At 39.5% G+C, this 251,981-nt stretch overlaps 15 protein-coding genes and 1 pseudogene across 26 annotated transcripts; 9 read left to right on the top strand and 7 right to left on the bottom strand.

Moving 5' to 3' along the window:
* The first annotated feature begins 1,952 nt into the window (after nucleotides 1-1,952).
* Nucleotides 1,953-4,197, top strand: LOC137129483 (retinol-binding protein 2-like). 2 transcript variants are annotated; one of them, XM_067508698.1, is made up of 5 exons: nucleotides 1,963-2,114; nucleotides 2,440-2,690; nucleotides 3,169-3,347; nucleotides 3,488-3,589; nucleotides 3,977-4,197. In XM_067508698.1, the coding sequence occupies exons 2-5, from the start codon at nucleotides 2,672-2,674 to the stop codon at nucleotides 4,028-4,030; spliced, it is 354 nt and encodes a 117-aa protein (XP_067364799.1). In that variant the 5' UTR covers nucleotides 1,963-2,114; nucleotides 2,440-2,671; the 3' UTR covers nucleotides 4,031-4,197. The 2 variants fall into 2 exon arrangements, with proteins under 2 accessions (XP_067364797.1, XP_067364799.1); XM_067508696.1 differs by lacking the exon at nucleotides 2,440-2,690 and having other exon boundaries at nucleotides 1,953-2,114.
* A 1,745-nt stretch (nucleotides 4,198-5,942) lies between these two features.
* Nucleotides 5,943-11,173, top strand: LOC137129242 (coatomer subunit beta'-like; annotated as a pseudogene).
* A 1,901-nt stretch (nucleotides 11,174-13,074) lies between these two features.
* mrps22 (mitochondrial ribosomal protein S22) lies at nucleotides 13,075-17,200 on the bottom strand. The gene is made up of 8 exons (XM_067508595.1): nucleotides 17,049-17,200; nucleotides 16,754-16,911; nucleotides 16,488-16,652; nucleotides 16,265-16,408; nucleotides 15,705-15,788; nucleotides 15,365-15,510; nucleotides 13,812-13,920; nucleotides 13,075-13,220 (listed from the first exon to the last, which is right to left on the bottom strand). Exons 1-8 carry the CDS (start codon nucleotides 17,173-17,175, stop codon nucleotides 13,128-13,130), a joined length of 1,026 nt encoding a protein of 341 aa, XP_067364696.1. The 5' UTR covers nucleotides 17,176-17,200; the 3' UTR covers nucleotides 13,075-13,127.
* A 53,598-nt stretch (nucleotides 17,201-70,798) lies between these two features.
* On the top strand, nucleotides 70,799-72,796 carry foxl2a (forkhead box L2a). The gene has a single exon (XM_067508541.1). It carries the CDS (start codon nucleotides 71,057-71,059, stop codon nucleotides 71,975-71,977), a length of 921 nt encoding a protein of 306 aa, XP_067364642.1. The 5' UTR covers nucleotides 70,799-71,056; the 3' UTR covers nucleotides 71,978-72,796.
* Nucleotides 72,797-83,195: 10,399 nt separating this feature from the next.
* On the top strand, nucleotides 83,196-128,297 carry pik3cb (phosphatidylinositol-4,5-bisphosphate 3-kinase, catalytic subunit beta). 3 transcript variants are annotated; one of them, XM_067507384.1, is made up of 25 exons: nucleotides 83,196-83,458; nucleotides 92,519-92,598; nucleotides 98,213-98,290; nucleotides 104,480-104,675; nucleotides 106,972-107,200; nucleotides 108,653-108,882; nucleotides 111,239-111,418; nucleotides 112,642-112,809; nucleotides 114,944-115,033; nucleotides 115,270-115,524; nucleotides 115,666-115,762; nucleotides 115,902-116,032; nucleotides 116,378-116,428; nucleotides 117,327-117,515; nucleotides 117,920-118,041; nucleotides 118,296-118,439; nucleotides 118,585-118,684; nucleotides 119,159-119,355; nucleotides 119,491-119,600; nucleotides 119,734-119,812; nucleotides 122,061-122,228; nucleotides 122,354-122,477; nucleotides 122,572-122,717; nucleotides 125,650-125,782; nucleotides 126,263-128,297. In XM_067507384.1, the coding sequence occupies exons 4-25, from the start codon at nucleotides 104,517-104,519 to the stop codon at nucleotides 126,398-126,400; spliced, it is 3,240 nt and encodes a 1,079-aa protein (XP_067363485.1). In that variant the 5' UTR covers nucleotides 83,196-83,458; nucleotides 92,519-92,598; nucleotides 98,213-98,290; nucleotides 104,480-104,516; the 3' UTR covers nucleotides 126,401-128,297. The 3 variants fall into 3 exon arrangements, with proteins under 3 accessions (XP_067363485.1, XP_067363484.1, XP_067363483.1); XM_067507383.1 differs by lacking the exon at nucleotides 98,213-98,290; XM_067507382.1 differs by lacking the exons at nucleotides 83,196-83,458; nucleotides 92,519-92,598; nucleotides 98,213-98,290 and adding an exon at nucleotides 98,396-98,427.
* A 3,797-nt stretch (nucleotides 128,298-132,094) lies between these two features.
* On the top strand, nucleotides 132,095-153,094 carry LOC137128731 (period circadian protein homolog 2-like). 2 transcript variants are annotated; one of them, XM_067507203.1, is made up of 22 exons: nucleotides 132,095-132,253; nucleotides 136,031-136,592; nucleotides 140,447-140,539; nucleotides 140,799-140,953; nucleotides 141,189-141,310; nucleotides 141,642-141,843; nucleotides 142,315-142,366; nucleotides 143,119-143,261; nucleotides 144,706-144,784; nucleotides 144,905-145,011; nucleotides 145,131-145,284; nucleotides 145,385-145,493; nucleotides 145,579-145,852; nucleotides 146,202-146,349; nucleotides 146,440-146,576; nucleotides 146,770-146,976; nucleotides 147,112-147,357; nucleotides 147,744-148,828; nucleotides 148,970-149,201; nucleotides 149,352-149,583; nucleotides 149,701-149,851; nucleotides 150,364-153,094. In XM_067507203.1, the coding sequence occupies exons 2-22, from the start codon at nucleotides 136,147-136,149 to the stop codon at nucleotides 150,517-150,519; spliced, it is 4,530 nt and encodes a 1,509-aa protein (XP_067363304.1). In that variant the 5' UTR covers nucleotides 132,095-132,253; nucleotides 136,031-136,146; the 3' UTR covers nucleotides 150,520-153,094. The 2 variants fall into 2 exon arrangements, with proteins under 2 accessions (XP_067363304.1, XP_067363303.1); XM_067507202.1 differs by having other exon boundaries at nucleotides 146,199-146,349.
* A 141-nt stretch (nucleotides 153,095-153,235) lies between these two features.
* Nucleotides 153,236-158,279, bottom strand: her13 (hairy-related 13). The gene is made up of 4 exons (XM_067507205.1): nucleotides 157,891-158,279; nucleotides 157,535-157,621; nucleotides 157,352-157,433; nucleotides 153,236-156,885 (listed from the first exon to the last, which is right to left on the bottom strand). The coding sequence occupies exons 1-4, from the start codon at nucleotides 157,978-157,980 to the stop codon at nucleotides 156,425-156,427; spliced, it is 720 nt and encodes a 239-aa protein (XP_067363306.1). The 5' UTR covers nucleotides 157,981-158,279; the 3' UTR covers nucleotides 153,236-156,424.
* Nucleotides 158,280-161,446: 3,167 nt separating this feature from the next.
* her8.2 (hairy-related 8.2) lies at nucleotides 161,447-163,867 on the bottom strand. The gene is made up of 4 exons (XM_067506887.1): nucleotides 162,896-163,867; nucleotides 162,676-162,771; nucleotides 162,520-162,598; nucleotides 161,447-162,195 (listed from the first exon to the last, which is right to left on the bottom strand). The coding sequence occupies exons 1-4, from the start codon at nucleotides 162,956-162,958 to the stop codon at nucleotides 161,828-161,830; spliced, it is 606 nt and encodes a 201-aa protein (XP_067362988.1). The 5' UTR covers nucleotides 162,959-163,867; the 3' UTR covers nucleotides 161,447-161,827.
* A 925-nt stretch (nucleotides 163,868-164,792) lies between these two features.
* On the top strand, nucleotides 164,793-177,127 carry cab39 (calcium binding protein 39). Of its 3 annotated transcripts, none has more exons than XM_067506881.1 (9): nucleotides 164,793-164,963; nucleotides 169,923-170,078; nucleotides 170,243-170,407; nucleotides 171,103-171,221; nucleotides 172,701-172,869; nucleotides 173,311-173,370; nucleotides 173,898-173,963; nucleotides 174,454-174,597; nucleotides 175,009-177,127. In XM_067506881.1, the coding sequence occupies exons 2-9, from the start codon at nucleotides 169,965-169,967 to the stop codon at nucleotides 175,195-175,197; spliced, it is 1,026 nt and encodes a 341-aa protein (XP_067362982.1). In that variant the 5' UTR covers nucleotides 164,793-164,963; nucleotides 169,923-169,964; the 3' UTR covers nucleotides 175,198-177,127. The 3 variants fall into 3 exon arrangements, with proteins under 3 accessions (XP_067362982.1, XP_067362985.1, XP_067362983.1); XM_067506884.1 differs by lacking the exon at nucleotides 164,793-164,963 and adding an exon at nucleotides 165,633-165,971; XM_067506882.1 differs by lacking the exon at nucleotides 164,793-164,963 and adding an exon at nucleotides 166,343-166,501.
* An 848-nt stretch (nucleotides 177,128-177,975) lies between these two features.
* itm2ca (integral membrane protein 2Ca) lies at nucleotides 177,976-182,557 on the top strand. Its single transcript, XM_067506886.1, has 6 exons — nucleotides 177,976-178,216; nucleotides 179,744-179,887; nucleotides 180,091-180,279; nucleotides 180,747-180,857; nucleotides 181,115-181,265; nucleotides 181,459-182,557. Exons 1-6 carry the CDS (start codon nucleotides 178,124-178,126, stop codon nucleotides 181,548-181,550), a joined length of 780 nt encoding a protein of 259 aa, XP_067362987.1. The 5' UTR covers nucleotides 177,976-178,123; the 3' UTR covers nucleotides 181,551-182,557.
* Nucleotides 182,558-183,741: 1,184 nt separating this feature from the next.
* Nucleotides 183,742-185,868, bottom strand: LOC137128601 (lysophosphatidic acid receptor 6-like). Its single transcript, XM_067506885.1, has one exon. The coding sequence runs from the start codon at nucleotides 185,310-185,312 to the stop codon at nucleotides 184,416-184,418; it is 897 nt and encodes a 298-aa protein (XP_067362986.1). The 5' UTR covers nucleotides 185,313-185,868; the 3' UTR covers nucleotides 183,742-184,415.
* Nucleotides 185,869-186,421: 553 nt separating this feature from the next.
* On the top strand, nucleotides 186,422-195,173 carry prss16 (serine protease 16). The gene is made up of 13 exons (XM_067506877.1): nucleotides 186,422-186,554; nucleotides 186,956-187,131; nucleotides 187,715-187,814; nucleotides 189,102-189,231; nucleotides 189,779-189,902; nucleotides 190,543-190,620; nucleotides 191,020-191,067; nucleotides 191,156-191,275; nucleotides 191,671-191,835; nucleotides 192,053-192,194; nucleotides 192,289-192,468; nucleotides 192,686-192,840; nucleotides 193,635-195,173. Exons 1-13 carry the CDS (start codon nucleotides 186,494-186,496, stop codon nucleotides 193,704-193,706), a joined length of 1,551 nt encoding a protein of 516 aa, XP_067362978.1. The 5' UTR covers nucleotides 186,422-186,493; the 3' UTR covers nucleotides 193,707-195,173.
* Nucleotides 195,174-197,777: 2,604 nt separating this feature from the next.
* On the top strand, nucleotides 197,778-210,727 carry meis3 (myeloid ecotropic viral integration site 3). 3 transcript variants are annotated; one of them, XM_067506880.1, is made up of 13 exons: nucleotides 197,778-197,796; nucleotides 201,102-201,203; nucleotides 204,905-205,044; nucleotides 205,294-205,468; nucleotides 205,548-205,598; nucleotides 205,694-205,744; nucleotides 205,968-206,117; nucleotides 206,334-206,442; nucleotides 207,306-207,451; nucleotides 208,079-208,155; nucleotides 209,006-209,064; nucleotides 209,170-209,256; nucleotides 209,510-210,727. In XM_067506880.1, the coding sequence occupies exons 2-13, from the start codon at nucleotides 201,192-201,194 to the stop codon at nucleotides 209,707-209,709; spliced, it is 1,257 nt and encodes a 418-aa protein (XP_067362981.1). In that variant the 5' UTR covers nucleotides 197,778-197,796; nucleotides 201,102-201,191; the 3' UTR covers nucleotides 209,710-210,727. The 3 variants fall into 3 exon arrangements, with proteins under 3 accessions (XP_067362981.1, XP_067362980.1, XP_067362979.1); XM_067506879.1 differs by lacking the exon at nucleotides 197,778-197,796 and adding an exon at nucleotides 200,241-200,748; XM_067506878.1 differs by lacking the exon at nucleotides 197,778-197,796 and adding an exon at nucleotides 200,242-200,716.
* Nucleotides 210,728-221,448: 10,721 nt separating this feature from the next.
* On the bottom strand, nucleotides 221,449-232,553 carry rinl (Ras and Rab interactor-like). Of its 4 annotated transcripts, XM_067507339.1 has the most exons (12): nucleotides 231,205-232,553; nucleotides 230,778-230,943; nucleotides 226,763-226,874; nucleotides 226,551-226,595; nucleotides 226,220-226,292; nucleotides 225,918-226,006; nucleotides 225,712-225,794; nucleotides 225,099-225,330; nucleotides 223,939-224,646; nucleotides 223,454-223,771; nucleotides 223,218-223,352; nucleotides 221,449-222,738 (listed from the first exon to the last, which is right to left on the bottom strand). In XM_067507339.1, coding segments are annotated over exons 1-12 (2,430 nt in total). In that variant the 5' UTR covers nucleotides 231,207-232,553; the 3' UTR covers nucleotides 221,449-222,271. The 4 variants fall into 4 exon arrangements, with proteins under 4 accessions (XP_067363440.1, XP_067363442.1, XP_067363441.1 ...); XM_067507341.1 differs by lacking the exons at nucleotides 230,778-230,943; nucleotides 231,205-232,553 and adding an exon at nucleotides 229,474-229,907; XM_067507340.1 differs by lacking the exons at nucleotides 226,551-226,595; nucleotides 231,205-232,553 and having other exon boundaries at nucleotides 221,450-222,738; nucleotides 230,778-230,972.
* A 150-nt stretch (nucleotides 232,554-232,703) lies between these two features.
* sirt2 (sirtuin 2 (silent mating type information regulation 2, homolog) 2 (S. cerevisiae)) lies at nucleotides 232,704-239,743 on the bottom strand. Its single transcript, XM_067507343.1, has 16 exons — nucleotides 239,572-239,743; nucleotides 239,382-239,425; nucleotides 239,132-239,180; nucleotides 237,957-238,067; nucleotides 237,796-237,837; nucleotides 237,587-237,693; nucleotides 237,216-237,272; nucleotides 237,055-237,123; nucleotides 236,849-236,978; nucleotides 236,690-236,749; nucleotides 236,473-236,528; nucleotides 236,278-236,354; nucleotides 236,002-236,053; nucleotides 235,826-235,893; nucleotides 235,087-235,153; nucleotides 232,704-233,860 (listed from the first exon to the last, which is right to left on the bottom strand). The coding sequence occupies exons 1-16, from the start codon at nucleotides 239,585-239,587 to the stop codon at nucleotides 233,720-233,722; spliced, it is 1,146 nt and encodes a 381-aa protein (XP_067363444.1). The 5' UTR covers nucleotides 239,588-239,743; the 3' UTR covers nucleotides 232,704-233,719.
* A 283-nt stretch (nucleotides 239,744-240,026) lies between these two features.
* dmac2 (distal membrane arm assembly component 2) lies at nucleotides 240,027-243,527 on the bottom strand. The gene is made up of 6 exons (XM_067507344.1): nucleotides 243,386-243,527; nucleotides 242,375-242,565; nucleotides 241,997-242,077; nucleotides 241,337-241,476; nucleotides 240,992-241,154; nucleotides 240,027-240,901 (listed from the first exon to the last, which is right to left on the bottom strand). The coding sequence occupies exons 1-6, from the start codon at nucleotides 243,401-243,403 to the stop codon at nucleotides 240,751-240,753; spliced, it is 744 nt and encodes a 247-aa protein (XP_067363445.1). The 5' UTR covers nucleotides 243,404-243,527; the 3' UTR covers nucleotides 240,027-240,750.
* Between the last annotated feature and the right edge of the window lie 8,454 nt (nucleotides 243,528-251,981).

The raw sequence follows: 251,981 nt of genomic DNA, 5'->3' as shown, positions 1-251,981 counted from the left end.
ATCCTCAAAGCAATAGAGATGTGGTTCAGAAATGTCTGTTTTCAGTGCAGCAACATTGGGAACTGAAGAAACTTATCTGTCTGTCACACGCACGCGCGCACACACACACACACACACACACACACACACACACACACACACACACACACACACACACACACACAATAAATTTTCTTCATGTAATGGAACCAGTGGTTGAGGTTCTGTGGCAGGATGCTACAACATTGCTGGTCGCTACAACATTTTTTGATCTAGAAGAGTGAATTTGAAACCACATTCAGTTATCCTGACGAGGGGCCAGGCATGGGTAAACTTTATTGACATAATAATCTTTGTCTCTCTTTACATGTTTTTATTCTTTTGTCATGTAGTGGGAAATTGACTTAATGATTTGGCTGACTGAACATCTTACAGGGGCCAGGACAGACTCAATCATTTAGTACTTTTCTCTGTGACAGTTTCACAAAATTAAAAGTTACTTTTCTAGGCTGAGGGACAGTTTCACAGACACAAAACCACCAGGGTTTAAAGATTCACACCGGAAAGAGTAAAAACTGACCTTGTTTGTAGTCAGAGGTGTCTTGTGAACAGTTATATAGAAGTGTGCAGCACAGCATCTTTGTTGCAGTATCCTGAGTGGCTTAAGGACTGAGGCTTAAGGACTGAGGTGGCAAAATGTTTGGTCATGGATTTGGTCATTGCCTAATTGAAAGATAAGTGTTACATTCTATCAAATCTTAATGTGCTCTGATAAACAATAGAACACACAGTGTGCCTGACCTTTAACCCTCCACATACTACCACATCGCCACATCAAATTGCTGTTACAGATAAGTAGATAAGGCACTGTAGCGTTGCACTTGTGAAATGGTGTCATAACCACAGCTTTTTTGTTTTTTTACTGTACACTCTTTGAGAGTGCTTAAGCTCCCTTTAAAGGGATCCTGAGAACAAACTGTGTTGATCTGTTACGAGACACCCTCTGTTGATGTGTGGGAGAAGGAACAGTAACGAGACGTATCGAATGACAATTCAAGATCAATTTCAGATCTGCAATAGATAACAAACTATGGTCTAGTGGTAACACAGTAACCTTTAAACAAACCAACCAGGAACTCTGCAAACAACGTGCACCTCAGACATTCACATGACCCCACACACTGTAGCATAATTACAAGCTGTGCACATGCACTCGCACTCTGTTGCTGGTAAAGTACCTTCAGATAGTTAAAGCATAGGAATTTGAACTTGACTTTTCTTGACTTTTCTTGACTTCTGCACATTAAGGGCTTTCAGGGCTTCAGTCAGTTCAGGGCTTACATATGAGTCAACACATTTTCTTCTATTGAACTTAAAAACTTTGTTCCCAGAGATCACAACAGACAGAAAACCTTCTAGTACAGACCCTGAAGAGATATGAACTTACAGCAGGAGCAGGCAGCTGAGGTACTGTAGTCAGCACCCAGCTTTGCCTCTGCTTCTCTCCATCTTTTCTTAATTCCAGTACATTAGAATGAGTAATTGTTTATTCCTGGCCTGCTGAGGAAGTGGATAATAAAAAAGAGTTGTATCAGACTCTTTATGTGCAGCCAAGTCAGTGTAAACATACTTAATTAACAGATGCAAAACTGTTATATAAATGCAGCAAATGTTTCTCACATTCAACATGCTTACAATAGTGAAGGAGTGTGTTCACATTGCATTCACATGTATATAAACGGAGACATAACCTAACCTTAACTTACACCTAACCTCACCCTGACCCTAAAGTCATCAATAATCCAATGATTTCAGCAATGACCTCACAGTTTGGGTCCCACAATGTGAGTTATATATTGTTATAGTTATACACACACACACACACAAACTCAGTCACTATCCAAAGCAAATTATCAGGTGGACCCTGTCCTTTGGTCCACGCACACATACACACACCCAAACACACAGTGTATATAAAGGGCTGGGCCCTTGAACTGTCTCTCTCAGTGTGACAAACAAACCTAAAGGAAAACTGCTTCCTACCGTCACACGCCATTCAAAAATGCCTGCAAACTACAATGGACGCTGGGAGATGGTGAGCAATGAGAACTTTGAGGAAGTCATGAAGGCCCTTGGTGAGTTCTACTACGACTACCAGATTAAGCCATAATGACATAGAGGGGGGCGGTGTGACTTGTGTCGATTAGACGCTTACATGTAAAGATGCAGCAAAGTAAAGAGGAAGGCCTGAGCAAAAAATGACATAAAGGACGGAGTGAGAGAGCAGCAACGTGAATAAAGTAGAGGGGAGTGGGGGGAAGTCTGTGGCACTGCTTCATTTCCTCATTGAGCTGCTGTCAGGCCAAGTTAACCTCCACTCTGTTAGCGGTTGCCATCTGTTACCACGCCAAATAAATATTGATTCACTCCTTTCTGCATTTTTATCCCTGTGATCCGCAGAAAAGGAAGACAGATTCTGAGCCTGGATCAGGCAGCAGACCAGCTCGTCACTTATAAAAAGAAAACAGAGAGAGAGGGAGAGAGAGAGAGAGGCGCCAGCACTTGACTGGTCTCTCCTCCTTGTTGTGCGTCATCGCTGGGGCCAAGAAACACTTTCATTATTCACGACTTTATCTGCAATTCAAAAACAACCACACCGCAGTCAGCTCACACAAAATCCGGGAAATCCTAAATGGCGCACCTCATATTCAGTGAGCAAAGAGCGAAATTACATCCTTATGGAAATGGATCAAAAATATCATTTAGATAGGTAAATGTAGGGGACCTCATCTTTAACAGTGAGGGGAAGAAATTGAATTTTCAGTTTAGGGCAAATGGGATATGAATATATAAACAGTCAGGATGGGTGGTGCTCCCATGCTGAGCAGGGTGGAGAAAATATCTAGGCCTATTACAAGTCAGGCCAAGGTCATTTTTAAAGGGTATAAATGAGGCTGTCACATGAACCAGTGTGTGAGGAATCATAATAAGTGGCCTGTGGTGTCATGTTTGTCTGTGGATGTGTGCTTTTGGTGTTTGGGCACCTAATAATCGAATGTGTAAAAAGTCAAACTGCACACCAAACCAGGAAAACACTTTCCATAAAGCTCCTGCGAGTGGGACTGATTCACAATGCGATCAGTCCAGCATTCAGTTCTATTCAGTTTAGGTTTCTTATCATGCTTGCAGACATCGACTTTGCCACCAGAAAGATAGCTACCCACCTGCATCAGACCAAAGTGATTGTCCAGAATGGTGACAAGTTTGAAACAAAGACCCTGAGCACCTTCAGAAACTATGAGGTCAACTTCACCGTGGGAGAGGAGTTTGAGGAGCAAACAAAGGGCCTAGACAACAGAAAGGTCAAGGTGGGAGTGTTTGCTGTATTATTTTACAATTTCTCTCTAAATCATATATGTAAAGTGTGCCTAAGTGTGGCCCAATCATGATAGAAAATCACCACAGATACACTGCTCAACATTTGTATGCTTCTGTGGTGATATAACAGACACTGGTTACCTGGGATGGAGACAAGCTGGTATGTGTTCAGAAGGGGGAGAAGGAAAATCGAGGCTGGAAACACTGGATCGAAGGAGACTTGCTACACCTGGTGAGAAAAAGCAAAATAACTGCATACCACGTGAGACAGAAAGGAAAAAAAGATTTGACAGGCATTGAAAAGTTCCCCTGTGATCACAGCTGCACAGCTGCAGCACAACTGGCAGTTTGTCCCACGTTTGGCAACATTAAATAATGGAGTTAACATCAAAAATCAGCATCAAAGGAAACCAGACGTTGTCTCTTCTCTTTCTTGGTGAAAACTTTAACAGTGCGAGAGTAGATTACACTGATTTTTCTCACATCTTCTGGCTATAATGATAAAAAGATAAGTCATTATCTAAATCACAGGGATCTAAGCTCAGCCAGTTTATGTAACTATAAGTGATATTTGTTGCATCATGTTGGACTCAGTGTAAAGGTCTCTCCTCTCTTTCAGGAAATCACTGTGGTCGATAAAGTCTGCCACCAAGTATTCAAGAAGGCCCAATAACCTGGAAAAATAAAGTTTAGAATTTATCTGCACTAAACTGTTGGCCTTGTTGCATGTTGCTGTCTATTTATAATGTAATTGTAACTAAGTGTAATACATTGATTTCACACCACTTTTTTAAAGCAACTGTGATGAACCTGTAATAAATTAATTAAGTAAAATGTTTATTTAATAGCATTTTTTAAATAAAAAAGTATGCACTAAAGCGATTGATGGGTTCACATATTAAGGTCCAGCATTCAATACCTATTGTTCTCATAGTCAAGTGCAAACATGAAAACATTATCGGTGGAGTTGGTTTTTAAAGTTATTTTTGTTTTGTTTTTGAGATTATTACCTATAATTGACATATTTTTGCATTTGCTTTGACTAAAGCAAACAACCCATTAAATGAATCCTGTATTTGGTGCAGTTTAGAACAAGCTCACAGGTACCACATGCTCTCCTCCTCTGCCGGAGCCACGTGGCTAAAATAAGCTACAAAATGAACCGGATGATCCTTGCACAATTCAAATTTTATTGCAAGTACTCAGTTATTATGATAATGTACAGTGTCGTGTGTGTATATACATAGTTTACATTAGCTATAAATGTGTAATTAGTTGCCATTTTTTAGTGGTATGAACTGAAGTTTATTTCGAAATCCAATACCGGAAGTGGTTTTGTTCATGTTCCAATGTACTTGATTACGAAAAGTTCTCCGACTTCCACGGAAACGGCCTGTTTTTACTGGTCAGAACCGCAGAGACTCACATACTAAATACCGTATCAGAAGTTTTGTCTTTGCTTGTTATTTTATCGGTGGTACTGTGTGCACACAATGACTTATAGCCTTGAAATAATTAGGAGCGTTAATTCTATGAAAACCTTCAAAAGCCATACGTTCAGCAAAGCCAGAATAGAAAATAAAAGTTACTGCTGGAGCAGTATGTAACATTAAAGGGCATATATTTATAATTATATTTTGTTAGGTTAAGACATTAGAAAAGACAGAAAATAATGTAAATGAGCTTATATTTAATATCTGAGAAATAAATATAATCTATATATAATAAATAAATACATCTAATTTGAGAATCGTGGCTCAGTTCACTGAAGTTGCATTTTCATTGCTCCAAGAGTCATTTTTAGAGGGGAAAGACTTTTTAAAGTTTAGTTTTCCACACTATTAAATACAAAATCTTATGGTAAAAATTGAGCTATGTTGGGTCACCATAGCACTGATGGATACTAGGTTAGCGTGACCCAGTGCCACCCAGTATCCATAGGTACTGTCACCAGTTGAACCCAGAACAATGAGCAAATGCACTTTCACATCATTTTCTTGTCTCTTCAGGATGAAATGCACATCTGTGTGTTTAATTACAACACTCTGGAGAGAGTAAACACACGCACACACTCACTCTCACACAAACAAACACACACACACACACACACAGAGTGATTACAGGAGCACAGGAAGGAATTGCTTTAGAGAACAAACAAAAGTGCTGTTATTCATTTTAAATATAGATAAATGAGATAAAAATTAGGGAAAGACAGGGATTATATGACATATGGTTTCAATTTTGAAGAACACTACCACTAATAAAACCACTTTGATGAGATACGGGCTGGTCTTATTGATTTTTCCATACTAATAAAATTTTCAGTTCTCCACACTTATAAAAACCTAAATTTGTAATTAACTGTAACTTGAGTTTGTCCACTCGTTGCTGGACGCACTTACATGCACAATGAAAGCTACTTTGTTGTAGGTTTGGCAAATGGGCTCCAACACTCCCAAGGGAGTGAACTGTAGTGATGGCTACAGTGGAGGGATAAGCCGAGGCTGACGACCACCTGATCAAGATCAGGTATCCACTCTCACATAATACTCTGCAGCATGTTTTTAAAAACATGCATCTTAAATATGAAAAAGTGAGAGATCATCAAGTACTTTTGTGTACTTTTGGACAACATATTCAACAATACACCAAAACTAACATCTAAAAGCTTTATCGTAATAATGGTTTTCTATCCCACCTGCTGGGTTTTCTCCAAGTCTAAATGTTTCATAAGTGAACAGACAACACAATCTTTGTACAATACATATTAACAAAAAGCCTTTTTCTTTACTCTTAACTTTCTAATTAAAAAAATTGCATATTATGTAACTGTTTACAGAAGGACAGCAGAATCATAGAAATGCATTTATATTAGTCTGCTTTTTCATCAGTTTCTATTGCGTCAAGTAAATTTGCTGGTTTTCAAACGTTTCATACTGTGTAAGTCAAGTGTGTCTGAAATAAAGCATACGAGGCACACACCAGTGCGGTAGTATGTGCACATTTGTTTTTGTGAATACTAATTCATAATAATTTACACAAAGCAGTTTAGATATATTACATGTGTTGTGTGTCTTTATCAACTACAACAAAACTTGTGTTCACGTCCAGAACGTGACCTGCGCCAGCTTTCACCCTGAGCTGCTAATCATCCTCACAGGCTATGATAAGTTTGATATTTTTTATAAAGCAGTTTGAAACAACATAAACACAGCCAGTATGCAGCCAAAGTTATGTACATTTTTGTAAGGATTTAACTCCGTATCATTTACTTAGGCACTGTTCAATCGTGGCACTCCAACATTTACCGACTAGAAAACACACACACCATGGAGCGGGTGTGGTGTATGTGCAGCTCCAAGAAAGTGGCTTTGGGCTATGATGAAGGCAGCATCATCACCAAGGTACACTGTGTGGTTATAGCACTTCTTACCAGAGCACTGTCTATATTCCTTACTTTTTCTTATTTTCTAACAATGGGATCCTGATGGCTGCAGCCAAATTGAACGTTAAAGTTACATTTTAAACTGTTAGCAGTACTTCAGGTTGTTAATACCCACAAATCCCCAGAGAAGATAGAGGACATGACCTCTCTATGCTCGGCAGCAGCTAAAGGCAATCACGCAATATACTGTACCCTCAGTTAGATGTTATGATATAATAGACTGCTGTGTGTAAGCTGAAGGAATATTTGTATCATCCTCGTTGTTCCCCTCCCTCTTTGTTGCAGCTGGGGCGGGCCGGTTGTGTCAATGGACTCCAGTGGAAAGGTCATGTGGGCACACCACTCTGAGGTGCAACAGGCTAATCTGAAGGCTAGGGCAGAGGCTGAGGTCAGGGATGGGGAGAGGCTGTCGATGGGCGTCAAAGACATGGGCAACTGTGAGATTTACCCTCAGACTATCCAGCAAAGCCCAAATGGGAGATGAGACACCAGACTTTGGTGATTTGCCTGTGTCACATACATTTGGTTGCTATGGCTAAATTCGTAAATGAGTGATTTATGTCTAAATGAATCTTGGGAGGTACTTTATCTCACCACAGTGTAATTCTAAGTGGTAAGTGCAGGTAACAAAAAGGTGATTCATGACGGGCTATCTACACGGTTGCTGATGTTTTTAGAGACCTGTATCAGTTTTAGTTATGGTAACAAAATATGATTTAGTATTCAGAAGTGTTTAGTATATTTGAAGGTTTGTAGTGGTGTGCGGAGATGGGGCTGTATATCATCTAGACTGCCATGGCCTTGGGGAACAAGAGCTTTGGCTCAGCTCAAGAGATTGTCTGGGCACATGATTCATGTCATCTCCAGTCCTAAAGTAGGTTGTCATTATGAGAAATCCAGTTATTAAATTATTACCATTTTCTATCAGCATAAAAATACAAGTACACTACAACTACTCTTTTCAAATACATTTTAATTTACTGTGTACTGTGTGTTATATTTATAGGCACGCCATAAGGGAAGGCACTAAAAACCACTATGGTCAAAATATTCAAGAGAAGACAGCTTTGACTTTGGTTTAGAAGGTGAATTTCCCATCCTAATATGTTGTTTGTTGTCACAACTTGTGTGTGTGGACACTGTTTTTGTGTACACACCTGTGTCTAATGCTCAGCATCCTGCTGTGTTACAGGTATCTTTGGTGGCTTCCTGCTGGGAGGGAGGTCAAACAGTGGCCTGGCCTTTTACGACCGGGAGACTTCTGATCGGATTCCCACATTGAGATTCAACCCAAGCATTACAGTTATACTTTTATGTGTGTGTGTGTACTTTGGTCTTTGATTTATTTGGTCTTCTTTTAAATCTTTCTTTGTCTAGATCTTCTGGTCTGAGTCTGGGGAGCTGGGTGTGCATCGTTACAGATGAGTCTTTCTTTGTGCTGCGCTTTCTGCTTGAGAGAGTCTCAGCAACTTAGGAGTCCAAGGGATAGATGACAAAGGATGAGATAGAGGTAGGTATCGGTATGTATAGATAGATGAGATAGGTATAGAGAATGACATAGATGCGTTCGAGGTCAGATATGCATATCTATCCCTAAAAGACATTCAAGACATTTTAATTTTGCAGAACACACTGTAAACACACGATCATGTCCATTGATCATGCAAATGTTTTTGCATCTAATTTACTGATACAACTTTGAAATATGAATTTCTGGAAGATGCAGGTAGCCTGTAGATGAACTATGTTGGAAGGAAGCTCTCTCTCTCTCTCTCTCTCTCTTTTGCACTTTCTTTCAAATTATATGATTGTTTCTGTCTTTCTTGTTATGTCCTGCCAGGTGCTAGGAGAGTTCCCAGAGGTGGTGCAGACAGGAGCATGGGTCGAGACCGCTTCATCTACACCAGCTCTGTCAACAGACTCAACTATTATGTTGGGGGAGAAATCATCACCATTGCTCACATGGACAGGTACAATGCACCAATAATTGCAAACACATAAATGATAGGCCGGCAAGCCCATTTTGGCTTATTCATTTATTTATTCAGTCATGTCAGCAGTATGTTGCAGAATTCTCTTTTCAGCCGTGTTACAGCACAAAATTCACTCTATGGCTTGGTGTGTCATGCATTTACACTCCAGTAAATTTGAAACATGACAAAATATGTTTAACAAAGTGCCTTAAAACTGGTCTTTCTCTGGTGCAGGACTTTGTACCTGCTGGGCTATACTCCCCAGGACTACAGGCTTTACATCATCTGAACGTCATCAGCTACTCCCTGCTGCTTTCTGTGTTGGAATATCAGACCGCTGAAACAAAGAAGGACGTCATTATGGCTTACATCATTTCCAGGGAGCAGAGGACACAGGGTAGCCGACTTCTTGGAGAAATAGGTATGTTTGCCCTCTAATCTTTGTGCCGCTTAGTGGTTTTTATTTCAGCTTTAACTGAGTATAAATCAGGATTTGGATCAATGTGTAATTTACAGAACATCAGGCAGCCTCATGCAGAAAATCCCTCTGGGCAGAATTCTTGTATGTTTCTTTTAAACTGTGTTTTCTAGGGAATTTGCCTCTCATGCAGCCTCTGATAGTTGCACTTTGTCACATTCACATATGTAGTTCACACATTTGCATTAAATTTAAAAACTCTTCTTCTTCTATCTTTGACCAGTGTGCTTCTCACAGTATGTGAAATTGAAAGATTTTTATTGTGTACTTGTTTATATTGTATAGGGCTTCAGATAGCTGGCCCTGGCTCTGTCCACTGACCCAGAACACAAGTTTGAACTTGCTCTGCAGCTGGGAGAGATCAAGATAGCCTATCAGCTGGCTCTGGAGGCAGAGGTTAGATCATAATACACACATACACAAAAACAAGTTAACCTAACAAACATAACCATGTTTGGACATTCAATATAGGTTATGATTAAGGACACTGTTAGCACACAGTCGTTTTGGAGGAATATTGTTAATGTGTAATATGCAGGATAATGTATACAGAATCTGTCACTTTACTTGTAAAATATGAGATATAACTTACTAGCATTCTTTGGAAATGTTTTGCGGTCTGCTGTTGTTGAGATCCATGCTTTTCTGTCCAGTGCTAATCCTCTCTCCTGTCTCTTTGGCACCTCAGCATGTGGGGCTTCAGTCAGAGCAGAAATGGAAGCAGCTGGTAGAGCTTGCTACTGCACAGTGCCAGTTTAGCTTGGCCCAAGAGTGTCTGCACCAAGCTCAGGATTACGGGGGATTATTGCTGCTGGCCACAGCCTCGGGCAATGTCGACACGATGCGCAAACTGTCCGAAAGGGGCAGCTAGGGACGGAAAGACCAATGTGGCCTTCCTCACCTACATTTTGCAGGGCATGTAGGTGGAAGGAGAGGACTTGGAGAGGGAAGACAGATGTTCATGTTTCGATCAACGTGCTTACATTTTTTCCACTTTTTTTATTTGATCAATTTTTGTCATGTCCATCATTTGCCTTTGTCCAGACTGGACAAATGTCTGGACCTTCTCATCAAAACAAATCCATTGCCAGAGGCTGCATTCCTGGCAAGGACATATCTGCCCAGCCATGTGTCAAGGTAAAGAAAAAAAATACTCTAGTGTACTGGATGTATCGGTTCATAGATTGAACCTAATGCCTCCAATTTGTAATTCCCAGAGGAAGTTTCACAAGATTATCAAATTAAGTGAAACTTTTGTTTTCTTTTTAAGGTAGGGTAAGGTAAGATCTATATCTGAGAGTTTTCTACGCATCACAGCTGAAATGTACACAGTTCTTTTCCTCCAGGTTGGTCAAGCTGTGGAAGCAAAGTCTGCTCAAGGTCAACCAGAAGGCAGCAGATGCTCTGGCTGACCCTACCCAGTACAGCAGCCTGTTCACTGGCCTCCAGCAAGCCTTGATGGCTGAGCAGTACCTCATGTCAAGCCCGCTGCTCATCGTGCACAGTGGAAGTTAGTATATGAAGGAGAATTGGGACTTTTTCCTCACCTTATGAATTGCTGTCCATACTTTAAGCATAAGAAAGCTTTTTGATAACTTCCTGTCGCTTTACTTCCCAGCCAAATGAAAACTATAATGTCCTGGAGGAATCTGCAGGTCTTGTTTGTAAAGAAGAGGTCAATGAGCCACCGGTGAGGACCAGAATTGTCATCTCTTGATTACTGCATGATGACAATGTTTACAAGATCAATGGCAAAAAACTCCACAAACATTTAAAAATCCTTTCTATTGCAGCCAGTGAAACAGCTGACAAGCCTCTTGTTATACACAGTGCCACAGCTCCCTCTTGTGTCCAACCAAATAGAGAACAAAAATTGCACTAGCATTGTTTCTCTATCCATAAATGCTCTGACATATCTGAATTAAGCCACACAAATAACACGTCTGAATGACCATGAGCCAGCTATGGAAAGATTGCAGGTGAATAAAATTATTTTACACAGCAGTAGCAGAAGCAGCCACGGCTCCAGGACCAGCAGCAGGAGCTCTTACAAACAAAAATGAAAATTATTGACAATTTCAAAAAAAGTAGATTGAGTCCCAAGAGCATCCTGTCACCATAGCAGAAGAGCATGTTGGACCAAAACAAGCTGTCTCTTCTGAGGTATCAGCCCTTGAAACACTGATGGACATCGTCACTAAATCAGAGAAGGCTTTGGCTTCTGCAGAGGACTATCACCACAGTGAAGAGCCAGAGATGGTACAATACGGTCCTATTGAAGATGGCAGATCTTTAGTTGAGAAAGATATTCAGGAAATGTCTCCAGTAACTGAAGCAGTCTCTGCTGCCTGTGGTTCTGAAGCATCTTAAACATACAAGGAACCAAGTGAACAATGGTAACAGAAACCATAGCAGTAAAAAAAGTCCTAGTTGACATTGGTCTGACACTTGATACAAAATTGTCAGAATATGTAGCAACTGGAGAAATGTCTGTTCCTGGAAACAGATGTCTCTCTTCAGATACAATGCGATCATAGATTTTACAGCAGAGGAATGTGTCTCAGAAACTGTACCATCACCACCAACAGTGGAGGAGCTTATCTCTTTCCAAATTACCCTGTACAGCCAGTTTAGTGTCAGAGGCATCTGTCTCTCCCAAGAGCTTTCCACATTTCTACTGCCAGACTCACTTGAAGATAAAATGCCAGTGTTGGAGCAAGTCCCAACACAAATATCAGAACAAGAGATACAGCAGAAGGCTTCCCCAATAAAGCCAGAGGACAACCTGGAGGTTTCCCTGGAGCCTGAAGTTTTATCCCCAGCGGCAGCTCCCACAGACGTGAACATAGCAGAGGAGGAGGAGGCGGCGGCCTGAATGTGCAGAGGAACCTTTAGAGCATCTTGAGGCAAAATTCTAGCATTCATTTCTGTGACAAAAACAACATTAATAATGGCACAGATATTAAATATCTATGTGTGTCTCTTGGCACTGAAGCACTGAACCACCAACAGCCCTTTCCCTTCCCCAGCTGTGCAGTGCCAGTCCAAGCCTGGTAGAAATTGGGGAGGGATGCTTCATGAAGGGCATCCGGTGTAAAAACTGCCAAATCAACATGTGGACAACGATCCACTGTGGCGCCCCTGAACTCACTGGATAAGCTCAAAGGACAAAAAATAAAAATTTAAATATCTATTTGTAGAGAGTGATAGCTTTTTGCCCTTGATACAAAATGATAACGATGCCTCTTCACTTCCACACACAAATAACTTTCCATCTATAGGACCTGGATGATCTGGACGACAGACGAAACAACAAATGGGCATCACTTTACAGTATCCAGAAAAAACACTGGTACCATTTTGTTTCTCACTTATAAATTCCTAAAGCTCTACCTACACACTTAATTATGCTTTATGATTGTGACAATAAAGAATCTCACAGCCTTAAAAGCTCTCTGTTGATCAGAGTGTTAAATATTCAGACCTCAAGATACTAATACCCCAAAATATAAGTACAAAGATTTTTTATTTTGTTATGTACATTATTTGAATTGAGACATCAGGTTTGACTTGGAGCTTCACATGTAACACATATATGAACCTTCCATGAAAAAAACCCCCCACAAAGTTATAACATTGTACAAGTTGTTTCGAAGCCAATTCCTTATGTTGATGGTGGTAAAGTGTTTGGCGTTTCCTCATGGTCATGAAGCACATATTACTCTTCAAACCGTGAAAACATGCTGCCATATATTACACAGTGTGTGTGTGTATGTGTGTGTGTGTGTGTGTGTGTGTGTGTGGGGGGGGGGGGGGGGGGGGGGGGGGGGGCACAGTATGTTTGAAGCTGATTTTCCATCTAAGAGTGTGTTCATCAAGCAGCAGAGCTCTTGGCAGCTGTCTGTTCATTTGCTTGCAGGGCCAGCTCAATGTAGCCTGACCTCTGGGACTCCTTCTGGGCATAGAGCTGCAAGGACAAGGGTCAAAGGTCAGCAAAATCAAGCAGGAGAGAAATGTCACTCTAATTATTTTGAGGCTACGGCTGTGCGCATACAAGCTGTGGGAAAAAATTTAAAATAAAAAAAGTACAATCACAGTATTTATGCCTAATAAAACACAGCCTAGAAAGAACTCCACGGTCTACCATGACTAAATGAGAGACTTTCCGTGACAGTGTCTGTAACAGACAGATACACATTTGTGTCTCCTGCTGCTAACCTTTCACATTAAATGGCTGTCATTTTCAATGTCCTTTCTCAGCGCTTCAAGGCCAAGGAGCTGTTAGGACTAATATGCTCTGATGTGCCCTGGGTTTGGCCCCACAGTTCCCACAATGTAGGAAAACCCAAACTTCTCACAAGAAACTTTAGATGAGATGGGCTTGCCTTGACCTTTCAAGAACTACACTGACCCTTCATTTAACCTAATACCTTCAAGACACAACTTAAATGACCTGGAAAATTTCAGGATCAAATATCAATGATTATGCATACACACACAACCAAGTCAATAAAAGTGTTACGCAAAGTCAGCAGATTCAGATTTAAATTGTTGTCACCTTAAGCAAGTCCGTTCCAGTAGCCTGCTGGCTGGCAGCTTCCTTGGCCGATTCACTCTGGGGGTGCACCATGTGGAACAGAGAAACTAGGCTCACAGCATCCTGGAGCCTGGAAAAAAAAATTAGAAGGTCTACTAGCAGAGAGTGGGTATAGTACCAGTGTGATGTGGCTGAACTGAAACAGTGACTTCACCAATTAGTAACTTTCTTCCGATGGTTCTAGTTTGAGGACTACTAAGCAAATAAGTGAATAAAGTTTATTTAAATAGCACAGCTCTACATCCAAAAATCACAAAATGCTTCACAATACTAAAAAAAATGGGTAAAAAAAGTTTTTTAAACAAGTACATACATACAAAATAACTGGAAAAAGACCAGCAAGGCAAGTTGAAACAGATGGGTCTTGAGCTTCTTTTTTAAAATTCAAGTCCAATGGGAAAGAATTCCAGAGTTTCAGAGCCACAAGTTCAAAAGCAGAGTCTCTTAGTTATGAGTCTGGAGCCAGGATCAGTGATCAGAGGACCTTAGAGACTTGCTTGTGATGTACGGCTGCAGTAGATTTTTAATCAGTGCGTTTACACGCACCGAGCTACTCAGAGAAACCAGCCTTCTCGGTGAATGATGTTTACATGAACTTAGGAAACCTGGTGACTGGAAATCAGCATATACATGCAGCAGAATAGTAACCTGACTTCTCTTCCAACACCGACTAACTCTGGAACCCAGGCACGCAGTTTTTAACTCTATAGTGAGAGAAAAGGCTGCTTTCAGACTTGTGTGTATGCATGTTTGTGTTTATGTCTCAGTAGAGTGACAGTGCAGGGGGCATAAAGGAAAAAAAAAAGGGGAGACACAAAATGCTGATCCATCCACAACCGTGACTGTCAGAATATAAAAACATCCCTTGGGAGCGTGACTTATTTAGGCTTCTATGAAGTTTAAACGCTTTACGCAGACTTTGTTTAAAAAGCGAGGCTGCATCCCCCATTAATCTCTCATTTCATTCATTCTTTCACTCAGCTGCATGTTCCTATCTGCAGCCTTTTGTTACACACTTCACAGTTGGAGGAAGACCATTAGAAACCTGGTTATGCGTATATATGGCAAAGGAATCAGCACTAATCTTTTTACGTAAGTCAATGTGCATCGTGCGCCTGATCATGTAGGAATGTAAAGTAATCAGAAGGATGTTAAACTGGATTCTGAAATTAGACTGCATGTATTTGAATGGTATTTAACCTTACTCTGCATTCCATATATTAAACCATCTCTCTGCTTCTAGATTGAAAACTTCCCCAGATGATGAAATCAGGAGTATGTCAGCCAGAACCAGTAGACTATTAAATAAGAAAGGCAAAAGGAAGTGTAGAACTAAACCTTATGTAGACCCCAAACGTGAACAAATAGTGGCAAGTTAAAAATGGATAAAGTTGCCATGTAAACTCTGACAGTATCACCAACGACAATAAAGTCTTACATTACTGGCTGACCAATTACAAGAGTGTCACATGCCTGTATTAAAATAAATGCGTCAATAACACACTTAAACTTACAAGTGCCTCTTCAGCATGTCCACTATGAGACCGTCCACTCTGCGAACATTGACCAGGTACCAGGCCATGCCTCCAAAGTGTCTGGTGGAGCGCAGCAGCTCATATTTGCTGTGCTTGTCCAAATCTTCATAGGTGGCTGCATGTATCTAAATACGAGGCATATACAAAAGGAAGGCAATATAGACCCCAGTCATTTTGTGAAGTGATACCAAGCACAATGCTGTTCACATCACGTTTAAAAATCTTAAATCCATACACTTTTCTGCTATTTTACACTCCATTTTTAGCAAGTTACCTTAAGAAATATAGAAACTTAATGTTAAGCTTATAGTGATCTCACCCTGATGTATTCTGAAGAGTCTGGTTCAAACTGGACCAGACACAAATCCAATACATCCTCATGTCGGTCCTGAGAAAAAACTACCTGAAAAAAAAACAAAAAATAAGTCCTAACTATTTATCTGGTCTTCAGAAAAAAACAAAAAAACAAAAAACAAAAAAACAAATCAACAACAGAGATTGATGTAAATCGAGAAATGAGAAAGTTTCACATTTGTTGCTCATTTTTGAGCTTCTTCAAAAGCTTCTTTTTAAACAAAATTGTGAAGGAATAATTCATAACCAAGCAGCATTGAGAAAACTGCTAAAGTAGTCTACGATGCTTTAACTCCTAGCATCTGTGACATTTACTTGAACTTGTTAGGCTCTAGTTGGTCATGAATAGTATGTACAGGCAGTGAATAGTATTTTCAGGAGCTGCTGTTTTAACTTGACTCTATATCAGCACAGATATCTAAGTAAAGTGGCTAAAAGACAAAATAGACAGTACACAGGAATAATTTTTAAAAAAAGAAGAAAAAAGCCTCAAATGATTCAACAATCAAATTTTCCATCCGATACCTTGAGGTTCTCCTCCTTGAAGATGAGAGGGGGTGTGATTTTGCGCCCTTTCCTGGGGAAGTAGACCTGAATAAGCCTGTCTCTTTCCTCCCAGGTTGCCTTCCTAAGGATACCGTTGGGTTCCCGCACGACGACAAACCTCTCCTGAAAAAGAAACAGACTTTATAGTACAGGCTGAAATCTATAAACGGTTCCATGTATTGAATACAAAACATGTGTCTACCCTGTGAGGGATGTTGTAGGTGATATCGGTGAAGACATATTTGGCTTTGTCCATGCCATCGAGGATCTTGTCCTCTGACAGGACATCGTTGATGGGCTTCCTCTCCGGCAGTACAGGGGGCATCTCAAGCAGCTTTCTAGCCTCGTCCGTGGCCGTCTCAACCGCCTGAAAAATGCAAGGGATAAGAATAAAAATAGAGATGCTGGTGTCTCACGTGTATGTGAATGTGAATGTGAATGTGAAGGCATATTATGTTTGCACGGCACCTCCTGTAGTTGTTCATCAGTCATGAGTTTATATGAGGGTGGCTTCAGCTCCTGTTTAATAGGTCTGAACACTTTCTGCAGGTCCAGGCCTGTTATCCTGGTGAGAATTTGCTCCACTGCAGGATCTGTGACAGACACCTTTGCAATGTCTGAAAGGGCTGAGGAGGAAAATCACACTAGTTAATGCCATCTACACAGCGAGTGTGCAACGTTAACCTGAAGTGACACTACAAGGTCAGTGTTATTGTGAGAAAATTGATTTCGCTACGATAACATTAATACCATTAAAACATACCGTTGTCTTGTGCTCCACTACAAAACGTCCTGACGCTACATTTGGACAACAACTTCTTGGTCTTTGAAGCATTTTTCACTCGAGAGTAGCTCCGAGACAAGCACCGTGCTACACCGAGCGCGGCCATATTTGTTACTACCTCATCAGGGCGACGTGACCTTTCACCTCACAGCTGAACAGCCAAGTGGTCTTGGGATATGTAGTTCGTTTTTTTTTCCCGTCTTTTTTTTCATTTGTTTGTTTTTCCTCTCTACAGCTAATCATGGGACATTTCTATCAACATATGTGTAGTCGACAAAACAAGCAGAGCAGGAAGGAAAATGTGAGCTTTTCACTGTTGCTTTGTTTTGATTTTTTTCCACTTTTTAATATGCAAGTGTCCTTTTATGTGTTAAATGTCAAACTTCATGCAAACATACATTAAAATTAAAACAATCAAAAAAAGAACAGATTTACAAAATGGTTAAGGATTCATATAAATGTAGGCTAATAAAACCATTTGACTTTCATCAAAGATTAAAAAAAATAATTATTTAAATTATATTTTTGTATTTTATAATTTTTTTGTTTCAGATTCGTATAGTTCTTCTATTTGAGACTCAGTTAAAAGGAAAAAACACTACAGTAACAAATACAAATAATAAAAAAAAAAACAAAATTTAAAATACTACTTTGTCCACCAGGTGGCACTATACTACCGTTTATTCTGAATGCCCAGAACACCTGCCTGATCATCAGTGAATATTACTTTTACTTTCAGTGAGACAGTAGGACACCTGATCCCCATTTAAACACTACAGTATGTTTATATTAAAGTCACAGTGCCTTTTTCTGTCTATCTATGGTATGTGGCCTAGCCTACACACATTCCTAACTTGTCATTACAGTGTGTTCTTCAGTTGACTGATAACTGTATAATCTGTCTGGAAGATGTGAGGTTAAACATTCTACTCACAAAAACACACATGCTGGGTTTTCTTACGTTAGGAAGGAAGGCTTTTACTTTTTTTATTTTTGCCCACAGATTTTTAAATGCACATTTAACATCAAAAACCTGTACTGTGCAATAAAAATAATTAACTATTGATATTAGATTTTTACATAAATAATATTTACTCAATCCAAATATCCAAATTTGGTCAGTATGTTTCAATGTCGAATTGTATTTTAATCTTTCGGCATTATGCATTTTAAGGAAAATTGTTGACCAGTCAGTTTAATTCTTCTTCACTAAATCAACATTATGTGACGTCTTCTAGCACACTTCATCTCAGCACACTCATATGGGTGACGTGCTTCAACCTTAAAACATACACCCTCTGAAAGTGTTGCAAGTAAAACCTATAAATCTGTCACTATAATGCTGCAGCCTAATAATACTTATACTATTACACAGATTTAAAAAATCCTTTGACACTAGATACACTCCAAAACAGGCTGCAAAGCTAGTTAGTAAATTGCGCTCTGAAAAATTCAGTCACTGACACATGAAACTGAAACACATGTTATCAGACTGCTTCACAGTCACATTCAACATTGACTAAAAACCAAGTGATTTCCATCAGCAAAATGTGCAGAATAAGCTGAGTCTGAGTCACCCTAACTGGACGTGCTTTGCTCAGATTTGATGGCTTAAAGTAACCGTGATTCTGTCTTTCCACTACCAAGCTTCAAACCTATAGTAGGTGGAATTGGTTTTAAGAGCAGCTTAAACATTTTCATGTGCACCATTATAATTTAGATTAACACAAAGATCTTTCTTATGTTATGTTATCTTGCTGACATTATTCATTATTCATAGTCTGTCAACCTTGTGCTGAGACTGTTTTGAAAACTGGTATTATAAGGCCACTGTATGATACAGATAGTTTACAGTGGAAAGACTAAAATATGCTCTTCTGGTACAAGTAAATACTTTTAGAAGAACTGAAATTCATCATGTTACAGCCTACACATATATCAAAGTCTTGTGGAGGCCCTTCTGATTCATGATCAGTTACACGGTCACAGGCTGATGTGTCACCCTGACTTTATCCATTTCAGTATGAATCAACCTGAAAACTACTTAAAAAAAGTAAAAGTGATTTGACGTGACCTTGCATGATATACGGTTTTATGTAATCAATAGTTAAAGGATAATTCTGTATTTGATATTTTTGTTATTCTCAACAAATACCATGAAAAGTAATTATGTGTCAATCAACATCACAGTACTTTCCAACTTTCCAATCCTGTCTGTAGCCCTTGACTGCAAGCCTCCTTAAGATGGAAATCTTAAAAAATGAGTCCAGAACTCCTGAATATATACTAAATATTTTCCCATAAGAGCAGTGAACAGTAGTTTGTAGTGAAACTTACTTAAACAAGAGTAAACAGTTTATTTGTTGAAAGTTGTTACTGTTCACAGTAAATCGTATAGTTTACTGTATGTGGGAAGAAACTACATTGTCCATGGTCATTGTCTTGATTCATTTTCTTTCTAGTGAAATTAATTAAAGAAACAGAACATAACCAGATGTTTCGTTTACTACAAATTAATACATGAAGACATAAACTTTAGAGGACAATATTTATATCCTAATGGAAGGATTAGGAGGTCATATGATGAATCTTTGTTTCTGCTTTTCTCCTTTAACACACACAGGTCACAAGCTCCCAACATGCCACAATCCACAAAGCCAAAAAGCAGCCACCACCACACAGCCCTAGAGATCATCAATAAAACCTCATGTGCCATGCACAAACCCTTCCTTTAGTATCTTGTTTCCCCTCTTTCCGACAGTCCCCTCCCCTCCTCCCCCCGCTCCTGCCTGGTCTGGGCCCTCACTCTCCCACTAATCTGCAGCAGGATTTAGATATTAGGCCGACAGTTGGAGGCGTGGTTCGGGTGGTAATGAGGTGAGCAGTGGCAGTGAGTCCGGAGGCTCAGACACCAACAAAATGACGTGTGGATTGAGCTGTAAGAGACCCCTACACAACCAGATGTACACAGCTGTCATACTGCTGACAGAAAGTAATCCTGTGACCCCAGCCCACTGCCAGCAATGAGAGAGAAAGACAGGATTAGTGTCTCTGCTGTAGAGGTTTAAATGACTCCAAGTATTTCCTATCTATCTATCCATCTATCTATCTGTCTATCTATACTTTTATTACAGGAATGGGAGCATGAACATATAAGTGATCCTAAAGTACCACTTAGCTTCAGCTCCCAGGTATGAAATGTGAATTGCTCGCTGTTGAATTGGATTTTCTGTTTGCCTTCTGTTTGCAATGGATCCACATGGATGTGACTACTTTTTTACACACTTGTGGTCTCACAAACTGCCAAATGGAGAATTGTGCTCTTTCACTCTGCTACATTACAGTTTTTCTAGATTGCTTACACACTATTACCCGGCCTCTTACATTTCCCAAAACTATGAACAATACTGTCCTCTTTTAACACAAATTGTTGAACTTTTCTTGAAAAACTGAAAAAAAATTACACACAAATCCCTTCATTCGTCACCGTGTGCACCATGGCATTCATTGCTATAACAAGTCTTCATGGCTGCAACACAATTAACAAATTGTCCAAATTGTTCACATCTGAATCACAACTTTAGAACAGAATGTGAGTCAGTTCACACATTTTGAAACAAAGACCTGAAGGTACAAGGAGAGGAGAGGAGGTGGATAATTCATGCAGGGGTTCTTCTCCATTGACGGGTTATGCGTAATATTGTCTGCGGGTATATAGCAGGTAGAGCGGGTTCTTCTTTAACTGCAAGGTCTGTGGTTTTATCTCTGGCCCAACCAGTCCACACATTGTGTGTGTTCATGTGCAGGACACTAAACCCCAAGAGACTTCTGTTGCGTACAATTATAACCTGTAAGTATCTTCGAATAAAGTCATCTTTGTCAGTTGCACACTTTTACAGTCCTAGTAGTCTTAGTTTTAGTACATTTGAGTTTTACTCCATTTCACTTTAATTTACAACCGTACAGTGAGAAATTAAAAATTCTGAAAATATATACGTCTTTATTTTGTGATCATCAGGAAAAGAGATTGTCCTGGTGGAAAAGCATCAGCATCATTACAGTAACATGCCATTAATTGATCACTCCATTGTGTAATGACTGTTGCATAGTGTTTGTGTATTTGATGGCTTTTGTATCATGTCTCAATGCAAAGACTAATTTCCATGTAACATTACATAGATTTGGTGTGGAGAGTTTGGTTTTGACGTGGAAGTTTGAAGTTGGTAATTTGTCTGAAATGTGTCTTAGCAAAACTGTAATCCGTCAGCTTTTTTTCGGTTGCTCATTGTGACACATTTGCATTTTTCAAAACAACACTACTCAGTGGACAAGTTTATGGACAGTGGACAGTCTCAGTTATGTTGGTGAACAGTAGAACAGTAGTATTACATTAGTAGTAGAACAGAGTTCTCTGTATTTTCTGATATAAACTATGGTTAAGATTTTGATAACAACAATGATTGAAAATGTAAATGGCTCCACTTTTCTTTATAGTATATCACATTTACACTTTTACTGTTTTTCCTGTCATTTAGACACAGAAAGAAATGTTTTACAGCACAGTGTAGCACAAAGGACACCTCTGAGCTTATCTATAGAAATGGTTGATCATTGGATGATCTAATGCTTCACACGTTCCCCTTGATAAGATTTGCCTGAGAATAATTAATAACTTCCGGTCACATTTGCCAAAAAGATTGAACGCAAATGTAGATATATGCTTTATAATATATAGATTATTGTAACGTGTATGTAACAAACTAATATATACATCAGATGGTTTGGAAAGGCAAGATCTATAAAATAGCAGACAGCATGAATGTGTTAAAGTGTTCATAAGTTATTCGAAAAAAGGGAAAGATTGCTTAATGAAGCGTAAGTGATAAGATGATGTCAAGGCTAAAAAAGAGAATTTGATTTGAAGAAGAAGGCAATAATGCAAATGCTGTAATAAATGTAATAATAGATGCAACCACTGTTCACTGTGATTACTTTGAAATGTCAAACATATTTAGTTGTTAATTTTTTAATACTTGACAAAAGTAGAATTAGAGATTAGGAATGGTAGTTGTAAAGAAGTAAAGTTTTTGTTATTAAATCGTTGCCACTTTTACTTAAGTGAAGAATGGGACTAATTCTTCCACTGCTGCTCCAATGACAGTGAAAAGGTTGAGTTTTAGAGTGTGTGTCAGCGTGACTGGGAGCTGTAGGAAGCTGAGAAATGAAACCTGAGCATAGAAGAGGGGCTGAATGGGGGTGGTGGGGTTTAAAGGAAGAGGAGATGCAGGGGGTTTAAAGTGTGGTGGGCCAATAGGTGGGTGGGTGAACGGGTGAGCGGCAGTGCTAGTGGGGCACCCTGGGAATGACTCTCCACATATGTTTATTTAGCTTTCTGCACGGTGGACGGAGAACAGGTTCAGAGCAGGGTGAAACGGAAAGGTGCATGTGAGTGTGTGTGTTATGTGCAGATGAGTGTGTGTGTGTTTGTGTGTGTTTTTTGGAGAAAGAAAATGTTAAGAGAATGTCTAGCCCTAAACAACCAGACCGTCAAAATTGTAGGACTGTAAGAGAGGAGATGATGAAATGAATACCATCATTTTGAAGTTGAAACTGTGGATTTGGCAAATTGTTTCCATTTGTGTTGTATGGGATTTATGAGAAAACGTGTCAGTCTTGTGCAAATAGTTCAGTGGCTCAGGTCAGTGCTGGGAATGTTTAATATTTTTTAACGAAGAATCTTATTTTCATGACATTAGCTTTAGTTACTCATTGTTTGGGTGAGATCACAACTTTAAACTTTTAAAACATGTTATTAAAATGAGGAATAATCTGTGTTTTATAAGTTAATAACATTCCACTGCCTCAGAGACTCAAGAACATTATGGGGTTAACTAATTGACTTATATTTGTCTTTTAAGATGCAGCTGTGAAAGAATTTGAAGATCTGTGTGCATACATATGTGTGTGTGCATATATCTGCGTGCTTGTCTGTGTGTGTGAACTGCGTGTGGGTGTGTGTGTGTCTGGGTGTGCCCACCTGTGTGTAGGCTGTTGTGGCTTGAACGGGCACTCAAGGCCAGTCTTATTCTCCTCCTCCTCCCTGACTTTGAAGAAGAATGAAGATGGGGGAGGATGCAGATAGGAGGCCAGAGGAGACACAGTGATAGGAAAGATGAGGGGGAGACAGGGGAGATGAGCAAGAGAGGGGGGCAGAGGGCACAGTGACATCGCCTCGAATGGCCTCAACGACCTCCTTGTACAACAAATTTCCACTCAGGGACTGAGAAAATCAGAGTAAAGAGAAAGGTTGTGGTCACATGAGACGAGTTGCATGTTTATTTATATAATTTGATAACCGAATGAACACAATTCTTTTTTGAAACAAGTTTAAAATGTTTTTTATAAACTCATTATTTGTCTCTTCTGCTTTCACATTTGTTCTTTATTAATTCATTCAGCTTTCTCCAACATAAATCTGCTGGTGTAATCTATCAAACATGCAAACCAAATATTTAGCTTAATTTAACCTTAGTCAAACCGCACTGGCATTTTGATTTTATTTGAAGTAAAATATAATCACAGGAAACAAGGGAAGAGACAAATGGGCACGACACAGAACTGGTTGTGAAACGGTGAGATCCTTTGGTCTTAACCACTGGGTGACTAATACACTTCACCCAGCTGAATATTCTTAACCAGATTACTTAATTCTTCTCTTACCTAAAAACATAAAGATTATTGCTAGCAAATTGTCCTGCAGGAGGGTTACAGAGCTTTACATGTGTGTGTCAGGAAGGGGCCCGTGTGGTGGGTCAAAGTCAGGGAATGCAGGAGGTTTGAAAGCTGATGGCAACAGAGCTCACCTGCACTTAATGACCTTCACTGACCTCCATCCATCTGTTTATATTCACTGATTTTTGCCTCCCAGAAAAAAAACACACATTGCACATATGATGAATTGATGAATAATATATGATGAATTGCACACACACACGCACGCGCACACATAGACACACACACACACAGAACAACAATAACTAAAACGTTAAACAAAATAGATTATATGATTATGTAATATATATATATGTACCTCTGTTTTTCCATGGGCAGTTGTCTTGAGAGGCTTTTCAGCTACAGGAAAGTTACACAGATTTTATGAAACACACATTTGTATTTCTACTGGTTACTTTAAAATAAAGCACAAATAAGTTATTTACAACTTTAAATGTACCAACATTCCTAAAATGAAGTCCGAGTGTACAAAAGCACTAGCAGACAGGCAATCAGGGATGTTAGCATATGAGAACAAAGGCATTTGTATTCACACAGTTTTGTGCAATATTTATAACAGACACTTTAGCGATGCTCACTTTTTTTCATTTTTAAATAAAGCAGCTTTGATAATCTCCCTGAGCATCTGATCACTTGTGATCATACACTCTGATCTGACTTGTTGGCTCATCCCCAGATCTTTTTTAATTAATTTGATAAACACATTTTTATTCAGACCGACAGAAATAATTTACAAAATAATAAATTTACAAAAATAAAACCCAGGTTGTGATAAACCAAAATATTTGTAAAATAAGCACTGGCAAAAAAAAAAAAGGCTGTACACTCACATATGTTTTACACACATACACCAACTAACATGACTTCAGCCCCTCCAACATTCCCCACAACCCCCCACCAGCTCAAGCTGAAAGGCAAACCAACATTAGCCCACATACACCTCCACTGCATTTGTTTCCAACTAAACCCCCGGCCGGCCGGGTTAACAGTGTTTACACGCAACGCGAGAAGCAGCACACACTCCCGAGCCCCCCCACCCCCTCCTATTTAACTCTCACTTTGTTATTTTTATAATTCAAGATTGGGGTGGGTAAGAGATGGGGTGACATGGGGAGCGTGGCACTGATAAAGTAGGTAATACTCAGCTTTTTAAAAGGTCAAAGGTCACCTCTGCTTGAGGTGGTGGTGGTGGTTAAGCTGTTGTGTATGTATGAGGTAGGGTTGGGGGGTTGGGTATGGGGGGTGCTTTTTACAATTTCATGTTTAGCAATAGAAGAACAAACTGAAGAAAACAATTGCAAAGGAAAAATAGTTTGCCCAGAGACAGTAAGCAGAATCAGCGTCCCATAGGAACAGGAAATCCAGTGGGATCAGGCTTCTGATCTGCTGCAGCACTCAGACAACACACACACACACACACTTGCTACCACTAAATCAGCCTGTTGATTGAGCAGACCTCTAATTTTAGCCCCAGGCCCCAGGCTCCCGACCAGCAGCCCTTTGCATCCTGGGTCCGGTTGGGAATAGAAGGAAGACGAGGTGATTAATAACTGTCATGTCTGTCACGGCAGAGTCGCACACGAGAGGGGAGGGTCTGCATGGCTGGGGAAATGGAGTTACACGCGAGATGCTAACAGTTGTTGTTGTTGTTGTCCAGGGATAACAACGGATGAAGTGTGGGCATGTTTCTGGATTTGTTCGAGCAAAGAGTTACACAGCCGCTTCCTCAAAACATTTAATCAGCATGCAGATAATATGACACACAATTAAGACACTCAGTTAGATGCTCAGATTGAACTGGAGGGTGGAGCAACACTGAGAAAATTTTTTGAAGCTAAAAAAAAGGCAATTTATTGGTCTTCTGTTACATCAATAAAGTGAGAGTTAATGAAGATGGATTGACAGAGGTGAGAGGGATCAGTATAGATGTTTATGAAGTAAATAAAGAAAAAAACAGAGGTGAACACAAAGTTTTGACTGATGGTGAAGCTTCTGCCTGGCTGTACACCGATAACACACGTACTGTTTAAACACACACACACACACACACACACACACACACACACACACACACGCACGCACACACACACACACACACACACACACACACACACACACACACACACACACACACACACAGCTGTTCCATGTCATGTCACACTTTCACCTTGATACAACTCTGCTTTCACCCAACTCTTATGTTTATGGTTTTAGCATATATGCTATTCATTACTTTCAAGCACTTCATGGTTCCAGATTATATCTCTGAGTTAATCTCCCCTCATCAACATGCAGTCCGTGCTCCTCGGCCAAGGAACTCCTGACATTTTAAAGGCAGGTTTGAACACCAGCAACACAATACTTTAGTTATTTACATATCATTTAAAATGTCACTGCTGCTTTAATATTTATTGCCTTATGCTGCCCTTTGTAAATCACTCAGTAATTGTTGATGCCATATAAATAATAATAATAATAATCATAATAATTTATTATGATTATTATGATTATGATTATGATTGTTGTGATTATTATGATTATTATTATTATTATTATTATTATTATTATTATTATTATTATTATTATTATTATTATTATTATTATTATTATTATTATATAAAATATGATTTTACTACTTTCAGTGATCTGATATCCCTCCACAGTGACACCAAGCTGTACCTGTTGTACAGGATGGACCACTAGAGGGCATCAGGTCAGACGGCTCTAAGTGATAAAATATCCGCCTGATCTCTACAAGAACTCCAGGCTGGTTTTAAAACTACATTTTTTAAAGGTGGAATATCTTTTAACATATGGATAATTCAAAAGAATTGGAAGATAAATGCGGAAACAGAGCTCCAATGGAAGAAAACATCTAAAGCCAAGATTTTGTTTTAATGGTAATGGTAATGTTTTCATGAATTTATGCCATGAAATTAGACATTTGGTATAACTCTCATTAGGATAGTTTTGACTGTTAGGAGGAGTGTGTAGATTTTCTACATGATCATAATAAACATTTAAGCTTTATCATGGCTGAGTCTAGATGTTTAAGTGTCATGCCACAAGATATTTCACACTCTGTCACTTTGTGCCCTATATTGTGCTCTTACATCACTCATGCACTCTCTCTCACACACACTCTCTAACACCCAGACACACTACACTCCTATATTATGTTGCTTGTCAGTGCTGTGCAGACGAGTTTAATCTTAATTAACAGCCAACATTACAGATGTTTAGATGTGTCTGTCAGCACCAATCACTTAGAGCTGAGCTGGTTTTCGTAGAAATCAGCAGCAGTTGACCTTGATCCTTGGATGATTTCTTAGTTGGCACCTGTTTGGCCTTTACAGGTAAAACCCTGTTATTATTTGATATGATAGAAACTGGAGGAGAATGATGGATGACATGTTGCAGAATGGCACACCAGGATTGAAAATTTTTGGAGGACACAAAATCACTTAGTAAATAAGACCTCAGTGGACAGTAAGCATGCAGTGAAGCATGCAAGTGAGAGTGTGTGTCCATCTGTGAGTGTGACCTCAGTCTGTCCACCGTACTGTATCTCTGGCGCAGCAGAGCGTGTATCTCCAAGTGAGTGGGAGGCTCCAAGCCTTTGATGTGGCTGACAGTCATCTTCTCTCTCCCTCAGGCCTTAGATCAGTGGCCCAGGCCTCTGTCAGCTGCCCATGCGATGATCAGCTGCCAAACCCACTGGTTAGGTTCTTCTGAGTCACATGACCCAGGTCACGTGACCCAGTGGGGGCAGCCAATAGTGTTGCTGCCCTTGCCTCCTCATGCGGTGGGAAAACATTCCAACAGCTGGTCTCAGTGGTTCCAGAAACATCTGCAACATCCACCACTGTTGAGAATCCCCCCCCCCCCCCCCCCCCCCCCCCCCCCCACACACACACACACACACACACACACACACACACCCCACCCCCTGCTGAAGCACATAACGTTACTGTATGATAACAGAGTTTGGTGGATTTATATGATAGTGAAAAACTTTTTTTTTCTTTAGTTCCACTTGGGTCCGATGATGCATTTCATAAAATTTGCAGGAGAACATAAAGGTGTTTAGAGTGTGTGCATATGTGTGTGTGTGTGTGTGCTGGAGAGCAGTCCGTAGCCTTTGACATATTGTTAATTTGCAGAATGTTTGAAGTATGATGCAACATCAGCTGCTCTCACTTAGCTTTGAGCTGCTATCCTCTGAAAAGTCCCCTCCGGTCTCAAATTACCACCAAGGAAATACTGGTGTGTGCGCGTGTGTTTGTGGGTGTGTGCGTGGGTGTGTGTGTGTGAATTCCCTGTTAATGTGGTTAATGCTGTAACATGCTTTCCTCATGCGATTCATGTTTTAATGTGCTTATTTTAAGTGACAACATTTTTGGGGCATTCCAAGTTCTCAAATCCAAAATGTGGAATAGATATGATCCATATCTGTTTTGGAAATTTGTGCTTGGTTAGTGTGCTAAGGCTCCAGTTAGGGACTGTTATCAATAATATTAAAATGAATTTTGCGCACAGCTTCTTTGTTGTGATGTGAATGTTAGCATAAGTGGAATGAGTAAAATGTTGTTTTCCTAATTTTCCAAAATCTGTTCATGTAGATGTGTGGTAGACATCAATTTCTTCTGGGTTTCATTTGTTTCTTATAACAAAGAGGAAAGCATGTGACTAAACTTCTTTATCCTTTTGTCATGATGTAATATATAGAGTTTTTGTTTTCTCTGATTACAACCAAAGCACCAAATGTCCCATTGTTACAATGAGGTAATGATGAGCCGGAAATTCGGTGCTAGGCAGTCAAAGCAAGGTGGTTGAGCTGACTCTACCCTCAACCCTACCCTCGTTTCCCCATTCACACTGTCTTTCTTACACATATTGCTTCTTTCATTCCTATAATGTTCCTTAGTACATGACCTTATTTATTCATTTATCCCTCACTTGGCCTCCATCCACGCTCATCATCACGCTCAGTTACTGTTGGTACTCTGCCAGCTTTTCAGTTCAGGGTTTGGCCCTTTAGAATAAGTTGGAATTTTACATGAGCAGCAGCATTACTACTGATGCTGTAGCCTGATAAGCACAGAGTACAGCATTAACGGCGCCTCGATATACTGGTCATGGCTGCAGATGGGACGGCAGTTATTACAGAACTGAGCTGCATTTCAACCAGAGTTGTTGTGATTAAAGCAGATCCATATTTGCATGGCAAAATACCATATCTATTGGGGCTGCATAGGTACATTTTTGAAAGGTATTTGCTCATTAGAAAAGTAACATATACGGTGTTACTAATGTTTGCAGAGGTCTGATGTTGGGGCTTAGTGTTCTTGATTAATTGCACCTGCATAAAGGGTATTTTGACTTTCAGAATATGTGATTTTGCCATGCCATGCCATGCAAGCCCAAATTGACTGACAGTGTTTTAAAATATTAAAAATCTTTAAGTATAAAACAAAACAGTCTTTTTAAATATACAGATTGGATGACAAAATGTATTTTAGCTTATAGTAAAAACTGATGGAAAAACGGTTCACAGTTTTTAAAGTCAGACTTAAAACAATAGTCATCTGCCCCCATGAAGATAAACAGGTTTTGTTGCTGTAGCCCCTGAAATTCCTTTTTTATTGTGCTTCTAACAGAAGTGCTGAGAGAAAAAAATGTATTCCTCATTGTTTAGTAGTCCTCAGTATTTTTAAAATTTCAGTGAGACAGCGCTGTAAGGTTGTCGCAGTCTGAAATAGATAAATCAAACTTTCAAACCACAGTGTTTAAAATGATAAAACACTTTTTCTCGTTAGTGTTTGCCTGTATTTGAGGGAAAGGAACAAAAAAGCATTTTGTTCTAACAGGACATCAGCTTCGGATGATTTTTGTTGAAATGGCTGAAGCCTTATACTAAATTCAGATGAACTTTTGAGTACATTAATACATAGTACGTTAGATAGGAATGTTTTCATCTCAGTATAAAAAGGAGGAACGAGTTACATTAAGAAAAACCTGCTTCAGTGTTGAAACTGCTTTTAAAATTGGCAACCTTTAAAAACTAATTTCTATCAAGACCTATTCCATGCCAACAAGCCAAAATGTGCATGGATAATAAAGAAATTCAACTTAAATTATAAATTTTGCATGCATTTTTTCTTAACACTGCAGCTTAAATAGGGATACCAGTTAAACCAAGATAAATCTTAGTTGATTCCATGTTGCATGTTAACAATATCAGTTTGTTAATATACAAAAAACAGCTAGCACATTTCATTTTATAATAAAAAATTTATAATAAAAATGTGATCACAGTTAAAGGTGATTGCTAATGCTCCACCACCCACCCCTCTGCTACATAACGCTGTGCACAGTTTTCATTTGCATTATATGACACTGACTCTGACCTATCACCTACATGAAGTAAACTCAGGGTCTGCTGTTTCTTTGTATGTCTGTGCACTGTGCACAGGCCCTGTAGCTGCTAGCCTGAGGGTCAGGATGGATAAAAGCTCTCCACCATAGGAAAAGGAAGCAGCACATTTTGAGTTTGTTTTACATGAGGCTTAATGGATTCTCGCTTATGCATGCATGTGTGAACGTCCGCTTCCCTTCACCGCTGGACCAGCAGCACAGACACGCGTGACCATCCAGCATGCCTGAGGAGCGGATGGGCACCCACACATGAGCCAACATCACTGGGGTTTAGGAGGTGTGACGCATGGCCAGACAGGTTGCAGAGGCGGGCATGGCGGGCACAATGGAAGGATGTGGTGTATTGTTTTAGACCATTGGGGCAATGGGGTGAGGGGCAAACATCAAAGTTCGACACATATGATGAGGCCGATGACTGATGGTAGTAAGAACTCAACCAGTGCATGTGGAAATAGACAAAACTGGCAACTTGAACTTTTCACTGTGGTCTATATAATGGGATGTTATCAGTGACATAATAGGGCCAGGAAGGGAAGGAGAAAAAGTTATGAACATGACTAATATTGAGTAGGTGCTGCCAAAATATATTTTACAAAGGTACTGTTTTTACCATTTTGGAGCAAAACAGCCACAGCTTATAAGCTGGAGTGGTTTGGATTTTTCTAAACTTGGTGTTAGGACAATTTCAACTGTCTGTAGCAGCCATGTACAATTTGATCGGGTGACATGAATAGGAATGTAAGTTGGAGAGGGTTACATTGTGGAATGTGCCACAGCCAATCAGGCGCCTCAATCTCAGGCTGACAGCCAATCGGGTCATGGAACTTCGGGTCCCTGAGAGACCACTGAACTCTGTACAGAGGACATTTCTAAGGAGACCGTGAACTTTTTCACTCCAGGAGATCTCCACTTCATTTTTTTCAGCCATAAATTGCTTTTTTCTGTCTTAGAGAAGTATGTGGTAATTGTATTTTGCCTCATGCCAAAGAAATGTTTCCTCTCTCTCTGCCGTGGTCTCTGTCTCTCTTTCTCATTCTGTCTCTCTCCCCCCCAATCTCACTCAAGTGATGGGAACAGACCTGGAGCAGGAATTTCTGTGTCTGTGAGTGCTGTTTGGTTAAACAGAGTCATATAACATGACTATGGCGCATTCACATGTGCCTAAGTATTGAGGCAGTGACGGCTATTTACATTAAAGAGCCCAGAACGAGCACCCGTGAGGCTCCCAGCCCTCCATGGTTACATTAAGTGAAATAGAATCAGCCTAACCCTCACCACTCAATACCCTGTCTCTGTCTTCTGCTCTATCACAACACTTTGCCTGCCTCTTTCTCTCTTTCCACGATCAGTCCTCACCGTGCTCTCAAAAGCCTCCGAGGTATCTCATCATTTTAACAGCAAATTCATTTGCTCTTTCTTGCTCTTCCATTCTTAGGTGGATGTCAGTAATGTGATCACCCTCATCACCCAGGTAGCTCAGCAGCACCAGGCTGTGTTTCAGGCTCTGTCATATCTGTCAGCGGTAAATTTTCTGTGGCTCTCTGTAACCCTATTGCAGTTTGCGCCCAGAAGTACCACGTCTGGCAGGATGTTGCAGTACCTCCACCTTTACCTTTTCACCTCTGCTACTCCTCTTTCCTGTCTTTATGCTAAGCTATAAATCATACTAAAATAACATGATATTTTACAAATATAAACAAATAACAAAAAACATTGAAATATTCCTGCAGCCAATAATTGTTCCTCATCCTCATGTACAGTTTAATCTGCTGATTATTTGAGTCCTGTGTGTTTACAACTCCATTTTTTTTCATGATCTAGAAAATTAGACATGTATTGGCTTTGGCTGCTGTAGGCTCAGCCGCAGCCAAAGATCTCCTTCTCACACACACACACACGCAGTTACCATGACTAATACCATACCTCTGGGCAGACACTGACTGGGTTCGAAGGTCGACTCTGTGTCAATAAACAGGGGGCTATGTGATTGGCTCCACAGTGACTCAAAGCATTACTGTAGCCTTCGTTGATTGGTGTAAAGCCAGGATAGAACCTCTGAAGTTGTTTTTTAGTAGGTGATATTTAAATAATAGCGTTTTTGTCTGACATTCAAAATATATATATTTATTCCCCCAAGTGATTGGAGAGAATAATAACAAGACTTACATTCACATAATTATTAAGAGAGGAATATGATGATAAATCTGAAGCAGTTCATCACAATCTTCTAGTGTTTAAGATGCGTACAGACTGATAGAACTCTTAATAAATGTTCCAGTGTTTTTTGGATTTGTCCCCTGATGTGAGTTAAGCCCTGACTTTGACCCTGAGATCAATTCCTTTCCTTTTTAACCTGTCAGTATCTCTTGCTCCAGCCTGCTCCAAAAGACAGGTATAGTGTTTCTCTTTGAGCTTTACACTGTGCTTGACCCCTCCACATAGAAAACATGTTAGATAATGGGCCCAGGCCGGCTGGTGGGGCCAAGTTGCAGTGTTTGATCAGGAACGCCTGCATGTGGCTGTACTGGATGGAAATCTGATTAGTAACCTTGGTGACAAAGCGATGGGATCCACAAGGCTTTGCTTCAATCAGATGTGACAGACTGAGTTTTTGTCCACAGCTCCAGCACAGCAGGATCACCCCAGCTCTAACCCGGCCCATATAGGGCTAGATAAAGTGCCGGAGACTCTAATTGAATGCATCAGCAAAGGGCCTCAGATTATGCACTGATAACCTGCACCATTTACCTGATATTACTGTTCCCAATACCCTACACACTGTATGTGCCATGTAATGCCTCATTTCTGTAAAAGCAGTGGACATACGTATGTAGCTCAAAATATAAAACAATTTCACAGAGTTCTCGAGTTGTTTATATGAGTTATTTTAGGGTGTAGAGGGAGCAGAGCCAAGACGATGCAGTGGCCAGGAAAATCAGCAACCTGAAGGGTAAAAGTAGATTCCAGTAGTCAGGAATTTCTAAGCATAACAAACACGTCAGTCCTATTTAGCAGGCGACGGCAGTTCTCTAACCAGAGCTGTGAGGTGTATATTGTTTCTGATTAAGCGTTTCTATGCTCATGTTGCTGCACTTTGTAACAATTTACTTTAAATTCATTAGAGCTTCAAACATTTAGCTTTGTCATCTCCATAAAAAATAAATCAGCCCCGTGAAGGGAGTGAAGCTGATTAGCAGCCACTCTGAGCTATCTTCTACTTTGTACGCCAGAAGTGAAGTTCCCTAAATTTTGAAAGCATGCAGATAACATTCATTTATGTCAGTCTTACATTTGCCTTGTTTCTTTCTTTTTATGCAGCATCCAATTTGCTATTTTATCCTTATATTGATCAAGCACAGATTTCTGAAACTGGTCCTATACAATTAAATGCTCAAAAGAAATCATCTCCTGCAGTTCTCCATCTATTTTGCCCCTTACGTTCATAGATATTGATACCAAACGGAAACATTTCACACCAAAACACCTCATCCGCTCTCTCTGTGTCTCCCCCGGGGATATTGAACAAAAGGGATGAATGGGTTGACCATTAGACATCTGCTGAAAATGTAACCTTGCCGTCACTCTCATGATGTCAGCAGGCTGTTGTGTTCAGCGGGGGATTGTACTGAAACGCTTGTGATGGAGCCAAGGTAAATCGTTCCAAATGGAGCACGGCGCGGGAAAAGGGACACCGATGCAACAAAAGGAGTTAGATATGGATCATTGGGTCTGTGCACTGGCCCCAGCTTGAGCCAATTATTGGTGTCATCTTGATCCAATTTAATCATTCTGAGGGGGGACTCAGTGAGAGGGAGGGAGTGGGGAGTCGCGGGCGGGTGCAAATGTTGGTCAGATATCCTGAGCTGACTGAGGAGCTGTCAACCGCACCACTGCCACCCACACACACAACTTCATATCTCCCTACTCATCTTATCAAAAGTACTTCTCGCATAATTATTGGAATTGTGACTGATACTTATTTACATTTGGTTTCCATGCAGCGACCTTTAATTTGCATAGCCTTTAGTCTACAATCTCACAAACACTGCCTTCACCTCTAGAGAGCAACTTCACTGGGGAAATGAGAATAAGAATGCCATGTGAAGGAGGATCTCATAGCATTCAAATTGTATGTAAAAGTACAAGTGCCAGGTTTTTCCACTGTGCTTGTATTGACACTGTTTCTTTGCTTCATTGCCTTAAGGCACTGGAGCCTTCTCCTAGCGATAGGGAGTTAGAAGCGAGAAAAGGTAATGTCTTGTTCTGTGATAAGAATAGCAGCAACGTGTAGCCATAAAACACTCACTTGTTGCAGACTCACACTCAGTCTCCTTTCCCATCGTGTCTCTTTTGCATCAATTCTTGATCAGTTTGAAAGTCATGCCACGGTTTATATAAAGAACAACATAACGACCTTGTGTTGTTCTTTCCTCGTGTATGAAAACAACATCGCACACAAGACTGTTTTCTTTTGATCTATTATCTAACAAATGCGATTAACCTAATAACCATTTGGTCAAAAACAAGAGGTTGATGTGTTGGCTACTAAGCAGGTCAACACGCACATGCACATACACACACACACACACACACAGTAACTTAGAGTGTGTAACAACTCTCATTTAATCAGTGTTTTAATCTCCAGAAGTGTTGAAAAAAAATTAAGACTTTAGTAAAACAATACACACAACTTGCTATTTTTTTCCCTCTAAAGCCAAGTCATGCTCCCAATTAATCTAAAATGTTATGATGACATGCTCTCTGCTTTCACTGATAATATTAAAGTTATTCCAGTTAATGTGTCTCGGTACGGGAAGTCAACAAAATCATCAATTCCAACTGAAATGTAAAGCTTTAACCAGAAAATGTAATGAATTAGCTTAAGATGAAATTACACATGTTGTTGACTTGTCCCAGTCCAAACTCCTTCCTGACTTTTTTTAGTTGCACTAATATCACTCTTAACAGTTGTTGTAGTAATTATCTCCATGTCCCATTAATAATGTTGTGGCAATGCTGGAAGAGCCAACATTTTCAACTACAGGATGGAAGCCAATTATTTTGAGGCCACTCCAGTTTCCCAAATTAAAAATGCCTCCTTCCACTGTTGACCTTGGATCAGCTTTCCAATTCTCATTATTATTAGGTTATTAACACAAACCGCTGAAAGTATCTTTTTAAAGTCTAAAACAAATTTGATTAGGCCTCTTTACTCACACCGGTGCAGACATACCTAACGCTGTCTAACTCCTGTCTGCTCCCTATTACCTTCGACACTGAAGTCAGTGAGAGAGAGCGTGGACCTGAAAGTCTATATCCCCCTGCATGCTGGACAAGGCAGGAGGGTGCCGGGTTTGCAGCACATTACCGCTTTATTGAATTAATTACGATAAGGATCATAACTTTAAACGCGGGGTGAGGCGTGGGGCGTTTTTCGGCATGGATTGCTCGGAGCAATTTCTTCCTTGAATGACGGTGGAGGGGTTATTGGATCTGTCAGGCCTGAACTCTGTGGCATTGTAACAAGCTCCATAAGGTAAGCCGAGGTTGGGCACAGTTCGCTGCACTGATCCCTGTATGCCTGCAACCTGGGGAAATTTGTACTACATACTGAACAAATAACAAGAGAAGGGAGAGAGAGACAGAGGCAGCTGGTGAGGCCTTGTTTTGAAGGTGCCTCAGTCCAAAAGGCCTAGAGGGTCATGCAGTGTTATCCTGAGGTCTCGCACCATATACAGTTCCAGTAGATGCAATGAAGTGTATCATTATATTATGATGCTGCTTAGATGTTTTTTCCTGCTTACTAAGCTCTTACTGTTCCCAGAGGGCTGTGTGTGTGTGTTTATGGTTCATATAAAATGTATACAAGATTTGTTTTATTCTTCCGCAGGGTCCGAGAATCCCCACAAACCAGAAAGTGGTCAATTATGGCGAATTTTGACGGGACCACATCAGTCGAGAGGCTATTTTTATCCACTGCAGCTGAATTTAGGTTGAAATAAGGTAAAAGAGGCTTAGGGTCAGTGCTGGCATGCTGTCATGTCAAGTCTAGAGGTTAAAGAGACAATTTAAGTCAACAGAATGCTCAACAATTCAAGGATGTGTGTGTGTATTTAAATGCATCACCCTCCTATCCAGTGCACTTCAAAGAATTCCAGACCCGTTGAGAGTCCCTTCTTATTTTCATTGAGTGGCAACGAACATTTAGTGAGAAACATTTGTTGTTTTTTTTTCGGATATCAAAAGGCTTTAACTTGCGTGGCTGTGAGGAGTAAAGGCTTAGTTGAGGAAGGAAGGAAACACCATGGTGTACTCCATTTTGCATTAGCTGCCATATTGATCAGGCGTCTAACAGTGGCTGATCGGCTGCTGAAGATATGCAGAAATCACTTTGCTTCACTTTGTGTATGTGTGTGTGTGTGTGTGTATACGCAACTTTATATCTGGGCAAGTATAAAGCTGAGAGCTAAATATGTGCAGATGTATCATAATATTTTTACAATTAAAAAAAAAAAGGGAGAATAATCTGCAGCTGAATCAGCGTGCTGCCCCACCACGCGAGGGCCTTTCATATGAGCAACTCAACTATCTGGAGAATGTGTAGGCTCACACAGGGTGAGAGATTTCTCTTCTTCTCTTTGCCTCTTTCACAAGCCTGCATACATATACAGTAAGCTGCTCTAACATCAACTTGATCCTTTTTTTGCTGTGTATCTTTCTTTCCATGTAACACCCACCAATGGCTTGACAGAACAACAATCGTGACACACATTTCAAGTTATAGTTGGGTTTTATGGCACACGTGTAAGAGTTGCGTACGTTACACACACATTTGCATGCACAGAAAACAAGCGTTTTTGATCGCAAACCCTTGCATGCAGCGTCGCTCGTATTTGTGATAAAGGGTGCAAAGTCTGTTATGGGGGTGTTTGGGGCAAACAGTGGGGAGATGAGATGTAATCACAGGCTTGTACAGCTGGCTCTTGTTTAGTTGGTCGACACCATCGAAGGGGGAGGAAAGCTAATTCCCAATCAAAATATATGAGCATCAAATAGCCTCCAATAAAGCTTTAAAAGCAATGGCTGCAAGTTTAAATAATTCAATGATCTTTTATTTACTATTACCAATACTAAGTATTGACATGATTATATTGAGCGTTATTGACTGGTAACAATTAGTTTCCTACAAAGGGGTACGGGGTCTTACATCATCACAAGATTTAGAAGAATTTGCTTTAGCTGTGCATGGGAAAAGAGATTGTGGGTTTAGGAATAATGGTGATTACAGGGAAGGAGCGCAATCTTTTCATCCCCAGGTTTTATTTGTCAGGTTACAACTGCTCTATGTTACATGTGGGTTAAGGTTAATGCTGCATAAAACTTTACATTTTTGAGTAAAAAAGCAAAAAAAACAGCAACAAAAGTAAATTTTACCTGTTTAAATTGTTTTTACAATATGCTAGAATCAGTCAAAATATGAAAGTTAAGCATAATCCTTGTAGTTAGGTGGGTAAAAACAATCTCTGAGTATCTATAAAGCGATTTTAGGTGGTGTACGGTACATTAGAATACATGTAAATAAAATAAAAATAAAATAAAAAACAATATGTTTTTACTGCATTTATAAGGCAAATTATCAACATCAGAAATATGGTGCTGCACTCATTTTCATACGTCACACTGTTTTCTCCCATCCTTCTCTATCTTCAGTGCTCAAAGTAAAACTACACCCAATGTTACACAATGTAAATCCATCATGGGCAACTACGTTTGCATAGGCAATGTTTAAATGAATAATAGCATTAATATGACTGTGAGTGTTCTTTCCAATTCGTCTTTATGGGTATTTTTTATAGTATTACCACAACTGGATGTTTGACAGTACACCACATATTGCATCCATGACAGATTGTATCCATGCCGCAGTAGTTTGTGCAAATGTAGACATTTGCACAAACTACTGCGCCCCGTTTGTGCAAATGTCTATATACTGTACAGACAGTATACTAATAATGTAGTGTACTGTTAATTTTAATAAATATTCTCAGTAACTGAGCCTCTGAGAATAATAAAAGTGTCAGCTCCTGCTTTTCTGTTGTACCACATACTTCATCAGAAATGTCAAATATGCACATACTTTAATTACAACAAACCTGGACAAAGTGTGTTATTGCTTAGTAAAATCTAGATTGAAGGGGGCTCACATAGCAGAATATAGCTTTTTCCTGTTACTTTTGACTATTTCTGCATACATTTCTCTCATAGACATTCACATTAAGAGAAATTACTCTGCATCCCTTCTCCACCCCCTCCTTCTCTCCCTCTTTTTATTCTTTTTGCTGAATAAATATTCACGTGGATCGTGGACTGACAGCGTCTCTGGGCTCCACAGAAAAGCCTCTGTCTTTCACACTCCAGACCTTACTGGCTGAGGTATCTTTCCATCTTTGGCCCAGATGAACCTCTCCATTTTCTGGCCTGCTCTCTATCTTTACATCTCTGTCTCATTGCCTCTCTTTCTTCTCTTGCCTCTCCCTCATCTCTATCCCTCAGATTGTTTTTCCCGTAACACCTCATTTTATCACCTTTTCCTGCATTTCTTTCTCAGGCAAAGCACATTTTTTTACTGCATGATTTAGACATGAAGTAATAACATGTTGTAGGCCTGTGGGAATGTCATATTTTCTTCAGCTGATCTCTTTATCATTTTGTTCACCCACCTTTGTGTGATTTTTTTTGTTTGTTTGTTTGTTTTCCTTCTGTGTGGGTTTGCAGTACTGCAGTAGTATTTTTGTTTTGCTCACTTGTCACCTTATTATTTGTTGTGGCACAGTACAGTAAATGTTTCTGATAGAGATAGGAGTGAGCAGAACAGCACTCACTCAAACTTTATTTGTTTTGTGTTTATTTTGTTATCCTCCCCTCACTCTCTTTCTCTTCATCTCTTGGAGGCGAGCAGAGCCTAGTCTTTATCTGGCAGCCAAGTTTAGACACTAGAAGGAGAGAGAGGCTTCAAACAAACAGTTTAGCTACTCTTAATATAAACACCAGCACTTAACCAGACCAAATATTTACCTTTCGCCTCCGTTGATCCTTCTGTTCAGCCTCTCTTTCACGTTGCGGTGCCACACGCCAGCAGATGGATATCACACACTGCTTGTATCAATATTTCGGTATGAATATAAGGAGGCCCCGGTGTTTTAGATAAGTCCTTAGTGTGTAAATGTATGTGTGTCAACAGGTGGCATTTAAAGTATTTGAATCTACCTCAACAACCCTTAAACAGTTAAGTTTGTTTTCATATTTCGTGTTTTCAAAATAATGCAGCAGGCCTCGTCTCTTTCTCTCTCTCTCTCTCTCTCTCTCACACACACACACACACACACACACACACACACACTCACGTACACACATACACACACACACAAATCTCAGTGGTTTGTTTTTATACTTCTTTCACAAACAGTAAAACCTACCTAGGTCTTTTAGTATCTGTCATGCATATATGCACACACACACACACACACACACACACATACACACACACACCCCTACACAGGCTCTCTCTTCTCCCCATCTTTCCCCACAGTCTGCTGTTTAGAAGAAGGTGGAACAGGGCAGGATATGCTTGGGTTTAAATGCTTAGTGCACAGATTGACACATAAACACACTTTAGCAGATAAGCCAACTTTACATGGGAACCACTTACAGTACTTCTATAGGCCTGCGTGTGTGTGTGTGTGTATGTTTTAGTCTCAATGCTTATTGTGTTTGTGTGTTTGTTTAGGGGCACGGCTTTTGTTTGCTCCTGTCAGCTGTCCCATCACTGGTTTCCTGCTCCATGTGTGTGTGCCTGTGTGATTATAGGTGTCCCCATCCATGAGTGAGATGTGTGTTTTGGGGCTCTAGACTCATGCTCAGTTGTTCAGGTCATTAATGTGAAATTTCAGTAAATCAGGGTCGGCTGATGTGTGCATGTAAAATACATACACGTAAATAAAACCTTCATACAGGGGGGCTTTCTATATGGGTTTAAATCTACAAACAGGTGAATAATAAACACACCAGTTTGTGCCGAATACTGACTGACACTTCAGGTTTTTTCTTTCTTTTTGTTCCGCTATGTGAGGGTTGGCAGCATTTTTAAGAGCACACAGAGCTTTACACTATGAGTATCATATACACTGATCACACATAACATTATGAACACCTCTGCAATTTATTGCAGTCCAATACAGAGGCTCTGCCATGATTTCTTTTTAGGTTGAAACTGTCAGAAAGGGGATAATTCTACTATGTGTTTATTATTAGGGTCATAGTGGGTTGTGGAGTATTACTGTAGTGCATTGTAAGAAGAGGTGATTCTAATATTTTGGAAACCCAATGAATGAGGTGGCCAAAACATTATGACCACTTCTTCTTATAATACCTTTTTAAGATATTTATTATTGCATTGTTGCTAATAAATTATCAAAGTACATACAAAGGCATAGGGCGTTGACACACAAATAATTTTTCCCTCACTTCAGGAAGGAATGTAGTAGTTGGAAGTAAACATATTTTTATTTCACTGTTTTATACCACTGCCTGTTCTTTTAGCCTAGAAAGATAAAGCACGAGGATTTGAGCACTTCCCTGTTACAACTACCACCACAATCCCTCCTCCACATCCCTATCGTATTTGGGAGCCTCTCACGAATACCAGCATGGATAAGCGTGTCCTACCACTGAACCCCATCCCACCTCCCTGGTGAAATACACACTCATATACACAGAAGCACACACACATGCATACTCACCCTTATCTTCAGCATCAAGCTGCAGAGTGGGTGCAGGCCAGCATGCACACAAATATACTCCAACACACACTCTTGCACTTTCATACAACCAGCATCATCATAAAAGCAGTTTTACCTTATTGGGCTGTGATTTAATCACACATAACTTTATGTTCACCCACACACACACCAAACCTTGGACACTCACTTGCTCTGCGGTATGTGATGGTGGGATGATGATGATGATGGTGTGTGTGTGTGTGTCCTGTCTGAGATTTGGTGGAGATTTCTATCTGGACCCTACGCTGTGAGTTAAGCAGACAACAGATGAGAATGAGACAGAAGGACAGAATGGAAGGAGTAATTGCATCTCATTTTGGTGCCAGGTACAACATGACAGATCACATCTCCTAATGGCACCAACATGGCTGCTCGTGCAATACTTTGTAATACTTTGTCCGAAAGGTTTGAAAATGCTAGATTTAAGTGTGCAAACACAGATGTTTGATCAGGGTTAAGCAAAAAGGCTTTAGATGTAGGCACTAAAAAAATTGTTATGGTTGGTAAAAAAATTTTGCATTTTGCCTTAAAAATGACTGTTGTGTTAATGTCACATCATGTGTCACATGACATGCATCACATGAATGGTTGCAAAAAAAAAGCAATAACAGTAGTTTTACACTGGACACAAATTGTAGTCTCTTGTGGTAAAGGTCTGTGTTTTGTGAGCCACCCCAACACCTTAACATCCTCCTGATAAACCTTAGAACATCTAAATACTACATGACTGTCTCACTACAGCACACACACGCACACACACACACACACACACACACACACACACACACACACACACACACACACACACACACACACACACACACACACACACCACAGACAATCACAATTAGCAGTGGTTTTGCCTGGAGGCTGAGAGTCTTGGTAATAAGTGTTTGCTGATGTTTTCCAAATCTTGCTAATAGAAAGAATAAACACTGGCTAACCTTTTAATTGAGTGATGACATGACGATGATGGAGAGATTGCTAAGGACTCAGTGTGCAGCCAAAGAGGAGAGTCCTTGAGTTCCCTTCTTTAATTTCGCCCCTCAATCCCTTGCCTACTTCCTGTTTGTGTTAATTAAGGCCATTGACAATGTCAGAGTGTCTTAGTGGAGTGTAGATTTTTTGTTTTCTCCTCTGTCTGTACAATGTGCCTCCCTGTCACTGCTCGATCTACGTAGTGGAAATGCAGCGTGTAACCTTGGGATCATCTCCTCATCCTCTCTGTTTCTTTTTGTGAGCTCTCCTGTCAGAATCCTGTCAGAGCTCAAATCTGGACAAAAAAATGTGGGTTTATGTCGGATAGTCTGAGTGCTGTTGAGTTAAGGATTATGTCAGTAAAAATGCTAAAAGACTGTCTTAATTACTTATTTTCACATGAACTAAAAAGAAACAAAAAGAGCTAACTTTATATCATCCCCTGGCCTGTCTGGTCTGCTGTTGGGCCTCTATGGACTAGTGCATGAACATGAACCCAGCATGAGATTCGGACTGGTAGGATTTTCCATCTCTGTGTTCTCAGTACTGCTGTAATTTTGGTGTTTGTGGTAGTAATGGCAGTGCCAGAATCAGTCACCACATGCTCTGCACATCTAACTCATGACATTCTGGCTGAGAGGAAAAAGGCAGAAAACTAGGTTATACAGGCCACTTTAAAGGGAGTATGTTATAAACACATCAACAGTTCTTTCACATGAAACACAAGTTGACCATAAGCGATGATGTTACTAATGAGTAAAGTCACTACGTACCTTAGTAGAGGGCACTGGAACCGTCTCTTACACATTTCAACACAGGAAACATTGAAGTTATAGTATATAGTTTACTAGAGGACTGATTTCTCCATATGCCTTTAAAATAAAGAAAGGCAGGGTTTTATTGTTGTTTTTGAGATGCTTTGCAATGGCAGGACAGAGTGACCTTGCAGATTTTAGTGTATACAATCCGAACTCTAATGTGTGTCTGTGTTATACAGCTGAGCAATAATATATAAGGGGAGCAGTAGAGTTCACTTCCAATATTTTGCTGGTTTGAAAACAAGCTCAAATGCATGATCACTTCCAAACTTTTGCTTTTTAAAGATATAATTCCCACAGGAGGCCGCCACAGTACAAAATCCTCCCTCTTTCTTTTTTGTCCTTTTTGTTTCAGAATTTCTGCATCAATTCCTCACAAGTTACAAATGTGTGTTGGACTGTTTTTCACCACAAATTCCTTTTACGCACATTTTTTAAACCAGACTAGATCAACAACAGACAGGTGTAAACTGGCTCTGTCTTTGTCACCCACACACATTCATACACACTCCTAAGTGCAGAGTCTGTATCTGTATAAGCATAAGGGAGGTCCATGGCCCCCAGGGAACCAATAGGAGGTCAGGATTGTGAGGCCAGAGGGGGGGCTCTCAGCCTATTAGAGAGCCGCAGAGGAATTCTCTGTGAAACACAGACCAGCCGGCTGAGAGAGACAACACACAGCTGCACGACTGCAGTGCTGCTGACAGGCTTTACTCCCTGTCTTTTTAAACTTGTTTTGTGAGTCCTCAAACCCATTTCCCTTTGTTGTCAATCTTGTGAACTTCCTCCAGCTGAATCTACTCCTTCAAGTGGTAACTTAAGACAACAGGGGACACAAACTGTATTCTTTTGAGGCAGTATCTGCAAACAAGTGGTTTGTTCTTTTATGGAAAATCAATTGGACTCAACGTAAAATACAACGAGAAGATTTTATGCTTGTTTAGAGCAACAATGAAAGTTAAATAATACATACACACACCACTTTTCTTTAAGTTTCAGCACAGCTGGGAAATTTGGAGGAGGGGGGTGTGTGTTGAGATATGAGTGTATCACACACACCTAGTGTTTGCCTTGGCTTCAGAGGTGCAGACACAGACAAAAAGAGAAGAGGAGGAGAGTGAAGAGCCATGCCCTGCAGTGTTTAGATAATGAGCCGTGTGTGTGCCTGTGTGTGTTAGGATTGAAACAGCATGTGGATTCTCTTCTCACAAGTTAAATGATTTTCATTCTTTCAGCGTGTGAACGGAGACAAGACATTATCGCACATGCCACTCAGTTCTACAACAAGGAGAAATGCCAAAGAGGAGCTGGGAGCAACAGGTTTCTGTAGCCACAATGTTTTGCTTTCACATCATCTCACGAGTGATTCACACGTTTTGCTCTCAAGTCATTTCACCTCATTCATCGACATCCAAAAACTTTTGTTTTATATTTGCTATCATTATTTGGAATCCATAACCAGCAAACTGTGCATATACAATGCTCACAGATACACACTGTGATATACACGAGTGTGGTTCTTGTGCTGTGGCAGGTTGATTGGCAGGCAGTAGAAAGGAGAGGAAGTGAAGCTGACAACACTCTCAGGTGGTGTTAACTCCTGACTGACAGGTCAGGCCGCACCCTCACTGACAGGCAAAGAAAGTCCCTTAACTCTTCCCTGACCAGGCTCTTCGGCTGTATTAAAATATTTCAGACTTTTGTTTCTTTCTTTAAATAGCGTCAATGTTTGGGAAATAAGCTGAAGACATGCACAACAGGCTGTCACCTTGGTTGCACTGTATGTTAACTTTATGTTGATTGATTGTAAGTGAATTTTGTGTTGCATTTCATTGGCTGACACATTGACCTTTCAATCATTACCTCTAGATTTTTTTAAGTTTCACTTTTTTTGTCCCCCGTTCCAACTACCACCCTCCACCCCTTCGCTCTCTTGTTGAGTAGTATCTTACATCTGGTCCCTTCTGTGTTCTCCTGTTTCTTTAGAGTGTTTCTGCTGATCCCTGTCTTTCCCTGAAGTTCTCTCTCTGTCTGTGTGTGCATGCAAAGCCAGGTGTCTGCTCTTTGGGCTGTGTCTGTCAATGGTGTCAGAGTGGGAGGGGGTTGTGAGTATAGAAGCTGCCAGGGCACTGTGACCAGGAGCGTCTGGGAGAAATTCCCAACATTCCCAGGGATCTGCTTGGGATAAAAACTCCACAGCGATGCATGCACCTGGGTGAGAGAGGGAGACTGAGATATACAGGCATGGCCCGATCCCTGACACATGCACACGCACACACACACATACACACACGCACACACACACACACCCTCTCTGCACCAATTAACCTGAAATGTAAAACTACACCATCAAGCACAAAGGTCAAATAGAAAAATTGTTACCCAAGGACCACCCCACCTCCCCGTTCCTGACAAAACAGTCACTGTGTTTTTTCAACAATTTATCTATTTTTTGTCCTTTCGGCTTATCCACTGAATTCAGGGTCGCCATAGCGGATCATTGTCCACATCTTTGATTTGGCTTAGTTTTCACGCCGGAAGCCCTTCTTGACGCAACCCTCCACAATTTCTAACGGCTTGGACTGGCACTGCACAGCTGGGGATCGGAAAGGGCTGTTGGGGGTTCAGTGTCTTCCCCAGAGACACTTCGAAATATAGCCGTGTTTTTTCAACAATAAATGCCCATTTTTAAATCACAAATGGATTTTCTAACAGAAGGAATTTATTAACAAAATTACTAAACCTAACATGAATCCTGAAGACTTAAATTACAATAAAGGGTATCTTCTTGTGTTCTGAAGGACTGCCAGTCAAGCTGAGCGTAATAAAAGTGAGTGTAACAGTGAGTGAAAGTGCTGGTGAAGCTGTTTGTGTGATCAGAGGCCCTTGACAGTCTGTTGTCTGTCATCACTAGTCATCAAGAGCTCTGAGAAAACAACCACAGACACAGACAGTCCCAGTGTGTGGAGGAAAGAGTGTTACAAGAGATGAAAGTCTGGTTAAACATTGTGTTTATATGGTTATTCAATATGTAGTTATAGTATATGGACACAGCCAGTCTGGACTGAAAAACATAACGGCAGGACGAAATAAGTGACAGTGTATAGTGTGCTTCTTCTTGTTCAATTTGTTTTTTTTCATTGCCAGTAATGTACCCTATGTATTTTACTCAAGATTTTCTATTATTTTAAATTATTTAAGATCATTTTTCCTGGACACTTACGATCAACTATCCTTAGACAACATTAAAACACTGCTCAAACATTTATTTCTCTGTAGCACTAATATGTTTAATGATATTTCCTCTTCTGCATCCAAATACTTTACTTTACATACTTTAAGTTAATTTAATTGCATTATATGTTATCAGGGTTTTTTTTAATTTAATTTGTGAGTAAATGAGAATTATTGTCCATTTCACAGTCTATAGTTATAAATAAATAAATAAATAAGTCTCATAAATGGCCTATATGACATAACTCATTGTGAAATAATACTGAATAAAGTATCATGCCATTAATTGCTAAATGATTGTACGCTATCATGTGATGAGTCGCTCTCCACAGCCTGTTTTAGCTCAGTTTAAAGTTTTTCTCTTTGATATAGTGCAAGTGTTTACTTGTACTTCACTCCCCTCCTGTTCTTTTGTTATTCCTCCCTTCCCCTCTCCCTGCCCTTTCCTCTTCCCTCCCTCTCTTCTGCGTGCACAAGTCTTTATGTCTGTGTGCATGCATGCAGGTGTGTTTTTGTGTGTGTGTGTGTGTGTGTGTGTGTGTGTGTGTGTGTGTGTGTGTGTGTGTGTGTGTGTGTGTGTGTGTGTGTGTGTGTGTGTGGCTGCTGGAATGTTGACCCACACGGAAACAGGGTGAAAGACTTCCCAGACATCAAAAGGCAGGTAGCTGACAGTCAGAAGAGGGGCCGATAAGTCCAGTTGCTTGACAATGGACCCCAACGCACACCTGGACTGTATGGAAAGGCAGTGACGTGGAGAGAAGTGCACACACATACGCTTATGCCGCACACCCGCCGCTCAACACATTCTCCTTCATTGCCCTGTCTTGTCATGCTTTAAACACATACACACACACACACACACACACACACACACACATCTTCTTAAACGCCTTCAAGCACTTAGCTCGGTTACCAAGCGTATCTCCGTAACATTCATACGTACCTCTCAGCCTCCCTGCAATCCACCCACAGAGACCCCCACATGATCCTCTTTTTCTGACCTCTGCACCCACAGGTGTTGAGGTCTTTGTCCTTGGACATGTGTGAGCAGCCCAGTGTTGTGACGAGCCCTCAGACCCTCAACCACCCCGTTGTCTTCTCTCTCAGGTGCAGCACGGTCTCAGGTGAACTTGTAAGGGGGCTGGGGACCAGGATGCAGTTAACTTAGTTTGGTGGTCTTTTTTCCCCGTTTTAGATTATTATCCTTTTTTGTGAAGATAATTTAATTTATGGTGGTTTCATAAAAAAAAAAAAAAATGTGTCTAAACACTATAGGGTAAATTAAATATTAACTGTCTATGAAGTTTAGTGTTATCAGACAAACCTGCGATGAACTGACACTCTATTCAATCTGCGAACCTTCAAACAACAGACTTAAATGGTGAACATCTAATAAACATAGGGAAGCATTTATGAAATGAAAATACAGATCAACAACTCCTGCAGACCAGCAGAAGTGTGGACCACGAATGGGGAAATAAATATTGAAGCTTTATATCTTCACTGGCCTTCAGTGTGTAATGAAATAGAAGAGGGCTCTGTCATCCAGGAACATATTTCTTTCGCTAATCAACAAAATTACTTCAAGACTTCTTTGTGATTAAAAGAGGCCATCTCACCCTTACTCAGCCTTCACAGCTTTTCAGACATTTTCTGTTTTGACAGCTGGGACCTACAATTCTGAATATTGGTAACTCATCACTTAATGGCACCATCTCCACTAGTTTCAAAGTCTCTATGCTGAAAAAGCCACAGCTTGATTCAGTGTTTCTTCATTATTATGTACTAGTCTCGAACATTTCATTCTTTTTAAAAGTACAAGGAAGAGTTGTGTCTCAGCAGCTCTCAGTACACCTATCTAACAGTAATCTTTCTGAGCTATTTTATTCTGCCTTTAGGGCCTGTCAATCCACTGCACTTAATAATCTGGTAAATTATCTGCTGCTTCTTACTTGCTCATATCCCACCACCATGCTTCCTCCCCTGTTTGTTCTACTATTTGTTCACCTTTTTATTCAATAGATCATAGCACAATTCTAGATATATTGGAAAATCATGCTTCACATCTCGTTAGACTTTGAATTGAAGCTCTCAAAATCAAATAAGTAGACACACATTTCCTAAACGAATTTAATGTCAGTGTTTTCTGATGTGAAATAAGGAGTACCCCAGGGCTCTGTTCTTGGCCCTCTGCTTTTCTCAACTCACATTTAAAATCTCGCAGTTATCAAATATTTTTCTGCTCTGCTAATTATACTCAGCTGTATGTCAAATGACCCTTAGATTATTGAAGTACAATACAGGCCATGAAGATTGTAATTGCATAAAAATGTTCAATAGGTAATCACTTTACTTTGTTTGTCTGCCATTTAGTAAAAGGCAGATGGTGTATGGTCTGTTTTTAGATCTTTTATGCTGAGACCAGTGAGACTAAACTAAAAGACCAAAAGTTTCAGGCATCAACCTTTACACTAAACAATAATTAGAAAGACATTAAAATGACTAAGTTGACCCATTGCTCATAACCAACCAACAAACAAATTGATTAGTGCAGCTTTAAAGAGGTGATATTGTGGTGATGGATGAATGTTGTTAGTGTGCGTAAACATTGTTTCTATCAGTCATATGCTAAAACTAAGCTAGCTAATTAATTTTACATTACATTGTTAGAAAAGGTAGGCACAATCTTAAGGTTCTGAAATATCCTGATCCCTTTCACATTCAGCCAAAAGACTTTACAGATCACTTTGTACTCTTAATAACACGGGTGTCACTGCAGCGTAACTAAACCAGGCCCATATTTCCAGCTCTTTAAATAAATGCAAAGAATTAAAGATTGTTTATTACATAATAATCTATGTATGTGTATTTATGGATAAATATGTCTGTAAGGAATGTGCGTTGTATGTTTACTCAAAACATATCCATTGTGTTCACTTGCTCGATTCTGCGTGACGTGGTCCTGTATAACTTCCTCCAGGAAGAAAAAGGAAACATATTATTGTATTAACATATGTCAAAACACTCTGTCCTTTATACACATCACACTTCAACTTCAGAGGAGGTGAAGACCAATCGCTAAGGTTATGAGAAAAATTATTTGACATTTACCTGCCTAAAAGCTTTGCTTTTGTTTCAAAGGGTCAAGCTGGGTTATAATGAGGCAAAGAGCTTCTAAGTGGCTCAGCTTTTGTTTAAGCAGAGGGAACCACACTGAGCCCTCACTGACATACTTTATTAAATAAAAATGCTCATCTTGTGCACCATTTAGACTATATATTCCTCTCTTCATTTTGATTCTATAAACTTGATGAACCTGAAAACTTACCTCCTCATTAGAGAGGCAGGTGTTTTGTCTGATAAGTAGCCCAAGGACTCAGTAGGGAGGAAGAAAGGAAGATAACATAGAGAACAGAAATGATTGGATTAACAATGACCTTCTGCAGCCTTGTACCCTAGCACTGGCAATGGCAATGTGGTGGTGTGGGTTGAGGTAGGAGGTGGTAAAGTTTCACTGAGTTGTCAGAAAGACACACGTGGAAGAGAGATATAGCAGGATTTATTGCCAAGCGTTCAATTCAAAATGCTGACTGACACATGACTGTGAAACATATGTGCCCTAAGATACAAAGTCACACTTATGTCCAAAGCAAACTGACCTACTGAGAAAAAATTGCCTTTAGGGACAAATTGAAATTGAAGCCTGTTCACATGGTTGCCGTGTTTATTTTAAGTGACACGGTCCCATTAACACTTGTACCAGAAAATGAAAGAGGGGAAAGGGGCGGAGCTACCAGCCACTCAGTGCCTTTCTTATCTGACTGCACGCGAATGAGGAGGGGTCCAATCAGAGTTGCTCCTAACTCTCACTTCCTGTTTTTCCTAGCGGGATATCCCGTCACCTTGGCAACCCAGTGGCACATGCAGCCTCTCAGTACCCCCCTTTCTTCAAAGGAGTCAGTAGGCCTCAGGAAATTAGTTTAAGGTCTCTAAGAGGGAATCAGTCCATTTCCTAATGGGCACTCATTAGAACAATGGCTAAATGCCAAGTCCACGCTGACTTCAGTGTGACGTGTTTTCCTTCTCCGTGTTGATTTTGTTTGATTTTCCATCTATCACATGTTGTGTCTTTTTTATTTTTATTTTTTTTGTCCACCAGCATGCCTCTTGGTACACTCTGTTTTCCAGTTAAACTCTAATGGAACTGGGTAATACTTTTGTTTAGCTTGTAAACCCTTTACATTATAAATGCTTCTGTCTGTTTCTATCATCTAAAATTGTTATCTGAACATCTATTTATATTGGCCGTATTATTGCCGCAGTTCTATGTCCAATCAAGTCAGTCATCCAAACATAGGTTTACTTTTAGTACCAGTGTTATCTGTATATCTGCTCAAGGCAACTACAGCATGGTGAAGAAAGATTATGGCAAATACGCTATAATTGAGGTAAGGTTACTAAAGAACATGTGGAAATTGTGGTTGTAGTTTATAAAATGCAGCTAATTCAAGGGCTGCAACAGGACACAAGCTGCAGTGTCTCATATGAAAATCATATGTACAGGCACATCCATGACGCAGACCACTAAACCCTAATTATTTAGGGTGGAATTCAAATCAAAAAACACCCAGACAACCGCAGGACTAAAATTATTACCAGTGCTTTCAGGAGTTTGCTGTTCATGTAGCAGTAAGGTATATGACAGGTCTCGCCCTGTGCTTACCAAAGATATGGAAAGGGTTCATTGAGGTTGCACGGTGTACCGAGCAAGGGAGCTGGTGTTGAGGCCAAATGCAAATAAGTTATCTGTCAAATGAATCTGACCAAGTCATATTACCAGGACAGTAGCCTGTCTATTCGGTCATCACATACGTACTGTGGCCATTCCCTCTGTTTGTTGGAATCAGGTACTGTATGAGTGGCTTTTCATTACACATATCTGTGACTTGGTCTGGCAGAACTTTCTGTTAATGTAGCAGGGAAAGTATTTAGGCTGAACTGGGATGTGTTGGCCACAGTGTTTTGACCCAGACCTTATGTGGCCAGGCTCGTTTATGGTGTTTTCTGTGGCACTTTGGGGTTATGTAAGATTTTTAAATGTGTGCGGACTCACTTTGAAAGTCCTTTGTTTATGCTGATTTGGAGATTTCATTAGAGATTCTTCTAATGAAACAGCATGAGATTGCACATGCATATATGCACATGTGTGTTCTCCCTCGGGTTTTGCTAAAGGTCAGGGTTGAACCTAGGGGAGACAGCCAGGCACACGCTCATTTCACCCCCTTCCAAACCCCTGTACAGTTTTCCACCTTTCATTCATAGTAAGGTTAACAAAATCTGTCACCACCTCGCCCTGCATTTATTATTAGTGGGCTCTTTCCTGTGTCAGGTAAAAATAATCGAGCAGTTCCATGGATGCATTTGACCGATGGGGGAATCTTTGGGGGGGGACAGCTTATTTGTTTTTATTGCAGATTCTCCAGGGGGCACTGGATAGAGGGAGGGATCAAGAGGAAGTGACTTAAGGTTTTAGGTTTATGGTCAGGAATGCTGAGATCACATCCTCAGAATTCAAAATTCATACTAATAAAGGGTGAACTTGGTATGTGGCTCCTTTGTTCTTAAGATACAAAACACAAAACTAAATGGCTTCTAAATGTTTCCCTAGCAACTCAAAATGCTCATGATTAGCTTATGTGGGAAGCATAATTATTGCTACACCAATGCAAGTTTGCTTGTGTTGCCCAACTAAAAGCTCTAAAAATTACATTTGAAAACAACAACACTACACAAATTCTCCCTACGTAGTGCGTGATGCATTTGCCAGAAGAACTCAACTAGAAATATGCAAAAGTAGAAAAACACTTTTCTGAAGTGTTGGAATTTTCGATAAAGTAGTTTTCAGTTCAGGATATCAGGTGATAGAGTAGTGTCCACATTCCATCTTCCACTTTTGTTTGTTTTGGTTTAATTTTATTTCCTACTTCTATCATTTCACTATTTTCCTTTCAATCTTTCAGTCTGTTTGACCTCAGTCCAACTATTCAACATGCTCACATACTGTAGTGTCCTAAACCTTTAAACCTTACTCACCGCGTCCCTCTGCCCGTTTTTCACATTCGTAACTGACTGCAAGCCTCCATTACCCAACATGCACACAGACACATATTTAAGAGAGAATGCACACACCACATGGTGAGATATGAAGACTGCCTGAACTGATTATATAATGCACCTGTCAGCAAATGTGGACACCCACAGTATTCACACCCATCCACAGATACCCACTAGACAGGAGCTGTTTATCCCAGCCAGAGTAGAGATGTAGGTCCATGTAGGCCAATGTCAGCTTTAGGAGAAGCAAAATATTTTCTTTGTGAGAGTATCTGTTCTTGTCAACAATCTGATACGGCGTCGGTAGAGATAGGAGGTTCCCATGAGGACTGTGGCCTAGGCAGCGACAGAGAAGAGGAGACTGGGGTTGGGGAGGTATTGAGGGTGGTAGGAGGGGGTGTTAGGATTGGTTGTTCCCAGTTATCAGGAACATGGTGAGTGTCAACACCTCCAGAGGAGTAGATAGAGGGAGGTCAGGACGTGACAGACGAGTGATAGCCACTGTGATACAGGTGATTCTACAACTGAGACATACAAATTCTTATTGTAGCTGCTGAGGAGCTATTAGTAAGGTCCCCCTTCCCCCCCCAAAAAAGAAACACCTTTTGTTAATCCGACTTAATACAAAAAATTCTTTTTTTTACACGTCTTGGTATTTAGCCTTGTAGATCAGGCAATGTAATGTAATTTTTTAAAATTAGGAGCAGTTTCTCTTTAAATTACTTATCACTGAATTGCTCACATATTTTCGTGGGCACCATTTCTTTGCTAAAAAGCAGCTGAAAATGAAGGGAAGCAAAAAAAGTCCAGGGTGGCCACTTATCAGGGTCCAGATCCTCCGGGACCAAAATAAATTGAAAAAAAAATTGCAATGTATTAATTAGAACAATGTCAATTTAGCTAATAGTGAACTAATAGTGAACTACGAAAAATTTCAAACCAACTCTTTCTTCTGTAGGGGATTAATGCTTTTTAGTTAATTATTCTCAGTTGTGTTCAGATAGTATATATCCAAACACAACAGTTATGGAAAATATACCATACTTGAGGTTAGTTAACTAAAATACACTTTTTAATCCAAAGCACTTTACAGTTTCTCTCAAAGCACATACATTCTCACACAAGTCTCTGGAAAAGAGTACTTTTTGTGATTACTTGGAATTTGAAAATTAAAATCATCTAGTGTAGCTCAGTTTGGGTCCAGCTTTTGCCTTGGAGTTAATCCAACCCTGTTAAGAAAAAAATGTTTATTTAAAAAAAAAAAAGTTATTTTATTGTATTGTTATTTATTGTTCAGTACCACTGTCTAGTTGTGTCCTTCACTGTTGAATGTTTTTTTTCTTCTGCCTAAATTCTTTTACATCTCCACTCTCATTAAAGAGTTGAACTCCCTGCTAACGCCTTTGTTCATAACAATTTACTCTTAACTGACTCGACGCCTGAAAAAAAAAAATATTGAAAGTGTACAACTGTAAGTCAGACTGTGTGTTTTTCTGAATGAACATTTCCCCATTTAAAAGGCTTTGTGTTTTCATAGCACTCTCAGCAACACCAGCCCAACACTCTCCAAGCATCTGTCATGGCCTGACAGATTTCTGGTGATGAAATAACAAACTCATCTTTACTCATCCACAGATGAAGGCCGAGAAAATGCAAATTGATTGGAACTGTGATTACTGTATATCTTTTCTATTCAATTAGCCCATAATGCTGTCATAATATTGGTGTTGCATCTGTCACAACATGCAGGGGCCTGTTATGCCTTAGGTGTTGTTTTTTTAAACAGAGATTACCCTGGTAATCATCCCTTCAACATTTATGAGAAAAAGAATTCAACCTGTGTTGCTCACTAAAACTTCAAAAAATAAATTTTGAGTCTGTATTTATAACATAAAGCATGATACAGACTTTTAGGTGTCAGACACTCTTGTGTAGAAGTGATATTTAGGTCTACGGTTACTGAAACAATTGTATAATATACGTTATTCTTAATGTTACAATTAAACAAAAACTATAATTAAAATGAAAATTTAATTTAGCTTTGATAAACATATGACAACAGTAAATCATATATATTTATAGCTATTAAATAATGATTTGAGGTAGTGACAGTAATAAAGTCTTAAAAATATTAACTAATCTGAAGACGCAATGATCTCTATAATAGGATGTTTGAAATAATAATCTAATAAATTCAATTTACAGAACAGACACTAACAGCAGACCAAGGCTTTACCCTTGAGCAACATTTGGAGAACAGTCGGTTCTTCTCTGACCTGATGTCTGTGACAAGCCGCACCACTGCTACACGCCTTGTCAGAGGACACACCGACAGTGGCCTTCACTGAGGAATGTTTAGCCTTAACTCTGGATCAACAACATCTTGGGAAAATATTTTTGACTTTAAAAATAGTTTTCTATACATAACAAAAAATGGGAGCAAAGGGTACACTTTAGAGTTTGATACACAATTTCCAGGATGTAAGCAAAACGATTAAGAAAGTATAACACTATGAGAATAAAATAAGCATTAAAGGGGGATGCTCAACAGCTAGCCTCATTGTAGCATAAGTACATAAAAGCTCTTCTAATTAGTATTTCATGTCTTTGGGGCATCAGTTATCTGTTATGATGAGTCCAGCTTTCTTAACTCTTCTGTTCACTTTACAGCAGGTTGTTTTTGCATTTAATTGCTTGTAACTGAACGCTATTAAAACATGCAGGTAATAAAAGGCTCATTACATTTGATTATGGCTATGTAAACTCTGCACAAAAAGTTTTATGTTGGGATGCATTTTTTCCTCGGTGGGATTTTTAGGTTGGATGAATAAGGCTTCTGTACACCCAGACTGCTCCACCAACAGAGCGGCAGTTAAAAAAGTCTCGGCACTGATGTGAATTTGTGCCTGCTCTTCTGCTCGCATAATTGTCAACAGACGAAGGTCCTGCGTGTATACAAAAATTAATGTCAAATGAGAATTTCAAGCCACGTGTGTTTGTTTATGACATTTTGCATGGGTTTCATTTGTTATAAGTATGTAGTAAGAAAATGAGTGTTGAAAAAAGACCACAAGTCATTTTTGAAATCTACAGTTGCATGAATATTTTCACATTGCAGTAGCCTCTTTCTTTTTCTTCATTTTTTTAATGTCATGATACCCTGAGGTGAACTGTAGGAAGAGGGTGTATCATGCAGAACGAATAAAAAAGATTGACAAAGAGGAAAAGAAAGGAAGGGTAAAGGAGAGGTTAGCTGGGAGGCAGTCATAGGAAGGAGGAAGTTCATCCACCTGTGTCTGATTTACAGCAGTCGGCTATAATCTCCCTGACTAGAGAGAGATACAACTCTTTTTCAGATCAATATGCTCAAATGGGGCTACATAGGATGAGGCCTGTTCTTGATATCTGACTACAGATATCGGACAAAGGAGGTAACAGCACAGCAGTATGGGAAACGTATGGCTGTAGATCAAAGACATGAGACATCAGATGTTCCACATTTATTTGGTTTAAAAGATAAAATATATTGCTGGATAATAGGTGATGAAAAATGCATAGTTACTGCATCTTTATTGGTAATGGTATTTAAAATATGAGGAGTTAGTTCAATATGATATGAACACTGTATTTTTTTAATGTCAGAGTTTCCTAGTGGCTCAGGAATTGATAGGATTAAATGTTTTGCTCATGTACGCTACGGCTAGCTAGATGCCGACATTTGGCACTAGGTATAACATGGTACCCGGGACTAATTTGGTGAGCAAAAATATGATAACAACTAATGCAACTAATGCAGCGCAACACTTTGGTACTGTTTAGTGTTCAATGGGAAAAAATGAAAAAAGACTGATGAGAGCTGTGAGACTGAAGCAAAACAGCAACACTTTGGTTTGTGAAACCAAAATAATGAAAAAAGGCCAACACACGCCACCGGAACTGAGGGGAAGTGTGGATGATGATAAATCATTTCCACAGTACACATCATAAGTTGATCTGTTGTAATTTTGTAAATATTGCAGCACACCTGGAAGAGTTTCTGCTGATGGTTTTTAATGCAGCCATCAAACGTTCCATACATGAACATAGGCTGACGACAATGACCTTCCAGCCAACAAGGTGACTGTGTGTGTTTGAGGCACTAGTTGCATTACAGATTCATTCTTGTAATACATTGATCTGAAAATGTACAAGCTGCACGAACTTAATTCTAAAAGTTAAAATCATTAGAGCATTGATCAAAGACAAATGACTGCAGCATACAAATAGCTTTGAAAATGAAGGAAACATCTGCAGTCTCAACCTGCAGAATGAGCCTTATGTGCCACCAGCTCTGGTTTGTTCATAATTCTATTTTCTGATTCTCCTATTGGAATATAGGACACAGTTTGCTTTCCTTCAGTATGTTTATATTTGTGATTTATTTGATGACTATTAGATTTTGCCCTATGTGATCACAATCATAAGCAAAGTGTTCTTTTCACCATGTTTTCATGTAGTTTATGTTTTCTGTCTCGTTTTCTGACGGTATTTTCCATATGGTCACTGGTACATTTATCAAGATAAAATCCAACATTACTACTAATACCAGCAGTTCCGCTCATGAGGTTAGAGTTACACACTGTTTGTTTGCATCTAGTTACACTGGTTATTTAACATTTATAGATTTGCATCACAAAAAGTGGTTTGTTATTATTTTTTAGATGTCTTTTTAGCCATTGGGCCGACTACTCTAGAATAATGCATGAACACCTTCATGTTGGAATAAGAAATGTTTTTTTTTCTTTTTAATGTGTTGACATTTTGACAATAGGTTAAAAATCACACATCCTGTAATTAACTTGTTACAAGTTCAAATTGCATTTATAAATGTAAAATAATAATATGTTTATGATTAGATTTTTGTTATTGCATTGAAAATGGAATATCATTTCCAAATTTTACAGGCCTTGAGTTATAACTCAAGCTGCCACACTACATTTCCACTATATGCACGGAAGCTAATCAGAGCTTAGTTCGGTGGTGCCACCGCCGTAACCCCACCATAGTGACATTTCCTAGCAGCAAAGGGTCTGCTGAATGACACCCTCCGGTTCATTCACTGTACCCAGACCCCATTCAAAGAAACTGATGAAGCAAAGGCGGCTGCTTAGTGCATCGTCCGCACACTCTCGGCCTCCTCTTTCCTCGCTCTTTTCTTTAATCATGGGTGAAACACAGTACAGCTCTTAGAACAAAGGGCGGTGTTTGTTTTTTTGCGGCCTTTTTATTTCAGGCATGTTTCCTGTTGTGCGTATGCTGGCCTTTGATGTGTAACACACCAGAGTTTGCCTCTGCTGCCCAGTGTACTGAGCGATCTAGGCCTTCCACAAAAGCGTGCAGAGGGGAGGGAAGAAGTATCTAGAGGAGAGAACAAGTGTTTTCTTTCCTTCTAAATCATAAATACACATTTTTACATTTTAATGTTTTAGCCAGGAGACACTCAGCTCTTGTTGGATGTAATCAAATTATGTCACGATGAACAAGTGGATCTTATGTGGGCCATTGCTAAATTTAGCTCAGACTTGTTCGACCTGAAATAACAATATTCTTTTCCTGCCGAGGCTGTTGATTACCAGGAAACTGAATTCTGTAGATTTTAACTTGTTGAGCTGCATTTCACAAAGAGTCTCCTGAACACTTCTTTAGTTTAACATGTTCAGACAGTCTCTGAAACACAAAAGCACAATATTTCTGTCAGAAAGCAGGCTGCTAACCTATCTGGCACATGCTGCCAGGAATTGATTGAGAGATAGGGGGGAGTTCCCTCCATAAAAGATTATTGAGAATAAGAGTCAGATGATGACGAGACAGAAGCCGATAAGATGGTGTGACATGATGAGTCCCCCCAAACACACATATGCACACACTTCTCCATAGTCTGCTGGATATTACGCTTGAACTCACACGGACAATGCCTTGTGTGTGTGAGTGTTTGTCATTGGGCAAAGCAGAGAAGGTGTGAAAAGTCTGACTTCTAATTCACCTCCCTCTGCATAGGGGTTAATTCTTCCTTTCCATCCGGCTTACTTGAGATTTAACAGAAGGGGGAACTGAAGTGGCAACAGATGCATAAATCTGCATGTGGGTATGTTATTAGAGTAAGGACCTTCAGATTCAGACCTGGCTGTCATCCAACCAACATCCTAAAGTTTAATAATTAATAAATCATTTTGAGTGAAAGCCTACTTCCTCATTTGAACTTAAGTTGAAAACACATCTCCAATAATAATCATTATCATTCTCCCCACAGCCTGTTAATCTCTCTGGGTTTTTACGAGCTTTCTGAACAGACGGGGGCTGTTTGAAAAAACACATCTAAAAACAAAACAAAACAGACTCTTATCAGGCTGGGATCAGTCCATCACAGACAGTTAAGCTGTTTATGCTCTGCAGCGGTCCACAAGGGGGCAACGTCTGTAGGCCAAATGCTTGCCAAGATATACTGTAGTGAGCTGAGGCTTAAGTCCATCAGGTTTTAAACACTTTAATGTGATCACACCTGACATGTGACCAGGTGAAGTAAACTCAAAATAAGTCAGTATCCTTTAAAAAGTTAACAGACTGTAACTATTATCCCACAATACACAGAAGAAATCAAGAAAGTCGTCATTTCTACACCGACATTCTAATCACATACAAAAGGTGGTGAGAAAGCTGAAACCCTTTGGAAAAAAATAACAAAAGGTTATCAGCAATGAAAATGTTAATAATTATATTTTTTTTTTTTGTACAAAACTATTAAGTAAATTGACTGTTTTCCATATTAACTAGTCAATTCAATGCACTGTAAAACTTGAGATAATTCATGCTAACATTTTTAGAAATGCTTGTTTCTTTTTGGGACAGTGATGCACACATTGTGCACAGTTAGCATGTGCCATGGAATCAGAGCGCTGTCATAGTGAAATCCTTCAGATTTTTTCTGCTGGCTGACATCTTCTTAGTTTACCTACTTTTAACACTTTTCTAGGATGGATTTAGAAGCTTGTCAGTTTAAGTATGAAGTGTATTGTTAAATATCAGTTAACAGTAAAAACAACACTTTCACGGCTAAATTCATGAGATGCTGAAGCCGTTTTTTTTGTCCACATTGTTTCACTTTGAAGTATGACAAGACTTGGGTATAAAATGCAAAATGCTGAAAGCATAAACTGCAGACCACTTTATTTTCATGATTTCATGAAATTTGATTATAAGGATATAAAATCACAGGCGTATGCGGAGTCGTAAAAAATGCAAAAATGAGATTTGACAAATCATTTTAATTATGTTAGTCCTCCCTGTGTTGTTCTTCATGATAAACAGTGACATTGGTACACAGCTTTGGTGATATTTTACTGTGGATACCTGACACTGTATTGACTCTCTCAACATACAGAGGAGGGGGACTCAGGTATAAAGAAAAGAAGATCAATACAGGTCCTATCAACCTCCTTGAAGACTTTCAGTGTAATTTCTTTACATACTCATTTACAGTGTTTCATCATTACACCTGATAAATTATCAATATTTCTCAAAAAATGTCTTTACCTGCAGCCTGACTTCATATTAAAGTCCAAGTCCCCCTTCGCTGGTAGCCAGTCCGGGTAATACCATACATGCCCTGCAAAGGCTCATAATTGCCAAGTGCTATTAGATGTCTAAACGGGATTATTTCTTCAAAAGAAACATTAGCTGCCTTTAGGAAGGAGTGTGAGGGATTGGGGCTTGGCTGCTCCCCCCTAATCTGGCTGGAGACCCCCACAGTCACACTCCTCCACCTGGCTCCCATTACCCCTCCACAAATCCCTAATCCCTCCGTTTGTTTTCCCGGATAGAGACCAAGAAGAATGGAGGAGAGAGCAGGCGGAGGAGGAAAGAGGAGGCAGGATTTGGGGTCATGGGTGATGATGATAATAGTTATTTGACAACTATTTGTCAATGGTGATTTACAGATGTTTAAATCTTTGTGTTAATAATACATTAAGCTCTAATTTATCTTGTGGTGTTTCTCCCCTGTTTGGTAAGGGTGTGTGTGTATGTGTGTGTGGGGCTGCCCTCAGCGGTCTTTTCTCTTTAATAAACGTATTGTTTGTGTTTGTCCTGATTGGGAACACATTGGGCCTGGGTCTGGCCATGCCGGGGCTGGGGTACAGGGTCTGGGGCAGACCAGGGGTCCTGTTCTCCGGGGGTCTCTCTTCTGGTCCTTCCTCCTCTCTCTTCAGAAGTCCCGTCTTCTCAGGGGGCCAGGAGGGGCGGCAGGGTCGCCCCTGAGAAGTAACCCGCCGCGGGATGACCCTGCGCTGCCTCTATCAGGGGGTAACCCTAGTCCCCTCCTAACAGGCCCCCTCCCTTCCCTGCAGGGATTTTATCCACACACACCAGCCAGTCACCAAACAGCCACACAGGGTGATGAAATACACATGCACACACAAAAATCACATACCCAGCCATTGTTCTCTTTGTACCAGACTGAGAAACACATGCAGACATGCACATTCACACTCTTTTGCTTTCCCTATTACACACACACACACACACACAAAACCACCGAGACCAGCATGCAGGTTGAGCCCAGCTCTGCCTGTGTGGCTTCAGCTTTGTTGTCTTGACAACGCCCTGTGTTTGAGATCTGCACATCTGATAGTGTTAAAATGATCAAATTCAAGCTGCTAGAGCCATGTAGCAGATGAAGAAACAGCAGAGAAAGAGAAAGAATTTTTATTAAAAAATGTAACAAGGCCATAATGATGAAAACTAAGTGGTGGCGGGGCAAATAATGAAGCATAAGAAAAACAATGATAAGAAACCACTTCAGATATTGCCAAAATGACTACAATAATTTTTTCATGCCCCCTTGTTTTTATCTCTTGCTCTCTTTCTCTATGTCTCTCAATCAGCTATGGTTCTACCAGCTTCTAACAGCTTGAATTTGATCATGTTAACACTATCGGACGTGGAGATCTCAAACACATGGACTCTATATTAGCTCATGGAGTTAACAGGCAGCAGCGGCGCTCTGACATGAGCTCATGTGTTTGGACAGATCTGCTGAAGGTTTAAGACCAGTACTGAAGTCTTATCTGATCCAGAGATAAAGTCTTACACTAAGAATGAGAGGAAAACGCACACATACACGCACAGAGGCAGCTAGTGTGAATGAATGGCCAGGAGAAGAGTAGAGGAGTGAGAGAAATGTGGCATATGTACAAAGGAGAGAGAAAGAGGAAGAGAAAGAGTGGGCCCGGGCCTGGATGGAGACTCAAAGAGCGTTAGAGGGTCCTGGGAGACCTCCGGCCATAGAGTTTACCCTGGGTGTGTATTAGCTATGAAGTCAGTGTGACTTACAAAATTGTGGATGGATATGAGAACAAATGTCATGACCAGCACTGGGTTCTGGGTTTACATCAAGTAATAACACACTAGATATAACCCAATATCAAATTCTTTTCGCCTAAACAACTATTTTATTAGTTTACTTTTAAAAAACTACTTTATACGTTTTTTCCGCGCTCCCATTGTAACTGCAGAACTTCAGAATTTTAATTATAAAAACTTTTAATATTTCATGTTTAAAATACATTTGAGCAGCACACAGTTTGTTTTCTTTCATTTTTAGCTGCCATTTAAGAGGCATTTCAGCTATTTAAGATATTATAAGTTATTATAATTTTTTGTTTCTGTTTTTGTTTTAAATAATGTTGCCCTATTTGCCACATTTTCTGTACGGTCTTGTAACTGAAGGTTTATTTTCTTTTTCTTTATTTCAAAGCCAAATTGTCCAAACTAGTGTCACTTTGTGATTTGGACAAACACATACTGTATGCTTTGGCGACAGTCATACATTCTCCCAGTATTTCCCAACCTCTTGAAGTGCATTGTACAAAACTGAACTATTCTATCCAGCTTCTCACATCAATTACATTAGACTTTTTGCACATCTGTTGTTGTATTACATCTGTAGACAGCACACATCGGTACCAGATCTCAATAGTCAGAGCTTGCCAAGGCCTTTGGTGCCCAGCGTGATGTGGCTTCCTGCAGGAAGAGGGAGAGCAGAGGAAAAGCAAAACAGGACATCTTCACATATGTCAGGGGAGCAGCCCCTCTCCTCCTTCTTTGCCCTCAGGGGAAAATGCACCAAGGGAAGTGCTCTCTCCCTCCTTTTATCCCCCTTTACTGGCCTTGCTCTGCTCTGCTCTCCCTGTGATGTGCTCTCCCTTCTAATACACTACGCGTTTCCTCTGTGACTGAACTAAACAGTGATAGCTGTCACCTTGCCTGATCTCTTTAATAGTTTTTAAAAGTCATACTGATGTGAATGAGCTAGAACAAACTGACGGCTTCTATATTTATTGTAAACAATGGGGTGTTGACCAATGGCACACTTTTCTACGCCCCTCCTTTTAAGCATTTAGCATTTCTAAAATATTCATCACTAGATTGAATAGAAAACCACTTTAAGAATGACATTGTCATTACTTTTTGTCATATATATTCATGTTGTATGATCTTTGTTTTAACTTCACAAAAGAAATCTTATTGTTCTCAGAGTCCTATTACAAAGAGGAATTCTGATTCAGTCTATTTGCATGGGCATGGCATGTTCTGTACATGTTTTTGTGTCGTAATATCCAACCATCTTAAACTTCAAAACGTTGCATGAAAAAACCAAAAACAATGTTGCAGTTAAACTAGATGCTGTACTGCATGGTAAGATATTTGCATTGAAAAGACAGGCATTGTTTGAAGAACATGTCATTTACATGTTCAGTATAAACATATTGGTTAATTGAGATTTGAGTTAACATAAAGAGGGTGTTGACAGTTAACAAAACCATAATCCTGTTTGTTATGTTGTTTACCAAACATATTGGTGTTTTACTTTAGGTATCGAAGCATCATTTTTACAACAAAAGGCTGTTTAGTAGATGAGAGTCTTAACTAACTATTTGATAATGTATTAAAATAAAAACACCCTGATCCATTTACTGTGCACAACAATATAACCTACAACTGGAAATATGTAAGGGGGATAAATAGTTGCAATACTTATATACTGTGATGTGATGAAAATACCTTTTGCCCACATTTCACTTTTTGGGGGGGGACCGTGCACATTTTCCAGCAGTATTTAGGTGATTATGATTTGTCTTTGTGGAGCCAGAAGAGATTCTGCTGTGTTGCAGCTGGAAACAGTAACTTTAAATTCTCTCCCTATCCACTGCTCCTGGCAATAAGCCCATCTTAAACCATCATCCATGTTACCACAGCCACTGTTTGTGAGTGAATATGCCCATGTTTCTTTGATTCTTTTAGTTTTTCAACGCAAGTGATTTTGTCCCTTCATGCCTCTGCGTTCCATTGCCTGGTTTTCCTGTTTGTCATTGTGGTCATGATGGAGGCATGGAAGCTGGAACTGGGGAGGTTTGTGTGGTGCGCTCTGTGCAAGCAGATCCTACAGAGAATGAAAACTCTGACTGAAAACAGAGTGTTTTATTGGTGCCTGTGGTTTCAAGATCTCAACTTCAAATTATGTTCAATGGATCTGTTTGAAGACAGCATTGGTGGCCTTGGTCATCATCTCCCAGCACTAACAACATCCTGTCCTAAAAGTAAAATATGGCCAAATCCGAAATGAAGAGTCTTTGAGTGACTTAAAGTCTCCTTTTGGTGCTCAAAGTTGGCTTGTGTCAGAGAAAGTCGTATTTCTTTCCTGACTTTCGCTTTTCTATCCCCAAACTGTTACCTCTAACCATCCTGTTAACTCAAATCATTTTTAAGGCTGCAAACATTGGTGTATCTACTCTAGATATACTGGAGTGTAAAAGTGTAAAATGTCATTTTATTACTTCTGCTGCCTCATTTTGAACCATTACCTACCTCTTGTTCCTCTTTCTCTTTTATGTTGCAGCATTTTAAACTGTAATGCATGAGAGCCCTCTCTTACAGCAGCTTCTGTTTGGTCAATCAGTAAGATTGTCATTAGAAAAGCAGCATAGCATGAAGCCAGAGCTATACATATGCTTAATGAACAATCACGAGATGGGGAGATAAATAAGCTACACATGAACAATATAGAACACTGATGAGGGACAGACAGGAAACATGTAGAGAGACCATAACGGACAGCTGGCGCTCAGTAGAGACTGTCTGGCTTCCCATTGCTCTTCTTTCCATGTGGCGATTAGATAACATCTCTTACCTTATTCACTGCAACCCACATACACTCTGCTCTATTGTACACAGGTAGGCTGGCACGTTAGAGAAGAGAAGAATAACCTTGTTGGGTTGCCATGACAACACTGTAGTTCAAAGGGAGACTGCACAGTGTGAAAGAAAGAGAAACAGAAAGAATAGCAACAGCTTGTGTGTTTAAACACGAGCCTGGATTGGTCAAATAAAACACTACTGATGATAATTTTACTATATATAAAGTTGCAGTTTTGGTTTAGGAGCAACTATAAAAAAGGTTGTGGTGATTCCAAGGCCGACCAACTTTTAAAAGTTTAAGATGGCATGAAATAAGGAGACCTACTCCTTGTTTCATGAAAAACAAACAGACTTAACAGATGCTTTTATAATAAGATAGTCATTGAAACACATTCACCATGTCTGATATTCCTCACCAGACCACCCATGTGGGGGTGGCACTTTGCTGTTCTGCACCATTTACACACACTGTTCATACACGCAGCCTAACGTGAGGAAAATTGTGTGTAAAGTGTACGCATGCTCGCATCAACGCATAGCGTAAGAGAAAACGAGAGCCTGGTTAACAAGCAAGTGTTGTGAATGTTTTCCTCCCGTTCCTTGTCAGGGCGACACTTTGATCTGTCTTCAGGGTGTCAGCTGGCAGTCGTGTTTGTTTGCCCAGAGAGGTAGGCTACCTGTGTAATTACCTCTAACGAAGTGACTTGTTTTGATTTGGCCTGAAATCTAATCCCCAGCCGGGATAAAGATGTGGAAATTGGTTTGAGGTTACTCAGGGATTTTGACGTGTGAGTTTGGCTTTGGCTGTGACTAGTTGAGCTGTTTCAGGGGTGAAAAGGTTCAGCTAGTGAGTTTGAAGGAAGTTTATATTGTCGAGGAGGAAAACTTTGGGTGGATGTGAATAACAAGCCAAAGTCACATATGTCAGAGCTTTCATTATTACCAGCTCACCTTGTTTTTCCTCATTTTTCTACTTATCTCACTCTCGTTGCTTCTCACATAAGTTTATGCTCAGACACACACACACAAACACACAATCTACATGTTGACCCAAAACCTCTCTCTCAGATCAGATGCATATAAAGTACACACACACACACACACACACACACACACACTTCTGTTCCTGTGAATCATTTAAAATCTGGCAGCAGTTCCAGGAAACCTCAAAGAGAAAATCTTGTTGGCAGGAGGCTGCAGCACTTCACCTCTGAGTAAAGGTTAGTAAGAACACAAAGTGGTTCTCCTCTGCTCTGTCCTCCCCTTTTCACCTCTCCTTTTTACCTCCTCATCTCTTATCATTTTTCATTATTCAGTGCATTTTTCTCTGTTAATGAACTTACAGAAAAATAAGTGATGGTCCATCTTTGATTTCTGCACCTACACTAGCAAACCTACATGCAACTACATTTCAATATTTCAGTTACTGCAAGTATTCAAACGTGTTTTGTTTTTTTTCAGTCTCAAGTGTGAAATTGTTTTAAAGTGAGCTGAGTGAAAAAAAAAACTGGCAACAAAGTGAGATAAGCAAAAGTGCTTTGAATTTTTGCATTCAGGCTCCCTAGCTTTTAATGGATTATGCCCGTGTCACAGACGTTATAGTGGAGGGCCATAGCGCTTCCTAAAGGTTTCCTGCAGCAGATAAGAAAGCTCAACACACAACCCCCCACCCCTTAAAAAACAAAATAACCCACACATAACCCTGTGCAGTAGGAACTAAAGAAGAGCTAAAGGTGAGGGGGTGCACTCATATAATGGTCTGAGTGTTTGAAGGGAATGAACTGTACAAAGTAAGGAAGTGTCCGCCACACACCATTCAGCATCCCCTCCCCACCTGTGTGTGCATGTGCATATGTGTATATGCCAGTGTGTGTTCCCTAGCCTCATCACCCCCCCCCCAAACGCTAATCCATACTGGCAGGGAAGTAAAGGGGATGTGGGGAATCTGGTGGTCAGTGTTTATTTGCTCTCTTTTTTTTTTTTTTGGAGAGGAACAAGAGCCATGCTGGAGACGCTCCATGAGGGCTGAGGGTACATCCTTCTCTTTCACTTTAAGCCTCTGTCTCCCATTTTTGTCCTGCACCTAATACAGATTCCAGTGAGGAGAGGGACTGTTTAATCATGCAGATGAACCAGACACAATGTGGTGAGATCAAACTAGGTGAGAGATGTTTCGCTGCACCCTGCAGATTAGGGATGAAATAATTAACAAAACTATTAAGATGCTAGTTCAGACACAATATGAGGTATATTTTTGTGGGCACCATGTAGCTATGAAGAGAACTGTGAAAAAGCCCAAGCATTAAAAATAACTCATGATGCATAACTGTTCATTTAAACAATATGGACATTTCCTTTGGCTCATAATTGACAAATTTATTATCCAAAATTAGTTTTTCAAAACATTAATTTGCATTTTCTCCATCTTATAAGATATAACTCAGATTATGATCTATTTTCATTGAAGTTTTGTTTATAAGATATCAGTGCGACCACACCCCGCCAAAATGTTTTTGTCAGTTTATCAGTTCACCCGTGAAAGACATACACACAAAATATCTCTCTTATTATACTGCAGAGTGTAGACTTCTAAAAAAGAAACCAGAAAAGTTAAGACATAAAAACACAATGATTGTTAGTAATTATAACTTACAGCTGAATAAAATAGACTACTTCACATTCTGTCGTTGTACTAATAACACGGTCGATAATAGGCCTATGATGAGGATGATATAAATATTGTATACATGTCTTGTTGTTTGCTAATAAAATATAAATAAATATTGATAATATTCTACATAGTAATATTGCACTACTGTTGTGTTTATATCTTTATAATAATAATTAAGTAATACATCATCTCACATTTAGATATCTTTTTAAACATTCGCTTCTGCCTTCCTCCAAGCTTGTCCAGCCCGGGTCGTTGTACTCCGGTCCCGACCTGACCTGGAGGATCCGTCCGCCGCATTCCACCCGCACGCGCTATCATAAACATCCTAGTCCCAGACCCGCGAGGGCAGGAAGTGCGCGAGGACAGGAATTCCACTCTTTCAAATTATATTAGGGCCCGTTACAATGACGGCTCTTCGGTTTATTGTGGGCCTATAGCACCAGGATTACGGGCCTGTGTCAAATCAAATATACAGTATGATACAAACAGCGAAGCAAAGCTTTGGACGGTTTTATTTAGCCTATAGCTCGATGTCTGCCATTAACCATGGCCACAATCATTTTACTGAAACTGTTGAAAGTTTACAGCTTACAGAAAGGGATCAACTGATTTTACTAGATTGTTGTAATGATTACAAGTAATTTTCTCCTCACATAAATCACAGAGTTTCTCTTTACCCTTAAGTGTATGACTTACCTTTGCAATAGACCATTTTAGGCTATTTTCACATTGGCCAAAATGATACAAAAACTCATACATAGATTAATGCAAATAAGATTTTAAGCTTTCAACTGTTAGGAAACAGTGTGTGGGCGCAACGTGGATATTGGTATTTGATCTATTTTTTCTTTTTTTTTTCGTTTTGTTTTGTTCGTGAGCTGTTACGGATTAAGCGATAACTTGAGAAAGACTTTTAGAGGATGTCTGTTTTTCTAAGGGTAAAACACGGACTCTTCTGTCTTTGATGGCATCCTTGGTAACTGGAGCGCACGCCGCTGTCTCACTAACCTCAGGATTTAGGAAAAAAATATAAAAGTTTTGTGTTTTGACAGGATTGACCATGACGTGCATTCTTTGTTACAATTAATCCAAGTCTCATTAAAAAAACAGTCATGTTGCGTGTTTCGCATACAACTTTGTAAAGAAAGGCCTGTTTATGTTTATGACGTTTATGTTTATGTTAATTAGGTGCTCAGATCAACACTCAGATTGTGGCAATAGATGTCAATGCAGAAATGTTAATAATAATAATCATCATTATGATTTAAAGTTTTAGAATCCACGTGTCAAAAATAGTCTATAATAGGTCCAGAGCAAATTTGCAGAACTACTATTAGTATTGTTACCACCGTTTGCATAGCTTATTTTAATGTCATTATTTTAATTATATTAATTAATGTAACCCATTTATTTTTTGCAAATATAAGTCCCTGCCTACAGAAACTCTCAAATTAATATTCCACACAGCCATAGTGAAGCTCAGAACCAGTTCAATTGTCAGGGTCCTTGTTGTCCACCTGCAAAGTTTACACCTTTGTTGTGACAAGACGCGCGCAACTGCGGCAGCTCAGAACATCCTGAGACCAACAGCTTTACCTGGAGAGACAGATGTCAGGTAGGCTGGTTTGCAATATAGACACGAAATGTCTTAAGTGTTTTTTTTTTTCAGGTGATATAAATATTTGTTAGGAGAACTATTGTGAAAGTCAACAGGTAACGTGAACATAAACTTGAAATAGGCCTAATAACGTCGCTCACTGCATAACGAGGACATTTCTTGCCACATCTTAACATTTACCATTTAATGTTTTTGTGTTTATAGGTGATCTGCAGAGTTAAATGAGCGAGGTTGTCCTTTGCACAATGACAAAAAAAATTGTTGACACGTTTTATCTGTTAAATTAATTAACCATCAACTAGATACTGCAACCACCACTTTCTTTTTTTATATTTAGAATAAATGTTTTCGAGCAGGTGTCTTTGGTCCAATCGCAAATACTATAATATTTAAAGATGCATGATTTTGAACAAAATGCCGCTTTGAACTGTGTTCAAAAGTTTGTGGAGTGAGTCCTCTGCCACTATTTGTGTTCGCATGCAGAACAAGGGAACAGGAGACCACAGGCTTTCACTGGAACAATAAAATAAGAAAACAACTCGAAATGGGAACATGAGGTAAATCTAAGCAGCTAAAGACAAAACACTCTCTTTTGTGCTTTCTAATGTTTTTTGACAAACGTACAAAGCACTTTTTCTGTTTTGTGTCTGTCATGTAAATAACCAGTAAAGTTTCCTTATTTCAATATAAATTGAAAAGAAGAAATACGTCACTATAGTCCAGCCATTGTTTCTTTAACGCATTTTAGTGTCCTACCACAAACAAGAATTTATTAAATTAATTTCTAAATTTTCTATAGTTGTTGTTTTTCTTGAGTTATTTTTTTAACTGTAGCCATCTGCCTCATCTTGCGTAATTTGATATCCGATGAATTGTGTCACATTTTAAACAAGACAAATAATCACAGCGCAAAAGGCATAATTGTGTTGTTGAGATTATCGGGAAATGCACTTCGTCTTAAACATGTGAAAAGGACACGGAAACAAGCAACAACATCGCGCTGAGACGCTTGAACCCGTGAGTCTGCGGTAATTGCACGTTGAGAGATGGTTGGCTCTCACAGCGATTCAGCTGCTGCGGCCGGGCTGCAGACTGGGTGCAGGGTGATGACACACATGCCAATGCTGTTCCACCTGCACAGGCGGCCAGAGCACGGAAATATACTCGCGGAGAAAGCCGAGGGGACCCTCATGGGTGGCCAAAGAAATGTATACCTCTTCACGAACTTCCCTCTCACCGTGAGCTAATTAAGCTGCACCATCTCTTCAGATTTCCTTCGAGCTGTGGACTTTAATCCGGTTGCAACTATATGTACGATTTTGGCCTGGGGTTATAATGTGGGAGCCTCAATATGACCGAATTGGTGAAATGTGATTTGGTTATAGTTTGACTAAAGATGCTTTGCATGAATTTAGTTGAAACAACTGTTTGTCCAAGCTAGAAAACAAATGCAAAAAGGAACTTCATTTAATTTCCCAAATGCACGTGTAATGTCACGATTATAAATCAAAATAAATGCGATTCTTAAATATTTCGTTTCTGCGTTGCATTTCATCACATATATAAAAAACTGCAATGCTTTTTTTCTAAACCAAAGCGCAAAACTCAAGAAAGTGGTGATAAGCCGTTTATGTGATTGTTTGGATGTCTGTGCGCATATATATTATAGGCATACTGTACAGAAACGTAGTACGTGATTTAACAAATATCTGTAATATTTAATGGTATATCCATGCTAATAGTTTACTCAGTACATGCTCTCATTTGATGAATATTGATGTTAAATGTCCACAGTCTGCCATTTTTGACCCAGGTATGATAAACAAGAATTTCAAGTTAAGAAGAGCAGATTACTTTTTCATTCACTGTAAACTTTGGAGGCGGAACTCTAACACGCACAAATCAGGAAGCGCAACGTCGTTCCATGGAGCGCGTTGGAGCAAAAGCAGCCTCTCAGTGGACCTTAAAAAAGAGGAAAGGGGTGGGCTTACTGACTCGCAGAAAGCGTCCTGGGTTGCGCCTGCACCCGAAACCAGTTTAGAAAAACCCCCGTGGAAGAGAGAAGTAGTATTGGTGCATGTCACCTAGTCAAGTGAGCTGCAAAAAAGGTTTCTTTGTGCGGAAACTGGAAGGCAACTTTGTATTCCCGCAGCATCCTGAGGTTCTCCGGCACATCATTTTGTTCATCGAGCGCCGTTGATAGTTTTGTTTTTAGTATTTGGACTGGACTTGTTTTTGTTTTGGTGTGCGCAATGATGGCCACGTACCAAAACCCGGAGGATGACGCAATGGCCATAATGATACATGACAGCAACACAAACAAGGAGAAAGAGCGACCCAAAGAAGAGCCGGTCCAGGAGAAGGTTTCGGAGAAGCCGGATCCGTCCCAGAAACCGCCGTACTCCTATGTCGCTCTCATTGCCATGGCTATTCGCGAGAGCTCCGAGAAGCGCCTCACTCTGTCTGGTATTTACCAGTATATAATCAGCAAATTTCCCTTCTATGAGAAAAATAAAAAAGGTTGGCAAAACAGCATTAGACACAATTTAAGTCTAAACGAGTGCTTCATCAAGGTTCCGCGTGAGGGCGGCGGGGAAAGAAAAGGGAATTACTGGACACTCGACCCAGCCTGTGAGGACATGTTTGAAAAGGGGAACTACAGGAGACGCCGCAGGATGAAGCGGCCGTTCAGACCCCCACCGACACACTTCCAGCCGGGAAAGTCCTTGTTTGGGGGCGATGGCTATGGCTATTTGTCCCCACCTAAGTACCTGCAGTCTAGCTTCATGAACAACTCTTGGTCGCTAGGCCAACCGCCCAATCCAATGTCCTACACGTCCTGTCAGATGGCGGGTGGCAACGTAAGTCCAGTGAACGTCAAGGGACTGTCCGCCCCCTCATCTTACAACCCCTACTCTCGGGTGCAGAGCATGGCGCTGCCGAGCATGGTGAATTCTTACAACGGCATGAGCCACCATCACCATCCCGCGCATCCCCACCATACCCAGCAGCTGAGCCCGGCCACGGCAGCACCTCCCCCTGTCTCCTCTGGTAACGGAGCCGGCCTTCAGTTCGCCTGCTCCCGCCAGCCCGCGGAGCTCTCCATGATGCACTGCTCTTACTGGGAACACGAGACCAAACACTCGGCGTTACACACGAGGATTGATATTTAAAGTTTACCAAATGGTTTGCGCAAAACGAGGACTAAGAGTGAGAAATAATTCCTGTGATTTCAAAACAGAACCAAGAGTATTTTTGAAGAGACGATTCCGACGAGCTGTTTGGGTCCAGCTGACATCTCTCAAGGCCTGTGTGGAGGCATGCCAGTCGATGTTGAGAAAGTTTTCCAAAATGGAAACGTGAGGCGATGCAGTCATCGGGACACATCAGGTAGCACCAGCTCTGGGAACCATTTCATGTGCCTGGTTTACTTGGACTGATGGCCACAACTTGGTATTGTATAGTCAAAATTGTGCCAATGAGAAACTTTTCACTTTCACGGGATTGCCGACACGGCCTTAGCTGTGTGTTACTGGATGCGTAAGGATTTTATTCACAGCCTTTCCTAACTGTTGCCAAATCAAACGAGAACATAAGATGCCCACATAAAGTCAGCGCTTTGATGAGTGAATCAGAGCTCATTTGGCCTTAGTAGCATACACTCAGCAAGGCCTGCATGGGTAAACATCGCCTCTTGTTCTGGTTGTGAACTATGTTCATTTGAAAAGGTGAAAGTGTGGGTAGAGATGATCAGACTGCCAAAAATACAATTCAGGGTTTTTCCTATTTCTTGATGCCATATGTATGTATGATATAATTTACAGTATGACGCCAGCCAGTGCCAGGTTTTGTTAATCTAATTATTATTTTTTATAAACGTGATTAGCTATATTGTCTCATCATGTTGGGGCCATGTTTTATTTTAATTAGCACTTTTCCCTCTTTTCTAGGTTTGTGAATTTCTTAATAAACTTGTACTTCTTAAAGTAAAACAGTGGTCATGAAGTAATCTCTTTTATGCTTTAGACAGTGATAGTAACCACTGTTGGCACTAGATAAGCGGAAAAAAACAAGTCCGTGAAGGCAACGCAGCATTTTTTTTTCTTTTAAATGGCATGAGTATAAAAATGTTAGGTAAATCACTGCGCGGTTTTTAGATGAGGGTTGGTCTACATTTATTTCCCTGTTTGCTGCGGTAATGTCTGATATTCTGGCGCAATGTCTAAAACTGGAAAATTGCAACATTTTATAATATTTTACAATATTAAGTAGTAATCACTTATCATGCTGCTAATTAGCTCTCTGAATTAATGCGCAATTAATTTATGTACCTTGATAAAAGTGAGAACTTTCTATCTACAGAATTCTAATATTATAATAATATTTATAATGATTATTATAATTCTTTGCGTCTAAATGTATTTACTGTTTAAGTGCTCCACAGCTCAGATTATGCATTTATTATTTTCTTCTGCTGAAGTTCACTTGCAGTATTTTATTTTGTCCTATACATTATCATTCGTATAATAATAAACAACTTACCACGTGACACTATAAACTATTGGCATCCCTAGTTACATCTATTATTATTTTTCTTATTTTGATAAAAGGAAGCAAAACCACACTAATCAGATGGAAAGTTATACAGCCCCCACTTGACAAAAACAAACGCGAGAGATTACTAACAGTAATGTTTAATAACAATTTTCGTTATTATATTTGCCACTTATTAGACTACAGAACCAATTTTCGGTTTATTGTTAGCTATGCGTATAGCAGCAAGAAAATTATGTTAATGCAGTTTACTTGTCGACTTTAGAAATCAGAATAATTTTGGAAATAAAGCCAACAAAGACCGGACGTGTGGTGTAAAAGTCGACAATGCAAATTACTAATTGTGACTGCAAATAACCATTATGATAAATTTGTCTAAATATTGATGTATGCAGACAGGACCTTCTCTGGGGTATCAAAGTTTAAAACTCAGACAGACTGCTCCTCCCTGTTGGTTGTGTTTTAGTGAGACTGTTAAATTACGCTGACACATTTTCGTGAGTCCCAAAGGAACCAGACCTCCTGAGCCTCCTTCTTGATTAAAAAAAATGTTGGCTGCATCGACTGATCTCAACCCCGTTCACCCTAATATTATATTATATTATTACAAAGCATCAGGATATTAGTTCCATTTTGGTTTTGACTTTTAAAGGATGTATCACCAGGGAAAATTAACTGTTTTGACAACGCATCACATTTATGATGCACACTGAGTTATCATTTTTAAGCGGGCCGATCACACAAACAAATACATTTTAAATTAGGTTTTGGGATCGCCCTTGAACAAGCACTCGCATTTGGCGCCGGAGTTCAAGCTGAAGCAAAATCCACCGACTTCCAGCATGAATAGAGCGCCTGGAGGCGAATCCACATTCACCTTGATCCGCCCTCTCTGCTCACAGCGAATGTCAAACACAGACTCATCATCCAAACGCCCTACAAATATACACACTCGTTTTGCGCTGCAATAGAAATCAGTGAATAAAATAAAACTACGTATTATGGCGTATGCACCACACTTGCGCCTTAAGTAATGGCCACTCCTTTAATTATTGTTAATTAATTTCTGAGCTGTGGCACTGTTCGTGACTCTGGCACATTTAGCGCGTTGATTTAAAACCATATAACTTCAAGAAAACGGAGCAACATAAACGCAACGAGAGCAAAACCCAAACACCAAACAACAACAGATATAGGACTTTGTCATGCCAGCATTTGTATTTATGTAATTATTTTCATCCTACTGTAAATACACCAACATGCTTATTTTAAATGCCAAAAACCACATATTGTGCAAAAATAAAACCGGCTACTGCCAAATCAATTATGTGCCGTTGAAATACTAATTCTATTTTACAAAATACAATAAACTCTGCACAAAATGCAGTTTCTTTGTGGTCAGACAGGCCACAGAGAATGAGGCGCCTGGTCCCTGCTGACATGGTTTTGGAAATTCTATTTGTTTTTAACTGCATCACAATTCAGCAAACAGCTAATCGCACTGTCTGACACTGAATCTGGGTAGGGTTACTTCTATTAGGTTACGAGCATCATCTTTTTAACGCTAAAACTTAAAAAGAGAGTCGCTTGACTAGTAAGCCTGCTTGCAACTGCAGAGCTTCCAGTGAAAATACCATGAGCACCATTACTGAACATCCGGGGTCCCGGTCGACGAAAGCCTGACACTTCTCCATCCTCCTGAGCGCAAAGTGAGCCTGAAATGTAGCTGTGTACATTGTCTGCTTCCTCACATTAATGTTTTGTAAACAATAAAGAGATAAGGGCGCATTTGAAAGGCAACTCTCCTAAAAATAATAAATACAAGCGTTTTACAAGAAATAATGTTTCAGCTAGTGTAACTAACTTCTACATAAACTATACAGGTAGATATTAATTCAATATTTTTAAAGTAAAAAAATAATAGAAAAATGTATACCTTTTCTTGGCCTAAAATTAAGAGTCGTAATAAATACATTTATATATAATTATTAAGGAATTAATAAAGATTAAAAACAAAATTGAATGTATTATCATTGAATAATTATTTATAGTGGCTTATTTGAAAAGACAGCGAAGCTATTTGGCCTAAATTTTGCATTTATTTTTTGCTCCCTTAGTCATGTGTTTATAGGGAAACGTGACAATTTGTTAAAGTTCTATCAAATATTAACTAATATATGGCCTATAAATGCATGTATCCTGCACAATTAAACATACACGCATGGCATATTTTGTCAAAGCAGTAGTAGTCATGTCTAAAAGTCACAAACTGTATACATTTTTATGGACTCGGCGCGGCAGGTGTGGATTTGCTCAGAAAGGTTGACAATTCAGCCGGGCGGCCAGGGAACAATGGGCGTGCACACAGGATGTTTCAGGGGCTGAGAAAGATAAATCTGTCCGAGGTTCATGGCTCCAACACAGGCCAGCTTTATTATATTGACTCACCCACGTCTGGACACGCATATTAATACGTTTATTTACAAAATTGCACTGGGTTTTCTTTTCTTTTTCTTTTTTCTTTTTTTTTTGGCAAAATACTTTAGCCGATTTCAGATAGTTTCGATAACTTCTGCCAAAGACTTGGCAGACTATTGCATTATAAAAGGACTGCCCTTAGAAATGACTGGTTCACTCTGGCGCAAAAACTTGGAGAGTTCCTAGTGTATAAAAAGTAGAACACTCAGGCAAATTCTGGGATTCTTATTCCATAAATGAGCCCAAGCTGGTGGTCATGTAACAGTAAACACACCTCAGCAATCAGGATGGTGCTGAATAAGACGTACCTCCATAAAGCTGTAGGCGGTGAATTGATGTTTCTATTAATCCTCAATTATTTCTGCGCGGGGTGAAAAGGTTTAGTGCAATGTGAAGTTTTTGTTTTAGTGCGTCGCTTCCGCTGAGTGCGTACTGAATGACCGTGATGGTATCATTTGTTGTGCTCTCATGCAGAGATGACAGATCATAATCAACAAGACGAATGAGGTCAACTCATTGTAGAAGCAACACATTTGACCCTTGCTTCTTCTTCTCGACGTAAACAGAGAAAGAAAAAAAGGAGAGAGCGACGCACACGCGGAGGAGCATACCTGGCTCGTTCCGCATATGACAGCTTGTACGCTCGACGGGCAGCCGGCGATGCGACCCGGCCGGTCAAGTCACACGTAGGCTGCAGGTTTCCCAGTGCCTGCACACAATTGAATTCCTGCCTTTCCCGCTAATGTTTGAGACTGAGGAGCAACAGTTTCCACTAAGAAGCACCGCACATCACCCCAAACCCATTGAAAAAGGGAGTCGGGGGTCACCACTGTTTGGTGCTCTGCTCCAAACAGGAAAATATGCAAAGATTTGATTCGCATAAAATCCGGCAATTGTTCAGATCAGCATGAGTTTTTTTTGTCTTTCTCTCTTACTCGAGCAGAAGTAGAAGTTTTATTCTGCGCGGTGCATATCTGTGCTATTTCTATGACATGACACAATGTCGAGATGTTTATTTTCTGAGCGCGTCCTCTGGTGAATCTCCAATGTAAGCAACTTGTCACAGTGATACGTGATGTTTTCACTAACTGCTGATTTCTATCTTAATGACAGTCCTGCGAAACAATAGATTACATGCAATAATTCTTTTAATAAGTACAAATAAGTACAATAGAGTGTGTTGATAAACTGCAACCGTTTATAAATAGGAACCACGCGTTTGTGAACTGGACCTTTGGTCAACAGAGGTTCATCAAATGTCTAGAAACATCATGTCTAAAAATACACCGAGTGTAATCTATTCAAGGACAAGATGGACCGACATCTATTCACAGAAAAAAAAAATCATCACGCACTGACCTCCTTTTACCCTCCGGTCACCACCAGGCCACTCAAATGTCACATACTCTCCATCGCTAAACAGACTGTCCAAAAGAAGAGGGTCGGGACTGTGGCCCTGACCTCCAGGAGGCAGAGAGTGGGTTTTTGTCAATTCACTTACATTAAAAAACATGAAATGACGCCGATTGGAGCAAATGTGGCAACGGACTTGTTAGAACGACTTACACACAGGGCAACACTTACATGCGTTTGTCTGATGTTAATTTCGGCTGTGGATGTGGCGGAACTGGCCAGCTTATACTGTACAAGGGAAATGCGATAAAATGTTTCCGTTCTCTTGATTATGAACTGCAAATTGCTTTGTCGGGATTTAAATGGCAAGTCTTTTCCCATCGTGCTCTGATGGAGTCTATTTTTAAACGCCTTTCCTTTCTCCACCGCCCCCCTAAAAACTTCCGCAGGGTTGGCAACAAGAAGCTATTAGGGCAACTCTTCTGCTGTTAACGTACCAATTAATCAAAGATGAAACCAAATTCCCACAGGGATCATTAAGGGTCAGCACCTGTTCTTGTGATACTATGGGCTAAATAATAAACCAGGACAACTTCACGCTCGGACTCCGGGGACGGTGTGAAACATATATGCACTGCAAACATATCAACCTACTATCAGTAATAGAAATATAACCTCGTTCAAGAATGAATGACAAACACTGAGCTTATATCATATCCAAAACAATTCCACATCCTCTTATTTAAACTTCCAGGATTTACTTAAATTTCACAACATTGCAGTGCAGCCCTAGAATACAAATTGCATGAGAAGTTTTTCACAAACTTAATGGCACATTCTCTGATTAAATTAAATGATGACTCGGTCAGTTATTGCACTAACTTTCCATCACATATATATTATGCTTCTATATTCTAATTCTCAATTTTCCTTAAATGATAATGTTTCTGAAGCAAGTCTCTCTCAATTGGCTATATAATGCACACATACAAAACAGGATGTTGGCCTGGGGCCTGACCCTTGCCCTGCCTTTATGTACATGCCAAACCCACCCCCAGGTCAGATCTCAGACAATCCAATTTCAGCCATACTTCTTTCAAGCAATTACATACTGCCTGGCAAGGCCTCACAATTAAACAAATGATTATATTTTGATATCCATAATTATACGCATTGGCATAAGGGATACTTTCAAGTTAAATGTGCTTTTTATTACACGCTTATCATATGTGATGAGATTATGCATAGTGTGGGTTTGGAATAGGTTAGGGTACATTTAATCAAATTAGAGGAGCTGTAATGGAAGCATGCTGGATCCAGGACTGCACTGCATAGGCTTCGCTCTTTGAGCCCAGCATACGTTTAACAAATTTCAGACAATGAGAACGTTATGAGGGAAACTCTGATGGAGAGCCTTTAACCCCTGCTCACTAGTAGGTAAAACACAAAGCACATAACATGTTGCCTTTGCCACACAAGTATGTGGCCTGAGGAGACACTTTGAGCATATTTCTGGCAAAACTATTGCCAGTATGGTTCTGATCAGTGTGATCACCCTGTAGGACGTTTACATCCAGCTCTTTACTGTACACAGCAGTGCAACAGAAGAATGTGGAACAATGAAACAAATAATAAATGGGAACAAATTATTTTACAGAAGTCAGTCAAATGTGCCACTCCTGAAACAGGAATCACCAGTTCTCCCTTAAAAATGTATTGTTGCACAGAAGCAAGAACTGTTTTGTGTGGGTCTTTGCTGCCCCCATGTGACAAGGCATAGGTAGTCACTTGAGTCAATAAGGCAGCACTCTTGTGGAAAATGTATTTTGTACAAAGCACAGACGCTTCAGCTGTAGCGCTCCTTTAGTGTGCAAACAAACAGTTTATGTAGCTCACTGGCCCAAAGGTGGTCATACAACACAATCCAGAGCAGCTTTGTAACCAATCAGAGGAAGATGAGAAGTCATTTCATTGATCGGTTTCTTATTCATAGAGTCAAATTATCTATTTTGATCAGAAATCACTAATCACTGTGTCATAAACAAACAATATTTAAGTTCAGTTGAATTTCAAAGTGCATTAAAAAAAATTAACTTGTCGAAAAATCACAAATAACAAGACAAAATGTCTTACAACTCTGTACAATGTAATTCTTTTATTCTAGAACTGATCAGCATAGTTCAGTAAGAGGTGGAATAACGTCCAACATCTTTTGTGGTGTATTTACTTAAATGCTCTTGTTTGTGTTGGCAAGCACAACACAGATAGAAAACTTGCATAAGTGACCACAAATGTATTAGTAATCACGTTGAGAGGTCTTGGGTTGCTTGGCATTTCTACGCACCTAACTATACTGTTAGTGATTCTTGACACAAAAATACGATACATAAACATGTAAACATTTTTCCTACAAGTTAAGTGTTTTCAAATATAGACATTTGGTTTATGTGACACATTTCTATGTTTTCTACTGATGAGCAGAACATCAGCTCCCTGACAGAGAAGCAGCAGAGGATGTATTTCCTGCAGCAGCTGAAGAGGTTCAACCTGCTTAGGACTGTTATCCCCCTGACCTGCTGTTTTTCAGGCACTGTTTGTCTGTACCCATCGACTGCTGTAGTTTTTCCTAATTGCGTATGCTATAAATGCACCAAGAAAATTCCTTGAATGTGAGGTCTTCTATGGAAATAAACTCAGTGTTGATTCTGATCAAGATCAATGCAGTTAATTATAAATGTATTTGATATGGAGCCTATTAGTCAACAGAGGCATCCATTTCCATCAAGGCAGGAAGGAACAACACACATATTGCATCTTGTGTTTAGGGGTGAGAGGGTGAATGCAACAAATGCATTTCCAACAGCCAGACCATGTATCGTAAGATAATGTAAAGCCACACAGTAGCATGCTTAATGAGGGTGAGACAGTTTTCCAGAGGGAAAAAACACCGAAAAAACACAAACAAGCATATTCAGCAAAAGCCATCATGTGTCAATATAAATATGTCAAACATGGGAAAGAAAAATAGGTTCCCTAAAAACCGTCAAAAGCTCCAAATAATAAATATAAGGATGACTGAATTGCATTTAGCTGCCTCCCCTTCATGGCCCTGGTGTTGGTTTACTGGGGCACTCCAGTAGAACTAAGTTGCTGGTGTTCGTAAATGCTTAGATGGGCCGAGGATACCGAACCAGAGACATTTCAGTGAAGCGAACCGTGTCAATACATTGTTATCAGTTTGTATCGAATAAAAAATAACATCACGTGACCGATGACGTCGAAGCGTCAAACGTCACCAGTTCAGAAAACTTCATCGAGGTCGAGTTTTTAATGTCTAGCAGCTAAATTAGGCACATTCGCGGACCACAAAAATATCGATATACTGCAAGTAGTAATTGTAACAATATCCACAATCTGTACCCTGTAATAATGTTATATAAGTATTATTTTATAAATCGTTCTCCAATCTAATAAAAACCATAAAAGCTAATTATTACATCTGTGTCGACAACACACAGCTTCAAGGACTTTTGATGAGACAAATTTAATAAAAATAAGGGAGATGGTGAAGACTTCGTCTTGTTTTTTTAACATGCCAGTAGATGTCGCTGTACTTTCTTTGTTTAAAAGCTTAAAAGCCTCAAATCTAATTTTGGGAAAAAAAATAAATTAACGCCTATTACTCCTAATGCTGTCCCTGCAGCTGAAAACTCGGAAGGTCTGCTGTGAAAACGGATTACTGTTAATTTTGGTTTCAACATTTTGAAAAGAACATTACTTTTTCAAGGTCTTTCTTATGTAATCTAAGAAAGATACACAGTACTTTTTTTCACCGCTTTGAAAAGAAGCCTACAACAGAAACGTGGCGATTCTGTGTGATTCATGGGTTTTTGTTTCTCAACTCCTCTCTGTACTGTGGTTTGCATGCTGCGTTAGACCCAGGAACTGACAAACCAAAGCTCAGCCCATTTGGACACCTTTTATGGTCAAGTTCCTGGAGGAATGCGCCAAGTGCGGTGGAGATCGAAGGAAGGGCTGTGTTTCTGAGCTTTACTGTTTGTTGATTGTTGGTTTGTAATGAATACTCCTCCCGTCCTATGACCTGGATAAATTAGTTTCCACTGACAATACTTTCCCAATGTCAACTTGTAATAATTATTTATTAGGTAACAGTAGAAATACCTGTTGTAAGTTAAATTATTTGTTTATTGTTACTGTCTATACAGCAAACAAGATAACTGTATATGTGCCAAGGATCTGACTTTGAAGGGTCATATCTGGATTCAGCAATTCCTTGTTTGTTTCCCTTTATGCTATATCTTCAGTTTAGGTGTTAAGTGTTCAAAATAATAGTAAATGTTCCTTTAAATTCTGTATAAACAGTGAAAATTATGGCAAAGAAAATATACAGATAATGCAAATAAGAACAAAGATCTGTGTTACTATAAAGATTTGGTGTGGAACAGAAGAAACAGCCGGTAAAGATGGAGCTTATTGACAGCTGGTTCTATAATCATCTATAGTAATATATAGTAATTTCTTAATTCAGTATATTTTGTATTCAAAATCTAAAAGTTCAATTAATGCTGTCAAGTAATGCAGTTGAGTAAAACGTACAATATTCCTATCTAAAATGGAGTAAAAATAAAATGGAAATACTCAAGAAAACTACAAGTAGACCTCAGAACTATACGACAAGACTTGGGTAAAGTTACTTACCACCTCTGAATAATAGTACAAGACATTATACTTCTCCATAGTTTTAAAATGATTTAATGGTGTGTAAAAAAGGCTCTATTATTAGTAAATGCCAGCTCGGTGATCATTTAGTTTGAGGTCTGCTTTGTATTTTTACAAAATATGTAGTAACACGTTTGATCCACAGAGGACAGCAAATCTCACCATTTAGTACCAAACCACACACTTTAACGGAGCTGTAAACATCTTAAAGGGGTAAAACGCTCTTTCTGTACTATTTATTCTTCCTCTTTGCTTGAGGCTAAATAACTGATAAAGAAAGGTACAGTGGCTTCAGTCATAAGCCAACTATAATTTGCAGGTGTTGCTTGGCTTTACATTCACTCCATTTGGTGTAAGGAAGACGTTGAAAATAAAATTTCCTTGTGAAATAACCTCCCCAAAGTTTTGGGTGGTGTGTGACTGAAAGCCGTTTATCCTCCATACCTCCATCCATAACTCAGCTGCTTTGAATTCACCGACTGACTGGCTACCAGAAGAAAGAAGTTGTGCCTTTCACAATAAAAGTCTCTAGGTCTAAATGAGACACAACCGCTTTCATCTCAATGTGTGTAGTGTTTATACGGTCATAAGACTGGCCATAGATAGTTAGGCATAGGATTAGCAAGAAATTAGTAAATAGAACCATTTATCATTTTCAGTATGTACTGGGGTGATTTCTGGTACACTGGTACTGGTGGTTGAGTAGAATAATAGTGGATGCCCACCACACTAGCTTGTGATGTTGGGTATGTACTGATATATTATAGTGAATTTGTAGATTCAAATAGGCTGCATATTATTGTATGTACATAGCTGCTGTTATAGGCTAATGCTACTAGAATTATAGACAAACAAACAGAAAATGTAACATTAATGTTAACTAATTTAAATCAGACCTCAAACAACGCTTAATATTGACATGAACAAATTTATTATTTTGAGATTCTTGCATCTCACTAGCTATTTAGGAATATTGGCTTGTATCTGCATTGCAGAACTACAGAGGACTGCAGCTTCAGGGCTCTTTTGTGTGCATCATTTAATTTCGAATAAATTAGACTAAGCATTAAAACGTAGGACAAAAAAACTTATGGTTTATACTATGTAGGCCTACTGACTTATGTTAAATAAATAAGAACATTTAATGTGAGGTTATAATTTCCTCCTTTATCGTTCTGAATCGCAGAGAGGATGCAGTCAAAAAGGATAAAGGGTTTTTATTTTGAACTCGGTGACCGGAGGTCCTGTTTCTCTGCCGCTGCCTCAGAATTTACAGAGGAGGGAGCGGACGGAGAGCTGGCAGAGGAAGAGGTGGCGGTGGTTCACCTTCTGAAACAAACAGGAAGCGTGTCCGCGCTCCTGTCCACCTGGCGACGTCCTGCCTACAAACAGCCGAGCTGTGGGTCGGCGCTCACACACACACTCTTGTTGTCCTTTGACCTGAACTCATAGCAGTGATATTAAGTGAACTTCCAGCTGTTTGCTCGTCCGGTACGTTTTTCAACAACCACGCGATAGAGTGAGTCAAGGTAAGTCCTCAATTGTCATTTTTTCTTTTTAATGGGATTGACGTTAGCGTGTATTTTTCACCTGTCGAGTGAGAACGTCACGCCAAACTCCGTTCATCAATCTGCCAATTAAATGTCGCAATAGAAAAAGGGACTTCAACGGAAAACGATAACATCACGATTTAAGTTACGCCAATGAACAGCATGAACACCTCGATCGAACTTATAACCAGCAAATAAGTCCTAATTGATTTATTAGCCATTAAGCTAACTAATCAAACGTCTTCTTAATGCAGTCGGGGGCTACGAGAGGGTTCAAGTTACAATCTTATGAATATCGAGGGTTGTCCCTGGTTATAAATATTGCCGAATATCTCAAGAGACCTTGAAGATTTATAGATTCAGAATTTGTCCGGGAAGTTGTTGTCTACAGCTAAAAGCAAGACATTTACAAACTCATTAGATTTGAGTTTGTTGGGTGTTTCTTCTTTACGAGGACGTAAAGCGACGTTCCTCAGTGCTTCTGGCTCAGCCGTAAATCTGAGAAGTGCTTTCATTGTTATGTAGGGTTGTTATTTTTGGTTAGAAAAGGATGTGTGGTTTTGTTTTGTTCTTCATTTTGAAAACTTTGTTAAGACCTAGCTTCTCAACTTGGACTTTGCTGTGCTGGAGTTTTTTATTAGTGTATAATCAAATTAATGTAGTTTCTGATTATAGGTCCCGTTGAAAAGTTGTTTACAATTGCCTGCATTTGTGATTATTTATTTTGGATTGTAGTAAGGCTTTTAAGTGTTTTTTTTCCTAGAGTTCCCCCCTTATTTTCTCTACTTTTGAGAAACGTTGATCTAAATTCTCAAAATAGTCTCACTGTGACGCCTTTCTTACTCCAAGCAGCGTGACTGTCTGTTTTATTATTGAGAAAGACAGACTGTATGTAGGATGTGAAACTTTTGAGAGTAATTCATGTAGTCAGCTATTCTGCCATAACCATATTAACTTTTTTCTTTAGTGTAAGACAAAAGTCAGCAATGTCTAAATATATTTTGGAGAGTGCAGCTCTAAAGTTAGATGACATCATCCTCCAGATGTAGGTGAACTTAAGCTGGTTCATTTAAAAAAACAAAAAAAACTTTGTCTATCAACAGCTGTGGACTAATTTTACTTAAATTGGGAACTTCTTTTTTACCAATCAGTCAATTGTTGACAGGCTAGAAATCAGCAATACTAACCTCTAAGACTTACAAGTAGCATGTTTTAAGTGTTTAACAAGTAACAGGTGATGACTGTTAAAGCTGCTTCTTTAGAATTGTCTTAGTTTAGCTTCGGGTTTTGGCACCTCTGCTGCCTCAGTCATCCTATTTCTCTGGTAACATTAGGATCAGTGCCAACTCTATCACGTGTTTTAGATCGCTGAAATTGTGTCTGACTGATTCTGTGTGTGTGGCTGCATGTTTGTGTTAAACAACCCATTTGTCATAATTTCAAATAAGCTAACGGATGTGGATTTGTGAGTTTTAGATTGAGCTCACTCTGTGTCAGTGGGTTTGTTGCTATAATATGTCCATTAGGCATTAGGAAAATGAATTCAGCTGTGTGACCAGGTGTCTGCATGGGCATCCTCATGTGAACTTACTGTGTCTCATCAGCAGCATGAAGGTTGAGCTTTAGGCTGCTCAATATAACAGTTCTTTTTAACTATGCGTTAAGTTAGTCAGTTTAAATTGTATAAAATATTAATAAAATGTCCTCTGTTCTGTCCCTCACTGTTGATGAAGACTTAAGCCTCAGAGCCATACTTTACAAAAGGGGAGGAGAGTGTCCAAAGGGAATTGGGCAATATCTGCTACTACTTTACTTTTTGTTTTAAATTGTCACCTACCACTTTTGATGTTATTTCACTCAGGCAGTGATCCAGGCAGCCCTGTTTAGGGCAGGGTCTGCTGTCAGCTCTACTCCGAGGTGAAGTTAAAGGAACGCTGATAAGACTAACTGACGTCACACTACAGACATCAGCCAACAATGCTGCTATTTAATCCAAGCCAGATTTAGTCCCAAAGCAGGCCTCTCTCTTTAGAAACTGGGCACAAATGAAGGCAGAATTCTAAAAAAGTGCTCCACAACTACAAATGAAAACTGTGCGGATGTTTGTCTTGTGTCAGTGGCCTTACAAACCTGAACAGAACTGTGAGTCATTTTCTGTGTAAGGTGTCTCATTTGCATGGTGAAATTCTGAGGTAAAGATAAGAGCAAGAAGCCCTGTGGCTGATACAGCCAGACTTCCTTTACATGCAGCTGTGTGTTAAGTGTCATTTATCACAACAGATAGCATTTTTCACTGTGCTGCTCTATGACTCTCCAAATGTTAGACTAAAGCACATTAAAAAAAACAAACAAAAAAACACCATGGTGTAATGGCATATTGTTGCATGGTTAAACCAAACACACAGTGCTGTCAGTAACTATTTAGACAGTGGTGTGTATTTCATTGTTTTGGCTCCAACTGTATAGGTTGGATTTCAAATGAAACAATGTGATAACGCTGACTTTTAACTTTTAAGGTTGTTCCCATCCTAACTGGGCGAACAGTGTGGGAAAGCTAAATGTCAACACTTAGTGTAGTTTTGATTTCAAGCCTGACTATGCGGCCAATACTTGCAGACTGCATTGTATAGAAACCTAAATACCTGAAGAGACTCCAGAATAATGGATGGTAGTAAGGTAAAATCTTCACTGTTTAAATCAAAGTACATTAAACAACTTAGAAAAAGTTGTTTTTGACAATTTAAATATGGAGACTAAATGATACGGATGAGCAGTGTGTTTGTTTACTGTGTCAGAAAAGCTCTGTGTGCACTGAGACCGTGGCCATTGACCAGCTGATCTACTGTTCCCCCTACCTTTTCAATTTGTCTCTGAATGCCTGTTGTGGTTGACTACTGGGACACTAAGCAGCGGGGAAGCATTATAATAAAACACAGTTTTTCTGTGTTTTTCTTAGAACAATACCCCTGTGTAAAACACTTATGTGTTTTTTGAAGCCCACTTTGTAACCTGTATTGTATGTCTGAACTCTTGTTTTGCAACTGTTGTAATTTGCACTATTGTGTTTTTTGTTCTCCCTATCCCCACACACTGTCTTGCTCATTCACACTTCCTGCTGTTCCACCTTTAAAGTAATCAACCCCATTAGTATGAAAGGCTTGCGTAACATCCTCTCAAAGAGTAGTATGAAATGTAGCTGAAATGTCAGTGAGCTTGCAGGATCACTATTGTCTTTTTGAGCCACACATTATACTCCACTACCAGTACTGAATGAGGAAAGTTCAGTATTTGCTTAAACAAACTGAATGCTGTACCTTAACTGCATAAAATAACACGTGTATAAAAATGGAAATTGCCATAGCATGAAATGTGACTGACTATGAAATGAGAGCGACCTGCTGGAATTCTTAACTTTGCTGCACAACAGGCCAGGACCTGCCAAGGAATGCAGAGAAGACAGCAAAAGAAAACTACAGGGAGACACGATGAACAGATGTACAGTGAAATCTTGGAGGATAAAATCTTAAATGAGATAAGATTATATAGAAGTCTAAACTGCCACTTTGTAAAATAATGTCTGATTAGGCTCATCCAAAAAAAGCAGAAACACATTACATTTGACTGCAGAAACAATAAAAATGCACATTAGATTTAGCCACTTTTACTTTAATGTGCAAGTTGCAAGTGGATATTGTTGTTGTGCTGTTGAAACTTGATTTCTTAAATGTCAGACCATATATGGATGAAGTTTGAAGAAAACGGACATTAAAGGAGCTTTAGTCAGTTAAACATGTAAAAAGTAAAGCTTCGCTCAACATGAACCTTGCTACATGTTGCTCTGTGTGACAGACTTGAGTCTGCTGCATTCAGCAGCACTTATGTACGAAAATCAAACTCGATTAGAAACTATTATTATAAAATATTATAAAAAGGCAACAGAATATATTTTGCTGTGCTCCAGGTTGTTGACTGTTATCTTCTACAACTTACGTGAGATGCTGTGTATTTTTAGCCAGTCAGTCGACAAGCGATATTTACAAATGATTAAAGTATCTGAGAGTTTTTACTTCAACTAAGGTTTCCAGGTAAAACAGACTCTCAAACAGTAAAAGCATCAACTGGCACGTACGTCTGTACACACTGTCTGTAAAACATTGGGCAATCACTCAACTAAATTGTTTCAAAGAAAATGTTTACGTGTGCATAGTAGAAAAATATAACCTAATATATGATTTTTAGCTACAATTTTCCATTTTAAAATGGAACGTAGGTAAATCACACATGTAAACAAAATCTGAATGCAAGATATCAAATGATGTCAAGAGTCAACGTTTCCTGAATTAGAGTGGATTTGTAGCAATAGACACAACTATTGAGTAGAAGATAAGGGCTGAACATAGTGTAATAAACACTAAAAACCATCGCGAGCAACATTGGAAAAATATATATTGGGCTGTGATCTTCATGTGGTCTGTTTCCACAGATTTTTGAGTTGCAGTTAAGTGTTATGCAAGACAGAAAGGGATCTGTAACAATTCCTTTTTTTTTTTTTTAAATTAACAGACTGGTTTCAGGTGAAACTTTAGTTGAAGCTACAGTACAGACCAAATGCACATTAACCAACAAAGCTTTACCAATATACACTGTACGTTTGTGTTTACATAAAAAAAAAAAAAAATTGCAAGTGGGTTTATAAGAAACCCAATTTTATTTATCACAATGCATAAATATAATTGCAAAACCATTTTAGAGTAAGTGTAACGTACTTTAGGCCTGTGACATTTTAAAGATGTGTTGCAAATATTTTCTAAAACCACTTTTGCAGTAGTCACAGAATAAACAAATGATTTGTAAATGATTTGTCTGTAGTTCAGATTATTCTTCATATATCATAACATGTAATAAACACCAATCCATAAAGAACCAGACATCTCTGGTCACTGGGGACACCTGTGGCTGTTCATCCTCCCCTCAGGTAGCCTTGATACAGTAACCACATAAGCCCTGGATACACAAACAGCATTCTGGTTATGCTGCCGCCCGGGGATAGGGGGTGGGGGGGTCCAGCCTCTGCTCTGTAACCTGAGACCTCAGCTTCATGTGTCTATGGGAACACTTTCTCACAGCGCTGGTCCTTATCTGCAGCTGCTGATGACACATGTACGCTGCGTCACACGCAAACAGCTGAGAGAGTGTGGGTCAAGCCTTGTCATAATATGCAAAAAGCTGTGGTTAAAAACAGACGTCCTATCATACCTCCACAACATCATTGTATACCTGGAAAACTGGTTATGTTCTTGTGCACACAAACATATTAGGGTGTGTGTTTTAGAGATGGTACAATATAAGATGCAGTGCAGGATGGTGAGCATTTAGAACTTCTCTTTTGCACAAATTGTCACGAAGGTACAGAAACCTGTAAGAAAATGGAGAACTGAAGACAGGTGACAATGTGTCCTCACAGGCACTGTACAGCAAGAACAGTATGGACAGTTTCATACGGTCTTCCTTCTATGTCTGATTTATGTGGTGCAAAGTAGATTTTGAATACGGGCGGGTGGAGTGCGTTTTTTGTGTCTCTTCAGAGTGATCAGCCACCACCCCCCAGGCTGAGGGGGACCTTTGCTCTGTCAGGCAGCCATAACGTAACTGATTTACAGCGTCCGATGGGAAATTTTGAGACTGCATACTTTTACACTCCACCCACCGAAGGGCAGCCTGACAATAGCTGCTATAAATAGAGATTGAAGCAGGGTAGCTAAATAAAGGAAGACAGAGGAGAACTTGGTAAAGGCCACAGGTAGACACAGACACCACAGAGGAATGCAATGATTGATTAAACCTCAAAGTTTTTCTAAACTTTCTTGGATGACAGTAAAACTCATGTGGTTTATCATGGTTCAAGGTGAAGGAGGGTCATAAACATCCCACTCTGGTAATGAGTGGGTGTGTCTTGTTTTTAGAAATGGATGGACAGTGGTCTTTTGTTTACAGTGAGGCAGTGATGACGCATGGTCAAATGTAATAGCCCTTCAGACCACACTTGGTTTGGGGAGTGTGTGAAATGTGTGTACTAGTGCATTCCTCCAACATTCCTTTAGCTTGTTATGAACTCCTTAAATATATAATGATCATTTCTGGTATGATTTGGTTTCTGAACACTTTCCTGAGCATATAACGTGGTTTAAAGCTTACTCCGTTTAGAGCAGCCTGCACTTTTTATTAGTGCCAATATAGTAAATCTTATGAAAAATTTGTGGTGACCTTGCTGCTCATTGTCTGTTTACAGTTTATTTTCATGTATGCTCTGTCAGTGTCAGGACATGGAGGGCTTGATGGCCTGAAGGTTATTGAGGGAATTTATGAGAGATGTTGAAGAGCAAAAGCAGTAACTGTCCCACATGACCCAAGCAATAAGAAATATTGAAGAATGCAAGATTATTTATTTTTTTGTCTGTGTTGGAAGTGCCCTAAGGTGAGGCAGAGCGAGAGACTTGGCTGCTGATGAGCCCCCAGTCATTTTAGGATTGTGCATTCCTTACATTCTTGTAACAGAGGGCAGGGGATTGAGAGGAGGGGGGTGTGTATGGTGTAGGAAGAGAAAGTTATATTAGTTAGACTCTGCAATAATGAGTAACATGAATCTCTAGTAGGGCAAAATCTGTATGATGTACAGTGCATGTGGTTGATCAGAGCAGTGGCATGTGCTGCAACCTAATTTCTTTTGTGTAAGAAGCCACACTAGAGACACAGACCCCTATAGGCTAACGTCGGTAACCACTTCTATGTGCATTGTGCTGGAAATTGTTTTTCCATTGAATGGCCTGCTCAGACAAACTGATGTCGTCATTTGTAGCTAACAGTACTATACTGAAAATTCATCAACCATAGCAAAGCCAGAAATGAGCAAAGTTAACTCTAAGAAATGAAGCACTGCTGGGTTTGTCACTAAATAATTATGCCTCATTAAGGCCTGAACTCTTGCACCTATGCTGCATTTCACAGTAGAGTTACAACTTTAGACTCCCATTGTAATTTAAAAGTGTGAATAAATTATAAAATACATTTTGTAGTTTCAAAAATGTAAGAAATGTAATTTTTTTTTTTGTCAAGATAAACTCATCTTGTTTAAGTGTTAAATCATTTCACCATGACGATGTTTAAGAGCCAACTTTTATGAAAGACATTGTCAGCTGTGACAAAGTGACTGCTGACACTTTTTCCCCTTTAAAGTCAGGATCTTACTGCAGTCTTTACATTAATAGGAAATTTAGAGTTGGGGCAAATGCTTAGAAAGGTATTTTCTCATTTCTGGAAAAACACAAAAGTGATGGTTAAGGTGAAATCTCAGGCTTAAAGGAAGTCCATTCAGAGATCTGATTAAACACAGATTATTTTCAGAACTACCCCAAAATTAAGCTCAAAAGCCCTTTGACGTCACTGAAGTTGTATAAAACGGAACTGTGGCAAAGCGAACACTGTCATCCCTAAAGCTCTCTATACTGGACCCTCTGTCTGTCTCACTCTGTTTCTCCTAAAATGAACACACAAACACACAGATTCTGTGTATCGTGGTTCTTTCATCTGAGTCCAGTTGGGGAGTTAAACATTGACTGTCTGTGGCCTGAGATTTTATCATGGTGTTAAACAGCACACTTCCTGGAACTGGTCATCCCGTGAGTGTGTGTGTGCTTAAGTAAACGACACAAAATAATTTTCGTAGCCCATTTTCTGGAGAAACCCATAGTCACCTCTTTCCATGAAACTATCCTTGACCCTACTGTAAATGTACAAACATAACTGTCTATACATCAAACATAACTGACTCACCCACTCATCAGTTGTTTTCTGTTTTCTTCTGTCACACCCTGATAAACAAAACAGGAGGAGACAAGACCTTGACTGGCCTCAATCAGTGTGTGCATTGCGTGTCAACAGCATGCATTGGTCTCACTTTGTATGTTTTGCCTGCAGTAGGTTTGTTGGCTGTAATGTTACAGTTTACCTCTTAGACTTGGACTGTCCTACACTTCCTGTGACCTTATTTTAACGTTTCCAGTTTTTGTTCTCTTGTAAACCTAAAATCCGAATATAAGTTTAAGAGTTACTGTACAACTGCCAAAGACTTAAACAAATTATGTTTTTGCTGACTTCTTTACAGCATTATCTCTTGTCCAAAACAGTTGAAAATGCTGAAAACAGTTTAACCTTGACTTGCATGGCTTTCATCTACTGTATAGATTTAAAATCAGTCAAAATACTAAATATATAAGTTTGCACCTGACTAAAATAAGAGGGAACCCCTTTTCTAAGTTCCAGCTACTTACAGTGATAATGTGGAACCATCTTTGACCACTTAATCAGTTTGTATGAGGATATTAATACTGGAACACACATACACACACAGTAAGCACAAATACACTCAAAAGTTTGTATTCAATGTTCTATTATTAGCAACTGTGATATAATTCTTCCAGTCAGTCTATGGTACATCTCAGTCGCAGTATCAGCAGGTTTTCTACAGTACAATCTTTTTGTGTTAGAACTGGTAAACATGACTAAAACTGGAAAAGATGAATCATGGATTGTTGTTTTTCAGTCTTTAAATACATCTGCTTGGTGTTTTAGTGATGATCCTTTTTATTTTTCAGTCTTTCCAGAGGTCAAAAATGGCTCACAGGGAATAGTCCTTAGTGATTTCTAAAATTATCTCCGTCATCATGGCCTTGAGTGGAAGGAAAAGGATCTGGTTTCATCAAAACATTAGGTAGACAGAATAGATGGTAAGAAAAGATGGACAGTGAAGAAGGGCATAAAGGGCACTTTGTACTTTGTGTTGTCCCATGTTGAATAGCTGGCTAGCTGAGTGTGTGTTCACTTATGGAGCAAACCTTGCTTTGTGCATTGACTCAATCACAATCAATCTTTTCACTCACTGTTGATTAATTTGCTAACTCTTGAAGTTGATTTTTGTTTTTTATTTTTTTTGTTTCTCCCCCTCCCCTAAAAGTCACTTTGTTTTATCCTCTTGTCCCTCAGATGGAGCGTCCAAAAGGTTGTCCAGACATCGCCAGTAAGAAGCAGAGGCACAGAAAATAGGACACCTTAGGAAACAGCAGGTAAAACCACAAAAGCATTCTGTAACTTGTAATTATTATGATCTACATTACCGTGTGTGTAAGGGTGAGAGAGGAGGCGGCTGATTTGGTTGGAATTTGGCAGAGTAGGCCTCGTCCTGACAGGCGAGTAAGGTGTGGAAGTCAACCAGCATGCTTTAAGTTCAAGTACACCAAAATAGATATTTAGTGTTTTGTTTTTTCCCTTAGTCGGCTATGAGTTGTATGAAATTTTATTTTTTTACCTTGTAGACCTCTTTTCTGTAGTCAACATTGTCGTAAGTTATTAATCAAGTTTGAGCTGTTGACGCTCCTGGAAGTAAGTTCCTGGTTAAAAGTAATGATAGTTTGTGTTGTCTGGTGCCAGACTTTGGAGTGTTTATGTAGTTGTGTATCCTTTGCAGAAAATAACTATGCAGTACCTATTGCAAGTTCTTTTGGTTTTTTTTTTTGGTTTTTTTGTTTTTTAAATGGCACATAATTACAAATTTGCCCTGTGGAGCATCATTATATGTACAATATGAGGCACCATGTGTCCTTGGACACTTTCTAAAGAACTAACAGAAAACTACCCAAGAAGCCTTTAGGAAGAGCAACAGTGGCGGGGACATCTAATAGATGTCTTTTGTGCAAAAGAGAGAAACCAATTAGATAAAGATATAGGAACATGATAATGGCACTGATCTCTCGATTATTTTTTTTATGCTTTCAATTCATGATTATTCACTTAGTTTAAACAAATAACAATGTTGCATAAAGAACTTTACTGTTCAATTAAAAATTGTTTGAAGTTTTTCCTAAAAATGCGAAATTGAGAAAATGTGTCACATATTAAGAATGCATCATATTCAGAGGGGGTAGTAATGTTTTGGCCATCCTATTTAAAATAAGGAAGTGCCAAAACTTTAGAACCACCCCCTAATATAACGCACTACAATATGACTCCAACACCCACTAAGACCACAATAATAACCACATTACTTATATATAGTATGAACTTTGGAAAGTGAGAAATTATAACCTAATAAATGTATAAATCATGGAAGAGCTGCATTAGATTAGATTTCATTTTACAAGTGTACCTAATAACGTGGCCAATGAGTGTATACTTTTACATTGTGATGCACTCAAATAGTATTTCTCTTTAAAAAAAACTTGTGGACTATTTTATTTTTTTCATCCTGCTGTGGTAAGTAGTTGCCTAGTGAGCTGATTAGCAAGCCCTGCATCTAGCACAGATGTGGGGATTGGCTGAATGGCGTTGTGAAATTCACCATTAAAGTGCTGAACTGTAGCACTCTCAGCACTACTGACCCAATTTGTTGATCCAGCTGTGGGAGTATGTGAGTCCGCTGCTTATTAAGTGCAGAACAGCATCTTCATTATGAGTTCTCCTATTTAAGTCCTTTATTAATATGTAACAGCTTTAATAACCTGTTCCTGTTTGAATTCAGCTTAAAGCCCTAAAAAAATAGTAAGGCAAACTGATTAATGGAGTGATCAAGAAAAAGTTAGGGCATCTACTTGTCTTCTCCCGACTGGCATGTGTGCCTGCTGCAAACTCTGGCAAACACTGTTAATATCCGCCTCCTTCTCAAATGTAATACTTTATAAATGTGGCAGTACAGGTGCAGCTTTGAAATCTAGCAGCATAATAAGCAAATTTCCTGCTGTCAATCAGCACAGGTGGCCAATAACCACCAGCAGCATGGCTCCCACCTGTGCTCTGTGCCCACCCCCCCCTTCCCCTCACTCCTACCCAAATGTGGAAAAATGGCTTGATCCAATTACTCATGCTGTGTTCTGTCTCGGGTGATGTTACCACCAACACCATTATGTTATCAACACAAGCAGAGGTTGTTTTAATGGCATTGTGGAATCATGACGTAGCTTCTCATGAAAGAAATGAGGATTGTCTGTGCTGAGGGTTTTCTGGGGGGTGGGTGTGTGTGTTTTTTGTTTTTCCCCAGAAAAGACCTTTCTTCTTGCTTTTAGTGTCAATATTAAGCTGTTTGCTGAAATCCTTTTACTCACACAGTCATAGGAAGCCCTGCCCTTGCCCTCATTATTAGGAGTGTGTTTGGGTGGCATTGACCTCATGGCATGACCTTGCTACTTGAGATATTGCAGAGTCTGTGTAAAATTAGACTGCCCTGTGTCTTCAGTTGTACAATAGAACATGGTCTGCTACACTTAAATAATTTTAGAAAGTATCAGTTTACTTGTGTGATATATTTCATGTCTGCAGTACCAACAGATGCAATTATCTATGTAGATAACAAAGAGAACCCAATATACTTGTCTCTAATTCTTAGGGAAAACATTGGCTTGGGAGTGTTATTAAGTAATGGCCACGCTGAAAGGGGCTCTGTGGCAGGTCATTGTGTCAACTTGAGCTGAGCAGATGTATGGATGTCTAAACTGGAGCGCTGGACATCAGCACGTCATTTACCACAGTTATATGTTAACAGCAAGCCAGTCACCTCTATAGTGAAACGATAACCTGGAAATGGAAGCCACTTCTTAGCTCTGGCTATGTAAGATTCACTGCCATTGTGTGGCTCTCTGTATATGGGGGAAATACAATTGGTGGTTTGGCAAATTTACTGAAATCTTGGTAGTGTGTGTGTGGGATCCATCCCTGCTACACTCACAGTAAGTACTGTTTATTTGAGCTACGGCCATTTCATTACAGTCTTTCCACTGCAATAGTCCAGTGGAGGTTGTGTGACAGGTTGGGGTTTTATTTAAATCAATTTTCTATCTTTTCACCCTCAAAGAATCTTGTTGCAGGGAATCATACTTCCTGACTGTGACCTTGAACAACCCCTCAATCAGCTTTGTTGCATTTGGGTAGTGACTGTGGCACAGGAAGGTAGAGCGGTTGTCCACCAATCTCAGTTGTTGGTTCAATCCCCGGCTCCTCTGGTCACATGTCGAAGTGTCCTTGAGCAAGACAATGAACCCCAAATTAGTTGCTCCCGGTGAGTGTTGGCCAGCTGCATAGCAGCTGCCCCATCGGTGTATGAGTGTGTGTCTGATTGTGAGTGCGAATGGGTGAATAAGAAGCAGTGTAAAGTGCTTTGTGTGGCAATAGGTAAAAAAGCGCTATATAAGTGCAGTGCAGACCATTTACTTGTTTTTTGATGTAGATCTATCACTCCCATGGTGTGGCTGTGGTTTAGTGTCTTTTTGGAGAGGTGTTCAGACATACCAGATTTACTTTTTTAATAAACCAGAGGTTCTTTTTAAAATTTGAAGCATGACTTGCATGGGCTGCGTTAAAGGACAGAAGTCAAATTCAAGTGACACGTTAATGTGTCTTAGATTACCTTATCAATCTCAATCTGTCTGTTTATGCATCTTTACCTTTTTTTTTTCCTCAGTATCAAAGAACTTTATCGACATGTGTACCTTGCAAGACATAACTGCTAAGAGCTATTGTAGCATGGTTTTAAAGGTGCATACATGTTAAATGGTAAATGGTCTGCACTTCTATAGCGCTTTTCTACCTATTGGCACTCAAAGCACTTTACACTGCTTCTTATTCACCCATTCACACTCCCAATCACACGCACACACTCTGGGGGGAGCTGCTATGCAGCTGGCCAACGCTCACCGGGAGCAAACTAAGTTGGGGTTCAGTGTCTTGCTCAGACGTTGGCTATAAACATAGACCCCTGGTTGGATCCCACAACACAACTCACTGAATCATTAACAAAATTCCACAAAGCATTATGGGATCTACAGCCTAGTTGCAAAACTATAAGTATGATTATCAATTAAATAGAAAATGTAGTCTAAAAAGAATTGGGGGGGAATTGTCCAAAACATGTTGACTCCCTAATGATTGTTGTTCATAGTTTCCTCTTTGTCAGAGTTTCCAAGGAGAGCTTCCTCTGTCTTTTTCAAAAAAAGAAGCCGTTGTGTCAAATGGAACAAAGGGTAGTCCTTACTTCACCCTCACAGAGCAGCTATTAGTACAGTATCCAGCTCAACATCAAAACAGGATGAACCATACCATACTACAGTCGGCATACATAACTAGGCTGAGACCAAGGATGGCTCCAGATTTTTATTTTTTACAGTTTATTAAAATAAAAAGGAAGTAGTCCTTAATATAGCATGCACATACATCTGATGACATAAAGTATATTTATAGGAGAGTTTTTGTAAAAATCTTTCCCTGTCTGTGCTTGAATCATTGTCAAGAGTGGAGATGGTAAAGAAGACAATACTGTATGTGTGTGTGTATGTGGATATGCCTGCACTAAATTTCTTCACTTCCTCTTTTAGAGTCAGATTGGTATGTCAGACTTTGTATATGTTTTTTCCCCTCCTGCAGGCTCATGCATGATCTTTAAATAATAAACTGTGATTGTGGAGCTTCCATAGCCTTGTAAAGTTAGGGCAAACATCAGCCATCTTTGTCGGCCGTAGACATCTAGTTGTCAGGATAGCTGATATATATTTACTATAGTACTATAATCAGTAGCAGCTTATTTAAATGTGCTTAGGCACTGACCCTTGGGGCCTTACAAGTGGACATATGAAAACCACTGAAGATGTGAATAAGCCGTCCCTCTAGCCATCTATAGATCCCACACAGCAAAATGCAGTAAATCATGTGAATGTAGTTGTTTATTGTGGGGGCACTGTGTGATCAGTGTCATGTCACCCCGCTGCCCCTTCAAGCCTCTGTTTTCTAATTGAGCTCAGTGTGTGATAGGGCTTTTGGTGGGTCTGAGAGTGAGAGAGACAAAAATGTTATGGGGGGGTTGGTTGATTGTGAGGGTTGATGTTGGAAACACAAGAGGAGTGTTTGTGCAGGGCACGGGACTGTCCTCACTGGCATGCATGCACACATGCATACACACAAACACACACAGGCACGCGCCAAAAAACAGAGGCTTATTGTGGACGCCCAGCCCAGTTGGGTCTGCCCAGTTGGGTCCACCCACTACAGTCACACACTGTATCAGCCTTTGCCTTTCCATCTACCTCTTTCTGATCTCTCTCTCCCTCTTTATCTGCCAAAAATCACTTTTTCTTCTGCTCTGTCACTTCCCTCACTCGGTTTTCAACTTTTACTCTCGTTCCACAAGTTTGTAACATTATTAAGCCTTCTCATTCCTGCTTCACCTGTAAGATTAGCTCATCAGTGTGGCATTTGATTCCCTTGTGCCCTGCTTGGATCTGTGAGCATCTTTTTGTCTTTCCTCTGTCCCTTCTTCACGACAGACTCTTGAAAACATCTTGAATTGTCCTCCCATCCTCTCTTTCCTTCTTATCTCTGGGGGAGGTGCGAAAAGTCTAACAGTTGAGTCACGGAGAGAGAAATGCATTCTAGCACTGCTTATATTTGTCTCTGTGTGTATCCTGTGTGCTTTTCTTCACTTGTCTGTTTTCTGAAGTGAATCAGGCTCTGTGGAACATCACACTTGCACAGCCACCACTCCCCCACCGTCTTCCTCACATATACAGATGGAGATGGAAGCTAATAAGATGAACTCTTAATCTGTCTTTATTATGAAGATAGAAATAAGAATAGTTTAGGGTGTAAATGTACATTAATGCTTTTAAAATTGCCTATATTAAACTATTTCTCCAATTCTAGCTGAAAAACTCGTCCAGATGACATCACCTGGAGGAGTTTTTCATCAGGATGTCATCTGGGGGAGCTCTGGAAAAGCAGGTTGACCATGATTACAAACTCCATAGTGTGAGCAACAAGATAACAACATAATCCTAACTGAAGGTTCCTCCAAGTGACATCTTCTAAAGGCACTTTTTAGCTAAAAGTAGAGATATTTTGATGTACAGAAGGCAGTGGTAAGTTTAATGGCATTTATGTACATGTTACCTAAGTTAGAACCATAAAAAGCAAGTTCAAAATCAGTGAACGCATCCTTTAAATTCACACACAACACTATGACCTTTTTATAAAAGGAGTAATTATTGTGTGACTTGTATTACCCTACATTACTTTTATTTAGGTGGCTGTTAGCTTGCAACTAAGAACATGCACAGAGATGGTACATAATGGAACTGACTATTTTGTTGCAATACACCCTTGCTCATGCATGACACAGTTCAGTGTGTTCTGGGCAGGTTCAAACTGATACAGCCTGCTAGTGGAAGTTGTGAGATCATGTTTTCACCATGGGAAGTGTAGTACGTAATGTGTTTGCCGTTCAAGTGGTGTAACTTGAAGAGAGCATTGTTGCTAGGCAACTGGTACAAAAAAATGAATGTTGCTAAATGCTCTTGTAGAAGTGATGAATGATTGTTTTTGTTTTTGTTTTGTGGGGTTTTTTGCATTCAGGTCTGCTGTGGGAAGGCACTTTCACCAGCATGTTCAAACCCCAGTCAGTGATGTTACTGCAGGTGTTTTTCATCTGTTGTGAGAGCTATGGTTCCTGCTCAACATTAGTTGTATATTTTTAAAGTGCAAAGGCAATGAAGCATTTAGAAAAACTTGGCAAAATCCAGTATTCACATATGGGGGATGTATATTAACTACTACACTGGACACACCAGACATAGTGTGTCTTTATTGCCATTAGTGCATATTGTTGGTAGGATTTTACATCGCTGTAAGAGCTGTCTCTCCTGAGTCGCCTCTATCTGTGTCTCTCCATCCTCCCCCCACTTAGCTAATGGCCTGACCTGGTCCTCCTGATACAGAAATAGAAGGCAAGGATCACACATCAGACCCTCTTGTGTCATTCAGACTTGATATTGTCACAGTCATGAAGTCACAAATAATTTGATGCGTTTGTGCATATTTGTTATAGCTTATTTTCAGAAATAAGCTGATATGAGTGGTGTCTTTTCTTTCCTGTGATGTAACTACAGTCAACAGATTGGCCATGCAACAAGTATCACTTTATAACCTTCAATGTAATGTAGTAAAAGGTTAAGTCTTGCTCAGCACTAAATACCTCAGTGAAACGTCATAACCTAATAATCCATTATACAAGATGTCTATGCGTCATAAAGTCATGAATGTGATCTCAGTGATATTTGGCAAACCCTTCCCCTCCGGCAGCCCCTAATATCGGTAAGATGGTTGGGAGTGCTGGGTCTATTGAGTCATACTTCTGCTGGGACTGGAGACTATTGACACATTAGGGATGTGTGCCAGACAGAAGGCTGGGGCTCAGGCAGGAGAAAAGAGAACATTCCTGACAATCCAGAGAATGTGGTGGAATTTGTGAAAAGTAACATTTTAGCACTGTTTATTCTCCCCAAAGGACTGATTTATCATGTGTGCAGAAGAGTTTGACATCAAGGGCTGCTACTACAACTCCTCAAATCTCTTCTTTTCCTTATTTGAATCTAGTACAAAAGTAGACAAAGTAAAGAGTAATCGCATCAAGTTTTTAACTTCAATGGAGACCCTTTTCTTTCCAAGTTTTTGAATTTGTGATTATTTGCATATTAGCATTTACTTTTTATGGACTCGTCGTTTCTAAAATTGACTTCAGCTTCTGTTAGATTCTTAACACTTAGCATAAATAACTTGCCTGTGACTTTTTTCTTTTTAAATGAATGACTGACTGGGACTCTGCCTAAGGTTGTTGTCACTCACTTCCTGTCTACTGTCACTGCTTCCTGTGTCAGTAGTGGGTGTGTGCCACCATGTCACTGGAAGTAATTAGTATAATGGAGCCCTGTTAGCTGGATGGATTTGGTTATTTCACAAAGCACGGAAACGCACACTTTCACTCGCACCTGCTGCCACTCAGTCTCTTCATTCACATTTCCTGTCAGATGCAGGACGTATGGAGATACATTTTCCTGTCTGAGTTTTACGGTGGATTTGGTTTCAAGGTGCTTTCTGACTTCCATTATTGCTCATGATGTGTCTTTATCTGCACTAAATATGATTAGATTTGCAGCATCAGGAACTAGGTCACTGAAGTTATAAGTAATGAACTGTCATAGGCGGCAACAAAAATGCTATTTAACATATAAAAAAGGTTATAAGAAACTGTTGCGTCCTTAATGTCAGCATACTACAGTCACTTTGTACAAACACATACGTACAAATGCGTCTAGTCACTCATCTAGTCACAGTTAAAATGACCATTACCCCTGAATATGTGTTTACAGTCTACAGCCACCACCTACGTCCACTCCTAAATACAGTCAGTGCCGCTCAACTGGTGAGTCACACTGCAGCCACAGTACACAGACACACACACCCCTGCTGACAGTTTATCCACACTTCAGGCCGGGCAAGCTCATTGTTGGGCTTAACAGCTTTTCTATTATGTTACAGGCCAGTACACAGTAATATTTTGTCGGGTTTTTAACATAGTATGTGTATGGGTCACGACGCTATCAATGCTGTTCATTCACCTAGGTGTCTGGCACTGCTTCTTCATCTAGCGTTGTGTTGCAGCTTCATAAGCTGTGTGTTTCATTCTGTGCCTTTTTGTGGTTAGTGGCTGAAAGTGAAACAAGATAAGTGGTAGTGGCACTGTGATGCTAAAGGAAGTGGATCTATCAAATGAGATTGTGCATCATGGAATTAGGTATGAATGATTGATCATTCATTTCTTAAATAATTTTATTTATAAAATCCCAAATCTATTGAAAATGCTTCAAAGGATCCACTTGATTTACTCAAAATAGGCTTTTTTAGCAAAAATGTGTTACATTTGCATTGATATAAAACAGAAGTAGCAAATTATCAATTTTAGATCTAACAGCAGAACCTTTGGCATTTGTGAGTAAAATTATTGTAATTTATTGGCTAATTAACTCAACCATAATCAGTGTAAAAACTTTTATATAATAAAATGTAATTTATTTTGTGATCAATCAAATGACGATTTAGAAAGATGTGCAGGAGAAACTTCTATTTAGAGTATTGCATATGTGCTATCTAACCTACACGTGCGCACACACACATACTGATTCTGTTTTCTCAGGGCTGGAAATGCTGACTTAGGCAGTGTCAGTATTTCCCCATGTATGTCGCCATAATCATTTACGGGAGTGCAGTGGTTGTAGTGAAGAGTTCAAGAGGTCTTAGATCCTCTTGGTAAATTTTATTTTTAGTGTAATGTACAAGAATATGTGTCACAGGACCCTTAATCACCACATGTGACCTTTCACACACACGCACTATTTATGTTAGCCCTTGTTTTTCAGTCAGTCACACAGACGCATGGACACACACTCTATTGTAAAGAGCCTCACAGGCCTCTTACTGTCAGACAGAGAGCTCTTTAGAAAGAGAGTGCTGAGTAACGTCAGTGTTTAAATAACCATAAATGCATCTGGGCATCGAAACCTTCACAACATGTCACTGTCACAGAGAAGTTAATTGAACTATGAGTAATTATTTGCTTCGTCTGCATTATGAGCTATGAGTTGGTGGCTGGTTTAGTTAGAGTGCTGCCTGAGTTTATGCTCAGTCTTCCCATACTTCCCATGACAATATGTGAAAACAAATGGTTTGATTCTCTGTGATCCAGTAGCTTTTTTTTATTATTATTTTTCTAATTTACAGACAGTCTTTTCTAGTGGGTGTGATATATAATTGGACACAGAAGATTTGTAGCTGCTTGATACTTTTCTCTTTTTATAAACATGGTAGCACGTGTAAGTGGGATCATATTTCTACACTTTCAGACTCGAATGTAATAGTTTGCCTTGGGAGCTGTGCAGCTAAGGCTTATGTAGTGATACTTCTTTCACTTGTGCTGATATTGACTGGACAGATCCCTGCAGGCTCTTGTTTGTCACATGAAAGGTTCTTTCTCCCTGAACCTGCCAGCCCACTTGTTCTCGTGATCCTCTCACTGAAACCTGACCTTGCAGAAGAAATCTACTTTAGCTGTCTGCCACCACATCCTCAGTAATCCCGCACAGTGGTCTTTATACTATGTGTGAGAGTGACAGAGAGAGCAACAGTTTGTCTGCATCCCAACAGAATGAGACACTATTCAAGCTGTCTAGTGTGAAAACACAATCTTTGAAGCCTGTAATTGTGTGTGTGTTTGAGTGTGTGCACATCTGTTTCTTCAACAAAACCTGGTCATCCACTGTTGTCAAAGGATCAGACACACCAGGCGCCATATTACTTTTCATGTGTGTAACTGTGCCCCTTTTGTGATGTTGTATGGAAGACAATGGAGAGACTCCCAACTGTTCCTTTGAATGGTTTGTGTTGATGCATAAATAAAATTACTGTGAAGTGTAGTGTTTTGCTTTGTTTGCAGTTAGCATGCTGCAGAGTCCCCTTTTTAAGAGATGTTCAGGTAGCAGTCTACAGTCTGAACAACACACAAAAACACAGATTGTTTTCCATTTGCATGGCTAATAATGTTAAGTGGCTGAGATTGTGGCTCCAAATGCATCGCAGAAATTGCACCATCCTTGGATGCTTAGCATAACAGCAGCTCATCTGCTTGCAGCCTGAGCACTTAACTTGGAGGGGAAAGACCATTAAAAGCAATCAGGGTGCAATGGGTGGATCCAGAGGAAATGGAAATTGACCTATGGCCTAGTGGAAGAGTTAATGTACTGTGCCACTTGAGGACTAGGTAATAAGAAAAGGCAGGTGGAAGTGGTATGATGGTATAGCTGTGGTTGAGATTCAAACCCATTGAAAACCAGGCTGTGGGAGGATTTACAAGGCAGCTGCCTACCTCATACAGCATGCGTTTATTTGTCTGTGTGTGTGTGTTTGCTTTTAGTAATTGAATTGCATGTTTTCTGGGCTACATTATATGTGAAAAATTTGGACGATTTAAATGAAGCTTCTTTATTTATCATTGGCTGACTTCTCAAGCCAGTGAACGCATACAGAGAAACTGTGGAGGTTCACCCCTTCCTTCCTTACTTACTTGATAATTACATTAGCAGCAGCCGTTCCATGTTTTTCTGTGCATGCATGTGTCTTTAGGGACTTGTGCATGCACTTTTATGCATGTATTACATGAGTCATAATGAGTGTGTGTGTTTTGTTTTTTTGTGCTGGGGTGATGAGGAGAGAGCATGCTGACCTTTTGTTCTGTTTGCTTAGTGGGCATTCTTCAGAGTACTGGCCCTCACCCAAGTTAAAGCTAATGTTCTTCAACTGGATTTATAACTGTGCTGCCCCCACAGGCACACTGCATAATGTGCACCCATCAACATGTAAAGAAAAATTGTCCCTTTGCCACCACTATGCATTTTATTTTATTTTTTTGTGTTACTTTCATTAGTTCTTAGAAAAACGTGTCTACTTGGTAAAGGGCCGCTTTTATATATAGCCCTTTTATCAAAACTTCTCATACACACACACACACACACACTCGCACACACACTCGCACACACACTCGCACACCAATGGTGGTGGCTGCCATGCAAGGTGCTCTTGGGGTTCAGTGTCTTGCCCAAGGACACTTTGACACATAGTCGGCTAAACGCTCACAAGCCGTGTGTGTTTTGCATCTAAACCAGGAATAAATGGTCCCACGTATCTAAATTGCCTTTGAGGAATGGACTAAGAACTGTTTCGATCTGTTACTGTTACCATCTTGAACTGCTTTCTAGGAGATTGTCATGTTATCATTTATGAAAACATGACTTTGTAACATAGTTACATTTTTGCTTTTTAGGTTCTTTGAGGATTGAGTCATGGTATAATTTGCTTTGTTTTTGTCCTAAAGTTATTTTGTTGGCCCTCCAACCCTAGGCTATTATCTTCAGTTCTCTAATTAGGTTTTTAAATACTGACTTTACTTAAATCTTAACTACAAGCTTCAGTCATTAGAATAACTTATTGTAAACCTATTTATAGGGAAATGCATTACAATATTAAAAGATTAAAAAACAATGACAATCTAATGTGTATTTTTACTTTCTCCTTTGTCCTCTCCAGGTCCTTATGGTTGAGGTGGTGTGTGGTGCCCCTTGCCATGCCTCCTGCCATGACAGACCTCCTGGACATGTGGGCGGCCCACCCAGCCCTGGCCGGACAGACTCCCGACCAGATTACTGTGGACTTTCTGCTGCCCACCGGTATCTACATCCAGATGGATGTACCACGCGAGGCCACCATTCAGCACATCAAACTGGTGAGCAGCCCTGGTGTGGCATCAGTCTGGGATAGAAAAGGATTTGCAAGAATTGGTTATACTAAAAGCAGTATGTTGCTCCTGAGGTGAGGGTGTGAAACGTAACTGATGGCAAACTAATGTAGCACCCGAGAGAGAATTAGACTCATTTTTAATTTAATATATTCCCTTTTAAGTGTCCTGATGTGAGGTTGTTATCTTTACAAACAATAGGCCCACTGTCATAAGAATCTACAGCTCTCACACATATACATACAAAGTATACCTTGATGCAGCTGGTAAGTTAGACATGATCTAATGTCGGCTTTCACATAGATGGCTGTTGATGCTGGTTGGGTGTTTTTTGTTGTTCACTAGTAGCTGTTGCTGACAGAATGCAAACGGCTCATGACATCATGGGTAATTGCGGCTAATGAAGCAACGTGGAGGTCAGAAGTCATAGGCAGTCGTTTACAAAGTATTAAAAGTTTTGGGACAGTTGTTGAAATGATGATTTCACTGCTGATGTGACTGAAAAAATGGAAACCCTCTGTTTAAAACAATAAAATTAAAACAATGTCCTTACCATAACTACTGCTTAAGGCTAACCCCGAGGCTGTGCTTTGTGGGGGTGTTTTATTAGACTGTATTATATTGAAGGTTCTTTTAGTATTTTCTGCTTTTTACCTATAAACAGAAGCAAAAGGTTTAAAACAACCTTACAGTATAAATAAATCAATTCAGTCAGTCTCAAAATGAGCTTTTAGTTGAATCCAACTACCATAAATTGTGTACATTTAATAAGGTTGGTATTTAGAATTATCAGTATCACAGGCTGTTGTGTTGAACCACATGACGGTGTTTTTTTTTTCCTATTACTAAATGTACAACATTCACATGGCTGATGTTATGTGTTCTATATATATTCTTATAACATAGAAATCATGTCCTGCATTGACACTCAAACATGTTTTTTTCCCTAGACTAGCACTGTTAAATATAGCCTGAGGTGGTTGCTATGAGTGTCAAATAAATGTCTGCGTATGTTAGGTTTCTTCTGTCATCATTTTGAATCTCTTTAACTTTATCAGCCACATGACCAGAGTTGCAGGCTGAGTTTATGTTGTTTGACACTGGCAGATCAGGGCTCTTAGCAGTGATGTTTTACTTTATCTTTCATGGAACTATCTGCAGGTTTTTGGGGTGATTAGACTTAATTTATACTTGCATATGCATGCAAATTGATGTTTGCTGGCACACATGAGATCTTTATTCCCTGAGGGAAGAGTGTACAGAAGCAGCAGAGAGCTTTGACAGATTATACTGAAGCAGGAAGGTTGCAGAAATAATTGCATGTGGTTTATAGAGCAATGTGATCAACATAATATAAAATCATGAGAAGAAACGTTTGAGAAGGAAGATGTGGCCTTTACAACCTCAAACACACCAACCCTGTGATCATGCTGTGGGGACAAAATGACGTAAATGTTGGTGGACATATTATTCACATCCTGGTCAACCCATAGAGACCCTGTGTAATGTTGCCATGAGTCATGTTTGTTGATGACAATGAAACATATGCTTTAGTCAATATATTACATCATTTTATTCTGTAGGTTATTGTTAGCTTGTAGGGACCATTTAAAAATCCACAAACTTTTATACTTTGGGGATTTAGGTTCACAGTTCAGTTTTTCAAGTGTGTCTTGAAAGTATAGTCAGGTGCTCATATGATTAATGAAACGCGTCCTACTTGCTGTAGTTATTCCTTGTTTATTCTGGCCACAAAGATATTGCCTGTTAATAGAAGTGAGAGCAATCCTTGCTCTGTTCCAACATGTTGTCAAGGGGGCATCTTCCTAGGCTTTGTTAAAATGAAATACCCTTTTTGTGTTTACCAGTTTAGCTGCAGTAACAAAGAGTTTTTTTTCTTAACCATATTGCAACTTTTTAGTGTGACTAATCTGAAGCCTTGTTTTGCCTCAAAATAACTCTGTAACACATTTCTGCTCAAATAAGGACCCCGGTCCTTATAAGGACACTAGTCCGTATTTGAGCGGAAATGTGTTACCAAGGGCTCATCACTTGCACCAAAAGCACATTTTTACTAGTTACAACCCTATACCTTCACATATGCATAGCCAGCAAGTCAAAAAAGGATAGTTTTTATTTTTTTTTTTATTTATTTATTTTTTTCAGCTGGAGATATTCTAAGTAGGGTTTATTTAATTTGGCCTAATGGAGATGATGGGAACACTCCCTGTGGTTTTGTTGTGCAGAAGCACTTCACTAATACCCCAGCTCTTCTCCCTTATAGCTCTTATGGAAGCAGGCTCAGATGTTCCCACTGTTTCCTGCCCTGGGTGAGATGGAGAGCCACATGTTTGAGTGCGTCAACCAGGCAGCGGTGCACGAAGAACTGGAGGACGAAACCCGCCGACTGTGCGACATTCGCCCTTTCCTGCCAGTCCTCAAGCTAGTGACGCGCAACTGTGGCCGAGCAGAGCGCCTGCTGGACTCAAAAATCGGTGTGCTCATTGGCAAGGGTGAGGCTCCAACTTTTAAAGCTTTCCATCAGATTAAGTTGACAAATTATTATGTAATCCCTTACACACATTGCTCCCTGCTTGATTGATTTGTGTACTGTTCCTTTTTGACATTCCCAGTAAAGAAAAGCACTTAAGAATAGTTAAGTGGGACATTAAATCTTTTTTGCACAGAAGCCTTAGGCACCTCCCCCATTATGCCAAGTAACTCTCCCTCTCTGTACTTTTGCCCCACCCTTCAAATATGAGGCCCAGTTGCTTTCTATCAGTGAATCTTCTGTCTGATAGAGAAGCATGGGGATTGATTGGACATGTCTTCAATCACTTGTCACTTTGTATTATCTCTTGTGAAGATTAGACCTGTTAAAAGAGCAGGGGGGATTGATCACTACTGTAGAAAAGCCAGTCCTATGAGATGATTAAATGTTTGAAACTTCTATTTACTGACCCATTATTTCTGCAAAAGAGGAGAAAAAGATTTGTCATTTGTCACTAAAGCTCTTTTTTTCATGTCACCATAAAATGACAAAAACATTTATTGATTAAACAAGAAAATATTTGGTAGATTGATGTAGCTTGTTGTAGCTCCACTAGCTGCAGTTGCAGTGTGATACATGCACGTGATACATACGTGTGATGCGTACAAATGTATGAGAGAACACCATTTTAAAGATATAAGAGCCAGCGGTTTCCTTTTGTGACGTCACACAAACAGACACAGACATTCCATCCTCTTCTGTCCAAGGTATCCAGGGTTATTGAATTATTTTTTTCCATACAGACCTCTTCATAGGAAGATGGGGAAAGAGGGGGCACTGAGTCTAATTAAAGGAGACTCAGACAATATTGATGTTCTCACTTTGGTCCGACATGTTTTTTTCAAGGCTTTTGTCTAAGTAGAGTATACACGCATACCAGCCTCTTGCAGTGCACAGTAACAAATAAACAATCACACGACCAATAATTGGTTTCCTCCCCTAAAAACACACAGATCTGCTTGCATACTTATACAATGTAGCTAATGTGGTCTGGGGCCCCTCCTTCAATAAAAGTCATATGAATGTTAAATGTCAACATATTATTTTTATTACCAAGAAGGTATTGTGCATCACTGCTTTAATTTTAAAATAAAGACCCAAAAGGGGGAATAGAGAAACTGTCAGCCAAGCAGCAGTTTATACCTCTGTTTGGCAATAGTGTGAATACTCAGAATACTCTTCTTTAATCTCCTTGGAGACAGCTGTTTGTCTAATTTTTATACATTCATTATTTCTAGGTGCAAATGTCTGGTAACTAATGGTTTGTTTTGCATAAATGTGAAAGCCGGTGCATATCAAAATAAATGTTTTAGATAAAATGGTTATAAAATATTGCTGTAATCTATTCAGGTCACTTTATCTGAATAAGGATGTATCTTATTTTAAAGCAGTTTCCTTTACCAACTTCCTCTAGGTCTTCATGAGCTTGATGCCATAAATGACCAGGAGGTGAAGGACTTTCGTAGTAAGATGCTTCGTATCAGTGAGGAGCAAATGCAGCGAGTCCAGATGATGACATGTACAGAGTGGCTGCAGGCCTGCTTCTCACCCCAACTGGAGCCGGCAGCTGGGACAGCTATCACTGATGGGGCTGGTGATCGGCCGGCTGACCTGAAAGTCATTATTCACTTTGATCAGTCTCAGGTTAGTCTGTAAAATGTACGGAAAATGACGATAATCATTAGATGATGCAGAGTAAGTGGATATCAAGACCAAGTGCACAATGTATTTGCAATTATTCAGGATAGTAGGTTTAAAATGGTCAATAATAATGTAAATATTTTGGGTTATGCAATAATAAATGTTAAACCTTCCTTTTCTACCACCATGAATAAGCAGCTGAGCACAAATTAAACACTCTAAACGGTCACCAATATGACAGCCTGCTGTGTCAACAACAGTTTGATTACATTTTGTACCATAAACTACCAACTGAAAACTATGTACACACAAACATAGTTCATTCTTGTTTTTAATTAAATCAGCCTTGCTCATCTAGGGCACTGTGCAACTTGTTTTAATTTTATTATCAAACCCAAATTTAATTACTATGGAAGACTTCACTCTTGTCCTGCATTGTGCAAACCTCTCTAAACAAATTTTCATTACCTGATTAATAAAGCTCAGTTTTATAATAAGCTACTACCAGTATTATTTCCTTCGTAGTAGCAACCAAATCAGTTCTCGAGTCCTCTGCTTACCTGTCCTAGAAATCTTTGTTTTATCAATACAAGAACCTAATCTTGTAGAAATAAAATACGATTGGTTAGTTTTAATATTACCCCAGACTGGCTACTTTGTAGCATTTTGGGATAGCCATCTGAAAGTACTACAATACATCAGGGGCGCTTACTCTTGAGTAAAGACACATTATTCTTTCTCTTATAACCTTGATTTTATTCTAGTTGGATTGACATTGGAGGAAACGAATTTAAAATGCACATTATTTGAGAATATAACAAAATATAAAATTATCCTATACTGTACCTATATCTACAGTAAATCCTACAAAGCCTACAGTTGGATGCAAAGTTTGCAACCCAAAAGTGTTGACCTAAGAATGTGGTTTGTTTTTTAATCAATGTAATATTTAATGCACAGCTAGAACAAATGTCCCTTTTTCAGAAATTGGTTTTAGTTCATATTTAGTTGTTACGTTAGGTTTAGGGTTAAGGATTTCTAACTGCACTGTAAAGCATTAAACAAATCTGTATTCTAATCACTCACAAAAACCAGTAGTACAGCAGACAAAAACCACCTTGTTTGAGTAGCCATGTGACTTCAACGGTGAAGGCACATGTAATGTAGCTCAGACTCTTCTTCTTTTTGCTCACAGTTGGCCGCTTGACAAAAGTCACGTGACAATACTTAACTGGGTCGAAATCATCTGCAAAATTATGCCATCCTCCCAGACACACACATGCATGACAGCTCAGGGGACCAAAACTCTGATTACGATTAAAAATGCACTCTTCTTCTCCTCTTCTTCTTCTCTGAACTATCTGTCTACATCAATCTGTCGTTGTCTTTGCTTCTGTTTCAGAAATAATGTTATTTAATCATAAAACAGATGGTCATGTCCCTCCAGACTGTTGTGTATCAGCTTTGATCAACATCACAGGCACACACGCGTGCACATATACAAAGACTGGCCATCTGTGCCAATGCACTCAGGTGGACATTGACAGGAAGTCTTATTTGCGAGGTCAGACACAATAAGGCCCATTATAGACAGGAAGAGAGATGGTGTGGTTTATTGTTGTGAACATGACGGCCGTTCAGTAAACCTTGCTCATAGTGCTGTCCTTAAGTCTGTTCAGATGTTAATATGCTGTTCTTTGTCCCTCAGCACATTAACATCCAAATTTAACTACATCTTTAAAACATTTTCATGGTTAACAAGAAAATTTACTTTTAGAAATAGAAAATTACTGTAAATATTTGCTTTAGATTTTGTAGTTCCACAAAACATAGCCATGACCATCTTTTATTGTTAATTATTAATGGATGACATTTTTAATAAACCTCCAGTCAGTTATAATTCCATCTCAGGTACCAGGTCAGTACCAAGCTATAAATAGAATTAAGCTAAACCTTCACAACATATTAGCTTGGCTGTATGCCCATAGAACTTGGACAGCATGAATTCCCTCAACTACGAACATTTCATTGTAAGTGTTGTGTGTGCATGAAAGTGGTTTTGAGGTGTGACGAGCCTGTGTACATGGGTCTGCACAATGTTCACCACTTTTTCTTTTTTCAATTTTTCTCTTTAGTTTTTCTGCACGTACAAACTGGAAACTGTTTCATTATCTTATCACTATCTTATTTCATTTCAGTCTCATGTGATCCAGCATCAAGGCCTCTAGCAGCTTTTGCATATTTACATTTTCATGTTTGTCCCATTCTGCTGTTTTGGCCTCTTTTGGTCTTCTATTTGACAGAAATTAAAGCTATAATTTCACAAGGGTGCATCTATCTTTTCTTCTTTCTCCTGCAGGACTCCGCCAGTCTGAAGGTGCCATCATCCTGCACACCCACAGAGCTTATGGAGTTTGCAGTGAGGAAGTGGCTGACCACCCACGGCCCTGAGGAGGAGGGGTGGAGGGGTCAGTATGTACTGAGGGTCAGCCAGTGTCTGGAGTTTCTCTGTGGAGAAAACCCTCTGTTTCAGTACAAGGTCAGTAAATGCGTATTGTCCTCAATGATTACCTCAATAACAACCAAGAGCCTGTTAAATGATTTCAGGACGAGACACTGTCAACTGCTATTTTTAAGAAATTATTTAGGTAAACAACACTATGGCACATTATTATGTGTGAACCAAAATTTTAGACCAGATGCTGGCACTTTATTATTAACTGACTGACTAAGTCAACTGTGTACAGGACCCACTATCTAGGACTATTTTTTTTTTTATTGCATATATATCATATTACAAATTATTCTAAATATATACATAATAGTCGTCTGGCTAGTATATGCAGTGATGGAAAGATGCTGCAAACTTGTAAAGGACATATTAATCACACAAACTGCCACAATGCACAAAAATTACAGAATTCTAACAGGACACGCTAATATAGTCAAAACGGCTACGTACGTTTGCATACTGGAAAAACTGAAAAGCAGAAAGATATGCAAATCGGCTTACATGGAAGAGTTTACATTAGCCAACAATTGAGGAAGAACCTCAACCGCTCAGTGGACATGATCAGGTATTCTGATAAATCTGATGTTTTTGAGCAAGATTCTTTTATAGGAGATTCTAAATAATCTCATTTCATCTTATGCGTGAAGTGGTATCCCTCAAAGGTTTGCTTCGCCAATCCAGCTGCTTTTCTTTGTCTTGTCTCATGGCGCTGTGGACCAAAGTGCTTTTACTTGTTGCTCGTGGATTTCGTGAGATTAAAATGTCTTTGTTATGAAGAACTTCATTATCCTGCAGGTATCATGATTAAGATTTTCCCAAATCAAAACTCAACACACAGTGTATGAAATCAATAAGTTTAATAGTTGTAGTAGTCAAACACTGTTACTGTATGTATGTGTCTAAGCTTGTCCACTGGTTACATCAAGGAATTTGAATCAATTTGTGTTTATGTGCAGCTTTGCATCTTAATTTATCTACGTCCGCTTACAAGCGGTGAATAAATTTCACTTGCTCTGGCTTGTTTATTCCTCTGTCCTCAAAGTACTTAACCGCTCAAGAAGGAACTAGCTTTAACTGATTATCGCTCACATTTTAGTTTCCTATTTTGAAGTTGACAAAATAAAACTTGAAATTTTAACATAAATGTCCTCCAGAAATTGGGCATCTAGCTTTTTGTGTTAGGAAAGGCCTAAATGTGCACACATCAAAACACATCAAAAAAATGCATTCCTGTCCTGTCTTGTCCGCAGTACATCCGCATATGCATGCAGGCCAAGGAGTCTCCACACCTCACTCTGGTCCACACCAGCACCATCAAAGCCATGTTTGACAAGGAAATCTCTACCATCAGTGCGGTGGTTAGCCGCAAGTCCTCCAACCCACCTTTACCACTACCTCCCAAGAGAAGGGTTCCCACGGTTAGTACAGTGAATGAATGTTCTTCGTCTGTGTTGTTGTGGTTTAGTCTAATTTACATAACGTCTAGTGTTGTTTTCAGAGGAACAACTTTTCTGACAGCAGGACGTAAAATTAATTGATTCTTTTAAGGCTTGAGTGGCCAAATGTATAAATGCACTAATTTTTACTTCTTGAAAATTTTCTCACAAACGATCTTTAGCATGGTCTAATTTATGGCCAGTCCCTGCTTTATGTAACTTACAGTGCACGTTAATTTTGATCACTGATTATTTGATGTCAGCAGGTCTTAGACTGTGTGATGGACATATGAAAATGTTCTCATGTCCTCTAGATGCTTTATAGCCACCAGTGTTTACTGAGTAGTGTTCTTGTTTTTCACGCCTATAGGAAAAGATTCACGGTTTGATTGATTCATCTGCACTGAATGAGGCAGGTGTTGAGGTTTACCAAGGAAACACATACTTGGCAGTCGTCATCTGTCTTTTATGAGGCAGTGTCCTGAGTTCGTCAGAGCAAGCCTGTGCTGTTCTGCCAGCATTTGCCACGTTGTCAGAAAACATCACTATCTCCTGGCTGCTGCTGCCAGGTGCACAATGACATCATTCCTCAGTGTGTGTGCATCCACATTTTAAATGTCAGGGTGAATTAAATTGGCCTTCGTTAGTGAGACTCCTGGAGTTTTAATTACCTGATGCTTTGCCTGATGCTTTAAGTGTTGATGCCAGAGTTTAGATTAAGTGGTACATATAAGACGTGTTAATCATGACATGAAACATAACATTATCTTTTTCAGATGTAATCACAATGGCATTAGAACAGTTTTTTTAAACTTGTTTGTATAGTTACTGCTTTTTGATTTAGCGTTTTTGTTGGTTTACAGTAAAAACAGTTTCACAATGTGTGATGCTATATGTTCTTACTAGAAAAGTTCCACAATTGTTGTGAGTCAAGATTCATGGGAGATTGCAGAATGCTGGAAAAAAGACTCTTTTCGTTGCTCATTTTTGTTTTCATTGAAATAAATATTTCCGACTACACATTTTTCTCTCATGTAACACTAACAAACTGTATTTCATGCCTTCACCACCTCCTGACTTCACAACGGTAATACTCTCCTGCCATATATCTCCTGATCATGTTTTCCTTGTAGTGACTGCCCGTTGATCTTTAAAATGATTTTGCTGATAAAGCCAGGACGTTCCTTTCTTTGTGTAACTCTATAGCTCATCCCCTGTATTTGGGATCCTCACAATTGTCTTCCTATATCTATATTTAGACACAAGGATAAAAGGCCTCTGCTGTTAAAATTCCTAGACCATTTTATAAATAAACTGAAGAGAGCAGTGCCACAAACGTGGTTTCTTCTTTGTAAATTCCCCATATTGAGGAAGCTTTTCTGTGATTAGTTGATTGTTTTGGCATTTTTGGCTACCCTAATCTTATCAGACTTTTAGATCGGTCTGTCTGTTATTCTTTTTAAGAACTTCTGTCTGTGGTTTTAAGAAGTGCTGTTTAAATAAATGCTGCCAAGGTGGAAGTCAACAGAAACAGATTATGGTCAGACGGCAGTAAGGTTTCTGTATATATGTTTTCTGTGATAGGAAGCAAGTATTTTCAGGAAAGGAATGTTTTATTAGATGCTCTGCTGTTGTGCTGAAGTAAATCTGACTGATCGTTGGGCTAAACAAAGCAAGAAAAGAGATCAGAAGGACAGGTTTTTTTTTTTTGGTTTTTTTTGTGATGCTACAGTGCATTGAGCTCCTATTTCTGCCTGTAATTGTAGAGGCAGACACAAATATAGCATCTTATCTGACAAGTGGCAAATTGCATTCAATCACACAAGCATTTACACATCAGCACACATTCACACACAAAGAGAGACTGCAATCAGCAGGAAGTGTGCTAGTTAGTCATGTTCATGGCCTCTAGGTGTCATGTGATGCTGTTTGTCTTGCTGACTGCTGATCCTTGCAAATCCACTTGGCTTGACACCAAAATGACCTCCCTGACCCCCATCATTGTTTGTGTGCCTATAAAGAAACAGTAGCATGGTGGGTTACCTATTGTTACGTTACATTCTGTTAATACTGTTACTCACAGTAAGTCTTTCTTTTCTCGCTTTTCCCTCTGCAGCAAGTACAGACTTGTGTGTGGGATGTATCTCGCCCTTTTAAGATAGTCCTAGTGAATGCCAGCAAAGTGAATGCAGAGGAGGCTGCCAAGGTAAACTGCCACTTTATCAACATCCACAAAAGTCATTTTGATTTGTTGTACACCCAAAACCTGTCTCTCACATAGTTTCACATGGACAGAAGTAACACACCTTCAGAATGTCACACTTTTCATAATGCCAAGCTAGTTAGATTTATTTGTCAATAAAGGGCTCTGGCTGAAATAGTTGTAAAAGGGTAGCATGAGAGAATATTAAAATTCACAACCAAACCGTCTGACCCACTCAGGTCCAGGTGAGAGCGGGGCTCTTCCACGGCGCTGAGCTGTTGTGCAAACCGGCGGTGAGCAGCGAGAGCAGCGGACGTTCAGACCACACGTGGAAAGAAAGCACATTAGAGTTTGACATCTCTGTATGTGACCTTCCACGCATGACACGCCTTTGCTTTGCCATCTACGCAGTCATGGATAAGGTCAAGAAACAAAAGTCCACCAGAAATGCTCATATTAATAAGTACCAGACCATCCGAAAAGCAGGAAAAGTGGTAAGAAACAGGCTTGTACGATATCCGCTATTTGAACTTGAAGTGCCTAAAAAGTTGTAAAATTAAGTTTTCACACATGAACACCATCTTTGTATGGGATAATCACCTAGTATTTAATATACTTGTCTTTCCATGATCCAGCACTACCCTATAGCTTGGGTCAACACCATGGTGTTTGATTACAAGGGCCAGCTGAAGACCGGAGATATCATCCTGCACTGCTGGTCTTCCTTTCCTGGTATACACACACCCTCATACTCACGCACTCATGCTTTCTTTGTATCCATGACCGTAATTGCATCTAAACGATCCTCTATAGTTATTGCTACCACGCAGAACAGCAGCCAAACGTGTGTGTCTGTGTGCGTCTTCCCCAGATGAACTTGAAGAGATGCTGAACCCCATAGGAACCATTCAGACCAACCCTTACACTGAGAATGCTACAGCACTGCACATCTACTTCCCAGAGTATTTGCCACACCCAATTGTCTTCCCTCCATTTGACAAGGTCAGACAGCTGTCAGTCGCTGCACTACTTATTGACCACTATCACAGAAATAGACCGGTATTTAGACATCCCAAGTAGCTTCACTGTTTATTACAAATTAATTCAGCATGATTTTACAGTACTTAAACTATGTCTGAACTTGTACAATTTGACCTTTTGAGTGATTTCTTTTTTTTTTTTCATCCTGGTGGCTTAGTGCTCTGTACCCAGTGATTATGATGAAGTGGTGGTCATTAGCATGAGAGGATCAGGATGAGCTTAGCACACTTGATGTGCTCCAGTGGGCAGTGATGTCTGTGTGTCTGTGTGTGTTTACTTATATGGGATGTTCTCACCTGTTTGCAGATACTGGAGAAAGCTGCAGAAATTGCTGGAGCAAGTGACTGTGCACCCATGGTGAGTTGATGTAAATCAGGGGAAGATTTTGTGAAAATTACTAAACATGCACATGCATTCAGAGAACACACACAAGGACAATGCAGGTGAAAATAATAACTTGCTACAAGTTAGTCTGTAACTAATAAGCCTCATCACTCCTCCCCCAACTGTCCCTACACTCTCTTAGCTGACTTACACCACAAACACAACCCCTAAACAGACATGTACTGGTAGTTTCCTTGGAAACCCACTGTAATCATTTTGATAGGGTGTTGCAGAAAAAAATACTCAATTCCATTTCTAGCTCGAAACTCTTATCAGGTAACTTGTATGTTTTAGTTTCTCACCGTCTCTCAACTTAAAAAAAACAACACTTGGGGTGTGTGTTAGAGCCTGTTATGTAATCTTGTGTTATGACACTGCATGTCTGAACAGAGCTCTTGATGTGAGATGTGTGTGAAACTATGCATTAACACAAACTACAAGTTATTTATTTTTCTAAAAAAATGTGTGTCACCTTTGTGCATTAGTGTTTAGATCCACTCAGTTCCACTGATAAATCAGTAAGGTTTATTTATCAAAGCTCGATTTTCATTGCATATTATTGGTTCTTTAAACCTTATGTGTCCCTTGCAAATCAGACATAAAACAACTTATTTGAAATGGACACAATTCAGTGCCAGTCTTTGAGGACATTAAAGAAATTATTTCATCGTGGTTAAAAAGATCCCTTCCCTTGATGTGCTTCTGCCATCTTGTGGTTCTTTACAGTGACTACTGCTACTCATCCTTATTTCCTTGTTTCTTTTCATGTCTTGGCTCTTCATCTAGTTTCTTAGACTCCTGTCCTTTATTCTCTCACTTTTTTTCTTTTCTAAATCCCATTCATCTTCTCCTCGTCCATGGTTTCTCTCAGGGTCGTGGTGGTAAGAAGTTCCACATAGAGCTGAAGGAAATAATGGAGCGTGACCCGCTATCGCAGCTCTGTGAGAATGAGAAGGATTTAATCTGGACACTACGCTACGACTGTCGAGAGAATTTCCCTCAGTCATTGCCTAAGCTGCTTCTCTCTGTCAAGTGGAGCAAACATGAGGACATGGCACAGGTTAGCAAGCATATTTACACAAGTCATTTCTTTTTAGTGTACAATTTGGTGACACTTAGTTTCATGGATTTCAAATAAGTAAGTAAATGTACAAGTAAATGTAATGCGAGAAAAGTAGCCCCTTTTAATTACAGTGAATTATTCAATTAATTCTTGAATGTAATTTAAATATGTAGCAATCACAGGTCGACATGAAACAAACCTGTACAAAACTGTAATTAGAATTATTGGTGGTGGTATTGTAAGATTGTCAGTATCACACATGATGCCAAGGGTAATCTCACATTATTATAATTATTATTATTATTATTATAAATTTTAATTTCAAAGAGTTACTCAGGGATATATGTATATAAATATGTGCACCATCTAAGTGTCTGTTGTGTTTTTTGTGTTTCTCACAGCTTCAGGCACTGCTTCAGATCTGGCCCAGACTGAGTCCCAGAGACGCACTGGAGCTCCTGGACTTTAACTACCCTGACCAGTATGTCAGAGAGTATGCTGTGAGATGTCTGCGTGATATGAGGTAAACCTATGCATCCACCCACACAGATTATACATACAGCTTATTATTATTATTATTATTATTATTATTATTATACATAATCTGTGTACTAATAAGATACACTAATATATATTAGTGTTTCTTTGGTTTCATCTTCATGATATCATCTACCTCTGTATTTCAGCCCACTTGAAATAAAAATTTTCAGGACAGAAAACACATTAATTGCTTTTATTCAGAACCATTTCCATTCCTGCCTCCACTTTCTTTACCAGTGACGAGGAGCTTTTGCAGTACCTGCTACAGTTGGTGCAGGTGTTGCGTTATGAGCCCTACTATGACTGCGCCCTCACACACTTCCTGCTGGAGCGTGCCCAGGGAAACCGCAAAATAGGACACTTCCTCTTCTGGCACCTACGGTGTGTACGGACATGTGTGTATGTGTAGACATGCGCATATGCACGTCTACGGTACTTGCAGACCTACAACAAATTGTGCATAAGTACAATAATTTTTCTTGGGATGGATCTTCTGACATTGGCCACTCTCTGCTGCTCTCTACAGGTCAGAGATCCACATGCCAGCTGTATCAGTGCAGTTTGCCCTCATCCTGGAAGCCTACTGCAGATGCAACATTCCTCATATTGAGGTTCTAAAAAAACAAGTAGGCCACACAAATGGATTATCTCATGTACTTGCAGTCTGACAGTATTTATGTATGTTTTCTTTTTGTTTTTTTTTCCCACTAGAGATCCCTCAATTTCACAGCTTAGCTCAAGTCTTTCACTCTGCTAGTCTTTTACTATAGGACTAGAATAGCTATAGTCTATTGTCAGTCCTGTCAGGGATACACTTATGGTATTTTTAGCCTGTCACATCTATAACAATGTCATCCCCCTGCCCTCTAACCTTAGTTTTGACAATCTCTCATCTGGACATTTCCTCCTACTTCCTCATCACCACAGTCATTTATCTGACCACTTTCCTGTTTTGAAGCACATGGAACACTGGCTTTGGATTGTAATGCTGACATTGTATATTTAAGGAGAATTAATCCAGCTGTCAGCAACATGATGAAATATTAAAATAGTGAATTGTTATTCCAACATTTATGTGGAACCTCTTTTCACTCTACCAGGTGGAAGCCCTGAGTAAGCTAAAGTCAGTCAATGAGCTAATTAAGCTGGGAACCATCAAGAATGCTCGGAGTAAGACCAAGGAAGCAATGTTAACCAAGGAGGCCATGATGACCTGTCTGAGGCAAAGTGGCTACTCCGAGACCCTGTCAGACCTGCACTCCCCTCTAAACCCTAATGTTCTGCTGTCTGGTATCAAGTAAGAAACCCTAACTTTCATATAAATGTGTGTGAAAATCTCTGTCCGTCATCATCCTAAGCTTCACATCGGATTTACCTTGTTCTCCTCTTTTCCTCTGCCTCATTTTCTGTCTCTGTTGATGTGTCCATTCAGTGTGGAGAAGTGTCGGTACATGGATTCTAAGATGAAACCGCTGTGGATTGTTTACAACAACAAACTGCTGGGAGGAGACACCCTGGGGATCATCTTCAAGAATGGAGATGGTAGGAAAAATTGAGGGATGGAGGAATTGGAGGAGAAAATGGTCAGAAGAGGAGCAGGAGGCCATAAATCACAGTCCATCTTGTAAATTAATAAAATGTTTTAATAGATAAAACAACCTTTCTCTTTTTCTAGACCTAAGACAAGACATGTTGACGCTCCAGATCTTAAGATTGATGGATTTACTATGGAAGGAGGCTAATCTAGACCTTAGGTAAGGTTTTGTGTCTGCGTTTGTGTGTGGCAGTGTATTATTGAGGTTGTTTGTTCCCGCTCTCTGTAGGGAATGGGAAGCTCTGGTGGGGTCCAATAGAAAAGGGGAGACACTTAATTACACCATGCTAGTTGGACCTCCAACCCTTTAGACATCAATTCAGACACATACGGTATCTGCATTACAACATAATCAAATGGACACTTTTGCACTTTCAGAACCTTTTTTTTCTCCATCTTACACAGACACATCTGGAGCCGAGCTGTGGGGACAGATGTTTTGACAGTTGAGCTTAAGGATTGTTCTTCAGGTTACAGGGACATGGGTTCAGAGTTAGAACACAGTAAAGACCCATTGTATAAAAAGGCAGGGAAAATGTAATGTATCCACTAGGTTTTATTGTATGTAATCTTACTTGTAATCTGAGATTAGTCACAGTTACATTAAAAGCGTTTTGCCTGTTAGATTTCTCTCAAACGGCTAATAAAATCTAGAAATGAAGTCTGACCTAACCACTTGGTTATGAAAAAGATGTATTCTTAGAACCTTTTCCAGGTCACATAAGTTTGCACCCTGCAAAATGAACAACTGGTGCCATCTCATGGAAACAGTGAAAAGCACTTAATAAAAATCAATTAAACTATAGAAATAGGGCAGCCAACATCAGACAGTTAGCTGACATAATGGTAAAAGCAGTCCAGTATTAAGAAAAACACATTGCCCATCATTGTACATTCACTGTATAATGCAACCACAGGAGGGGCACAAGCCTGTGTCTTCTTGTGCCAGTCCCAAGTCTGGATAAATGCAGAGGGTTGTGTCAGGAGAGGCATCTGACATAAAACACATGCCAAATTAAACATGCAAATCACGAATTCCAAACCGGATCGGTCTGGGCCTGTGTTGAGAATGACCACCACTGGTGTCATTGACCTTCAGGGTGCCGGTGGAAATTGGGCTACTGTTGGTTGAAGAAGGAGAGGAGGAAGGCGTGTTCATAGGCGGAGAGGGTAAAGGAAATCCAAGAGTGTAGGACTGACAGCAGAGATCTTGAATGTTGGGACTATGACAGGGAAGGCTAGAGAGTTGGTTTACATGATTCAGAGAAGAAAGGTGGATATGCTGCGTCCAGGAGACCAAAAAGGTAAGGTGGCAAGGTTTGAAGCTTAGGACTTGGGTTCAAGTTGTATGGATAATGGAGTAGGAGTTATCATGAAAGAGAAGTTTGTGAGGAATGTTCTAGTGACAAGATGAACATTGAAATTGAAGGCATGGTGTTCAAGGTTGTTAGTGGTTATGCCTCACAGGTAGGATGTGAGTTAGAAGAGAAGGAGAAAATCTGGAGTGCGTAAGATGAAGTGATGCAGAGCATCCCGAGAGGTGAGCGAGTGGTGATTGGTGCAGATTTCAATGCATATGTTGGTGAAGGAAACTAAGTTGATGCGAATGTGATGGGCAGGTTTGGTCTTCAGAACAAGAACACAGAAGGACAGATGGTTGTAGACTTTGTAAAGAGGATGTAAATGGCCTTAGTAAATAATTTTTGCCAGAAGAGGCAGGAACATAGGGTAACATAAGAGCGGAGGCAGAAGCACTCAGCTGGGCTACATCCTGTGTTGACACGGTAATCTTAGAGACACCAGCGACTGCAAAGTATTGGTAGAGGAAAGGGTAGCCAGACAGCACAGGATGATGGTGTGTAAAATGACTCTGGTGGTGAGGAAGATGAAGAGGACTAAGGTGGAGCAGAGGATGAAGTGGTGGAAGGTGAAAAAAAGAAGGATGATGTGCAGTTTTCAGGGAGGAGGTGAGACAGGCTCTGGGTGGTCAGGTGGTGCTTCCAGATGACTGGACCACTACAGCTAATGTGATCAGGGAGACAGATAGGAGGGTTTTTGGTGAGTCATCAGGAAAGACAAAAGTGGAACAAGGAAGTTCAGGAGTATAAACAGCGGAAGTGTTTATCTAAGAAGTAGTGGGACACTGAGAGGACTGAAGAGAGTAGACAGGAGTACAAGGAGACGTTGTGTGATAAGAGTATCGGCATGAATGAAAGGAAACCTGTTCAAGACGCTGGTGAGACCAGCAATGTTGTACGGTTTAGAGACGGTGCTAATACGGAAATGATACTAGATGAAAATAATTGGTTCTTTTTAATCTGTATCCACCACAAACTCTGGCATGTGTTTGCAATGCTCTGATTCATATAATTAATCTGTTTGCATCCATTTCTGTTTATATCATGCAGGATTGTACCTTATGGTTGCCTAGCGACCGGTGACCGGGCAGGGCTGATCGAGGTAGTCTCATCAGCAGACACTATTGCCAACATCCAGCTGACCAGCAGCAATGTGGCAGCAGCTGCAGCTTTCAACAAGGACGCATTGCTAAACTGGCTCAAAGAGAGAAACTCTGGGTAGGATGGTGATAATGCTGATTAAATTAACCTTTTAAGTAACAGTTTTAATATTTTACAGGTGGTAGGAACCGATAATATTTTTGAGTGAACCCAGTGCTTAAGTGTGTATTTTGTATTTACAGCGATGCTCTTGATCGGGCCATTGAGGAGTTTACTCTCTCATGTGCGGGCTACTGTGTAGCCACATATGTCCTTGGCATTGGAGACCGGCACAGTGACAACATCATGGTCCGCAGCACTGGACAGGTTAGACTGATGGGTTTTATTTGTATAAATGAAATACCGTCTTAGTTTTTTCCTCTCTCCACTGTGATCACTGTTTCACCCCCTTTCTCTTCAGCTCTTCCACATAGACTTTGGCCACATCCTGGGCAATTTCAAGTCCAAGTTTGGCATCAAGAGGGAGCGTGTACCATTTATTCTCACTCATGACTTCATCCATGTCATACAGCAGGGCAAGACTGGATACACAGAAAAGTTTGGCAGGTTTGTTTCATATTGTCTTTCTCTCTTCAGCCACTGCCAATAACTGTGTTTACAAAAAGTTTTCAGTGACTCCATTTTTGCACAGCTTTTTTTTCTGTTGGTGTAGTGTCCTCTCCTACCAGCAGTTGGCAGTAGAAGCTCTACTGAGTTCATTATAACTGTACAGTTAAGAAAAGTCTGCACTTTTGTACTTTACTTCAAAGAGGGATTGTCTCACACACAGTCAAATTGTTTATGTTGTTCGGCTCTTCTGAAGGTTAAAACAGTTAATCAGATTTATTTTAATCCCTTTAGTGTTTCATCTACATGAATATGTTATGTATTTTTTTAATTTAAAGTCATGCAAATGCCCTTTTGAAATATGTGCTGAGCTGTCATAAATGCTGTAAACCTAGGTAAGTTTTCGCTCTTTGCACTTTTAATGCTATAAGTCTCTGAATCCATAGATTTAATCTTGGTCATTTCATTGGGTGCACATTGTTGCACATGTGCAAGTGTAGCATAAGTGTACACTGTGTACCAAGAAGAGATGGAACAAGTAGTCATATCATTTTGTGGAGGTGGAAATACCCGTGTGGTGCGATGTTTTCTGACCTAAATTCATAACTATACCACTGTAGAGTAAACATCTAGGGAAGCAGTGTGTAGCATTAACTCTTTCTACAGTCACTTACTATACGGTTGAGAAATAATCTAAACCTCAATCTATTAGTCCATGTTTTGCTGTGAAATAGTCATGTCAAATTAATGTCACACTGAATTAGAGGACTTTAATAAAACTCGAAAAAGCCTGTGACCATGAAATATCAGATCACAGGGGGAAGTCAAATCATGAATATTTTGCTACACTACTACCACTACTACTACTACTACATTGACTTTATGTCTAATAATGAGTGTTAATCAGTTTTAATGGAGAATTTCAGTCTACACTCACTATTCTAAAATTACACTGAAAACATTTTTTTAGAAAATTCTAGATCACATTGGCCTTAAACAGAGATATAAGACCCAGTGGTCTGGCTAACAGAACTCAAATGTCCTCTGAAGAGAGTGGACCACCTGGCAGAACACTGTCTTAATAACACCATCAATCAAGTTCTATGATATTTGATAAGAGTGTTTGGTAAGGCAGTCTTCCACAGAACACAGGGTCAGTGGTTCGATCCCCGGTCCCGGCTATATGTCGAAGTGTCTCTGGGCAAGCCACTGAACCCCTAACAGCCCTTTCTGATCCCCAGCTGTGCAGTGCCGGTCCAAGCCCGGTAGATATTGGGGAGGTTTGCGTCAGGAAGGGCATCCAGAGTGAGACACTCCAAACTCTTGTGGACACAAACGACTACTCATCGGCTAGTACCACCCCTATGGTGAAGCCTGGTGCTGGCAGCATCATGCTATGAGAGTCCTTCTCAGCAGCAGGGACATGGGGATTGGTCAGAATTGAACGGAGTAGGAAGTACAGCTAAATACCGAGATATTCTTAACGGAAATCTGTCTTTGGATTGCCTACCCAAAGCCCAAAATGAAACCCCATAGAGTATCCATGCAGAGATCCGAAGCTGGCAGTTGTCATTACACTTTTAGGGAGCCTGAGAAGTCCTTTTGAAAGAATGAGAGAAACTAATCAAATGTAGGTTTGTAGAGACTTGGCCACAAAGTGTTTAAGTTGTAATTGCAGCATCTAAAAAGAAATTAAGAGCGAATACTTTTGTAAACAAGATTTCAGATGTTTGCTCTTAATTTATAAACATTTGCAGAAATTTCTAAAGTCAAACATGGTTTTACTTTCTCATCATGGGTTATTGTGTAATGGCTGGACAGAAAAAAGAAATCATTTGTTGTGCAAAAATCTAGGCAATATGGATATTTACTGAAGGCAAGGTCTAAAACGATGAAGAAAATAATTAATCTAAATGAGCTTGATTGTTTTTAAATGTAGACAAAAAGAGAAGTGCAGTGGTGGTGCTTTGCTTTGTCAGCGTGTGTGTGTGTGGTTTCAAGAAATGGTACATTGTGTTTCAAAAGAAGATCACGTACGCAAATCATTTGTGAAAGTGAAAATACCCTGGTGGAAACGTAGGTAGTGGATCCAATACACAAACAGAAGTTGAAGGATTTCTTTTATGCAGGACTAGTTCAATGAGCTTTAATAAACCCAGAAAAACATTAAACAACAATATTTATTATGTAGTTTTAGGTACTCCTTACAAGAAAATCCTAAGTTATATCATCCTGAAATAAACTATGCAGACCAGTCACTGACAGAAGCATGGGTACAGTGAGTCACTAGAAACACAGTGTTTATAAGTCAATACAATCAGTATGTGGGCTACGTGTTATAACTCAGTCATAATTCAGCGTGTTAAAGCTGAACTTGTTCACCACAGTCAGACAAATCAAATCCTACCAAATGCACCACTGCTAAATGGATGACACAGGCCTGCTCTTGTTCACCTTATGCACATTCACAAATCAAGTAAATTTAGCTGTATGCATAAGATCACAATAAACCTTTTGTATACAGAAACTTTAGGGTAAATGTTTTGTCTCAAATTTGCTTTGTTCGCTTGTGTAGTTCTAATTGCTTACATTGACAAGTTCTTGCATGCCTGCTCTGGCTCTGCTGTCTGTACTGAACTATATCTCTAACTTTGTTAGATAGAAAGTGACAGCATTATCCTCAAAACAAAGACCACACTGAGGGTACAGGTGTTGTGTTTGTGCTGGGAATTCTAAGAGGTGCAACTGAATATTATTTAAAGCACATTATTACTTGGGCTGTTCCATTACATTGAAATGTACTTTTTATCCTTTGTTTTTTATTTTTAGTTTTTTTTCTTCTTTTTTTTTAACAATGAAGCTTTGAAACTGTAGTGTACACAGTATGAAACAAAATAACTGCATTGTGTGTGTGCCTATTTTGCTTGTTTAGTTTCCGTCAGTACTGTGAAGAGGCCTATCTAATATTGAGAAAGAATGGGAATCTCTTCATTACACTGTTTGCCCTCATGCTGACGGCTGGACTGCCAGAGCTCACCTCAGTCAAAGACATCCAGTATCTAAAGGTATTACATGCTGAAACACAAACACGGCAATTAAAAGAAGGCAACTGATATCCAGTGCTTCACAGATTCAACTGGGCACAGTTGAATAGACTTTCAAAAATCTTTCATCCATCCACTGACTTCCCTGACTCAATCGGCTACGAACCAACTTTCTACTTTCTGTTCATAAGAACTAAGACATCCCTGCCTTCTTATTTTGACCAGTCACTTAGTTTATGACTAATCAAGGGCCTACATACATTAATGACACCTGCCATTTCTGCTACCAGAATGTTTTTGTACATGGTCACTAAATGAATGCTATGGTATTTGCTTCATTTCAACCAATCTGGTTGATGAAATTATAATGGGAAACAAAGGGTCCTAGGGTAGTCTACCTGTAACAGTTAACATTATGTCAGCTCCCCCACTTATTTCCCATCCTCTCAGCTTCTCACATTAACAACTAAACCCCTTACTTCTTTACAATCGCTCCCTCAGGATTCTCTGGCTTTGGGTAAAACTGACGACGAAGCACTGAAGCAGTTTCGCCAGAAGTTCGATGAAGCCCTGAGAGAGAGCTGGACAACCAAAGTCAACTGGATGGCCCACAATGTGGCCAAAGACAACCGCTCATAGAGCCACGGTGACCCCTCAAAGGATTGGGGTCAGAGGACCAAGAAGACCCAGTGATGGTGTGTGTGGGAGTGGAAGGGTGTGCCATGGGGACACACTCATTTCCACTTGTATTTAAAGAAGGGAATCTAGTGGAATATCCCGAAGAGGAGAAGATTCCCTTCCTTATACTGTAAATACAGAGTAAACTTACTCTCTGAAACTGTTTACCTACCCTACACACTTACTTATTGTATCTCACTTCAGCTTGCATTGGTCTGGTGCCTCCTGGATATCCATAATCATGGTCTTGTGACATTTCTGTGGAATCGTGGGTATTGTTGCAAGTTTTGCGCAGGCACAGCAACAGATGGCGCAAACACGCAAAGGAAGGGAACTAAAGCATCCACTCTGCTCAGACTAAGTGGACTCAGTGGACTTGAAACTCTGCTTATTTGAACTCCTAAGGGGCATATGGTTTGACCATGTCCCAAAACAATTTTAAATACAGCAGATACAACGGATGCATGTGGAAGGGGTGGAGATGAAAAGACGAAGACATCTGACCCCCATGTCTTAAGACTATGTACACAACACCCACAGGAAGTGCATCTTAACGGTCTCACTCCCGCTGCCTCGAAGTGTGCCTGAAAAGTGCGGGAAGATCTTTTTATTTTTGTTTAGTTTTTTATGAGGTTTTTTTTTGCCATTTAAGAATTTGTGATACTTCTATGTGCCGGACTACTTTACTAGTATGCAAAGAACTTTTGTGAGGGAAGTAATGATGAAAGAGAAGAATAAACTAGAAAAAAGAAGAAAATTAGGGTTTTAGTCCAATGTGTGAATCTGTTTGTTTGGACCATTGAAACACTGGAATTTTTTTTTTTTTTTTTTTTTTAAAGAAAGATAATATATAAATAAGATAACTCGAGTAGTCTTTTAATAAACTATAAACTTTATATTTTAGTTTCTTTTACTTTGGAATGACAATGTGTATCAAATCAAGAGCATTATTGGACAAAATCTTAGTATCTGTTGTCTTTTCTGATAAAGTAAGAGGATGTCAGCCTATTAAAGCACCGTATCACTTACGAGAAATAACTGATGCTTTTAACATAATAGGACCAAAACAAAAAGCAAATATTTAACACTTGTGTTGTTTATACTGTGTTTTTAAAAGATCTCTTTCTAAATTGAATGTGCAAATATGTGCCGCTCTCTCAGTTTTTTTTTTTTTGTTTTGTTTTTTTTTAACGAGCAAGTGTGGACAGTCTGGGACCTGTGCAGGCGGAGTTTCCCAGAAGGGACATTACACTGCGATGCAAAGCTACTTCCTTGTTTTGATGTATGGCGCTACTCCGTCATCTGCATTGGTGTTTGATTTTTGTGCAATATTCAAGTATATGAACCCTATGTAATTATATAAAGCCTAGGCCAAAGCCTATCATGGTTTAGTCTCTCTTTCTGTGTGATACCGCTGTATTTTGCACCACTAGCCTTCAAATGTCTTAGACACTGGATATTATCAGAGGTATATGCTTTTATTGTTTTGCTGGTTTTTGTTTTCATAGGAGTTTTTATTAAACTTATTTTTCACTGCTCTGCATTTTTGCCTCTGGTCCACTCCCTTGTTCTGCTGAAGTTGTGGGCCGTTCACCCACTCAGGGCAGCACCGGGAGTTTCGTCTCCATTTTTGAGAAATGTGAGAAAAACTTATTGATTGTTGACCACAAATACTTTACTGCAGGTCTATATATGCTGTATTTCCTCCTCTTTTCAAACATCCAAACAGCATTGTAAACCATGTTATAGCTTGCTTTTTCTGTGAATAGTTTCAAGTGTATACTCATATCAGTTTATTTTCTGCATCAAGGCTAAGATGACACTATACAAGTAATAAAATCTGAAAGAGATGAGGTAATCTTATGTCTCCTTTCCTATTTTTGTCCAGTGTCAGTTCTCACACTCGGGTAGAAAATGCCCAGTACTGCAGAGCAGGTTTAATTTGAAGATGATTGACTTGAGCAAGAGTATAAAATGTTGTTTCTCTCCATGATGTGCAAGGAAATTAAAACAGACTCTCGCTATGAGCTTTGAAAGCCCCAGGATGTACCAACATACTCTGCATGTTACCAGACCCACTGCAATGAGTCATTAAGTCAGCTTTTTTGCCAAATCAAAACCAAACAAGTCACATATATTTTCTTTACATTTTAAGACCTAAATGTTGTAAAATCTATTTATTATAGGTTGTATTGTCCCACTGTAAACATAGCTCATTGTAAAGGTCACAGTAGAAATCGTAAGTGTGCAGGTAGCAAAACTTTTAAAACTGGGATGTGTAATATTAAATATTAGAGTAATTATTGTATCATGTCAAAGTACCAAACGAATGTAAAACTGTCAAAGAAATGAATTGGAGTAAAATATTTCATATGTAGTACTTGAGTGAATAATACTTTGCATTACTGTAGAATTATGACTTTATCCTCTTAGATATTCTAATGTTGTACGGTCTTTTTTTGGTAGTGTCATTTGTTTTTAAATGAATTTAAACTTGTCACAGTGAAGATGTACCCTTAAAGGGCGACTTCACCAATTTTCAACTTGCTTCCTATGGCTTTAGTTTAGGGTATAAATGTACATTAATGCTTTTAAACTTCCCCTGACTTAACTATATTAAAATATTTCTCTGGTTCTAGTTGGAAAAACTAGTTCATCTGGAGTTCAGATGTCATCCGGGGGAGCAGGTTGACCGTGATTAGAAACTCCATAGTGTGAGCAACTTGATAATATAATCTGAACTGTAGCTTCTTCCAAGTGATGTCATCTGGAGGCATTTTTCAGCTAGAAGTAAAAAAATATTTTGATATAGGAAATTCAGAGAGAAGTTTATTTATGTACACGTACTACCCTAACTAAAACGAAAAGAAGCAAGTTCAAAATCAGTGAAGGTGTCCTTTTAAGAAACATGGTAAAAGAAAAAAGATGCTTCCGTGTTTATACACAAAATGTGCTAAGGTAAAGGGTAAAAACTTTTGTGGTCTGTTTAGTTTATGGGAACTAAAGTTTGTTTGTATGGTGCTTGTCTGGTAACTTCCTTTCTCAGGCTGATATTAAAGGGAATTTTCACTGGTACCACCCTCAGACTCATGAAGCTCTTTTATGTGCAATCTGTTAATCAACTGAAGTGCGCAAATGTGCTTTTTATTGGTGTTTGTATGACTCAGGAAATCTATTTGTTTTTGCCCTGGAGAGAATGTTTACGTCTCTACCTTCAGCGCTCATCTATTAATTCTGTTTCTTAGAGCCACAGTGTGAATCACTTGCTGTGTGCTGCTGTTCTCCACAGTTACGTAACACAGTGACTGCGGATACAGAAGCAGATAACCTGTGTAGACAATGTAAACAAGAAACATAATGTTAAAGGAAAATAAAAATTATAGACCAGTGAAGCAAAACCACATGGTTAAATGACACGCAGCACTGAAAATCTGAATGTCAATGAATCTCAGCCAATTTCATCACCTACCACTCCCTCCGCACTCATCCCTTGTTTCCCTTGACATCACTGAATAATACAGATGGCTGTTTCCTAATTTAAACGTTTATGAATAAAAATGGTGATTGTAGCCAGCAAACAGATGTTCAAGAAAAGAGCAGTGGACTTCCTGACCACTGCCTTTCATTGACGTATCTGTGACACTCTTTTCTACTCACTTAACCTTGGTTTTGATGCTGGACTCCTTTCAATGCCTTCAACCAGAACATGCTGATTACAAATACAGATTTATATTTCTTTAGTTAGATTAAAAAAACCTTAAAAATTATTACTATTGCAGTTTCAGCACTTGTAGTAAAGGACTAATATACTCCAACTGAAAATTTCAAGCATAAAGTTAAACAAAAAAAATTACATTTAATATTTTGTCTTTGAACCATAGACATCAGCAGACTTTTTCTGTCATTGCTGATGATGCTCCCCCCAGACTCCACCAGCTGAATCAGACTAAGATCCGGTTACTGACTCAGCTAATTATGGACTTTCCCCCTTTTTTCTCTTTGGTTGCTTTGGGTTAGTTTAGTACAATTTTCTTACATAATGTCCGTCAATGACTATTACGCTGAATTTGAACACAATCTTCTGTATATCTCACTTCCATATTACTGTCAGCAGTGACAAAATAAATGCAATAATATTTTTGGCGAATCCTCTGAGGTTAGGGTCAGAAACTATCAATTACTGTATTTATCTCTCGCATTATTTACAATAGAGTCACTTTAAAACCAACCTCCGTTCGACTTTTGGATAGTGAGCTCCATTCATTGCTAAATAGTCAAACATCACAAAAGGAAAGTCTGCATAATGCATGTTATGTGGTGACATATACCATTAAAATGTTGAGGATTTCTGGTTAGATAGTCATGATATTGATGACCCACAGACAAATATTCTGGGCTTCACAAATAATGTCGCCCACATCATGATTCAAACTTCTTTAGGGCATTCCACCCACTAGCAAATTAATGATTAAATAAAGAGGGAGTAGTATGAGTAATTTTATTAAATCCTGGATGAGTGCAAGCAGGTGAGAGGGTGTAAGTGGATGTGAGAGACTTGGTTCTTACATGGTCTGATGAGTAGCCACTGAGCATCACAGGGCACACAGCAGAATGTGTTGCAGACTAGAGTACGACCTCAGTGGGGGTCGGTGGCTGCCACTTGAAACTAGCACTTAGTCCAGATTTCTGCACTGAGCTTTTCAAAGGAGGCTCTTGGCTTTGAAGGAGAAAATGTTGTGTTGTGGCTGCCATGCCAGCATACAAATAGAAATAACACAGTGTGTGCTTCCCAGCCTCTGCCAGTCATGACCAAGTGCCATGAGCAAGCTTTGGCACAATGGAGAGTCCCATTCATAACAACAGACTGTTGAACAAGAAGAAACCATCATCCCTACACCCATATGATGTAAGCAAAACAGGAAGATACAGCCTCAATTGCTTTTGGTGTTTTTCATTATGGACATTTACAGCCTTCAGTCATAGTAGTGATTGCCCTGTATTCTGAATTTCCTGTTTCCAAAAATCAAATCAAAAATGTCGGCGGGGTTTTCATCCGTGCTTTCTGGTGGGAAGGCTTGATCACGTATGTGCAATAACACATGTGACGCAACTGCAGATGTGACAACATCTGTAATTAAATCTTTAAGTTCACGACCAAAAACTTGCGAGTGGGGAGCACTACGTGTTTTAAGGTTTTAAATATATTTGCGGTACTTCCATTATGGGGCACGTCACCTACTTTTAACGTGAGTTATTACATTTTACAATGATCATGTTGCGCTGCGTAAACGACATCGTAAACGAGGCAAATGAAGCGCATGTTCGTCTGATATTTAGCGTGACTACTGGCGTCCTGGTTGTTTTCTGCCTGTCTGTTGAATTTATGTAATTTCAACACTCGATACGCCGTTTTGGACACTGCGGAGTCGTAACTAGCGCTCTGCCACACAACACGAGACACACAACATGGGATTCCACGTGCAGTGGGTAACTTGTTTATATAAAACAACAGACAGCTCAGTGGACCAATGAACTCCTAATAATGCAATTTCGTCATGCTCTCCATGGAAACCCGTAGCTTCCAGCCAATTGGGAAGTGCTGAGGGGAGGAGCCTAAATTGAGGTCGCGCAGCGAGCTATTAGATTGGCTAATAGGCTGAAGACGGAGACAGCCGGGGAGGATCCGCCGACTGGTGAGTCAAACCGCTTGAATGCCGTCTCCCATTGAGGAGTAGTGAATGTTGTATTTAGTGGTTGATTTTGCTTAACACCGAGAGACGTCCGAGCTGGGGATTTTTTGGTTCAGCAACATAGGTAAGTGTTCCGCAAGTTTACACTTAATATTTATAGTAAGAGAGAATAAATGAGCTTTAAAAAATAAGTTGCATAACAAAAACCGATGTGCGCATGCGCGACAGTTCTGATTGCTCTACTTATTGTACTTTTATAACCATAAAATGCCGGTTCGAGGATTTGTAAACACTCGATAAGACAGAAAAATGTCTGCTTTCATGAAGTGGCTCGTCTGTGGCTAAGCAGCTGCTGTTTTGTCGCGTTTTTTTAACGAAACCCTTTCTTTTACATAACTGTGTCAGTGTACCGTGCAGTGGATTGCAGGTCAACGTGTGTGTGGATTTTGAATAGCAGGTCAATGGGAGTTAGATGGGGGAAGGGAGGTTTGTTTCCATTCTAAAAACATTTAACCGTATTTTCCTTGATTTTAAACCTTTATATAATTGGTCTATGAAACACACCGTACATTGTAATTGTATTTATAATACTTCACTTGTGACATGAGCCAGTATATCTGTCAGTTTCTAGGAGTCAGAATATCTGAGCATTGTCTGTAATGGATTTCCTTATTTTCATATGTATTACCTGAGAAAATTGTTTATTCCACAATGTCAAATGGAATAGGTCTGGTGTTATTTTAAAATCCATGGGTTATTTTTATCAGGCAAGTAGGTTTATTTCTAAGACGCAACCATTCAAGGTAACTCCTGTAAGAGGCCTGCTTTCCACACACACACACACACAAGAGAAAACTAATTGTCCTCTGTTTCTTACTCTGTACCTGTAGATATTAGGTGGAGGTGACACATCAATGTACATTGGTGTTTTGTTAAATATGATCTACACATCCATACTAGACATTTTTAGATAACCAAAAGCTGATTTTGACCCCCAATTATATCAAATATGTCTATATGGTCACAGGGGATTTTCTTTAAGTCAAACATTGTGATCATAACATTATTTCAGCTTAAAATAGGACACACTGTATGACAAATCCTATAAAAGCATTTAGGTCATTGTAGTAGATGCCGTTTTTATAATAATTTTACTAATGTATAGTTAATATTTTCAAAGATCTAAGATAGATAAATGTAATAATAGAGTCACTTGTGTAGTATAATGGCATGTCTAGCTCACTGCAATTGTCATTTAAAATGTGATTGAGTAGTCCTTAATATGACAAAACACAAACTCCTAATTACTGCTAATTTATACCAGCACATTAACAGTACCATTGCAGCTTAGCTTGTTCTTTTGTAAAAATACTGTACAGATGATTTGCCCTGTGTTTGACGTCATAGTGGAAATGATTATGGCCATATTCTGTCTTTAACTATATTCATGTATTTTATGTCATGGGTATCCACCAAAGAATGTACTTCAGAGCACTTGAATCCATGTGAAAGCATGTGGTTTTATGAAACAAGGCTACCACTGCTTTGCACTATAGCCAAATCCATGTGACTGGAGCAGCAGTTGTATAATGCCTGAGATCTGTGCTAGTGTGTTGGGTGTATCAGCGCTGTAGCTGAAACAAGGCTGAGCTGGAAGTAGAGCGATTACAGTGTCATTATGTCATTCATCTGCACTTTTTTTAAGAGTTACATGCTTGTGTGCACATCTCAAGAGGGTTTTGAGGATGTGTGGGGGGGTTGTTTTTGACACTCTAAAATAATAGTTATAGCCAATGGAGTCTATATAACTGTCTATAAAGCCAATTCATTTAAAGGCATGTTCTACCCTGCTGCATACAGTTAATGCAGTTTCTAGTAAAGCAAATAATAGTTATAGCTTTAGATTATACATGGTTAACAATCTGGTTTTAAGATTTTATGTAACCTATTGTTGTGTCATAAGCTAAAATGTACTATTCTTAGAGTTGTGAACTTTGTCTCTGTCCAAAAACAAATAAGGACCCTCTGTGTCTGTTGACATGAATATAACCTGCTGTTAACATTAACCCTCCTCATCGTTCTCATTCCCTGCTCCTTCCTGATTGGTCACTTGCAGTAGCCAATAGAAGGTTTTTATGAAGACTTGGCAACTGTATCAAAAATCTCTAGTAGAGTGGGTCATTTCCTAAGTTGGCAGTGAATGTGTGGCTGGTTGGAAAGTCTACTAGTTTTTTCTGGATATTTAAAACATCAGAAACCTTTCCTGTAACTTTGATGAGTTATGTAAACCTGCTTATGTAAAGAGAGTGAAGAATAGACATGTTGCTGAATGTGCGCACTTATATAAATAAGTGCAAAGGCAACCTGATCGTGGATAGCTAGTGGGAAAACTGAAATATTTTGGGTTTGGCTTTGGTACCTGTTGCCAGTATTTCTTTTTAGGTTTTTAACAGAAAAAAATATCCTGCTGTTCTTCTGCTGTGGAGGGTGTAGGTGGAGTAGGAGGAGGAAGAGACTGCAGACATAATAGAAACTGTAGCTTTTTTATTATTAGTTTCTTTTATTTTTATTTTTTTAGTTTTTGTACCACTGAATGCTTTTGAATATTATAATCTATATAATAATATATAATTGTGCTTTCACACAAGCTAGATTAAATGTGTATTAATAATATGGGTTCTTGTATTACATACAGAGTTGGCAGATGTTATCTAAGGTGACTAGTCTAGTTACTGAATATAAGGTCATGATACAAGGGACTCTTCGCTTCTTTTTATATTGCTTGTCGATTTAAGGGAACTGCTCTGTTACATAAGGCTAACTTTATTTATATTTTCTCATTTTATTTGATTTGTGCTTAAGTGAACATGGATAATGCATCAAGACATCTGTTTTTGTGGGAGTCACAACCTTGACATTAATGATAATATTGTTATTTGGGAGCTAGAGCTGTTTTCTCCCCTGAGATTTGTTGTCATTTTCTTTTCCTATCTGCTTTTTAGTTATTATGTGAAGAGCCATAGGAACAGAAAATTACTTCAATAGTACAGGTAAATTCAGGGTAGTTTAATAGTTTGTGTGAATTGAAGTTTGCAGAGCTGTGTTGTCATCTTTACATACTCACCTTTCATTAAAAAAATGGATCATGGTTGACTGTTTCTTTATTTTTGTTTTTCTCTCTCTAGAAGTCAAGTCAAGTGGCTTTTATTGTCATTTCTACTATACACAGTGGTACACAGTACACAGTAGAAACGAGATAACGTTCCTCCAAGAACCAAGGTGATAAAAACAACACAAGCTATAGTAAAGTGCATTGAGTGCAACCAAGTGCAAACAGTGCAGACAAAAAACAGTACAGACAGACAGTGTAGACAGACAACACAAGTAACACAGGACATGACACAAAACCCAAGACAGTGCCGACCAGTAAACCTACTGTATACTATTTTACAGTACAGTACAGTACAGTCAAGTGTGCTAAGGGTGTAAAAAAGAGCACCATGTAAACGGTATAGTACATTTAAATGTCCAGCATGTAAACAGTGCAATTGCATTGGAATGTGCAAAAAACAGCAGGTGAACAGTGTAGTGCAGTAAATGTAGAATGATAAAAGTAAATAAATAATAAATAAGTGGTGGTGGAATGAGATGAGTAGTGAGTGATGAGAATGTGCTGAGTTCGGTTTGTAGTGTGTTTAAGTTCCATTTCAGTTCTGTGTGTTGAGGAGCCTGATGGCTTGCGGGAAAAAACTGTTGCATAGTCTGGATGTGGTGGCCCGAATGCTTCGGAACCTCTTTCCTGATGGCAGGAGTGTGAAGAGTGTTCAGACAAGTGTAGAAGTGTTCTGTATTGTAAATGTTTGTCTGAATAATTTAACATTTTCTCTTTTTTTCTCTTTAGACTATAATTACCCTCCTGAGGCATCAACTTCATTTACACCCCAGTGCCAAGTGCTTCTCAGCATCATCATGTGGAAGATAACTTGATCCCTCATCTTTCGACATTTAGCTCATCACATGTATGAGGACACTGATCCAAAGCGCTACCTGTACTCAAACCTGAACAGGCAGGAACGGAACCGGGGAACGGTCGGCTTCCAGGTGGACGTTTCTTCCTGCGGTTCAATTAGCCAACTTCACCACATGGCCAGCAGTTACAGTGAGGGATGTGGAGGTGGGGATGGGGTTGAACTGGAACCCGAGTTGGGATTGGCCTCTGAGGGGAGCGACAGCAGCCATGAGCACCCGGCCTCACCGGGTTCTACCCACAATGACAGGAAGCGGCCACGCGTGCCATTACATGAGGACGTAGAGATGGGTGGCAGCGGCTCAAGTGGGAGTGGGACAGAATCCCATGGGAATGAGTCACATGGCAATGACTCCCATGGCAATGAATCTGTGGGCAGCTCAAATGGTAACGGCAAGGATTCTGCTCTCATGGAGTCTTCAGGGAGCAACAAGAGGTGAGAGGATGTCACATGTACTGAATCATAGTAAATTCAGTTTTTTCCCACTATAGGAGAGGAAACCATCTAGGTCCCAGAAGTAAGGCTCATTAAATGTAAAAGTGGCACTGTGTTCTCCTGTGTGAGTCACTGTTAGCAGTGGATATTTTGTTCCTAATTATCAGACTATAAAAGACAAAGACTGTTGGCATAGTTTCATTGACAAATTACTTGTTAGTGCCTTTCAAAAACACAATGGATATGGACTTGATAGTCTACACGTGTCAATGTTGTCGGTATAATAGTCATGATATGGTGTGACATACTCAAAAAACATCATGTTAGTTCTGTTCAGACAAGAATTAGTTTTTATTACTTTATTATTATTATTTTTCTGGAAAGCATTCTGTACTGCTGTGCTGCTCCTGGGACCCAATCTTTAATGATTAGCCATATGAGATTAAAAGATGCCAGGTTTTAAATAACATGGCCCGCTGCATCTGTCTGACTATCATCTCCATCTCTTGTCTGAAGAAAACAGCGCACCTACTGAAGGTCAGCCATTACATAACCAAGCGCTAATGTTTTCTCCACCTCCATTTACATTCACAAGGTGGAGAAAAGACTGGAAACTCTTGTGATGCAATCCAATAAGACACAGACACTTAAGAATTAGGGAAAAGTCGACAACTAAACACAATAACCGGTCAGATAAAAACATATTGTATGAGACTCTAAATAGCTTGCAGGTATACTTAAATGCATGTATAGGATTCCCTTTATTCTTAACTTTGCTGGCACTGCATCACCATAATTTCTGCAATGAACATGTCTTTCAGACTTACTGGAAAATAAATATTTTTTTAACTAACACAATGAGCATACAGCATCAAACAGCTGTATGACACTGGTACCTTACAGTATATGATAATTATGAATAAATATTAATATTCCCAAAACTATTTTGAAAAGTATAAATATGTTCTCCATTTAACTAGTAACCTACACTTAGCTTGGTGCAAATCTAGTTTGTCATGGACATTCAGAAACACTTTGTTTAACTCTATACATCTTTGCTAAAGATGTACTAATTAATCATTCATGAACGATATGGTATTAGAACATATATCAATAATGTGCCAGCTTACCTACCAACTGATTCACACTCTCTTTCTGCCCAGGCTGTGGCACGTTGAGTTCAGCCAAAGATTGTTTACAACAAGATGTTTCACCTACAAGTTAAGCCTGTTGCATCCTGTCACACAGACAGACAGTTTTATTACGACAAACAAAGAGCCAAATTAGTGAACTGACAAGAATTACAATGAAGATTCTTTAGATTAGTGGTTTATGGGAGACTTCGGTCCATGTTTAGACACAAAGAGGCTTGTATGCTGACCGTAAAGTTTTTGATTGTTTAAGAGCCATCTTGACAAATGTGTTTGGGACCTTCTCTTGCTGTTTTATCCAATCTGCCAGCAGAGAGCAGGCTATCTGACAAATGTTACAGTAAACATTAGATACCAAGACTTGGGATTAATCAGATGTAAGTGGTTAACTAGAAAATGTGTATCTGTTGGACAACAGACTTAATTTCCCCAACAATCTACTCCTGAGTCTTAGGATCTAACACTTAATTATAAACTGTGGCGCAGTAAGTGTTTGTTTAAAATTAGGATGACACAAAGGGTTCAAAGATGTTTGAAAGCTAAAAATAAAGAGGCAGCGGTTCCCTCAACAGGACAATGATCAAAAGACAAAAGCAAAGTTAACTTAGGAATTTTTTAAAAAGAACAAGGTGAATGACTTAAATATAATGAAAACCTTTGAGTAGACCTGAAGAAGGCTGTACATGGTGGACAATCAAGCAATCTGCTAGACTTGGAACAATTCTGCCATTCAAAAATCAACTAAAATTACAGCTGTAAAGATACACATGCTCCCCAGAGGGTACGCTAAGAGGTTGGTGGAGGTTATAAAGGCAAAGGGACACACAAAATATTAGACAACATTTCGTGAAGGGGGGGTGCATACACTGATAATCTTCATTATTTAATAATACCTTTCTTTTTATGTACACCTTGGCCATTTTTGTTAGTTAAAGCAAAGAGACCTAGCATTTTGGTAGGTTAAACTTGACGTTTTGGGTTACACTTAATATTTTTGTGGACATACATCTACAGTGTCAAATTTAACTTTGTAACTTGTTTGTTTACTCCATTGAACAAGTGTGAACAAGCCGATGATTTTGGTGAGCAGAATCAAAAATACTGTGTCTCAAGTTTGAATTATATCTTCACAAAGAAATTAACTAAATGTCCTAATGTGAAGTACACCCACACTGTGCTTGCATTTATTGGGGAAGTGTGTCCCTTTTGTTTTGTGCTAGCCCCTGTTGCTCATGCACAGTGTAGAAAGTAATATTTATTCCCTATATCTGTTATGGTTTTGTAAATAACAGCGAGGGTCAGTTTAAGCTTAAATTAATGGGGCTATTTATCCCAATACATTTCTGTATGACTATGTAAAAATGGAATGGAATGTAAACATTTCTCTACTTGTGGACTGGACTTGCCTGACTGTTTAATTTGTAATGACAGTGGTAACTTTTTAAGTTGGCTGCTAGACCATTAATTATAAATTGCAATGTGAGTGAATTTATGTTGCTTGTAAGTTTCTATAGTAATAATATAGTAATAGTAATTTAAAAAAAGGTTATTAGCAGAAGTATTTGGCTTTATATTCTATCACCTACTTTGCGACGGAAATGCAGAAAGTGTTGCTAAAAAGTAGAAGATTACTGAGGCTTTCTAAAGTCGCCTTGACGTTATAGTCATTATCAACAATCTCTCGTTGCCTTGGAAACATGTTGCAGAAGTTTCAAACAGTCTGAACTGACCAATCACAGTTCTTGTGGTTTCCCTATTGTGCAGTTTCTCCATAGCCTGTGTTGCCTTGACTTGCTACCTCTTTTTGTAGGGGTGCAGTATCAGAAATCTTAAGTAAAAGCAGATGCAAATTAGTGCATGACTGTAATGAGGCTTAATTTGACACAACATAAAAACATCATGAAAGTTTTGAGTGATTTAGTGGCATCCGGAGTAATATTACCCTGGAGATGTCCCGAGGCGATCTTAAAAATAGGTACTGAGGACCTGACTCAGTATCAGCAGATTAAAGGAAATAGATCAGAACTTCATCATTGCAGCCCTAATTTGAACATTGCATCACAATATTTGTGTAAAATACAAACTTTGGGGCAATAAAAAGCATGTCAGTCATTACAAACTTTGTAACATGTAATTGAGCATTATTTGAAAAAATAAATACAAAGTCCTGAAACTGTTGTTTTAGTTACATGTGAGTAGTTTATAAATTGATAGTGTTGACTGGTAAATTTCTTTTTTTGTCTGTTTATCACCACATTATGTGATTCCTTCATAAAAAACTACTTAGGATATTTGGACATACACAGACTTGCAGGTTAAAATTTTTTAAAAGTTTTTTATGTTCAAGACAAAAGAATAACACATTTTCTATCTAAAGGGTACTGCTGGAATATGTTGAATAAAAATAACAGTTCTAACCTTCCAGTTCTAAAAATTAATTTCATTATTTCCTTTTATCTTCTTGTACATTTTTAAAGTTTACTTTCAGCCTGATAAGCTCAAAAGTATCATTTTGAGTGGAATTATTTAAAATTGTATTGACATATGATGGTTCATTTACACACAGTTATTTATAAAGTGCATACAGATTGAAAGCATGTGACATTCAGTCTGAGTCCTTGATTTAATGGGTTGTGTCTTACCTTTTTGTTCTGTGGCTCTAACCGCTCTTTCCGCTCTTTGGCATTTTGTTTATGGTTACAGCTCAAATTCTCACAGTCCCTCGCCTCCGAGTAGTTCCAATGCATTCAGTCTGGTTAGCTCCGAGCAGGACAACCCTTCAACCAGTGGCTGCAGGTTAGTACAAATCTGAATTTACCTCAGTCATAGACGTAAAGAATTGTCGGTAGTAAGAGTTTTATCTTGCTTGGAGCAATAGTGTCAATAGTCCCAACAAAAGATTCATCCCAGTTATCACCCAAGTCCCATGGCATTACATGCTAGCCACTCTTGTTCTGCTCTCCATGCTGGAGAACTGCTCTTTTTATTGTGTGATTGTGCTAGTAAGACCTTGTAGTTCTGACGCATGTGTGTCCTTCTTGTGCACACCCTGCAGCAGTGAACAGTCAGCCAAAGCTAAGACACAGAAGGAACTCTTCAAGACCCTCAAAGAGCTGAAGATGCACTTGCCATCAGAAAAGAGAAGCAAGGGCAAGTCCAGCACTGTCAATACGCTCAAATATGCACTGCGATGTGTCAAACAGGTCAAAGGTAAGACTCACTTCTCCTGGCATAAAACATTTTGTGGAATTTGACCAATTTGGGCTATAGATACCAAATCATGTTTCTCGGTTCTGGGTCTGAATATGCGATGAAAAGCAATTACAAAATATTTCTTAGGGTTTAATGAATGAGATAAAGCATGATACACCAAAACACATTTTTCTATGAATAGACAGTATGTGAAAAGTTTGTTGTACTAATCTGTGTTCACTTTGTAATCCAGCCAATGAGGAGTACTACCAGATGCTAATGATTAATGACAGTCAGCCACCAGGGTTTGATGTTTCATCCTACACCATTGAGGAAATCAACAGCATTACCTCTGAATACACCCTCAAAAACACAGTAAGTAGCTCAGCTATTTATATCACAGTAACCAAACATTCAAAAGGCCTACAGCTATAGAATATATTTGGTGTTAAATACAAACAGTGTAAACACATTTGATTTTGTTTAGATACATTTGTGTCTTTACAATGTAGGAAATAATCGAAACTAAGAAAAAGCATTGAATAAGGAGGGTCTGTTCTAGCTTTTCACTGGTACTTTTAAGAAATTTCTGTCTTGAGCCAATCTGCAGCTTCACAATGCAGTAATTATCTTAAGTGTTTCCTTAAAATGAAAATTAACAAATCTTTTCTTTTCAAATCTCTGTTTTTTTTTTTATTACCTGTAGGATATATTTGCTGTAGCAGTCTCACTTATCACTGGGAAGATTGTTTACATTTCGGACCAGGCGGCGTCCATCTTGAACTGCAAGCGCGAGGTGTTCAATAACGCTAAGTTTGTGGAGTTTTTAACACCTCAGGATGTCAGCGTGTTTTACAGCTTCACCACACCCTACCGCCTGCCATCATGGAGCATGTGCACCGGAGCAGGTACCAGCTTTCTCTAAACTAAGAAAAATAAGATTAAAATGTCCCTATTTCCTAAATAATCCTTATTTAGACTTAAACTCTTCAAACCTTGGCGACAATGCATCTTAGATGTGTATGTTTACGTCTCTGGTAAATTTAAAGCAGTTATTATTGTGTCTTTTTTTATTACATTTCACTTGTGAGTATTTCTAATAATCTCTCATTAAAAAAACAACAACATGATTGTAGCTCGTTGCAACTTCTTCAGTTAATTTAATGCCAATGCAACACAAGCTATTTAACAAGAGGTGAGCAGCTTTATTTTTAAATAAAACTCTTTTGACTGATCTGGCATTTGTCTTGGTTTTATTATTAAAAGAGAGACAAGCTTTTTAAGGTCCTCTGAAAGGTGTGTTCAATATTGATGACTAAGAAATGGGTTGTCAGTCTAATGTAACTGCTGATAAATTCATCCCACTGTCTCTTTTTCAGAGTCGTCTCCCACGGAGTGCATGCAGGAGAAATCCTTCTTTTGCCGCATCAGGTGAGTGAAAAATGGCCAGCAGCTTCTCTGATCCATAGTTTCCTGCTAAAACAGGCACTGAGCCAGCTAAAGATTGGTGAGCATTAGAGAGAGGATGCCTGAGAGGAAGGAGGAAGTCAACAGCTGTGGGTTTTTAATCTATATTACCATCTAGTGGCCAGACAGGGTTTTACAGCTACAGAATAAAGTAAAGAGTTTTTGTTGGTTATGTAAAATATCCTAAAAGTATCATGGCATAAAAAAAAAAATTACAACTTGAATATATTCGACCTACAACATTTGTGTGCAAGACCGATTATTAGTCTTTAACTTTAACCCCTCAAAAAGACATATTCATATTAAAATGTATGAAATGAATTAAAAGTTAAAAGAAACAGGACTACAGTAAAAAAAATTTACATCTTTTAGGAGCTATCGTGTCATATTGTTTAACAAGTTTTTCACCCAGCTTTACTAGGACACGTTAAATCGTCCTGTTTATCTACTAAACATACAATTTCCTAATTGTATATGGTTAGTAGATAAGCTTTAAGTAGATAACAGATAAGTTGATAGTAAATAAGCTTTATGTTTAGTAGATAGGAGTTTACTTTAACTTGCTAAACCTAAATCCAAATATCTGTTTTGTTCCTATTTACATTAAAGTGTCAAACCTTGTGAAGAATGGTACATATTTAGGCATTATTTGGCCTTCAGTACTATGAACCATTACGCCATTACTTTAGCAGTGTGTGGTAATGTGTTTGTTGCAGTGGTGGTAAGGAGCGTGAAGGGGATCTTCAGTACTATCCTTTCCGTATGACTCCTTACCTGATGAAAGTCCAGGATGCTGAGCTGGGAGAGGAACAGTTCTGCTGCCTCTTGCTGGCTGAGAGGGTGCACTCTGGATATGAAGGTAAAACCTGTGAACACATGCTCTTACAAAAATCTTCATAGGTCATGTTACTACGCAATGACATTAGCATTTTGCACATGTAAACTCTGGACAGTGTCCAGAGAATCAAGTCCTGATGTTGCCTGGAGGGTTCATTTAACACATGTAAGGCAAAGTGGAAGATTTTGCAAATCCGAAGCGTTTTCACATAGAGAAACTGCCTGGCCAGGGCACGCAGAAGGCAAATCATTATACACACAGTATGGTGCAGGACATAGGGTTTTGTTCCAAGCAAAGCAAAGTTGTGACAGTTGAAAAAAGGAAGAAGCCATTGCATTAGCCTGATAGAAACGTTCTGAGATGCATATTCTCTTGGTAAACTCCAGAGAAGTACAGGATTCCAGTGCATGTGTGAAAACAACTATAAACCAATTTTGTAATCCTCCTGCATCATGATTAATTATTATCATGACAATTTACAGTGTCTAAAGATAAGAAAGGATGAGATAAAATCCTGTGGGTCTAGAAGACGTGATGCAGCAACAAAACTGCTTTGTTGATAATTAACAAACAAACAAGTCACTGTGCATAAAATAATTCACTGCGCTATACAGATATTTAAAAACACATCATAAACAAAATAACAGAAAACACAACAACTGCTATTACATGGAGGATGTTTTACTTACTTCTGTGTTCAATGATCTTCCTGAAAATATCCATAAACATGTACGTAGGTGCTCTAAAATGATCAGATAATGGTCCCTGTTAAGTCTTTGAAAAAGAAAAAAATAATTTGAGTTCTTAGGTCTGTTTGCTACTGCTCTCCTGCTCTGAAGCAACACTTTAATCCAGATTAACTACCTTTGGAGTCTTTTCTTATGTGTGTTAAATATATTAAATTAAAGATTATACTCCTACAAAAGATGTACCACTGGGAAAAGTGCTTGAGCAAAGGAAAAAAACAATTAGAAGTTATCAATCTGATGAATATTTGTTTTAAATGTGTAGATTCCGGAATTAGAAAGTCACTTAAATGGATGTTGATGTGGTGAATGGTAATCCGTTAATCAGATTCTAAAAGATTTTCAACCACGTTTAAACAGAAAGATATGATAGCTCTAATAATGAGCTTGTCTAGTTTTAATAAATTGTTTATGTAACACATTTTTATTTCAATTTAGCTCAGTGTTGGTATAGTTCACCTTGATCTCAAACTGCAATCGGTTACAGATTAAATTAAACCTTCTCTTCTACAGTTAAAGATGCTGTTAACATGGATTGTAAAATCTAATCTTTTTTAGTATTGCAGATTTCAAGCAGTGTTAAGAACATTGTTATGTCTATTAGTGACTCCACAGTTGCTTTCACTAACTGAAGTTAGTTGGAGTTGGAGTTATAGTTTCCTTTTTCCCCTCATTACTAAAACGCCAATTATTTTGATTCTTCTTCTCTCACTCCCCAGCTCCCAGAATCCCTCCTGATAAACGTATCTTCACTACCACACACACACCGAACTGTGTGTTCCAGGATGTGGATGAGAGGTGAATGGACTGAACCCTCTATTGTTCATTCAGTATACGAATATCTGTGACATGTCCTGTTCAAATATGGGCAGTTTCCTACTTAATAGTAAAACTATATTATTGTTATCTCTCCATCAGGGCTGTTCCTCTGTTGGGTTACCTCCCTCAGGACCTGATTGGGACCCCTGTGTTGCTTAATCTGCACCCAAGTGACAGACCCTTAATGCTGGCTGTGCATCGGAAGAGTAAGCACCTATAATTCACTTGGTTTCCTTAAATAATGTGCTCAGTGTCTGTGGTTAAAAGCCTTAGTTTGTTGCTTTAGCTTTTCTCTTTCTCAAACTTAATCTTCTCCTGGCAACAGTCCTGCAGTACGCTGGTCAACCATTTGACCACTCCTCGATCCGTTTCTGCGCCAAAAATGGAGAGTACATAACCATCGACACCAGCTGGTCCAGCTTTGTTAACCCATGGAGTCGCAAGGTCTCCTTTGTCATAGGCAGGCACAAAGTCCGCATGTAAGTGTACAGAGTGATGTTTTATCTACTTTTTGTCAGAAAAAGTGGTATGTCTCTCACTTTGAAGATACTTGTTGACAGCAGTCGGTGTGTTTTTCAGGGGTCCTGTAAATGAAGATGTTTTTGCAGCTTCTGCTTTCCATGGGGGCAAGATCATGGACTCAGATATCCAAGAAATTAGTGAACAGATCCACAGGCTACTGCTTCAAGTATGTACATACATATACCAGATGCTTTCTTGATGTCATTTGCAGAAATGTTTATCATTTTGTAACAGACTTTTTTTTACTTCAGCCGGTCCACAACATGGGCTCGAGTGGTTATGGCAGCCATGGCAGCAATGGCTCCCATGAGCAACTGGTGAGTGTCGGCTCATCTAGTGAGAGCAATGGGAATGTGGGAAACACAGGAGAGGAGACGGGCAAAGCCAAGCCTTCCCGGACATTCCAGGAGATTTGTAAGGGGGTGCACATGCTGAAGAACCAGGACTCCCAGGTTTGCCTACACTCACCTTCCCCTTCGCCCTTAACCTCGCCGCCGAAGCCTGAGCAGAAGAAGACTAGTGACAGTAAGTTCAATTTAATATCACCAAGCGTATTTGACTATTTAGTTACTTTGACTTCAGGTTAATTACAGGAAGAACACACATAGGCATAGCATAGACAGACTTAAAGGGGAAAGGGGATTAATTTATTGGCCTTTGAAACATCAGCGCAATTAACAACTGGTTAAAAATGCAAGTTACAACAGAGGCAGATCGTCTTGATAAAAGGCAGGGTTAGGGGTTTTGTATCAGAAATTATTTTTGTGGCAGACAAATATGATGCAAAGTGAAATAAAACAAATTAAAGCATGTGTGTTAAAAATTGGTGTTCAGTTCTGTGTTTACATTCTTGTCTTTCCCCTCTCCCTAGCAGCAGCAACAGCTCAGAAAACTCAGTCAGTGCGTCTGAAGGACTCTATGCATGTCAGAGACAGCACTGTAGCCACCATGGAGGACATCACCTGCAAAGATCAGACTGTCTGCTCCTACCAGCAGATCAGCTGCCTTGACAGCGTCATCAGGTATTGGTTTGTGTGTATGTGTACGTGTTTGATCCCTGGTAATGATAATGTCGAAAGGTCACGTTCATTCAACTGTCCTCTTTTTCCTAGGTATCTGGAGAGTTGTAACATCCCCATCACAGTGAAGAGGAAGTATCAGTTCTCCTCAAACACCACCTCCTCACACTCCGATGATGACAAGAAGGGCTCAGAGGATGGCATACAAGTGGCTCAGGATACAAACACAGGTATACACATCAGGCACCGGTATACATGCTGCACACATAACCTAGTGGATTATATCCAACCTCTTAATACTAAGTTCAATTTTATAACCACACAAATGCTAAATGAGAACATTGCCCTTTTATGTTCTTATTGGATTTCATGGAATCACTTGGAATCACCTGCTCTAACAAAAGATTTCTGTCTGCAATCCAGATCCTTTGATGCTAAATGCCCAGCCAGGCCTGGCAAACATGAAAGCACCAAAGAAACCTCCATCTGGAGGTGCTGCTGTAGTCGGAGGACCCCTTGCTCCCCTCACTCTGCCGAGCAAGGCTGAGAGTGTTGTGTCCATTACCTCACAGTGCAGCTACAGCAGCACCATCGTCCATGTGGGAGACAAGAAGCCTCAGCCAGAATCAGGTCAGTTTATTTTTCCAAACCAAAGACCCAAATGCGGAAAGAAACCTGGAAAATAAACAGCATTGGTATGTGATTAATCCATCTGTCATAAACATTTCTTTTTAACTGATGTTTATGGCTATGATTTGTTTGCAGAGATAATTGAGGATGTGGCAGAGAGCCCGGCACCCCCAGCTTTGCCTGTCAGCGTGGTGTCTCCACCCAGCCAGGAGAAGGAAGCCTACAAGAGGCTGGGACTGACCAAACAGGTACTTGCAGCTCACACCCAGAAGGAAGAGCAGGCCTTCCTCAACCGCTGCCGGGAGCTCCACAATGCCAGGACCTTTCAGAAGGACTGTTCCACATATTCGCACAAGCAGAGAGGTCCAGCTAATGCTGAAGGTAATTATAGTTTCATGGTAATTTTACCACTTTTAAGTCGTCATCATTGGTCAGTATATAGGTCACAGTTTATCTTTTTGCTTTACATATAAATAGTCAAGTCAGGTTTAATTAAAACATGTTTTATATGTTGGCATGTAATTTTCTTGTTTAATACGAGGTCACTGGAAATTATAAAATAAAACCAAGATGCATAAAAAAACATTTCGTCTAGACTGAAACTAGTATCTGACATCTATTAACATAGGATCTCATTCTATATTTAAATGTTTGTGTAAATGTACTGTAAATGAATTATTATCACACTATTGGTAATAGTCTTTTAAACATTTTCTGATATCTCCGATAATAAAACAACCATCCGACTTCTGCCTGTAATATCTCAGAATCGTCTGGACTACGTGGTGCTGCCAAACAGGGTACCACCAGGCCCGAGACCACTACCAAGAAGGGCAACCGCAACAGAAAGACAAAAAAGCCAAGAATGAAGCATCCTGATTCATCAGACAGTGCTGTGTCTAACCGCAAACCCCGACCGCCTCTCCAAGGTCTCAACCAGACTTCGTGGTCTCCGTCAGAAGCCTCACAGTCAGCATTTAACGTCTCCTACCCTGCCATGGTGCCTGCATACCCACTCTACCCCTCCGCGTCTGCTGCCTCAGCTCCAGTTCCAGCTCCTCACCCTGATCCCTCCCTATCCACAGGCTTTGTCGAGGGTCAGAGCACCCAAGCCCCACCTACTGCCACTCCATTTCCCGCACCCATTGTTACACCTGTGATGGCCCTGGTGCTACCAAATTACCTCTTCCCCCAAATTGGACAGTTAGGTCAGATTGGGCAGGTGGGAGCTGCTCCCAGACCAACGTTTTTCCCTGAACAGACCCAGACGCAACCTGCATACACTACCCAGCAATCTTTTCAGGCCCCACAGCAAGCCTACACAATGCAAACGCAAACCCCCTTTACTGGCCAACAGGCATTTCCTGTGCAGACTGCCTTTACTCCCCAACAGCCATTCCAAGCTGCTCAGATCCCCTATACTACCCAGCAGCCTTTCCAGGCCCCCCAGGCTGCCTACAGTACCCAACAGCCCTTCACTGCTCAGCCTTCTTTCCCAGTGCAGACTCAGTTTGTTGCTCAAGCCCCTTATCCACCTCAGTCCTTTCCCTATGCCCTTGCCGCTGAAACCCCCAAAGCCCCAACCATGGAACAACGAGAAGGGGTGGCATCACGCTCCTCCACTCCGGCCTCTGGGACACGAGACCCAGCAACGTCACCACCTCTGTTTGAGTCACGGTGCAGCTCACCACTGCAGCTCAATCTGCTGAGCATGGAGGAGGGGCAGCGCTTAGTGGAGCGTCAAGACAGTGCCGCACCCCCTGTTATAGGACAGGGCAGCAGTACAGCACCAGTGTCAGGAGGAGCAGGGGAGAAGAACGGAAGCACAACCATGACTGAAAGCCACCAGCAGGTAAGAGATACAATTAACTAAATGATATAGTATCATTTAGTATCTGTGAGTAAAAAACAGGCCTATGTCCTTTAAAGGTTTCCTTTGCATTAGAGTTTTGGTGGTGGTGACGGTCTCTGATGGTTTTCCTCCGTGTGTCAGGTGGAGTCTTCGGGAGATGGCGCTCGCAGTGATGGTAATTCCTCATCCTGTGACCTTCTGGACATTCTTCTGCAAGAGCAAGAGGACTCTCACTCTGGCACCGGATCAGCCACCTCTGGCTCCATGGGCTCAGGATCGGGCTCTGGATCAGGGTCAGGCTCAGGCTCAGGCTCAGGTTCAGGCTGTAATGGCTGTGGTACCTCAGCTAGTGGAGCTTCTGGCAGCAGAACAGGTCAGTGGAGGAAGATGAAAGCTTGAGAAGAACATTTCTAACCACTGAGTAACCTAAACTTTTCTTTTTCCTACTTTGTGATATTATTAGATTCTGATTGACTGGTAGAAGCATTTATAATTTTTCCTATCCTTCCAAAACTCTGTACAGGGAGCTCCAACACCAGCAAATACTTTGGCAGTGTTGACTCTCTAGAACCCGCTCCTAAGGGCAAAGCCAAAATGAGGGGAGAGGGAGGGTCCGAAGGCAGCCAATCACAGACCAACGTCACAGCTCAAGGGGAGGGAGAGCATTTCATTAAATATGTTCTCCAAGAGCCCCTGTGGCTGCTGATGGCCAATACTGATGACAAAGTCATGATGACCTATCAAATGCCATCCAGGTAGGTCAATAAGCAGGATTGAGAAATATTATAAGAGGGGACATTCCCAGCAAAGCCATATTTTGCAACAATAATTGAGTCAATTGTTAAGCTCTTTTTTTGTTTCATGACAAACAGGGATATTCAGAAGGTTCTGCGAGAAGACAAAGAGAGACTGAGGCAAATGCAAAAGAGCCAGCCACACTTCACTTCAGACCAGCGACGAGAACTAGTGGAGGAACACCCCTGGATGAGGAGGGGAGGTCTACCTGCTGCTATCAATGTCAAGGTTAGGAAAACACACACACACACACAGAACCATAAAGCATCTTATAGATCAGAGTAAACAACAAGGATCATTTACTTGTCCATCAGCCCCATCAGAATGACAACCTCTTACTAAAGTAAAGAGTTGTATATTTATCATCAAAGACACATTTTAACAACACTAGAGCAAATCAAATGGTTTAGTGTGTGCTGAATATGGGCTTGTGTACTGATGTAGCTATGTATTGGCATATGTTTACATATGCCAATACAGGGTCACACATGGTGGGATGGGATACAAAGCCCGCGGCCTTCTGCATCCCATACCGATGCTTTACCACTGAGCCACCAGACTTTAATTGTGCTCCTACACCATCATAGAAAATTAAACATTATCATAATTTCCAAATAGCTTGATACTATCAATACAAAGACATGGCCATTGCTAAATATGTTTGTACCATGTACATAATCTGGTTTTGTTGGCCAGTGTGGCAGGACATGTTCTTAATATTGTGTGTGTCTGTGTGTTAGGAGTGTGTGTACTGTGAGGATACGGCAGCGGCCCCCATCGAGCAGGATCTACCAGACATGGAAATGGGCGAGTTGGGTGAGGAGTTGGGCCACGGGGGTCAAAACAGCCAGAGTCAATCAAGGGAGCCCCAGCCTCAACTAAACTCTGGCTCCTGAACGCAAACAAGGGGACACACCCATCCAGCTATAGACCTTCATAAGGCTCGCACACACGTACACACATTCTGGTTGTGACACAAACAGTTGTGTGCCTGACCATCATTACAACACACATGTACATGCAACAAGATGAACTCTGTGCCATTTTGATGGTTTGGAGGATGCAACAGTCGCCCTTGTGTGTCGAGCTTAGGACTGCTGTTGAAGTGCATTTTTATGTGCCCACATGGGGGCAGTAATGTATACTTGACCCCCACGGAATACTTAAGCCAGCTCACACACAAACACACTTTCTGGAATGAACTGGGCCTAGCATGTGTGATTGGTAGCCTTTGCCCTCTGAGATATTTTTTTAATTTTCATTTTTTTCCATCCTCTAACTAGAAAGGTGTTTGACAAAATGTCAGTAAACCATTTGAATTGTTTTAATAACAAGGAAGCTGCCAGACATTTAGTGTTCTTGTTTCTTCACAAAGTCCCATTTTGGACCTACAAATCCCGATCCCCTTTGTTTTTCATCAAGACTTAGTAGACTAGTTGTGGTGCTCAATGGGCAAGGACTCTCACATTCATGGGTGAGTTTTTCCCACTACTCTCCTCAGATCTGAGTATTTTAATTATCCAGGTATACAGCAGTGGCAGCCTGAGTTAAAAGGCATCAGAATGATAGGTAAGGTTATTGTAGCTGCCTGAAAATGACAATCTGAATATAGTGTGAATCAGTCATTAAACTACAGTACGCATCCTATTTATTCTATACCAGATACTATACACTATTTTTTAAACCAAATCCATCCATCCTATGGGCGTTGACAATTATCTCTTAATTATATTAAAAGTGTGAAACAGACAAATTAATTCCAGGTTTTAGTTTAGCTTGGCCCCCAAGTGTTGCAGGGCTCTGTACCTTGAAACAGCACAGGTGCTACGATCAAGTGGGCATCATCACAGATTAAGAATCTGCTGAATTATTTATTTTTTATTATATTAAAAGTCAGCATCTGAAAATCGGTGCACAAAATGCTGAGGTTCAAAGAATGCAAGTAATGTTTAAAGCTAAAGAAACTTGTTTATTTATCCATATTAACAAGATTCTTTGCAGTTGAAAAACCCTTTTACCTCCACTTTGTATCTTTAAAAGATACATTTTGCCTTCTCGCTTTTTTCTTTTTTAAATAAAGATATACCTATACAATTTACAGGATATTGCTAAAATTCTAATATTCTTATGCTGTAAATGTGTTGCAGCTTTATTGAGAAATGTCATTTTTTAGAACAAATCAGTGCTATTTGAAGGATTTATATGCAAAATTATATTGTCTCAACAACTTGCATCCATCAGAGACATTTCATTGCTAATTTTCTTACACATATTATATACATGCATATTACTTACACTATTTTTCTGAATTAAAATATAAAAAACTAGCTCACCCTGAAATGCTTTTTCAAACTGAGAAACTTTTTTACAATATCTAAGAGAGTCTAAATCGTAAGTCTCTGCACATGTGTGTGCAGCAGTATGGATATTTGAGTACTGGGAAAGCAGTAGGTCAGAAGGATGCATATGAAGCATCAGCACTGAACACTGCAAGCAAAGTTGGACAACAGCATTATAATTGTAGCAAAGAGGGGGACCATGTTACATCAGTAACCTACTGTGTGACCCAGTAACCTGGACTGCACAGGACATGGCGACATTCTGTATATGCAGCAGCAGCAATGCGAGCTTCTTATCATCTAACATGTTAAAGAAACTGTGATTCATGTTGGATCAGGGCAGTTGTAATAAACAGTATGAGAACCGGGAACAACTCTGGTGCTAAGGCAGAGAAACTGTTGGGACAGGGCTTGTGAATGTAACACAGACTGGACCAAGAGCATCTCAGTGGCTTAGTTTGTTTTCATGTTTTTTTAAATGTCGTATACACTTTTCAGCACTTTTTTATTTGTTCTATTTTTCTATTTTTTTTTTCTGTGTTTCTATTTTATTTATTTGACAGAGCTTTTAAGTGTAGTTGGGGATGGACCCTACCTAAATAAATCCCCTGTTATGTTACTGTAAGCAGAACATAGCATGTGTATGCATGTGGTAAATGCAATGGAGTGGTCAGATATATTAAATTAGTAATTCCAATGACTAATGGGTTTGAACAGAGAGTCTCTACTACTACTCCACTCTCTTTTATGAATGCTAAGAGAGGAGAGAGGTCTGTCACCACCTTTAGCAACTGCAGCCTATCTCTGTTTTCCCTTTTCTGTGCAGAACATGTTAAAGGTGGCCTCCAACTCCCACGTGCGTATAAGCAAGAATGAATGAAAACCAATGCTTTAAGACCTTAAGACTCTGAAGGCCCCAGACAAACAAATCACACAGTGATGAGCTGTTGGAAGCATCCTGATCTGTAAATGCATACACATGGCACTGGCACATGATGTTGTGAAATGTCATGTAAATTTGTTTCATTGCCACCATATAAGTCTGTATTAAACTAGCACACTTCTGTGCATTTTTGTGGATGTGTTGTTTGAGACATGCAAACAATGTTGTAATAAAATTACAGAAATATAACCAGTGTGACTCATTTATACAACTGAGATTAAATTTAACAATTGCATTTTTATGCCTAAAGAAATGTGTTAATTTGTGTTTATACAGAAGACCTAAAGTTTTAATATAAAGGATTATGACTTTCAAAACTTACTTAGGTTCAGATGTTCACATTTAAAAGCAGATAGGGGTCCTGGGGCTTAAAAATGAAAACAAAAAACAACAAAACACTGACATTAATATCACTGCCCCAGTTGTTTATAGGTACAAACCCTATTTCTGGAAAAGTGGTAACATTGTGTAAAATGTAAATGAGAAAAGCATGCAGTGGCCTCTAATGAAAAGCAAATATTGATTCTGCTTTACATTTTACACTGTGTCACAACTTTTATGGAAATTAGGTTTGTAAATGCAAGCGATTCAAAAAACATCTTCATGATGCCATATAGATAAGTTGCTGTCATTACTCTGTGGCAAAGTTTCTTATAAACAGTCAAAGGGTACTCTGTCTAATTAATATTGCATTTATATAAAGACCAAAGATCAAATGCTTAAAGTACAACAGCAGATGAGGGTATATGCTGAATTTAATTCTCTTGTATGACTGGTCAAATGGCTTTTTTTAGTCCCCAATTTCGCCTAAAGCAAAAACAAGACAAACAAAAAAAGCTGTGGTGTTATGTTTGAATTATATCTACGTTCTTTTAAAGAAATAATAAATATGTTTTATGTGACAAAATCAAGTGTAACAGGTGTGCACATATAATCATGGTGCAGCTGAGTGAGGGGATTGTTCTCTCATATTGAGAAGCATCAGAGGATGGCAGGATTCCCTGGGGGATCTGTTTCACCACCATATGCTCTTTTCTACCGTTGAATCTGTCTCACACCAACTGTTGCATTAGCCTGACCTTTAACCTCAGATGCACAGATCACATGCGCAATATGCATTGGGATGCAATAGTTCTACTTCCTGTCTGATCTTTCTTTATTTTCCCGGCTAAGACTAAATGCAGTCTTGTGGTCTTGTGGCTTCTGATGAACGATACCTATGTTCAGTCACGTTGATTTGACCAGACAGGGCAGCGATTACATGGCTATTACAATGACATTGAACATTGGAGCATTTAATTTATTTAGTTTAAAACTGGGTTTAGCTGATGAACAGTACCAAATGTATTTGTATTGCAAAAAAAACAAACACACAGCTGTCCTGGATGATGAACTTGGACTCAGTAGAGTCCTAGAGTCTGTTTAGGCCCTAGGCAAATATGTATGCATCATATAACAGCTATGCTTGAGATATGCAAAGTGCAATAAAATACACACCACACCACACAATAACATACAATAATACACAGTAGTGATTTATAGTACACTGTTTATCTAAATCTAAATTTCATCACTTAGCATTCATAGCTTTACAGTAGGCTTAGTCGGACATAGATTTCATCGGTTTACTACAATAAACTGGCTCGTTGCAAACTTTCCACACAGGCAGTACTGTGCACAGTTTAGCTTTCGCCGGCCCTCAGGGGCCCCTAATGGACATAACGTTTTACGTGTCGATCCGGAAATGAATGAGATCAGTCTATTTGTGTAGGTTTGAGTGAGCTGTGGCTCAACATCCATTCACGTCCAAATCGTACCAGAAAAAGCTGGAATATTTGCATTGACTTTTTTAAAGCACACTTTTCATTAATCATTGTTCAAAAACAGGAACAACATTCGAGCTTGTCTGAACCAGCACACACACACACACACGCACGCACACGCACGCTGGTTGTTCCCTTTGAAGAATCTGAGCCTGAACTCTCTGTCAAACAGTAGCTTTGATCACAGTCTCCTCCGACCTTCACACCCAGGCTCTACACCTCCTCATCCAGTCATGTTCTTACTAAAGGATCATATATTGAACAGACATTCAACGACGTGCAATTTTCACCAAATAATAAATGTAGCCCGTTGGTCCCACAACGTCATGAAAACAATAAAAGCAATAACAACAAAACTGCTTTCCTCCTTAAACCACTTAGACTAATTCTTTCTTTCTTTTTGCCGGGAAAAGACCTTGTTTCTCGGGAGCCCCGTCGCGGGTGCTTCGCTGAACACCGGTTCAGGCAGGATTTAACAGCCATTTGTCAATATCCTTATTGTGTCTGAGGTGAGAGCAAAGACACTTGGAGAGGCGCGACTCTCTCATGTGCGCACACATCGTGCGCGTCCTCGCGGTGTGAAGGGAAGGCTGAGGTGTAGAGGGGAAGACGAAGGCATATAATGCGGATGTGCTCTAAAGTTACTGAGGTGCTGTTAGTTTAATGTTCAGTCCAAAAGGACTTCACCTTGATGTGGCCAAATGGGCAAATATGATTAACTACATACAACAATTTGTGAGCATGATTTGGCTGTTAAAGGGTTATGGATTAAATATTAAACCCCAGTGCTTTTAATAATCGATGTTGACTCTGATTAACTGACCATATTTCTTTTGGAAACATTCTAAAATAAAACTTTTTACATATTCCCTTTAAAGTCTGGGGGGCAGCAAGAGATGTCAGACAAAATCTTTGCAGTTACCTTCTTTTATTTAGCAAATTCAGACATTATACTAGCAAAATATTTCTGAACATTATTACAACTTCTTCTGAAGGATGCTACTGGTCCAATAAACTACAGGCCTTTATGAAATACAATAGAAACATTTATATTAATCAGAGTCATTGCCAAACGTCTAAAAGAGCTTTTCTCCTCATATACACAGAGATATTGACAAAAGAAGTGTGGACCTGTTTGCTTTCTGCCCATCGTTTGGATTTATGTGTGTTGAGCTTTATAACAGTGGACAGGGCAGGGTGTTCTTCCAAAAAGCACCTTTTAACACTCTAATACCCGTTTGTCAGTGATAGACAAAGTATCTAGAATTCTTATTAAATATAGTTTTATTCAACTTGTTTTGTCTCCTTTACATCACGTGGTGAATTCCTTCATTTCTCAGAATGCCATAGAAAGACTGTAGACTCGAAGCTGAAGGTACAAAGGACAGGCACAGTCACTGTCCCTCCTTGAGTGATTTGTAGTTGCACTCATTCCATGTTGTAACAGTAATTGCTCTTTTTGTGTCTTATCCAACAGATCTGATTATTTAACATTGGTACAGTGAGTCCAGGAGATAATCCATGCATGTGGCCAGTTTTTTGCAGGGGTAAATGAGCCCATTAATGCAGATTGCACCACCAACAAATGACAGCTTTCAAAGTGTTGAATTTCCCTTGTCGATGTGTCAAATATTTAAAGGACAAGCAGAAAGTTTGCTTCATTTGATCCCAAATGTATTCCATCTCATCCAGTCCTCTACCAGGGCCGCCACATGGATCGAGGATAGGTCATGGTGCTCAGGGCCTCCCTGTTCTCCATGCTCTCCATGGAACTCTGGTTGTGCTCGCTGTCGGTCTCGTCCAAATCGGAGCACAGGTCTTCACTAGACATAGTAGAATGAGAGGGGGAGAGGGCCGAGGATGAGCTGCTGGACAGACTCCTTCCTCCTGGTGAAGTCAGAGATGTGCAGAGGACCTCGCCACCTCCGTGCCAAGTGCTACTATTGTTTCCAGAAGTGTCTGTGATTAGATCCATCAGCACGTCCTGGAGGTGGTCCTCGTTCAGAGGCATACACTCCAGAAGGTGGTTGAGGAGCTCATCTGCCACTGTCGCATCTATTCCAGGACAGCTGGACACAAACATGTGGACCTCATGCATGCACTGGATGTAGCCAGCTGCAAACCTCTCACTGGCCTCTCGGTTGAGTGTCTCTGTTTCTGTGGGAAGAGGGAGAGAGTTGTGACTACACCTCACTGCACAATGCTTCTGCACTAACATGTTTAGATTTTACTTGTGATGGAGCATTTTTCAATTGCTTTTTAAGTCTTTCCACCGGATTCACAGCAGAGTCATTTTCATCTGTGTCACTTTCTTGCCTTTCTCATGACTTCACTCAGAAATGAGTGAAATATTGATCATTATTTCCAGCTTATTATAAGAACACAGGCCCAATGCCCCTTGCATTTCATTTTCAATCATGCATTACCTGATTTGTTTAAAAGGTTGCCCTCATATTTCAAAGTTACTGCAGATCAGGCAGTGTGTTTCCAATATGAACATCTAAAGCAGACAAGGCACCTATTGTCATTTCGCGGTGTGCCATTAAATTCAATGACTTGAAATTAGCAGGAGTCTCCCCCTCGCTTATGCAGATCTAACAGACTTGAACAGAATTGTGCACACCTTGGGCTCGGTTCTTCAGGATGTCCTCCACCTTTTTCACCGTCATCTCGAGCACTTCTGCGTTTTCCATTTTGGAGTGAAGCTGCGGAAACAATCAGTGGAGCGCCATTAGAAACAATCTGTGTATCTATGAATCACAAGAACGACAGGTGAACTGTGGATCAGTGTGCGCTCCCCACTCACGTCTGTGTCTGCCAGCAAAGTACGCAGCTCCTGCAAACTCTCATTGATGCGAGCTCGCCTCTTCTTCTCCACAAGAGGTTTCCTAGACTGCATGAACACAAAAACCCACACTTTAGCAAGAGACAGGACGAGAGAAACTGTACAATGACCTAATCCTCCCAGCATTCGATACATGGATACTGTATGCATAAACCAATACCACTGTGGAATTTTCCTCGTTGCACGCTTTTATGGCATATTACTAATTATTAATAAATATCTCCTATCGAGCCAAAAACTCGAAATCCATGACCAGCGTGACAAGTGCGTAATTGCCAAACGCTCCCAGAGAGTCATGTTATTCCCTCTGCAGGTACCTTTCTGTCCGCTTTCTGAATCCCATAGTAGGACTCATCATCTTCTTCTATCCCAAGTCCAGTATTGCTGGGCCGAACCGAGGGGGCCATGTTGGTTGGATCGTGGCTTGTGTGGCTTCTCTTTTTCCTCTGGACTCGTCGGCAAAGGGCAGCTGGCAAACCGAACCGGTTACAGGAAGAAAAAAAACTCGGAGGCGAGGCGCCCTGTGTTTATTGTGCAATTCTGGTTAGAGGCGTGCTGCTGGCACTGAGTGGCTGTTGTTAGTATTTATAGGGGCTTATTAACATGTGAATGGGGGCAGAGCGGCTCTCGGTGGGGAACAACAGAGCGCACACGGTCGGAGCCAATGAGCGCTCACTCCCTTTGTCTGCGGTCAACCCCGATCTGTGCCCCGAGGAGCTGCCGGGCTTTAATCAGACAGTTTATTGTGTTAGGGGACCGACCGCTCCGTTTTTTCCTCTCTGTTGGTACTAATGAACTCTGTGTACTTACAAAATGCATTGTCCTGCAAAATCAGAATAAAAAAGTGATGCACCGAATCTTCAATTTTTTAATAAAGCGTGCGATTACTTATCTGTTAGATGGACTCTGGAGAATCTTTTTACACAAGAGGGAGCTTTTGACATGTTCATAATATGTGTTATTATTATAATTTATTGACATAATTTTCCCGTAGTGCTTTTTATTTGTAGCTTTAACAGCTTATATTTTCAAGCGTCACGTTCAGAGCATATCCACGTTTCCACAGCAATATTCTCCCCTTTTTGGTTTCTGCCCTACCCATTCTTGCTTCTGCTTGCGTTTGTGTCCGAGTCCCGGCAGATTTACCCGTCTGTTTGGCGGATGTAACGCGATGCCTTCAGTTGGCAGCTGCTGCTGGCGGCCCCTCGGCCCAAACTGAATCAGCCGGGGGAATTAAGGGCCCTTCTCCAAAGAAAGCGACAGGTGTTGGCCTGCACCTCGTTTGTTCTCCTCGTTGTGTGGTGACTTCTGTCAATTTGTGTGCAACTGCATTCTCACGTTGCCTGCTCTGCTTTTAGAGTGCTTGTAAGATCTGATCAAAAAAACAAAAAAACATTGCAGTATCTACATTATGTGGGGGCGCGAATGAGGCTCGTGAAAGCGAAAATATGAAAGTGTCAAAATATAAACAATATTTGGGCTATTGGGAAATACAGTGATGCATATCTTTGGTTGTTTTCTGTATATAGATTGGGTTTCGTTTAGCATTCTCCTTTGCAAACAATGTGTCCAAGACACTAGCCCAGCTTGCCCTCGTTATTACGTTTTGTAGACACTTTATTATCATGCAAATTATCCTCACAATCGAACTGTTCTGTGTCCTTAAAAAAGCCCCACACAGGTCTCTGCGCTACCTTCCAGGTAAATATAGTGGGGGTTTTTCAAGTGTCTTGTATTTCCACAATTGCACAGCGTTTCCGCAAAAATAAAAACAAGCACCACTAAAAACTATTGCCCCCAATGAAGTTGGAGTTTCAGGGCTTTGAAGTAAACGGTTTTTGGCACCTCGCCAACCTCGAGATCTCTGTTCCAGATCTTTAATGGTGTGGACTGTGGAGAGAGCAGCTGTCTCGACTGGCTTTTGTTGCTGAGAGACCAGACGTCCTCACTCTCCTCTTCAGACCCGCCGCCCGTCTGCCTGTGGCTGCCAGTAATAATGGTTATAATAGCTCGAGAAAGGGCCATATGAACCGCATCTTTATTGAAACGCACGTGTGCCAGAATACTTGCCTGCATGTATTATTTTGGACATTTAAGCATCACTTATTTGATTATCCGACTTGCTTCCTGTTTTATATGCTGCAGAGAAAAAATGGAGGGTACAAGGCACAGCACTTGTTTAGTTACAACACCAGTTTATTCAGTTTATTCAAAAAGCTGATGCTGTGCCTCCACAAAGCCCAGTATAGGACAATTCTCAGTATCAGGTGTCACGGTACAGTAAAACTTTACTGTTTATCATGGTTTTCTTTACTAAACTATATGCACATTCCAGCCACATAAAGATTTAAATGCAAGATCAATTTGGATGAACCTTGACATGGATGAGCTAATTATTGTTGGAGTGGAGGAGTGTTGAGATTCCTGGACCAAATCTCTCTGAATTTTTTGTTACCAGCCTAAACGCGATGAGAGGAAAGTTAAAGGTATTTGCATTTTTGTGCTCAAACCATTTATAGATAAAACCTAAAATTGTCCGTGAAGCAACAAATGTCACAGTTGGGAAAATAATCCTCCTCCAGGTGGATCCAGCAGGTGAGGAGAAGGAAACTTACATCCTACAACAAACCAGCACTGGTGCTCTCCCAACACTTTCTCTCCAGGGGTGTGTCCTCTCCCCTCTGCTCTTCTGACTGCACCTCTAGTGATTCGACTGTTAGGCTCCTAAAGTTTGCAGATGATACAACCATTGTTGGCCTCATCCAAGATGGTCATCTGCACAACTGGTGGTTGATATGCTATATGAACATGCTCAAGTCTGTGGAGAGGGCAGTGGATTTCAGTAGGAGCCTCCCCTCATCATATCCACAAGCCCTGTGTCAAGTGTAGAAACCTTTGAATTCCTGGGGTCCACCATTTCCCAAGACTTACAGAGGGAGAATGACACCAATTCAATCCTCAAATAGGATCAGCAGACGATGTACCTGTGACATCAAACAGGAAAAGGAACTGACAGTGAGAACTGCAGAACAGGAAATATTCTTTCCTCAGGCAGCTGTCCTCATACTTACATGCTGCTTCATGATGTACCGTACAAACTGGACATACTAATATTCAACCATTTGTATACACATACAACGACTAAACACACACACACGCACACACACACACACACACTGACACACACACACAAACAAACACAAGCAGCACAGAAGGAATTGAATTGAAACTGCCACACAAACTGATTGCCTTCTTTATGTCATTCTTATGGTTTCTGTAGCTCTTTGTGGTCTGTAATTGTCATTGATAAACTGTCTGAATTTGTTTACTATTGAACATATCGTTGAGAGCTAACTGACCAGAAGAAAATTCCAAGTATGTTTCAAGTGCATAGCCAATAATGCTGATTCTGATAATCATAAATCCTATCTGTTTTTCTCCATTATCAAAGAACAATGAGCGTTTTATTGAACTTCGACATTTGAGCAGGTTGTTTGTTTCTCTGGACCCATTCAGATGCAGTTAGGAACTTGGTGAGACTGAAATATTTAGCATTTGCTGCTTAAGAAACTAAAATTGGCCACTAACCTGTGGAATTGTCAAGTGATCTGTTATGTGAAATTAACTCTCTATAGATGTCGATTATTGCACCTTTAAAAAGGTCTAATGTAAACTGATGTTTTCAACAATTGTATTTTCTACCTAATCAACCTGCATACTAATAAGGAATAAAATGTATCATATAGCCTAATAATCATGTTTGTAAATAGCCTCTGAAGGGAACAGTTTGGGTGTCCCATCTTGCTACACAGCATGGCTACTAAGCCATACATGTCAAAACATAACAGAAAAGAGCCAAGCACAAGCTGGATGAATTGTGTAAAATATGTTTTATTATTATTATTATCTTTATTATTAATTCTTCAGTTAATTAAGCTATACAGCAGGAAAGGAAGACAAAAATCTATGCAATGGGAAGCCGGTGTTCTAAGTCAAGTCACGCCATATAATATTAAATAAATAAAGCTGTTAATACAATAAATACATGAAGGATTAATAAAAGCCTTCTATAATGCAGGCTACAAGAAGTCAACTTCTGAAGGGAAGTACTGAGAAAAGGTCTGTATAGAATCATCTTAGCACACCTACAATAATAATCACTGGAACAAAACCGCCCCACGTATCTTCTGTGCAACATATCTATAAGATACATAAGAGAAAGAGTTCTAACTAAATGGTGAACTATCCACCAGTTCACCAGGGTCTCCACATCTCCAGCATCCCCAGCTGGGAGCTGTGGAGTACAGCTCTTTCCTGACATTCAGCCACATAGCTGGTGCGCTCCTCACTCTGGAGCCGCCTACCAGGCAGGGGTTCTCTTCGGACAGGTGTGCCAGGGATGACTTGGCTGGACAGAGAAGGGACATCAGGTCGGGGTGTAGATTGGTTGATGGGGTGCTCTTCAGTGGACCTGGGTAAGGACTTCAGGAGGTGGTTTAGCAGACGGGACCCCAGAGTTTTGTCCATCCAGTCACAGGTTAGAAGCATGTTGTGAACCTCGTGCATGCACTGGATGTACCCTGTGCTGTATTTCTGCTGTGCCTCCAGTCCTAATGTGGCGTCTGAAGGGGAAAAAAGTGAAGAGGAGCGACGTTACAGCGCCCCCTGCTAGTGACAACACAACATGCATTCAGTAAGCAACCTTCAGCTTATGCTGTTTCCAATCAGGAAGCTTTCATAAATTACATATTTTCATTTAATTATTAAAAATCATTTGCCCACATAACTGCACCCCTCTATCCATTCATTTAACACAATCACAATTTTCAAATTTGCTGACAATCTTATATTTCCTACAGTGGTAAATGATCACTGTAATCTAAATCCATCTTGAATAAAGTCCCACTTGTACGCAAAAATTAAGTGCACATGGCCACGTGTCTTACCATTGAGCTTATTGGTCTGGATGTTTTGTAGATGTTTCACTGTCATCTCTAGAATATCAGCTTTCTCCAGTTTGGATTGCTGGTGAGAGATGGGTCACACTAAGTTATAATTCAGCATCCATTGTTCACTGTTAGAAGATTTGAGGGTAAACTTACATCAAGTCTGAACGCTCCAATCACAGTTTCTTTCAGTTGATCCAAACAATTATTTATCCTCTCCCGTCGTTTTCTCTCAATGAGCGGTTTTCTCAGCTGTTAAGGTAAAGAAATGACGTTTAGGACATCCCATTTGGTGAGGCATTGCTGGAGCAAAGTATTGTTCCCACACTGTATATCCTGAAAGAAAGACACTGATCTATATCCCAGTGTAGAATACCTTTCTCTCTTCCTTGGCACTGGCATGTTTCTCCAGGTTGTGCGCCATAGATGAAGCGGTCATATTTTTATCTCGGATGTCTATGCGCTTCTTTCCTTGTTTCAATCTCAGAGCGTCTCTAGGGCCCACGGCGCGGCGCGGCCCTCTTATTTATAGGGCTCCATTAGCATGTGAATGCCTCAACTCTTTGGCTGCGGGATTTTCCCACACACGGGATCCCATCAGTCAAGACTGACAGGTCACTGGCTCCATTCAATAACCGAGAGACCCGGCCTAAAAAACAGAAAATACTCACAAGCGACAGATGTCCAGCCTGAAACCATGCACCACCCCCATCTCCACCCTCCAACCAACGCACAAAAAGCTGCAGTTTCCTCTTCTTCCACTAATGAACAAGAGTGTAGAGTTACGATGCTTTACTCCGGGGACACCCTCGCCCATTTTTTTTACAGGAACAGCAAAATGACCAAACCTATTCCCTCGAAGCGCACAGGAAGACAATATCCTGACAAATATCGCCTATTATAAAAACTATTTTAAATCTGACTCCCAAGTTAAACCCCAGTAAACCAAAACGTAACCTGTCGGTAACTTTAAGTTATATCTTACAGGAGAGTCTGACTAACAGTACTTTTACGCACATGGTTTCTTACACAGGATGCAACAAGTCAATGTAGTGACAAACCTGCTGTGTAGATCTATTCAGCCCACTTTGATCAGAATGTGTTATTAATTGTCTGACATCTGCTAGCGAGCAGATGTCGGCTTGACCGCTTGCGCACCCCACCCCCAACTTTGGGTCCGGGGGGAAGGGGTGGGGGGGGAGCATGGTATAGAGCCACGCGACTGCCAGGCGAATCCCGGGTCGTGGGAACTGGAGTCGAACAAAGACCATTCATCCCAACCTAACCAGCATGAAGAGAGTAATAACCTCCAGAGAGGGTGGACCGTCCGGCCAAGGAGGAGGAGCAGGACGCTGAGGCTTTGGCAGGTGACCATAGCCAGATGTAAGTAACCAGTCCAGCATGATAAAAGGAGCAGTGTCATTTTCAAGTTTCAATATCAACTTTCTTCTGTAGAATGGGAGATGGTATAGCATATAACAAAATTTGGTTACTTTGACGTTAAGGAGTCCAAAGACTACAGCCACCTCATTTAAATTAATAGGTTGTCTCCTTGACATTATCAGATAGAGCATATCATCCCAGCAAGCTAAACAAGGAAAATGGATGAAAGTGAATAAAAATGTTAAACTTAAATTTCAAGTCTTGCCTTTGGGAAACAATATATTTTAATCAAATAGTCTAATAACAGATTTTGTTCAGTACAAATGTCATATTCATATGAATTACCGGGACATATGCTGTAAGTTGCATATCATTTCCTTTTTAGGTTTCAGGAAGCACTGAAAGTGGGAAATAAAGTTAATGTAAATGTAGACTGTGCCATACTGCTTTTATTTCTTTTATTTGCTAACTGTTGCTTATTGACATCAACATCAGTATGAAGCAGGAGTTCTATGGTTTTATGTTGTGCTAAAATCATAAGCCAAGGACCTACGACATTTTGAATCTGGGCACAGGCTTAGCCAAACGGATTCTTTGGGGCTATGCCACCCTCTCTGGCCCCTCCCTGGGTATTTGGCCATCTTTTTGCCATATCTCTAGTTAAATAACATTAGTACTTTAATCTTTTATATAAACCCTGTATTGCAAAAGTCTGCCTTATTACAAGATTTCAAGAATACACACCAACTGGAATTTATTCCGTGGATTGTTTACATCTATGGAGAGAGTGCGCCCTCCTACGGTCACCAGTCAGTGGAGACATCGGGAGGGTGGTGTGACATTAGACGGGCAGAGGGGGCGGTAGACGCCGCTGCAGTGAGCGAAACCAGTTAGGTTGGGTGGAAGTAGGAAAAAGGGGCGCACAATTAACCAACGTTCAGTACAAACAAGGGGAGGTGACGAACAGGGAAAACAAAGCCGTTTTTGTTCCAAGGGGCACCTGAGTTGCCTTTTGCTGTCTTGACAAATCGAGGGAAACGAGTGAAAGCGCCGTTTACAAGGTATTGTTGCTGTACACATCCTGTTATTAACGCGTTCAAAGCACTGTAACGTTAGTGCTTCTTTGACCAGCGTGCAATGGCTGTCTCGAAGTTAGCTGATTAGCTGCATTTGCTAACATTGGCTGGCTGGACAGCTGTCAGTGTGTAGAAACATTTTAGCCGAGCCTAGCCTGCTGTTTGTGCTGATATTCTGCTAAAGTTAGGCATGGACTTGATTGTAGGCTACAAAGCGCAATGAGACGCTGCCAGGCCTGGCTAACGCTATGCTAAGTCAGCTAACTAGCCAATATTACGTCGAAAACTGGCTACCATAAACATACTTATTGCACTGTTGGTTAGTTTAGATCGAAATATAGCAGCGATATCACATTTTAGGCTTCAGATCTGCCGAGGCCTGCTTTGCATCGACAATATCTCACGCACGTTTTTACAAGTAAGTCAGCGTTAACCGCCAGCAGTGTTGTTGGTTGGAGAGCGATTGCAATAATACAGAGCACGTTAGTTTACGAACCGATAAAGTTAGCGTTTAATCAACTACTTGATGCGGCTAAATCGCATGCGTTACTGTGGTTGGTTAAAGCTGCCTTACATTTGCGTCACACACAATTACTGATTGTGCACGTATCCATTTTGTTAGCGTTGCGCATAGTTAGCAGGCTCCACACCATCACAAACCAGGCATGGAAAACACAGATGGGCGGTGCTCACGGTCAGCTTTTTGTTGGCTACACACTGGGCCGTAGTTTGCAATTTGTTTAGGGTCTTTGAAGTAATGCGAGGTTTTACATTACATGTTGCTTGTGGCTCAAAAAGGGTTTAGAGACAATTATAACCACATTAAGTTTGCCAAATGACTGCACTAGCATTAGCTAGCTGCTCACAGTTGGCGCTAACGTTAGCTTGCTGTCAGATGATAGCTGAGCATCTGCTACTGTCTGGATTTAAGGGTGGGAAGGACGTTCACGTTAGAGTTTGTCTGCTGACACGGCTTTGTTTGCTTTCTGGTGGGTAAGTATGCTTCAGTCTTTAGTAATTGTGAATATCTAACGTAAAATCGGTATAGCGTTTGTGGATATGTCAGCCCCACGTTGCTCCAGCATACAGTACTTGATTAACAAAGCAGCCATCGTGGGTCAGTTTATACCAGATGATTTAGAAGTTGCCATATGTGCTGCCTTTCTCTGTGCGTCACAGATACTATTGGGTTAGGAGCAGAGAGGTGGTTCTGGTGCCTGCTGGCTACATTAACCAGCATTAGAGGGATTTGGCCACCTGGCGTTTTGTAGTGTGTCTAGATTAATCTAAGACGTAAAAAAGCATAATTTAGGAACTAGGGACATGTTTTCTATATTAGCACAGTCACACATGACACATCATGAATGAACAGTGGCCTGCGCCTCCCACTTTGGTGCTGCTTGGTTTAGTTTCATGGCCCCAGCCTTGCTTTCTAAATGTGGACTCACTGCCAACACATAGGAGAGACATTGTGACTTCTCCAAGGTTTGTGTTCATTCTGGACGATCCCAGTGGGACAACAGGTTGGTGTCATACTGTTAGACTAGAGCCTATTAGTATTTGTTTACATCTAATTGACGAAAGAGACTTGTGTTGTATTTTTTGCTGCAAATCTCTTCTATCCGAACGGATGTCACAAAATGCAGTAGGCTTGGTTAAGTTTGATCTGTTTTTCCAGTCTCTTGCTCATAGATTAGATAGTGAACCAGAGAAGAACAGTTGGCCTGGGGAGTTGCTAATTCTGCTCTGTAATATCCTTGACTCTCTCTGTGTCCTGCTTCTCCGTTTAGAAAACATTAGCTATCTTTTGAACTATAGTGTACATAGTATGTTTGGACTGAGTGTCAGATTTGAGTTGTTTAACGCAACACAAAGTTGTTGTCAAATCTATAAATTACATAGTTCTTACTTTTGCTGTGGTCTGTGAAGCATGAGTTCATTTTATTCAGGCTTAAAGGTTGTTAAAGTTTATATAGAGGTTCTCATAGGCTGTGTTTATTAACTTTAATAGCTTTATTAAAAAGTACATAATTAATGTGTTTACTCATGTTACGGAAATGTTAGTCACTGTTCAAGGAGTGTGTCCTACAAAAGCACGAGGCTATGGTGTGGTGTAAGTGAGCCTGTGTCATAGTAAACACTGCATAGTTAATCATCTACTGACAATGACTGGAAGATTCCTGAGTTTGTACTGCCGCTGAATGAAGTATGAAAGGTCAGATCTAGATATGTTATTCACATGTCATAAAATACATAGTTTCCTCTTGGGTTTCATATTTTCTTGCATGTGTCTTGAATCTTATTAGCTTTATCTATGGGTTCATCATTAATGCTTTACTCAATTTTTGGCATCAGGGATGTGTTGTACAGCAGAAGCTAGTCATACAGTGGATATATGGAGTTGAACTGTCATTGCTCCAGATGATCACACCATGAAAGCAGTTGAACTAATTAGGGTCTGAGAGACAGATGTGAGCCGAAGACAATAGATTTAGCCCACCAAAAGTGCTGTTTTTGGGGCTAAGCTCAAATGTCATTACCTTCTTCTCTCTCCTTTTCTGATTGTGATTTTGAAACTCAATACTAAGGCTAGAAATCCAAATTTGCCCACAATATTTGTAATATGTAAGCTTAGTTTGTTTTATAAATGCTTTAAAGAAGAAAAGCATCTACAATACAATAACTGTCTAGCAATTACACAGTATTATAGGAAGTAACCATTCTAAAAAGGAACGGTGTATAGAGCTTTATTGTGTGCAAATGAGGAGTAAAACGTATATTAGGAATATTTAGTTCAGATAATGCAACATTTGACAGTTGAAGTATAAAAAGTCCTATTATTTTGCTGTCATTGCCACAAACTACTCAGAATTGGTTTTACAAGTTTAAATGGCAGTAGAAAAGACAGGGAACACAAGTAGTAGTTAGTACAGTACTGTTGTCAATTTAAAAAAATATGATGCCATATTGATAATCCATAAACTATGAGTAGTAGTTCCAGAAAGAGGAAAGATTCTTTTGGGTGTATTTGTGTTAGGCCACATTCATTTATGCTGTTTTAGTTGCAATGACTGTCCGTATTTATTTATGGGTGTATTTTTTTTTTTCCCTTTCGGCTTATCCCGTGAGTTCAGGGTCGCCGCAGTGGGGTTATTCAGCACAGTTTTTATGCCGGATGCCCTTCCTGATGCAACCCTCCGAAATTTCTACCAGACCGGCACTGCATAGCTGTCGGAGGTTCAGTGTCTTCGACCTATAGCCGGGACCAGGGATCGAACCTCTGACCCTGTGGAAATATCTACACTATATTTAAAAAACTTTTTTTTTAAAGCCCAAAGTTGCTTTTACAGGCAAAATTTAAAGGATAATTTTGGCCATTTTTCTAAATTAAATGTATTGGCCACAATCCAAAGTAAAAACTGAATCTTCTCTGCTCACCTTCGGTTAGTTGTCAGTCTGTATCCTGGATATACTGGTTGGTTGATGATAATTATCTTTGTCATTGTCCAAAAACTTTTACAAACACAGCTCCTGTCTTTCCCACAACATTAGTTGTATAAAAAATTAGAAATGCCAACCAACAACAACATGCAAACACGTCAAGGTTCCAGCTGACTGGCATAGCCCCTCTAAGACTAACATTAATGTGCTCCAGAACACAAACGGCGAACCTTGACAATATACGACTTTAAATTAAGTCTTTTATATCCAGCTTTGTTAAAGTGATGCTCTTATAAAATTTGGCCACCGATCTCTCTCAGTTGGGGTTTGTTTTTACTGTTGCATTGCAGTTTAACTTTTTTGTGTCTTACACTTTCTTCATCCACTCTTACTCACTTCCTTTGCAAGTGGGGGAGGGTAGATCTGTGCATGTGAAGCCTGCAGGAACACTTCTCTTATTATTGTGGCATTAAGAAAGGCACATTTTTATCGTAGTTCTTGTGTTTAAAAATCTTGTTATGTTAAAATGTGATATCTATTTAGAAATGATTAATCGTTGGCCTAGTGTTTAGTATAACCTGTCTTTGCAGGGACCGGGCCTTGAATTGTTTTGGCAAAACCGTCTGGAAGTTTACTAAAGTTATCGTCTGTTTATTTAAAAATGTCTTCCTTCAGCAATTCCCAGAGCTTTTCTTTAGACTTGCACTTTCTTTTATGTCCTTGTCTGTCCAGGTGATCCCATACTACCTGTATATTATTTAATTATGGACTCTGTCGAGGCCAGTTCTTATTGGCTGCTTTTTTTCTTCTCCCAATTTAATTTCACTGTATTCTGCGTAGTCAGGATCATTATCATGCTAAAAAATAAAACAGTTTCCAGTTTTCCAGCACTTTTTGGAGGGAATGGCAGTGATAAATAAAACCTCTCTGTACTGTACCTGTTCAGCATTCATGATCCCATCAGTTCAGAAGATATCACTGGCAGAGCTACAAAAACTATGACAGAACCTCCACTATGTTTCAGCTAAGACTGCAGGCCTTCATCCTTCCACCTCCAACTTTTCTTTTCATATATTGTGGATAATTGGACTTGAAACTTTCCACTTATATTCACTCCAGTTTTTGCATATCTCAGTCTTTTCACACTGTTGTGCTTCTAAAAAGTGTTTTTTTTGTCTATGCTTCACAAAGCCCATTCCTGATCAAGCTTCTTTAGATTGTGGAAAGATCAACATGGCATCCAGATAAAGCCACCAGATGATGAGCCAGGTCTTTGTTTGACTTTGAGAAACTCTGAGAAACTCATTCGGTTTTGACAGCTTTTTAACAGTTTTGAAACATCCTTCTTTCCCTACTACAGCACACCTCTTCTCACTTTTTGTTTGAGTATTTAATTGCAGTATAAGTTGGATATTGTATGAGAAGATGGTTTATGTGACAAAACTTAACCATAGGTCTTCCCATGTTTATATTGCTCTGATCAAGTTTTATATAATTTCTCAGGTGGATAATCTGCTGCCTGGTTGCTCGTGGTAACCCTCCACCATGCCTTTCCCTTTTGGCAAGTCCCACAAGTCACCAGCGGATATCGTCAAGAATCTTAAAGACAACATGACGGTGCTTGAGAAGCACGACATCTCTGACAAAAAAGCTGAGAAGGTATGGTCAGTTGTTCATGATTTCACTTAATTTTTACGTTACTTTCACTTGTGTGATACATTGCCTTTGACATGTCAGTGGCAACCATAAAAGATTTTTGTTTCCATTGGCAAGAAGTTGAGAGCAAATACTACCTGTGTGTACTAGTATGTTTATCTTTTCAGGCCACAGAGGAGGTGTCCAAGAGCCTGGTGGCAATGAAGGAGATCCTGTATGGCACTAACGAGAAAGAGCCCCAGACAGAAGCAGTGGCCCAACTAGCCCAGGAGCTCTACAACAGTGGCTTACTCAGCACCCTTATAGCAGACCTGCAGCTCATCGACTTTGAGGTGAGACCTAAACCATGTTTTTATAGGTGTGAATGTTAGGAATTATTAACATAAGAGATGCATGTGTTTAGAAAATGTTCACTCTGGTAAGGCCGTTGCTTGTCGTGATAGACCTGCCTGTGTTGAAACGTGGGCAAGCTTGTCTCCCTGCAGTATGTCAGACAGGTGCTGTGTGGTAACTGCAGCTGCAGGCCCTCCTGACTCACCCTATCACAGCATGACTCACCGTGTTGTGTGATCTGCCATCCAGCTTACCCTTTCTCATCTTCCCTCCCTGTTCAAAAGAGAAAAACTGTTGAGTTATTGTAAATTATTTTAACATAGAAACATGACAATTAATCCACAGTTATTTTTAAAATCTGCCCACGAAATGAGTGTTTGCTGAATCTTAAGTATGACAAATATCTTTTTAGTTAGCTCTTTGTTATAGCTTTGTCATTATGAGAGGACATCTAGTAACATTATTACGTGCTGAAATACGTAAAATAAAAATTGTGACAGCAAAGAAAATAATGCACTTATTTCCCAGAGACAATTATCAATGAAAATTGTATGAAATGCAGCTTTCCATGCTGATCTAGCATTGCATTGTCACTTCAGAAGTTTGTTGCAAAGTGTTTTGTTTGTTTTATTTTCTGTTACACAGTCAAGTTCTGCTTTATTAATTTATGTATTATGTAATGTGTTACTAACAGGGTAAGAAAGATGTGGCTCAGATCTTCAATAATATCCTAAGGCGTCAAATTGGGACTCGGACACCCACCGTGGAGTACCTCTGTACCCAGCAGAATATCCTCTTCATGTTGCTCAAGGGGTAAGAAAATGTTCTCACACACACACACACACACACACACACACACACCCTACAGAGTGATCATGTTCTCCTTGATTTATTTTGAATTTTGCGTATGTAACAAATTATTGAGGAGACTTAACATTTCCTTATCATAAAGAGAAATGAGAGCACATATTCAAATGGTCTGAATGAAGTGGCACTGAAGTTTGGTAGAAGCTGTGACTGTCCTGATTCCTGTGATATCATTTTTAAATATTATTAAGAATTATTTATTTATTTTTTATCAGTTGTTCATGTGCCCTATCAGTCTTCTTTTGCCCTACTCAGGGAGAGGAATTTATTTACATTTGTTACATTCTACTACAGTACTTAAAATGTCAAATGTATTTAGTCCTATCTCATGGGGTCAAAACATCTTAGTGGTTGATGAATACACGACTGGAAGGCTGCTCTGCAGCAAACGGTTCTGTTAAAATGAAGCTAAAGTTTTGATCATTGATCGAAAAACAAGTTTCCTGGGTTCCTGCTTTTTTTTAAAAGGGAACATGTACACATTTACAACTTTAACGCGACTTTACACAATACATAGAAATACATACTTTGTTTGGTAAAGTCTGAGAGGTACAATAAAGTTTGTAACGAAGTTTTGTTCTAAGATGTGGTGCGCCCTGTGCAATGACCCCATTGAGATTAGATTAAATAGCCTTCCCTTTTTTGTGAAGTGCACAGTGGATTTGATCTCTGTATTATTATTATTATTATTATTATTATTATTATTATTATTATTACGTTGATCTTTGTCACAGCTCACTTTTGAAACAAGGACATTAACAAGGCTTCTGCATAAGTGGTTTAAACACAATTCCCCCTTTACTCAGCTAGCCACTACTTTAACGTAGGTTAGATATTTTGTCTCCACTGCTGGAGTGGTCTTATGTTGCCAAGAAAACTCCTTATATTAGCATGTAAGCTAAAAAATTCCATAGGCACGCTGAAAACATGTTAAAAATGAATATATTGTCCTGTCAACTTTATGTTCAGGAGGAGAAGAAACTTGACTGTTAGGGTGCAACACTAAATGTCAATTAAATTTACCTTTGAACACCAACTGTGGCTCAGGAGGCAGAGCAGTTGTCCACCAGTTCCCAGGGTGTTGGTTCAATTTCTGGCTCCTCTTGTCACATGTCGAAGTGTTCTTGAGCAAGACACTAAACAACAACTTAGTTGCTCCCAGTGAGTGCAGGTCAGCTGCATAGCACAGAAATTGTAATATGATCATTCTAATGTATCTTTTTTCTGCTTGTGGGGTGTGTGAAAACATGTTTCTATATAAGTATTGTGTTTAAAAAGTAATTCACTTCATGAAATGTAATTATCAGAAGTGGGCATATGCAATACTGAATTTCATAAGTATGACAACATTTAGTAACTAACTCTTCAGTGTCAGCTTTTCTAACAGATCTACGTACTGTTGTCATATGGTGCTGTTTTGCGCAGGTATGAGTCTCCAGAGATCGCCCTGAACTGCGGTATCATGTTGAGAGAGTGTATCAGACATGAACCGCTGGCCAAAATCACACTGTGGTCAGAGCAGTTCTATGACTTCTTTAGATATGTGGAGATGTCCACATTTGACATTGCCTCCGACGCATTTGCCACTTTCAAAGTAAGTAGTTTCGGTTATTCAGTTATTAGTGATGAGCAGATTTTGTGTAGAGCACTCACAAACATATTTACATTTTTAAGTCAGTGGCTTAGTAGCAAAAGATCCAGAAGCATAATTTTCAAAAGCAACTAGTTGATATATTGCAAATGATTAGTCCGTGAAACAAAAGAGTTTTTTTTTTTGTTTTTTTTGTTTTTTTTACAAATTTAACCTGTCTTCCATATCCTACAGTCTGCTGCTAATTTTAGAAATTGTATTATAACCACACAATGAATTAAAAACACTGAGTATAGATTTAAAGTTTTTTTTAAGGTTTTTTTCCCATATGGATATTTTCTGCCCGTGCTTCACTTATGTTGTGTATCTGCATTGTTGAAAAGGAGACAAATGGGACCACACTAAGTCATAAAATAATGTATGAATTTCTTTGTTTGTTTCCAGGACCTACTTACAAGACACAAGCTACTTAGTGCAGAGTTTCTGGAGCAACATTATGACAGAGTAAGTCGAAGCTTAACTAAAGCCCAGTATTTAACAAGGAATCATTTTCCTCAAAGTGAGATAGAAAGGCCTAAAAGTTGTATGTTAATTGTGGAAAATAATTTTAGAATTGTATTTTTACCATGAACAATTATAAATAAAATTTAACTGAACATTTATTGGCATCTAAAATATTACATTACCTCTCTTAAATTTATATTATTTTACAATCATTTTAGTCAAATATTTATTAGTAAAGAACTTTAGTGAACAGAACATTGCTTTGTGGTTGTGTGGTGAGTCTGCCTGAGACTTGCCTAGCAAAATCAATCCAGCCATTTAGGACATAATTTACAGTCTGTGAACACAAAGTAGCTGTCAGGCTGCGAGGAAAATCTTTCATTTTCCTGTCATTGTGTTTAGATACAAGGCACAGATGCAATTGTAATAACTACTACTTGACACATTTAGACAACGCTTATTCCAACCACTTCTATTTTCTATCTGTCTTCTCTCTGTCACTACCTTTTTTCTTTATTTGTTTCTAGTTCTTCAGTGAGTATGAGAAGTTACTCCACTCGGAAAACTATGTTACTAAAAGACAGTCCCTCAAGGTAAGGACTCCGGATTGTGTCAGTAAACAGATTTCATGTGGTGGCGCAACTCCTTTTAGAGAGCTATTTAAAGTTGAGCTTTCTACTAAGTGTTGGGTTTCTCTTTTTTATATGTCTTAGTAATGAGTGCCATCTAGTGGTGAGACTATATCTTTCAAAAGCCCCTATAGCTTTAAAGCCAGTCTTTAATTTGCTGCTAAAAATAATGACCCAAAATTAAACACTGCTGTGACATTCATGTTGAGTAACAGATGTTATGTATTTTTCTTTATTAAAGCAGCTACATAACTTAATTTAATGCTTTTCTTATAGATGCGTAAAGATTGTAAATAAAGGGGAAAAACAGGACTATATATTTAATAATGAATGATATAAAATGGCTGTTTGTCACATGTGGTAAAAAAAATTGTCAATCTGTAACTGTCTGTCTTCACAAACAATTACCTACAAAGTTATATTTATTTTTGATTCTCGCTCTGAAATGATTTAGCTACTGGGGGAGTTGCTTCTTGACCGACATAATTTCACCATAATGACTAAATACATCAGCAAGCCAGAGAATCTCAAGCTAATGATGAATCTGCTACGGGACAAGAGCCGCAACATCCAGTTTGAGGCGTTCCATGTTTTTAAGGTAAAAATGAATCTACAAGTTATGAGTGTGACTATGAAATTGAGGATAAAATATGGTGCTTAAAGGCAGAGGGAAATCAACCCCTTTCGGAAGTACTGATAAAAGGTGTGACAACTTAACCCATTCTGTAGTGTATTTTACTTAAAGCGAAAAATCTATGAAAACAAATAAAAGAAACTTGCATGACAGAAACAGAAACTGACCAATGTCTGATTATTTTTTCTGTATTTGCAAGCAATTATATTAGTCAAATTTTCTTTTGAGCATACGTTAAAGAAATAAGCATCAAGAAAGCCAAGAAAAACAGATGTCTAATGGACATGTCTTGTATCATATTAGTTCAAAAATAAACAGTGCACAGGATTTTCACACATTGATATTCACTTTCTTATCCTCTTCTGGCACTTCCAGGTTTTTGTGGCCAACCCCAACAAGACTCAGCCCATCCTGGACATCCTGTTGAAGAACCAGACCAAACTCATCGAGTTTCTCAGCAAGTTCCAGAATGACAGAACAGAGGACGAACAGTTCAATGATGAAAAGACTTACCTGGTCAAACAGATCAGGGACCTCAAGAGGCCTGCCCCTCAGGAAGCCTGAGGAAAGTGCAGATTTGGGGAGAGGAGCCACCAGGACCACATCTGGACAACATCCAGACAACATCTGCTTAATGGACCCATCAGCAGCTGTTGTTCTGGTTGCTGTACACAATTGAGAAAACTAATGAAAAACAAACATGCTCATATCAACTCATCAGGAAGTCGCCAGCTCCTCTGCTCCTCAGTGAACGTTTGATAATTTCTTTTTATTTTTCAGTCTTTCCTTCAAAAGAAATGAGAAAATAATAGATGCTGCTGCTTTCTTGCACATTGATACATGTAAGATATATTATAACGACACAACAGTCCATAAGGCGTAGTGACAAAAAGTGTCAGTACGTTTAAAGTAAGGCAGGCTTCCTGATAGGCACACAGACACATGCCAAGGAACAAAAATACACAAGTTTACACCCAGATATGTATTAAATTAAAACACATGCATACACACATACTGCAAGAATTTCAGCTTAAACCTTGTGATGGAAGTGGTACGAGCAAGTTGAACATTGGTGTGTTTGTTGCATGCCTTGAAATGTGACAGACTTATGGCTGTAACCGGCGCAGGCTCTGTAATGACCTGCCCAATCTGGCTCTCATTTTCAGTGCCACAGATATGAACACATGCGTGCATCACAGTAACCGCTGCAGTTTACATCTCTGCTTTCATCTGATAAAACAACCATGGTTCATTTTACCTGTTTGAGGACAGACTCTCAGTTGCCATCACACAGAACAATTTACCTCCGTTGTGCTTTGTTACTACATAGCACTTGAAGCACACAAGGAAAAGGGGAGGGATGCAAGGTATGAATTTGGTAAAACCTGAGAGTTGGGTCTTTATTGTGTTACGGGACAGGGTGAACGTGTACATAAGCCTTTTTGCTTTGTTGATTTTTGTTTAACCTTGACATATAAATACATATTACCTTAAGCAAAATGTTTTTTGGTGAATTGTAATTTGATTACTTTCTAAACCATAAAAAAACCCCTCAATCAAGACAAGCTACATTGTTTTTGCATTTCATTTTACTGCTGAAATGGTTGCTGGTGGGTTTTGTTTGTACGTATCTTAAAGGGCCAGCTCATATTTAGCTAACCTATAGGATATTAACAATTTGTACAGCAGAGGAATGTCATGGTATTAACTCTGGATCTGTTAACTCTCTTCATATTCTTCATCTACATTTTTCGTATCCCTCAGACTGCTAAAAAATGTGCAGCAGCATGAATAGTGCAAAAGGGCAGGGTGGGTACTGGGAGGTCATGAAGTGAAACGTTAAAGCCTGTATTTGTGCACTTTGTGAGGTGCCGAGGGATCATTGTGACTTAACTGGGTTTGAGGACAGTGCTGGGTTTCACTCCTTCTCAGTTTCATTAACTTTTTTCTTTTTTCTCCCTCCACTCACAATTAGACTGGTGGCCTGAGAATACTGCATAGCCCAACAGTCAGTTTGTTTCAGGGTTGAGCTCATCAGGCAACTCGGCACATCCTTCTTACTTTACCCTTTTTGTCCCTCGAGTTTAAGCCAATACAGAGGGTTTATAATTCCAGTACAATTGAGTGTAAAGCATTGTGGGTAGCAGAATATTTTTGACTGAGGGGGAAAAAAATTGATGAAACCACAGAATTTGCAGGGCATGATACAGTCCATGTAAGAAGGCACATCTATACATTGAAATGGGCAAATAAGAAACCATATCAGTGCAACAACCCTACTCAGATAGGCCACAGTTTCTCCATTGAACATGCATGATCCTCCACTGGCTGTGCATGATGCTGCACTGAAAATATTGTACTGGAATTGTTTCTTTTTTCCAAGTATTTAACAACATTGAACTGTCAAAATGAACTCTTGGCTATTGAGTGCTTTCAGAAGTGTCAAAGGCCTGGGCCCTACAATCGAAATAAAGTAAAAAAAAAAGTAATAAAATACATACCTGTCATTTTATTTCTGTGCACAGAAATCACACGTCATTAATCAGATATGTGTTGTTATTGGAGTGTTTACATCATCTGGATCATGATGGATTGGACATTTTTCCTCAAATGTGAGCAGTACCACAATGTAAAGTACAGGTAATGCACTCTTACATAAGTCATATTCATTTTTGCAAGTTAATGAGCTCAAAATCTAAAGGAATACACCTAGAAAGGCTGAAGGCACAATATGCAGCCAAATGGACTTCACAATTTAGCAACACAAAGTTTGTTACTCATAAACTACATTCTTTTTCAGAAATTTAAATTCAGCTACTATATTTTACTTATGGTAAATATCCAAATTTTATATTTACAAGCAAATTCAGTTGGAAGTTTTTGAAATTATGAGTTGAATCTAAGCGTTAGTGTTATAAGGCTGGTAAATCTAATCTACTGGCAGACTTCCCACTATGCGTTGTTTAAGAATGAAATCTCTTTAAATCGTTTGTAGTTTAATGAGAACATTTTGAAAACTAGCTGTCGGTATTATACGTTTAATTAGTTTGTTGGTTTAATCACATTTTGCTGTGAACCTGTTAGCAAGTAGTTTTTACACATCCAGCAATTACTAAACATTCATTTATAGTTATTTCCATCTTTCCTTCCATTTAACAGAAGCCGCACAATATTCACTCTTTCTGCTCTGATTTAGGTTTAATTATGAATAACTAGCGGTGGATGAAATGGAAATTATTATTGTTTTATTATAGCTGGTTGCAGTTATGTTGTTTTAAATGGCGTAAACCTAAAGCAGCGGACTGCTCCTTTAACTGTCCATGAATTCACACTTCCGGTAGATAAAGACAAATACAGGGAGAGAAGCATCCCAGTGGTGATAAGAGGGCGGCCCGTCGACGAGTTGAGGGCTTTGGTTCAGAAAGTGCTCAGCTCCATCCTGACCGAGAAGAGGGAAGCGCCTGCAGCACTCGGACACCGACACTGAGCCATGGTCAAGATCAGTTTCCAGTCTGTCGCGGGACAGAAAGTGGAAAAGGAAAATGATGGCGACAAGACCGAGATTCTCATTCCTCATCCGATGGTGAGTGACGCGTCGCACATTGCCGTTTCCCCTGTTAATAATGCTCGTCATTGTTGCCTCAAGATGATACTTATGTAACGTGACGCCCGCGGTGCGCCGGCTCTCCTGGCCGCCTGGTCTGCAGGCCAGCATGCACCTGCACAGCCATGAGCATCAGGGCATTTTCGCCATTTGGTTGGAAACAAAACATGTCAATGCTGTGTTTGTTTCCACTGCACCAGTGCGCTTACAGCAGGCTTGATGCAAAATATTTGAATTTCCGAATATATGCTCTTTGTTTTGGATTATATAGAGGATTACAACCAAAAACAATTCTACAATATAAATTTGGTTTTAGCTTTAGCATGGCCTCTTAATGACCCCCCCTACCACCACTACCACCAAATGAACAAGTTTTCAGCTTTATTAAAAAGGTAGAATGGAAGAAATGCACAAGCCTTTGCTGACAAAATGGCAGATGGGTTGCTGTGGATTGCAGTGCATGCAAGTTTTTTTTCACAGCTCTAAAAGAGCTAGAGCAGTGGAGCCCTCAACTTTGCTGCAGCAGCATCCCAGAATTGCCTGAACCCTTATCAAAGATACATTGCCAAGTCCTGAAGATGAACGTAATGGAAAATAGATAAGACATCAAGCATATGTAGAAAGTGGATATTTCAAAAAGACAGAGTCGGACTGGTTGTGTAACTTTGGAATCTATTCACCCAAATGTAGGAGACTGACAGGCCTCATGGTGTGTCACTCTCACAGCTGGTGTGAAAGAGCCTCGATCTCTCTCAGTGGGGCAGAAGAACACAAAGAACTGAGTCTTGCCGAACTGTGTGTTCACACATACACAGTTGTGGCCTTGTCCTCGCGAACCCTCTGTCTCCAAATGCTTCCACAAAGAACAGTACACTGAGCTGAAAGATGTAATCCTGCATACATAGCATAGACACTGCCCTAATATTGGCACACAAAACAAAAGCATTTCTTTCTTGATTTATGAAAGGACATGTTCACACAGGATTGTCATCATTCTTCATCATTTCCTTCATGTCCTTAGCTAAGAATAGCAGCCTTTTGTTGTTTTTTTGCTATGAAAATCCAGTGCTCTAAAAAACAAAAGATAATTTCACCTACCATAAGCGCTCAGCAGTGCAGCCACTTCTCTCTTAGTCATTATTGTGTTGTATATGGAAGCATGCAGTGAATGGCTACTATCATGTGTAGTGCCACTCTGCCAACACAGGTTGGGCGCGTGGCACTGGCAGATGGGCTGTGAGACTGGAGGCGTCTGGAAAGATTACTCATCATCTCAGCCAGGTTTTCATTACCAAGTGCTCCATCATCCCTTCCTTTGGCCGGGCTCGGTGCTACTAATTCCTGCTTGAAATGCGGCGTTGCCATTTATGTGAGCTCCTCTTTTAGCGGTTACTTAATGTGGGTCATTTTCAGCTGTTTGTCACGGCGGAGATGAGTAAATCTGAAAGTTGAATTGAAGCTGATTGCAAATGATTTTCTGTGCATGTTTTTCTTTTTCCCCCTCAGGATGAGGAGGAGCTGGTGCTGCCGCTGCGGCCCAAGAAGTCTCCCCTCAACGGCCTGTGCTGCCTGACATTTGGCCTGGTAGTCTTCATGGCTGGTCTGGTCTTTGCCTCCATCTATGTCTACCGCTACTACTTTATTCCTCATGTAAGATGTGGCTTTATACTTCACAGTACTGCATGTGGCCCAAAGCAATGTTTGCATCAAAAACAAATTTGTAAATCAAGAGTCTGTCCTTTATTATCTACTGAAACTACTGCTGTACATGAAGGCTGCTTGACATGGACTAGTTTCTGTGCGTTGCAGCTGCTGTGTTAATCTTAAGTTTGTGTGTGTGTGTGCGCGCGCAGATCCCAGAGGAGAACCTTTTTCACTGCAGGGTCCTGTATGAGGATTCTGCATATGCCCCTCTGCGCGGGCGTCAGGAGCTGGAGGAAAATGTTGGCATCTACTTGGCTGATAACTATGAGAAGATCACTGTGCCCGTGCCTCACTTTGGAGGCAGCGACCCTGCTGACATAATCCACGACTTCCACAGAGTGAGGACTATAACAAATACTTTTGACATAACCAATTTCAGTGCAGTAGACAACTTTGTAAACAGCACATTATAGTGCTATTTTAAATAACCCACTTCAAACTAAGCACAGCAAAAGGAAAGGAAAACAAAACCATTTTCAAAAGTCAAGAGCTTTTTCACACTTAGGCTCAGTTACCATATTCACCACAATGTTCACCTGCTAACATTTGCTAATTAGAACAATATGAGGACTGTCAAACATTTTAGGTGTTTTTTCATAACTCACAAAATATTGGACAAGTGGTGTTGCTAAAGGACGGAAAAGTCAGTGGAACAATAATGTCAGTAGGACTGATACTCTGGGAAACATGGATGTTTGTCTTAAAGGGATGTGTGCATGGGTAAATTAATCAGGTGATATTTGGTAAAAAGACAAAGCAGTGGTCTCTAGACTTTGTTTAATAAACTGCTTTAATTATTTTCCAGGGACTGACCGCCTACCACGACATTGCTCTAGACAAGTGCTATGTTATCGAGCTCAACACCACCATCGTAATGCCTCCACGCAACCTTTGGGAACTTCTTATCAATGTTAAGGTAACACAGCTGCAATGTTGATAACTTCATTCGTTTTTTTCATCAAGTTGATCTGAAGGAGTGATAAATTGAAAACTTGCTGTGCTGCTGATCGAGTGGTGGGTTAACCGCTGTCATACTAGGAAGTCACAGAGATACGGTCACACTGTGCTTCTTTCTGTTGTCTGCTCTTGAGCGTGTACATGATTTTTGATTTTCGAAGTGTTGGTAGAGGAGAAAAGGTTGTAATGGTACCACTACCTCTCTGTGTCTGGCAGAAGGGAACCTACCTGCCTCAGACTTATATCATCCATGAAGAGATGGTGGTGACGGGCAAAGTGCACAACATACATCAGCTGGGACCCTTCATTTATCGCTTGTGCAATGGGAAGGACACGTACCGCCTGAACCGCCGTGTCACCCACAGACGTAAGTTCGGGTTAGGAGAAGAATGCATTTGAACACATCATTAATCACATTAGGTAGCACAGTACAATCTCTATTTTTGCTTCAGGGTTAGAAAAATCTCGATTGTTTGATAAGATCTGAAACTCTGCACACATGCAACAAAGTCACACGGGTGATGTGTCTCTCTGTGTCTCACCCTGATTATCCCCCACAGGCATAAACAAGCGCGATGCGAAGGACTGCCACCACATCCGTCACTTCGAGAATACATTTGTGGTGGAGACGATTATCTGCGACGAAGCGTAAACACGATGGTAATCCGTGACATCCCACCCACCCAAAGGCACAACTCCTATCACTTCCCCAGCCACTGTAGCACCCTCCTGTGGATCTGGTCATGTGTCAATTGCACTTTACTTGTGATTTGCTTTTGATGTCTTTTTTTTTTTTCTTTGTTTTTGTTTTTTTACCTGAGTTGACCTGTATTTTTCTTCTATTTCCCGTAGGTAATATTTTCCCTAAAGTGTGATGCAATACTAAGCCATTGGTTCTGTCATAGGATTTTCCATGTAGCAAAGTCCTTAAGCCAATAATGAATTACAATTTCAAGACCTCTCCTCTTTCTCTTTAGGGATTTGTAAGATGGTTACTGTTGTTGGATGAGATCACTGTCTCCTGGTGTTGTCAAGGTGACTCTGTTTTTTCTTCTTCCACGCTAGGGGTTACACTTTGTCTCACAGTCATCATGTCACAAAGTGTGAAGCACAGGTTTCTTGAGCAAACATCATTTCAAAAATCAAAATGATTTTTTTTCATGTAATGTTAATATGTAGCTGCTAATGACTAGTTGCTTCCTTGCATCTTAATCTTCTTGCCAGTCTGTTGGTTCCCTCTATGCTTTTCATTTTCTTTTCAAGACGCATCATTACACTGGAAGTTAGAGTAGGTAGCACTGGGCATCATTGTTCTTTCTTTTTATATAATCCATACATCATAACTGAAACCGCTAAAGATGCATATATATTTTGGATGCTCCCATTTGCATTAGCTTTTTGTTCTATACATTGCTGCATTTCTGATCATTTCCCAAATATGTCTTTCCCCTTGCATGTGTTTATCTATAGGAGAAAAACAGCACTGCTAGAATGTTTTCTATAACAAGGATTAAAGCCTTAGTCCAGAGTCAGAGACTGGACTAAAGTCAATACTACTGAAAAGGAGCCTATTATATATGTTAGTAAACAAAACCAAGTTTGATCTGTATATTTTGTCTGCTAATTAAATCTGTCTGTGAATAAAGTAGTGGAAAGAAATTGTTTAGTTTATTGATTTATTTGATCTATGAAGTCTTAATTTATGTAAAGCATGCTTATTTTTCATCATTTCAAGTCAACATGTGTTGTGTTTTGTTGTTTCAAACTAAATTTGGCGGAAGAGTTTTTAGTATATGTAAGATTATGAGCCCCAAAGGCAGGTCCATGGACACTGACACCGTTTTCTTTTTGGTTACTGCTGAGTTTTCAAAAATATCGTATGATCTGAAAGAAGGACAAACTTTTTTTTATACAAATTCTAGTGACAATTTGTTCTGTGTATATTCTCCCCTCATTAAGTCATTCTCGCTGATAGTCACAGGTGGGAAGAAGCTGATGATGAACTTTAGAAATGACATGAAATCAGATCTTTGATCTAGACTTAGTTTTAAATGGGATGTTTGCCCTTGGAATAGGTTGTTGTTAACCATTAATATGAACTTCAAAGAGTTAAAGGAGAGATAAAGGAGAAAGCTGAAGACAGGCATGTCTGTGTCAGAGTCAACAAGACAACAGTAAACTCATTTTTATTGGAAATCCCCATGCTGAAAAATAATTTCTTTTTTAATTTGATATGAAAGCATCACACTTCCCCTCTGCAGTGAGTCAGAATGTCTTTAAATTTCCTCTTATGACGTCTGTGCGGTTGGATACGGTGTGTCAGATTAAAAAAAATGTCACACTGTGAGAAAGCATGATGCTGGAGTGGTTACAGCTAAAAGGCCACTGGTTCACATTCCTGGCCCTCTGACCTTTCTGTGTGGAGCTTGCATGTTCTTCCTTGTGTCTGTGTATGTCTCTCTGTGTTGTCCCTGAAATAGTCTGGAGACCTGTCCAGGGTGTAGCCCGCCTCTGACCCTTTGGCAGCCCCCTTGCGGCACTACACAATATAAGCAGTTACTGATTATGGATGAATGTCACAGTGGTCACACTAGTTGCCTCATTTCACACAATCTCCTATCAGAGATATGACGCTATGCTAGTTCTCAATGCCTACTGTAATTGCTTTAGCAGTAATAGCTTTTGGATCATTTCAAATCTGCAGATGAAATAATCTAGATCCTTAGAGTGTGTGGAGGCTTATGTTGATGCTCTCCCATCTGGTGGGGCTTAGGACTCAAGCTCTGCTGGTTCTGCAACTGAGATGCTCTCAAGTCCATTGGGACTGACGAGAGTCGGAATAAGTGAGAATTAAATTAAACAATATTAAAACACATCACAATGAAAATACACAATGACACAAGCTCAAATTTGAATCATTTCCTGTTTATTAGCTCCTTTTCTGCTTAAAACCCGTCTTGAGTGATTAACATACAAATCATTCAGTTTTCAAAGTGCATGATTGAAGGAGAAAGAAAAAAAGTATTGTTTGTAGAGTATATTTTGCTACAAAAACAACAAAAAATAAATAATTTGTGGTTGCTTCAAACACAACCAGACAATCCCACCAGCACCTCTTTCACATGTTTAAAGCAGTCAGGAAAGACCTATATTTATCTTACTTGAAGCAAAAAAGTCAAAAAGTGTATGGACAAAGTGGGAAAATATTCATATAGTTTAAATGTTGTTTCTGTTTTGCGTTAAGATAAATGTTGCTGCCTTGGATCAGTTATGAGAACTGTTTGAGTCTTGTTAATCCAAATCTCGTGAAATGTTAACTGTGAACTAGACACACATTCATTACGGCACCATTTACATACACAAGTCTTTTCTCCATTTCCTCTACATTTTACAAACATTTTACTGAAACAATTATTACTGTTGCTTCATAAAACCCAAAACACAGTTAGGCTTGGATCCAAACTACAAACCCTTATTCAAACATGCCATCTCATCAGTATGTCAAAATTATATTTGTCTATGTCTCTCTTGTATGATCAACATCCTCTTTTTTCTTCCAGAAGGCATCCAAAGAAAAACAATACAGCAGTGGATCCAGACAGCAATTCATACTTGCAAGACATATAAAAGGTGAAATTCTAGGTCTATCGACTATTGTAAGTAAAGCAACTGTCATAGGCAAGAAGCAGATGATGAACATAAGTAAATTAATGGCAAAAAGTAGCATGACATTCACCTTGTTTTTTAACCTTGCAGAGTCAGTCATTCTGTGTAGAGTCCAAGACACCAGAGCTGTGCACACAATGTTGACTGTCAGTGTGGTGAACATTAACACAAGCTGAAAGTAAGAAAATCCTCTTGAACCACTACCAGGAGTTTTAAATTCAAAACAAGTTTTTTCATTGTGCTCTGAAAACAACAAAGTCTCTGGGATGTTTATCAACATCAAAAAGAGCCATATGGCTGCAGCAGCTTTCCAGGCTTTCGACAACGTGCGAAGATGGCGTGACCTCAGAGGATAAACCACAGCCACCAAGCGGTCCATGCTGATGAAGGTGATGAAGATGCAGCTGGACCGGATGTTGTCACGAAAGAGCATTGTGACAAAGGTGCATGCCATTTGGCTCAGTGGCCAGGTGCCTGTGGCATAAAAATAGACCCTCATGGGCAAGGAGATGATGAGCAGCAGGTCTGAGATGATCAGGTTAATCATGAAGACCACAGTGGAGGATTTGAGGCTGTGGCGATGAAGCAGAACCACCAGTGACACAGCATTGAGAGGCAGACCCAGTGCTATAATGCAGCCGTAGATTACAGCATAACCCGGCTGTGGTTCCATAGCACTGGTCGTGTTCATGATGGCGTGAAGAGACAAGTTTTTGCGTCGACTGTTTGCTTCAAGCACAAGATGCATTTGTTCCACTCACCGCTTAAGTGTGAGGAGTGAGGTTGGCTTTTTAAAGTGTAAAGCGGTTGTAACAGGAAACACCCCCCCGTTGTTGAAGCAGCTGCTGTTTCTTATTCTGAGGAAGAGCTAGATCAGGATGTGGGTTAAGGGGTCTCAGTTCATTTAGAGGACATTTTATGATGACATTTAATGTGCAGATTGTCAAGATTGTGGGGGTTTTTTATGTTGCGTTAAATGTTTTTTACCCAAATTGTTTCATTCCATTTTAAAGCAACATTTTGGAACATATGCTTATAGAGAGCAACATTTTGGGTTTCTGAAAACCGCTGTCCCCAGTCTTTCCTTCCAGTCCCACCCACCAATTATTAAAACCACCCAGTTTCACCTGCGTCTTGCCAGCTTGTCAAGTGATTTATGTTTGCTATGGACTTGTATCCTGTCTCTTGTTTTGACGTGCCTGCCCTTTTGGATGCTTGTCTGGACCGCACTGTAAGCCTTTTGCCCTGTATATTTCTATGACACCACTCATGCACCAAACCTGACGCTCTCCAATTTATTTTTGACACTCTAAATGTAGGAATATGCCATGCAGTCACCAAATGGTCAAAACTGTTTCCAGTTCTGTTGTCTGTTCTCTCATTATTTAAACCTTCTGCTGTGTTCAGCTCACAAGGACGATTTCCACTAGTCTCTGTATTGCTGAAATGAAAACATTAAAGTTTTCAGTCCAAATTTGGGGGAAATCCTTTTTATTGATTGATTGATTGATTGATTTTTTTATTATTATTGTTATTTTTTTAAGCTATCACAAAAGCTCATGGAATCCCATTAGACCATCCTCACATAAAGAGCCTCTCCATTGTGTGTTACTGAAAAGTGCTCCTCATTGCTCGCACACTGAACCAAGAGGGAAAATCAAAAACTGCTTTTGTAACTCAACCACTCAAAAAAGCCATTACAAGGCAGAGAGATCTCATTACATCCCCACGCCGATGCTCTATTTTGCTGAGCAAATGCAGATCTGCAGTTGGGATTTGCTGCTGAATGCAGATCGTAATAATGCACAGGTCATATCACAGCCTCTGCAGGTGCTAGCAGGGACTATATAAAGAGCTGATGAGTGCTGTAGATCCCTCTGACTCTTGCAGATTGGGTTTGCATTGAAGTTTCCTGGTTTGTTGGTAAAGATGTTTTTGGCATCGGGCCACAGCCTCATCTTTCTTCTTCTTTTGAGCTGTGTAGATGCCGGTGAGTTGACAAATATTCCAGCGAATGTGTAGGTTTATCTTTGGCTTAGTACTGATGACTGGGGAAGTTGTTTTCTCAGATTTAGAAGACCAATTAATCTTAACCGAATGTGTTAATGGTTCTCAAAAGAAGAAATGCTTCAATCACAGAAACGTGGGTGTCAACTCATCTGTTTAGTCTAACTATTATCTTCTTTTAGCACATTGGTTCAAGGTGGAGTCCAGTACAAAAGTAGCGCTACTGTACGTAGGATGGAGTGTGGTTTTCCTCAAAACAGCCAGATACATTATAGCTTAATGATTTTTAGGGAATACAATTCACTTAGCTTCACACTATTTTGTGCATAATTATCATTCTCTGCTTTTTTTCCCTGCTATTTTGTTTTTGCTTTTAAATGCCAGGACGTGTTCTGAGAAAGATCAAGGAGCGTGTACGGGATCTCCAGCTGCAGAAAGTCCAGCAGCATCTCCTGACGCAGACGGTGAGAGGTCACCAGCCTCTCCAACATGTGAAAGAGGGAAAGATTCACCAGCCACTGAACCACTTTAACCGGAAGGACGTTGGCACCTTCCCTCAGGTAGCAAAAGATCAGACTGTGCCTTACCAGCAGTGATCTTGGTCTCAGGTATTGACCTACCCAGTGTGAATGCTTGGAGCTGGTGATTGAAGCTTTAGACAGAAAAACAGCATTTATATTCTTGACTTTAAAAGCATACAATGACATCGAGAACAATTGCGTTTGAAGTTTTAGTGAGGTCATCACAGCTTTTGGATTTTTAAGCATCAAAACTTACCACATTGTTTTGTATTAAGTCCTTCAATGTATTTTCAGAGCAGCAAATAGGTTTGCTTTAAGCAAACAGAAGAGGACGTTTACTATCTCACTGAAATGTGCTTTAAGTTGCTAAACTGGGCTGAGTGAGCTCATACAGAAAAACAAACCTTTTTTCAGCTCCCCAGCTCTGACAACATGAATTGAGATGTTACGTTTCATTTAGCTCTGGATGCCATCTGATGCTTTTAAAGTGAAAGTTTGTCCATTGTGCCATGAAGTGAAGAATTACTGATACCAAAGCCATGAATATACTGCTGCTGGGTTAGAAAACCTGAATAACCGTTTTTTCTTTTTGTGTTTTTCTCCCTGCTTTCCCTTCTTCCAGAGGTTCTTTGTGAATGATGAATATTGGCAACACCCTGATGGTCCAGTCTTCCTCTTCATTGGAGGAGAAGGCCCCATTTTTAAGTTTGATGTTCTGGCAGGTAAAGTAGGATGCAGCACATGTCCTCTCCTGTCTGATACACACTTTAAAACTGCAGATTGGTCAAATGGATAAAATACAGAAAACTAAAAACAATATTTTCTGTAGTTAGGTGACACTTTTATTTCAAAACTTTATTTCCTTCCTTAAGCTGAGTTTTGTCAGTACACATTAGCCCATTTCTTCCCATCTTGATCATTTGTTTCTCATGATACATGTTCTTTAAATGTAAAATAACACTTTACATTGCAGCCTGAAAATTACAGTGTAAATATTTAGTACACAGTAGTACCTATACAATACTTGTTGGATAACTATAGTGACAAATACTGTCAGTGAGTACAAAAAAGACAAGAGATTTGACAATGAGATACTTAGAAATTAATTACACTAGTATATGTATAAATTAGTTAGTACCTATTCAGGACAGCACAGTGATGGAGTGGTTAGCTTCTCGCCCTATGACAGCTGCGATAGGTTCCAGCCCTCCCTGCAACCCTGAACACGATAAGTAGTTACAGATAATGAATGAATGGATTAGTACCTAGTCAGCAACTTTAGATACAGTCTTATTATTTAGCAAACCATGAAAAGCTGGTAAAATGTATAACAGTTCTGAATAAGTTCAAGCTTTTAATATTGATTAAAAAAACAGACATTTGAAGATAGCACCTTGAACTATGGGAAACCAGAGTGTATTATTTTTTTTTATTGAGTACAAACGGACTAAAGAAAAAAATGATAAAGTATTCAATTGTCAAAATAGTTGTTAGTTAGTAAGTTCCATCCATACATCATTCAAACTGCTGTAAATCGTGGGGGGCTGAAGCCTGTCCCAGTTGGACAGGTCACCAGTCGGTATCCCAATGAAGTTTATATTCTTTTCACAATATAGCTATCGTCAAAGGACTTTTAGACTAAGCCTGGAATTAAACATTCATTGTTCATTTATTATGGCTCTAGTTAACCAATAGGTATATTTCTAACATTGTAGCCTGTCTGTATATTTATATATACTATACTTTCAGATTCTAATACAGTACTGATCATGTGCTTACAGTACCACATTTTAATTTGCTGGGAGTTCTGGACACAGTTTATGGTATAATAATTTCTCTGTGTCAGTTAAAGATTTATAAATATACAAAGAAATGATATAGCACATGGAATTAATGTTAATTTACTGTACATGCTGTACCCATCAGGGCTTGATGGTGTTGGTTTACCTTCTTCATAGATTTAGACGTGTTACACACTAAAGGTTACTACTTTGACAATATTTTCTCAGGGCATCATGTTGATATGGCTGAAGAGCACCGAGCTTTGCTACTGGCTCTGGAGCATCGTTTCTATGGCGACAGTATCAACCCTGATGGCCTTGAGACAGAGAACCTGGCCGACCTGAGCAGCCAGCAGGCGTTCGTGTTTGCTCCCTAATACATTTAGTTGGTTTTGTGCAGAAATGGAAAATTCCTATCTTGCATTTTGCTTGACTCCTTGCTTCCTCTTCCCCATATTTACTGAGTTTAAGTTTGCTCTGGTTATCCTTCTCCTTTTCGTGCTCTATATTCTGGTTTGCCACAAGAAATTTTGTTCTGATTGTGTGATGGGTCAAAAACATACAGGACTTACAAAGATCAAACACATTGCCCAGTATACTGTAACTACATCATTGAATCCTCCCAGCCAATCACAATAGTATCTTTACTGGGACAGTCCTGGCAAAATTCCCAATAATTAACATACAGATACAAATAAATACTCTATTCAAGTGAGTCTGTTCAATGAAACCCAAGGTTATGCATTTATTTTTTGTTATTTGTTAAAGCATGTGTGAGAAAGCTGGTTATTTTGGGCCTCTGCTTATCTTGTATATCTTTGTGTGTATTTCAGTAGATGTGCATTTGTGTCCAATGAAATTAGAAAAAAATGCTGAACTTTTACATTTCTTTCTTTTTGGTTCAGGCTTGCTGACTTGGCTGTTTTCCATCAATTCATAACCCAAACCTTCAACCTGACCCAAAGGAACACTTGGATCAGCTTTGGAGGCTCTTACTCTGGATCTTTGTCTGCCTGGTTCAGAGGAAAAGTACAGGACTGGACCCTAATATGAACTAATAAGAAAGTATTTCAAAATGAAAAAGGCATAAGGCTCTGTGGTTAAAACAAGGAACCTTGCAAATGTTGAGGTCTCCTTCCGCCTTAAGAATGTGCTTTTTTCCCACACAAAGGAGATAAGAAAGGACAACTTGAAGCTCCTATCATTTAGTGAATTTACAACCACTTATCATACTTTGATTTATGGCCATTGCAGTGGTGTCATGTTTTAAACACTTTCCAGTAAAGCAAATAGTTGATTCAGTGTCACATTCAAGTCCTAGATCATTAATAATCTACCCTGTTGGTTCATATGTGAAGGATAAGGCTTCTTTTGTTCTGTATCGTCAACAAATCTCATACAAAGACCCAAACCAACTAATCTGTCTCTCAGTAGTTTATAAAATCCCTATCTGTGGCATTCAGCCTCAGTGGGTCCATGTATTCCTGTTGAAGTGGATTCATCAAATCAAACCAGGTTTTAACTAGGATTGGTTGAAAACAGGAAAATAGAATATCTCCAGATGCCTTTGTTCGTTTTCATTTGTGGCTCATTTGAAATACAATTATTACATTAGGATGTGTTAAATAGAAATTCACCAACTTGCAACTCTGTTCTTATCCTACTGCAGTATCCACATCTGGTGTACGGAGCTGTGGCCTCCTCTGCTCCTGTAAAAGCAAAACTGGACTTCTCTGCCTACAACAACGTAAAGTGGAACAATAAATGGAGTGCAGCTCAGTTTTGCACCTAAAACTGTGACTAAAACAGTTTGGTGCAAAGTTTGCATCCTCATATTTTGAAATGTCAAAAAGAGCAAAACAAATATTTGTTATTAATAAAAGTTACTTTTCAATTAATGTATAAATAGAAGTGGCATGCAAGAGGATGCAAACTTAACCCTGAACCTAACATGTTATTAATCCAAATTCAGAAAGTACAAATAGTCAAGGAGTGTATGAGAAAACATTTCCATCCACTTTAATCAATGAAACATCCCCACATTTTCAGAAATTTTACCTAATTGACCTTAAAGATGCCAAATGTGCATTTTACATGTGCACAATTGTCAGGACAAATTCTTGTACTGACCTTTCCTCTGTTTCAGATTGTTGGCCTGAGTCTCACAAATGAAGCAGTTGGTGGCTCGGAAAAGGTGTGAAGCCAGTACCCTGTCAGTAAATCACATTACAGACTTTATAGTCCTGTCTGCCATTTGTGTTAAATTCACCCTCTTCCTTCAGTGTTTGGCTGCTGTGCGAGAAGCGTTTTCTACTGTGGAGGTAGCCCTGATTGGCGGCAACGTCAGTCAGTTGGCTTTGGACTTTGGCTGCTGTCAGGTTCCCAAAGATTCTGATGATCAGGTGTCTGCTATGGATTTTATGTCAGTGTCTATACTGGTTTGTTCAATATGAATATAGGCTAAGTGTTCTTTTCAGACGACGCAAACCTGTAATATAACCATTGGCTCATTGGTATGTATGTGGTTGTTTCAACAGATTTTAAAGATGTTATTCAGCAACATTTGTTACCTCTCTCTTCACTGCTAACTGATTTTCACTCACTCGATGTGTACGGGTGTTGCTAACTCAATTATAGTTTCAAATGATTATATTTATTGAAAGAGATTTCTCACAGTGTTTCTCACAGATTTCTCTGGTTGAGAATTGTGGTCCTAAATATTTTCTTACCCATCATTTTGGTTGTTTGTTTCATTTCTGTTACTGACCTCGTGGTTCTGACTAACCCTCCACTTCAGATTGAGCTGATGGAAAGCTTGGCTGACATTTTCATGGGAGCAGTGCAGTACAATGAAGAAGGGGTGTTCATGTCTATTAAGGAGCTCTGTGGTGTTATGACCAATAACGGCTCCACATATGATGGAGAGGTGGGGGCTTACAACCGGCTTGTTGAACTGGCACAGGTAAGAAAAAGCGCACTCAGATTGAAAGGATGAGCCTTTGCTTATAGTTTTCCGTTTCATCCACCAGATGTCATCGGGGAGCCATTTTCCTACTCATAACCCCCACCAGACGTTTAGGATTTCATTTTACTGGCAGCATTGTGCAAAGAGTGATTTTACGGCAGGGATTTTCTGTGATTTTGTGTTTGTTTTCTATGGGATTGTGTTATTTATGCAGATTTACCATTCCACAAGTGAGGAACCATGTGTAGATATCTCCCATGAGAAAACATTGAAGGACCTGATGGATACATCTCTCCATTCAGGCAGGAAAACAGCAAGACAGTGGACCTACCAGACCTGCACTGAGTTTGGCTTTTGTACAACACACACGCATGTACAGCAACACACAAATAGTCAACAGTCATTCTTCCTCTCACTTAAACCAATTTATCTTTGTGCGTGTTTGTGTAGATCAGACCTGCGAGGATACCACTTGCCCATTCTCTGGGATGCTGACCCTGCAGGTCGATACTAAGCTCTGCCCAATGCTGTTTGGCATTTCCCAGCATTCTCTGGCTGCTCGCATTGCCTTCACAAATACTTACTATGGAGGGGACAATCCTCACACACACAGGATCCTTTATGTCAATGGTGAGACTGGGTTTGCTAGAAAACAAAGAAAGAAAAATAAGGAGACACTGACCAGAGGCAGATGTAGATTTATTTGGTCAGTTCTCTTTGTATTAAAAGTTCTACAGCAGCTGGCGGAGGGTGGCACCTAGGTTGGCCCTGCCTCTGACAGTGAGGTGATGAAATGGTGTAAAGTGTTTCAGAATTTACTAGAAAATCTATATCGTCGCTGGCACAGGTGGAATTGACCCGTGGAAGGAGCTGTCAGTGGTCCAGGACTGGACAGAAGAAGGACAAGAAGCCCAGATCATTTTCATTGAAGACACTGCTCACTGTGCTGATATGATGAGTAGAAGATCCACAGACCGTTGGTCACTCAAGGAGGCCAGAGAGGTATGTACGCCTCATTGCATATAAAATGTGTAGATCATAAGGTTGAGGTATTTGACCAAAGATTCCTAAAACAACTTGCCGAGAACTTTCAGCAAATTTCAGCAACATCCCATGATAATGAATAAAATATGTGCAATATTGTATGAAAAAACACACAAATGGGATCATGCATCTGTGCCGCAGAGGGATCAGCACAGAGGGCTCCAACAAAAAACTAATGAATAAAAATAATTAGTGTGCTTAACAGGTCATTGCTGCAATACAATAATCCAATAAAGTACCGTTTTGACCAACCAACTACATGCAAACCCATTGCTGGTTACTTAGCTTTAACACCCTATTTCTGCTTTTAATCTTGTGAGTGTTGCCATGAAGGGATGTCCTCAGAGACAAAATGGAGAGAAGAAACAACAACGAAGAGACAAAAACTAATCATCTTGTGAAGTGCTGTGCAAATAAATAAATTAATAAATTACCTATGTTAATATGTAAATAAATGAGTACTGTATCAAAATACACTTGAAAATTATGAATATATTGTTAATTGTGAATGAATCCCACAATGTATTCATTAATGGTAATATACTTTATTATTATATTTATTACTATATTATTAAGTTTTATAAAACGTGTACATTTTCTATACTACATCATTTAAGGTGTCAAATATAAACAACTTCTAACAGCAGCAGAACATACTGTATTAGGAATCGACTACTGCAATATTGGGTAGAATTAAACCTTTTATGCCCGTTGATCTTTAACACATTGTTTCCAATCTTTACTTCTCCCAGGAAATTGAGAACCATGTGACCACTTGGCTGAAGACGGCTGCTCAGGAGATGAAGGAGAAAAGACGGGTCTGATCAAATCAGTTCTCTGAAACTGGTGTGCTATGTGTGGTCTGTTTCATCCTCTCTCCATGTTTCCCTGTCCGGTTCTCCACCTCCTCATAGTCGATTTCTAACCATCTCACAGCTCTGTACTTGTTCTGTGTGTTTGTGTGTTTAATTTTTGTTTCTTAAAAATTAAAAATTGTTTTAGGTAAGTACTACATAAAATATCAATATTTCTGAAATACCAATTAGTTTACGCTGAATTTATTACCTTTATTTTATTTGATGCATACATTGACTCAGGTGTGTTAAGATGTTTAATGCTTATACAATTTGATGTCTGTTTTCTACTCATTAGCATTTTTTTGTAGCAAGTAAATATCTTATGGTTTGCTTTTTTAGCAATATTCATGAATGGTTGTAACCTTGTGGTGTCACTAGGGTGCGATATTACTACGTGTGTGTGAAAATGAATACTTCATTTACTGTTAAACACAGAATCTGATTTTATAGTTACACAAATAGATCATCTGTTAATAAAAGCCAGAAAATGTCTTTGTTGGTAATGTTAAAGACATGTTACACAAAATTTATTTCTATCAATATGAGGATATGTTGATGAGTTAATAAGGAAACTGAATGTGCTAAGTCAGTTATACTGGCAAGTTACATCAGTGTGAGACAGTTGGTTTGTTGTGTAACAGCGACAGAAATCTTGAAAATATGGAAAGTGTTTGTGAGAGAAAGGTGAGGAAGCACCAGTTGTTGCAGGAACATCTGTTTCCACAGGGTATAGTCGGTGTGTGCGTGCGTGTGTGTGTGTTTGAATGAGAGAGAGACCCTCTCAGTAGGGGGGTCAGGAGTGGTAGGTCATGACCCCACTGACCCTGTGGGAGTAAGAGATCATCAATCAGCTAGAGGCTGGACAGAGCAGCAGGAGGGGATATGCACCAACAACAGACACATACATACCTAGATACTGTAACCCATACACTGCAAATATACTAGGAAAACAAACAAACTTAGTTCAACATACCTTAATGTATGGTTCAGCTGACACACACTATTCCACACATAAAGGTCTCTCAGTCTGTGTGCGTTTTGTGTGATAACGCATACTTTCTCATTCACGGAAAACACACAGATGTTATCAGATGGCGCAGATGGAAACAAAGGAAGTAAACAAAAAAGCACTTTTTTCCCACTGCTCTGCTTCCATTTCATCTAGTTTCTAACAACCCCTTGTTTCTTTGCTATTGTAAACAAGCCTCCTTACAAATAGACACAAACACTTCCACACACACTCCAAGAGCCACTATCACAGTTATCAGTAAGCACTTGCAGCACGACAGGGCATGCTTTTTCTCTTTCCTCCATTTCTCCTCCTCCTCCTCCTGCAGCCTGTCCTGTTGATCAATGAGGAAGTTCTTGGACCTCAACTATTAATCAGAGCCTATCGGCTATCTGTCTGCTGAGCAACCAATCACAGCCCTCCGACAGCTGGGCCATGAAAAATGTGGCCTGGTGGATGAAGGGGGAGGTTGGGGGAGGGTGGTGGTGTGGTAGCTGGGTCGTGCAGGAGAGGAGGGAGGTGAAGGAGCACTCTGTCTGATTTAAGTCGGGTCACGGCTGCACAACTGCACTATATGCACGAACAGTTGATTCTTAATATGAAGATGGCCAAGTCCACACTTACACACACACAAATCAGTGCACAGGTGTGTATCATGATTGATTAAATTCAACTGACGTTTCTTCTGATTCATATTTACATGAAACTGAGGCATTTTGTCCCCATGTAGCACCCACTATGCGCCCACTCCTTTCGCTCGTTGGCACAAACAAAAACTACATTGAATGTTGTCGTTACGTGTCTCTGCATCAGAAAGCTTCTAGGATGGTAACGCTCTTGATCTGCGGTCCAATAATGAGGCCTGTCCTCACGCCTCAGAGCTTCATCAATGCACTACCATCCCTCTTCTGCATAATCACCATGCTCACACTCATCTATTCACATCTTATTGCCATGATTAGATTACATCTAATGCTATTACACTGCTCCCATCTCTCTGCCTCTTTCCTCCTCGCTCCACCTCCTTCTCTCATCATGGATTTCTTGCAGATCTTATTAGTGTGTGATGCGGACCAGGTCTCCCACTTTGGATTTATGAACTCTCAGACTTCTCTCCTTTAATCTCTCCCCCTCTCTCCTCCTCCACTCCCTTCCTGCATCTGTCCATCTATCATTCCCAGGGTTGGCTTGGGCGGAAGAGTATTAATCCCTCCATCCCATCTCTCACTCCTCCGGACAGATGAGGAGGTGGAGGAGGGAGATGGAGATGGGAGGAGAAGACTGGGGTAGAGGGCAGGAGACATCAAATTACTTTTCATAATATTTCTGTGGGGAGAAATGCAGAGGCTCTGCAGGTAATGCATGCAGATTTACTAAATGATAGGTCACTGTTTTGATACCTTTAACAGGTATGATGATGAGCTGACAATGTGGTTGTGTGTGTTAAGGCAATATGATGAATAACTCTGTGTGGTAAAATGTGTGTATGCTAATCAGTTCCTGCATGTGAATGTGCTGCATAATGGTGTCTATGCAAAAATGTGTTTACGTGCAAAGGCTTTATTTCTGCAAAAGGGCAACAGTAACTTTGTTTTTACCTGTTGAGGCCTTAAAAAAAATACACACACACAGAGATAGAATGGAGTGTGTTTAACAGAATCTAATAAGCTCTGGGAAATCAATTGGAGTGATCAGGACATTTAATGACTCCGGTTCTCACAGGCCTATTTCTGTAAAAAAAAAAGTGATAAAAGAAAAGAAATAAACCTTTGACCAGCAGTCGCGGTAAAGCCGACGCACTCCACACCAACCCCCCCCCAAAGCCTGTGCAGTGACAGGTAGATTAAGGGGCGTGATAGATGCCCCTCTCTGTATCTCCCTCTCTCCATCTCCCCCCTTCCCCTCTATCCATCATGGCGGCTGGTGTAATTGCGGCTGCGTGGGGCTGGCAGAGGGAGCCTCCATCCATCTCCTTAACAACAAACAGTCATGAGGACGGATGGCACTGCACTCCCCAGTTAATCTCCATCTAAAAGGGGAAGGAGGGGGGGGAGGGGGGGCGGAGGGATAGAAAAGGAGAAGAACAAAATAACAGAAGGGGAAAAGGATTGTTGGCTTACTATAAACAAAAGGAGACGGAGAGGGGAAGGCACGGATGGAAAGATGGTGGTGAGCTGAAGTGAGAGGTCATTCCCAAACTGGTAGTAGCAGCAGGGGCATAAAGGAAGAGGAATGAACCAGGTGAGGGATGAATGAGAGAAACTGGAGGGAAAGTTTGCAAACAGGCTGCAAGAGCAGGTCGATAAGGGTGGATTTGCTCTGTGAGAGTGCCAGAGGAAAACATTGGAGATAGAGGAAGGGAGGGGGAGAAAATTTATGTCTATGCAGCCAGACAACTCAGAAACTAGAGAGGCACAGGCTCATAAAAATGCACTCTGCACCCCATGTTTACCCCTGTTTCTTTCCCTCAACCTCTTTCTCTTTATACTTCCCTCCATCGCTGTGCTCCTTTTTTCTCATGCAGGCAACCTAGAGTCTCTGATGTTTTGGGTGGCTGTGTGCAGTTACTAGAGGTCAAGGCAGCCATATTTTCTTAATGGCAGAGTCACTGGAGTCAACAAGGCTTGGTGGCCTTCTAGCCTAATCTCCATCTTTCTCTGGTAAAGTAAAGCAAACTCAACTTGGGTAACTTGGGTCAGCAGTGGTTCCCCTAGGTGGTTGTTTTCCACCTCACAGATGATGGATTAACATTTCAACGATGTCAACAGCTGGCAATGTTGAAAAAACTAGAGTGGGTAAGAGCAATTTGTAGAAAACTAAAGGCTGTCATCTTCTCTGCACAATTTAGTCAAAACATTACGACTACAGTGGCCAGTACAAGAGGATGCAAAGACGAATGCAGCCTTTCAGGGAAACATTCATAGAGGCACAAACACAGTTTCCCTCTCCGGTTGTTGTTTTCTGTTTTCTAGCCCGTGGCATTGCCTGCAGTGAGGCCTGACTTAGAAGAGGGCCACCCTGACACTGACTGACTAGCACGCAAGCAAAGTAAGCAGGCACACAAACTCTTGGACACACACATGTGTACACTCCTGTGCCGCCTGTCATGTACACTCTTGCATGGATGGTAGTCTGAGGCCTTGGTGGGTGTAAAGGAGGGAGCGCTTGAGCCTTGACAGGGAGTGACAAATAACTGCAGCAGTTTTGACATACAGAATGCTCCCAAAGTGAACCTGCCTGACTGATATTCAGCCACGTGGTGCTGGAGAGGTGACTATTTCTCAAAGAAGAGCTTTACAACAGGAGTTACACCTCACACAAAAAGACATTTCTATATGTTTTTTAATTAGATCATGCACAAGTGTGTAGACGTGTTCAGCCTGTATGTACACAAGCTGCTGCTGAGAAATAGGAAATGCTCAAACTTATGATGTTAGATAATTATAATTGTAAACATTAGCATCATCTTAACCTAATGTTAGGACAAATGAAGAGCTAAAAAAGTTATTTTTTTGCTTGAAATAACTCATTTGATCAGATTTACTTTCTTATTGTGTGTGATCCCACTGCTGCATGTGTAACAATAATATTACATGACAATTTAGAAAAGAACCACTGTATTTTTTACTCCTTTGTGCTGCCCGTTTTTAAATTCAGCTATTTAGAAAACTTAACTGTTCCCTTTGACTCAAACTAATTATTTAATAAATGTGACAAAACCATGTATAAACTCCCAAATATAGATGTAGATTTTTCTGTATAACCAACATTTAAAAACTGGTATCAATTTCAAGCAATTTTCATTGCAAAAAAAGGAGGAAGGTGTTTCAATGGTAGTTATGTTTAGGAGCTGTTAAAGAGGCCCACAAAAAACACATTGGAGATAAAAAAAATGACACTAAAAAAGATTTAAATAATTTAAGATTGTAGCCTATAGAAAACAGCACTCAGCTCCATTGATGTTTCACTCTTTATTTTACTACTCTTTAAATTTTGTTTCAACTTTTCTTAAAATACTTTTTTAAAAACAAATGTTATCCCTTTTTTTAAAAATAAAGACATGTTATTTTCGGAACGCAGTGTGTATTATTTGAGGATCGTCACATACATTTGTTCCCTTCCTGCATACACTTAACAACATTAGTTGGCAATGCAGTATTGTTGCCCCACAGACACACACAGTAATGTGATAAAATAAATGACACATCCTTTAAGTGTTTGTGGTGTAAATGCGAGTAATCTACATGTTTAGATAAAGGTCTGTTAAATGTTAGAGATCCTGGGGATTTATGGTTCCATTGGCACAACTCGCTGAAGTGCCCTGGAAAAAAACAATAAAACCAGCTAAAGAATTCATTTAATAACATCTAAGTAGCCCATAACTTGTTTGTGAACAGGTTTTCCACTAAGATATTAGAAAATCTAAAGCCCTGTAAACATGAATTCGTCAGATGCAGATGCGCACTTCGACCCTAATCCTTTTCATTCAACCTGTTAACAAAGTGAAAACAAGCCTTAGATCGCCTTTTCCAGCCCATTGACACAGCTTCGTAGCTCAGTGTCGGAGGGGGGTTGAGCGCTGTGATCCCCCCTGTAGGAAACCAGCACCCTGCAGAGTTGAAAGACCCCAGGCTGCATGGACAGTCTATGGCCCTCATATGCGGCCCCACGGTCAAACTCCTTGCTGCTCAGGGAGACGCCTGCCCCGGCCTGCTGTTGCCCGCCAAACCGCCGCTGATTGAAATGCAGCTGCCCGTTGGCCCCTCACAGCAGGACCGGGGAAAGAGGAGCGTTTTGAATAATTATTTAAATTATAGTTACTTAGGTGTCATTTACAACACAAGACTGGGAGGTTAGCTGTGCCACCATCATGTGAATGTTTTTTCTTTTTCTTTCTGTCGGGTTCAAATTAAACTTTCTCGCGATAATGGTTTTGTTTTCTCACTTCGCGCAATCAACAAAAAGAAAGGCCAAAGGGTGACATTTGGGCTGTGTCAAAAGGCTGACGGACAATACATGTTGCCCAAAACAATAAAACACTTTGAAAGCCATTAGGTCAGTAAATGTATTGTCACGAAGCACGCTCCAATCTTATTTATGATTCAAATTTAGAAGTCATTTAATTTAAACTCTTTTAAACTGAATTGATTATTCTTACAATTAACTTTGCTGCATGCAAACCAGCAGTTTTAATGGATTTTAAGTTTGGCATTTTTATTAAGATTTAAAAGTGGATATTTCCAATGCGCATTTGAAGTAAGCTCATGCGTTGCACGAGGCAAACACTTGACTGGAAGAAGTTTGATACCTCACATATTTTTATTATTTTGACCGATGGTCCCGAGTTCAACAGATTCGTGTCAAATCCACTTACTAGAGTGACAGAGTTATCACGGTTCTTTTCCCGGGATGATAGCGCAGCTGCGGCGAAGATGAGGAGGAAGGAGGGGAGGATGGACGGATGATGGAGGAGTGATATCAGCGTGGAGATAAAACAATCGAGGGGGTCTTCTTCTTCTCTGGCGTTTGTGTGTGTGATAAGGAGAAGGAGGAGTAAAAGGAGGAAGAGGAGGAGGAGGGAGGGGGGCCAAGAGACCCCGTCGCGCTCTGACCCTCCGAAACCTCCCAGCACAACACCACCATCACCACTCCTCCTCCTCCTCCTCCTCCCCCTTCTTCTTCTTCGCTCCTCTTGAGGCTGAAAACACCATCGCTCATACCCAGCCGTGACATTTTCCAGCCTGTCGCCCTATGCTGCGCGGACAGCGAGCCCAAGCAGCCAAAAAGGAGAGGACGCTTTTCTGTCTTCCACAGCACCGAGAAACCCGACGCTCCGCGAGCCGGAGCGAGAGGCGCACCAGGCGGAGGCGAGGCGCTGCAGGAAACCGCTGCTCCCTTTCTCCAGGGTTGGTGGACTACACCGGACACGGCCCCAACAGGACTGGATACGGCGAATATTTACGTCTCGGTGGGACAATTTACACCATTTACTGGAGCCTGGTAGTACTTAACATCAGCATCCAATAGCTTTTACAATAGCGTTTAATAGGCTGCGATCTTTATTAGCGCGTTGATGACCTCTTAGCGTATTATAAACCATTAAGCTTACATAGGTAATAGGGTATCAGGGTATCAGACATCTATAAAATCTCCAGTCCCATCATTATGTTGTAATATAAAACGCGATGGGCTGGGAGTAAAGAGACACAGAGGGAGCGGGTCCAGACTGTTTTCTATCCACAGCTTTGTGTTGTTGTTGTATGTCTGTTGGCTTTTGGCTTGACGTTAAACGTGTTTACAACTTAATTTGCAAATGAATTTGAAAAAACAAACACATGTACTTTTATTTCCAGGATCCCAGGGACTGAGGAAGGGAGCAAAGCTCGCTGAACTAGCCGAGCAGCGCATCATCATCCCCGGTGTGGGACTGGCTGTCGAGTCGCATGGAGAAGAGGGTAAGTCTGCTATTTTTATTGTGTTTATAAACCGATTTTGACCAGAGTTTGTATTTTATAACAATTAGGAAAAAGATGTAGATTGAATTAGAAAATTCAATGAGCAGTGGGAGTCTTTGCACTGACCAGTCAGTGGTCGAATTTAGCAGCCATACAAAATCCAAAGGCCCTGTGGAAACACACCAGTCCGTGGGTTACTGACACGGGCTTAATGTTTGAGGGGAAACAACAGAAAAAGTGCCAATTGAAAGCATTACCGAGAAATTGATTTTGTGCTGCAACCAAAGGTTTTTGTTTCATTGCGCTTTATGTTGCAATGAAACAACTTTTAAACATGCCAACTTTAGGCAGTCACAATCCCCAAATACATCCCCACTACACTTAAATTCAGCTAAACACAGGATATGTAGAGTCTACAAATGTAGATGTCTGCCATCTCTTAACAGGCTCCACGAGTTACCGTTGATTTTCATCTAATATATCACCCCCTCCTTTGAATAATATGGATTTATTGTTGTGTAATGGCAGTGAGGCGTCATAATGGCACATAAGGGTTAGAGAGTAGTGTGGGTCATTAAGAGGCTGAGGCAGAGCAGAGGAGATGCAGCTCTTCAACTCGGTAAGTAGGTCAGTGTTTTTGCTACAGTGATTCAGAGGCATGATGGTGGCGATGGTGGTGGTGGAGGAGAGACAGGCAGAGGCAGACAGCAGGCGGACCGAGACTTTTGAGTGGAGGAGAGCAATTAGACATGTACAGTGTGAAGAGAGAAAAGCAGTGCTGAGGACCGGAGGGCAGGGGAAAGGTTTATACACCAACTTCACATGGATAAAAAGGACCAACAACGGACTCAAACACAATAAAAATAATACAAATAGTAATTCAAATAGTAGCAAAGCTAAAGTAAAGGTCATTAGGTGTCGTTCTAGGGTTCTGGGTGTTAAAGCAGAAGCTTGGGTGTTGACCCCATGTTGCTATAACTGATTTCTTTTATTGACGCTTAAAAAAAGTTTCTTTGCGGAATGTTAAGAACAGCAAATGGAGTTTGGTTGTCTCGTGTGTATTTGATAATGTGGAGACCGCGTTTTTGAGTATAAAACTCTTTGTGTAGGTAGACTTAAACCTGCAACAGGTCTTTGTTTAGTTTTACAAACGCGTTAAATGCACAGGTGATAATTTTTCAACTGTTGGCTGTATCCTTGTCCTCCCGCTTTCACCTTCAAACGACTTTAGCAAATGCGTACTTTCTGAAATTACATAAGTATTAATGTGAAAGCCTTTGTCCGTGCTGTTGAAGTTTTTGTGACTTGTTTTTAAGGAAGATAAGATAATTTAGTTTTGGGCATTTAAACAACTTTTGAAGTAGACTAAACTTTCAAAAATGGCAATTTGCATGGTTTATTTTTATGTTTATAGACACAGAGATCAAGTACCTTCGAATTGTTTTTCGTTTTTCTACACTTTTCTACTTGTGTAACGTAGAAAAGAGCAGAGCTTTCTTACAAAACCACCGATAACTTCAAGGTTTTCAATAGACCCGTTATTCACTAGGACTAAAGAAAGATTATTAATTAAATTTCAATTTTATAAATGTATTAAATCAAAAGTTTGACCCATTTTTTGCCTTTATTTATGACTTATCTTATAAAATGTAATATTTAGTTTAATATAAACTCTGATCTAAAGATCTACACGGCGTGTTCCTATAGCTCATATGTTTTGGCTCTTCTCATTAGGAGTAACCATATTAGGGCTGCGTTAACTTTTTTGCCTTGGTTGAAATAACACAATTAAAGCTTGTAATGAAAAAGTTGTCCTGCCATCTGAAGCCTGATTACTAGCTTCGTGACTTTAAAAAAAAGATGGAAATTTGGAGAATTTGTCATCTCGACTATTGCGCTTTGATCCGCTTGACGCACAGAAACCCGATAGGGGCCGTGCGTAAAAAGAGACGCGCAATTCGATAGCGGTGATTGTGTTAATAGCCAGTCTCCATAAAAACTAGAAGGTGTCCCGGGCCAGGGCCTCAGAGCAGGTGCTTCTTGTGATCCCGGTGGCCATATGGGACTCTGAAATACAACGATTTGATAAGCCATTTAGGACAGTGGTTCCCAAAGTACGGACGGGGACCTCCAGGGGTCCAGCAGAAGGGCAAGAGGGCAATGTAGGCACAATTTCTCTTTTATTTATTTCTTAGAGGTCAACATCGAGAGAATATGTGGAACAGCTTTTATGAGGTTTCACTGATGCTGTCCCCCAATTACAGAAATGGCTTAACGGAATAAACCTCAGTAATTAGTCAAGTTACGCATCCCTTGAAAATATTCTCCAAAGAAAAATGAATCAGATTATAATTTTTATGTCCCTGTTAAAAAAAAAAAAAAAAGCAAACTCAGAGGTGTCTAGGCCAAGCCACCTGTCTTTGATTCCGGTGGCCCTGCGGGACTGCACTGGGAGTCCCTTTTAATTCAGCACAAAGGGAGACAGGAGCAGATCTGCTGACCCAAGCAATGTTGCCTCAGAGACAGAAGCTGCCACGATGAACACATTTGCTTTGTAACACAGAGAAAGAGAAGAAGATACCATGCCATCAGGCCTGTATATTCATAATGTCACGTGTGTTAAGTGCTGATGTGTGTGTATCTCTCTGTGTGTATCTTTACATGTATGTGTGATGTGTCTGAGCGTGTGTCAGATCCTCTGTATGTAAGCAGGCCCCAGTGAGGCTGTCACAGCGGGTTGTAAGGGATGCAGCACGGCTCCTGTCTACTCTGAGTTTGGGAGGGAGGGGATGACATTAACAGCTACAGGCTCACTGTCTTTCTCTAAGGGTTTCACCTCACTCTGCATCTGTATGCATTACACATCAGACTTTTCAAGTACTCAGAAAAACTGCTTCTTTAAAATCTTGACAGATTTTTGAGGTGATCCAAGTGCTTGAAGTTGAGTTTCATCAGTTTTTCATAATCCCGACAGTGGTAGAATCTTTATTAGGTTTTCTTTTGAGGCAATGGGGATACGTACACACACAACTGGACCGTCCAGGAACGCAAAAGTGCAGGAGCATTTGTCCATGATCGCAGACACCCACCTTGGGAAAAAAAACACAGTGTATTTTTTAAAGTCCTTTATGCTTCCTTGACTACTGATTTCTTTTTATAATGATATTTGTTTCGTTTCCAGTTGGAGACATTTTTCCCATCACTGCTGCTATAATTACAATAATATGCATGCACACAGCTGAAGAGATTAGTTGATTGACAGAAAATTAATCAGCAACAATTTGATGATAATTTAAGTAATTTTAAAGCAAAAGAACCATAGAATGAACCACTTTAAAGTTCTAATTGGCCAATAATTGCTGGTTTTATTTTTGGGCTTAGACTGTTTGCTGAACAAAACAAAAAAACTGAAAAAGTATTGAAAAAAATTGCATGTCAATCTGTAATCTTTGCCGCCATTACACCCATACAGTATACTTAACCTTAGGCAGACACATCACCATGCAGTGTAGCACCGAATTTCTGCAACATTTCAGACACACACAAAGTAGATGTTCAGAGCGTTAGTTCAGTAGGCTGTTTCACTGAACCCCCCTGACAGCTCTGCCACATAATAAAATCACAATAAGATTTGATGTCAGACAGGCACAGATGTCGAACGTGTCTCATGTTTTCTGAATTTCCATATAATTGTGTTTCAGTATGAAGAGCTGGTGCACTACTCAGGGTCGGAGGGCATGTCGGTGGGGGGGTACGGGGATGATGTCAGGCCACTTCCTCCCCCACAGTATGGACCCACCATCCCTGACTCCCTGAAACACCACAAAGACCAAATTTATGGGTAAGCGCATGTTTAAACCCTTGTATGTGGTGCAAATAATGATTTATGTTGCCTGTCAGCAGATTAACATACAGCATGTACTTATAAGGGAATATGCATGTGAAGTGTTTACAGCTGTGTGTTTCAGAAATGCTGTGGTATAACATTTCTTACACTCTGTACATGTATCACGTGTACACTATGTCAACTGTTACTGTGTTTATGTACAGTATGTTAACTGTGTACGTGTGTGTGTGCGTGTGTGTGCAGTCACCCACTGTTTCCACTGCTGGCCTTAGTGTTTGAAAAGTGTGAGCTGGCCACCTGCTCCCCTCGAGACTCCACCTCCCTCTCAGCCACCTCCCACCTCCCTGGCATGACCAATCACAGCGATGTCTGCTCTTCCGAATCCTTTAATGATGACATCGCAGCATTTGCTAAGCAGGTGAGTGACAGCAGTAAGAGCCAATCAATCAGCTGATGCTTTTTTGTATTGAGTTTAATTAGTTGAATTTGTTTTGCAGATTCGTTCAGAGAAGCCCATATTTTCTTCTAACCCTGAGCTCGACAACTTGGTACGATGCACAAACCACTACATATAGAATGCATGTTCCTTTGCAATATGGACTATGGGTTATTTATTCATAGTTAACCTGCACTCTCTCCACAGATGATCCAGGCCATACAAGTTCTTCGCTTTCACTTACTGGAGTTAGAGAAGGTAGGAGGGACAAACCCATGCTTTTCATTTTACCCTTCAGTGTGCACATGGACATGTGATTATTGATTTAAGCAACCAAATAAAAAAGGTGAACCTATCCTGTAATGTTCACAACACTTCTATTGTAGTGATTGATGTCAAATTGTATTGATGTCTTTAGGCACTGAGTAACAATTGGCATTAACAGTATGCACTGGTGATGACTATAAATCTATCTCTAAAGGTGCATGACCTGTGTGACAACTTCTGCCATCGCTACATCACCTGTCTGAAGGGCAAAATGCCCACAGACCTTGTCCTTGATGAACGGGAGGGAGGCTCCAAGTCTGACATGGAGGACTTCACTGGATCCTGCAGCAGTCTGTCAGAACAGGTGAGAATAGCTGACAAAGCACCAATTGTCAAACTGCTTGATACAACACTGTAGCAGAGTCTGCACCATTTTTCTGTCCACATGCATCCACAGGATGTCAGAATACTCATCATGTAATTCGTGACTCCATGTTCACTCTCCTCCCCCCCTGCTGGGAATTCCCCATCTTCCTATTACTCTACATCCAACCTCCTCTCTACCTCTCTCACCCTCCAGAATGCATCATGGTTACGGGAGCCAGATGAATGTGCCACTACTCCTCTGGGGACACCAGGCACCTGTGGCCTGCCATCACACAGCACAGCTGACAACTGTAGTGACACAGGTAAACACACATAAACAAAAACAAAAAATATGCTGCACTGCACATTCAGAAAAACAAAGTTGTGCGTGCAAACAAGTGCCACAATTGCAATAACAGTCATTTAGAGCCTCTTATACATGAACCCTAAATAGAGTATTATAACACAGATGCTGAGTCTAGATTCATAGTTGGTATTTATGTTTTTGGTAACATTTATGAGTTAATGCTTCGAGCCTGTTTGATAATATTTTTAAAGCGGTTATTAAATTAACCAAGAAAATCATCAGTAAATACGTCCATAAAGAAAATATTGATTAGTCAGACCTACTTTTATATGCAGAATATACAGTTTTTTGGTATTTATTGCACTCAGTTTTTCATTGATCATTATTTCTGTGCATAATAGATGAAAGATTTCAAGTATGTATGGTATGTAAAAGTAAGTACATTGTGTTTTTTGTATTATTACTGTTAGTTATTGTCGAAGTGTCTCTGGGCAGGACACTGAACCCCTAACAGCCCATTCCCCTCCCCAGCTGTGCAGTGCCGGTCCAAGCCCAGTAGAAATTGGGGAGGGTTGCGTCAGTAAGGGCATCTGGTGTAAAAACTGTGCCAAATCAACATGCGGACAATGATCCGCTGTGGCGACCCTGAACTCACGGGATAAACTGAAACGACAAAAAAAAAAACTGTTGGTGGATTTAAATTTATATATATCTTTTCTGTGGCTTATTGCCATCAGTTAAGTCAGTAAATGCTGATACAAAATAATACCAAAAACATTTGCTATGACCATGCATCTGTTTGACTCCAATAAACACACACACACACACACACACACAGAAAATTCCTGCAGATACAGTATTTTCATGGGCTACCTGCAGGTGATGGTCTAGATGGAGGAGTGGCCTCCCCAAGTACAGGAGAGGAAGATGAGTCTGACAGAGACCGAAGGAACAACAAGAAGAGAGGAATCTTCCCCAAGGTAGCCACAAACATCATGAGAGCGTGGCTCTTCCAGCACCTGTCGGTAAGAGAGCATTTCAATTTTCTCATCACACTCAACAAGAACATATTTGGACAATTATTAAAACTGTCCTGCTATATAACGAAAGCTTGCGTGAAGCACAGGGTGAAAGAATAATCACTGAAAGAGGATTTAACGTGAATCAAAATGTAACTGGCAAGAATAAGCAGTGAGGGGAAGAGAGTGGATAATAGAGGTCAATTAAATTAAATGAAAAATATGGGGATTAAGCGATTATGTGAATATGCTCGCTATTGAATAATTGTGCAAGTGACAGAAATGGAGTGAGTAATTGTTGATGAGGTAGTTACATTGGTAATTAGCTACTAAATGAGGCAGGTCAAATGTTGCTTAACTCCAATTATTACAGTGTGGGTGTGAATTGGAGAGAGAAATAGAGGAATACAGAGAGATAGTCAGAGGTGCCGAAGCTGAAAATATGAATGTAGATTTGAATTCAGATGGAAGGTCATCAGAATTCAGGCTGAGACTGTGATATTTTATTCTAGTTTTAAGCCCCATGTATTCCCATCATGATTTTTCAGTTTATACCAATGCATTTACTTGCATGTTTGCAAAAAAGTGACCACTTGCAAGTCTCGTGTGTTATACTTTTTTGTCCTCTCCCAGCACCCGTACCCATCTGAGGAGCAGAAGAAGCAGCTGTCACAGGACACAGGACTGACCATTTTACAGGTCAACAACTGGTCAGTGCACTCTTAATCAATACACTAATTCTACCCCTGTGGCTAATAAATAATCAGCTATACCTATGATGGGAGGTGTCAACTATGAAATTGACAGCAGGGATACTCCCATGTCAATATCATATTGGCTGTGTCTATGCTTTGCAACTCACTTATGTTACATTTTGGCTCATTTGCTCTATCTGTGACTATGTTGTCTATATAATGTTAATTAAATGAAAAGTAGCATCTTTACAAGACTTTTATTTAAGACTATCATCTGCTTTATTGGGTAGCAACTTGTAACAGAAAATGGAATGTTCTGCTAAGCATTTTTTCATACGCAGTTGTTAATGAAACTGAATAGCAAATCAATAATCCAATAATCAGGTGATTTACTGCTCCCAAATTCCCCAATCTCTCTCTCTCTCTCTTTCTTTCACACACATACACAAAAAGACAAATACGCATACATGGAGCAGTTTCATGTTACTGAACAACTAGATCCTGCAATTATTAACAAATACAAAACTCACATACAAAACTCAAAAATATGAAATGTGTAACATGTTATAAAAAAGATATTGTTTTATGATAACTTACATGTAGATTTAAATGTACTTCTGCTGTGGCACACACGCAGTCACCCAATCAATGCAGATCAATCAATTATCACAGGAAGATCAATACCTGCTCTGGCGTAATGTTGATTTACTCTGCCGTCTGAAAGGGTTAAGTGGTTGTAAAAGGGAAAAGGTTAATAGTCACAGAGTCAGCATTTTTCTCCATTAATGGGTGGCCTTGTACATTTCTCTGTCTTGCTCGCTCACTCTAAACATACTCTTTCGTTATGTCCATCTCCCTTGCACAGGTTCATCAACGCCAGAAGGAGAATAGTTCAGCCAATGATTGACCAGTCAAATCGCTCAGGTCAGTCAATAATTAAACAATTCTGTGTATATATACTGTATATAATATATAAATAGGAGTATGAGTTTGTTTAATATTTGTGTCTGATGATGTGGTGTGTCACAGGTCAGGGTGGCCCCTACAGCCCAGAGGGAGCAGCTCTTGGCAGCTACGGGCTTGACGGACAGGCCCACCTTGGGCTACGAACAGCAGGTATGGTAGCCTGTAGGGAGATGATGCACACAGACACTGAAACAAAGACCTGATCTACATTTTGTCAATAAACAGAATAGAACAACCAAAACAACAAGGAGTATTGTCTCTGTAGCCAAAGCCTGATATATATATTGACTCAATTCCACAATGTCAGTCCCGCTGTCATGAGTACTCACTGCAGCAGTAAATGTGGAGCCACGTGTGGAGCCAAAACTTTTTGACATTTAACAAACCTACTTTCAACCCTCAGGTCTCCAGGGGATGTCTTCTCTGCAGGGTGACTATCCTGGTGCTCTTTTGTCCCAACCAGGGTACCCTCCCCATCCAGGCCCCTCCCTCCACCCGTACCCAGGCCCACACCCCCATGCCGCTATGCTGCTGCACCCACCACCACATGCACACCCTGCTGAGCCGCTCCTCGCTCAAGGACTGGACATACACGCACACTAGCTATGGGAGGAGAGGCGGTGTGTGTGTATGAAGGGAAGCTGTATGAATGTGTGAGTGTGTGCAGTTAGATGTGTGTGTGTGAGTGTGTGTGTGACTGTGTATGTTTAATGACACACACAGTACACTATTTAAAGAAAAAAGACACATTGCTCTGAAAGTTTACATTCCCCACTGAAAGACACTGACCTCAATGTAGCTGTTCCACATGCGAATACACACAAGTAGACATAAACATTATACATACACACACAGTCTGAACCCACAGGTTTAAGCCATACCTCTTTCAGAGTAGAAGTGCTTCCTCCTCTCTAAATGTCTCCACTGTGTCCTGTGGGCAAGACACATGCTTTAAACTACACTTCCCATCATGCCTGCTGAACCACAGGAAGCTGCTTGACTGAATCTGAGAGGTTTTTATTTATCCCCTGACCTGTAACTACAGCACATGGACGGTATTGGATGGGACTTGATCCTGTGAACACGCCTTCTTCACTACTCCATGTCTTCCTGCACACACAGACTTTCAAAGACACATACACCCACACAATTTCAAACACACACTTTATTTAAAGCTGATTTAATTTTTTTTTATTCTATTTTTATATTTAAGTGTGCCACTCTAGGCAGATGCAGCTTCATGTGGGCTTGTTGAAATGTTAGTGCTCTTCCTCAGCATGAAGCTACACACTATGAATGACTTCCAGTCTGCCTCGCTTTCATACCACTGACCTCCTTAAGATGCCAACCGGTGTCTGTTTCCTTTCCTATACACACGCCAATACACAGCATACACTACACTGTAAGGCATTGCCCCACACACATAATCAGACATACACAAACAAACTTCTGTAAGCATTTCTAGTACATGTTTGTTTGTCACGGCCGTGTGTGAGAGGAGCTGCAGCCAAAGGACTCTTTAAACATTCAGCTCCCTCTCCACTCTGCTCAGATGGCTGAAACATTTCTGAAGGATGATGGGAAATACAGTTAAATATTAAAACAAAGTTCTTTTGTAAAACTTGTGACTGGTCATCTATTTGTGTGTATTTGGTTGGATTCATTTAGCACCCAGTTTGTAGCTTCCTCTCAGGTATTAACATACATTTGGGCACAGAGGTAACCTTTGTTTTCTTCAAAAGATAATGTACCGACTTTTTTCTAGTATTTCTCGAATCCTTTAAGATTATTGTAAAATATCCAGTCTACCAATTGACTAGGCTTATAGGAAAAAGAGCTACAAGAACAACAAAATGAGGTAAAAATCCAGATGGTTAGATGTTTCTGAATCTGATTTCTGATCTCTTATTTCTTCTGATTCAGAGAACACTGCCAGAAGAAGGCTAAAAAACACTTTAAGGAAAATCAATGCCTTAGTACGTCATAAAACAGGAAATTAGATCCTTAAGCTTAACAGCTTGTTAAATTGATTTGCTTGATCACAATGCTTTAATGTTCATGGCTTTTAAAATTTTGCAATTTTGCAAGATTTGTGACTTTTTAAAATGAAAAATAATGTTATCTTTTTAAATGTTTGAATATGCCATATATCATTCCTGTCCAAAGTTTTGTGCCTTGTACCTTTGAGTGACAGGTGTGTTAATTATAGATTGCTGACGTAGTAACTCAGCCACGCCATCCGTAAACAAGCATGGCGGCATTAAAAACGTTCTGAAGTCAAACGTCTTAAGATTTGAGAATTGATATTTGAGAACTGACGACAGACGTTACCGTAAAATTCTAAAATAGGAATTTACGGCTTTTGATAACATGAGAATGACGACGGGGACCGGCCTTGGCCTCAGCCTACAGGACAGGTAATCTACCACCTTATGTCGTGTCCTGAAGCTGTTACAATAAGTTCCCATTCAGGAAACGTTAGGTCTACAGTACATGCAAAACAGAAGTGATTTTATTTAATTGTTATCCACGAAAATAAAAACATTTTTTTTTAACAGCTTCAGGTTCAAATTGAAAAATGAGTGAATAATGTGGAGTAGTGCTCCATGCTGTGAAAGCGCCTAACCACATTAGCAGTGTCAAAGTTAATAACCACAGATTCTATTAGGGTCATGTTTGTCTGGAAATTAGTCTTTAAATCCCAAATAAAATAATAATTGTTACATTACAGTTTGAACTACTGACAAAGATTACGTAAACACATGTAGAATAGATTCAGATTTGAGAAATGCTATTGAAAATCCTCCCTGTTCATTAACAAAAATAATACTGGTCAAACAATATAGGCAGTGAGTCAATATTAGTCAGTAATACCACAAGTTTGAACTATATACATTTCATAATGACAAGTCAGTATAGCTTGTAGTTATAGCAAGTTCCTTGAATTTTGCAATTTGAAAAAAAAGCTAAAAATGGAAAATGGAAATTGCAGATTTTGATTAGATTTTTTTGACAGCTCTTTTGAACAAATGTTAGGTATTACAGGGAAAAATCTAGTTGTGATTAGTGACTGTCCTAGCTTGTTTTGAAGTAACTTCCAAAATTACTTATTTATAAAATTGCATTGCCAAAGAAAATTTAAAACCAACAACGACTTTGTCTTCTATCCTGAGCTCCCCAAAAATTTTACTTTTTGATAAAAAAACAAACAAACATACTTTTTAGCACTTTGGAATACTAGGTTTTGAATAGGCTTGAATACTGTAAAGTGCTTCATTCGTATTTAATATGGAATTTGACCATAGCCAGGGTTGATACTATTTGACAGAGAACCTTGAAACTAAATGTTAGTGAAGTCCAAAAACACCTCCCGCTAATCTCCTCAGCAGGTAAAATGCAGGTTTACTTGGGTTAGGGTTTGGTGATGGGGTTGGTCAGTCTAAAACCTTTAATTTTTTCCCTAGTATAAATCCATTGTTGAGTTGGCAGTGTGTTTTGAAGCATTGTCTATCTTGATCTATTCTTCTCCCACACTTTGGCCTTTCCATCACTTTATTTTGGCCTTATCAGTCCATAAATCATTCTTCAAATAGTGGATTATTATAGCTTGATCCCTGATCTGTGGAGGGTGTTATTGATGTCATTTTGTCATCAGTGGTTGTTTTCCATAACAGACTCGTTGTGTGTATGTTGCTCTGTACGTCAGTGATTTCTTGCATTTTCAGGATGTTCTAAATTGTTAAGCATGTATGAAAATGTATTAATTATATGCAACAGGTGTGTGTTTTAAAAGCTTTCTATTGGGCACAAGGACTCACATGAACAACGTGTATCACTTTTATACTATATGATCATCTCTCACAACACATTACAGATTGATTTATAATACAACAATATCATAAATGTAATCAGTAAAACAATTACAATATCTGAAAATTGTTTAAAAAAGACTTGATTTATAATGTCCCATACCATTAAAAAAATATTTGAATCCCTTTTATGAGAGGTTCAAGCACTTGACAAACAACGCGATCAAAGCCACTCAGTTTCACAGGACCTTTTGTTGACAAATCGTGTAATCTTCTCCCTTTTTTCCAGCTATAAGTCACGTCAGTCTGTCCCCTCCTTCGACTATCTGTTTAACTCTGATGGAGGCCTCAGGCTGCAGCCGCAGTAATCTGTCACACAGGCGGGATTATCACAGAGATGAAAGACGTTTTTTTTTTCTTCATGGTTTCTAGACCTGTTACTCATGGAGATAATTTCTAGTCTTCATATTCATCTTTCTAGACTATGTCACCAAAATTTAGTATAATATCTCAACAAGTGCAAACAGTCAATACAACTTCTACATTGTAACGTTTCTCCTCACAGTTCCAGATGTGCAGGTCTTATTCCTAACATTTACCTCCCATCTGCTTTGTATCTCATCATTCATTAAATATCTGTTCACAATTCCACCATTTGCCACCCTACATGCCCCAAACACAAAACAAAAACTTAGTACCCTTCAACCCCAATCCCACCCATCACCCTGCCCCCCATTTGGCCTGAAGCAGGCAGGGGGTCAGAGGCCAGAGTTCAAACAGAGGTCAACAGGAAATGGCTGTTCTCCCTTGTACCCGGGTCTTGACCTCAGCTCCCCTACACTTTCATTTCTCATTGTCCAACCACATACTTATTGCTCGGCCATGTTTGACAGGAGGGGCCCATGCCTTTTGCTTATTCACCTCCAAAAGGACTTGTTTTTTTTTTACACCAGATACATACATTTAGTTTCCTATTTACAGTGAAGAAAAACACCAACCAAAGTACAGGCTCTGTCATTTTGTACCTTACACACTTTGTCAGGAAAGTATGCATCACTGCATCCAAACCACCTGGTCTTTTAGTGTTGGCTGGAATATTACATTCATCTACAAAAGTATTGGAACAGCGAGCTCAATTAATTTTCTTTTGCTGTACGTTTGGGTTTAAGATCAAAAGATGGCTTTGAGACGAAAACTTCAGAATTTCAGCTTTAGTATTTACACCTAGATATGTTAGACAACATAGCATCTCTTGTATCAGATCACCCAAATTTTAATTGACCAAAAGTATTGGAACAAGTGATTTGTCTATGGCAGAAAGCAAGCCATTTGGAATATAAGATGAGGGGCAAACATTCAAAGCTATTGCACAAACTTAGAGATTAGCCAATAGCCAACAATTTGGTACCTTGTAAAAAGGAAAGAAAGCAGTGTTATACTAAGCAACACACAGAACAGGTTAGCCACAGTTTTTAAATGGTGAGTCATTATCCTACATTTAGAAACTTCAGAAGAAGAAAAGTTGAGGCCATACTCCAAGATCAGCAGCAACAATAAGAAAGCATAGTTGCAATTTGTAAAAAAACAAATTGTACAAATAGTACAGAGAATAATCACAAATGTTCCGGAACAAATCTTTATAGGCTGTTGAGGCCAAGATTAAGATCAACCAAAGTGAAGGGAAGAATGTGGAGGATAAAATGTTCTGCTTGTGATCCAAACTGTACAGGCTCATCTGTGAAGCACAGTGGAGGTGGTGTTATGTGTTGGTGCTTGCATGGCTGTTTCTCAAACAAGCTCACACATCTTTATTGATTATATAACTCCCAATGGTGACAGCAGGTGGAATTCATAGGTGTAGAGAAGAATTTTGTCTACAAATTTACATAATCCAAATCCAAAATATTTTGGTGAAAGTTTCATCATGCAGCAAGACAATGATCCAAACCATGCTGGCAACTTAACAAAGGATTTCATCAGAAGATAAATGTGTAAGGTTTTAGACTGACCAAGTCAATCAGTAGACCATATGAACATACATTTCACCTGAGGAAGAAAGGATTGAACTGTTCAAATATTTTTGCTTACCCTAAACTTGGATGAGATGACACAAAGTTTTCCTGCATAAGTGCATTTGTGATAAACACTGACTGTCTATTGTTTAATTTGAATGAGCAGCTTGTTGAGGACAGATGGATGCTCAACTAACTGCAGATTTTCATTAATTTTGTGTTGAGACATCAACTTTTTTGGCTATTAATATTAATGTATGTATTTTACATTTTTAATTGACATGTTTTATTCTGACATCTGGTTTGATGCAGAAATACCGTTAATAATAGACTGTTTTCTGCTAGCGGAGGCAATAAAAGTAACCTTGGCCTTTTATAAAAGTGCAGTTTTTGCTCTTCAGTTATTTGACTACAGTAAGCCTTAAATGTATAATCCTGCAACATTACAACCAGACAGGGATCTAAACAGAAAAACCAACAACACATACATCAGTCTACAGCTCTCATTTACACAATATAAGTCATAGTCATCACGTCAGTTTATGATTGGCTCAGCTAGATTGCCAGCCTTTTCTCTCACCAGCACAGTCTCTGTTAAAATAAAATTTGCCTTTTATGTTGACAAATGGTGAAGATAAGGGAGGGATAAACTGCTTGAATGCATTTGTGTATTGTGTTTCAATGTTTGTGTACTGTTAGAAGAGACAATGAAGTTAGAGCATATGGAGGTGGAGTGTGTCTATATGCAGGAGATGATTTAGTTTCACAACTTCACAAAGTTTCGGGTGAATTTTTAGAAAATGATTGATGTGTACAACTCATTCTCTGGCAAATGTATTTTGTACAATTCACCTAAGATGTTTTATAAAATGACAACAGTGTGATTGTCATTTCAAATGAGCTGCACTGCAGTACTGGCACCGTGTTGGCCGTCATGTGCAGGGTGTCTTCATATATATTGAGCATAGTTTCCTTATAATGTTTTCATCATTTCAATGACTCCTACTGGTTTGAATTTGACCATTTGGTCAATTGAAGCAAAATGAATGCATGTGTGTAATGTGAAAACGTGCGTGCCTGTGAGTGTCAGCGAATGAATATGTGTGTGTGCATAAATATGTACAATTCCATTTTAACATAAAGTGTGTGTTTGTGAGTGTATCTGGGGGGTGGGGGTGTTACTGTGGTGGTCATTAATCATTCAATTACACACCTGTCAGAGTTCAGACAAGTGGGAGAGAGGGAGGGGGAGAAAAAGAGAGGAATGCAGTGGGAGGAATGGAGGAAGAGTAGAGGGGAACTGAATGACAGAGAGAGGGAAATAAAAGCATCAGGAGGGTTAGAAAGAGAAAGGGAGAAAGCTTTATTGTGGGTGTGTGAAGGAGCCAAGACATAGGGAAGCTGTTGAAGCCTCTGAATGACTTTAGGAAAGACAAAGACACTCCCGTTTATTATAGGTGGACGGGTGACGGACGAGGACAAGGCAGGAGATTAAATATGTAGTCACACATCCAATAGCATTTAAAATTATTTCTGAAGAATGGAATGGAACAAAAAGAAAATGTTTACTATGACATAAAGCTATTTTGTTTATCCATATTAATGTTTATATAATATGTTTTTATATATAGACAAAACATCATTTCATTGTTTTCTTTTCCTTTCATCACAGCGAATCATGTTCCTCCATCTAATCCTGTCCTCTGCATCCTCTTCTCTGACACCAACTAACTTCATATCCTCTCTCACTACATCCATAAATCTCCTCTTTGGTCTTCCTCTAGACTTCTTGCCTGGCAGCTCCAACCTCAGCATCCTCCTACCGATATATTCACCATCTCTCCTCTGAACATGTCCAAACCACCTCAATCTGGCCTCTCTGACTTTATCTCCAACACATCTAACATGAGCTGTCCCTCTGATGTCCTCATTCCTGATCCTGTCCATCCCCGACACTCCCAAAGAAAATCTCAACATCTTAAGCTCTGCTACCTCCAGCTCTGCCTCCTGTCTTTTCTTTAGTGCCACTGTCTTTAAGCCGAACAACATCGCTGGTCTCACCACTGTCTTAAACACCTTTCCTTTCATTCTCGCTGATACTCTTTTTATCACATAACATGCCTGACATCTGTCAGCCTGTCCATCACCAGAGCAAACAAGTAGGGGCTCAGAGCTGATCCTTGATGCAGACCCACCTCCACCTTGAACTCTGTCACACCTACAACACACCTCACCGCAGTCTTACAGCTCTCATACATGTTCTGCATCAGTCTAACATACTTGTCTGCCACTCCAGACGTCCTCATACAATACCACATCCCCTCTCTTGGCATCCTGTCATACAGAGACTCAATGCAACTCCCTATGACCTTCTCTGTACTTCTCCATCAGAATCCTCAAAGCAAATACTGCATCTGCTTTACTCTTTCTAGGCATGAAACCATATTGCTGCTCACAATTGCTAACCTCTGCCCTTAGCCGAGCTTCCACTACTCTTTCCCACAACCTCATTGTTTGGCTCATCAGCCTTATTCCTCTGTAGTTGCCACAGCTCTGCACATCTTCCTTGTTCTTAAAAATTATCACCAGTACACTTCTCCTCCAGTCCTCTGGCATCCCCTCACTCTCCAAGATCTTGTTAAACAAACTAGTCAGAAACTCTAGTGCCACCTCTCCTAGACACTTCCATACCTCCACAGGTATGTCATCAGGACTTTCCACTCTTCATCCTCTTTAATGTCCTCCTCACTTCCTCACTTTACTTCTACTCTTTGTTCCCTCTAATTTTCCTCATACTTCAACTCTTCAAAGTTTTCCTTCCATCTTCCCATCACACTCCTGGTAGCTGTCAATACATTTCCATCTTTATCTTTAATCATTCTAACCTGCTGCACATCCTTCCCATCTCTATCACTCTGCCTCGCCAATCTGTACAAATCCACCTCTCCCCCCTTACTGTCCAACCTATCATACAAGTCCTCATATTCTCTGTGTTTGTCCTTTGCCAGTTCTACCTTCACCTTACGCTACATCTCCTTGTACTCCTGTCTACTCCCTTCAGTCCTCCCAGTGTCCCACTTTTTAGATAACCTCTTTCTCTCTATACACTCCTGAACTTCCTCGTTCCACTACCAATTCTCCTTGTCCACTTTCCTCTTTCCCAGTGACACACCAAGTACCCTCCTATTTGTCTCACTGATCACATTAGCTGTAGTTGTCCAGTCATCTGGAAGGACCTCCTGACCACCCAGAGTCTTTCTCACCTCCTCTCTGAAAACTACAAAACATCCTTCTTTTTTCAACTTTTACCACTTCATCCTCTGCTCTGCCTTAGTCCTCTTCATCTTTCTCACCATCAGAGTAATTCTACAAACCACCATCCTGTGTTGTCTTGTTACACTCTCCCCTACCAATACTTTGCAGTCACCGCTTCTCTTCACCTCAGTTCCCTTCACCAACATGTCCATTGAAATTTGCACCAAGCACCACCCTCTCACCTCTGGGGATGCTCTGCATCACTTCATCTAACTCACTCAAGATTTTTCCTTCTCTTCTAACTCGCATCCTACCTGTGAGGAATAACCACTAACAATATTGAACATCACGTCTTCAATTTCCAGCTTCAGACTCATCAACTTATCTGATACCTTTTTCACCTCTAGAACATTCCTCACAAACTCCTCTTTCAGGAGAACTCTTACTCCATTACTTCCTATCCAATCCATGGTAAAAAAAACCCTGTTCCTAAGCTTCAAGCCTTGATACCTTACCCTTTAGGTCTCCTGGACACAGTATGTCCACCTTCCTTCTCTGCATCATGTCAACAAACTTTCTAGCCTTTTCTGTCATAGTCTCAACTTTCAAAGTTCCTACTGTCAGTCCTACACTCTTGGTATTTTTCTTCTCTCTCTGCCGACATTACTTCCTCCTCTCCTTCGGCAACAGTAGACAATTTCCATCCTGTATGTCAAAAGCACCGGTGGTGGTCGTTGTTAACCCGGGCCCCTAACAATCCGGTATGGGAGTCAGATTCGGTGTGGAAGTCACGATTCGCATGTTTAATTTGGCATGTGTTTTACGTTGGATGTCCTTCTTGACACAACTCTCTGCATTTATCCAGACTTGGCACAAGAAGACGCTGGCTTGTGCCCCCTTGTGGTTGCATTATAAAACACCAATTCATTGAAACCAAATAAACATTATGATGATCTTTTCATTCTGTGGAAGACTTTTTGTATTTTTGTAATACATGTGGCATAACGATCCCAATTTGGTGCTGTAATGCTGTGCTTTTGCAAACTAATAAGTGATGAAAATGAGTGCTGATAATTTAGCAGTACAAAAGCAGATATTCATTGGCACTCTGTTGTAAAATTAGTTAGTGTGTACATCTGTATAATTCCTTTATCAAATCTAAAATTATAGTGTAATAATATGTTCCAGAGTGCAGTTATTTTACAAGAATTCAATGTACTTACCTGTTGCTTCAACAACAGAAAAGCAGTAGTGGAAAAAATATGCTGAAGTTTAAATTCATTTTAATAATATTTAATAATGTCTATCACAATCGAGGGTACTGTATATAAATTTAAAATTTATAAGTGCTCATAATTCATAAAAAAATGCCCTTTGAGTGCTATTGTATTAGATATTACACTACTGAATTAGGAATTCAGAAACACTAACGTGTAGGAGGATTTACAGTAGTACTGCAAATGTTTTTATCACTGTTGTACTGTTTGGTGTTTTAATCTTCTGTCTATAATAATGTATAATGTGATCGAGTTGTGAAACCTGATAGTTATCTTACATATTGTGGAGTGGAGGTGAAATTTTTGCCTGTGAAATAGAAGTATAATGCAGTAAAAGCACTAAATGAAATACCTCCAGATACACCTTTTATAGTTTAAAATATATTTCTAAACAAAATCTAAATATTGTATTCATCTGTTTGACTCATGATTGGTAATATTTTTTATATACTTTTCTGATATGATCAATATTGATTAAAACAGCTACTGTATATTTGTAATTCACGTGTCCTTTTTCACCTTCTATACAATTTGTGTGCTTGTATATGTGAGCATGATCATATAAAAACACCCCTCCCATCTTATGTATGTATGTGTGTGTGTGTGTGTGTGTTTTGAAGTCTCCATGTTTAACTGCAGTACCTCAAATGCCTCAGGCCACAGCCATCTGTGCCCCCACCTCCCCCATCCCCAAACCCAAATTTCACATACACACCACTGCCTCTCTGCCATGTATCTAATTTATGGTTTTGTGAGTGCATTACACACAGTCATGTATGCATAACATATCACATGTGTAAAAGAACTCTGTTTGAGAGAGTGTGTAGTGCTGCACGTCTTTCAGGACTACACCAAGAAGCACCGATAAAGTGTGAGAAGAGAAAGTGTGTGCGCGCATGTTTGTGTAAAGGCCCAGCTGTTTCTGAGTTTGGCATCCACATACAGGCAGAATGCCAGATGTCTCATTAGGCAAATTTGATTGGCTCAGCCATTTAAAATGCAGGGATGAGATGGTTCCATATGTGTCGATATATGAAGTTCTGTGTATGTGTGTGTTTACATAAGGAGCCCTCCCCTATAACTATTTACATGTGTACATGCCTGATGTATGTGCATTCATTACCTGTTTGGTAACATGAAGTTAAGTGCTGATAATTACATAATGATGTTCTAGTACGATGTCCTAGTACAATCTCCCATAAGAAAAACTACTAATCAAATGTAAAATGTATAAAACTGCATGTTGTTACTTTAAAATATTGCCACTTCAACTGCATTCAGTGTGTAAAGCTTTGCTACTGATGCTGCAGCGTATGCACCAATTTTCTTACTTGCATTGAATAAAAACACTTACCACATTGTGATTTGAAAGCTTTCTGCAGAATCCCTCATCTAACCCACGATTGGTAAAATATTTAGTTTACTAAATGAGAAAAATTATTTTAAAGTAGTTTTCCATATTGCAGCTCTAAATCAAGACAAAGATGGTGGCCTTTCAGCTACCTGGACAGGAAACAGAGTTGCAACTTCAGAATCATTTGTTAGACTGACTAATTTATCATTCGGGTGGTTACATAAGTTGAGGCTAATCCTGTTGATGCTTCAACTTCATGTACCACCGCATGAGCTTTTTCTTTTTTTTTTTTTTTTTTGGATATAAGAAACCAAGGCAGCAACTTTTAATTCTGTTACTTCAAGGAAGAGATAAGCCTGAAACACATGCATTATATTTTGAAACTTTAAGAGTAATGTTTGCAATGTTTCTGTGTGTAGGAGCAGAATCTTTAAAAGCAGTTCTGAAGGGACTCACCAGTTGGACAGAAGTTGCTGCATGTAGTTACACATTTACACTAAATCAAGGTCATTTTTATTTTGCATTTTTGAAAAAATAAATGACAAAGAAAAACGTCTAAGTGAAAACAGATCTCTATGAAGTAATCTTAAAAATTCAAAAATATAAAACTTATAATAAATGATTGCATTAAGATCAGTCTCCTTCAACACTTTCAACTTTCCAAAATCATCACTGCTGCAAGCAGTTGCTTTCTGAAATCACAAAATTTGTTAAATATCTATCAAGTGAGTGCAGTTTAAAGGATTGTAGCTTAATTCCATCTGTATTTAAAAGGTCTACTTACTGGTGAGTCAGTATCTTGGCATAAATTAAAGGTAAAAACGTCCAAGACTGGGGATTAATTTTTATATCCACTGTATATCCACTGAGATATTGTGCCAATATAGTGTTAATAACAATTTTAAGTTTAGTAAATGGCCAAGCTGTACATCTGACAGGAGGTGTAATGGTGCCATCTAGTGGCCCAAAGAAAGCACACATTTGTTTCCGCAGATTACAGTTGCTGAAATGTTGGTGTGTTTTGGTAAAGTTCCAGAGAAGGATTTAGTTCTTTACTTAGGCAGTGCAGCAGCAGTTATTATAAAATTATGATAATATGATAGAAACAAACTAAAGTTCAAAGTTTTCTTTTGCTACATGGTTCTGAAAAGAGACCATAAACAAGACATACAAGAAAAATAGACTTTGAATTTTATTACTTTAATCTCATTGCAAATTATAACCTCTATATCCTATGAATATATTTACACATTTCACATCGGATTAAATTAATCAGCATATTTCTTAAAGTCTTATTTGCGTAAACTAGGGGTGTCCCAATCCCCAGGCTGGCGCCACTGAATTAGGTGACACATTTGTTAATCACACTACTGAGAAGCTTTCAGGTAAGCTTGACCCATTAAACAGTTTTCAAATATGCCTGTTTCTCTCTTTTTTTTTTATTTATATTTTTAAATCTCATTTACAGTAGTCTTTCTGTCCTTCTGCTGCACATACACTCTGTCTACTTTCCTGTTCACTAACTACTGTTCCTTGCTCATGATGGTCCAGTGCTGGATTAGACATTTGAGATTCATCCTCGACCCTTTGTCCTCTCTCTCTCTCTTCAGTCAGTGGCTGCAGCATCTCTGTGCCTTCTGGTTGCTGCTCTGAGTTAACATCTACAGAATCATTTCCTTTTGCACTTTCATTATTGCTCTCAGTATTTGTCTCTAAATTCTTCGAACCCCTGTCTCGACTTGGCTGCCTGCGAAAGGTCCGCCGATTTTTGCTGCGACGAGATTGGTTGCAGTGTAGGGTGCGCCTGCGATGCCATTGGTTAAGGGAGTTTTGGGCTTCAACACTGAGTTGCCGAGCAGCCATTCGAGGACGGAAACTGCTGATGTAATAGAGAGAGGCGTATAGAGTCGTAAGGTAGTACCCACCTGTGGATATGGATGCAAAAAAGGAGTCAATCTTTGACTTTTTTCAACTGTTATTAACCTGTACCAAAATCTTTTTAATCAGTAGTAATTATCTGCTAAATGAGTAAAACTGGGAGTCAAACCTCCATCTGGAGAGTTCCACCCACTACTTTTAAATCTGTTTAAGGCCACTCATCAAGTTAATTCAGACTAGCTCAGATTTAAAAATGAGAGATTTACAATATTATGCACTACACTTACAGCCCAGCATTTTGAATATGTCAATTCTAAGTGTTAAAATCTATCCATTCTGTGGGCCTTAAAAAAAAATAAGAAAACTCCAGAATATTCCGTTCTGGAGTAAAGTAAGTATGAGCTAAAATAAAGTAAGTAATATGTATAACAGGAAGCCATTGTAGCAGTGGTAGTCATAATATCATGTAGGTAATGGAAGTTTGTGTGCTTGAGCATGAGAATTTGTTTGATTGTATCTGCTTTACCCTCTCCTTTTAGCTGTGTGGGGTCCAGCAGCTCCATCAAGTAGTCTGTGTCAATCTGTAAGGTGACAACGTCGCAACGGAGAAGCACCCATGTCAGGCAGGGCAAGAAATCATCTGCACCAAACACTGTACCCGCTGGAGAGAAGAGGTAAACGGGAATTTAAAATGTATATTATGAAACAAAGTATCGGTCTAGGTACAGCCAGAGCTACTAGAACTAGAGAATGCCTTGCTACCTGAGCTTGCATTAGCACTCATGCTGTGATAGATGCTCTTGCAGACTTTAAGCAGAATTTGGACCTTCTTGTTAGGGGAGTATGCCTCATGCATGCTAGTCCACCTCTGCTGGATCCGTTCCAGGGTGACGTTGTCAGGAACTCCAACTCCTGCTGAACCCCCTAGTTCCGCTAACTTGTTCTTTTCCAGCAAACGCAGGTTGCTCTGGAGACGCTCAAAGGTGCCGTCATTGGTTCGGGAATTGCGAATACAGGAGTAGAGATGTGCAGAGACTGGCTTCAGAGCCACTTTATGGAGGGAGAGCTCAACCAGAGAGTCTACAGGAGGTAGGTGAGAGGAGATTAGAGGGGCACCAAGCAGTGATCCACAAAGTTGAAGTAATGTCGAATTAGTAATATATGTTCTTTCAGTTTTATAATCACAAACAGCTGAAATGTAAAATTTCTTTCTGTCTACCGGTAAACTTCACTGTGAGCTCACTCACCTATCTCCAAGTCACTTAGGTCAGTAATGCTGTCCAACACTGTCTGGATTTCTGGATGGTCCAACAGTGTTTCCCTCAGCGATGTAAGTGATGACCTTACTTCCTGCAAGAACTCTGACCCTGTAAGCCTTTCAGAGTCAACTCCACACTTCAGCGTCATCTCAATAAATCCTTTCACATTGTCTGTAAATGCCCCACCTTTCCGCTCGCTCAGCTCCTGTACACGATTAATCAGTCTTTTCTTCTGACTCACCAGCCCCCCAAGAGCCTGGCTAACTGCCGATAGTCGATGTAGGACCTTGTCAGCCAACCGGTGAGCAGACGGGTGGTGGATTGTGGAGCTCTGCATTTGGGACTCTTGTTCTTCCTCTATGCTGCTGATTGACAGTGAGTCAAGCTCGAGAGATGGGGGCTGAAGCAAGGAGGAAGGCCTGGGCGGGGATTGCCAGACTCCATCTTCAATCCAGGATACCCTGTGAGGAGACATAGGCACAGGGCTGCCATGGTGCTGCACCTCAGACACTGTGCCACTGAGACTTCCAAGATTCAACGGAGTAGGTGGAGTCAAGCTCTCGGTGCTCAGTCTGTTTTCTTGGCTGCAGGCAGCATCTCTGCTGGGCCTCCTAAGAACTACGCCTGTTGGAACAGCTGGTGGTGAAGCGGTTAGGGGGCATTGTGGTGAATCAGCGGACTTGGCTCTGGTTAAACCTGAAAAATTGAAATGGATTTTAAACACCATATTGAAGTGACCACTGCATGTGCTCTTCTCTCTAGTTAGAGCATCAGTTTATAAAGTTAGTTTCCTGACAGCTGCTAATCATCTTAAAGCGTGCCATCAGTTTCTGTTCTATCTGTTATGGCTCTGCAATATCTATCTATAGGGTTTGTGGTTTTGAAAGGAAACTATTTAACTGGCTTCTTGTGAAGAGATGCTTCACAGAAGTTAGGTTAGTAAACCAGTAAGGTGTCTATGGTAAATGTGAAGCGCTAATGTAAAGCAGAATGTAAATAAATCTTTTTAAATCTACCTGGTTTATCTGTGGGTTAGTAAAACAGGTTTATTTTGGAGCAACTGACTCCAACCGTCCAAACTTTGTTAAATAAACAGAGGCTTATAGAAAGAGTAGACCATTCAAAGTATTACAGTAATGAACTCTGACCTGAGCTCTCTGTACTGGCAGCAGACGGTTCCTGTTCCAAAGAGATGGCTCGTTTAGTGTGTATCCCTGCACCTGCCCATGTTCGAGTGGTGGTGAGGCGTCGTTCTCGCCTGAAATTCGATGGCAGCATGGCACACTGCGTGCCAGTTGCCCTGTTGGTCAGCCAGTCATCTCCATGTTCACGAAGGTAAAGGGGATTGATAACACACAGGGCCCCATTTGTTGAAGTAAGCTAAGGAAACACACAGACGACCAAAAAATCAATTAATAAATAGGATGGTGTGATACACTAAGGAAAAAGAAGTCACTGTAAACCTCTGCTTTAAGCAATATTAACTTATGAATAGTGTAAACACAAATGTAACACAATGTTCTATGACTACAACATTAGCAATCTGTTGTTTTTTTCCATTCATGGAGCATCATGATGACCCTGGAGTAGGTTAAAATAGCAACATTTGATGCTTTGTTTATAGTAATATTGATTCATTCAGCTGTAAGGTATTCGGTAAGGAGGCTATTTCCCTTTTAGTGTAAGATCATTACATCTTCCTATTCCCTGTCTGTCTGACTCTCTTTCACACGAACGTATATAAGCACACAGGTTAAATACCTGTATGGAGCACATTACAATGCTTGGCTCCCTGTGGGTCATTTCATCAGTCTGTTGATCAGGCGGTGTGCAAAGCCACATTTCTGCATTACAAAAGTAGAAACAAGTCAGTTCTCTATTAAAAACAAGAATTTTGCCACTGTGTTTATAGATTAAATATGTTCGTCTTGCATAAGACAAATACAATCAGATCTTGGAGGACTCACTGGGTTCAAGCTGAGAGAGACGATCTTTGTTCTTGTCAGTTACACTGTAGATGCACTGAGGTATAGACAGACAAACAGCCAACACATCCCTGATACACAGGAAAAAAAGCCCAAGCATTAACTGGTTAGGTTTTCAACCGACTTTAAAACTAAATGTGGATGTTTCAGTCAGACCTTATATAACATGGTTAAGAAGACAAATAAACATATTATGGCTTTATCTGCTTTATCGTTAGAGAAGTTGAAGTGGAAGTTCAATCACACGTAACAAAGCACTGATCCATGATATAACAGGTTCTTACCTGGTGAAAGAGTAGAAGAGCACCAACTCAGCCAAGTCAGAGAAAGAAAGACGAGATTCAGACAGCTGGAAGACTGAGACAGAGAAAAGGGTGGGTAGGGTTAGTGTTATTCTGTCAAAAAACAAAAAAGGCATTCCTAGAACACAGAACTTAAACCAGAATGATGCAGTGGGGACTTTTTAAAGATAAAAAAGATGTGGCAGTTGAATCAATTTTTTCACACTAGCTTCAGTACTCATTAAGTCTCTGACAACGTGTGGTTTTTAATGCTGAGGGTTACTGTAGGTCAGAGGAGTCTGTCTTATTTTCAGCCTGTAGTTTTCAGACATACCACATGTATTTGCAGAGTAGTTAGTGTGTGAAGGATCGAGGAGATCTGATGAGTAGTAAAAGAGAACAATTTAAGCAACCAGTATTTGCAGTTTAAAAATGCCCTGGAGGAGTGTGAGAATGTTCCCACCTGTAACTAGTTGGTTTTGTAAGATATATAGAGTCTCACACACACACAAAGAAATACTATATTTGCAAGGGGTTGGTCCATACCTTTGTTAATGCTTTTGATGTTATAATCAAGAACGGGGTCATTCTCTCCTCCGGCAGACACGCACAGCAGGCTGGGCTGAGACGTCACAGAGTCCCGCACAACCAGGAAACTCTGGCGGGAAACACACACACACCCACACTGTTACTCATCTCGGTAACAGATGTGTTACAGTAGCTTGTTGAGCAGGAAGACATTTTTTTCTTAAATGTGGCAGACTACAATACATCATTCCATGGCAACCAGGTGGCATGAAGTGAGTGAGTGATGACTGATAGCTTGATATGCATGAAGCAAAGCACTGATGATTTAACAAGGGGGGGTTAAAAAAACCCTCAGTATTACGAAGTCTTAGACTGGATTGAGTTGTGGGTGTGACAAAACTAAAGATACATAAAGAGTGAAGTTTCAATGTGGCTCTTGCTGGGTAGGGGGTGCCACACCTGGTGGGGTGGGATTTGAACCCTTGGCCTAATGCATCCCAAATCAATGCTCTACCACTGAGACCCTTACCAGTGACCCACATAAATGAGCCAATAGTGCAGCCAATGGTTTTTAGAAGTCACACAATTGGTTCACTGAACATCACCTGAGTGCAGCGAGTGTGTTTAAAAGATAATGTACCTGTCTCTGGAAGGTCCAGTCACTGGTGAACCGGCATCAAAAACTACACTACCAGGGCAAAAGAATACCCCAGGAGAAAATACACACCAGGAGAAAGGAAAGAAAAGTAAGGCACGTGATACGAGTATAACATTGTAAAAAGCAGGTCTCGTCAAAAAAATGCAAGAAGGGGACTAGTGAGGGAGGCTACCAAGTTCCTTCAGAGTCCTCTGAAGGAACTACAAGCTCCTGCAGCTGAGAGGGAAGACACTGTGCATATAACAACTGTTGTCTGGGTCATTAAGCAGTTGCAGCTTTGTGGGAGTGTGACAAAGACAAAAAAGTCCAAATTAAAATTTCACTTAGAGTCTATCACAAAGCATAAGGAAGACTGTGACGTCAAGGTCCTACAATCTAATGAAACTGAACTTTTTGGTCATCGGACTAGAAACTACTTTATGCTTAGCAAAATTCTAAACTGCAGATCATCCCCATCGTAAACCAAGGTGTTGGGGAAGCTTTCGGCAGCAGACCTTGGAAGGCTGGATACTTGAAAATATGGGAGAAGATTTGATGTCCAGCAAGACAATCACAACAAGATTAAAAAAAAGCAACAAACAAATGGTTTAAAAACAATATTGTTAATGTTCTGTTTGAGTCAAGAGACCAGAGCACAATCCAAATCACAATATGTCCGGAGATGAAAAGGGTACAATCCCCATGCAACCCGAGAGAACTATAGTTTTGAAAAATAAAAAGCTGTGTTCAAATTCGATGGAGAGGGATTCACACAGGCTCATTGCTGTACTTGCTGCCAAAAGAATGTTGGGCAAAAGTGCATCTTCTAAATACTGACTTAAAAGTTGTGAATAGTAATCTCATCACTTACTGCCTTTTGTATTTTTTATTATTTACTTTGCAGATAGTGGTTTTAGCATTAATATGTCTTGTTTTTTGATCAATGTTAAAGAAATTACAGTAAAGCAAACATAATTCAGTGTACAAATAATTTGTGAGGTGAGGTGACTGTACTGCACATGTAGATTGACTGTGAATACTGTATATTCATAGGCTTTGACTATGGCAGCCATGACAGCCTGAGTCTTCTTAAGGATCTCCTTAGCAACATTTAGCAACGGGAGTACATTAGAAAGAGAAAAGAAGAGACAGAGAGTTGAACTAAATATCTCAAAATATCTCAAATATATCAAAATTTTGCAACTCTCGGTTTTGGTCTTCCTTAGTTCACAGCAAATCTAGAGAATATTTCCTAACAACATCCAACTTTATGGTACATGGCCGCCATGGTTGAGCATTGGAATGGTTAAGGTCAGGAGATGAGGAGGACCTACTTTTATAAGAATTTAAATTAAGCAAAAACTGATTTATGGAGAAATACCTGCAAAACTATCTTTCATCCTTTGGTCCACATTTAAACAAAAATTGTAATACTGGTCGCTGATTTTTTTGTTATAAACTATTGTCGTTGCTTTCATATGATTTGCATAGATTCTTTAACGTAAAGAGTTACCACAATATTGAAAAAAGCCGTTCGTTGAAATATATTTTACTTCCCAAGTACGAACAAATGGTTCCCGTCATGTATTTACATCATTACAATTGAATTCAGAAATGCCCTCACACACTAGCAAAAATTTACATAAACACACACACACAGAGGAAGTGGCTTTCATGTTCCGTGTGCGCAGAAGTAGACAAGTTCATTTTAAGTCACCAATTTTTAAACACAGACAGACAAGGAAGTGGAAATGCTACATGACTAAATATTTCATTGTTAATCCATGACAGTAATCAGTCCAGTAACCTTAAGTCATTAGTAGAAACAGACAAATAGAAATGAATAATTTTTTTTTCCAACAGTGGAAAAACCTATATTATATACACAACTTGCATGATGTACAGTGTAACACATCAGTGCAGTCTCATATAATTCTTTGTAAAAGCAAAAACAAATGGTTCAATGCTCTTATTACTTACGCATCAGTAACTGATTGCTTACAGTCAGAGTTTTGCTTTTCTGGGCAATTATTTGCATGTCAGTCTTTCGAATAACAAAAAAAATGCACCTTTAATATATTTATCTACTCACATTCTCTCTGCAGCGGGCGTATCCATTTTGTAATGTCATTTCCCTGATATGCACAGCCTTTATTCAACACAACTTCTGCATTCAGCCCGAAAAATGCTGTTTGTTATCAGCATGTCAGAAAAAGGAACTACTTTTGTGTAATAGAGATATGCCTATCAGTGTTCAGTCGGGCTAAGTACACTTCTGGTATTAAAGAAAATCTAAGAAAAGGCATCACTACAGTTTGTAGAAATCCTTTTTTTTGAGAGCCCACATGAACCTACAGAACAAATTTCACCAAACATGAGGCTTAACTGAACAGAGCTGGCGGGAGGATATAAACTGCATTACATACAAATGAGGAAAACAGTAAGAGGAAGCAGAAGGGAGGATATAAATGTGGGAAAGTTCAAAAACTGTTCTTAAAAAAAACAAAAAACAAAAAGGAAATGTTTCAAAAATAGGAAACAGAAAGTTCTAGTCTTTAAATCATACGTACACTCACCAGCCACTTCATTAGGCACACCTGAAACTACTGGGGAGCTGCTGGGATTCTCACATGCAACCATAAAGTTTACAGAGAAATTATCCAGTGAGCAGTATTTTTCTGGGTGGCCTTTTTGGTGCCAGAGGTCAGAGGAGAATGGTCAAACTGGTTTGAGCTGATGGAAAGGCAACAGTAACACAAATAATTGCTTGTTGCAACCAAGGTATGCAGAACAGCATCTCTGAACACAAAACATATAAAATTAAAGCAAAGACCACAACGGTGCCGGTCCAGTCAGCTAAAAACAGGAAAATGAGGCAACAACTCGCAATGGCTCACCTAAATTGGACTATAGAGGATTTGAAAAACATTGCCTAATCTTTTGACTCATGATTTCTGCTGTAATATTCAAATGGCGGGGTCAGATATTTGTATAAGCAACATGAAAACATGGATCATCCATATTTAGACTGTTGGTGGTGGTGTAATGGTGTGGGGGATATTTTCTTTACTTTGGGCTAACAATTAAACATCTGTGTGTTGTTGCAGACCATGCCCATTTCTTTATGACCATAGTCAAAACGCCGCAATGTTTTAATTAATGTTGTGAACAGGTGTGTTTAAATCATTACAATAATAGAATTATTCACCGAGCTCAGTGAAGAAGGATTGCTTTCTTTCGAATGCCCTCATATGTCTGATTACAAACTCCCTCCAGATTTACATTCCACTTTTTAAAGGGAGCATGGACGTCTTTGGAAACTATGAAGCAGCTTTACATGTAATATCACAGTGACTGCTTGATTGATTTAAGTATTGTAGAGAAGAAGTGCCTTACCCCAGCAGGTGTCCCACAGATTGCAGCATGGGCCCCCTCCCTATCCCAGGGTGCCCCAGGGCACCAAGCCTCTTGGCAGCCCCTCAGCTGCTCCAGCAATGACAGTTTCCTTCTGCTGCTCCTCCATGGGATAGCGGTTGTCCCATTAATTGCACTGTGAACAGCCCTGGACACAATCATATGGAAAACACATTTCTGTGCATGTCAGTATGCAAGAGCTTTATTGACTATTGGCTACAAACTACAAGGGGGGGATAAAACAATGGTGCTTTGTGCTCCAAGAAAATTAAAATTTTTCATTTGCACCACCAATTTTGTCTTAAGTTTTATATATGATTTTTTTTTTTGAGGAAATGTCCAAATAGCATCAGGATTTAAAAAAACAAAAACAAAAAACTTTTATGGTATGAACATATTGGATACTTACATGTATTGGGCTGGTTCAGTTCATGTGTCCTCTCTCCTCTAGAGAATTAGAACATTTCTCCACATGTTGTAATCTCTTCTGAACTCTTTTCTTTTTGTGGTAGAAACGGTTGCCTAATAGCTCATTACACCGACAGAGCTAAAATAGGAAGCTCACAAATAGACGTACATCCTTAAGCAGTTTCCTGGTGTCATTTGCAGAATATTTTATATTTCAAAATTCATGAAACTGTCGTACGGCTGCCTTCTTCTTCATCCTGCCAAAGCTGCCATTTAATACACTTTCATTTTTCATGTGAAACTGTTCAGCTGATCTTTCATCATGGCATCCTATTCATCCTCCCCTCGTCTCAAATCTGCATGTGGTTAACCGAACTCTAAGCTCAAAGTGAGCAGTGAAAATACACTGCGTGTTCTCTAAAGAGATACATTTACCTATTTTTTTCTTCTCAGCAGGCTGTTTCCTCTGTCTTATGCTCAGAGATAAGTGGTAACATCAATGTTGAGAACAGTGGTCTTGAAAAAGTTTTACTACAAGTCTGAGAAGATATGTTTCAGATTGTATCTTGCAGATGTAGAGGAGAAAGACACATGGAGGTGCATATACTCATCTTTAAATTTAATTGTTCTCAATTGTAGTTTCTATTGTCTAAAACTCATGTGCTGCCTTCCAACAGTCCTGCCTTGCGTAGAAACCGCAGCTAGAGGTGTTGCTTATTGGTCAACATTTCCGTGGCAACAAGACTCATGGTCTTTCTTTTACACGCAGTGCTCTAACATTCTATTTATACTACTTCTCTCAGCACCATGAGGCTTGCAACACATCTGGCTCAAATAAAACCTAAAGAGACCAAAATCAAATTTCAACTCCTGAAGTTAGTCTGCAGAATGATCAGTTTTGTTCTGTTGATGGGAATAAATTCACTCAGCTAAAGGTTTTAAATTACAGTCCAATTAAAATTATTTTCAGGTCATTTTCTCAGACAATGGAAAATAATTGTTGTACCCTGAAAACATGACATCACTTGGCAATGTTAGGAGTGAAAACCCGGCACACTTCTGTCACTGCAGTTTTTACTCATGTCAGAGGAACATTTAGTTCAGATTATGTTAACTTGCTGCTTATACTATGTTTTGTAATTGTGAGCAACCTGCTTTTCTAGAGCTCCCCCTACATGACATCATCTGAACTCCTCTGGGTGATGTCATCTGGAGGACTTTTTTCAGCTAGAAGCAGGGAAATATTTTAATATAGGGAAGTCAGAGGTAAGTTTAAAAGCATAAAATCTAAACTAAAGCAATGGAAAGCAAGTCGAAATTTGTGAAGTTGCCTTTTATAATAACTTAGATTTGTTATCCTTTATTGTTTTTTTTTCTGTGGCTCATCAAAAAGTGGCCTTCTTGGTTTGGTCCATGTGTTGGAAAAGTCGATATATGACATAAAGCATTTCTTTTGACACAGTATCAACAAAAGTGAACATTAACTGCCATTAAAAAAGGTCACATTAAATGCAATTTATTGCAAGAAACTGGATTTCCATCGTTTTGTTCAGGTGTTATATTGTTAGCATGCTCACGCCTGTATTTCTTTACTGCAGCAAATCATACTTAAATCTTTTACATTACATCATATCCTTTATTATTAAATTACACTTTATTTTAGCAATTCATGTGTTTTTTTTTCTCTTGCCAGTATTTCAGACGAAGTCAACTAAGAGGAACCTTAAGTCCTAACCAGAGAGGGAGCAAAATGACTGCTATAATTTTTGCATGTACAGTTTGTAGCTCAATTGTGTTGAGATTAATTTATTTTCTAACAAAAATGTTCCAGATTAACAGAAATTATTTCAAGAGGGAGCGATAATTTTAACATGAAAAAGATTGTTAATAAAAATCAAGGTATTTTAAAAGTTTTACATAACTAGCCTAGCTCAACTCAGGAAGTCCCTTTTTTGATTTATATCATAGAGATTTGGGCATTGGCGGAAAAGATGGCGCAAAATAATAAACAACAGCCTGATTATATTTTGTGGAAACTTAAAAGAATATGAGACACTCAATGAAGTGTTGTCACTTCTTGCTTGATTAAATGCAAAATTAAAGCCAAGATTTCAGCTTTCATGCAGTCTATATATATTAACCATCTTACACACATGTGCAAACACGTGTTGCTGGAAGGTGTGTGCATCTGTTCACAGAAGTTAAATGCCTTAGAAAGGAAAGTACAGCTGTGACAAAAGTAAACTAATGCAGAAAAGGAAATGAATATTAATAGGAAACTATATTGATATAAAGTAAAGTCCATATAACAGACAGATTTGAAAACCCAGAGATCTCAGATGTCCTCTCAGAAAAATTAAATGTCAGGTTGATGAGAAATGATGCAGAAATGAGAAATGAGTGTTGCAGACACCCATCACCATATTGCTTCAAAACAATCAAAATTGTGGGGTATGATAATTTCTCTTTAAGGGCCAACTCTAAACTGCAGTGGCTTTTGTTAAAAAGCAAATCTTTTACTCTTCTTTTTTGGACTCTGGTGTTGCCGATGCAGTGCTCGCTTTGGCTGCAGCTCCTTTGTTTTCAGAGACCTTTTCTTTTTTGTTCTGACTGTCAATCCTTGCATGTTCCTTCTTCACCAGTTCATCCAGCTCTTCCTGGAGTGAGTGAAATGAAGGCGAACACAGGAATTAATACAACCACTGTGTGCAGACATGGAAAACAAGGTGGTGAAAAAAGCTAATGATTTGTGTTTAGCATAAAGTCCTTCTACAGTGGTGACGTGCGACCACAACATCACACAGGAAAATCATAAATAGGTTACCTTGAAATTTTTTAGCTCTCACTTTTTTCTCTCTCGCAGGTTTAGTGACAAGGGTAACTATGCAGGTGCATTGTGCATAATAATGTGTACTTATCAATTCGGATCCATGCAAATACAAATTTATCAGTTTTACTGATACGACCTGTTTATTGACATCCAATATTTTTAAACTCAACTCTTTTATACCAGAGACCTATAAAAGGATATTAACTTTCTTTCAGGGAGTTAGATGATAGGATCAGAACCACTTTCATGTGTGTACACTAAATACGAAACTCAACCCCCACAAGCAGCTGGGTTTACTTAACAGAGGTAACAGCAGACCTGGCAAAAAACATACTCACACAGATAAAGCTCACAAATGCATGCATTTTGTTTTGTTAATATGCACAAAATTTATGTAAAAATACCCCCCCCAAAGAAAGCCTAATTTGGTATTATGTGGCAACCTCAAATTGACTCTCCCCGAAGAAGTCACTGCCCCCTACAGGTGGTCACAGAGAAGAAAATGATGTATGCACCTTCCCCCAACAACCACAAACTTTGACTGTTTTGTTTCTGACTTAGAAAAAGTTATCCATCTACACATTACAGGGTACATTCTTCTCTTTGTTAATATGTTGACAGTATATAAGGTATCAGATAGTCCTCGTATACTTTATACTGTGAGAGATCAGTGAAATAAGTAACTATTAACTGAAATGCTGCAGTATATCTGGTGATAGCTTACAGTGACATTGAATTAGAAGAAGGGAAATAATGTGAAATAAGAAACAAAGGGCACACCTAATAAAATAGTATCATAATATCAACATTAAAATTATGCTAAACTTTATTAATATGTAGTAGCATAACTGTCATGCTGCATTGTTTTGGCAAACAGCCATAATGAGATGGAGCCAATTAGCTCTGGACAGTTTTAGAATATTCATATTACATATTAGTTGCTATGCAACTTAGTTGCATAGTCATATGCAAGTCAAGTCAAGTGGCTTTTATTGTCATTTGTACTATACAGAGTAGTACACAGTACACAGTTGAAACTAAGTTGCATATTACCTTCCAACCCAGAAGGCCAGCTAGGGCCAAACAGCCGTCATCACATGTACTGATGTAAGCCACGTCTCTAAAAATAAAAAAAGAGACCACAATGTTAGAATGTACACAAAGCTCCATGCTGATTATTCGAATCAGAGTAGCACAGCACAGAAGTGTGTGACCTTATATATACAGGTCTGTGGTTTTCTAAACTATGTCAAGTCAACTCACTTTGCCACAGGTGGCATCAAATCAAGTTCTAGACTCATCTGAAGAAAAGCTAAAGCTAGTGATAAGCAGAAAAAATTGATGTAGCATAACACATAAAATGTTCACCAAATAATCCTCATCATATATGAAATGTTGGCACCCTCTGGCTGTTCAAGGACAAACTGTATGAAGTCAGTTTAAACAGATACACAAAATATACCTGAGAGCTGAATGGGAGTCAGGTGTTATGTGTGGTAATAGCAGTAATTTTAGCCCATCATTATCATTATTCCCATCATTTCCTTAAATATCTGAACCAGTAGAAAAGCACATTCCACAAATTATTAATGACATAATAATCTAGATTTTGGTGTGCACATTCACTTCACCAGCTTTCTGACTAATACCTGCCCTGTAAGTTGGGCTCATTCATTTCTGTTGGATTCATTAATTGCAGTTTATTTACAATAGCTATAAGTTGAAATGGAAAAATAGACCTACTGTAGCCTAGTAAAACAGTTTGTGAGAAAAAGCAGCATCAGTGCACCACCTGTATGCCTTGTCGGAGTCAAAGTCCATCCCTCCTCCAAAACCAAGCAACCCGAAAAGAGGATCAGCCTATACAGAAAAACACAATCAAAGCTGCACAGAGAATCCACTTAACACATTTATGGCAAAAAAAAAAAAAGGATTAAAGATACAGTGAAAAAGAAAGTTGGTGATCACCTGCCCTGTCTTTTCCATGTTAAAGAGCAGTCTGGGGCAACTTTTTGAAACTCTGACCAGCAAAAAAACAAAAACAAAACAAAAAAACAGGTGTAAAAGGAACAACCAACCAAGCAATATATATTATTACTTATACACACACACTATAAAATTTAAATAAAGCCCTTAACAAGAGCAGCCAACAATATGGGCTAAGTGGACTATCAGCATTTTCTTTAGAGATGATTTGATAAGTCATGTTGTTATTTGAAAAACAGGAAACTTGATCTGAAGTACCTGCTGACCAGACTTGCAAAGGGCTGGACCTGCAGAGATGTCCCCATGATGATGAGAAGATCACAGCTAGGAAAGTCCTGATGGGTAAAAAAGAAAAGAGAGTATATTTCTGCACAGGTGTCACATCACCTGCAGTCCCACCCCATTCACTGTCCAGACATGCACGCAAATGTAGAAACACTATTATGTGCTCACCAACTTCATTGAAGTGAAGAATCGAATAGGTAGATTCTCTCCAAAGAAGACAATATCTAGGTAAAAAGAAATAAGGTGACACAAAGAGATAGATAAATGTAAATAATTGTATCAACATTTAAATATGAAGGAGGTCACAAAAGAAAGGTCAGAATCGTTATGTCTTTTAGGAAAAGAAAACATGGATATACAATAAACAAGACAAAGAAAAACTAACCTGGTTTTACCAAACTGCTGCACTTATCACAATGGGGAATGTCATCAGAGAAGATTTTTTCTACAAAGCAGATAGAGGAAATAAAGTCCTGAATGGACAAAATCATAACTCAATAATGTCACGCTCTTGATTTTTTATATGAAGGACATCAAGCTGTACCTTTCATCCAGTCGAGGTTGTACTCCTTGCGACAACAGAAGCTGACACAGTGAGATGTGTAAAATGTTCCATGAGCTTCAATTAGATCCTCTCCATCAAGCCCAGCCACTCGCTCTAAAGTGTCAATATTCTGAATAAACATATATTAATGTCAATAACCAAACAAAAAGTTAATTTAAGGGATGTTGAGTGTTTTGCTCCTTTACCTGTGTGTAACAGCGCCTCAGGAGCCCCTTGTCCTTCAGCATTTTTATGAAGTAGTGACATATAGTTGGCTAAACACCAATACAAATAAAGCACAAGATAAAAATAAGCACTTGTTGAACAATCTGTGGTCCACTTAATATGCAGTAGAAAAGTGATGTACCTTAAACTGTCCTGGGTAAAGCTCCTTGGCCAAGGCAAAGAATGGTTCAGGATGTTTCTGACACACAAGAAGAAGGTGGTAGAATAAGTCAAAATAAACAACTGTCTGTAGCAGCTAAAGAGGTGAACTTGTACATGATACTGTAATTGTCTCAAATATGGGGTCTGTTTGGTATGGTAACTACTTAAAATGATAATTATTTGTGGCTTTATACCAGAGTAAAGTTAATCGGGATATAATTCATGTCTTCATATTAATAACCTAAAATGAATAATTCAAAATGTAAGCCTCTCAAGGAATTTGAAGGTGCTCTGAAAATTGTTACATTCTTTGTTGTGGTGAACATCAGAACTAAAGCAATCATTGCAAACCTTAAAATAATCAATCTGAAAGATGGCCTCTGGGTAGGGCAGGTTATATTTCTGCAGGTTTGCATACAGGCCCGTTCCTGGTGAACGAAAATCAGGAATACCGGCCGCTGGGAAAAAGGGATGGTATTACACATTCAAATTAAATAGACAACAACATAAACAACAATTATTTAGCTTTCTGTGATGTTTTTAAATTTACCAATACTCACAAGTGGATATTCCTGCTCCAACCATACAGATGATGTTTTTACCTGTGTGGATGCAAAAGATTTTAGCTGTGCTAACAGCTAAAAAATGTACAATAAAAATGTACAATAGTAACACATAATAGTTCGGAAGAGTATGTAAAAGAAAGCAGACACAGACGAACATTTTCCACTTTTTATGTAGTGTGCCACTCCATCAAGAGTCAGCTCATCCAGAACTTTCTCTGCTGAGCCAAGACCCAGGGTGCTGGAGAATAGATTACGCAGGAAGTCCACTGACAAGAACACAGGAGAATCATATAAGACACAAATTCAGCTCAACATCAGGATGTTGTGTGGATTAAAAGATGATAACAAAACACAGTCAGACATATCAGGATAAACAGTAGCAGTTTGGCTAGCAGTTATTCTAATAAAATTATATCTGGACTACCATTTTCTTGACTATTTCCAAGAAGAAAGAGGTTTACATAGCTCAACTTAATACAACTTACGTACAGGTGATCTTACTCTTATCAGGTGGTCCAACAATTATCCACTCCAGAGATCGTTATATGACAAATACTGAACATTTATTAAAATCCACGTTTCTCAGCTTAGCTCATAACGAAGTAATTCTACAGTGCACATTTACGAATAGTAATTTCACAAACACGTTCATGAATAAATTGCACAGAACAAGGTAAGAAATCGTGTGCCTCCACAGCTACACACTGAACCTTTCACTTCTAATTTGTTGCGCTCCCCACTACCTTGTAGTCCATTCTTTCTATCAGCTCTAATACCTGACCTTAAATCTCTAATGGCTGTACTTTGTAGCTCCTGTGTGTCCTTTCAAAAAGCTGAGCTGAACTACATCTCTCGCAACAAATTTTTCATAACATTGTTTCTACGACAACTAGTTAAACTTAAAAGGTAAGCTTCAATGGCAGTTATAAGGACATCAAATAACCTTACAACCTTACAAAACACAACAGAAACAAAAACAGAGGAAACCCTGGTTGGCTCATACAACTTAATAACTACATATAGGAGACTGAGAACCTTCACTGACTGAGATGTTTTCTTACATGGCTTGCTATTACCTCTGTTTTTGCAGAATAATGATAATATATTTTAAACCAGACTATTTTACTAGTTAACTGTACATAAAATACAAATAAATAATACATACAAATTAAATTGGATGTAAAAAGGTTTCTGACTGACGGTGATCAGTGAATCAATAAATGAATAAAGCCAATACAACTACCACAAGATATGCCAGATATGCACAGCAGTAAATGTTATAATATTTCAGATTCATATTTTCAGGATCGCCATGTTTGTGTTCACATACTCTCTGTGTCTCCTGCAGCCTCTTCCTCGCTGCTGTCGTCGGATTGTTCCTACACATGAAACAATAGTGACATATAGAGACATAATACATTCAACAGCAGCGCAGAGAAAACTAGCTACTGACTGACAAGCAGGTATTAAAGAGCACACACACACTTTGTTTGGTAGCCAACTCTGCAGCGTTATTACCCCACCTACCTACTAAGATTCACGAAGAGCACTAAATTACGACAAATAATAAGTTTTCTCACCTCTGGTTCAGGGGCGACCTCCTCTTTTTCCTTTTTAGGAAGTTCTACAAAAGCAAATTAAATACAAGATGATGCTGCACAAATACTTTTCCCTGTAAATAAGTAGTAATGTTAGCCGTTACACGGCTAGCTAGACTAGCACCGATTGTCAAAAATTTAGGTCAACTTTCACATCAGTCAGCCATCCTACCTGATGCTTCAGACATTTATCCGTCTACTGAGACCCTTTAACTTCAAGGGTCCGAATGGCAGTTTATTTAAATTATCTTTCCCTCGACGTTGTGTCGGGTAACTAGCTAACGATCAGTTTTAACAGTCTTGTTGTTGTCCGTCAAAAACACAGCCCGTGTTCACTATGGCCCAGTTCCCACGTCATTATTCGTTCCTATAGCAGATCTATGTATTTCATTCTATTAAATGTCATCTAAAACTGACTTATTATTAAAAATCTTAAACACGACAAATAACTATAGATATTTACGTTTACAACATAGCAGGTAAAGCCACTGAAATTAAGTTGCTCATTTAACAAAATCCAATTACTTGAAACCTGGCAACCAAATCAGTATAAATAAACTGTCTCTTTACCTACAAACTAGAGGCAATTTATTCAACTTCACTCACTTTCTGTTCTCAGTCCAAACAGTATCTTCATGAGCCCAACGTAGGGTCAGACTCGGCAAAGCTCACACAGGATTATGGGCTTTAGATTCCTCATATAAGCTTCACACTGAAGATTATAAATACATACAACCATACATTTTGTTTGTTGCTGCATGGTTCCCATTGTCTGTTAAAACCCAGGCTTAGTTTCTAAATAATTATATATTTATTTAGTACAATTACATTCATATTTACATTTGACCATCAAATAAAAATATTACCACAAAAGCAGACAAAATGTAATTTGCATGAGAAAAAGACAAGATGCAGGTGGATTTTAATTGGGGGCCTTCTAGCTGCGAGGCAGTGCCCCTAAACAGTCCACCAGCCTGCTGGCCCTAATACTTGGATATAGATGCCAAATAATCCAACTAATGGTACGGTACCACGGTCAAGTCAATGTTCAGTCTTTGCTAGAGTGTGTCAAGGCTTTACAGATGTCAATTTCAACACCCTAAACTGTCTTCATCCAAAATGTAATTAAGGCCACAATTGCCGAGTTGTTGCAAGAAAGAAATCTTTCTTCTTTCTTATGCAAGAGGTTTTCTCATCAACTCTCTTTGCCCCATCAGTAGTCTTTCTGTAAGACTCCTGCAAATTCACAGCTAAGGTCTTTCAGAGGATGTTGTCTCTTTTTGCCCTGTATCAAATGATTTCACTGCTTCCTGTTCCTATGGATGTACTATGTCTGTCTCTGCATGAGATCCTACTTCTCCTCTTCTCCCTGCTGCCTCAGGTTGTGGTCATAGCCAGAAGCAGTGATCTGGCAGTGTGGTAGCATTTCCTCCAACAGGATAATGACCAACCCAGGACTGGATATCCCAGGGAGGTATGATATGTCCAGACGTTGTAGTCCCCTGCACAAACAACAAAAAACGGGGTATGCAATGCAACAATAGTGTTTCACCATAAAGATTGTGTTATGTTGTAGGTATTTTAATATTTACTTGAGATTCCTCAGTGCAGCCAGGCCACCTGTAGTGATGCGTGGACAGTGAGAAATATCCAGTTCCTCCAGAGAGTCCTGAAACATATGGAGCCTGGCCAAAAACCAATCGTCCACTTCAGGACAGCCACGTAATAACAGAGTCTTCAAAGATTGCTGCCCGTCTAAGGAAAGGCAGATCAAGAAAATAAAAAAGTATTCATGTGCTAAAAAATCATTGAATCAAATAAAAGAATTAACAATACATGCTTTAGTACAACAGTGAGAGAATGAGGTTTCAGCACGGGAAATGTGATTTTAACCAAAACTAAAAAAAGACAATTAAGGCTCAGTTGGATCTCAGTACAGAAGTTCTCCAGTCCTGTGTAGTTGATAACAGTGTAGCTCATGTCTACTTCCTCTAGGGACGTGTCTTTGTGATTTAAAAAGTCCCAGCTGAACTTGCCCCTCTGGTCTGCACGAAACCAGTCTGACTGTCCAGTGTATCTGAGGAGACAGCACAGACAACATGAAAACTGGGACACAGCAGCCATAATGCTAAGGCTGCAGTTAAATAACTTCAACTTGAGTTAATAACTACCACAAAAAATAATAATGGGCTAATTAATGTTTAGAGTGTCTTCAATGCATCCGAGTTTATTTTAAAACATAAACCGGGTCACTGGGTGGGGGCTTGTGTTGAAAAGACTACAAATTAATTATCTAGGAACCATTGCACTAAACAGCTACACTGACTGTCTGAGGTCAGCTGCTGCTCTACTTCTTAATTTGAATGGTTTGCCACATTTCATTTAACCAAGGCGTGTCTCATTTTGTTAAAAAGCACAAACTCCCAAAACTGTTTCATATCATTAGAACATGATCGAAACATTGACTACAAAAACAATTGTTTTTGCTCAAATAGTCAATGAACTTACAAGCGCAAAACAGACAGTTGCAGTCATATTTATTTGAAAGACTTAATAATAAAATAATAAAACATAACCCCACATATCTATGTACTTACCTAAATCCTCCCTTCAGACTCAAGATATAGTAGGCTGCTGCTATGTCTGGCCCATAAAAGCTCTTAGTGTAGCCATAGTAACTGTGAAAGACACACAAAGTCAATGATGGTTAAATATCGTGATGAACTCAATGTGTTAAGGATGAATGATTATGTCATATCCCATAGAATTCCATGTTATGTTTTGGGACTTGGAGTGTTGATGACAATACAAAGAAAGGTGTTCATTTATCAGGTGCTTAATGACACATTAAAACCAGACTCAGATCTGCGGCTTTTCATTTCATTTAGACAGTAGAAGATTTAGATACATTTAGATACAGTAGAAGCATCAGAAGCAGCACTTGTATGTATGTGGTCAGCCAAACAATTTCTTACGCATTCTTCTTTTGAATTGACCTCCTCTTCATATGTGACCGCCACCTCAAGAGCATCTCTATATCATAGAAACGCTGGGTGAGGAAAAGGAGCATCCTTGTGTGCAGAGGAGGTGGAGAAACTGAGCTGGAGCTCCACATTCGCCGGCCAACAAGGCAGAAAGCCGATCTCTGGAAACATCTGTGTAGAGACTGTACAGATAGACAGAAACATAGCCAAAACACAGTTATCACATTCCTCCAGGTCTAGTCAGGTCTCAGTCTAAATAGAGAAGGAGAAACTAAATCTGTAATCCAAATAGTGAAGCTACTGTTAAGTGAAAACTGGGGAAAACATTTTATCAGCCATTTAAGCATTGGTGGAAGAAGCACTCACAACTCCTACTTCAACGAAATACGTGTTGAAATACTAGACTACTTTACAAACGTAAAGTGCTTTATTGTAAATTTTATGTTAGTAAAACTACAAATTTTTTGCTATCTAAATATATTATATCGTTGGATAATAATTTTCAATGCAATGTAAACAATTTTGGACCTGCAGCTTGTATATGTACAGATTATTGGGATACATCATAATTTATGATAATGAATTCTGCCTCATTATTTTATTAAGCATGTACATTTTCAAAGACACTGTAATACAATAAAAAGTATAATATTTCAATCCAAATTGTAGTCCTGAGAAATAAAAAGTAAAATAATATGAATATAAGTAAATGTTCTAAACATATTTACATTGCCTGAAGGCTTTTCTTACTACATAGATAAAATATTGGGGTTTGATAACTTTATACGAATCCATGGTTGGCTCTGTCAAATGTGGGGGATAGTTTCAGTCCCTTAGAGTCTAACAGCAAAATAATAGAATACGCCATTAATCAGCCAGCTACGTATACCCAGCGCAATGTAACGGGCTACTCTGCGATTCCAAGAGCATGTAAAATACCCAATTGATTTGTCTTAAGTCTGACAAGTCTTAAAATGAATGGAAACTCGAAGGGTTACTCACCATTAAGGGAGCCGACATGATAGCGCTGTTCTATGGAAAGTCGTGAGAGACAAACGTTGCAGTTTCGCATTTCCAATCTGTAGGTTTTGCTTCAGTCTGCCGCAGGGGGAGGTGTCCTTACACGTCTCTTTTCTCCACCAGATGGAGCTGTGGTACATGTTTACCGGTGACTTACAAATGTGAAGACTAGAAGTGTCTCCTATGGCAGTGAGGTAGCACAAAAACAGGGCTTAAGTATCTTTATCCTTTCTAATTTTAACGTATCCATTGTCAAGCCTGAATCAACAAACCACCAGTGAAATTTAATTCAATCCAATACAGTAGCTCTGCCATGAATTCTACTTTTTCAAGGGTATAATTTCTCTATTTTTTTAAAGTGATAATTCTACTATGTGTTTATTATTGAGGTGGGTAGTGGAGTCGGACTGGAGGGCGTTATAAGGAGAAATGGTCTTAATGTTTTAATGTTCAAAACATTAAAACCCCCTCTTCTCAACAAACACATTGGTAGAATCATCACATTTCAGTCAGTTTCAACCTAAAAACTGAGTAATTACCACTATGTAAAAGAAGAATTCATAGCACAGGCACTGTATTGGATTGCATTAAATATTCACTGGTGGTCATAATGTTGCCTGATCGGTGTAAGTGTTTAAAAAAGGCATTTTCTGCTTAAAGTGTAAATATAAGTTTTAGGTTTTATTATAATGCCAAGGGAACAGAGGATTATAATGATTGTTCAAAGTCATTTAATATGTGTAAGTATTTCCAGTGTGTTGCACAACAAGAGTTACCAACATGAACAAAATATACTGTCAGAAAAAATGGTTATATTTGGTAACATTTGTATCACGTTTAACTACATGATAAACACTGTCTATTGTGATAAACACAATAAACACTGTTCAGATTTCATTAGCTCCTTAGCAACAGTTAGAGAGATTAATAAAGGGAGGTAAGAATGTCGGGAAACTCAGTGCGTGTGTGTGTGTGTGGAGCCTGAACAGATCACATTACTGAAGGTTTGATTGAAGGAACATACAGACCAATGAAAAAAGAGTGACTGCCAGAGTGAATGAATTAATTGATTAGGGGATGGACAGTGGAACAGATGGATTGCATACTGGACCAGATTTTCAGTGCTATGACAGCAGGGACAGATAGACTGTGTGTGTGTGTTTGTGTGTGTCTGTGTATGTGTGTGTAGTCATAGTTGTGGGTGTATATTTTGAAGAATTTATTTTTTGTACCAACCCTTAAGGATATGCGTTCTGATCAAAAGCACATCTCTTTAAAATTAACCTTACTGTGTAACTGAGGGGGTTTTCAACATCCATATTGTGGTTTGATGTACTGTATTCATATTCAGTCTGTATGTTTATACTCACAAGTTTGGATTAGCCCAAATAGAATTATAGAAAAGTGAGCTGTGCAGCAACTTAATGTTTGAGGACAATAAAACATCTAGTCTATATAATTTAACATATATAATTTCCTGTTTTTTTGTATAAACAACTGAAATGTATGTGCTGTATGCAAACCCTGCAGCTCAAAGCATTGTGAGAGCTGGATGGGTTACACCCACATCCAAAAAGCTGTACAACTAGTGATCCAGTTCCTTAAAACTACCTAATAAGGACTTTCTTAAAACAGCAAGACTGGAAGAGGACTGTGACATTTCTACAAATGACTGTACATTTTGTGCTCCACTGAGTTTCCTTTCTGCTCTCAACAGTTCGGGCAGAAGTCAGGATCAGGTGAACAAAACATGCCTGCAGCTTGTAGGCATCAGGGAGGTTTTCTTGGACACTGTGGTTGGGATTTGCATTATTTTTACACCAGTACACAATAGTTCTCCTGTCCTTTAGACAAAGCCATATTTTATTCTAATACAGCAAATCCATATTTTTATCTTCTGTGATAAAAATATTTCATATGATGTTTCAAAGTAAGACTGTCCAAATATTTAAACATTTTTACATTGAAGCTTCAATGCTATGTTGTGTATGGATGGCATGAACAAAAGCACTAAACATGTTTTGTCTTAGCACCACACATATTATGAGGTTATGTAGAGATGTCTTCAAAGGCAGGCTGTAATGTCAACATATCGTGTGTTGGATCGAATTGTATCATCTGTAAAAGTGGACACTGTAAGTCTACTCTGTTAAAGATCAACAGCTTTCGGCTTGTCCCTGTTTCACAGGTAGCTGTGGCATGAGTGCCCTTTCTGCTGCAACCCTACCATTTTACCCAAGGTGGTTCTTGGTGGCTGGGCTGGAGCACACCTGGGTTGGGATTTGATTGCGTGGCCTTCTGCATCCCAACCCGATGTTCTACCAATTGAGCCACCAGGCCCTGTAAGTCTACTGTGTGTTGAAGTAATAATATTGTTTTTGCAAATAATTAAGTACCAAGCACAGTGCCTCGTGGGACCCCACAGGGTATTAATGCCTTATCTGTCCTACAAATAATGTTTAATGTATAAATAAATTAAAAGTATTAGCAGATTGTAACACGGTGAAGAGGTTAGCACTGTCATGTTACACAGCTGTAGATGTAGAGTAATCTTCCTGTGCATCTGTGGGTAAACTGGCATTTGGTTTGAATGTGGGCTTCATGCGTCCGCCCAGTGATGGGCAGGTGAGTAGTTCAAGATATTATCTAAATGATAGGCAGGTATGGATGGATGAATACTAAGCAGATTAATCAACTATTAAAATATTTGTTAGTTATAGTCCTCATTGATAGCCTCCCTGTTTTACTAAAGACCTCTGCTGCCCACAGACCCTGGAAAAAATAAAGGCATTGCAACACTTATAAAAACCTGTAATTTCCTTTCCACATACTTGATAGACTGTTACTGAGTTCACAGCAAAAGCAAACTGGAAGCAATAGACGATGCCGAGCGGAAGGCAGATAACTTTAGTTTGTTCTTGTCAGACGTGCATCTCTACTATGATTTTATTTCTCTGAAGCAGGAGAAGCAGAACTGCTTCCATAGTCTTGTTAGCAGATACAGTCTGAGGTTCCCTAATAGCTTCTCTCCTATGGCTCCCCACTTTTAACTGTGAGTTGCAATATGTGTAGACCCAATGGGAAAGCCATTAGCCACTGGTTGTCACTCTCATTCTGTCTCTTCTCTCTGCAAGTGCTGCAGTGTAGTAAAGACAGACCCACACACATCTCCTTCACATACACACATGCACAAACTGCTGCAGTATTCTCAAGACCATTAGTGACTGTCATGGCTGTTGTGTTTTGACCAGCTCCCATAGGGGTATTGGAGTCCATAAATCTCTACTGTCTTGGCGGGAAAGCCATTAGTGGTCAGTCGTACTGGGCCGGTTACTTAACGCTCGCATTGAGAAGCAGTCACTGAGAGGGAAACCGCAAAGCACAAAGGGCATATTGAGCTGAATCAAAATAAAACCTTTTGACAGTTTTATTGATTATATATTTGTGCAAATGTTCTCTACAGCATACTGGAACCTTGAACATTTTACCATTGCTGAAGTTTAAGGTACTCAAAATTATTACCTAATACTTAATATTAACCTAACACACACACACACACACACACACACACACACACACACACACACACACATACACACACACACAAACAGATTTCTTCTGTAAATACTGTATGTATGCATACAAACCAGCATAGAACTATAAATGTGACGTGTGTCTTCTTGTCTTTTATACATTTGCTCATTATGCAAACACCTTTGTGTACCGTATGAATATGTCAGCCTGCACGAGACCAAATAATTATCAGCTTGTTATCTCACTGTTCTACATACAGTAGCGATAATTTGCATTGACAAAAATAATTAACATAGTGGCGAATAACATGCTGAGCCAACCCACTGAGCTATTATAAAGCATCATTATCTTGAAGGGAAATGTCACTCAGAATAGCATATCTGCCAAAAATAGCATAAGCTGAGCAGAGCATGCCATAAAACAGACTGAAAAATGATGATGCACCTAAAATGACTGCTATTCACCCAGATGAGGAATTCACTAACACAAAAAGTGGCTCAACACAGATTCAAAAATGAGCAAAAGCTGTTTGGAGATTAGTGCTCTCTCATGTGTGTACTGTATGACCCTCAGTGAGACGCTGTAATGAATGTGAACCATTAAATAAACAGATCGAGGTCGCATTGTCCTTTGAGATGTTTTTACCAGAAATAAAATTAATGCTGGCTTTTCTCAAACTTACTCACGTTGCTGAGACAAATCCCATACTTATCTAGAATTCTCTTTCAGTCTTCTCCTTCTCTGTAAGAGAGTGACTGTACTGTACATTCCCATTAGACTGAAGAAAGTGTAAGCTACAATACACAGCAGTTAAAAAATACAAAACAAAGAGTAGATAGATGGCTTTTTTTTTTCAACTCAACCACTAAATAAACTGTGATACATTAGATGTAAACTGTACACTGATACTAAATTCAAAACTTCTCTTGACTTCCCATCTCTGCTGTGTTACTTTTGAAAAACTCCTTGCAGTCATACCAAGTCATTTATATTCAGGCTATCCATCCATTGTGTGTGTGTGTGTGTGTGTTCTGATGAGTCATTTTATCCAATTAGAAATTACTAAGAAGCTTGTATGTATGAAATTGCTGGAGCTGAACATATAGGAAATTTGTTTGTGTAATCCACCTATTAAGTGTTAAAGGACACCTTCACTGATTTTGAAATTACTTCTTAGGGTTCTAGTTTTTGTAGGACATGTACATAGATGCCACTGGCTCCCTTATTGAAAATATCTCTCTACTTTAAGATGAAAAATGCCTACAGATGACAACTGAAGAACCTTTAGTTCAGATTATGTTGTTATCGTCTATCTCACACTAATGGAGATTAACTAACTACACATTAATGTACATTTACACCCAAAACTAAAGCCATAGTGAGCAAGTTGAAATTTGGTTTCCCTTTAAGTCTATATATAACGAAAGTTAAATTAGGCTTAATGTATTATACATTTGAGTCATTTTATATCCTTTCAAGTTTCTATTCCAGTTCATTCTTTTCCATTTTCTCTCTTCTTAAGCTTCCGCTTTTCCTTTGTTCTTCTTGCGCTTCACACCAAATGCAATCGTCTCTGCTGTCTTCTATCTTTTATGTGTAATCATCCTGTCACATGCACGTTAGGGCTTTTTATGTATAAATTCAGCTCATGCATTATCATTTCCATTCACGTTCTACCCTAATCTCACATTTTTTTCTGTCTTTGTCAGCGGAATGTTGAGTTGTGCCTGTGGTGTGTAACAAGCATATATACACCTCCAAAGCACACATGCATATAAAATAGATGTCAAAAAAATAAAATGAGCCGAGCAAGAGAGAAAAAAAGAGACATAAGATTCCAAAAAGACTCTTGGATTGAGCTGCAAATCTTGAATAACAAATAGCATTCGTACTATAGCTGTTAGTTCTTGGTGTTATTGATCATGGACCTGTCTTTTTACTCGGCTATAGCTTTTTTATGTTGATGAAAGAACTCTAGCTGCATGTCAAACCAGCCAATCTCTGTTTCTATTAACACAATGATCGAGTAACCTTTGAGGAGCCAAACTCACTCCAAGGTGAGTTTAGCCATTTATATAGATGTAAACTGTCAAGCATTTGGTGTCATGCACATTAAATATAGAAATTGTTGCTGTAAAATCTGTTATGGTGAGAAAATGAGCTGTTGCATAATCTACCAATCTATCTGTCTTCTTCTGTAACACCCCATCCCTTTGCTCTTTCAGGTGATAAGCTGATTTGTGAGCTCCTGTTACTGACAGACACACAGTGGGAGGTTTGATGAAGCTGAGCACAACACAAAAATAATGATTGACTGCTGTACTACACAGAGGCTCAGATTATCTTGCTGTTTCCAGAAAATCATCTTAAAGCTGAAATCAAATCTATTCTTGTAAATGACCAGAATAAAGCTGTTCTTTTTCCACGTGCATGTGTTTTTATAGAGTGAACTGGAAGAAACCCAAAATCTCTGCAGGGATTTCCACCAAACATGTGTCATGCAACGACATAAATTAAGACCTTTTGAACCGATTGTTCTCTACAAATATTTATTATTATTACATATCACATGCGCATTTACATATGAAAAGTAAACACCATGTGCATACTCGAAAACTTGAACCTTGTAACTCCTTAGATGTTTCCTCTTTAACCTTTAATGACTCATAATGTTACCGTGGTGTCAGGTCTCCAAAATATTCCCAACACATTTAGATCTTGTCTCCTTGACTGGAAGTGACGTCAATAAAAGCCCTCTGAGATAAACTTGTGATTCTGAGCTTTATAAATAACACTGACTTGACTTGTCAGTACACTCCTGTTCCTCCAACACAAACTGTGTCACAGTGCAGTGAACCCAGCTGCAGCTCACACACTTAATGATGGGTGAGTGTGACTTTCAATAGATGTGCCAATTAGCAAGCATTGACAATAATTCGGACTACTGGCATTTTTTTATTTCTTTTTTGTTGCTCATTCACTTTCATAAATTAACCTATTTATGCAATTGGGCTCAGCAGCTGCAGCTGTGCTTTCAATGCTATGGCAGTTCTGTGAAGAGTCCTTGAGAAACAAGTTTTACTATTTGTACAGCAACATGTTAGTTTTACAGTTACTTTATAACTTTTATTTGCATATTCTGCCTAAATCTAAAGTCATTATGAAGGCCCATTGACTCATCTATTTCCACAGGCTGCCGTTGTGAGATCCTTCAGACTGTGACTGCAAGCATCCCATTACCATCAGCCTGCAGCTATTAATATTGAATCACATATCAAGAATTAATGAAAGCTAACATACATATCTCCCACCTGATGAAACATGGACTTCTAAAAATACAGACACGGATCCAAAAATGCAGTGTTAACGACTTAATTTCAAAAGGAGGTTCTTACTTCAACAAAATGAAGTAAAACAGTTGACCAGTTCACACATCTAGCAGACACACATCTTCATTAGTGTTAATCCAGAGTACTTCTGGCTATCTGAGAGAAATATCCCAGTCTGTCTGTGAACGAGTTGCTTGTCTGCTGTTTTATTTCAGGATAGAAATGTATATTGGGTTTATCCTTAAGAAAGCTGCTCCATCTGATTCTTGATATGATGAGAACTTCAATGAGAACTTCACTATCAACTTAAATTGGAAGTAAATGAGGACCTGCTGGCTATACGGAAACACTAAAGCAAAACTGTCCTCGGGTTAGAGTCGATAAGTGTTTAGGTGAAATGTAGTTTTGCTCTCAGTTAAAAGCGAAATGAAGCTGTCATAACTCTGTTGTCTAATGTGAACAAAAAATGTCCATTCACAGCCAGATGATGTCTTGCTCATTAAACTCTGGTTTTAAAGTAAATACAAACAACAAAAATATCCGGTAGGCTTTGAAAGTTTATATCACATCATCCAAATGGATATTTGGGTGTGTTTTAGTGAGATGAAGCTGCTATGTGTCTGCATTTCCTAACATAGCGAGACAGAAAGGTAAATGTTAGATGGAAGGAGATTGATTTCTTATTTTTATGCTCCAAGGAGTGTTATATGTCATTTTAATGAAACACTGATTTTTCATGTGCCACTGAGCTTCACATAAAATATAATTCATCATATTAATGCTTTATATCACACAGTGTACTAGATGTGTGAAAAATTACTCTGCGTCACAACATTTCTCATTGTGATGGTTGTAGGATATGAATGCTCCCATGAAAAAAGATAGCAGCATAAACAAAGTCAATCCTCTTCTGTAGCACACGCTCGCCGTCTACTCCCACATCCCAAAATGTCATCTATCTATTTGTCTTTGTCCTTCACACTCCTCCCTGATGCTTTTATCACTGTCCTCCCCTTTCTCTGTTCATCTATTCACTCTGACATACCCATATGTCTCGTCAGTTTCCTCTTTCACCCTTCACCCAACCATGCAACCATCCATCTATGCAGCTCAACCTTACTCATCTCTTTCACCCTTTTCGTCAGTGGCCTGTCTTAGATCTTCTTAGATCTAGTTTTATTCAGACGTTAAAAAAAGAACAGCAAATTGCTTGCAAATGAAAAACTCCGTTATCAGCTTCTCTTTCTTTTTTAAAATCCTTTTTGCTTTTTGCAGCTCCCTGCCTATATTGCCTCCAGAGTCTCCTTTATCATGCTAAACCACAGAGGTTGAAAGCTAATTAATGAGCCTAATAGTGTTCAGCCATGATTTTCACATCATGTGGGCATCGGAGCAGTTGGCTAGACCGGAGTATGCACATATTACTGCTTCGTCTTTTAATTTCTTAGCTGGCATTTTAGCTTCCTTCCGTAGTGCACCTCATGATCTTCTGTCATCTCCATCTGCCCTGTCCACCTCTCAAAGGTGAATTAGTTTGGTGCTTTGTGCATCTTGCTGCAAGTCTAAAAGAGACAATGAATTAAACATTTTTATGCTCATTTCATGCTCATTTTGAAGGCTAAAACATATTTGTGGAGCTCTCATAAATACATTTAAAACAGAACAAACACGATTTCCTTTATTAGTAAAAACACAGTGAAAATGTAATGATTCAT

This window comes from Channa argus, chromosome 6, assembly GCF_033026475.1.
Source record: "Channa argus isolate prfri chromosome 6, Channa argus male v1.0, whole genome shotgun sequence".
Taxonomy (NCBI): Eukaryota; Metazoa; Chordata; class Actinopteri; order Anabantiformes; family Channidae; genus Channa; species Channa argus.
Note: the sequence above shows the minus strand (reverse complement) of the source record. Positions and strands in the feature narration are given on the sequence as shown.

Bases quoted from the DNA above. Each gene is read 5' to 3' on its own strand.
- dmac2 (XM_067507344.1), bottom strand. The intron at 241,477-241,996 runs GTAAGTACATAG...CTGTCTCCTCAG, and splicing joins AGTCTGAAGGGAGGATTTAG to ATACACTGGACAGTCAGACT. The intron at 241,155-241,336 runs GTACTGAGATCC...GCCTTTCCTTAG, and splicing joins CACAGGACTGGAGAACTTCT to ACGGGCAGCAATCTTTGAAG.
- sirt2 (XM_067507343.1), bottom strand. The intron at 239,181-239,381 runs GTGAGAAAACTT...TTTCATGTGTAG, and splicing joins AGGTCGCCCCTGAACCAGAG to GAACAATCCGACGACAGCAG. The intron at 238,068-239,131 runs GTATGTGAACAC...TGTTCTTGTCAG, and splicing joins GGCTGCAGGAGACACAGAGA to TGGACTTCCTGCGTAATCTA.
- cab39 (XM_067506881.1), top strand. From the start codon at position 169,965: ATGCCTTTCCCTTTTGGCAAGTCCCACAAGTCACCAGCGGATATCGTC. The intron at 173,964-174,453 runs GTAAGGACTCCG...GAAATGATTTAG, and splicing joins CTAAAAGACAGTCCCTCAAG to CTACTGGGGGAGTTGCTTCT. The intron at 174,598-175,008 runs GTAAAAATGAAT...TGGCACTTCCAG, and splicing joins AGGCGTTCCATGTTTTTAAG to GTTTTTGTGGCCAACCCCAA.
- her8.2 (XM_067506887.1), bottom strand. From the start codon at position 162,958: ATGACCGCTTCATCTATGGCGCACAACCTGGAGAAACATGCCAGTGCC. The intron at 162,772-162,895 runs GTATTCTACACT...TTACCTTAACAG, and splicing joins GTGCCAAGGAAGAGAGAAAG to CTGAGAAAACCGCTCATTGA. The intron at 162,196-162,519 runs GTAAGACACGTG...TTTCCCCTTCAG, and splicing joins CCAGACCAATAAGCTCAATG to ACGCCACATTAGGACTGGAG.
- foxl2a (XM_067508541.1), top strand. From the start codon at position 71,057: ATGATGGCCACGTACCAAAACCCGGAGGATGACGCAATGGCCATAATG.
- mrps22 (XM_067508595.1), bottom strand. From the start codon at position 17,175: ATGGCCGCGCTCGGTGTAGCACGGTGCTTGTCTCGGAGCTACTCTCGA. The intron at 16,912-17,048 runs GTATGTTTTAAT...TTTCCTCCTCAG, and splicing joins TAGTGGAGCACAAGACAACG to CCCTTTCAGACATTGCAAAG. The intron at 15,511-15,704 runs GTGAGATCACTA...CCTCGTATTTAG, and splicing joins ACTCTTCAGAATACATCAGG to ATACATGCAGCCACCTATGA.
- LOC137129483 (XM_067508696.1), top strand. From the start codon at position 2,042: ATGCCTGCAAACTACAATGGACGCTGGGAGATGGTGAGCAATGAGAAC. The intron at 2,115-3,168 runs GTGAGTTCTACT...TCATGCTTGCAG, and splicing joins GGAAGTCATGAAGGCCCTTG to ACATCGACTTTGCCACCAGA. The intron at 3,348-3,487 runs GTGGGAGTGTTT...GTGATATAACAG, and splicing joins TAGACAACAGAAAGGTCAAG to ACACTGGTTACCTGGGATGG.
- her13 (XM_067507205.1), bottom strand. From the start codon at position 157,980: ATGGCCCCCTCGGTTCGGCCCAGCAATACTGGACTTGGGATAGAAGAA. The intron at 157,622-157,890 runs GTACCTGCAGAG...GTGTTCATGCAG, and splicing joins TTCAGAAAGCGGACAGAAAG to TCTAGGAAACCTCTTGTGGA. The intron at 156,886-157,351 runs GTGTGCACAATT...CTCTTCCCACAG, and splicing joins CCTGAAGAACCGAGCCCAAG to AAACAGAGACACTCAACCGA.
- pik3cb (XM_067507382.1), top strand. The intron at 118,440-118,584 runs GTGTGTACGGAC...TGCTCTCTACAG, and splicing joins TTCCTCTTCTGGCACCTACG to GTCAGAGATCCACATGCCAG. The intron at 122,229-122,353 runs GTAGGATGGTGA...TTGTATTTACAG, and splicing joins CTCAAAGAGAGAAACTCTGG to CGATGCTCTTGATCGGGCCA.
- itm2ca (XM_067506886.1), top strand. From the start codon at position 178,124: ATGGTCAAGATCAGTTTCCAGTCTGTCGCGGGACAGAAAGTGGAAAAG. The intron at 180,280-180,746 runs GTGAGGACTATA...ATTATTTTCCAG, and splicing joins TAATCCACGACTTCCACAGA to GGACTGACCGCCTACCACGA. The intron at 181,266-181,458 runs GTAAGTTCGGGT...TATCCCCCACAG, and splicing joins CCGCCGTGTCACCCACAGAC to GCATAAACAAGCGCGATGCG.
- prss16 (XM_067506877.1), top strand. From the start codon at position 186,494: ATGTTTTTGGCATCGGGCCACAGCCTCATCTTTCTTCTTCTTTTGAGC. The intron at 186,555-186,955 runs GTGAGTTGACAA...TTTAAATGCCAG, and splicing joins TTTGAGCTGTGTAGATGCCG to GACGTGTTCTGAGAAAGATC. The intron at 191,068-191,155 runs GTGTGAAGCCAG...CTCTTCCTTCAG, and splicing joins CAGTTGGTGGCTCGGAAAAG to TGTTTGGCTGCTGTGCGAGA.
- LOC137128731 (XM_067507202.1), top strand. From the start codon at position 136,147: ATGTATGAGGACACTGATCCAAAGCGCTACCTGTACTCAAACCTGAAC. The intron at 136,593-140,446 runs GTGAGAGGATGT...TTATGGTTACAG, and splicing joins TCTTCAGGGAGCAACAAGAG to CTCAAATTCTCACAGTCCCT. The intron at 141,844-142,314 runs GTACCAGCTTTC...TCTCTTTTTCAG, and splicing joins GAGCATGTGCACCGGAGCAG to AGTCGTCTCCCACGGAGTGC.
- meis3 (XM_067506880.1), top strand. The intron at 206,118-206,333 runs GTGAGAATAGCT...CTCACCCTCCAG, and splicing joins GCAGCAGTCTGTCAGAACAG to AATGCATCATGGTTACGGGA. The intron at 207,452-208,078 runs GTAAGAGAGCAT...GTCCTCTCCCAG, and splicing joins GGCTCTTCCAGCACCTGTCG to CACCCGTACCCATCTGAGGA.
- rinl (XM_067507339.1), bottom strand. The intron at 223,772-223,938 runs GTGAGTGAGCTC...TACCTCCTGTAG, and splicing joins CCTAAGTGACTTGGAGATAG to ACTCTCTGGTTGAGCTCTCC. The intron at 222,739-223,217 runs GTAAAGCAGATA...CCATATCCACAG, and splicing joins CACACAGCTAAAAGGAGAGG to GTGGGTACTACCTTACGACT.
- LOC137128601 (XM_067506885.1), bottom strand. From the start codon at position 185,312: ATGCATCTTGTGCTTGAAGCAAACAGTCGACGCAAAAACTTGTCTCTT.